Here is a 288,358-nt window from a genome sequence, read left to right as displayed (position 1 = left end):
TTCTTTAACTTCATCTGCATAAATTGTGCATTTTGTGTGTTTCGATTTTATAAGCTTTGTTTGGTTTATCAGTTATAGTTTTCGCTGCTTTATTTTGCATTTGCTGTAGGGCTTATAGAGTACATACTTAGTTTATTATTATTTGCCTCAAGCACTATTATTCTATTACACATTTAGTACAAGAAACTTCTAACAATCTACTTCCATTTCTCTTCTCCTGGCCTTTGTGCTTTTGTTGTCATGTATTTTACTTTTGCACTGCGGTATAAACCCCACAATGCATTTCTGTTCTTTCTGTTTTAAAGTCAGTTATCTTTTAAATGTCTTTTAATAATAAGAAGAATATCATTTAAATACAGCCACATGGTTAAAATTTCTGGGACTCTATTTCTTTGTGTAGTCCATATTTCCAACTGATATAATTTCCTTTCTTAGTGACATCCTTTCTTTCACATAGTGAAAGTCTCCTCATAGTGGAGGTCTACTGGTGATAAAATCATTTACCTTTTATGTATCTGAGAATTTCTTTACTTTGCCTTGGTTTTTAAATCTATTTTTGCTAGACATCGACTTCTAGGTTAAGAATTATTTCTATTTCAATATTTAAAAAGTTTTTCTCCAGCATCTGGGTTGTTTATTTTCTAGTGTTTTCTTATTTTATCTTCGCTCTTCACTATGTAATGTCTTTTCTTCCTCAGGATGCTTTTAATGTTCTCTCTTTATTGATGCTTTGAACCTACTTGTTTGTGATGCTCCTTGAGGTAGTTTACCTCATGTTTTATATGCTCTGGTTCCACTGAGATGTGTAGATCTGAGGGCTCACGGTTTTCATCAAATTTAGAACATTTAAATTTATTTTCTACCTCTCATCTTTTAATTCTTATTCATGGGTTTTAGTTTATGTAAATTGATCTTTAAGTTGTCTGACAGCCACCTGAACTTCCTTTAATTTGTTTCCTAATAGTTTTCTTCCTGTGTTTTATTTTGGATAGCTTTTGTTACTGTATCTTTAAGTTCACTCATCTTTTCTTCCATCAAGTCTAATATGCTGTTAATCCTAAACACATTTTTTAATTGCAGTTGTTGTAGTTTTCATCTCTAGAACATTCATATGTTCACTTAACATTATCTATTTTATACTTGACTTCTTGAATAGATGGATCACACTGATAATAGCTACTTCAATGTCTCTGCTTCCCAACTTAATCATCTCTGTCATTTTATGGTCAGTTTTGAATGGTTAATTTTTCTCTTCATCATGGGTTGCATTTTCTTGCTTCTTTTAATGCCTATTACATTCTTGTTGATTATATATTTTTAGTGTATAGAATTTATTTTTAGAGAAGTTTTAGGATTGCAGAAAACCTGAACAGAAAGTAGAGAATACCCATGTACTGTTTTCCACACTTCTGCATTAGTTTGTGGTATATTTTTACAGATGATGAACCAGTATTGATATATTTTATTAATTAAAGTCCATATTTTACATCAGGATTCAGGATTTGTGTTGTACAATATGATTTTTTTTCACAAATGTATAATGTCATGTATCCACTATTAAAGTATCACGCAGAATAGTTTCACTACTCTAAAGAACCTTTGTGCGCTCCCTGTTCACCCTTTTCTCTTCCCCTGAACCTGTGACAACCACTGATCTTTATACTGTCTTAATAGTTTGCCTTTTCTAGAATGTTATGCAATTGAATTCTTGCAGTGTATAGCCTTTTCAGTCTAGTTTCTTTCACTTAACAATATGATTTAAGATTCCTCTGTGTCTTTCCGTGGCTTGATAATGCATATCTTTTTATTGTTAAATAATGTTCCATTGTATGATGTATCACTGTTTTATAAATAATCCTTTCACATATTGAAGGACATCTTGGTTGTTTCCATATTTTGGCACTTATTAATAAAGCTGCTATAAACATTCATGAGCAGCTTTAGGCATCAACATACATTCTCAACTCCTTTGGGTAAATGCCAAGGATAACGATTTCTGGATTGTATGGTAAGACTACATTTAATTTTGTAAGAAACTGCCAAACTCTGTCCAGCATGGCTGCATCTTTTTGCATTCCAGGTAACAACAAATGAATGTTCTAGTTGTTCTACATTGTTATCAGCATTTAGTGTTGTCAATGTTTTGGATTTTAACCATTCTAATAGGTGTGTATATGTATGTCATTGATGCTTTAGTTTACAATTCTTTAATGACATATAATGTTGAGTATCTTTTCATATGCTTGTTTACCATCTGTATGTCTTGTTTGGTGAGGTATTTTTTCAGGTATATTTTCCCAATTTTTAAATGGGTTGTTTGGTTTTAATTGTTTAGTTTTAAGAGTTCTTTGCATATTTTAGACACAAGTCGTTTATCAAATGTGGTTTTGCAAAGATTTTCTCCCAGTTTGTCTCTTATATATTTAACCTTTTAATGCAATCATTTCGCAGAACAGAATTTTCTAATTTTAGTCAAGTAGTCAAGTACAATTTATCAATTTCTTTCATGGCGCATTCTTTTGGTGCTATATCTAAAAATTCATCACCAAATTCAGGGTCACCTAACTTTCTCCTGTGTTGTCTTCTAGAAGTTTTATGATTTTGTTTTAAATTTAGGTATGAGATTCATCTGGAATTAATTTTTCTTACAGGTGTAGGATTTATATCTAGATTTATTATGGTGCATGTGATATTCAGTGTTTTCAGCATCATTGTTGAAAAGCCCATCCTTTCTCCATTGAAATGCCTTTGCTCCCTTATGAAAGATCATTTGACTATTTTTGCGTGGGCCAACTTTTTGCTACATCTATGTCCTTTTGGAGCTCTTTTATTTGTCTCCGGTCTTCCTTTTACATATGACACATCATTGTGGGATTAAAAAAAAGATTTTCTTACTTTCTGGTGCTCCATTCTCATCTTATATATTTCCTGACCTAGTCTTAGAGTTAGGCATTTTTGCAAGGAGTCCAGGTTCCTTTTATAGAATGGTATTAGAAACCACGATCTGAACACTAGGTGTGCTCATTGCTTCTGTGTTGTCTTTGATGTTTCTAGGTACTCTAAACTGACAGAGCAAGGAAGTATGTGTGTGTATACACATATCTATAAATATTTTTTGTGTTAATATCTGTGTCAATATTAAGCAAAATAAGAATTTATACTGATGTTTCCTACTCTAATTCATTACCACAGGGATCATCTAGCCTCCTTTTCTTATTTGCAACCTTTCCTTCTAATAACAAGAAACTTCTCTTCTACCATCTGCTGTCCATTTACTTACTTGTTCAGTTCCAGTGTTTACATGTAAGAGTATCAGTATTGTTAATCTGTACCCTCATCAAACAGAGCATAGTGCTTATGTACAATTCCTTTTACCTTTATTCTTACAAATGCCTCTAATTCTCAAAATTAATTACATCAGCACCCTCCCCTCACACACCGCATTCAAAAGATTGTTTCATACATTTTTAACATAGTCATATTTTTGTTATATTCTGCATTCTATCTTGGCTCACCTCTTAAATGATGTTTTTTTTGGAAATTTGCAGACAATTTTTGTGCTGTAAAGTTCTAAAGGTTTTGATGTATTCATAGTGTCATGTATCCATCATTACAGACTTTGGATTTTTAAAAAGTATTATTTCTTTTACTAGCTTTTAAGCTATACCTCTTTAGTTTTAATAATAGGTCTAGAGATTATAACATCATCATTAATTTATCATGGGTAATATCTGAACCTAACGACAGTATAATTCTATTTACCCTCACCACAACCATGGGCTCATACAGTTCATTTCAGTGTGTTTTACACTACAATGCATTATTATTATTATTACTTTAAAATCATTAATCTTTTAAAGGATTTATTGAAAGAAATAATATAATTTATATTTTCCTAAATGTTAACCAGTATTGATTTTTTTATTCCATAATCTAGATATAAGTTTCCATTCTGCTTTAATTCTCCTTCAGCTGAAGTCTTCCTTTAGTATTTATCATAGTATAGATATGTTGGTGACTAATTCTCTCAACTTGCTTTTATCTAAATATTTGTTTATTATGTATTTATTTTTAAATATATTTTCTTTACTTTCTATACTTTAGAAGATGTTCCATTGTCGTTTGTCTCCATCTCACTCTTCCACTCTCTCCCATTGTGGTGTGCCTAATTCACTTGGTGGTTGTATTGGGGATTTTCTTTTTATATTTGTTTAAGCAGTTTCACTATGATGTGCCTGGGTATGATTTTCTTTGTTAATATTTTGCTGGTGTTTCCTGTGTTTTTCCTATTTGAGTTGAAGTTGTTTTTTGTTTTTTTATCAATCTTTGAAATTTTTGAGGCCAAATGTTTTTGTATCATTCTCTATGTCCTCTACTTTTAGGAATTCAACTGCATTTATGTTTTCTAATTTAATATCGTCCCATAGGACTATAATACTTTTCTTTTAGTTTTTGCCAGTCTTGCATTTTTTTTGTTTGGATAATTGCTATCAACCTGTTTTTATGTTTTCCAATTGTTTTTTTTTCTGCTGTATTCAATATGCTGTTAAAATGATCTAACCACTTTATTTTCTATACTTACTTTCCAGTTAGACATTTTCCATTTTACTCTTCATTGTCCATTTGATAACTTAACTCAGTCTTTTTTATCTTCAGCTATTTTGTCTGCTTTATACTGTAAACTCTTTAATGCTTTTATAATAGTTGTTTTAAAATCCTTGATAACTAATTACACAATCTGTACTGTCTTTAGCTTTATTTCTACTGATTATTTGTGCTGTTGACCATGTACCACAATTTTATATTTCTTCATATCTCTTCACATGATGGCATAATATGCAGTATATCTTTAAGAACAGTGAACATTAAATTGTTATCTCTATCTCTATTTATATACCGTTATATCTAAATATTTTCCAGAGTGTTCAAGTCCTTTCTTTCATCAGGCAGTTCAGATGAGAGGCTGCCCAATAAGATTTCATGAAGACTTTCCCTAAATTTGTAACTGGATTGTGTTCACTACTGTTTCCAAATGGAACTTGGAGATTGCACTTCATTCTTTAACCTAACCCAATTTTCAGAACAGCAGCAATAGAGGGGATGATCTTTTCATATTCTCATAATTTGAGCCAGGAGGAGTTTGGGTTCCAGATTTAGTTGGTTTATGATCACCTTTGTATTTTACATCAGCAGGGCCTGGGAATCTGAACACTATGAGGCTGTGCAAACACTACATTTGGCCCCTCATGCATTACAATTTCTGTCACTTCCTTGCCATTCCCTGTTTTTTGGTCTGCTGAAGCTTCTGCAATGCACTATTCCTGAAATGGATTGGCTTTTTTTTGGATTAGCTTTTATAAAGAGGATTTATTAAATTAGAAATTTACAATCCTAAAACCATAAAAATGTCCTAACTAAGGCATCCAGAGAAAGACACTTGACTCTGAAAAGGCCTAATGCATCCAGGGTTTCTCTCTCACATGGGAAGGCATATGGTGATGTCTGCTATCCTTCTCTACTGGCTTCTGGATTCAAATGGATCTCTCAGGTCCTGTGAGTCTTTCTGGCATCCCCTGGGGTATCCTCCTTCTGTATCTTCAAACATCTGTGTCTAGGCATCTGCTCTTTGTATTGGCTCTGAACTCATACTCTGTGATCTCTTTTAAGAACTCCAGTAAGCTATTAAGACCCACCTTGAATGGGTGGGGTCATGTCTCCATGGAAATAATCTGATTAAAAGATCCCACCCACAATAAGTCTGCACCCACAAGACTGAATTAATTTAGCAAGTTTTACTTGACCATCTACCATGAGCCAAGCCTGGAATTAGTCACTGGAGATAAAGAAAAGAGAATAATTTATAATGCTGTCTTTCAAGATTCATATAGCCTAGATGAGGGAGACAAGTAAAAGAGAACAATTTTAAGTGTTGTAAAAGTAATATCATGGGAGCACATATGAAGACCACCTGACCCAATTCAGGATACATCTGTTGTGACTTTTTTGATTGCATCCTGAACTGGCTTTTTGAAAAATCTGAATTTCTTTGATTTAGTGTCTATAAAGTCCAGGGGCATGCTGCCTTTAAACACAACTGAATTTAGAGCTTAAACAGTGACATCAGCCCTCAATTTCTCCCCATATCTTTGCTTTGCTTGGTTCTCATGCAAGGGTGGGTTTCCTTCTTAGAGTTTAGGAGGTATACTATGGCAGAAGCAGATACAGTCTCACATTCTTTTAGACACATGTCCAAAGGAATAAGAGAAGCCAAATTTTATAGTAGCTATCACAAATATCAGATTGTTCTCAGGGAACATTTCTATCTCTAAAGTATCACTATGGCCAAGGTCATTTGATGAGCTGGCAGACACCAGTTCAGTTGTGTCCACTCAAGCCACAAGGACTGAAAATGGGTAGGGATTAATTTCAATTAAAATTTCAAGAACTTTCATATGCCCATTATGCAAGTATTTATTGAGAATCTGTTATGATCAGCCATTTTTGATGCTATAGATACAACAGGGAAAATAACAAAAATCTCTGAGCTATTTAAGCTTATAGTCTAGTTAGGGAAGACAGTAATAAATGAGTTAATACATACATAGGTCATTATGCAGTACACCAGATAAAATTAAATATTTTATAGGAAAATAAAGCTTAACGATATTTATATAGAAAGAAGTAGAGGATTGGTTGTTTAATAGAATGGTCAAAGATGGATGCTTGGGTAAGAAGACCTGAAGTAAGTAAAGGTCCATTTACACAGCTGGGCAAAGAAAACATCCAGACATAAGGAACAGCAAAGTGCTGACATAGAAATGTGTTTGCTGTGTTTGAAAAAAGAGAGGAGGCAGTAGAACTGGAGCTTAGTTAATGATAGAAGGAAAGGTAGGGCATGATATCAGATGTGGGGTGGGAGGGGTGTGGAGAAAAGTAGGATATTGGAGGCTAAAATAATAGGCATTTACTCTGAGTGAGATGGGAGCCACTGGAGGGGTTTGAGAAAAGGAATGGCGTGTTTTGATTTATGTTTTGAAAGAAGAATTTTTGAAATTGTGCAAATGATAGACTGTAGTTGGAAAGGAGTGTTGAAGGATCAATTCAGAGACTTGTAACATAATCCAGGGAAAAGATCTTTTTGACAAATAACACCTCTGCCTAGTGTGTTTTTTGGTAGAGGTGTAGAAAATTGGTCTGATAACGGATGTATTTTGAAAGTATTACTGATAAAGACTTTCTGCCCTATATGAGGTATGTGAGTAAAAAGAGGAATTAAAGAGGATGCCAAAGTTTACCCCCAATCAACTGGAACATTTCCTGGGATGGGCAATGTTTTATGAAAGGCAGGCTTTGGGAAGAGTAATGGGAGCCTCATTTCAGACACGATAATTTTCAAATGATACAAGCAATTCATGTGAGATAGTGAATAAGTTATTGGACATATTAGTCTGTTTTACAAACCCACAACTGGGATTGAGCTAAAAACTGGTGAGCTGTTAGCATGTTAGTTATGTTCATTAATCCTTGAGATTGGATGAGATGCCCTTAGACAAAGAATATAGAAAAACAAGAATTAGGGTGAGAACTCAGACTTGAGAACTCCAAAAGTAAGAAGTCAGGTTGATAAGGAGAAACAGACAAAACAGATTAAGAAGGAGAGGCTAATAGGTAGAAGGAGGAACAAGAGAGCATGCATCAGATTATAAATGACCAAAAGGCATTCAGAGAATTGAAATGATCAGCTGGGCCAAATGTTTCTGACCGATCAGGTAAGACAAAAATTGTTTATTGACCATTCTCTTTAGCAAAGTGCATGTCATTAGTGACATTGAAGAAATTATTTCAGTAGTGCTGTGGGAATAAAAACCCATTGCAGGGATTTAAGGAAGCAATAGAAGAGGGAAACTTAGATAATGAATATAGACAACAAGTTTAAGGATTTTCTGTAAAGAGCAGTAGAGATTGTGGTAATTGAAGAGGAAAGTGGTGTCATAAAGAGTAATTTTTAAGATGGCCAAAATACTAAGATGTTTTATGCTTATGGAAATAATCCAAAGGAGGATACTTTGATGATTACACAAAGAGGTGAATACTTGATGGAGAATTGTCTTTGAAAAGGCAAGAGGCAATGAGATAGATACAAGATTATGCACAGTTCAGCTGTAATATGCAAGAAGGAAATGGCAGACTAAATGGGCACTGACATGGGTGGATGTGTGGGTAGGAGTATGGAAGTTATCTCTGGATTATTTCTGTATTTGTAGTGCTGTGAGAAACAGGGTAATAAAGTGATAGTGAGGTTATGACAATACAGGCTGGAATTTGGAGAAGAGAGAAGGTGTGATATTGTCACCTCCAAGAGTGATAGGATCTCGTCTTAGGAAATATAGCATCTCTTGAAGTCAGTGGTCATAAACATAAGTTAAACAACAAGATTTTGTGTTTTCCTGAAGGTACGTTCAACTCTAAGCATGCAGGTACAGAGTAGCTAGAAAGTTGGATTTATTCAGTTGGGTTTTGGTAGGTATTGAGAATGTAGAGATTGGCAGGGAATTGGGAGACATACAAAAAAATAGTTATAGTGTTGTATTAGTAGGATGAGGAGGAAAATGAGGACCTGCTGCTGTTGGAAGAAAAAGATGCATTCTGGGAAGAGCAGCAACAAATTTCTATTGCAAAATTTATCTTTATTGGGCTTTGCATCTTAAGTTCTGATATGATAGGAGGTTTGGTAGTGAACTTTTGCACACACACATGCACATCATATCTCATCTGCATATCTCCAAACTATTTAAGGTAATCTAATTCTATAATGCCTTAAAACAGTTAACAGAATTCAAACATCCATTTTTCATTCATTTATTTGTTCAACATCTTAGCAGCATTAAAATTGTCCGTGTGTGTGTGTGTGTGTGTGTGTGTATGTAGTGTGTTTTGAGGAAACTGATTATTAAGAATAAGCACTACACAAAAATTTGGGAAGTCATAATACATCAGGGTTGAAAGATTTTTACCATTTTTTTTTTGAGGGGTGTAGGGAAGATATCTTTGTAGGGAAGATAATTGATATCTAGATCATAGTAGGGAGTGACACATGTTGATATGAAGGTCCAAATTAAATGATATGATAATTCTGAAGAATGAGAAATTATTTTAATGAGAAAGGTGCTATCAATCAGAGAAAAGAGAAAATGTTGTGTTATAAAATGTCATCATTTTCTGAATAATTTTGTTTCTAAGCCAATTAAATGTGGATTTGACTATTGTTTCAACCCAGCTCTTGAAAGGCTTGGGTTGGCCCAGCCCCAAACCAAAGAGCATGCTAGGCACACAGTCAGACATGAGTTTTATTAGGACTTACGAACAGGAGAGATTCTCCAGTGGCAGCTGTCCAGAAATTGGAAAATAGTACACTGCAAAGGCAGGAGTGCAAGGGGCGACTCATAAGGGAACAAAGACATTCCATAGAGTATGAGAACAGAGTTTCAGCAGGGTCTCATGTTATCAAAAGTGATCAGGAGAGAGGAGTTTTTCTCCTGTACAAGATAAGTGGTTTATGATGCCGTCTGCATATTCTGTCCTCGCTGAGAAGGTCAGTTGACCTTTATCTTCTGCCCCTGCCACATTGGCAGCTACAGGCAGCGTCTCACTCTCAACATGGAGGAGGCACCTAGGCCCTGGGTTTCCACAACTAAAAACCTGGAAATTGTAGGAGTTATAATAAATTAGCCTATTTGTTATTTTTTCCAGTAACGCTTCCAATGGTTCTTTCTTCAATCGAAAGAGGTTAGAAAATGAAACCATCCACAGACTCATTTTCACTAATTTTGTGGATATGATTAACTTTCCACTAAACAAAAACAATTGCACAAGGTTTGACTATAGAACTGAGATAAGTGGCAGAAGAAGTGTGTCATGAGGCATCTATACTGAGCCTGTGGATTGCAGCAGAGGGAGCAGGGGAAGGAGATGGGTTCTCATGTCAGTGTTCACATTTAGCACCTTCCCCCTCCCCTACCTCCTTGATGTTGACAGGGGCAGTAGCTCCCGTTAGATGAGGTTTTTAGATGTTCAACCTCTTATCTATTTCTTTGTGCTTCCCAACAATTCTGAAAGCCATTCAATACCCAATAGTAAATCTTTTTAAGTTAAAACTAGCCAGAATGGATTTTGTTTTTGTTCTAGTTTGCTAGCTGCCAGAATGCAATATACCAGAAATGGAATGGCTTTTAAAAAGGGGAATTAAATAAGTTGCTAGTTTATAGTTCTAAGGCTGAGAAAATGTCCCAATTAAAACAAGTCTATGGAAATGTCCAATTAGAGGCATTCAGGGAAGATACTGTATTAGTTAGGGTCTCTAGAGAAACAGAATCAACAGGGAACACTCGCAAATATAAAATTTATAAAAGTGTCTCATGTGACCGTGGGAACGCAGAGTCCAAAATTCCCAGGGCAGGCTGTGAAGCTGATGATTCCAATGGAGGGTCTGGATGAACTCCACAGGAGAGTCTCACCAGCCGAAACAGGAAGGGCCTATCTCTTCTCGATCTTGCTTAAAAGGCTTCCAGTGATCAGATTAAGCATTACTCATTGCAGAAGACACTCCCCTTTGGCTGATTACGAATAGAATCAGCTGTGGATACAGCTGAAATGATCATGATTTAATTCTGTGAAATGTCCTCATCGCAACAGACAGGCCAGCACTTGCCCAATCAGACAACAGGTACCACCACTTGGCCAAGTTGACACATGAACCTGACTATAACAGATACCTTGGTTCAAGTAGGCCGATGAAGTTCAGGGTTTCTCTCTCAAGTGGAACAGCATATGGCAAGCACAGTCAGAGTTTCTCTCTCAGCTGGAAGGGCACATGGCAAACACGGCATCATCTGCTAGCTTCTTCTTTCCTGCCTTCCGGTTTCATGAAGCTCCCCAGAAGGCGTTTTCCTTCTTCATTTCCAAAGATCATTTGCTTGTGGACTCTCTGCTTCATGGTGCTGCAGCATTCTCTGCTCTCTCTGAATCTCCTTCTTTCTCCAAAATGTTTCCTCTTTTATAGGACTCCAAAAATTTATCAAGACCCAAATGGGTGGAGACATGACATCATCTAATCCAGTTTAACAACCACTCTTGACTAAATCAATCTTGACTAAACCACTCTTGACTAATCCAGGGAGATGATCTGATTACAGTTTCAAACATACAGTATTAAATAGGGATTATTCTACCTTTATGAAATGGGATTTTGATTAAAACATGGCTTTTCTTGGGGACATACCTCCTTTCAAGCCAGCACAGTTCTCTGCAACAGATTCCTGAGGGAAACAGGGACAAAGCCTTATAAAGTAAAAGATTTAATCTGATCAATGAATGTCCTACACATCATAATCACCTGGAGTCTATACCAGAAATACACATTTCAGGGATCTATTCTCTAACTGATTCAGTTGCCCATGGACAAACCAGAGAATCTGTAACTTCAGTCTTACGTTATACCGATGGAGCAATTTCCTCTAGCAATGTAATTTGGTATTCCTTCATCTAGAGAAATAATTCAGAGGTCTTAATGAATTTTGAGAATATAAAAGTGCCTGCCATTATTTTGAGGTATGGGTTAAGTGGATTTGTGGTAAAGAGATGACATATATTGCCAATTCCCAATTCTCTGACAATACAAGTGTTGTCATTTCCTAACTCATTGACAACATAAATATCCATGATATACATACACACATACATACCCTAGATATTTTTATTTATTTTTTATTAGAGCAGTTGCAGGCTTACAGATTAGCATGCAGGAAGTATAAAGTTCCCACATACCACCCTCTCACTCACACAGAGTTCCCTATTATTAATGTTTGGCATTAGAATGGTAACTTTGCTTCAATTAATTAAATGTTATTATAGTTCTTCTATTTTTAGCACATTACACTGTAAAGGTCTATGAGTTCGTGTACGTGATAACTTATATATAAACTTAAATTTCCTTTTTTCCTCTTTTCTGATATACAGTTCTGTGAAATTAATTACATTCACAAAGTTGCACTTCCATTGCCATCATCAATTGCCAAAACTTTTCCATCACCTCAAACAGAAATTCCATACCAATTAAACTTTTTTCTTTAGATATTAAAAAAGAATTTGATTTATTGAGGGCAAGAGGATGCAAACAATATAAAAATTAAAATCTTAACTGGCATTTAATTGACTTTTCTTCCACTGCTTGTCAAATGTAAGCTGGATTTTATTTGTATATTTTCTAAGGAACTCATCTGTTTTGAAATCCTTATGCAGAGGGAAGCTGTGGGGCAGATTTCTTACACAACTCTTGGGATAAATTTTGTGAAGGTGGGGGGAATTAATTCATCAGTTCTGCCTACTTCTTACCTTCTGCCTCATGTGTAAAACAAAATAGTCATTGAATGCGATGGTGAGACTAGCAATTAGTGAAAAGAAGCTCTGGAAGCCCACTTTGCCATCTCAACACTAGTCCAGATCCTCCATTATTTTATCCACAGTCAGTGGGTCTTTTTGATTTTCCAAAAATCCAGGGAATACTTTTTCCTTGAGTACTCTCAGGTCCTCCTTTGTAAAGTAGCCTTTATCCCCAGCAAATTTGTGAAACATACACATCATAGTTTCCATGATTTTGGTGAGGTCTGTTGAAACCTATTTTTTTTCGCATGGGCAGGCACTGGGAATCGAATCCAGGTCTCTGTCATGGCAGGTGAGAACTCTGCCTGCTGAGCCACCATGGCCCGCCCCCAATTAAACTTTAATTCCCCATTTCCCTCCTCCTCTGGATCCCTGGTAACCTGTATTCTTTTTTTTTTTTATAATTTCATGAAGACATTCATTCACTTATTTCATATAAGTGAGATAGTATGCTATTTTTTGTCTTTTTTCTGGCTTATTTCACTCAACGTAATGTCTTCTAGGCTCTTTCAGGTTGTAACATGCATCAGAACTTCATTCCTTGTTACAGCTGAATAATATTACATTGTATGTATACACAGATTTTGTTTATCCATTCCTCAGTTGATGAACAGATAGGTAGCTTCCACCTTTTGGGAACTGTGAATAATGCTGCTATGAACATCGAGTCCCTGCTTTCAATTTTTTTTGGCATATATATATATATAGATAGATAGATAGATGTGGGATTGCTGGATCATATGGTGTATCCCTTTGAAATAAAGTTAATTTTCTGGCCTCAAACAACCGTGATATACAATAATTGCTGTCTGTAATTTTGCTTTCATTGTGAAGATCAAACCGAATGAATGGTGCCCAGTACTCCATGGTGAGCATATAGTTGATGGAAAAGAAGTTTGTTTTATTTTACTGAGGAAGAATCATCCTCTTGCCAAAAACAATATGTTCTTTTGCTTTTCAATTCTTCTCTTTTGGACAGTAATAATCTTTTTCCCTAAATATTTTCTAAAGTCTTTCAAGGGTGCCTTTTAGAAGTAAAAAAAAAAAAATTACGGCGGGCCGCGGTGGCTCAGCGGGCAAAGTGCTTGCCTGCTATGCCGGAGGACCTCGGTTCGATTCCCGGCCCCAGCCCATGTAACAAAAACGGAGAAACAGAATACAATAAAACAAGAAAATGTTTAAAAATGTTTCCCTTCCTTCCTTCCTTCCTTCCTTCTATCCTTCCTTCCTTCTCTCTGTCTTTAAAAAAAAAAAAAAAAAAAAAAAAAAAAATTAAATTTGAAATTTAAATTATGTGTAAAAACATATGTCCCTGAAAATCTAAGGAAAAGAACATAAGCATTCAAAATAAAAGTCCCAACAAATCAATTTTTAGTTCTTCCTACTTCTTTAAATACTTTACTTTTATAACTTTGATCAAAGCAATAATCATATTTTCTATTCCTTCCTTAACTCTATATAATGAACATTCCCCACAATACTTAACACTTACTGAGAATTTATTATGTTCCACAGAATGCTCTAAGTGTTTTAAAAATATTAAATATTTTTATTCATACCAGTCTTAAAGAGATATTTTCTATTATAAGTTTCATCTTACAAATGGGGAAACTGAGGTACAGAAGTTAAATAAGAAAATTTTCTAAGAAAGAGCACAGCAGTATTCAGGAACCTGTGATATCATATCTTATCCTTGTTGCTATGTTGCTATATTTTTACAATAAGTTTTTAAGTATATGGTTTTTCTTAAGAAAATTATTCAATATGTATTTATATAATAAGATTTAGCTATCTTTCTCTTGACAATGATTTCTATGGTAACTTCTCTCTTCCTAGTATGCATTCTGCTATAAAGTCTTCATTAATCTAATTTCCTTAATATTTTACATTTTTTATTAAATGAAAAGCCACAAGAGAGCAATGGATCAAAACCTATGAACATTTTAGGGATCCTAAAGTTATTTCCAAACTGCATTATATGGCACAACCAGAATTGCAGTATGTGATTGCAGCCGTTTCTCTATATTTTTTTCTCTATATTGTGGGATTGCTGGATCATTTAAATATATTTAAATATATAAATATATATAACAATAACTATTATAAGTAATAGTTAAACTTAAAATGATTCATCTTGATTAGTATAAATTTATACTTCATTGTGACTTCAATTCACATTATATGTATTAGTGCAGTTGATTTCTTCTTTTTTTTTAACGTGGGCAGTCACCGGGAATTGAACCCAGGTCTCTGGCATGGCAGGCGAGAATTCTGCCGCTGAGCCATCATTGCCCGCCCTTCTTCCCCTTTTTACAATCAAATATTTTATGTTTGATTACCAATAGCATTTTCTCATAAAGGGAGGCAATATCATATGGTACAAAGAAGATGGATCTTTAAGCAGATACTGCTGTTTATAGGTTCAGTGACCTTAGACCTATTCATATCATTAAAGCCATTTCCTCCATTGTAATTAGGGATTCATTATAATTTAGAAGAGTTATTTTCAAGGGTCTAGAGAATGCTCATAAATCACCTAACAGTATTCTGCTACATATAGTGTACTGTAAAATGGTAGTTGTTGTTTTTATTAGTATCAATAAATCCTTGCTCATAATCTCTATCTACTGGGGTGTTGTGATTTGTATGATTTTATATATATATAAAAAATATATATATGGTATATATCAACTCTCTTAAGTGAAGAAAAGAGAAAATCTGATTTGAATTCACTTTGAACTATTAATGGAAAAAAATTAGTATTTGTTTGAATTTGTTCAAATTGTTTCTGATCAGAGAGTTACATATGAATAAGCTCCTTACAAGTGTATGTTAGTTGAAATATCAGTTTAGTGCTTTTATAATTAATAAATACTTATTTTTAATTACATGTTTCAAAATGCAAAAGTGATTATAAATAAGAATTTATACATAGCAAGACAGGTTAAAAATCTATGCTATATAAAGCTTTCGGAAGTTATTGAAACTCATGGAACAAAATTATATATCCTTGGTACATATATTTTTCAATAAAATAAAGCTCATAGTTGGAATTTCAATAAATTAAAATAATGTAATTGTAACTTTATAGAGAAAGATAAACTGAATTTATAAAAACATGCCAGTTTGGTGATTTGATAATTTCATACCAATAGCTATGCCTCTCATGAAGCATAAAAAAACAACAATTTCAAAATCACAATTACTTTTTATTATCATAACAAGATTTCAATAGACAGATTTTTTTCTCTTTTATCCACCTAAACGTATGGGAACTGTATGTATATAAACATACTGCTTCTAACCTTCACAAATATTCATGAATCTAACATCACTCCTCTTCACGTTTAATCCAGTAATACCTCTTGTACCCTCAAAGAAAACGTCATATCCCCCCGATGTAAACATTGCTTTAAGAGCCAATGCCATATGCTGACAGATGGCATCCCATCTGTAGTTTAGTTCTTAAAAATAAACTTCTTGGCTACGTTCAATAAATGTAAGAAGTTCTTATCCATATTTTTTTTCAGAAATGTTTCGTTTTCAATCATAGGTTTATCAAACCAAACCATGGAGTTCAATTCTATATAATGCTTGAGTAGCAAAATAAACTATATGTTAGGCTAAAGCTATATATTTAGGCTAAGATGTTCAGAAGAAAAAAAAATAGAAGAAAAATTTAATCTAATTTCTCTAAATATTTTAGTTTTAATTTGGCTCAGCTACACGCATTTGATAGGAAATGATTAAAAAAAAAAGAAATTTGACTCATGCTATGAGTTAAGCAGTAGATGGGAGCATAAAATCCAAAATAATTGAAATGGTTTGCATATTGACAAATTCCCGAGTGCTTGGCAGTAGTTACTGTTCTGCTACCTCTTCAAGCTCTCAAATCAGTCTGTTTTTTTCACATCTTCAATGTCAGAATAGACTTTGAAGAGAAGATAGGAAATAGCAATAATTCTCTACTCATCATAAACTGACAGAGTTTTGTTGAAAGGATAGGAAAGAGGAGAAACAATGTACTTCATTGACAGTATTAATAAGGTATATGTCACATGCAGAACTCTGATAACTGATGATCTCAAGCAGAGGGGGCTTCTAGGTAGAGCAATCAAAACTAAAAAAGAGAATCATCTGGGAAGGGTCTTTTGAAAATCAGGATCTCATGTGCATGAAACGTCAATATCCATATCCATGGTACGCCTTCCCCCTAACATTTTGGTCCTGGTGATTAAAAATAGAAATATTGTTGTCCTTCCCCTCCTTTACTCTTTCTGTCTTTCTCTCCATTTGTTTTCCTTCTTTACTGCTTCCCTTCCTTTCTCCAAATAGTTACAGAAGGACTATCTTGTGGCGAGTGAGTGATCAAGGGAGACATAACATGTGTGCCTATGGATTTTCTTTTTTTTTTTTTGCATGGGCTGGCACCAGGAATTGAACCTGGGTCTCTGGCATGGCAGGCGAAAACTCTGCCTGCTGAACCCTGGTGGCTCATCCTATGCCTATGGATTTTATCATCTATTGATGAACAAGGGCGAGTGAACAAATAAGAGTAAAATACCACTCAGTGAGACATTTGGGGAGGAATCTTGGGGCTGGGGTGGGGTGGTGGAAAGCTTGGAAGAGTTCCTGGAGTATAATATCCAAATTATGAGTTACCCTCTAGCTATCCTTTTGCCATCTAAAAATCTTCTTTGGCTTCTGGAGTAAGTGACAAGTTATGACTCTTAATTTCATTTAGTTTTGTTTGGGAAACTTTAGAGGGGGCTTCCTTTTTTTCTCCTCCAATCTTTTTATTTTTTCCTTGGTGATAGGAGTGAATGGAAGTAAGTAACTCCTTTCTTCTTTTCTGGTCTCTGTTAAGAAACAATCCTGTAGACATATAATGGTTTAAGTGGATAAGGATTATTCTGAAAGACAAGCAAGCATGGAGATAAATACATTTGGATAATTACTACTAACCACATTAACTATTGTCTAGCCACTTTGCATATAAAAATAATCCTGATGGTTACATATCTTGTCCTGCTCTGTAAAAGCATTTTGTACTCATTAACATAATCTCATCTGCCTCAACAGGAAAGCCTGTGTGGTAGGGTACTCTGTATAAGTCCCCTTATCCCATTCAGAAAATGAGAATTGTTGTGTTTTTATATTTATTCATATTCTGACTGAAAACATGAGCTCTCTGTATCAGAGAATGGACTGTTTAATACTCCCAGAGTATCTTAACATGAGTTTTCCATGCCCAATTCCATATGGGCAATATGATAAGGGCCAGATATTTATCTGCTTGTGTAGTAGGTTGCGCCACGTGAGAGAAACACATACATTATTAGCTTTAGATCTTATATAGAAAGGCTGACATTTCACACATCCTTCCCTCCAGAGGGCTCTTTGCTGTAGAATGTAAACAAATTCTCTTGGGGAAAAAGAAGGAAATGTCTCTTCTCTGGAATGTAAGCAAATGAGTCTAGATGAGATAAGACTCTGACACTCTAGTAACTTCCAGGGTATGTTTGTCCTTCAGCGATTGTTAAACCATGGGTTTTCAGTGCTCTTTGCTCAAAAGTGCAGCCCAGGTAAAAACATGAAAATATTCATGAAAAATTGTCATCCAAAGAGAATTAGGAAGTGATTTAATTAATATCAACATAGCACCATTTGCTCTTGTTGACTTTGAAACTGAAACATGGTCTCCAACTTCTAATTCCATGTTCTTTCCAGCATATTGGATGCTTATCATGTTCCTTTATAGGAGACAGAGAAAAGATCCACGACTGATGAAACTGAGAATTTTGAAATAATATTTCCATCATTCCTATCAGTTTGAGTATGATGTAACAGAGAGCTGAAGGATATATCAATGGAGAGAAGAAAGGAAAGTGATTAATTGCACTGGCATTGTACTTTGAAAATGTTAACCATAAATGCATATATTAGTAAAATTATCTAGAGAAAAGAAGAGTTAATATTCCACAGTCCGAAGATTCCGCAGGAGTAAGTATATACCCAAAGCAGAAAAGGTCAGTACAAAATGAGAAATTGTGTGCTAATTTCACTTAAGAACATCAGGAGAAAAATCCTAAATAAAGTTAGCAATCTGTGCTAAGCCAGAATTCTAAGATGACCTCCTAGATTCTCACCTTATTTTATCCCCTTTCCTTGAATGCAGGCCGATGCTACAAATATGATAGGTTCCACATCATATGGCAAAGGTAACAGAATTTTACAGATATCCCTAAAGTCCTAAAGTTGATTTTGAGTTAAGCAAATGGGAGATTATCCATGTTGGGCCTGACCTAATCAGATAACCTCTTAAAGGACAGATTTTCCTGCTGAAATGGAGGAAATAAGCCATTGTTATGCAATAAATTCTATACCCCTCAAAGACATGCTTAAGTTTAAACCTCAAGTCCTGTTAATGTGAACCTTTTATAGGATCTTTGAAGATGTTATTTGTTAAAATGATACCAAATTGGGGTGGGCCACGGTGGCTCAGCGGCAAGAATGCTTGCCTGCCATGCCAGAGGACCTGGGTTTGATTCCTGGTGCCTGCCCATGTAAAAAAAATGATACCAAATTGGATTAAAGTGGACCCTAATCCTAAATGACCAGTGTCTTTACAAGGATAGGAAAAAAAAATTTATGGACAAACTGTTACATTTAACAAAATAGAAAGTTTAGAGGATATAAGAGCAACATACAAAAATCTCTTTTAATTCTATACACTAGCAATAAGCAATTACAAAATGTAAAAACAAACCAAACTAAACACAGAGAGAGAGGCAGAGATAGATGGGAAGACCATAGCCATGCGATGTAGACAAAGATGGAGTTATGTCATGGATTGCTGACAATCCATCACCATAACCCTATAAATTTAAGATGGAACATGGCCCTATCCATAGCTGCAGATTTCAGACTTCTGACCTCCAGAACTAGGAGACAATGAATTCCTGTTCCATAAGTCAAGTAGCCCGTGGCACTTCACTACAACAATCCTAACCAACTAAGGCAGCACATGTGAGAAGACCTATGGTGGTGGCCCTGTGGCCAGGACTTCAGAGCAGCCTCTGAGATATGAGAGTCACCCCTAGCCAACAACTAGCAAGAAAACAGGGGATCCTGGAAGAGGACCTGGAGTCTCAGATGTGATCACAGCACTGATCAACATCTTGATTTAACCTGGTGAGTTCTGGAGCAGAGAAGTCTGCTAACCTGTGTCTAGACTGATGTTCCACAGAAGCTATGAGGTAATAAATCTGCTCTGTTTTAAGCTTCAATGTTTGTGGTAATTTGTTATACAATTAAGATACAGACCAAATCCAGAAGTATATAAAATACATATAATAATTGTGTAGGGTAATAATGAATCAATATTATAAAATATATTAATACAATTTACCAGGTTAAAATGAAAGGAGAAAAATTATTAATCACTTTAATAGATGCAGAAAAATTGATAACTTTCTATATACATCCATGATGAAAATTATTAGCAAGTAGGAACAGAGAAGAGAAAGGCCTCGATTATTGCTTCTATTCAAATTGGAATAGACAAATTAGATTATATATTAACAAAAGCCATAGAAATCAAAGGTTTAAAGTAAGACAATATGATTTCTGAAATTGGAAATATAAAAAATTTTATGGACAAACTGTCACATTTAACAAAATAGAAAGTTTAGAGGATATAAGAGCAACATACAAAAATCTCTTTTAATTCTATACACTAGCAATAAGCAATTACAAAATGTAAAAACAAACCAAACTAAATGATTAAAGCATTTTTAATAGCTACAAAACTGTAGGATTCCCGCAACTGAAAATAATAAAAATATGAAAATTGAAAGACAAAATAACTAAACAAGTGAAGATTTATGCTGTCTTTTCTTTGGTAGGAAAACTTCAATATTATAATGTCAGTTTTGTACTAATTGATCTATACATTCATTTTAGTTTAAAAAAATCTCAAAAAAGATGTCTCATGACTTGAAAAGCTGATTATAAGTTTCATACAGAGCAGTAAATGTTTAAAAATAGAGATGAAATCTTTAAGGAGGAGGAGAGAATATTTGGTTCATTAGGTGTTTAACTACAGTGTTAAATACCAAGGTGTTTAAATTAAATAATTAAGGCAAGTTGTTGTTTGCAGAAGTATGGAAAAGTAGAGCAAAGAAACAAAGTAGAGTTTTGAAGACCTACATATGGATGAGTGATTGGTACATACATTATAAAAAGCATTAGAAATCATGTTGAAATGGATGTACAATTCATAAATTCTGCAGAGACAATTGGCCATCTAAACAGAAAATTAAACCACATTTTCATATCACTCCATACACACAAATACCTCTCACATGTGTTAACAGGGATTTAAAATTGTAAAACATTTAGAAGAAAACACAGAGGCTATCTCTATAATATTATGATGAGACGTGATGTCTCAAGAGAAAGTGATAGAGTGATTTGAATGCATTAAACCACTGCTACTCATAAAGCCAAAAACCTGTGTCACGGAACATATCATGAAGTTTAAAGAAAGCTCACAGGCTGGAGAAGACGCTTGCAATGTGTACAACCAAGATTAGTAATCACAATATATAAAGAATTTCAACCAATCAATAATAAAAGAACCCAGAAGAAAAAGACCAGTAAGTAATATACATAGAAAGAAACCAAAATAATTGCCAATACGCTATTTTTAGTCTGGAAAGATGCTCAATCACCCTAATAATGAGAAAACTGCAAATTAAATCAACAATCCCTTACCCAAAAGATGGTAAACATTAATGTCTGATAGCATCAAATAACGTCAAGGATGTAGCCACACAAAAGATATAATCTTCTGTTAGTTGAAGTGTAAACCGGTACCACCATTCTCTCAGATTGAGAAAAGCCAGAGGTACCCATACCCTACTATGGAAGATCAATCTCATTTGATAACGAGGGTAAAGAAATTTTCACAACACCTGTGAGCAAGAAATTAAAATGATATTCATTGCATCAGAGCTTCTGGTTGACCAAGATGGTGATGTAAGTTGCTTCAGGGTGCCATTTTCCTGCAGAATCTCTGAACAACTAAGTGAAAACTGGCAGAGTTATCCTTCTTAAAGCTCTGGAAAACAGTTAAAGAGTGGCAGTAACTGATGAGAGCTGAATCCAGAAAATGCAGTTTTAAAATTGGTAGGGGTGTTGCTCATGACACCAGAGCAGATGCCCCCTTCAGCCCTTCCCAGGCACTGTGTGGAGCCAGCCAGCATTCCCATTGTGAGTCCATGGCCCTGTTCCAGAAGGGACAGAGAACCCTCATGCACATAGTGCAGTGCTTATATGTTGGTGTTAAGCTATTGGTTGGCAGCCTGAAAGACTGAACCAGGACGCTCCTCTCTGGGCAGGCAGAAGCAGCTTCCACAGATAAAGCAGTGTAATAAACAAGTGAAAAAAGCCTGGGGCAAAGGATTATCCGCTTTAACTTGTACAATAGGGAACCTGGGAGTGGGGAGTGGGAAGTCTATTTCATCCGGTGTAGAGCAGGCATTAAAATTCCTCTAAATGGGAATTCTAAAACCAGGAGCAAGCAAGCACAAGCCCAGAATAAGACACAGACTCAGAAAAGACAGAGAGGATCTTGTCCTTTACATTTGCCTTAAGCTGATCTTGATAGACTAAACTCTGAAGGAGAGTCCAGCCGAAGCAAAGCCAATCTGCAAAGACTGTGAATGGGGATTTTTTTTTTTTTTTTTTTTTTTGCGTGGGCTGGTTTGTTTTTCTTGGCTGCTGGCATTCAAGAATATTCATTAAAATACTACTTGTGCAACTAATGGATGATCTCACAGAGGGTGAAAGGGTAGATCTGAAGGACGCAGGTGAGGAAAGAAGTTACCAAATGATAAGTGAGTATAAAACAATGCATAAATGAAATACAGATAAGTATATATGCGGTAACATTACTTAATTATACATAGAGACCAATGCATGACAGCTTCAAAATAATGACTACTTTTGAGGCAAAGTGGGGGGTATAAAAAGAGTGGGCTGGAGACTTAGCTGTATCCATAACATGTTTCTTGAGAGAAGTGGAGGGGAAAGGAGGAAAGGAATACAGAAGAAGGAAGGAGAGAAAAAGAGAGGAAGAGTAAGCAAATATGGCACTAAGTTAACATCTATTTAACATTGGCAGTGAGTGTATAAGTGTGTCTATGATTATTTGCTTAACAGTTTAAATGTAGAAAATTTCATGATTTAAAAAAATTAAGTGTGATAAAGGGAACAGAGACAGCATAGCCAGGTTAGAAGTGGTATTTTCTTTCAGGAAATGTTAAAGTGCAACTAATGAAGACAAATGGTCTGGTTTAGCAGCTTTCTAACATTTTAGGCCATGACCCACAGCAGGAAAAAAAAAATTTACCTACTGACCTAATACATGAAAAAGTTTTACAAAATACTTAGCCATTGCAATGCTCAGTGCCCATCCTTTGTCTTTCTAGTCCTTGTTAAGCTGTGCGGTGCTGAACTATGCAGGCTTGTTATGTCATATTTTCTATCCTATTCTATTTCATTATAAAAATGCCAATCCTGACCAATTATGTTGACTTTGCCTCCCACAAGTGGATCATGACCCAAAGTTTGAAAGAGATTGGTCTACTGCCAAGAAAAAGATTTGCAATTTAATTCTGACTTTGACATTGTCTGTAAAATCTTATATAACTCACTTAACTGGGTTGCTTCAATTTCATCATATGTGAAATGGAAATGACAATGACATAGGGTTCATTCATTAAATGATAATTAACTTCCTTCATTAAATATTTACTAAGCACACACCACATATTGGATCCTTATTAACTACTGAAGGCTCAAGATAGTAGGTATTTATTGAAAATCCTTTGCATTAATGAAAAGACTACACAATTGTTGTTATTTTGCAAAGGACAACAAAATATAGAATCAATTTCAATTACACCAAAGGACTTTTATAAGACCTTGAGGTCTGAAATGTAGCCCTCCAGAGAATATAAAACATATGAACACTGGAAGTAAAATCTTTTACAAGTAACCCTTACATGGTATGTATTAAATATGAATTTTACTCTTCAATTCTCAGGGGAGTAAAAACATTGCAATGCTTAGCTTTTAATAATTAAATTAAATTTGACTTCCAGCTCTCAAATTCTAGAAGACGGGGACAATTTAATCTGGCTCACACTTTAGGGACCTTTCCCCTTCCCAGTTTACCTCCCTCAAGATACACAATAATTCGTATGAGGTATTTGTTGTGCTTAGAAAACAGGAAAAGGGGGTTGGCCTTTATTTCACTGTGTTTATGGATGAAGTACTTTGTGGTAGATCCTACCCTTTTGTTGGGATTGAATCATGTTCCCTGTGAGTCTTAATCCGCCTTTCTGAGTGTGTGAACACATTTGGAAATAGTTCCTTTGAAGATCTTATCATTAGTTGAGGTGTGGATTTATTTGTGAACAGGATCTTCCAAATTCCTGTTTAGATGAGGCCACATTTAACAGGGTAAACCTTAATCCACATGACTGGAGCCCTTATAAGGCAGAGAAAATTTGGACATGGTTAGTCAGTCAGCCAGAGAAGATCATAGGAGGAGCCCAAGGAGACAAATCATCATTCAACAGAGGCAGATATGCAACCCAAGGAACCCCAAGGATTGTGGTAAGCCAGCATCCGAACATCACAGACTCCAGGAAAAAGCCTGTCCCACCAAGACCTCGATTTAGTACTTGTGAGTCAATAAGCTCCTGTTGATTAAGCCAACCAGTTTTGTGGTATTTGTGACAACAGGCCTGGTAAACTAAGGTACATCTCTTCTGCTTCCCAAAGAGAGGCAAGGAGACTTTTTTGTAGATTCCAAGGCTATGGCTCTTGGACATTATGATTTTCAGCATTTACACCCCAGTTTCTCCACCATGTAACCCTACCCAACTTACACTACCATAAAAACAAGGAAACAAACAAGTGAACAAAACACAAGGAACGTCCCTTCTCTTCCTTTGCCTTGGAAACTGTCTCCCAGCTCCTGGATCCCTACCTTCCTAATGTCCAAGTGTCAGGGTCTCTTCCCAGCCTTACATCCCTAAGACAATTGAATTCTTTAAGAAAAATCAAAGAGGAAAGGCCTCCTGCACCCAATTAGTCCTGGGGTGTATGTGAAGAGGGGAAATGGAAGCATAATTCTTACTATTCTTGATTATTCCACAGCTGCAAAAAACACAAATTAATATCTTAACTAATTATTCTGAAACAATAGTTTGATATGTAGGTGCAAACACTCACCCATGGAAGACAATGTTTATTTAGTAACATTTGGTGATTAATTTTTTTTCCTTTTAAAAGTGCTTTCTTTTACTATTTCTAATTATGTATTCCAATCTAACAAGAAATAGGAACTCAAAGTCAACATATTATTACTCGATATAGTTATCTCAATTACTTAGATTGTTGTGTTCAAATTTCCCACTATGAAACTAGTTCTGTCAAATATTTCTTTACATATTTTGATAATATTTGATGGGTAAATGTGGAGAATTTTTATATTCTCATGATTAAACATTTTATTATATATAATTCAGAGATTTTCGCTAAACACAATAATGTGCTTTGTCAAAATCTTTCTGAGATTAATACAGGTGTAGGAGTGGTCTTTGGTAAATATGTGTCTGATTTTTTATTTCCATTTATTGCTTTCTAAATCTTTATGTTTTAATTGTGTGTCTTACAAATAATAAAGGTCAAAATCCAATTTGACGTGCTCTACCGCTATTAAAAATAGTCTACTACAATAAAGACTGCGATGGTATAATCCAAGAATGTCTAAAGTGTATAACGATAGTGACAATGTACAAATTTTTAAAATGTTTTTTGCATGAGGAAGAACAAAAGAATGTCATTACTGCAGGGTGCTGAAAATAGATGGTAATTAATATTTTAAAATGTCAACTTATGTGTGAGACTAAAGCAAAAAATGTTTACTTGGTACAAAATTTATATTTTGACTAGTGCATTTCCTAATATAACTTATGTAGACAGCTTAATTGAACACCATAAGAATATGGAACATGAGATTTTGTGGGTTTGTCCAGAGTGATGCCTCAATAAATCCCAGAGTGATTTGAACAGTGAATTAAAAAGTATCTGCAAAGCCCCCTTCGGGGAATGGTGAGAATGGGGAGAAATTCAACTTCCCCAAGTTGAATTCTTGATATTCTCACAAGCAGTGTGGACAACCAAAGCTATAGGCTGAGCCCCCAGTCTTGGGGTTTGTTCATATGAAACTTAACCCCACAAAGGATAGGTCAAGCCTACTTAAAATTTAGGCCTAAGAGTCACCTCCATGAGAACCTTTTTTGTTGCTCAGATGTGGCCTTTCTCCTCCAGCCAACACAACAAGCAAACTCACCCCCCTCCCCCTGTCTATGTGGGACATGACTCCCAGGGTGTGGACCTTCCTGGCAACGTGGGACAGAAATACTAGAATGAGATGAGACTCAGCATCAAGGGATTGAGAAAAACCCTAGAATGAGCTGAGACTCAGCATCAAGGGATTGAGAAAAGCTTCTCAACCAAAAGGGGGAAGAGTGAAATCAGATGAAATAAAGTGTCAATGGCTGAGAGATTCCAAACAGAGTCGAAAGGTTATCCTGGAGGTTATTCGTATGCATTAAATAGATATCACCTTGTTATTCAAGATGTAATGGAGAGGCTGGAGGGAACTGCCTGAAAATGTAGAGCTGTGTTCCAGTAGCCATGTTTCTTGAAGATGATTGTATAATGATATAGCTTTCACAATGTGACTGTGTGATTGTGAAAACCTTGTGTCTGATGCTCCTTTTATCCACCTTGTAACAGATGAGTAGAACATATAGAATAAAAATAAATAATAGGGGAACAAATGTTAAAATAAATTTAGTTTGAAATGCTAGTGATCAATGAAAGGGAGGGGTAAGGAGTATGGTATGTATAAATTTTTTTCTGTTTTCATTTTATTTTTTTTCTGAGTAGATACAAATGTTCCAAGAAATGATCTTGATGATGAATATGCAACTATGTGATGATATTGTGAATTACTGATTATTTATGTAGAATGGAATGCTCAAAATAGTAATGTTTGTGTTTATTTGGTATTTGAAAAAAATTAAAAAATTAAAAAAGAATAGTCTACTAACTTTTATTCTAAATGTTCTCAAATTATCTCTACCATTATATTTTATGCTTCCTACTAACTAACATTTTTATGCTTCTCCATTTTTATTCTGTATGTCTAACAGACTGAAATTTTTTAATTCAATATTTTTCTACACTTGTTTGGACATTTTAAATATTTTCTATTTTTTATGGTTTTATTAGCCATACTATATTTACTTAATAAAGATTTCAATTAATTGGTATCTCTACCCTATTCCTGAACAATTTAAGAAACATAGACTTTCTTATAGCTGATCAATTTACTGCTAATTTGTTCCAGTTTTTAGTTCCACTTTCTTAAATCTTTTCCAAATTATTTACTTTATTACAATCTCAAATAGTGAATATTTATTTAGATTTATCTACATACACATTTAATTTTAAACCTATTATCTTACAAGTTGCTCGTTGTTTTCTGGGTTTAGTTGCTCTTAGTTTGAAGTACATCCTTGTCAAAGCGTTATTCAAACAGTGATTTAAAAATTCCTAGAAAATAGTGTGCAAGTGGCAGAGTTTTAATAACTCGGCGATAATAGTAGAATAATGAGCCTACCTCAAAAGATAACTTTAGAAATTGGCATTAGATAGATAGTGGGGGGAAAATGCTGAGATAAGTCTTCTATGTTTGATATCCTCAGGACAATAAAAGCAAAACTTTCATGGAATTTTCTTTACAGAACAACAACAAAAAATAAAATCATCCAATCTTCACAGTTTTACAGAATTGTAAAATGCCTGGAACTTAATAAATTTTGCAAGTATTATTAAATTCTCCCAGGTAATCAGCTGTCCCTTAGATAAACTTGTTAGAAAATGCTGTAGTTTGCCTGACATTAGAAGTCATATTCTTATCTTTTTTTATCTCCAAATTTTGGATAATTTTGCTAAACATCCTATAAAATACATTTACTGAAATTATTTTGATGGTGAATCCCCTTTCTTTCTTTCTTTCTTTCTTTTATTTTTAGAGGCATGTGAGGGAATATATATTTGGCCTCATTCTCCACTGTTTAATATGGCATAGAATTCTACATTTACAGTTATTTTCTTCTAAGCTTTAGAATATAGTCCACTGCTCTTGATAATTGTCTGGTGTTGCCTGGGCTGCTATAACCACTATCACAGATTGGTTGACTTTAACAGCAATAATTTATTGTTCTACACTTTGGGAATCTAGAAGTTCAAAATCAAGACGCCAATAAGTCCACGCTGTCTGGTCTGTAAGGATATGTCTGTGGCTTCCTCGCAACCCATAGCTCAGTCTCTGCTGTCGTATAGCTGTCTCTCCTTGTCTGTCTCCCACGACTCCCTTGTCCACATTTCCTCTGCTTATCAGGATTCCAGTCATATTGGATTAAGGCTACCCTGATTCAGTTTGGCCTCATCTTAATAGGATCTTTGAAGATTCTAGTTACAATTGGGTTCATGCCCACAGGACCACAGGGTTCAAGTTTGAATATGTCCTTGTAGGGGACATAATTCAATCCACAACAACAATTTAATGACTCTCTACTCATCATTCTTGTCAGTTATTCTGGCTACTTTTAAGATTGCATGGTCTTTTTGGCATTCTATAATTTTACTAATATATTTCGAGGTGGTGATTTCAATTGATTGGTCTTGCTTGGAACAAGTTTGGCTTTCTGCATTCGAGGATTCATGCTTTTCTTTTTAATCAATTTTGAAAATTCGGAGCCATTAACTTACCAATGTTGTACTCCATCCTCTCCCTCTACCTGTTAATAATAAAGAGATCATGCCTTTTATTAACCCCACTGGAATTATGAATGGACATAATTAATCTACTTATTCTTTCTATGATTTAGTTTTTCTTTAGATTTTCATTATTTGTCTCACCATGTTGCATTTTAAGTATATCTTTAGATCTGTATCCTAGTTTATAAACTTTTCTCTTAGTTTGGGTCAAATCTGTTATTTACTTCATCAAAGTTTTTCAATGTTGATGTTCTTCCAAGCTCAAAGTCATCTCTGGCTTTCCTAAAATAATTGTCTGTTTTTTTAAAAAATATGTTCCTATATTGTGATTTTTTTGTTCCATTTAGCAATTTAAGGAATATCATTTCATATTTTTATATCATTAAAAATATAAATGAATTAAAAATGTGTTTAAATAAAATGAATATAAATGACTCACTGGGGTTCTTAAGGGTTATGAAGTCACTTTTTCCCTTCTGGCTTTTCACAGTGGCTTCTTTCCTCAGGAACTCTTTTTGTTTGTTTGTTTTTGCTTTTTGTTTTTTAGGTGCCTGACCCGGGAATCAAACCCGGGTCTCCTGCATGGAAGGCAAGCATTCTTCCACTGAACCACCTGTACACCCATTTCCTCATGAACTCTGTATCACTTCTTTGTGCTCAGAGATTCTGCCAGCCTGGGACCATTTTAAATTAATTCCTTAGCTTTGACATTTTTTTGAAATCCTGAATCATATATAGTAACAACTCAATGTCTTATAACTAGGAGACCTAGGCAATACTTTTTTTCCTAACCCCACTGTATCCCCAGATTGAGCTCAATTCCTTTTTCAGGTGTTTATAGTTTTCCTAGTCCACCATTTCACCAAAGGTAGAGCCCTGCTCTTTGCCCTTTATGTGTGGGAAGCTCAGCTTCAAGTCTTCAGCTTGTTCGATACTAAAGCCTTTTTTCACGTCTTTGCTGGAATCTAAAACCTAGGAAGTAAGATTGATAAATGCTTCTCAGGATGCCATAGCAACAGAACCCGTGTATCTTGGCTCTCTCTCTTTAATTAGACTCTGTTGGATTACATTTATTTTATTGTGATCTCAGTTATGGATTTAAAAGGAAGTTTATCTTATGTTTGTGTGATATTTCTAGGTCTTTTTCTTAAATGACTGCTTTTTTTTATTTTTTATTATTATTATTATTTTTGTATGGGCTTCTTCCCATACAAAAGGTATTGGGAATTGAACCCGGGTCTCTGGCATGGCAAGCGAGAACTCTGCCTGCTGAGCCACCATGGCCCACCTAGAGATGAATGATTTTTAGGTTATGTTGTCCATAATATTTTCTGTAATGGAAGTCCCAGACACCCATACATTTTTTTGCAACATATGGCATATCAAAATGAGAGAATAAACTAAAAGAAAGGATCATGGGATCCTATAAACTAGAATATAGAAGTAATGGACAATTCCAGGATGACAACATATCACAATTGGAGGGTAATCAGATCAATTTGAAGCAGAATGAATGGGGGTTCTAGGATATTTGATGCCAACACAATACAAACACACATTTAGAAATAAATAAATAGAAAATATCAGATTACCTGATCAATCATGTGAAAAATAATGTTCAAATGGGTTTTACAGTTGTGTTAGAAAAGATTAAGATTTTAAATGAAAAATAAAACCATTATTATCTCTACAATAATTAAGAAGATAAACATAAAAAGGAAGATAATCAGTCTATTATTTGGCTCAGGTATGAACAATATTGATCTAGTCAATAATGTAAATACTAATATCTAGTCAACCCTAGAAGTAATAATACATGTATTCTGGGGTGGCAGAGGGAGTGAACCTGAATGTGTTTGTGCAGGGGAAGGAAGAAGCAATGATCTGTAAGTGCCAAAGCCATAGAATGTTTAATAAGAATTCAGTAGAAAGTTTCTAAAATGGATATAATAAAGAATACCCAATTTGTACATTACTCAGAAATATGGATGTAATTGGGATGTGGGGCTTGTAGGTGGAGAGCAGAAAACTTACAAATGTACAAATTCTGGGTATTTGAGACTTTCATTATTTGTTTCTCAGGAAACAGTGAAAAACCACAATCTCTGCTAAGAAAAATTTGATAATGGCTACAACTAAGAAAAAGTGATGTATTAATTAGCAGAGGAAATCTTGTCTGTGAAGAGGGAGAAGGTGAAGGAGAACTCAAACGGTGGATGATGAACTTAATGGTATCTAAACTTGGAGAAACGGATAGAACCTGTGGAATTCTTGCTATGGCATTGTTCTCACAAAAAGGCTTTATTCTGGAGATGAGTCCAAGGGACATCACGGTAAACTAAATGAGGTATGAGATGTAAGTAAAGGGCACTAGACTGGCAGCCCCAATTCTGACAATTTATGCCTTGAGGACATATGCAAATGACCGATCATTTCTGAGTTTCAGGTTCCTCATCTGGAGGAGGGAATTAAAATAACCATAAAAATTTCATGAGATATTGTACATGAAAAGTGATTTTTAATCTCTAAAGATTGCTACAAAATGCTAGCTCTTCTTAAATATTACATCGTGTCAAGTGGTGATTTTTATTAATTTTTTCACCTTTTATACTGTGCAAAAGAAAATCAAATATGCTAAAAATTAATTTTGTAAGGGAGGAAGAAAATTGGAGTCCTTCAATAAGGAGTTATGTCAACAGGAAAAAAGAAAAAAAGTAAAAAAGACCCAAAGTTTAAGGGCAGTTTAATTTCCTGCAGTCTAAGAGCAAATGTTGACGAAATAAGTGTTGTTTTTGTCTTAATTTCATAAAATGTTATTACATTCCTGAAAGGAAACTTGAAGGGGGAAAAATGGTGGTGGAGAAACTAGATTTGGCTTCTCCGTTGAAGAGAAGTTTTGAATCCTAGAAGGAGCTAGGGCGGTTATTTTGTTTGAAGTACTTGCACAGAAATGAGATGGAGTACTGGCTGACCTTTTTGGTCTGAAAATATTTGAGTGTTTGCTAACCTCTTTCATAATTCTTCTCACATCTGCTCCTAAGGCGATTATGTGTGGATTATTTTCATGGCTTTACCAAAGAGACATTAGGTGCTCCCTTTCTCTCTGGCCCTGGAAATTCAAATCTGGCTTCTATTTGCTTTATTCATGGTTGCTTTGGTCTAAGAACTCTCAGAGTTTTGATTATTTTTACAAAACTCTATTATCCAGACAGATATTTCCTCCTCAATGTTGGCACTCCCCGTGGAATCTGTAGTCCTGCTCCAGGTTGAAGAGAGTTGCTTTAAGAGAACAAAGGCTGAAGTTAGAACCTGGAAGTTGAAATATGTGTGCATGTGTGTGTTTAAATTTCCTACCCAATACACATTTTGACACTACGCTTGTCTGAGATGGTGGGAATTCACTGGAACCAGCTTTTCAACAACAGTCAATGCTTGTTTTATGCCTGGAAATCGAGTATGGTTTGGAAAATATTTCCCATTTTGGTCCCTAACTTCTACTTACATATTCATTGTGTCTTTATTAAAAAACTTTCTCTTAGGTTTAAAAATCTGAACCTTTTAAGGAAATTCTTGTGAGGTTGGGAAATAATGAAAGTATAGGAATATCAAATAACTGTTCTCACTGAGAACAATGGATCAGATTCTCATTTTATGTGATTCTTGGGCAGTTTTCCCACTGTGTGACCCATTTTGGGATTCTTGCCAGGTGGTAGTTCTAATTACTCTCAGTTTTTATTACCTGGCAAGGAAAATTCTTTCTAATTATTAATAATTGTGATTCATTCTGAAATAAGTTTCCGCACGTTATATTTTGCCATCAGTGAGAGCTATGTGTTAATTTCATTTTAATCATCACTATTTAGGAAGCTGTCAAAGCAAGTGAATATCACTGTGAGTGGAAACTTAATGAGGAATATGGCTTGGGATCGAATGGTTAAATTTCTATATATTGGTTGTTGAGTTTTATTACATCTTTAAAAATATGTCATGTGCTATATATGTAGGTACTGCATGGATCTTGTTTACTGTTTTCTCCTCATTGATTAACAATTTGTCTGGGATGTGGTCATGACAGATTGAGTATTGTACCCCAGATAAAGCATGTTCTTAATCTTAATCTCATTCTGTGTGTAAGAATCCATCCTAAATAGTACTTTTAAAGATGATATTTTTAGTTAAGATGCTGCCGTCTGAATCAGGGTGGGTCTTCATCCTATTACCGGAATCCTTGTAAAGAGAAGGTCACAGGAGGAACTAGAAGCTAAAAGTCAGCTGAAACCTGGAAGAGAAAGGAGAGGATATCACTATATGAAGGGAAAGCCAAGGAACCCAAGGATTGCCAGTCAGCCACAATGTGAATGGAGCAAGCCATCTAACCTTTGAAACTGTGAGCTCACAGATTCCTGTTGTTAAGCTTCCCCATTGTATGGTATCTGTCATAGCAGCCTGGAATCTATGACAATGGTACATGCTAATTAAATATTTGTAAGATTCATTATTGAATCTGCATATGTCTGAATGCATGAAATGTCACAGGAGAAATACTTCTTCTGCTCATGCTTGTGGTAAACATGGACTAGATGTTTTAGTTAATACCAGGTTAAAATAACATTAAGACATACGGCATCTTACATGATCATGTCTATCCCAACCAAAAGGTAGGTGAGGCCAGCAATTTAAGATGAGATCTGCCTCAGCAAATAAAATTGTACCAAACAGGCTCTTCTGAAGGACTGTTTCCCAAACAGTATGCAAGTGGTTACTGTAATCTGAAAACCCACCCCCTCTGTTCTTTTTGTAGTGGCCCACAGCACAGGTTTCCCGTGCGATGATTTGATTTGAAGAGATTTCAGTTTGAAAAATTCACTCTATGATCAGTTGAGATCTCTGGCAGAGCACATTACTCATAAAACTGTTTGTATAAACCTGTTTCCATAGTATCTGGGATTTCTGAAGCCTAGTCTTAGCAAAAGACAAAATAAATAGTCAAGGACATCTAGGTGATTTCAATCAGGAAATACTCACTGAACATACATGGCTAGCATTGTGCTATCCCTGGGAATACAGGGAGATAAAGACATAAAGGACAGTAAAGATTTTTCTCTAAAGAACCCCTCAAGATAACCCCTTTAGATGTCTAAAGAATTATTATAATGCTGGTTATAACAGAGGCTCAGATTCTCCTATCAACAGAACTGCCATTTAAGAAAAAGAAATTGAAAGCTATATGTCTACCAAGTGACATGTAAGTCTAAAGCAGGGGACAGCCCCACTCTCTTGGTGAATTGGCAAACTTTAGGGAAGAGTGCTGAATGGAGATGAGAAATTTCCCAGGGAGAGAATGGCAGAGAGAATATTTAGAGATATTGATAACAGAAAATATAAATTCCCAGAAATGGTGAAGGGTATGGGACATTTAGAATAAATTAGCTAATTAATGAATAGAATTAGTCCCTTTTTCATATAATTAGCTTTCAAAAATAACTAGAAAACTCATAGTTTTGTTACTACTACCCGTGGCCACCACATTCCTCCATTTAAGTATTACAAATTTATATCAGTCCCATGAATCCACTTTTGTAAGAAAGAATCTTTCTTGTCTCCATATAGTCCAAGCTTAGTATGCCACAGAAGGCATTTTCTACGTGGTTTCAAATACCCTTCCAGTCTCACTTCCTGCTAGTTGCCACTTCCCCATGCCTGTACCCTACTATTGAGCTACTAAGGACTTTTGTCCTCTCTTAACATTCCATTTCTTTTACCATTTCAGTGCATTTTCAGCTACTGTTATCTCTGCATTTCACGTTCTTTATTTGCCGAGTTCCTTATGGTAGGCAGGTCCTTTACCTTCAGGCAAAAAATGCCAGTGAAGTGCCATTTATATTAGTTTATAGATCAGAACATGGGATAGATTAGGGTGGTGATGTGTGAAGGAAGAAGATGAAAGCACTGTCTACCGTGTTGCTGAATCCCCATGATTCTAACTGGTAGATGGAATATTTTCTTCACTTTACTGATGAGATCATTGCATCACTGAGAGGGCACACGCCTTACCTAAAAATCAAAGCTACCTGCAGTGAAATCAGGAGTTCTCCCAACATCCCTATCCTTTATCCAGAGCTTTTCCTACTCTACTGCTTTCCTTCACAGAACTATGAGTATATCAGTGTTTGTGTCATCTTTGAAGTGTCATCTGCCATCTGTGACTTATGTCTTGATATATCACAGTCTGCATGACACCTTTGCTCAAAATGAGTCACTGCATCTTTGATTACTATGCATCAACCTGGCTGGCAGCCATCTTCCTCAGCATTTTACAACTTCTGTCACGTTGCCTCAGTTCAGACTTCAAAAACTCAAGGAGAAACTCCACAATAAGAATCCTTTTGGCTCTAATTTTAACTTTGCAGTGGTATCTTCAGAATTCTACGAGTGCTGAATAAAGCTTTGGTAAACTAAGTTTTTCACTCTATTCCCTTAAACACATCTATCCTGTTCTTCCCCATTTTCTCTACTATTTAAAACCTCTCTTGCTTGTATTCAGTGCTTTCTGTGCGCTGACTACCACTGACCCACATGTCTCATTTTTCTTCTATTATGTATCTCAATTCCTGGCCAATCCACAATATGCCATGGGCTTTCCTATCACTTGGTCTTTCTTTGTGCACCTTTTCAAAACTGGGATCCTCATTGCTGCCAACACAAAACTCTCCTGTTAGTGGCAATTTTGTCTCTCTCATTGCTCAGGATCAACACCCTCAAGTTGTCCTTGACCGTCTCTCTCTCATATCCTATCTCAAATATGTGAGCATTTCCTATTGCTTTTACCCTTCACCGTGTTTCTATAAACCAATGCCCTTTCAGTGCATTGACTATTATTTTGAACCATGGTGGCATCATCTACCAACTATATTTCAAAAGCCAAATGACTCTTAGCTTCAGACCTTGTACCTGTTCAGTCTATCATGATGAGAGCAGCTGAAGTCATTGTGCCAAAGCATACAACCTATCATGGTGCTCTTCCCCTCCCTGTAGGTCTACAATATATGAAAATGTATGGACTGATAGGCTCTTATTGCCTGTCAAACATTATCTTTTAAAACACTTCCCCCTATTGATTCTTCTTTAGCCATTCTGGCTTCCAATTTATTTCCCAAACATTCAGGCATGTCCCAATTTAGGGCCTTTGTACTTTTTTGTTCCTTTCCCTGAAGAGCTAACTCCCATTGTTTATTCTTGTGCTATTATCACTTTTCAGTAAGGCCTTCCTTGAAATCTTGATTTTAAATGCATCTACTCCTATTAGCCCCTACCTTCCTGACATGCTTTTTCCCCCCATGATCCTTGTCTTTAGTTTCTAGGGTACCATACAAAATGATCATAGACTTGGTGGGATGAAACAATAGGAATTTATTGCCTCAAGTTTGGAGGCTAAACTCCAGAAATAAGGGTTTGACAGTGCCATGCTCCCTCTGAAATCTGAATGCTTCCTGCCTCTTCCTAGCTTCTGTTGTTTGTGGCATTCTTGGGCTTGTAGACACATTACTCCAATCTCCCCCTCTGTATTCACATGGGCTTTTCCCTTTGTATCTGTCTGTGTATCTTCTCTCTTTCTTATAAGGATATGGGTCATACTAGATTAAGAGCCCACTCTACTCCTGTATGACCTCATTTTAGCTTACCCAATTTCTGCATGGTTTCTGCAATGACCCTATCCAGAGGAGGTCACATTCACAGGTACCAGCGATTATGACTTAAATTCATTTTTAGAGGGATAAAAGTCAGCTCATGATCTTACATCTTAAAAGCTAACATTTTTTTTTGTTCGATACCTACTTATAGAGTGCGAGCTACCTCTAAGGACAGTAATTTTTGTCAGCTTGATTCATTGTCTTTTCCCACTTCATATCATGTATTGGAAATTCAATAAAAGAATAATTGAGTGGGATTTCGTCTTCCATCCAAGATGGAATACTAGGGATAACTCCTAGCTACATATATATATATATATATATATATATATATATATATATATATATATATACACCTATGAAATAGTAGTTTTCAAGACATTGGGAATTAGCCAAATGCCATCAACAATTTAAAAATATCACCAATACAATGATTCATTCATAAAGATTGCTTAAATGAACTGCACCTTCAGTTTGGTATCATGTTCTCTACTTGTGTTGAGATTTAAATTTCATGTTTCAACAGGCTCAGAAATTTTGTTCCAAATCTGGAGGAGTCTTGATCATCAAGGAAAAAAAACTTCTGCTCATCACTCTAGCCATCACCCTTCTCCCCAGTTGTAAGAAATTGCTCAGGGTCATCTCTATTCATACAAGGTGGTGATTCCAGTTCATTGACTAAGGGCATGTAATTTTAAACATGACACATAATTGAATACATCTTCAATTTTATTCTCTTTACAAAAGGTGTTACTACTTAATAATATGGTCATAAGGATGAAATAGAAAAAAAAATACATAAAGTGCTTGGCATAGTGTTTGACATAGCAAATCCTCAGAATAATAGCTTAGTTCTTGCTTTGTCTGGAATGCCTTCCCTGACCAGCCCAAGGCGCCAGGCATATTCCCCCACTGTACACTCACAGCACTTTTTGTCCTACCATTCAGCAAAATTTGTTTTGTATCATTCTTATCTTACTTCCTGTTGGTGAAGAAAGGCCCAAAATACCTTATTCCCTGAAACCACACCTGTGAATAATTTCTAGCACACGTTATCTCTAAGGCAATACTACAGGCAGGAAAAGAAATGGTAAAGTGATGCTGAGGGCAAACACATTGACTAATTGATAACTTTTTGCTGAGGATAATCTTGAACCCCATGAGTTTTGGCCATTGGCTGAGAAGTCTGAGCTTTTCCATTCCTTTTAGCATAGTCAGTTAGAATCAACTGGTTATAATGGAAAGGCTTGATAGGGATGTATATTCTCTTATCCACTGTGCCATAATCCACAAGAAAAATATGCTCCAGTAGTGATCTGGCACATAGACTTTCTGAGTCCCAGTTTGAGGATACTACTTACTAACTAATTTTTTTTTTCAGGGTTCACAGAGAAGAAACATGAGTGCTGGTTATCTTTAATACTAGAATAGCAGGCCATGGCACTTTTTTTTTTTTTTTTTTTTTTTTTAAAGGAAAGACAGAGAGAAGGAAGGAAGGATAGAAGGAAGGAAGAAAGGGAAACATTTTTAAACATTTTCTTGTATTCTGTTTCTCCGTTTTTGTTACATGGGCTGGGGCCGGGAATCGAACCGAGGTCCTCCGGCATAGCAGGCAAGCACTTTGCCCGCTGAGCCACCGCGGCCCGCCCAGGCCATGGCACTTTTACCTGAGATACAATGATTTCATTCTAACTTGCTTTTATGCCTTTCCATGCTGCTGCTTTAGCAATGGAATAATGTGAAAGTTCCAATTCTTCAAATGGAATGCACTCAAATGGGAAGCTCTCTATTAGGGTTTCTGAAGTGATAAGAAAGAGCTATCATTCCTTAACCAAAAAGCGCAAATTAAAAAAATAATTTTATTTCTGTAACAAGCCCAACTCACTAAAATTTACCTTAAAATACGTGCACTGAAACTAAATAAGCAGATAACTGTAATGCAGAGATGATTTTATATATATATATAATCATGAATTTCAATGTATAAGAGAAGTTAATGTACAGTTAGTGTACATATTTTCCATTGCCTTTTGGGCAAGACTGATCTAATGAAAATTGCCAAAAGAACTGAAATGGATACCTTAAGGCTGTCTATCTATCTTAACAGATGGAACAGCAATGATTAAATATTAAGAAAAAAGATCTAAGATCCAAAACAAAATAAAAAGAAACCTGGATCTCAACTAAGTTGGCAGCAGAAACAGGATTTTGCAAAAATCAACTCAGTCCTAATTAAGCAGGGTGAATCCCTTGGTTTAAAATAGATCGTTCACAGTTTATTCTTAAACTCTCTTCCCAACCCCCAGCGTCCCCATAAATGCAACCCACTCTGAAGGATCTGGAAAAAATAGTGTTTTAATAAAGATAATTTAAATGATAAAGGGAGGTAAATATATCCTGAAAGTGAAAACCGAAGTGCAGTGGGGGAAATCTGATTTTACAGAACTGCATTGTAATATAAAACCAGATTTGTATACTTATAAATATAAGTTGTGTGCATTATTCCTCTGCCAGGAAACTACATTAGACACATCTGTGTAAAATATATTTCCAATTTAAACCAGTCTGGAATGACCACATTCATTTTCTAGTTCACTGCAAGGGTAAGTAACATAATAAGCACAATATATTCTCCGAATTTAATAATTTAACATGCTTGCTTAGTTAACTTATTATTACCAATGTAACATCTTAGGCTTTGTTTCTTTTGGTGGAAAATGTCAAGCACCTTGAAGATGTTTGCAAATTTAGAACTGAAGTTTATCTTCTTCAGACTGAGTTTGTGCAAACGGGTATTTTATGTTGTTGCCGTTTTTCACAGTTAAAATAGTTTTATTTTATATAGAGTTCCATTTCTGATAGTTAATCAGAAACATATAAGGTTTTCTGGAAAATCAAAATGCTCTTCTAAATGAAATAAAGTCAAGCTAAGTAAATACCTAAAAGTAAGTCTGTTAAGATATTTACATAGAGAGAAAATCAACTTTAAAAGGAGTGTGCATGTGCTAGCACTGGAAAATAGGCTATGACTGATGGTGCACAGACACTGTGGAGTTACTTTTTTATTGTGTAATTTTTAAGTGCAGGAAATATATCCCGTGGAGATGTACTATGTCATTTCCAGAAGGATTTTTTTTGGCCACCATGGAAAAACCAATATTTAATATTTAAACACATGAAATACTCCATATAACGTGAAAAACCAAATTTGTTGAAACAGGTGTAACTTTTCCCTCCATATTCCCGTTCTCAATTTTATCATCATATCACAACTCAAGTGCAAAAGAGAGAAACCCCTGCACGCTGAAATCTGTTGATGTGTGTGAGGGCAAAAATTCAATGCCTACTGCTAATTTACTTGTAATTTACAGATTTTCAGTCAGATCCTCATGACTTCACTCTTCACCACATTCAGGTCTGCACAAATATCACTTTATCTCTGAGATCTTTGTTATCGTTTGAATTGTGTCCTTCCTCCCCTCCCCCCAAAGATATGTTGAAGTCCTAACCCCCATTACCTCAGAATGCAATCTTATTTGGAAATAGGGTCATTGTAGATACAATTAATTAAGTTAATATCAGGTCTTACTGGAGTAGGGTGGGCCCTTCCAGCCAATGTGACCTGTACCCTTCTAAGAAGAGGACAAATTACACAGACGCCAAAAGGAGAATACCATGTGAAGTTAGAGACACACAGAGAGAATACAGCCACGTGATGGTGGAGGCGCAGATGGGAGTTATGCTTTCATAAAGAAAGGAAGCCTGGAGTCATCAGAGGAGGCAGGAAGATTTCTTCCCAAGAGCTGTGGAGAGAGTGTGACACCAAGATTTGGACTTCTTGCCTTCAGAACGGTAAGTTAATAAATGTCTGTTGTTTTAAATTCCCCTGTTACCGCAGCCTAGGAAACTAAAATATCTTCCATGGCCCCTCTATTTGAAACTGTGCCCCTTGTACTCCAGGCCTCCATTACTCTGTGCCCAAGTCTCTCCCTTTTTTCTGCATTACGTTGCTCCTACTGCAAATGCTATTTATTGTGTTCCATTTTGTAGCATGTTCTCATTTGTGGAACATGCATGTTTTCAAGCTGTTATGCCTACATTCTTTATAAGAGATTTTCAGATGTAAACATTATTTACAACTTTCATCTGATCTTCATTTAAAAGTAGATAATTCCATAGTAATTAATCCAATTTTAATTCCAATGGATATAGAGATGTTGTGACATTATCTTGAATAGGAAACATGGAAAATTGATTTCTACTTTGGTGACACCACCAAGTCTTGTTTTTTACTTTGCTAATCTGAGGATACCAGATGTCTTTTTCTGGGAGAAAGAGTCCCAGAAGGTCAATTATCATAGGGAAGGATTTGGAATATTGCTGTAGACTCCATGTATATTTATGTGGACTAACTGTGACATTGAGATTTATAGCATTTGCTGTATCTAAGCTATGTAAGTATTTTGCAAATAAAGGTATTCTGAGAAAACTGATGGTCTATAATGTTCTGTACCCCATCATAGATCATCTATAGTAATGGTTTCCCAACTGTTCAATTATGAGAGCCTTTTCAATGTCAATGTTAATAGTCCTGTTTTTAGACCTGATAAAATAATAGGAATTATGATCAATAGAGGAATACTTCTAAATGAATTTGAAATTTACTAATCATGACAAAATCCATACATATTTGAAAAGTTGTGATGCGTTGCTGTCTGATATACTATTGATTTAGGCTGCATGACTAAATTGTTATTATTTAGGTTGCCTAAGTTAATAGGTTAGAGTTGTATATGTGTGTGATTTGGGTATCCTTGAGGCAGAATCACCTACCCCAGCAACCACTGCTGTTAGGTTGGGGATGACTGTCCTCTAACAAGAAACCATGAGGAAACAAAACTGCTAGGCAAGCATTCTTAGATCGTTTTGAACTAGGTAATGGTCTCCACCTTAATCTGAGTCATAAGCAAAGGGAACAGCATTAATTCTTCAACAATTTCAGGCCCTGGGCTGGAATGAGGTTTTTGCACATTGAGCACTCTACAAGCCTTTCAAAACAAACTCATAGAGTGTGACGATGAATTCAATTTCAATCTTCAAATCTGTCGAAATAGTGCCTGGGAAGGAAACTACTTATTGGGGATTGAAACATGCCCACTACCCCTCCAAAGGCATGTTCAGGTCCCAGTCTTTGGTCTTGTGCTTGAGAACTCATTTCTAAGTAGGACCTTTTAAGATATTGTAAATTAATCTGTGTCCAAACTGAATGAGAGTGGACCTTAATCCAATATAGCTGAAGTCCTTACAAGCAAAGGAGATTTAATTCAGAAAGAAAAGCCACACAGAACAGCCAGAAGCTAAAAGTCAGTAGACCCTGGAGAAGAAAGGAGAAGACACTGCCATGTGCATCTGCCACATAGCAGAAAACCCAAGCACCAGGAAGGCCTACAGCCAGCCCAAGAATGCTACAGTTAATGCTTCATGAATAACTGCATTATGGTGTTTATCTCTCACTGATTGTTTGCACCAGTGTTCCCCAATTTTTTTTTTTTTTAAATTTCAGTGCCCCTTTTGGTCTCAGTGAAGATCTAAACTGACGTGATGGCAAATTTAATAAAGCTATTGACATGTAATTGTCTAAGCAAACACATGTAAATAGTTAAATGAGGTCTCAGACTGCTGGGTTTTACTCATCTGTAAAATGAGCATTAAAAACATTTTTATAAGAATTAAAAAAGTTAATGTATGCTAAGTAAATTAAAGAATTCCATGCATACTGTATGCTCTTAAAAATGTTGAGTAACAATCTTATTTTCTGGACTACCCAGTGCTTTATTAGGTTATGTCAGAGCATCAATAAAGGTAAGCATTGCAATTTTGGAACTATTATATACTCCATAAAAGGCTATGTCCATTCTTGTGGGTGCAGACCTATTGTAGGTGGGACCTTTTGATTAGGTTTCCATGGAGATTTGACTCACCCAATTCAAGGTTGGTCTTAATCCTTTAGTCCTATATGAAAGGATAAAAGACAGAGAGATGAAACCAAGAGAAAACACAGAGAGAGAGAGCCAATGAAACCAGAATCCAGGAGAGAAGGACCAGCAGACATCACCATGTGACTTCCCATGTGACAGAGGAACCCCGGATGCCAGCAGCCTTTTCTCAGAGAAGGTTATTTTCCTCTTGATGACTTAATTTGGATATTTTCATGGCCTTAAAACAGTAAATTTGTATACTAATAAATCCCCATTGAGAATATCAACTCATTTCTGGTATATTGCATTCTGGCAGCTTTAGCAAACTGAAACAGAAAGCATGACTAAGTCAAAGCAGTTTTTTGAGGGTAAATTCAGAGGTTAAAATCAAGTGCCTGGCATGGGTAGAAGCTCATAATGAACACTCAACAAATATGAGAATATTAGGAAATAATGGAAGAACTTGAGAAAAGAAATAAAACAGAACGGAGCTACCATGGCTAAGACATTCAAAATGGAGTAGGGAGGGCATTCAGGAAGTTACTCTTATGGAAGTGCCAGCTGAATATTATGAGCTGCCAAAATATGAAAAACCAATAGCAACAGTGTTTCTGAGGGTATCTGGACCCCATGAAACAACTATAAAATATCAGTAAGCTGTCTAATTTGAAGGACATTTGGAAAGTCCCAAACATCCACCAATCATAATTTTTTATAAACAATTTATATAATCTCTTTTTCTTTAAAAACCCTTGCTTGGAATAGTCAACATGGGACATAGTTTGGGTTGCTATCTGAATCAGTGCTCCCCAAACTGCAATTCTAAGACCTGTAAAAAAAAATGCTTTTGTTGCTTTACAGCTCAGTTTGTAATTTCTTTGTCAGCAAGCTGATCTAAGTATGAGTCATAATTTCTTCAGAGATACAAGGATTGAAGAGAAAGTCCAGGTCAACATGAATCATTCTGGAAGTTTATATCTTTGAACACTTTCTTTATATAGTTATTTTAAGAATGCTAATAAGAGGAGCATTGTGGGAAGATGGCAGAGCAAGAGTCTCCAGGAATCAGTTCCTCCACTGAAACGAATATTAAATAGGTGGGAACTATCTGAATCAACTATTTTGCAACTCCGTAATCCAGTTGAACACTGTGCAGCATCCAGGGAAAAACAGGAGAAAGAGCCTGGTAAAGTACAGTGAATACTGGAGAATTGCACTTTCCACAAGGGCTACCATCACCCACCTCCCAGCCTTGGTGCAGGTTGCAGTGAGATGCTCAACAATGGCCAGTGATGTCACTTGCTTGTGCCAGGGTATGATATAAAGACATAGTTCCCCAAGATTCAGGGAAGGACAGTCTGGTTGTTGATCACTGCTTTTGATTAGCTACTTCAGATTGCTGGGACCCTGGCTCTGAGGGCAGGCATTGTTTCAACTTGCCTGGGGCAAAAGCAGCAGAGGAGACTTGGAGTTCCCTCCCTCAAAACTGTGGAAATCAGTGACAGGGCTACATTTACAGTGCAAGTGGCAAGCGCCAAATAAAGAAAACACAGCTCCAATAGCCATAGGAGCTGCTCCTGACAACCTTCTTGGCTTTCCCTCAATTCTTCTCCAGGGCAGTGTGCAGCCCATTGTCACGCTCTTTGTAGGTCACTGGCTTTGATATGGTGAAGAAAGACCAACCTGGGAAAATCCTCTCTGGCCCGCTTCCCTCCCAGTATTTGCAGTCCAAGCAAAAGCAGCCTGAGAACAGAAAGACTGATATAAAAAAGCAATTGAGTCAGGAGGCCTGGGGTAAAGGCTTACCTACTTTAAGTCCTGTGGTGGAACACCTAATTGAGGGAGAAGGTCTGTTTTCCTGAGGAGTAAAGGGGATTTTCAAATTCCTGTAAAAAAGGGGGAACTGCTGAGGTCATTAGAAAGCCAAAAACCAGGAAAGATCACAGGCCCAGAAAAGATAGGGAGAACCCAATCTTTTCTTGGGCTGACCTCCTTCACAGGAGGACTGAATCTGATAGAGAGCACCTGCCCATGCAAAGCCACTTTGCAAAAACTGTGACAGATGTTTTGTATTGATTTGTTCGGTTTCATTAGCTCCTGAAGAAAATCTCTCATATATCACTGGCAGGATTCAAATTCACAATCTCCCAGATCAAGTACTAAACCAGAGGGTTAACATTTAAAAATATTGAAATGTACAATATGCAACAAAAGATCACATGATAAACAAAAAAACCAAACTGATGGTCCATCCAAAGGAAGAGGATAAATCTCCCGAAAACGTCAATGAAGACAATAGAAATGTGGACGTAGTAGACAAACGCTTTTAAAGAATGATCATCATATGCTCAAGGAGCTGAAGGAAAATACAGAGAAAGAACTAAAGGATATCAAGAAAACAATTAATGAACAATATGAGAATCTCAATAAAGAGATAGAAATTTTTAAAGGGAACCAAACAGAACTACTGGAGTTGAAGACCACAATGTCTGAAATGAAAAATTCCCAGGAGGCTTTCAACAGCAGATTTGAGTTGGCAGAGAATTGGTAAACTCAAAGACAAGACAGCTGAAATGAGTTAGGCTGAGGAACAGAGAGAAAAAAAGAATTAGAAAAAGCAAAATTAGCCTAAGTGATCTGCGGGACACCAGCAAGCATACAAATACATGCATTATGTGAGTGCCAGAGGGAGAAGGAGTGAAAGGAACAGAAGGAATATTCAAAGAAATAATGATTGAAAATGTACCAAACTTGGCAAAAGGTGTGAATATGCATACCAAGAAGCTCATTGAACACCAAATAGGATAAATTTGAAAATAAATATGCCCAGGCAAATGGTGACAGTTTAACTACTGTTTCATGTAAAGGTCAAGGAGAGAATTCTAAAAGTTGCATGAGAAAAGCAACTGAGGTACAAGGGGGACTTGATTAGATTAAGTGCTGATTTCCCATTAGAAACCATGAAAACAAGGATTCAGTGGGTTGAAATACTGAAAATGCTGAGGGAAAACAAGTGCCAAACAAGAATTTTGTACCTGATGAGACTTATTCATAAATAAGGGGGAGATTAAGATACTCCCAGATAAGCAATAGCTGAGGAAGTTCACTACTACTAGACCTTCCCAGAAGAAAAGCTAAAGGAAGCTATTAGACTGAAAGGAAAGAGCACTTATGATAGTTTGAAGCTGTTACATACACCGGAAAAAGCCATGTTCTTTTAATCCGTTCTGGTAGGTGCAGACCTATTGCAGGTGGGACCTTTTGATGTTATTTCAATTGAGATGTGACCTGTTTCATTCAGGGCACGTTCTGATCCTCTTTCTGTAGTCTGTTATAAGTGGATAAAATACATACAGAAGTTAAGAGCTGAAATGAAGAGAAACTTAGAGAAAAGCCCATGAGAAGCTAAGAGATGACCCAAAGAAAGCAGAGAGGAAGCCACTGAAGCCAGAAGCTGAAAGCAGTGAAACCCAGCACAGAAGGACCCGCAGAGGCTGTGGCCATGTGCCTTCCCATGTGAAAGATGTGTACTGGATGCTTGTTACCTGTCTTTGGAGTCCAGGTTTCATTCTTTTGATGTCTTGAGTTGGACATTTTCACAGCCTAAGAATTCTAAATTGTAAGTTAATAAATATCTATTGTAACAGCCAACCCATTTCTCATATATTGCATTTCAATAGCTTAATCAAACCAAAAAGCCCTAGACAGTGAATCAAAGCAACATAAAAAATAAAGATCTCTGGAAAGGCAACCATTTAGGTATTTACAAAGGTCAGTAATATTGTATTTTATTTTTTGGTATGTACTTCTGCTTTTTTTTTTTTTTTTTACAGGGGTTAAAATGCAAATGCACAAAACATAATGATAAATCTATGGTTTTGAACATATGGTACATGAAGATAAAATTTGTATAAGTACAAAAAAGGTAGGGGGGGAATGGAGGGGCATGGGTATAGTATATGTGAATGCTATTGAAGTGAAATCATTATCAAATAAAACTGATGGTTATATATTAAGGATGTTGGATTTTAGCTCCATGGTAACCACAAAGAAAATATATGAAAAAAATATATCCAGAAATAAATGAGAAGGGACTCAATAATATGCAACACAAAAAATTTAATAAATATGAAAGAGGAATCAATGGAAGATTAAGGGTCAAAAAAGATATAACTTATAGATACTAAAAATGGCAGAAGAAAGTCTAGTACTATCAATATTTACATTAATATTTTATTTTAATTTTTATTTTTCTGGGTGCGTGGTCCAGGAATCAATCAAACCCAGGTCTCCGGCATGAAAGGTGAGCATTTGACCACTGAACCACCTGTGCACCTTCCATCAATAGTTACTTTAAATGTAAATGGATTAAATTCTCTAGTTGAAAGACAGAAATTGGCAAAATGGATGAAAAAGCGAGACCCAATGATATGTTGTTTACAAAAGTTTCCCTTTAATTTCAAAAGTTGACAGGTTGACAGTGAAATCATGGGAAAAATATACCATGCAAGTAGTAACCAAAAGACAGCTGGGGTAGCTATACTAATATCAGATAAAGCAGACTTTTAATAACTGTTACAAAGTACAAAGAAGCTCATTATTTACAGAAAGGGTGTCACTTCACCAAAAAGAAATAATAATTATAACTACAGATGCACCTAACAGCAGAGCCCCAAAATATATGAAGCAAATATTGACAGATTTGAAGAGAGAAATATATTGTTCTACATTAATAGTAGGAGACTTTAGTACACTTCTTACAATAATAGATAGAACATCTAGACAAGGGATCAGTGGAGAAACAGAAGACAAATGAAATTCTCAACTAACTAGGCCTAACAGACATGTAGAGCATTTTACTAAACAGCCACAAAATACCCATTCTTCTCAGAGCACATTTAGATAATTTTCCAGGATAGACCATATATTAAGTCACAAAGTATGTTTCGATAAATTAGAAAATACTGAAATTATACCATGTATCTTCTATGTCCATAATGGAATAAAACTAGAAATCGGTAACAGAGGGAGAAATGGAAAACTCACACATATGTGGAAATTAAACAATGCACTCTTAAACAACCAACATGTCAAAATAGAAATCACAAGAGAAATAAGGACATGTTTTATGTGACAAATGAAAATGAAAACACAAATTATCAAACCTTACGGGAGGCATTTGAGGTTGTGACCTATGATCTTTTTTTCCTGCCCTTCAAAAATACTTTCCACTCACCCCCTCCATTCATAGTCATTTATTTTCCTTTGGCCCTCAAGTGCATAAAATGGGTTTATAATTTTATATTCATAATTTTAGATTCATGATACAAACTTCATCATTGTTCCAGGTGTGGGGTACTCTTATTTAGGCATTGGAAGGAGACACCTGAACAGAAATCCAGTAAATTCTTTCTTATTTAATGCTTGTCCACCTGTCTTGTCTCCTACTCCAAACCAAAGAATGAACCTTCTCTAAGAGTTCAGGGGATCCTCATACTTATCTCAGATTTGGGTGCTTTTCTTCTGTTGTTTCTCCGGGTTGATCTTAGGGCAGAGAGATAGCAGTCATGTTAGGTCAAGAACTGGAAATAGAACCTTAGAATAACATATTATGTTTTCCAAGCATGACAGTCAGCATCCTATGGAGCTGTTTAAAAAGAAAAAAATGAGGAAAGGGAAAAGAGAATAACTTTTTTTTCCTCTATAAATAATTTTTTAAAAGCTTATTCTTTTGGGAGCTTTTTTACTGGTAGGTATTTTACAACACTCAGATTTCAATTTACGTTAAACTTTGCTTATATTTTAGCATTTACTTATCTACAGAAAAGAGTAAGTACAATAAAAATGTTCTAATACTTTAATAACAATGTTCAAATGTTAGGGATTATAAATTAACCCATATGTCCAATTATTCATTCATATAATCAAATAATCATAGCATTTTTACTAATTTTATGGTCTTCTATAAATTATTAGTTTTTGTGGTATCAAATCCCAACTTGCATTGGAAGTATAAAGGACAATGTAATTTGATAAAAACAATTCATGACAGTGTAATTATCCAAAGTATATATATATTTTTTTTTATTAATTAAAAAAAGAATTAACAAAACAATTAGAAATCATTCCAATCTACATGTACAATCAGTAATTCTTAATAACATCACATAGTTGCATATTCATCATTTCTTAGTACATTTGCATCGATTTAGAAAAAGAAATAAAAAGACAACAGAATAAGAATTAAAACAATAATAGAAAGAAAAAAAAAACAAAAAAAACAAAAACAAAAAACCTATACCTCACATGCAGCTTCATTCAGTGTTTTAACATAATTGCATTACAATTGGGTAGTATTGTGCTGTCCATTTCTGAGTTTTTATATCCAGTCCCGTTGTACAGTCTGTATCCCTTCATCTCCAATTATCCCTTCTCTTTTTTTTTTTTTTTAATTAACGGAAAAAAAGAAATTAACCCAACATTTAGAGATCATACCATTCTACACATGCAATCATTAATTCTTAACATCATCACATAGCTGCATGATCATCATTTCTTAGTACATTTGCATTGGTTAGAAGAACTAGCAACATAACCGAAAAAGATATAGAATGTTAATATAGAGAAAAAAATAAAAGTAATAATAGTAAAATCAAAACAAAACAACACAAAACAAAACAAAAACCTATAGCTCAGATGCAGCTTCATTCAGTGTTTTAACATGATTACTTTACAATTAGGTATTATTGTGCTGTCCATTTTTGAGTTTTTGTATCTAGTCCTGTTGCACAGTCTGTATCCCTTCAGCTTCAATTACCCATTGTCTTACCCTGTTTCTAACTCCTGCTGAACTCTGTTACCAATGACATATTTCAAGTTTATTCTCGAATGTCCGTTCACATCAGTGGGACCATACAGTATTTGTCCTTTAGTTTTTGGCTGGATTCACTCAGCATAATATTCTCTATATCCAAAGTATATTACATAAAAATCTATGTTAATATTACTATTACATTTGCAAAGAAGTCTTTAGAATTTGTCATGATTCAAATACTTCATATATAATATAAAATGGTGTTATATATGAAAAACAAGAATGTAGCAAATAAATAAAGCACATTGCAATCTCAGCCTCTTAACATTTCAGTAATCCTTCTCATTTATTTTCAAAGTATCTAAGGAAATTGATATTCTCTCCTTTCCTAAAATATTTTCTTTAAGTAGGGTTATTGAGAGGAAATGGAATTTAATTTTAAGCATTTTCTATGTAGATTCAAATTTTGATTCACTATTCTGTCACATTCTATCACTGAGTAGTTAGACTTCCAAAAAGGATAAAGCAAGTAAGGGGTTTATTATGAGCAGTTTGATTATTGTCTGGCTGTTTATTTATAAACCAAGGATGTAATATGGAAAGTCAGAAATCAAAGCTGTCCTGTTCCAAAAATAAACATCTAAAACTAAGGAGAACACTAAATCCAAGTAACGTTGCAGTTTGAAATGGAAAATAAGGGTATGCGAGCTTTTTTAGAACAGAAATCACTTCTTATTCACTGCTGTACCTGTCTGATGCCTAGTACAATATCTGATACATAAATGGAAAGGGTTCAGTAAATATTGATGGGATGACTATTGCATAAAAGTCGAGTGCCTCTCAATGTTTTTATAAATGATCATATTTTGTTTTTATAAAATGGAAAAGAGTAGATAGAGGCTAAAACTTACTGAGAGGTAAGTGTAGCATTTTATTCAACAAAACTCAAGTATGGTTTATTAAAACTCAATGGGCTGTTAATATTATGGAAATGATCTGTATTAATGGAAGTTCATGTGGAAAAAAAAAGTCTAGGGCATTGTTTCTCAAAGTGTGGCCTTCAGATTCCTTCTATTTCTACCTTAAAGTTTGGTTCTGGTTAATCAATAAAGAGAAGACATCCAGAAAGAGAGTAGGCAGAGGATGAAGGGTTCAGGTACCCAGCAATTTGAAGAATGGTTTCAAGTAGTGGTTCTCAAAGTATGGCCCCTGGAGCAGCAGCAATACTGACACTAAGCCACTTACTGGAAATGCAAAATTTGGGGCACTACCCAAGATGTAAAAATTCTGGGCATAAGGCCCAGCAGTGGGGGTTTAACAGGCCCTCTAGGTAATTCTGATGTGCACTAAATTCTACGAAACACTGGCTTAAGGAATTGGAGTGAGCATTCCAGAGAAAGAAAACTGCCTGAAAGAGAGGAGTTCAATAGAGGAGCAGTTCTATTTCTGGGGAATTAGACTCTCTGAATAGCTCCTGACGAAATGATGAGTTGCAATGACTGGAAGATACAGACTGCATGGCAGATTTTGGCTCATTGATTCAGGAAAAAAGTTACTGAATTCCATCTGTGTGTGGAATGCGTGTGTGGAAGTTGTGGTCTTGCCTTTACATGGATCACTGTCTCTCGTGGAAGAGGCACATTTTTCCAACATGTGATGGGAAATGAGGGGGAGGGAGAACACTGTCAGACCGAGAGGTTACGGAGCAGCTTCTCTGAGGAACTGGCACTTAAGCAACTTCTGAAGGCCCAGTGGATATTAAATAGAGAAAGAATGAGATTTGAAAGGTAAAAGGCAGTGAATGACAGAAAGAAAGAGAGGGAGAGGGAGATTGAATGCTTCATGTGGTTTCAATCCACCTTGTCACCTGAGGTAACTGAAAGAAGCTGGCTGACCCTCTGCTTGGTATGTTGAAGAGGAGATTCCTGCCCTCAGTGGGCTACCATTCTCAATCCCTTCTAAACCTTAAATTCTTGAATTCTATCCATCCTAAGCAAGAAATGAGAGAACTGTAATGTTAGCTTTGGAAACCCTTTTTAAAAATACATTCTCTCTCCTCTTTACTGACATGTCCTCTGCCCAAGATCCTCTTTCTCAGGTGGGCCATGGTGGCTCAGAAGGCAGAGTTCTCACCTGCCATGCCGAGACCTGGGTTTGATTCCTGATGCCTGCCCGTGCAGGAAAAAAAAAAAAAAGCCCCCAAAATGATCCTCTTTCTCTTTCATATGCTCAGTCCTCCTTCAATTCTCTCTCCTGCCACTGGTGATCACTTCCAGGCACTGATGGCTTAATGTTTTGTCTCACTCCAGCCCTCTCTGATATTGGCATTTATTAGAGACTCTTCAAGAAGGAAGGAATTGGGGTGCATGGGTAGTTCAGTGATAGAATTCTCGCCTGCCATGAGGGAGACCTGGGTTCAATTCCCAGCCCATGCACTTCCCCAAAACAAAAGCAACCAAACAAAAGAAAGAAAAAACAAACAAACAAAAAGCAAAAAGGCAAAACTTAAGCAAATGGTGCTGTAATAACAGAATATGCACATGGAAAAAGAATGAAATGTGACCCTGGCCATACAGCATACAAAAAAAAAGGAAGGAATGGTTCATAGTTAATGTGCAATAGTCTCTGGGAAAAAAATACTGTTTCGGAAAGACAGTATCCCAATGGATTCAATTTAACGTAATGAGACCAGAATCCTGTATCTTCTCAACATGAAAGTATAATAATCAGTAAGAAAGAGTTCTATAATTTGAGCCTTCCCAAGAACAACTTTAAGTTATAATCAGCACAGCCATGCAAAATGCTGATGATGAATTGCTTGCTTATTTAATAACATAGAGCAATCTTTCAAGACTTCATTCAGCAGTCAGATCAAATCACATACCCATTCACGCACCTATCCTATCACTTTTCTCCATACAAAACCAATTTAAGGAAATAAATGTGCTGACAGGTGCACACACACATACACAAACTCACCAAATATATGAATTTGATTGTAAAGACTAGATCTGGTACTGTCTAATTTTGGCTTGAAATGAAAGATGAAATGACCTTGGTGCCATAAAAGCACATATATGTCATATATCTAAATTTAAACTCCTTTGCCTCTAACTAAAAATTAAATTCTACATTGTTCCCAATGCTTATAATTATTTTATAAATGCAAATAGGATAGCATATATGTACTTAGCCTTTTTCCCTGGTGTTTTCCTTTTGCTTTTATGCAAAGATAAGTGCTTTTTAATAAAACTCAGCATATATAAAGAGGCCTTTTTAAAACATCATGGAACTTGGAAGATAAAAAATCTTAACAGAGATTCTGTTTCTGCAGCAGTTTTGGGGCAACTCTTTGAAGATTGTAAACATGTACTGGTATTTCCCACATAATCCAAAGGCTAGCATTTACCATCAGTTAACAAGAAGAGACCCCAAACCACATATTATATTTTATAACTTTTCAATGTTCCCTGTAAATGAGAAGCAGAATACTATTTCATGCAAGATTGGTGTGTGCCCAAGCTCAACCCTTGCCAGAATTTGAAGGCGAGATTGGCTGGTGCACAAATTTGCCTTCTGCTTTCTTTTCTGCTAAATGAAAAATTAAATGAATAGGTGCTATTGTAAATGCTGTCACCAGTATTTGCCCTGTATTTTTAAGATACAGTAGCATGTAGTTAAAGTGATTTATCTTCTATATATCTGTCATAACGATGTGATTAAATACCAAACTCACATCATGGACTTCATGTAAATAGTTTAATTAGCCCCACTCTGGCTGCAAAGGGCAACTCCACCGAGCTTCTGGATACTGGAGAGAATCAACCCTTTTCCTTTTGCCCCTTCACAAAATGAATACTTCTTTCTCTTTCATCCTTTGTGAGATTTATGGCCTTTAACTTCCAAGATAGATGATTAGACTCCATGCCTTCATTTACTCTTGAAAGTTATTGCATGTTCTCTAATATAACTGCTTTGCCCTTCAAGATACCACAGGTGATGTCACATAATTCTATATTAACATTTGGAAATAGCTTTTACCTTTTGGGTCATTTTATGGTGTCATTTCAGTGAGTTACCCATTGGGAATATTGGGGATGCATAGAATATTTCTGTGCATTATAAAATGTCTTTTGATTTTGATATAATGGAGCATATTTATGTTTGCATAAAGTTTCCATTGATTTTTTTTTTTTTCCGCCTTGCAATAAGTGTAGGGACTGGGTGGGTATAGTAGGGGAGAATTGAGATGATCAGCTTTCATAGAAAAGACCAATATAATCCACTGAACATTTCAAGAGATTATTTTGAGAATCATAATGTAGGTCTGTATACTAAAGTAAGAGGGGTGCTTCAAGAATTAATAGTGGGGCTTTAAACTCTACCTCAGAGGAATGATTTTAAACCTGAAAAATACCCATTTTCCTTTTAGCTAGTGAACTCATTGCAAATCAGTTTTTAAATTTGAAGCATACTCCTATCATATAGAAGGATTATTATGATCCTTCTTTTTACCCCTTCACAAATTTAAAACAGCCAAATCAAAGGACCAAAAAGTTAGCAAGCCATAAAGGGAATAATAGATGTCAGCCCCCCCCCAGGTGGATACCAGTCTCTCCCCTCTCATACCCACATCTCTTTGAATTCAAAGCAAAGTCAGAGGTTCTTATCAGATACATTTAAGCTTTTATTTTAGGGCAAGCCACGTGTCTCAGGCACGCTCAAAGCTGAGACAGAAAAAATAGTTAACTTTCCCATTTGTTTGAAAAATTTAGGTATATTTATTCTGACTTTTGTTTTAATTTGAATGGCCTCTAGTTAAAATTGGGCTTGTCTCTTTGCACAAGGCCAAATTATCACAGCCCCAGGTCCCAAGAATCCTTTAAGTGCTTTTTTTTTTTTACCCAATGTTAACCAGAGGAGCCATAGACTAAGTAAAAAGCTCCTTTAGCAATGCAAATGGAACGTTCCTCTGACCAGGGACAGAGTAAGCAAAGCAGTTAAAAAAAAAAAAAGAAGAAAACATATCAGAGCATATCAGAGATATCTTTAAGTTAAATGAACCTTCTTTAGAGGACTTTGAAAGGCAGCTGGACTGATTACAGTTCAGCAAGAATTTGTTTATTCTGCTTATCTCTGGTTAGAAAAAAAATTGTCTTAATGGTTTAGAAGAGCCCTAAAGGTCTTTGGGTTGATGTAGCCCTTTGCGATAAATGTTTTTTTGCAAATGATCATTTTTCCAGATATCATTTGTAACATATACATTCTAGGTTGTTACAAGACTTGCAGTCTAGTGAAATAAATACTATCTGCTTTTAATTCCTCAAAGATGATATTGCCATAGCATCAAGCAAATATCAGTGAATGACTTTCCAAGTTTTGCTGCTCATTGACAGATATCTTTGGGCCCCATGGCCAGGACAGACAAAAACCACACTGAAATAAAAGCAAACTGTAATTACAAATTTTTCTATTTGAAAGTTCATATAATTAAAAAAATGAATATAAAGAATGCAAAACCCAGTGAAATTTAGTGATGAGGAAATTGATCGAATGGACTGGAATACTATGCTTACACAGTTTAAATACTATGTAAGGGCTGACTTGTAGTGAAAAATCCAATAATTGTACAGTCCTTGGGTCCTAACACTCTGAAATAGCTAATAATTCTATCCTTTGATAAAGAGATTCAACAAGCAGTATGGTAAGAAAGTGTTTTGCAATTGTGGCTACTCATTAGGTTAACCTGAGAAGCTTTTAAAACTCTAAAAGTGTCTTGACTTCACCAGATACCAATTCAATGGAATTATCAATTTAGTTTTAAAAGCTGACCAGGTGATTCTAAATTCAGCCAGGTTTGAGAACCAACAATTGTTGTCCAGTGGTTCTCAAACTTTAGCTTATGCTTCACCTGGAGGATTTATTAAAGCACAGATTGCTGGGCTCCAATTCTAGAGTTTTCGATTTGAGGTCTTTGATGGGGCTTGAGATTTTGCATTCCTACAGTTTCCCAGGTGTTGTTAGGTGACACTGATGTTGCTGTTGAGTTACCACATTTGAGAAAATGACAGAAAACACACAGTATTTGGCTATGTTAATTGTGACCATGTTGATTGGTTGTGAAAGAAATCCAAATCAAAGATAGGGTAAAAGGATATTACAAAAAAGTTTCCATTGAAGCTTCAAAAGTGACACCTGTAAAAGTGAAATATGTGCTGACCATCTGGTTGAAATTGAAAAAGAAGTTAATTGTAAAAGAGTTAACTCTTAAATTCCTTTACGCATTGGGATTAAAAGGCCAAAAGATTTTTGAAGAAGAATTTATTGCAGAGAGAGTTATGCTGAAAGACCTGATCCACCTGCAAGGGAAGAATTGAGGGTGCCTGTACTCGTGTGAAAGCTGTCCTGGTTTGCCCCCATCTCTTGGACTTCCAGTATATAGAACTTTCAGTGCTAGAACAGTTCCGGGCAAACCAGGATGGTTGGTCACTTACTGCTATGCCTCATATCAAGCTTAAGAGTCTCTGAATGACCCCACTTGTTCATACCTGTACTAATCATCATGGTCAAATAATTCCAGTGCTCTCACTTGCTTGCTCGACATGTACTGTGCAAGTGAAACCACAGTGGGACTAGTGTGAGACTCCAGACTGAGAATGCTGCAGGGCAAGAGAGGACTTCCAGAACTGCTGATGAATGGGCCAAATGGGGGGTAGATTTGGGATCAGTCTGTACCCCCAGAGTTGAGGTAAAGCATGTAGCATGATTTACTGAGGACAAGGTATAAGCACATGTGAGAACCAAGTGCGGGATCATATTAGGTCCTATCTAATACAACTTGAATAGGCAAATTGATGGGAGCAGAGATAAGTGCAGGGATTGCTTGATTCCTAGGGACAACTTAAAGAGTTGGTAATGAGCTTGTATTAGTGTCCTAGGCTGCTGTGACAAATCACCTCAAACTGGGTAGCTTGAAACAATAGAAATTTATTCTCTCACCATTCTGGAGGCTACAAGAATGAAATTAAAATGTCAGCAGGACCGTGATTTGCTGAAGGCTTTAGGAGAGGAGCCTTTCTTTCTTTTCCTAGCATCAGGCCTGTTTTGGCGATCCTTGGTATCCCTTGACTTGCAATGGAAGCACTTCAATCTGTGCCTCAGGAGTCACATATGGGATACAATTTAACCCATAACAGAGCTCTAGGAATGTATACCACCATGATTGCGGGAACTGAAAGTAAAAGGCCAAATGATGTAGGGGGAGGAAGATACTATAAATAACCCATGAAAATTCCCACAAGAGAAAGAGCATTAAATAAATGCCATATTGAGAAAATGCAAAAGCATCTCACTATTGCAAGAAACCACAGCTCCTTTCCCTGTCTTCTAGCTGGCAGATGTCTCTAGCTGTAGGAGGGGAGGACATATAACTTTAAATCAAGTTTGGGGTTTGGAATATTATATTCCAAATATAATATTTGGACATTTTGCATCATTGAGCCAAGAATGCATTTGTTCACTTAAGGTAAACATTTTATGGCCTAAGAATGACCACAGAAGTTATAATATAACCTGAATTATCTTCCAGGAATAAAGGAAGAACTTTCCCCATTGAAGCAATTTAAAGGTATAGAGTGGAAAACAAAACAAAATTGCTTTACAATTCCATTGCATAAATTCTGCTTGTTCATGTAATGGCTAACACAAGCTCAAACTTATAAAAAGAGAGAGAAAAAAAGAATGTATGAGTTCACAAATTGGGAAGTTAGCATTGGGTCTAGTTGTGTTCAGGAGGGTAAAAAAAAGTGATATTTAATGGTTTCCACATCTTTGGCTGTTTTTTCTTCTCTTCTGGTAGAATTCTCAGGTACTATTCTCAACTAGTATTCAAGATGTTCAGCAATTTTTTATTTAAATTGCTCTTGCAAACCAATTCCAGCAAAAAACTCAGGACTCTCTAATTGACCCTACTGATTAATAGCTGTATCAATGACTAGGTTAAATAAATTTAATGTTCTCATTGGGTAGGCCAGGGTCATATACTCACCCCAGGTTGGGGTGTAGGGTTTGGTAAGCCCTACCTGCCCCCAAAGAAAGAGGGGGTTATTTTAATAGAAAAAAAGTGGAGAAGCGAAAGATTGCTGGATAGACAGAAATATATAACTACTGCAGTCTCTACTACCTTTGTCACTCAATAAAAGTTTGATGGATGAATGAGTTATAAATATCTCTTCTTTCCCCATCTGCAGTGAATTGCTGCTGGGTCTGTTTTGTGAAAGTCTCATGGTAAGACTCTGTAATGTCAAGCCCCAGACTTACAATTGCTTCTCTCATAAATACATTTCAACAATGGCTATGTAAGATTAAGCAATAGAGGCTTCCCAAGGGTTCCTTAGGAATCATTTGAAAAGCTTAATTTTCTTAATCTCTCACCCACACTATACTCGTGTTCCTTTCCAAAGAAATGCAACATTAAATATGTTTTTTAAATTACTGTTAAGGAAAGAGTTCACAGTACCCTCCAGTGGGATGAGGAGGAAGATAGCAGCTAACTTCATAGAGTATCATCTTTTGAGTAAAAGTGTGACACTACTGAACTTCTGAAAATACTGTTAAGAAGAAACTCAGAGGAATGTAAGTAAGAAAGAAACACGTAGGACCATTTGGAATTCTTTCAAAATGTATTGATGAATTTATCTCAGTAGTTTATAAAAATCTCCTTTATTAATTGTTCGGTTATTTTCTGGCAGATCAGATCTTGTGTGCAATTTTGTACTGTTGATACTGAATCGTGGACCGTACTCTCAGATATCTACTTCTGAAATTACATTGCTGATGTAAGTAAAAATTTGGTTAAAGCTGGAACTCATCTTCTGTGATATTCAGATAAGGAGAATGATCTGTAATGTATGGAAATAGTGAGAATAATAGTGATTTCCCTCTTAAAAATGTGTGTTTATGTTTTCTACTTCATACTGGGGATGGGTTTGGATTGAGTTGAGATGGCTGAGGAACAGAATGCGGCTGAAGGAGGAGGAGTTGATATTAAGAATAACTGCTTTACTATTGATTATAATTCTGGTTTACTGACAGCATAGCCCTGATGCATTATAGAGAAAGCTGCTTGTTATTACCCCAGTGCTACTTGAGGAGATTAGTATCCTCTTTTTCACTGTTGAGAGAACTAAAACTTTAGTATTTATAAGTCTAGTCCAAAGTCATTGAATGAACACTGGGATGAACTTGCATTGGAATTCCGGGTTTTCTTTAACATTGTTTCTACTCTGTAACATTACCACTTTCTATTATTTATTCCTATTGAAGGAATGATGAAAATATACTGTTGAAATGGATAAAACGAAAGGAAAAAAGGTTGGGTCATACAGGATAAGTGGGGTAACACGGAAGGCCACTTTAGATAAGAATGGTCCAATCTATATTTGTCTAACTATTTATGCATGTGCCCAGAAAACTAAGTACTTACAAAGGAGAGTGTTACTGCTTTTTTACATGACTGAGTTTACTGCATCTTGGTTGACTGAGTTAATGGCTGACTTATTGATTTTATAAAACTTCAAAAACTGCTCAACAGTTCCAATTTGGTTAATTTACTCCAAATCCTCAGGCAAAACATAATAATAATAAAGGCCAATGCAAAAGCATAATCTCCTTTGGAACTGCTAAATTAACCAAAAATATTCTATATCTTTATGATTAGCACCATCTTTTTGGTCTAGTACATTTAACAATAACAACAACAAAAATAAATCTGGGAAGAGGAGAAGTCCCCATTTGCACTCAGTTCACATATGGGCTGCTATATTATTCATAACACATTTTAAGGCCCTGCTTCATTTAATATGTTTTCTAGGTACACTTGCTAGATAAAGCGATAGCCTGAAAAAGCAAAAAATTCAGATTTGCTAAATAGCGTGTAGGACAGAAAGAAGAAACCATTTCACCGTGGGCTGTTAGGAAGAAGTCTCTCCTATGTTTTTTTGTACAAAAATGCCAAAAACTCAGCATACTTGAACTAATCAAATAGAAAAGAGGAGAATTCAGATGAGATCACACTGATTTTTGCTGACTGTTGTGGTTCTTTTCCAGAAGAGAATAAACTAACCACAGAAATGGGAGAGTTCCTTCTTAAACTCATCTCTAGCTTTTAGAAATATAACACATTTAGAACACATTTAGAAATATAACACATTTGTAAGTGGGGGAGGGTCGAATTCCAGCTTTCAATGAAATAAAGAATAGTAGCATTAAAGCAGGAAGCTCATGAGCAATTGCAATATAAAGTGGGAAGCAGGATAGATAATAGATTCCAAGGCTAGACATTAAATCTTACAGCTTCTAAGCTGGCTGCAGGAAAGGACACAGCAGCTGGTTCTCCTGATAAAGCAGAGGCCCAAAAGGAACAATATTCCTTGCTGCAATCAGAGAAAGAGCATATAGTAATTATGTGCATATGTTTGTGCTTTACGGCATTCTGATACTAATCAGTGTGCATTTCTATACATGTAAATACCAGATCAATGAAAAACCCTCCATGTGTGTAGCTTTAGCTCATGTCCCTCCCTTGTTAGATATATAGATAAATATACACTGAAAAGCTAATTGAATAGGAATGAAAATCTATGTTAAAGTAATAGGGATCAAGAACTGGCTGCCACAGGTTCAGAATTCAAGCACTCATGCTTACACACTGTAGCAGTTTTTCTCACTGTATTATTGGAATTGGGAGTTGGTCTAAAGCATAAACAGTAAAGGACTGAATTACTGCAATGTGATCCACTTGGAGATACTCAGAAGGCCACCCAGAAGCTCTTGCTGATATAGTAAACAGCCCCTATAGGAGACCATCCAGCCTGAGGTGGCTCACCTGGATGGGCTGCCAGCTGCAGCTACCTGTACCTTTCTCAGGACAGTTCAAAGTTTGAAATTTAGCACCAGAGAACTTGCTCTTGTTAGTGCGTTGAGATAAGCTCTGGAGGTATGAAGTGCTTGTTTATCTTTTGAGAAAGAAGTAAATGAACACATACATATTATCACCCCGAAACTTGATATTTTATTCTCCTTCTTTGAGAAAGCAATTTGCTGATCTGATGGCTACATTTCTTTCTTTCACAGTGCTAGTCTCTTTTTTCTCCCTCTGTCATACACGTTTTTGCAATTATCAAATCCATAAATGAGAACGCAAGACAGAACACCCTTAGAAAGAGATTTTTCTCAGCAACCAACCATTTCTACATTTGAACCACATGAAATAAAATTAGTGAGGAGATGAAGAATATTTAATAGGATGTACAGGATTTAGGATGGCTAAGCTCATTTACTGTTTCATTTACCAACTGGTTGAGATGGTTTTAGTGATATGGCTGTACTTTGAATGCAGCTTCTTTTGGCTTATTTCATGTAGTTGAGCTCATTAGTTTTGTCAGCAACTTTGGAAGTATGTGCACAAAACCTGTTTTATATTGTGGGTGAGGCAGGCCTCAGGAAATAGCATCCTTCACAGTGCTTATTTGAAACACAATTTTGAAAATTTAACACAAAACTTGTTCATATTTATTTTAAGTGATCATGATTGGACCAAAAATATACACAGAATTTGAAGTGCATTCTTTTCTGCAGTTTAATGTGACAGCACAATTGGTTTGTTTTACCTCCTTCCCTACTTCATCCTTCAGATATCAGCAGGTATTTATTTAATGATTTGGAGGCAATATTAACTTTGCTGGTTTGTAGAATAGTTTTTCACTTTGGAATGAAGTTGGGTAACCAACTGCCTTAATTTCCTGTGGGTCCTTACCCACAGACAGGGTGATTAAGATGACGAACATGTTTTATTTTGGGGGGGTGTACATAATTCAAACGGCCATTCCAATAGAATTAATTAAAATTTAAAAAATGTTTAATAGATAATCAAGTAACATGATGTTTTAGTGATTTAATAGAAGCTATAAAAGTATCTTGGTGATATTGCTATTAATGTTTATGAATGTGATTTAGTGCATAGCACAATTCCATCTTTTCAGAGATTTTGTACCCTCTCCTCTGGAGCTCCAGCTATCAAAGAAGGAGCAGGATATTGTTGAAAGAGTCAGGGCTTTGGAATTTCATGGAACAGCAGTCCTGAGTAAGTGACTGAAGCCTATTTAGCTATAACTTCCTAATCGGTCTAACGGAAATACCTTGAATTGTTTTTAAAGATTATAAATAATATATATAAAATGCCTAGCACAGTGCCCCTGGTCCGTGGTACTTGTAGGTTCTCTATCAATGGTAGCATTTTTGCATTTTTCCCCTTTAGGTTTTATATGTATATTCCTTAGATATGTGCTTACAAAAGATTGTATGTGCTCTTTCACATGGGAATATTTACTAAATGTGCTCGTTAGTTATTCTTGGTTGCTATTTGCCATCCCCAAACTGATTGATATGGAGATAAGCCACAAGTTTCTAAGACTGACAACGAAATCCATTTGCAGAACCAGTGTTCAACCTCCTTCGGTAGGGTAGCTGACCCTGCTTTGGGAGCAGCAAAAGAAGGTTAAAGGATGGACCATTGGAAGACAGGGGCAACTGTTACACAAGGAACAGCTTTAACTTTCCAAAATAATTTTTTCCAAGGTAATTTTTCTTTCATCTGTAGTTAACTGCAAAAGAAAAGTGAAAATGTTGCAAAGAGATGTCAGATGTGATATTTAAACATTGATAAAGCTGATTGATTATGGTTTTCTTATTTTATACATGACACATTTTGTGAACACATCTAATAAGCACACACTGACTCATATGCCCCATTCATTACCAGGATTTATTGACTCTAGAAATTAATACTGACTGGGGCAAAACAGCCATTGACTTCTCTTGCAGGTCAATAAATCTGGGGATGGAGGAACACCAAACCAGGAGTCAATACCTTTTTCTGAGTAGTTGGTTTTCAGTTTTTTTGTTTTTTTTTTTTTTTCCCTTTGCCCTAGGAAGAATGTCAAAGCAGCTGCTGGCTTCCAGTGGACCTATCATGATTTTAGAAAAATTTAATAGCTGGGCATTTAGAGTCTGTTTCCAATTTACGCTAGGTACTAATGGGGCCTGAATATAAAATTTTCCTTCAGATGCATTATATATGTAGGTATAATGAAACCATGTCATATTTATCACAGTTAAATTTCATAAATAATTTCAGAAGAAAAAGAACAAAATGGTAAACTTAATAAATGTAAAAATAATGTATATATTTATACTATTTAATCATTGATTTCAAATAGGTGAGATCTAGTAAAGTCATTTCAATTTTCTGGATTTCATTTTTTTCTTCTGTACAATGAAGTATTTGAACTTGTCTTTGAGGTCTCTATTAGCACTAACATCTTAGAAGCCAGGTATGCTTTTCAAAAGCTAGAATTTGTAGGTTTGGGTTGTCCTCTCAACCTGAACCCCATGGAGAAACTATTCAAGATTCAGAGAGAAAAGTAACAAAGTTGGGCACATCATTACAGTTTTTTGAACCATTTGCTTTGTATAACAATAATATTGGGAAGCTTCTTCCTGATTTAAAGAGAGAACAGGGTGGTGGTAAAAGTATAGGTTTTGAAGTTTAAAGATCTAGGTTTAAAACCTAGATCTGCTCCTATGTGTGCGTGTGTGTGTGTGTGTGTGTGTGTGTGTGTGCCTGAGAGAGAGAATTTAAATAAAAAACGTCAGCATCTTCTGTATAATCTTCTCTCAAGTATTTAGCCTCACAATAAACTTGTGTAGTATTCTGTTTTTCATTGAGAAAACTGAGGTTCAGAGAAACTGAGATGCCTCCCTAAAGCTACTCAGCTCAGGAACACCTGAGCAGTCATTTGAATCTATGCCAGTCTGACTTCAAAGCTGATGCCCTGGATTTGTCACTTAGCTTCTCTTATCTCCTGCTCCCTCAGCTGCAAAATGAACTTTGTGGTCTTCACTGCCCAATCCCAGGAAAAGGAGACACTGGGAAGACTGCTTGTTACTTGCAAAGTCCTAAATAAATGTCAGTTGTTATTGAAGATAATAGTGAAGATCAACCTATCTTCAGTGGCCACCATTTGGAGAATGTCTTCCAATGAAAGGTCATCATGAGTAACACAGACTCAAAACTGTAAGTAGATCTACAACCCAGGTAAGACTTTGTGAATTTTGTGTTAGATGGGATTAGGAAATCCATCTAACAAAAACGTCAAGCATGGAGAATGTGCAGAAAAATCTGGGCTCTTTGCCTTTTCTTTCACATGGTGGCATCCCATGCTCTGCTCCTTACCTGGATTCTCAGGACTTCATTGCTCCCAGGCTACTTCTGAAGCTACTCTAAAATCCACCAAGGCTGTAAAATTAGAGGAGCAGCTGAGTGTAAGCCCCCAGGGTGTGGGCTCTGTGTACAGAAAGACTTAGGTTTCAGTTCCAACTTTGCAACCTATCTGCTGTAAAATTTTTCGGAATTAATATTCTGAAGCCTCAGGCTCCTTCCCCGTAAAATGGGGATGATAATATGTGCAACCTCCAGAGTTCTTGAAAGGATAAACTAAGTAGTGGTACGTGAAGAACAATGAGTGGCACCTGACTCACCCAAGTTTCCAAGAACCATTGGTTACTATGGTTTACAGCTTAAAGGAGTTGCCATCATTTTAAGAGGCCTCAATTGCCTTAAGGAGTGGTGAAATTCAAGCAGAAGTGAGTTAGGTTGTATTGGTAGCTGTGAGGTCTCCTCTCCTTCCCTGTAATGAGGCCTCGATGACATTTGCTAGTCTGCTTAGGTGCAGCACCTGCCCTGTCCATTATACTTTCTCTTCTCTGCTGGCGCTGTTGTCTTTTTTGCATGGACAGGCTCCCGGAATCAAACTCGGGTCTCCAGCATGGCAGGTGAGAACTTTGTCACTGAGCCACTGTTGCCCACCCTCTGCTGGTGCTGTTTTATTGCTACCAGTACAAAGAAGAATTGAGCCCTCTACCTGGCTATATCAGTTTTAGAAAATCACTTATCTTGAGACCCTTTCTGTGACTAGAATGCCCCTCGAAGTCTCTGGTAATGCCGTGGGTCTGGGAATCCTTACCTCTACGATAGGCAGTTTATTGAGGTATGGTGGCAAGGAGGCACTGAGATATTGGGAAAGGACTATGGTCTGGGAAATCCAGGGCCAGTCCTTGCTCAGAGAGTAAGCTCCATGGAGCCGCAGACTTCAGGTTCCTCAATAATAATAATAATTTGGGGAATGATGATTATTTTACAGGGCGATTTTGAGAATGAAATGATATCTTCTAATAATAGATCCAGGGAGGCAGTACATGCAGGAGACTTGTCTTCATTCTTTAGTTCTTCTCCTTTTTCTTCTCTCCCTCCCTCCCTTTAGTTGGTCCTTTCCCGAAATGCCTAGCTGCCCCAGATTATTAGCTTCCTCTGCTGTAACATCTTAAAAGACTCTGTGCTTTCCACAGTGGAGCACTTACTAGAGGGTCATATAATTGCTTGTTTAGTTAGCTGGCTCTCCGAAGCATTACCTGCTCTGCTAGGATAGGGTTTCTATCTCCATTGCTGAATTGTGAATTGTCACACTCCACATGGTTACTAGTGCAGAGTAGATGCACAGTTGCTATTGGTTTAGCCAAGTTCTGATGGACACTGGGGAGAAAACAATGAACAAGGCCCACTGACCAGACTCCATGAGCTCCCATTCACTGACTATAGGTGGCTCCTTTGAGTGATTACTTACTCAACCTTTCACTCATTACATAATTATTTAAGGAGCACCTATTATGTGTCAGGCAAAACTTGGGGATGCAAGACAGATGTTATCTTTGCTCCCAGGGGACCTGTATTCTAGTTAGTGGAGACTGATTATGAGCAAAGAAATAGGTGGATAAGACGATCCTGGAAAATCGCTATGAAGATAATGCAAGAGAGTTGGATGATGGTTTGCAGTGCGGGAGGTGGTGTGAAGGGGTTTGTTAGATTGCGTGCTTAGCAAAGGCCTCTCCAAGGAGGTGATAACTGAATGGAAGAGCTCTATGACAAGGAGAAACAGCAAGTATTGCTCTGGAGGAAATAGATTCCTGGCAGGGGGAGCAGCATGAACAAAAGTCTCAATTTGATGAAAGCTTGAATTGTACAGGAAAAAAAAAATAATGAGTTCTGTGTATCTGGAGTGTGGTGCATAGGGATGAGTGATGGGTTGAAAAGGTAGCACAGGCCATGCAATTTAAAGCCACTGAAAGCTTCTCCTTTCAGGTCTTTATTAAACTCTCCATGCTCAATTAAATCACTGGAAACGGACCCTACAAGCAGTCACGTCAACCATTTAAACTCAAGGATGACTAAAAACAAAAGTTTAAACACATGAGACCTATGCAAGAACCCTAAACAAGACAAAAACAAAGAAACAAATACAAATCTGCAGAGCAAAACAGGAACAAAAGAAAAACATAAAGGATGGAGGAGACTCCATTTCTATAAACAGATTTATTTGAATGGGAGGAACATTTTGCAAATGCCTGTTTTCCACTCTCAGTTGGATATCTCTTATGAGAAATGAAGACAGGCTGGGAAAAAGACAAAAGTCAGTCCCATGACTTATTCTCCAAGAAAATGTCCTATATTGTTTGTTCCTAAGAAACAAACTGACTGACAAAGATAAGAAGGGACTGGAGTTCCACATTCCATAATTTTATAGGAGAAATAGTTGCTGTATGAGGATTTTCTTAGTCAAAGAGTCTATGATGTGAAGGGAACACATTTTTGCTTGCTGTTTGGTTTATAACAGATCTCTCTCTTTTTATAAATGTGAATTTTTTTTTCAGAAGGGAAAAAACACTAGCACTGACATTTTGTTCTTGTGCCTTCATTCCTTCCCCAATAACCTTCCACATTTTTTTTTTTTAACTGATGCTGCTATTAGGGAATGCCAGGGAAAAGACTCAGCGCTTTCTGTGAAAATTGTTTCACCAAGGGGAAGCAAGACAGCTAAGTGATAAGATAATTTCAATGGCAGCAGGAAAGACACTTAATGTGGTTGGGCGTATGAGTGATAGAAAGAACAAAATGAGAGGTTTTGAAGACATGGTCCAGGCTTCAGCTGAGATGATCATGGGAAAGGGCAGCGAGAGCATGGCACTATTTTTGGATTTTTGTCTCTACTAGAACAGAATCATTTCACTGTTGGAAACAGAGAAAACAGCTATTAAAAAGTAACCTTTACGATAAAATGGATTGTATAAAGTGACTTCTTAAAGGAAAGGGGAAAAGACAAAATATTTCTTGTGTCCCTATCCTTAGCCTGCCTCTGCATCGGCTGCTTTGCAAGTATTTTCTTATTTATTCCTCACTCAGTCCAGTGGGGCAGGAATCATTATTTCATGTCAATAAATAATGGAACCGAAGTCCAGGAAATTTAAGAAATTCGTTCAAACACCATCTCTCCAGCTTGTGGCACAGCTTTGAGTAGAGCCAAGCTTCTCTGAGCCACTTTCCAGGCCCTCACCCATTACCGTGTGCCATTATAATTCTTCCTTAAATACAGTAATTAGGGAGCTCACACTAAAAATTTATAATAAGAAAAAAATGATAGGAAAGAATCTAAGGTAACATGCATGGACTGTGTAAGCCTGAACACTGTGTAATTTACCAGCAGTTTTCACTTGAGATAAGTTCTTTGTTCTTCATTTGTTCTTTTCTGAAGCACAGGGTGAGGGGCTGCGGATCCCTCAGACAGCACTTCTGAGGCTCTCCTCTCAGTTGCTTTCTGGCTGGGTTTGACCAATAGGAGACCCTGATGGCAGATAAGAGTGGGTGGGGTTGAAGAGGGGGAGAAGCTAGAACTTCTCTGTCTCACTTAGTTGTCCTGCCAGGCTTAGCTGCATTACCTCTATGGCCTAGGACCAGCTGGGCAGGCCCAACTCATTCTTATTCCCTGCAGGTGACCCCAATCCCAGGGCCAACTCCCTCTGTCTTGGCTTGGAAAGGTAAGGGTTTCCTGCTATTGCTAACATCTCGCTGGCCACCCAGTCCCTGTTTGGCTTCTCAGCTCTGGCACACATGGGTAAGAAATTCCCTACCACCTCCATATGCCCAAGTGGTTTCTATGTCTAGTTAGACTCTGACTACAACTGGTAACAGAGTGACCCTTTACTAAAGGGAAAGGAGGAGGATGTTTGTTTGCTTAGGTCCCATTGCACCTCTCTCTCTCATGTTTCAAAGGCCCTTCCTCCTTTGTCTTATTTGAGCATTCTTCAAGGAAAGATTCCAAGCTTAGCCAAACAGAACTGTTAACCAAAATGACTACAAATTTTCTTTAAAATGTTGTCTCTAAAGTGAATTTGAATTTTAATGAAAATTAGCATCTTAAATATAAAGTAACAGATTGCAGGCCCCCTACCAAAAAAATTCTGGCATGAGTCAGTCATGGAAAATACTGTTAAAATCAACTTGTATTTTATCTTGACCCTAAAAATGGCATGAGCTAGGATGTCACTTAGACCTAAGTCTATCTTTGATCCAAGCTAATCAAGGAAATGTTGGGTGGTGAAAAAAAAAGTGCAATAAGGGGTAGCAACATAAATCATATAATTGTAAGCATGTATGAAAGCATTTATAAAATATGAGACATTTTGTTAATCCCTTTACATGCATTATTTTATTTGATTGCAACAGGAGTCAAGTGAGGTAAATAGGATTCCTAATTTGAGATGAGGAAAGCTGAGATTCAGCGAGGTCAAACAATGCCCAGGACAGAGGTCATAAACTCTGGAGCCAGGATTTTGGCTTGCATCCTTTTTTTCCTTGACCATACTATTTCACTTTTGCATGGTGAACTGTGGAGTTTAAACACCATTGGTCTGTGAGCTGGATTTGTCCCAAAGAGGGGGTATTTTTTTTTGGCCACCAGAATGTTTGAAATTTTTTCGAGCCAAATTTAAAAAATTGACAACTTCCACTTAAAAGTAAAGATTTCTGGCTTTTCTTGAAAAAGTGGGATATCTAGCCAAGATAAACCAGAATATGATAAGGTAGCAATTTGCTGGAGCTGCATATATGGCATTGGCTTTTGGAGAGTCATGGGCTCTCCAATTTAAAATAGGCTGCATTTCCCTCGTGTTTGCCTAACATTTTCCTTCACGAGTCTGCTTCACTTGTTTATGTGTCTACTTAGTTTTTTAGTGAATGAGTTTGGGACCCATGGGTTGTTATTCCACTCTGTCTACAGAGAGCAAGAAGTAAAAATAAGGATCATGGAGATGGAGTAGCTGGGTTTAATCCCAGCTGTGAGATCTCCTAGCTGTGTGACCTGGGACAAGTTGCTTAACCTTTCTGTGCTCAGTCTCCCCATTTATTAAATGGGATATCACTAGTACCTATCCCACAACATTGTTTTGAAGATAATGGAAATTATCTTCTATTTACATGTGTGTGTGTTTGTACATATGTGTGCTTATACACATACATACATTTGAACACACAAACATACATATATTTTTTTGAGGAGTCAGGTAAACCAGAAACACAAAATGTTTGACATTTTGGGGTCTCTTACAATATTTGCATCAGCAACATTTTTAAGGAGGGGGTTGTAAAATGTGATAATAGATGACAAATTCTTTGGAAGGTGAATATATAAATACACAACAGTATTTCAATTTCAGACCTCAGATCAATCAGCTCACATATATTGGTAATCTATGTGTCCTTTATAACTATATGTGCTAGGCAAGGGAAATTAAACAGAATTTAAATCATGGTTCTTACTCTATAATTCCAGTATGTACAATTCCCTTAAACTTAATGTTAAAATACTTTGATAAAACAAAAGTTCAATTATATCATATTTCTTTTGAAATCTTTCGATGATCTCATTTTACTCCAGATAGTGTTTCTCAATTTGCCTTTCACTTTGGAAAAAAATATAAACAAATACACATATTTAATGCTATTTTATATTTAAAATAAACACGGTGTCTGTAAAATGAAAATCAAAGAATTGCCATTTTTAAAAGATACACACTTTTAAACATCTGCACCCTTAGTAAAAATTGTGGCACCTTATGGTCCAGTCTCACCATATATGAAAGGTCAAAGAAGATCATTTTATCTACTAATTAGCAATTAAAAAGGAATTCTCAACTTTATTTTAATTTCTCAAAAGACATTGGAGAAAACACAACTCATAGCCTTCACAATACTTGTCAAAAGCCTTTTTTGTCACTCTGTCATTCGTTTTAAACCCAAAGCTACTCCCAAGACTTTGACAGAAGGAATTCCCAACCATATCTGAAGTTGGAGCCTGTGAGGCTTTCCTTTTTCCTTTGGCCTTTACCAAAACACTGGATTGTTGCTATTTAGATCGTTAGTTTATCTGGCTGTGTCCTGAGGTCCTTCAGTCTTGCTTCCATCTACTAGTTCTTTGGATTCTACCTTAAGAAAAAGATCTTAGCAAAGAGCTAGGAAAGGCTGCATGATGTCAGCTTTTTAATCCCCAAAGAGTAAGGAAGATCAGATGCAATCGAGGTTACTTTCAACTACTAAGCCTGGTGCTGCTTTGTTTTCACAGCTGGAGGTGATAGAAAGTGAAATTCCCAAGCGTGCATTAATAAAGGCATCATCATCCTCCTCATCATTATAGTTACCGACACTGTCACAAACATCAGTGCATCCTCCTTTTCAACATCATTGTGCTATCTTCTTTTAAAAAATTATTTGTTCTTTGCCAGCTACCTTACTAAGTCTTTTGCAGGCCTTATCTCATGTATTCCTTTCAGTTTGCATTAATTGGTTATGCTCCCATTTACAAAGGAATGACTCAAGATGTAAAAAGTCAGACGACTTGCCCGAAGTCAAAAACATACTATAGGGCATCATAGAGGCTTAAACTCTCTTTTATTCAGTTCCAAATTCCTTATTCTTAGCCAGTGATACATAAACACCCCCATTCTTTGGATACAGATAGAGAGTTCTTTTATGCAAAATTTCTCCAAAGTGATTCTTTGGAATTTTTATTTAGCAAATAAATCATTCCTGAGTACCAAAATCTTGTAAAAAGTAAGTATTGGTAGAAAGAGGGTTTCTCCTAAAAGGAGGGTTATCTTGGACAACAGATAAGCATTGCTTGAAAACACATTGAGTGAAATTTTTGTTTTTCTTGAAGTCATTTTCAATAACCATGGCCTTGAAAGTATCACTGTGGTAGAAAGGATAATGTCACCTCAAAGATGTGTGCAACCTAATTCCTGAAAAAATATGAATATGTTATCTTACATAACAAAGAAACCGTTACTGGAATAAAAATTAAACAAACAAAAAAACAGGACTGTACAACACAGTGGACTCTATTGTAAACAATGGATCATTCTTATAATTATAAAAATTTTCTTTCATGAATTATAACAAATTGCCACATTAACTCAATAGGATGATATATGAGAACTGTATTTTATGCATGACTTTTTTTCTATAAACATATAATTTGTATAAACAAAAATGATAAAATGCTAAAAAATTATGATTCAGCTTCAAAAATATTAATGAGTTTAATGTAGGTTAAGGATTAAAGAACCTGCTTGTCTTTTTGTATTTCAGAATTATATTCAGTTGCTGTAATAATAGAGTCCTAAATGCATGATTTATATATAATAGATGCTTCCCTCTCACAGGAAATAACCCTTCAGTAGAGAATTGATGAGTGGACTGGCATCCTTATTGCATTATCAAGAAAGCAGGCCATGGCTGTCTTTACTTCCTTGGTGTACGGTTTCCATTTTCAAGTTCACAAAATGACTGATGTAGCTCTAGCCATCTTACTCACTCCAAAAATAAATAATTAAAATAAATAAAAATTAAGGAGGAGAGAAAGCAAGCGTGATAGGTGCTATCCCAAAACCCTATTTATATCCCATAGGCCACCCCTATCTGCAAGGGATGCTGGGAAATGACAAGGCAACTAGAATTTTCTGTCACATATAGTCTTTTCAACCACATGAATAACTAGTTGAATATAATTTTCCTAGGTAAAGTTTTGGGTAGATTTATCTCCACAATAGCAAAAGGAGATAATTTACTCTTTGGCAAAACTCTGAGTTTTGCTAAGTCATTAATTTATTCCTTGACTAAGGAATCAGAAAACAGTAACAACAAAGTATTCTGATTTTTTCCCCCTTAATTTTCTCACCATTATAATCTTGACAGCACTCGGAATAAAAGGCATTAGGAGTATTTCTTCAATTACTTTCTACTTTTTTGTGATTAAAACTAGTATTTAACACAAAACCTGTGCAGCCTTTGTGGAGTTTTGATGGTGTTTCAAATTATACATTCTCATATGTGACTGAGAATTGTGCTTTACTCAAAAATAAAATATAACTTTGACAACTTTAAAGATGTTTGCCATGATTTTGATGCAAATGGAAAATGTGATTTCAAATGGCTATCTAGTATAATGCCACAGTATTTTAAAATGTGCTATACATTGAATCTTTTATTTTTCAGCATATGCATATCTTTGTATAAGCCCTTTCTAATTTTCAGTTTTTTCCTGCCATCTTTAACACTCTCAAAGGAAGTAAAAATAAAGGTAAAATTAAGTATTACTAATGGGTATCTGGTTATACTTTCAAAATGATGAATGTTATCCTTTGGAAGCCTATTTTTGGTATGCAAGCATGTCAGATTCTGAGAAAATAAAGAAAAGTTCAAATAATCAAAACAAATTCTAAGATCCATGTGTCAAATAACTAAAATCTGCCACAATTTAAGGTAGCTAAGAGCAATTTCAATGAACATAATTCACTCATCTGATTTCTACTGTGCAGAATTAGGGGGCCACTCTCTAAGGTAGGAGATCTAATAAATAAGAAAGCTCTTTAGTTCTGAAAATCTCTCCTTTGTACTAAACTATATTAATTTACAAAAACATATTTGCTTTAAACAAGAAATGTTATATTGATGACATGGAATGCAAATAGCAGTGAAAATTTTACCATGCATGCAAGAATATAATCATTACTGTGTTCCAAGAACTCTTCTAAGCACTTGAACTTTATTCATTTAATTCTTACAACTCTATCAGGTAACTACTATTAGTTTTACAATCTTACCTGTGGGGAAACTAAAGTACAGAGCGATTAGGCAGTTTACGAGGTTGCACAGCTAATGAGTTGTATAGTTGAATTTGAACATACTTTAATTTAGACTGCAAAGCTCTCCATAAGCCTGCCTCCTGTTTTTCACTGCCACTCAACTCATTCATTTACTCCTTGAATAAATACTTGTTGAGTGCCTGTTCTGAACTAGAGATACTCTTTGGTTCCTGTTATTATGTATGATCCTTGTTGTTAGTATTGCCTCACACTCTTAGAATTATATCAATCCTGGTTTTCCTTTGTGGTCTATGATATCTCGAGGACAGAATCTGTGTCAATTGATAAATTGCTTTGACTACTATCATAGGAGACCCCAAATAACAGTAGTTCAAGCACTATGGAAAATTAATTTTTCCCTCACTCAATGGCCTGGTAGGTATGTCCATAAGATTATGGCTCCACTATCATCCAGAGATCAACTTGTTTTCTATGTCATATGGTTTCCTCTTCATGTTCCAAGATGATCACATTGGGTTGCAGCATCATGTCCACTTTTTAAGTAACAAGAAGGAATGTTAAGAAAAGTAGAGGGCAAAACTCTTTCTATTAAAGTCAAGCCCTGCAAATTGTACATTTCTTTCTCTCACCTCTCATTAATGAAACTTCATGGATTTTCTTTTATTTTTAATCAAAAAAGGAGAGAATGAAAATGGCCAGACACCCAGAAAGCACTACAAAAGGCATCTTGTAGCACATGACACAGGGTTTGAAAGAAAACAGGTACTCATTACACTCCACTGATCAAAAGAATAAAACCAGGAGCTGTAAGAAAGTCATGGGGAACTGTAATTTCATAAAGACTTCATAAGGAAATGGATTTTTTTTTTGCTGGGCTCTGAAGATTGAGATTTGGGTAGATGGAGATGTGGAATAGGCAATTTGTACCAGGGACTCTTAAGAGGAAAGGCAGGTGTGGGTAAATGTGTTGTAGGTGTGTAAGAGTCTTTGATGAGAAGAATTTGGCTAAATAAGGTAAGGTATGTGAGGACTGCCAAATCAGGAGAGTCTTTAAATCTAAGTGGTAGATCTTTGACTTCATTTGGTAGTAAATTAATGAGCTGTTAGATAGTAAATTAATGAGCTATTTAGAGGTTCTTGACTAAGGAAATGAGGGAACAACCTAAGACAAACCATCTTCTATGAAGTTGAGTTTGGTAGCAGTGTGTAAGATGAATTGCCATAGAGGAAGACTGGATTTGATTAAATTAGAAAAGAGATTCCTTCTTGGTTATTTGTTGGGGACTGATTTCTTTACTCCACAAAAGAGATGCCAAAATCTAAATCCATGTTCCTGTGGATATAAACCCATTTGTAACTAGGACCATTTGAGATGTGGCTGAGTGGGTCTTAATCGATATGACTTGCAGGCCTTACAGAGAGAGGAAATTTGGAACCAGTTAGTCAGAAAAAACCACAGGAAGAAGCCAGAAACCAGTGGAAATCAGAAGAGTGACACAAGGAGAAGGAGGTAACCATTTGACAGAGGTGTCATCACCAGAATGCAACAGACTTTGGAGAAAGCATGACCCTGTTGACATTTGATTTTGGACTTCTAGCCTTCAAACTATAAGAAAATAAATGCTTGTGCTTAAGCTAACCTATTAGGTGGTGTTTGTCATGCCATCGCCTGGGAAACAAATATGAGCTGTTTCAATTTGCTAAAGCTGTTGGAATCCAATATACCAGACATGTATAGGCTTTTTTGTTTTCTTTTGTACGCTGTATGGCCAGGTCACATTTCATTCTTTTTCCATGTGAGTATCCATTATTGCTGCACCATTAGTTGGATTTTTTTCATTTGTTTGTTTTTGTGGTTTCTGTGTTTGTTTGTTTGGGAAGTGGATGGGCTGGGAATTGAACCTGGGTCTCCTGCATGGCAGATGAGAATTGTACCACTGAACTACCCTCTCACCTACCCCCACCCGTATCTTGGCTGTTAAAAGGGGATTTACACATTTAAAGTTCTAAGGCTGTGAAAATGTGTAAATTAAGGCATCAGCAAGAGAATACCTTCATACAAGAAAGGGCCATCATGTCACATGGAAAGGCACATGGCGTCTATTGCCATTCTCTCCCGGCTTCTGGTTTCAACCAGCTCTCTCATCTACTGTGGGTCCCTTGGGGCATATTCCTTTTGAATCTCCAAAATATCTGCCACTTGATTTCATCTCTCTGCTCTCTGTGTTGGCTCTGAGCTCTCTCTTTTTGAGCTCTTTTAAGGACTTCAGTAAACTAAGGCCCACCTTGAGTGGGTGGGGTCACATCTCCATGAAAACAATCTAATCAAACGTCCCGCCCAACAGCAAGTCTGTACCCACAAGATTAGATTAGAAGAACGTGGCTCTCCTGGAGTACATAACAGTTTCAAACTAGCACATGGACAAATGAAAACTTGAAATAAGTGGGAATGGAGCGCCCAGTGAAGCATTTTAAAAGGAAGAAGTCACTGACTTTTTTTTTTTTTTTTTTTGCAATTGATATAAAAGTAGAGGAAGAGAAAGCAGCTGAAGTTGTTATCACACTGGCTAGATTTGGAGGTTTGAAAACTGACAATACTGATTCTAGGAAAGAGGAGTGTGGAATAAAAGCATAGATGCCTTTGGGAGAAAATAATGAGTTTAGTTTCAGACTTATTAAAACCAGGATAAAAATTGACCATCTAATTTGAATTGTCTAAAATGTAAGTGGAAATGTGAAGTAGGAGGTACAAGACAAGAAGTCTAGACATGTGAGATGCAGATACAGGAATCAGGCTCCATAAAGGGGTAGTGGGAAGAGTAATTACCACCAACCACACAGTCTTTATTCCCTGATGTTAAGGCAAGTTTCTAGACTTACTGCCTACTGATACCCTGGTGAAGTTAATAGAAGTGCATTTCTTTGTGAGGCCCTCCTACTGCCAGAAAAATAACTTCAGTTGCTCAGGTAACTAGGTTTACTTTTCTTCTCCTCTGTTTTCAAACTAGTTTTGGAGCTCCTGACAGAGCTATGTGATTATTCAGACTTTACTTGAGTTCTTGCAGTGAACCTAAGGGGAATTTGATGTCACCCACTCTGGACTTACAGGTTTGTTTTATTAATAAGACACAGCCCAGGACTCAATGCTATGTTATAGTGAGTCTGGCAGAGTATATCTTGTAGGGGTAACATTTCCTATTCATTTTAGGTCCAAAGCTGAAATACTGGACTCATCTCTTAAGGGCAGCCAGAGAGATCCTTTAAAAATCTAAATGCAATTCCTCAGCTCTAATCCACTCAAGACTTTAACATTGTTCTCATGATAAGAACAAGCTTTCAATGACTATAAAATCTTGGGTTACTTGCATGCTTCCTCTCTGACTTTACCTTCTACCTCTGTTCTCTTCTCTCTCAGCCTCAAGATTTCACCCTGACTACTGCCTTTCTCTGAAATGTTTTCCCCCCAGATATGCCAAATAGATCTCTCTCATCTGCTGACTAAATTTGAGTGAGGTCTTCCCTGACACTTACAAAAGATATGGCAGCTCTGCCAGCCCCATAATCATCACTCCTCTCAACCTGTTTTATTTATCTTTATAGGACTTAAAACAAACTGATGTGCTATGCTTTTATTTGTTTATTTGCACATTGTCTCTGTCCCCCCTCCCCCAAATATGTAAGCATTTTGAGGAATCAGGTTTTGTTTGTTTATATTCCTGCATTCCCTTGCAAAAATCAGTGCTTGGAATACAGCAATTCTCAATATGTGTGTATTAAATGAATAGATTCGAATGATGGAATGTTGGGGCAAATTCCAATTATTTGGTCAGAGGGTAAATCGTCTACTTCTCTGTCTACACAAATCACTACTTCAAGGCCAATTTCACAAAAGAATCCCATCTTTAAACTTCCCATAACATCCCAGCCAGCAGTAGTTGCTCTCTCCTCTGATTCACTATATGTAATTTTGTAGACCTGTCTTGTAGGTGATTTATAGCTGTGTGAATTTGGCTTGGTTACTTACTATGAGTCGAATCTGAGTTTCATCATTTGAAAGGTGGCTAATACCAGCTCACTCATGGTGTGTGATAAGTGAAGATAAATGAGGTAACCCAGGTGTGGTGCTTACTGTGTTCTTTGGGCAGTCCCTCAATAAATGTTACTTATTATTTTCTACTAAGTTTTAGGCCCTTGGAGAGCAGGTATCATGAGTATGGACAGGAGGGCAGGGTGAACTATCTCATTCACAGAGTGATAGCTCAGGATGAGAGCTGGAATGACTGTGCCCAAGGAAATGGGTCTTGGAATATTTTTTTTAGTACTGATGATTAGCTTTTAGTAACTCCAGCTGTGTGGTACATCCCTCTTATAAGAACCAGAGGTTTTATTTCAGTTTTGAGAATATTCTTGACCTGGGTTCCTTTGATTGTTGATTTGGATTGTTCTAACCCAGCTGACAGAGAGAGGGTGTGTTTGTTTTTGTGTTTGAAAAGATGTTTGAATGCATCCTATTTTTAGGTCTGCCAGGATTGAAGCTCAGCATTAATTATAATCATCACCAAACATGACTATTGAAGGCCTCCTATGGATATGGGGGCATTCAGGCTGGAACACTAGACCATTTGGCTCCTGAGTTAGGCAGAGAAATCAGGTAGAAAAGGGTAAGGGGGTCCCTGATTCAGAGGACAGGAGACATGAAACCAGAGCGGTCAAGGGAGGACCTCCTGAGGAAGACTGAATATATGCCACACGAAAATCTGGAAGTGCATTCTGCTTACCAATCAATATAACCTCAGGTCTCAGGATCAAAGAATTACAAATTTTTATTTGGCTCAAGCTCTGTAGGCTTGATCTTCATAGGATATCTCACCATTGCATCATCTGTACAGACCTAACTATTTTTGCTGTGGGAAAAATTGAATCCAATCACCTGAAACCCACAGTGTAGATTAATTGATGTAAATCAATTAACATTCCAGTTCTTAATGTCAGTCAAAAAGGAAGTACTAGCAAAACTCTCCAGGGACTCTAATACCTCACCTGTGGTCCAAAGGTAGCATGTTTTGCATCTATGGATATATGGAGGCATGGATGTACTTCCTCTTATCCATGACATGGCTGATGGGGGTGACCCTAACTTAATTGCTAGATATCTGAAAGACTTACTGGGTCTTAAAGTCACAGCCAAAGAACTGAATATGTTCCATGGCACTGTTCAAGATGTGACCTTCTCAAAGTGAGGTCACCCTTCACCCCATCATAATCAGGGAATACTTATCATGGGTCTTTCTCTCCCAAAGTTGCTACAGTAAAAGGAAAGTTTTTTCTTTGACTACTTTGCTCTTAAGGGACTACATTAAAAATATTTTGTCTAAAATCCTTCTATTTTTTGAGATGTGTCACTAACAGCCAGCACATATTTTGTAGGTGAGTACAAGGCTAACTTTACCCATTCTGTACATAAACACTCTTGCTTCATAATTTCTCAAGGTTAAATAATAACATGAAACAAAACAAAACATCTAAAAAACTGTCTGCTGCAATACTTACGCTAATTAAATAAACATGGCTCCTGGTATTTTGAAAGTTGTGTCCAAATGGAAAATATGATAAAGGAAAGCAGACTAAGAGACCTGAGGCTTTCTCTTCATTCGTTTAAGTAAGAAATTAAGGAGCATCTAATTTGAGGTTGGCATTGTGCAAATGCCTGCATGTAACTGACTACTTGGAAAGCCAGATGTGCTCACAGAGAATAGACAGCAAAGAGAAGGTAACAAGTGCCATATTGGGATAATAAATAATGCAAAAGGGGAAAGCAGAGAAAGGAAAAATAGATTTTTATGATCTCTAGCACCTATCATTTTGTCCTGTTCATCACCCTGGTAATTATTTATCCAATGTCTGCCTCACTTCTAAAATGTGAAGTCCAGGAGGGCAAGGATATGTCCATTTTTTTTTCTACTCTGTTACTGACACTTAGTTTTGGGGGTAGACTTCAGCAAGTCCTACAGTCTAAGCCTGCCAGGAAAATACAGAGCTAGAAAACTGCCCTGAAGATCACCTTTGATATAGCCATTCATAGAAAGTTCTCAAGTGTCTGTGGGTCTCTAACCAGTCACTACCTGTAATGGGCAGAGAGACACATAGCTCAAGCCTACAGAGAAGATGGGAGAGGCTAAGATGTTTCAAAGAACCACATGGGTATGGCAAAGGGAGCTCTTCAAAGCACCAATGAGAATCCTAACTCATTCAGGTGATGCAGATTAGAATGGGGTTCCTTCGTGGAAATTGGACACCAGGGAAATTTGCCCTTCCTATAAAGATTATTCCACTGAGTCTCCTGGTTTGTACAGCTGTGATGAGACACAAGTTCATGATTCTTTACTAACAAGAGGATCTTGGATCCTTTTCTTTGATTATTAATATTTCCCCCTGTATCAGTCACCACTTACTAACACTGATCCATAGACTTAAGTGTTCAATAAGCAGTTTTGGGATGAATGAATAATGGATAGATAAATTTTCTGGTTATAGAAGCCATTTATGGAAATATTAGAAATGGTTGCAAATGCAGAAAGGGTAAGAGAGACCATTAATATCACCTCAACCCCTGTAAGCAATGTCATACTTACATAGCGTTCAATTTTTGCCATTTGAGATATTTTTCTATGTGTGCATATGGATATGTATATAATGCAAAGAAACAATGCCTCAGAAGCATATGGGAGCTATCACCGTCTGTTCCAAATATTCTAAGAAAGATAATGTGTTTTTTGAAGGGAGAGGCTGATGCATAAATGTAATTACTCACCTAATAATAATCAAAATCCTCCAACATTTATTTTTCTTGACTTTGAGATTTGTCATATGTTGAGAGAGGTATGTTAAAATCTCTTGGGTTGAGAGTGGGTCTGGCTGTTCTCAGTGTCTGTAACAATGTTTTTATATAGAGAGTAAAAAGGTTGATGGTTGTTCACCTTTTGATTGTGACTTTGATCAAAATTATATTGTGTTCCTTCTGTAGATGCTTGAAACAGTTTGAAAGCAGTACTGCCAAATATTTCTGTACAAGTTTTGGTGAGTGAGTTGTAACTTTCTTATAAACTTTAGATGTATCTTAAACAGTTAATTTCTTTATACCTTAGTTTTGTCATCTGTAAAATGGGGGATAAAAGTGATTTTACTTGAGAGGTTTTCCATGAAGATTAAATGAATCAGTACCTGGAAATAACTCACAACAGGCCTGGCAGTCAATAATTGCTTGTTATTACTTTGGACATGGCCATTTACCTCAATCTGAGTATCTTTGTCCTTTAATAGGTAATTCTTATCTTTATATTTTATTGTTACAATTGAGTTGGTTGATTTTAAATCTCTAATGTTGAGTAACGTTATAAAAGTAAATATTACCCTTTACTTTCTTAAACTTTATGTACTCTATTTATTTACACTTTTTATAGAGATCTATAAAACATACATTCCACTTTAAACTTTTACTAATGTTTATTAGTACACATTTTAAATGTATTTTCAAACTTCATTTGTCTGATTATCAAAGCAAAACACCAAAATATATTTTTATTTTGTCTTGTATATGAAATAGAATTTAGCATAATTTGCACATCTTTCAGTCTTCTATCATCCAGTCCATACTAAATCCAATATGTGAATTTGGATTTTGTTGGTATCAATGATAACTTTTTAAATTATCTCTCCCTTTTCAAGGACTTTTTTATGCCTGTTTTCTTTTAATTAACAATATTTATCTAGATTTTCATTTTATCCCTTATGAATATCAGCACCATGATGATTTGCTTTATAATACAAATTCCATGTTAATGTTCCTTAAATTTTGATTAATTTCTGTGTCAGCTAGAGTATTTTTTTGAATTTTTCCCCCCAGGTAACTATGTGGGTGGTTTCTTTTTCTGGGACTTTGCATTATTTTAGAATTCCTTTCTTTTGACTTATAGACCAATGAAAACTTACAGGATATTAAAATTTATGGATCACAAACTTTTCCTTCATCACAGTTTTGTGGATGTTTTGCCAATATATTCTGGCACTGAATGTTATAGGAAAGTCTGAGGCCAGCCCTTTTTAGGCATGTTGGTATTTCTTTTCTTGTCTTTTTTTGCATGGTTGATGGTGGGATTTTTCTTATATTGTTATAATGAAAATATCTCCACAGGAAATGTCTAAATGTGTTATTATTTTTATGAATCTTGTGTCAAATGCTCTGATCCTATTTTTTGTACTGTCTTAGGACGGAGGTTGAGTGCTAAACATTTCCCTTCAAATATGTAATTGCTGTTGCCCTGTTTCCCTTTGAGAGGTTGTATCTAAGCTTTGGTGGTTTTCTCTGTCTTCCACATCTGTCATCATCTTCTGCAGGATTTCATTCTCACAATCACCCTCCCTCCCCCTGACATATAAGCTGCACTCCTGACAACATTTTCCATTGTTCTTTTTCCCCATTAAATTTTTCAAGTTGATTTTTTATTTTGATATTTCAATACCTTGAGCTTTGCCCTTCTCACTTTACTTCTGATTATCTCAGCCCACCGTCTTTGTGTATCAACCAATTATTATTTATACTACTATGCTTCTTTTAAATAGCATCCTGTTATCTCCCTACAATTATCTCCCTACGCTTTTCTACTCACATAGAAGCTATGAATTCTTTCCTCTCACTGATGATTTTATCACAGGTTTTTATTGCTTGGTTTGTACATAATTCTCTCTTTTGTGTGAGAATGCCAAGGAACCATTCTATTTGGAAACTAGCTCCTCACATTCCATCTTCTCCCCTTCATCAGTGTGATCCAAACGGAAGCTATCTTCCTGCTTGCACCTCCTTTCTTTCTGCTTCTTCAGCTATTTCCCTGGCTTCACACCTTATACTCCACTGATTCCCAAAAATCCATGATCCTGATGAAGCACCATCCTGATTATGCTTCTCTGACTGAGAAAGTGCCATTCCATTATTTCCTTCATGCTTTTCTCATGAGGAACCACCAAGCTAGTTTGCCTTCCTCTGCCATTGAGAATTTTCCCAAATTTTCCTGTCTTGTTATGCTATACACTTCTGTCTATGAACAGAGAAGCAAAAAGCAAGTAAACTAATGAATGATAAAGTTTATTTCTACTTTGTTTTAGGTGGACAGGGCTACTCTGGCTTATAAAATCATCATGAGGCAGCCTCTGATAGATTTTCTTAGTCTTGGACCATCTGTCTTAAATTTTATGAAAATATTGTCCAGATTATAAGAGTTGGTTGTTGATTGAAAGTAATTTTGAGTATTTATTCTGTTTTTCTCTTTGTTCTTATTCAAGTATTCACATTATCTGTAGGTTTTTCAGTGGGATGCTGGAAAGACAGCAATAAGAGCTACGGTCACATCTAATTTTTAAGAGCAATTAATTCTATTGGAGATGGCAGTGGTGGCAGAGACCAAAGACTGAGATGCTTTTATGGACATAGTGGAATTTTGATTTAACGGACTTCAGTGATTTATAAAATGAAGGGGGGAAGACATTTCAGACCATGTGTAATGATATGAATATTTGAAAAATCAAGGAAGTAGAGCACTTCCAAGAATAACTGGATATATTTGAGGTTTTATAAATCTGTATAATCATAATCATACTCTAAGCTGGAACTTACTAAAACAGAATTGAGTCTGAAATATTTAAACATTCAACTGTCATCTATTTTGAGGTATGTTTATGATGACTAAATAGTTTCAAGCTTATCTATGTTCAGAATATTCTACAGAGCAATTTGTGGTTTGAGTACCATCCTTATTTGACTCTTAAATAAGGATAAATGTTTTTCTGTTTATGTGGTTTGGTCAACGGAGTCTTCATAATTAGAAATATATGCCATGCACTTATCAGGAACTTGAAGAACCTCTGATAATTTCATTTAAGACTTTTGAAAATGTAGCATCACTGTTTCAATTCTTCATATTCTCTATTTCTGTTACATTATGTTATTGATGATCATTTACTGCTTGTCACTTGTAAATGATTATTTAAAACTGTGCCTAATGCATTTTGGTAGTACCAAAATGTTCACTCATTAAAATTGGTGACATTAAGTCATATTGCTTTTATTGCAGTGTTGCTAAGAAAATCATCAGCTTAAGCAATACCAACTGTATTTCAATAGACAAATTAATCTTTTCTTGAAAGCCTCATCTAATCTGCCTTGTTCAACAGGAAGTTTTCTGCCTTGTAGGCATTTGCGATCTTTTGGCAGTAAAGAAGAAATACGATCTTTGTAAGTAGAACTTAAAATGATTTTTTAAAGTAGGAGAGCATAAATGTTCTAAAAATAAAATCAAGTCTACTTGTATGCATGTTTCAGTGGGAATGGATTTTTAAAATATTTATTTCTGCTAGAAATACCATTTGGCAGAAAATGCACTTTCTTATATAGAAGGCAGAGAATATGATTGTGAGGCAACCATGGCAGGCCTTTAATTCTGTAAAAATAATTGTTTGTGTTTTTTTCAGGCTTCTGACCTTGAAAAAAAATCTGTATATTCAAGTTTTCTGATTTATAAAATGTGTCCAGTCTTTCTACCTCATTTGGAGGGTCATTATGAAGATTACTGATGGCTTTTTAGGGATAAGTTCTATGTAACTTCTTTTAACCAGAGAGTATTAATATTTTAAACTTCACTGAAATTAGTGTAAACTGAGGTAGTCCAGCCAGATATCCTGTTGGCTGTCACCTTTTACTAGGCAGAAAGATTCAGAGGAAAGCTATTTGGGTGGGCCTTGTGAATTTGCAACAGTTTCTTAAGCACAAACTCCAAGAAAGTTACTCTGTTCCTAATTACTTTTATGCACTATTGTCTGTCTGCTCTCTTGTTTCCCAGCATTCCACAGCCAAAGAAACATATTTGAAGTTACAGCATAGTGTGCATGGGTTATGTCTAGTTGTACCACACAAACTCAAGTGGCAAATGCTTGGGAATCCTGCAGCAACTCAACCCTATCCCCCTCTCCCAACTCGCTGAATGTCTAGTAAGCAAGCAGTGATTCTATCCTAATCAGACCCATTGTATTTAGGAGATTACTGTTAGTTTATCCCGTCAGAATTTCATGTGAGGTAAAACTGGAGGAAACAACTCAAAGTGAGCTTTGATATGTATAATGAGATGCCTCATAGTCACATTGAAAGGTGGAAAATATTATCTCTCTGGAAGTCTAAACTTTGGACTGGAGTGTAGTGCATATGAAAACCAGAAGAGAACATTTCAATGACACAATGATTATTGATTAGCAGGCTGTACTCTAGACACTTAAATGTAAAGGTGAACAAAAAAGACATGATTTTTTTTGTACACATAGATGTTCTGTCCAAGTAGGAAGACAGACACTACGTGAGTAATTAAAAGCATCGCGTAAGGTTGAATTCAGATCTATCAGTCTGCAAAGCTTATACAATTTTGCATCCCTTTTTGACAAAAAGAGTAGAAGAATACAAAATTTAGTATGAAAATGAATTTTTATTGAAAGAGAAAAATACAGCAATAGACAACTTAGAAAACTGGTAAATCTCACAATATAACAAAATCCAGAAAAATAGATCACCATTTTTATTAATTAACTACCCAACACATCACTAACTATACATTTTTCTTCATTTCTTTGCTATATACTATGTGGCTCCTTCTTTATATAAGGATGATTCTGGGATATTGCTATAGAGAAAATGGAAAGATAAATAAGTTTTCTTCTAGAGGGGATATCAAAGCAATTATTTTTATATGTGGGCTAACATGCATACAGTAAGCAAATTCATGCTCACACACCAAATTGATTATATTACTGTTAACAGGTTTGTGATGTAACAACAGTTTCTGACAAATTATCTTGTGCAAGATTCTCATCACCTGAAATCCACCTCTAGTAATAAGTGCTAGCAATGACCAAGCCCAGTGCGGTATTAAGCACCCATACCCTCTCTATTAAGAAAAGATTATTCTATCTTTTGGTGAGTGGAAGGCCTGACCCTCATCTTGGGAATTTGAAGAAGGAAGAAAAAAAAAAGTCAAGAGGAATAAGACAAAACAAAACAAAACAAAAAAGCATGAGAAGAGACAGGCGGAAGAATGAGGAATAATGGGAAAGGAAAAGTGAATTACATTTTTAGGCTATGCTAAGCATTTATGGGCATATCTTGCAAAAATATATGGCCTTGAAAAAAGCAAACAAAAGATATATGGCCTTGAGATAAATTTTACCTACTTCATTTTACAGATTAGGAAATTGAGACTCAGAAATTTTATCTAACTTGCAGAGGGCCACACAGTTCTAAAAATTGGGACCTAACATTCAAGTCCATATCTGCTTGGTTCTGATTATTAATCCAATAAAAATTCATCAAAAGTTTCACATGTATGCCATCCTCTAATATTGGGGTTATAAGAAAGAGTAAACCATATCTGTGCTTTTAGGTCAGTTGCTATATCCCATGGGAGACAGACACTAGATGCTCTACATCTAAGTTCAATGTAGCATAATGTGGCAAATACTCTATCAATGATACAGAGGACAAAACAATGGAGGGTTAATTAATTCAGAGAATGCTTAATTCTGTCTGAGAAGTGAGATGTTACAGAAAAGAGAAGCAGGGTGGCCTTAAAGATGAGTAGTTTCTTAACAGGTGGAGAAAGTAGAGAAACAATCCCAAGCATTGAGAAATGCATGAGCAAAGGGAAAACAATCTCTTTGACAGGGAGAGGTATCGGGAACAATCTCCTCAAACATTGGGGGTAGAAGGCATGCAACTCACTACCACAGCTCTGACTTTCAGCTCTCTTGCCTTTCTTTTAGTCTTGTCTTTGGAGGGGTGTCCTGAAGTTGTAAGAAAAAATATATAAATAAAAAAATTCTATTATGGTGCATAATGGTTTCCAATCACATTGGTTGGATACTGATGTATGAGGTTGTTAATTTAAATTAATAGCTGCCACTTCTCTGGGGTGCAGACTCTGGCATAGGTCCTGAAAAGGAACTAAAGCACTTAGTAGAATGTCATACTCTCAGCACATGCTTTCAACTAATTTAATGATGGTGATGAAGAAGAAAGTGAGCTCCCCAATAATGCACATTTAACAATATTTGTTCCATTATTGTAGGTCTTGATTATCTGAAATGTGAGCACAGTAATAGATGTCATTTTGATTTGCACTTTAGGACAAGTAAAATAGTTGCATGTCAACCATGATGAGATATATAGAATGTGTTAAACCAATCTTGTCATTTAATATCTGATGAATTACGAGCAATCACCCTTTCTGAAAAATGTCAGTTCCTTCTGGTAGCACGCTAGGTATTGTAGTGATGGCCAGTACAAATTGCTGTCTAAATATATGCTCCATTTAACATATGTTAAAATTATCAGCACATTCCAATATGCATTATAAAAGAGAACCCTTTCACACATTAAAATAGAAGTGATTATCAAAATGATCTAAGAAAGGGAAATACACTTGGTGTGCCTTATAAAACAAGCACATGTAATAGTTTAGAAAGCAGGCATTTTTATAGCATGGAAATAAAGATATAAATTTGATGTGGCAGTAAAATAAAAAAAGAGAGAGAAAAGAAATAAAAATCTTTCCATATTGCCCATATGCTAACCCCTCCCCCAAAGACATAAAAACCATAAAACCAGCAGGTGTTTTAAAACTTGAAATAAATTAATTGCCAACATATTATTATGAAATTCAGAAAAGCTGAAAAGGGAAAAAATGTATCGGTACATGAAACAGTTGAAAACAGGTATGAAATATAAATGGATTCTATTGGAACTAGCTCATTCATAAAATGTCAATTAATAGCACATTTTAGTTGCTGGAATATTGCACTATTAGGTCATAGATTATACAGCAGATTATATAGGAATGTTAGTAGGGGTGGGAATCGGGGGCAATTAGGGAAGTTAGCCAGCTACATCAGGTAATCCAGAGGAAAAGCATGGTACCATGTTAGAAAGTGAATACAAACATAATATTTTGTATCAGGCATATTCTACATATGTGAAAGTGGAAAATAGAGCATCCCTTTCAATTTAGCCAGCTCTTTTGAACTAAATAGATTCAAACTGGTAAATATTTATGAAGCATCAACATGTATCCAGCCCTGAGCTAGATGCTGTGGGAAATAAATATGTTGATTTCTGATAGTTTTTCAAACATGTAAATGTAACTATTGTATTTCCTAATAGTTCCTAATTATGTGATCATATATAGCAAGCTATGTAGAATAGGGTTTAGGAGCTTGGCAGTTGTACCAATCTGGGTTCTCATCTTCATTCTGCCACTTCCTTATTGTGTAGCTTTGGGCAACTTAATCTTTCTGAGCCTCAGTTTTCCTTTCTGTAAAATGAAGATAATTGTATCTACTTCATAAAGTTATAAGGATTAAATAGGATTTAACGTTAGCTCAGTGTCTAGCTTTTGCTCCAAGTTTTCTTGTCTTGATACTAGAATTTTAGACCTGGGTTTTTGCCTTAGAAAATATATTTATCCATTCTGTAATATTTGAAATATTGAGGAAAAAAAGAAGAGGAAATATTGGGAAAATAAAGAAGAATGTGTTTAGAATCTAATTTTAAAGAGCATGATATAACCTAAAAGTTATAAGAAATTCATTGAATATATCTGGGACATATCAGGAATGGTAATATTTGCACCCAGAACTGAGTGGGGCAGATTGATGGGAAACACACAATGTTTCAGAAGGAATTGAATTGACAGAGAAACCAGGAGCCTGATCTAAGGCAAAAACCCGAGACTACTGAACCTTCAGAGAAACCTCTGATGTTTTTTAGTTCAGGGGACTCATCTTTTATTTTCTGACTTTGTGTTCCACCCTTCTCTACCCTCCAATTTATAATTGCTGCTTTGAAACCACATTATATAATGTGCTTGGGGCCAAGACTGTGTGACTTTTTCCTGACTATGCTGTGAGGTCATAACCTTTATTTGTTATTAATTTTAAAGTCTACTTTTCATTGACACATAGAATAATTTCACTGTAGGGTAGAAAAGCAGTGGGATTTTTCAACCTTGTAAAAACCCAAATTACAAGTCTTTTGGGCAACTTAAATTATAAGCTACAAGCAAATAATTCGTTCCTTAACAAAATTGGGTTCTGTCTGATTTTTCCCTTGTAGGAATCTGCTGAAAGTGACCAGAAGCAGCAAGCATATTTTTCTCTATCATTTCCCGTTCTGCTATTCCTTGTCAGCCTGTGGTCTACTTAGTGAGGAACTTAGAAAAGCATAGTCTGATATTTTGTCGTCATTTAGGAAGGGCATTAGCCATCTAGCTCCCAACATTTGAGACCTTGCCACTCACTTCCCACCCACTGAGGTAATACAATATTTTTAGTTACTAAGATTAAGCAAATACACTTACAAAACAAAAACACAGAGTGAAAGAGAATTAACAAACATACAACCTTTAAAAATACTTCCTGAAAGTTGCACCTAATAATTGAATTACATTTCATTGGCCAGACTTTGATCACATAGGCTCATCATAGCTGCAAAGGATGCTTGGGAATGTGGTTTTTACTTTATTAGACCCATATGCCAAATAAGAATTGGAGAAATGTATTGCCAAATGGAAAGGAGAAAATGGCTATCAAGGGATTAACAGTCACTGTCACAATGAGATTAGGAGTTTAAAAAGCTTCCAAAAAATGTCCCTAATTACTCACAACAAATCATCAGGAGTTGTAACACATAGTGGGTACTCAGTATAAATTACACTTTAAAATAGGATGAGGAAACAAAAAATCCAATTAGCAATCAAAAGATGTTCTATGCATGTGGTAAAATTTCTGTTTGACGCATAAATCAGAGAATGAGTCATGATGAGAATAAATATAATGGTGGGAAGTATACAAAAAGCTAAATAAAATGAGAGTTGTTTTGGAAAATCATGGTTGTGTGATTTCATGCTTAAACTCCCTTGAAATCTTGAATATAAGAAGATCAAGTATTTGTTGTCAAGTATATTGTTAACTAAATATAAATGACACAAGAAATTATGACATTAAAAATAAATTTCTGTATTACTTTTAGAGGTATATTGACTAGTAAATTGTAGAATGCAAGAATAGAAGCAAATTGTTGGGTTTCAAAACCAGTGTAGATCAACTACACGTAAGAAGAGAATGTGGGTAAAGATGATTGCATTAACAGTTAATGTTAGAATTCCTCTCATGGAGAGAACTGTCTTTATTGTGAAAATATTTTTATCAGTATAAGTTAGATATTCAGGACCTGGTTATGACTAGTACTAAGCCTTATGAGAATATAAACCTACCTAGAAAAAGAGATTGAGAGAAGTCAGAAGCTTGGGGCAAATGTGGGAAGAAGGGGTTACGAGTACAGATGGAGAAATAGAGCAAATGAGATGGAAAATATATAGTCTTAAAGCACTGTAAACTCCTTTTCTGGCCCACAAAGTCTTGAATAAATTTCATATGAATTCATGAAATACTAGTATGTGTGGTATGTGTTTTGTATCCAGAGTTGTTGGAGAACAAACAATATATAATAATATATACATAAGAACATGGAAGCATCAGGAAGCAGGAGGAAATGGGAGGTTTGAGAATGTACTAAACCCTTATTGTGCTGGCTAGAACTTTCAGTATTATAATACATAGCAGAGGTCAAAGTAGAATCCCAGTCTTTTCTCTGACTCAGGGAAAGTATTCAGACTATCCTCAAGTTATAGGGTTTATTTATTTACTTACTTGAATAGATGTTTCTTACCAAAATTAAGGAAATCCAGCTCTATTTCTACTTTTCTAGAAGTGCTTATCATGAATGAGCATTGGATTTTGTCTTGAGCTTTTTTGGCATTAATTGATGTGATTTTTCTTCTCTAGCATATTAATATGGTAGAAAACATTCATTTCTCAATATTAATCCAGGCTTGAACCCTTGGAATAAGCCCTACTTGATTGTGGTGTTCAATTTATGATATTACTGAATGCTAATATTCATCCATATATTTGCTCTTTCCATTGTTTTCTTCTTTCCTGAAGTTCCAAGGTGTCTTCTTTATAATTTCCTTTTTGTCTGAACAAGTTCCCTTCAGCTATTCTCTTGGAGTAGGTCTGTTGGTGATAAATTCTCTTAGTTTTCTTTCCTTTGAGTTTGTCTTGATTTCTTTTTCATTCCTGAAGGATATTTTTGCTGTATATGGAGTTCTTGTTGACAGTTTTTTTCTCTTGCACTTGAAAAATACTGTGCCACTTTCTTATGACTTATATGGTTTCTGATGAGAAATCTTCTTTCATTAAAATTGTTTTTATGGTTGAGTTGGGGTTTTTTTAATATATTTTTTGATGATTTCAGTGTGTTTTCTCTGTTTTTAAGTTTCCGAAGGTTGACTATGATGTGTCTTAGGGAAGATTTCTTCAGGTTTACTGGGGCTCACTCGGCTTCATGAATGTTTTTTGTCAAATTCGGGACATTTTCATCTGTTATTTGTTTTTTAGCCCTGCCGTCTTTCTTCTTTCCTTATTAGAGTCTGATAGCATGAATGTTAAACATTTTGTCATGGTCCCCAAAGTCTACTCTGATGTTTATTTTCTTTAGCCTATTGTCTAATTGATGCTCTGATTGAGTGATTTCTAGTGTTCTATATTTAAGTTCCCTAATCCTTTCTTCTGTCCTCTCAGGTTTCCTCTTGAGACCATCAATTGAGATTTTATTATGTTTATTTTGTTTACTCAAACATTTCCATTTTATTCTACTGTACATATTTTCTGAAATTTCCTTTTTTTTATTAGTTTCAAGCATGTTATAAATTGCTCTTTGTAGTGCCATTATAGTGGCTGCTTTAAATCCTTGTCAGATAAGTCAAACATTTCTGCTATCTTAGTCTTAACCTCTGTTCATTGTTTTTTTTCTTTTTTTCAGTTTGAGATATTCCTGTTCTTGAGAAGATGAGTGTTCTTCAGTTGAACTCTGGATATTTGGAGTATTATGATATTTTGGATCCTTTTAAGATGTTGTGTTTTACCAAGATTCTTCTAATACTCCCTCTGTGGGGGAAGAAGTGTACCACCTCACTATTGCCATGTTGGAGTGGAAATCAAAATTCTCCATTTGGCCTTTGTTGACACCTAGAGTGAGTAGGATCCTCAATACCATTGGGCAGGGGTGGGCAATTAGGCTCCCTGCTAGGCCCTTGCTAATGCAGTCCTGTCTGGGATGGGGAGAGTTGCTCTGTCCCTGCTCTCTTTGTGATGACCCCCCACTGTCTCAATGAGGTTGCCTTCTTTGACACTGGGATGTGCTGAAAATCTATCTTCCGCTCCACCTCCTCTGACACAACACAAGAGGGGTTAGGTAGAGTGCTAATATTTGCAGGTGGGTGTAGAAGTCCATTCTACTCATTTAATATTCACTGACATGATCTGGGAGGGCTTATCTGTGGTTGGTGGGGATGAAAGTCTTCATACCCCACCCATGCACCCTGAGAGAGCATACTTTTATTGGGGCTATTTTTTTCGTTTTTTGTTTTTGGTCTATAATTGTTGGCATTTACAGGTGGTTGGATTCTCCAGCACCTGAGACTATGTTGGCCAAAGGAAAAACAAGGCTGTTTATTACCATGTTGTTTTTTATGTGTCCAGGTCCTTGATATACTGCTTTCGTCTGACCATCTCGAGAGTCTTATTATGTTTGTGTGCTATATTTGCAGATATATATAAATTTCAGGGTTTTTAACTTTACTAAGTCAGGGGAATAGGGAAATTTAAATCAACTCCATCTTTCCAGAAGTGTAAGTCTCTCATATAATTAAATTTTAATTCAGTGTTTAATGGTATCAGCATTGTTTTAAAGTCAACTGTATCTTGATTCAAATCCTTTCTCTGTTCCTTAGTAGTTAGGTGACCTCTGACATTCACCTATGTGATCTTTAGTTGTCTAGTTCTAGGAAAATATCTGCTAATAGATTAACCATTAACCATTAAAAAGGCATATGGAAATACATAGTCCTCTATGAGCAAGATATTCATATTATTGACTGTAAATTATACCAAACAACTACCTGAATAATTTTCTGACAAAGCAAAGCTCTATTTAGTAGACCTACTCCACTAAGGGAGAGTACCTACTTGACAGAATCTTAGTAATGTCCTAAAGGGAAGTGTTCAAATGAGATTATTTATAAGGTTTGGGGTGGGGATCAAGCCACTTAAAGTGGATGTTTTAAGATGGGACTGATCATAATTAGGCAAGGTTCATGACATAATAGTTTAGGATTGTTAGGGAAATATGGGGTTCTGTTGTTTCGAAAGCGAGTTCTTTGCCCAGGTGAGCATTCTGTGGTATTGAGACTAGAGCTATTTGCCCGTATCAGGAATCTCTTTGTTCAGATGGTGTGTTTTCAGGAATTCCCTGAAACAAATAGTGAGGTCATTCATTGGTTTATGGACTTATATTCCTAGAGAAGAATTTCCTGGAAGAAGTAATTAAGCCATGCTGATAAAGATGGTCTCAATTCTCTATCCTGATAGTTAAGCAGTATAGGTGTAGGTAGACTCAATTCAAGATAGTTAAAAATGTAAAGACATACTGAAAGTAGAGAAGAGAAATGATATGAAACCATTCACTTGTCAGAATATCATAATTTTCTATGTACTCTCAATGACACAAAACAAATGACCTCTTCTTTAAAATATTTCCAATATTCTCTAATTTGAGATGGAGTTTTCCTTTCTCATGCTATGATTTTTTTTATGGTTAACCAAAACAAACATTATTTTGGCCGTAAGTTTTGAATCTTCTTTCTAAATAAAACCATATTTTTGTAAACTAAAAATAGCCACTGAATTTTCTATTAACTGCAAACATTGATATTTAAGTATGTACTATTTCTATAAACCCCTCAATAATTACTATCAACCCAGAAATATTGTCTTCCCAAAAGAAATCCAATTTCATCTGAGGTTATTTTTCCCTCTGTTTTTTTTTTTTTTTTTTTTTTTTTTTTTGCATGGGCAGCCACCAGGAATTGAACCTGGGTCTCTGGCAGGGCAGGTGATAATTCTGCCACTGAGTCACTGTCTCACCACCCTAAGGTTATTTTTAAAGCACATCTGCAAAGTAAGCCTAAATACTTCTAGCTTTATTTTTGTCAGCCATTTTATTTTTTTTTATAATATGATTATGGCAACATCGTATGATCCAATGAGTAAGTGGATGGCAAGTTTATGTTTTTTGAGATGTTCTCAATAATGTCATAGTCTCATTTATGTCCTAGTTTGCATTCAAATTACTGTGTATAGACTTCTTCTCTTGACAATAAATTGTAAGTGGTTAGATCTTTCTACCTACTACTCCTCCATTCCCATCAGCCATCGCTCTCTTCCTCCATCCCATTTATAAAGATAGAAAATATAGAAAGCTTTGATATAACAAATGAGAAGGATGACTGAAGGATAATTGTGATTTTTATCATGATCTTTTTTCCAGCTTTCATTTTCTTCTTGACTCACTAAGCACCTTAGGAAAAAAATGAGACATTTTATTTTTATTTCATTGAAATATGGTTTAAAGCTTATTTTCCATATTGAAATGCACAGAATATTCTTAGTTTGCTTCAAGGTGATTTTATTTTAGATACTGAGTTATTGAAATATGGTTCCTATAGAAACAGTATAAGGATACTGACCTTTAAAGGTAGACTTGAAAACATTCATTAGCTTGCAAAATGTTCCCTGTTCTTTCTCACCACTTCATGGCAGTACATTTTAGTGTCCTACATTAAAAGCAATATAATATTGAATTCATGGGTTAGGATTTTAAGAACAAATATCCCAGTAACCCAAAGAGCAACTATCCCCTTTTACTGTAAAGGCACAAGCTATACAAAGCTATATTTGGATTAGCTTATAATTGCATATAGCTTACTGATTTAGATCACACATTTTAGATCAATAGTAATGCCCAGTTTAGAATTCTGGGCTTTGTGTTTTTATTCTGAGTGTATTTAGAGACTACATTTAAGAAATAGGATTTGGGAAGATGTTTCTTCTATTTTGAATCTCATGCTGAAGACTTTTACAACCCAAATCTGTTTTTGTTTGTTTGTTTTAATTTAATGCCAGATACTAATTAGCAGTAAATTAGTTTTAAGGAAAAGTCAATGTCCATAAATTAAGGTGCTTATCTCACAAATGTTTTTTTTTTTTAGTTATGGAAAATAAAATGAGTATTTCTGATAATTTAAAAATACTATTAGGTGGTAGAATAAAAAGAAAGACCATAGTAACTGGAAAAGAATAGGGAACAATTTTCCGTCCTTTCAATCTGGATTTTGCCATGTGACTTACTCTAGCTAATGGGGCATTAGCAAATGTGGACATGGCTTTTGTGAATTCATAAGGAATTCCGAGAATTTTAAAGACCGAGTGCTGATGAAAGTACTACTGCATTATATACTAAAAAGGAGAGAGAGAGAGTTCAAATTAGAAAAAGACTTTTGGAGTCCAGCTTTCTTATAGTTAGGAAGCAGGTGAGAAATTTACATACAAACATTGTTTTCTAAAAAGAAGAATGACTCAGAAGGCAGAGTCAAAAATCATGGAGAAATGTAGACCAGAGAATTACTCCCTGGCAGCATGTGTTTGCTTTAATGAAGGAATATTATCTGTCTCCAGAATGACAGGATCTGGTACTCTATGTCCAGCAAAATTTCAGAATTGCTATGGACCAGTGCTTTCTATTCCTCCCCTTTTGTCATGGAAGTAACTTCTGTCCCTGTGGAGGGTGTATAACTTGGTTTTGTGATTTAAATGTCACTGGATAAATAAGAGTTGGATCTAAGGAGCCACATTGTACCATAAAAGATCATGAGATACTGTACTTCAAGCTTGATGCCACAAGTTGTTGTTGGTTTTTTTTTGTTTTTTTTTTTTTTTGGTGTGGTGGCGGGGGTGAGTTTAATTTGTATGTAGAAGGAATATAAGCAATTGTGGTCATAGGTTTGACTATGGTAGATTGAAAAATAAGAGGGGCACAATATTTCTTAGCTTTTCTTATCCTTAAGTGATGTCTTTTTCTCTACTCCTTGTGACTTACAGTAGCCAATAGGATACTAGATAGCATAATGTAAGAAGAGGCTTAAAGGCATTTTGCATTGGGGCTTTCCTTGTTTTGATGCTTTTTGAACACAGCTGTCATAAGGTAAAACCTGTGGATAGTCTTCTGAATAATGAGTTATATAGTCCAGTCATGCTTGTCTCCCAAGAAAATGACTATGCATATGGTGAGGTCTTTTTTGACTAGCCAGATAAAACTTATGGCTGTTAGACCTAACTTATCCACTGTAAATCAACTATGAATACATGAATAAGCACAGTAGGCAACAGAGATGATGTATTCCAGCTTCTACCTTTCCCAAATCTTTGACCAACAAATCATGACTAAATAAAAAGCTGTTGTTTTAAGTCATAATTTTTTGGTAGCTTTATTTGTAGCAACATATAACTGACATTTTTTCAAATGTAAATACATTTCCTTACTCAACAAATGTTTGTTTGCTGTTTTACATATTTGTCATGGAAAATTTTTATCCCATTACATTATTAAATTTGGTGCTAAAATAAAAATAAACATATAACACGCAAAAATTTTTTTCTATTTAAATTTACAAGTAAATTGTTTATAGATTCTAAGTGTGCTGACTATGGAACTGGAGATAGATTTAAAAAATTACCTTCCTTCCTAGTCCATTTCCCCTTTTTTAGTAGAAAACAAATTGATCATCACAGGGAATGAACTCATTTGCTCATATTAGTTTGTGTATTTGGATAGATTTGATTTTACCCTCCTCTTAAAGTAGGATGAGTACATGACCTTATCCCAATGAAGCCCTGTGAGCCTTGGTTCTGGGACTTTACTTAGAAAAGAGAAATTTTCCCCTTCCTGGGTAGCTGTGGGGTTGAAATTTCTTATATATACCTTGATACAAACTGGGAAATATTGACTTAATATGGGCAAAAAAGGGAGAAATAAAACCAAAATGGAAAGAATAATATTGACTCCTGATGATAATACTTGAGATCCTGTGCCCAGCCTTGTTTGAAGCCTAAGATATTTCTGGAATTTATAGCTGTGTGAACCAATAAATTTGCTGATGTGAATTTGAGTCAGTTTTTTTTGCATATGAAGCCAAAATGGTTCTGGCTAATAAAATAGCCTGGCATGGGAGTATGTGCTATATTCCACATTTTTCAGAAACATCTTTTCAAAAGAATCTCTTCACTCTGTTTTTATGCCTCTGATTTGGTTCAGTATATTAATAGATCATTGAAAGTCCTCCCTAAATCAATAGGCTTCAGCTTTCCTTTACATTGTTCCTGTGGGAGGTTTCCACCTACTCCAGTCATAAGTTTGTTGACATAGTCTGACAATGAGAAAGAACCACCATCTTCTTTTTTTCACTGAACATAATTTTTTTTTTTTTTTTTTGCATGGGCAGTCACCAGGAATTGAACCCAGGTGTCTGGCATGGCAGGTGAGAATTCTGTCACTGAGCCACTATCACACTACTCCAACAAAATGTTTTTATAAAAATTATTGTTATTAATTTAATTACAGATGTAGGTTTGCAGAAAAGGTAAATGAAAATACAGTGTTGCCATACACCCCTTAATGTTGACACTTTGCTTTAGTGGCTAACTTTTGTTACAATTGGTGAAAGAATATTATAATAGTACTATTCACTAAAGTTCATAGTTTATATTAGGTATATTTTTTCCATATACCACCCTATTATTAATACCTTGTATTAGTTCCATACATTTGTTTTAATTCATGAAAGATTTGGCCTCATAGAAGGAGTTAGGTAGTGTTCCCTCTTTTTCAATGTTTTGGAAGAGTTTTACCTGTGAAACCATTTGGTCCTGATTCAATCTCTTTACTTATAATTGAGATTGGGGTCTTCTATTTTTCCTAGAGTTAGTGTAGGTTGTTGGTGTATTCCTAGGAATTTATCAATTTCATCCAGGTTGTCTAATTGTTGCCCTACAGTTTTGCACAGTATCCTCTTATGACGTTTTTTATTTCTGTAGGGTCAGTAGTAATGTCCCCCTCTCATTTCTGATTTTATTTATTTGCATCTTATCTCTTTTTTTCTTTGTCAGCTAGCTAAGTGTTGGAAATTTTATTGACCTCTTCAAAGAACCAGCTTTTAGTTTTGCTAATTTTTTCAATTTTTTTTTATTCTCAATTTCATTTACTTCTGCTGTGATCTTTGTTGTTTATTTCATTATATTTGCTTTGGGGTTGGTTTGATGTTCTGTTGTTGCTGTTTAAGTTTTGCAGGTAAGTCTTTGATTTTAGTTCTTACTTCTTCTTCTTCTTCTTCTTCTTCTTCTTCTTCTTCTTCTTCTTCTTCTTCTTCCTCCTCCTCCTCCTCCTCCTCCTCCTCCTCCTCCTCCTCCTCCTCCTCCTCCTCCTTCTTCTTCTTCTTCTTCTCTTCATCTTCTTCTTCTTCTCTTCATCTTCTTCTTCTTCTTCTTTGTCTTCTTCTTCTTCTTCTTCTTCTTCTTCTTCTTCAGCATGGGCAAACACCGGGAGTAAAACTCAGGTCTCTGGCATGGCAGGTGAGAATTCTGCCACTGAGCCACCACTGAATCACCCACTTTTTTTTAGTATAAGTATTAGGACTATAAATTTTACCTTCAACACTTCCTCATTGTATCACATAAGTTTTGATATGTTATGTTCTCATTTTTATTCATTTCAAGATATTTACTGGTTTCACTTGCAATTTTTTTGACCCACTTAATATTTAAGAGAGTGCTATTTAATTTACATTTATTTGTAGATTTTCCATAACTCCACCTGTATTGATTTCCAACTTCATTCTATTATGGTCATAGATGATGCTTCACAATATTTCAATCTTTATAAATTTAGTGGCTTTTTTCTGACCCAACATATGGTCTATCCTGGAGAATGATCCATGTGCACTTGAGAAGAATATATGTCCTGCTGTTTGGATGTGCACTGTCTAATATATGGTTGTTAGGTCTAGCTCATTTTATCATATTATTCTTGTTCTCTCTTTCCTTACTTATCTTCTGTCTAGATGCTTTATCTATTGATGAGAGTATTGAAGTCTCCAACTATCACTGTAGAGGTGTTTTTCTCCCTTTGGTTTTGCTAGTGTTTGCCTCATATATTTGGTGCACCACGATTAGGTGCATAAACATTTATAATTTTTTTTTCTTCTTGTTGGATTGCCCTTTTATTAATATACAGTGTCCTTCTTTGTCTTTAATGATATCTTTTAACTTAAAGTCTATTTTATCCATATTATTATAACTTCCCTAGCTCTTGTTTGGTTGCTATTTGCATAGGTTATTGTTTTCCATCTTTCATGTTCAACTCTTGTGTCTTTGGGTCAAAGGTGAGTCTCTTATAAACAGCGTATAGTTGGGTCATGATTTTGTACCCATTATTCCACTGTGTGTGTTTTGATTGGGAAGTTTGTTCCATTATAATTCAATGTTATTTTTGCAAAGGCAGTAATTACCTTTGCCATTTTGTTCTCTGAATTGTATGCCATGCTTCTGTTGTCTGTCTTTTCTTTATTCTAACATCTTTTTCTGTATAGCTTATCTTTTGTGTGTGTCCAACTGATCCCTTCATCATTTTTGTCTCTGAATATTTTTAAATGCTCTTTGTTAAAAGAATTGTGATGAAGTGGATTTCTTCCAGGTATGCAAATGTGGTTCAATACAAGATATCAATTAATGTAATATACCACATTAGCAAATTAAAAGGGAAAAACCACACAATCATCTTGATTGATACAGAAAAGACATTTGACAAAATTCAGCATCATTTCATGATAAAAACACTTCAAAAGGTGGCAACCAAAGGAAACTTCCTCAATGTGATAAAGAGAATATAGGGGAAAAAAATGACAGCTAACATCATACTCAGTGGTAAAGACTGAAAGCTTTCCCACTAAGATTGGAAACAAAACAAGATGCCCACTACTGTCACTGATATTCAACATTCTAGCTAGGAGTTATAGCTAGAGCAATTAGGCAAGAAAAAGAAATAAAAGCATACAAATTGGAAAAGCAGAAGTAAAGCTGTCACTATTTGCAGATGACATGATCCTATATTGAGAAAATGTAGAAAAAATGACATCAAAGCTACTTGAGCTAAAAATCAAATTCCTCAAAGTGGCAGGATACAAGACCAACATACAAAAGTCAATATCATTTCTATACACTAGAAACAAGTGATCTGAGGAAGTAATCAAGAAAAAAGATCCATGTACAATAGTACCTAAAAGATCAAATATCTAACAATGAAACTAACCAAGAATTGTAAAGAACTTGCACATAGAAAACTGCAAAGCATTTCCAAAATAAACCAAAGAAGACCTGAATAAATGGAAAGACATTCCATTTTCATGGATTAGAAGGCTAAATATTCTTAAGATGTCAATTGTACCCAAATTGATCTACAAATTCAATGCAGTATCAATCAAAACCAACAGATTACTTTGCAGAAATGGAGAAACTAATTATCAATTTTACTTGGATAAGAGTTGTTATAAAGCCAAAAACATCTTGAAAAAGGAGAATGAAGTAGGAGGTATAACACTTCCTTACTTTAAAACATTATATAAAGTAAAAACAGTATGGTACTAGCAAAAAGATAGACATACTATTCAATGGAATTGAATTGAGAGCTCAGAAATAGATCCCCAGATCCATTTCAACTGATTTTTGATACGGTTCCCAAGCCCATTTGACTGGGACAGAACAGTCTCTTCAGTAAATGGTACTGGGAGACCTGTACTTACATAATTAAAGAATATAAGAGGACCCTTATCTCACTCCCTCTTAAAAAAATAATTCAGAATGATTGAAAGACCTAAATATAAGAACCAGTACCAGGGAACTCTGAAGAAAATATCTTCAAGATCTAGAGATAGGCAGTAATTTCTTAGACTTTACACTCAAAACACAAGCTATGAAAGAAAAAAATAGGTAAACAAACCTTCTTAAAGTTGGATACTTCAGTGATTTAAAGACCTTTGTCCAACTGAAATAAGTCAGATGAAAAAGGAAAAATATTTTATGATCTCATTGATATGAACTAATTGTAATATGTAAACTCATAGGCAGAAAATGTAGAATTTATCTTCCAGGATATATAATGAGGCTAAAGAATGTGGAGTGGTTGCTTACTATGTGCAGAATGTTTAACTTGTTCAGACTTTTCTTCCTAGCTATTATAATCTGTTTAAATTCTCTCCATCAGTCAGTGCCACATTTTTCATACACTCTTCAGTTCTTGGATATGTCCTATCTTACAGCCATTCAGTTTAACCTTTTTTTTAATGTGATGCTTTTATGCCTCTGCTTTCTTCCCCATTAGGATATCCTGCACCAGAGAGCCAGATGGGGTCAATCCAGAAAGGTGAGTAACTTCAGAAAATCCCATTTGGCCTTTAGGTGGTCCAGTTGAATGAAACTCGATTGCATGATGACACAAAAGTTGTTGCCATGAGTTCTATAGCACACCTCTCCCAGCAGTAAGGGCCCTTTTGTATGCAGCACTCCTCAGTGGCTTGTGTTACTTAGGTCACTGTACCTGGATATGCGTGAAGTTCTAATCACTGCTGTGAGAGTCACTCTGTGGTCTCTGTCTGCTGTGTGAGGGACTCAAGCTGAGCTGCCTCTGTGTGTCTCCCAAGCAGCACAGGACCAAGTGAGGGGGAGAGAAATAGGAATGGACTGGTGGTCTGCGACATAATATTCCTACCTGATAATTTTCTGTTTTTTTGATTCGACATTTGTGGAGTCCTTCTCCAGTCCCTCCCATTCTTAAAAGCAATTGGGACTTTCCCTTTAATTTGCTAAGTCTCTGGACTGTCTTTCTAAGAGGATATCTTATGTCATCATGTTGATGCTGTCATTCTGCCACCATCTTCCTCTTAATGCCTGAGGTTAGAGAGCAATTAATGTAATTGAATAATTTATACCATTTTCTATATCAAATGCCCATTTTTGAGAATTTCTGTTCAAAGTAGTAAAAATGTGTTAATCTTAGAACTCTCATGTGAGAGAGAAATGAATTTTTATATTCTTAGTTCATCATATTTTAGGTTATCTTTGTCCTAGCCACTTAGCATTTGTCATAAGTAATCTTCATTTTAAAAATATATGGGAGAAATTCATTAAATATAACATGTTATTATACAAATCAGAGTTTAATGTAGGAGACCTTTGTAGGGATGTCAAACAGAAAAGAATTAATTAATTACAAAAGTGTTGAAAGACTAGGTGAGTAGATGTCTGAGCACTGCACTGGAGTTCTGGTTTCAGGGTCACAGCCTTGTAGCCCTGATTTAGGGATCAGAAAAAAGTTCCTTGATGCTGTTGCATGACTACTGCCATCGGAACTGCTTCAGTTACTAGACACAGGAATTTAGAATTTAGCAGTTAAAAAATCCCACATCTGTTGGATATTATTTACCAGCTGTTACAAGTAAGAAGACCTTTTCTTGCACCTATATTTCAATAATCCTGCATGCACAACTCATTAGTGGAATATAAATTGCATAATATCTTAACTATAACATGCTCTGGAAATTTTAGCTTAAGACTTGTAGCCCCTGTGATAGAGGGCGAGAACATTGAAGAAGGCTGGGATGGATGTCTTTAGTTAAAGTAATTGCTCTCTACCTGTAGGCATCAAGAAGACGGTAGTTCTCATGTTTTTTAAGGAACCAATTCATAATATAGAGCTCTGTCAATCATATCAGCCAGATCTGTATTGTCTAATATACGAGCCACTAGCTGCATGTGGCTAGTAAGCAGTTGAAATGTGCCTAGGAAATTGAGAAGTAATTTTAAAGATTTATACAAAAACTATAAAACACTTCATTAATAATTTATGTTGATTACAGGTTGGGTATACTGGATTAAACCAAAATATTAAAATGTAATGTTAAAATTAATTTCATCTCATTCTTTGACTTTTTAATGAGGCTGGTAATGTGGTTTATGTTATATTTCTGTAGAACAGTCTAGACTAAGCTGATGCAGCCAAAAGAAAAAGAAATTAAACGGAAACAACAAACGACAAAACTCCCTAACTTTAGTGGCTTACCAGAATGACAGTTTGATTTTAAAAACTAATGTAGATGCTGATGACTTTGTATAACTTTCTATAGTAACTGTCTTCCATGAGGTACTCTAAACAACCCAGGCTGCTTCAAATCTACGGCTCTACCATGTCAAAGAAGGCCTTCTTTGTTTCATAAGAAAACTCTGTGGCATCTTACACTAGCAGTAATTGCTTTATCCAGAAGCAAAACACATTTCTTCCATGAGCAGAACGAGTCACATGATTTTGCACAACTGTAATGGACTTGGAAAATATGAGGACGCTCATACAATTTTACATGAGAATTATTTATTCTACTCATTCGAGATAAATGCCTTCATTCTGTAACCTCAAAATGATGAGATAGGGAATGGTAAGAGAGAGGGAAAAGTGATTCCTAAAGAATTTTTCTGCAAAGAAAAATGAAATGGATAGCATCCCCATAATTCCAGGTTGGTGTGGATTTTTATGTCAAGATACATGAAAGTCAAGAAAGCTGGGTGGGATACCTCCAGATCTGTTTATCCCATCTCCCAGGAGAGGTTTAGACTGTGGATATAATCTGTAATATCTCTAGGCATTCTGCTTTTTGAAACACCCTGACTTGAGGAAGTGGGCTGGAGGAAGTTTTGCTTGTGTAGGCTAGATGGCTGAAAAGTGGGCATTGAGGTAGGAGATAGACAGTTAAGGAAATTGCAAGAAATTTTCTTTTATGATAAAGGCAGTGGAGTTTGATCCATATGTAAAAGAAACTGACATTTTGGCAGTACTGCAGAAACTCTCATCACTCTTTGGAAATTTTGCCCCACGAATCTGTGTATTCCAGGAATATTCAGAAACATCATAATGACTACAAGAGACCTGCAAACAATGGGCTGGTGCTTTGTTCATAATGTGGCCCACTCATTATATTAGTCTTGGAATCCTCATTCAAGAAATGACATTTAATCCTTCAAAAATAAAATAATAAAAATGTAGACTATAATGATCCCTCATGTGTCTGGAACATAGTCAAAAGTCAATAATTAATCACAAATACCTCAGATGAGGTGTAAAAGTCAGGACAGGTTAAGTTATTCTGCCATTATCAAACAGTTCCTAAATCTCAGTGGCTCAAAGCAACACGGTTCCTTTCTCATCCATTTTCCATGACTATTGCAGGCCAACTGGGATATTCTGTTCTACATTACCCTTACTCAAGGACTGAATGAAGAATTCTCCATTCTATGCTGCGCAATTGCTAAAGCAGGGAAAAGTAAATATGGTAAATTGCACACTAACTTTTAAAACTTCTGAGAAGTAACAGAAATCATTTTCCACTTACATTCTATTGGTCAAAGCAATTGACATGGCTGCTTATACATTCAAGGAGGCAGAAAAGTGTAAGCCTCTCATATTTCCACAAGGAGACCTGGGCACTTTGAAGGAACAGTCCTCCTGTCCACCTTTCTAAGAAGATAGATGGCTTAGCCCAAATATAAAAAAACTCTGTTTTTGAGAAGAACCATTAAAGGTCCTACTGGAAATCTTTGTTTTGTACACCATGTTAACCAGTTTACTTAGTTGATTTCCTAGCTCATGATATATTAGAAGATAATTTAGGAGGCAGAATTGTTTTAAAGCCTAATAGAAGTCAAATCAAAGTTAAGAAAAAAGAGTAAAAAAGGTAGACTCAGGAATTTAAGAAAAGTCGTAGAAGTCTGAGATAGTTTTGTGTAGGGACATAGGCCAAAAGACCCTTGGGATAGTCTTCCCTAGAATGAAAAGGCTGGGCCACAAGCAATGTAAGAAATATTTCTTCAACACGGAAAAAAAGTGACTGGGGGAAGGTAGTTTATTATCAAGAGACAATTACTATACTTAAAGCAAACAAATGTAGGGTGGAGAAATTTAGCACTCACCTTACATCCATGTGCTCCCCCAACATTTTTCATTTCATATTAAGGGGACTTGTTCTCACCCACGAGGTGAGTGTGTAAGATATATAGGGAAAAAGCGTTTCAGGCAGAGAAACATCAAGTGTAATGGCTTCAAAGAAGGAGGTAGCCTGCCTGATCATGGAGTAGAGTGAGCAAAGGAGCGAGTAGTAGAGTATGAGGTCAGAAATGTAAAAGGGAGAGGGCTCCTAAGTTCTCTGCAAGGGATTTGAATTTTCCTCTGAACTGGGGAAGCTCAGCAGGATTTTGAGCAGAGGCTTTTAAGGGAATCACTCAGCAGCTGCATTGAGAATGATCTTTAGGGGGAAAGGGAGGAAGAGGGCAGAAGAAGAAGCTGATCAAGTGATTGATGCAGTGGCTTGTAATGCAGTAGTAATGAAAATAGAGAAATGTGGTCAGTTTCTAGATATACTTGGAAGGAAAACCCATGGGATCTCCTGCTAAGTTGGATGTGGGGTAATAGGAAAATAAAAGACATTGTGGCTCCAAATGTTTGGCCTGAATGTTGGGGAGAATGAACTTGTCACAAACCAAGATGAAGAAGGCTGCATAGTGGCAGGGTTGGACAGAGGGATCATCAGGTCTAGCTAAGACAATTTTATAGACTTGTTGCTTTGAGAGATTTTAAAATTGAGGATGCTTGCCTTTTCTGTCTCCAATGTGGTGCTTCTAGATTTCAGACAGATAATATTTTTTAGTTTTGGGAATAAGAAATTGGAAGGAATTACCTGGAATTTGCAGTAAATCTGAAAATTGTAGGTTATTTTGTATTTTTTCATGCACTTCATGCATTTTTAATAATGAATAATCATGAAAGTAAACAGTGAGTATCAAAATTCCTTTGCTATTGTAAAAGTTTATAGGTTATGAGATTTTATATTTCAATAATGTGTAAAAATGATCTCAAGTTGATACAGTTCTTCAGAAAACTAAAACATTAAAAGGAGGGAATATTAGCAAAAAGTAAATGCCAAATAATCATTTAAAATGGAAAGACAATATGAAATGTTTAATATTTATGTTATCATTCTAACACTGAAATTAACATAAAGAGTTAATGGCCTTATTCAATAGTGTTGATCCTTTCTTCATGACAAATTGTCTAAACATAGAAAAATTTCTTTTCTTTTGAATTGATTTTGGGTATTGAATCATGTGCCCCCAAAGCCAACTATTGTATCCTAATCTTCAGTTTCATGGGTGCAAACTCATTTGTAAATAGAATCATCAAAAGGACTATTAATATGAGGCCAACCATTTTGAGGGTGGGCCTTAATCCAATATGACAGTAGTCCTAATAAACACAGGAAATTTGGACACAGAAGTAGAAGCCAGAGGAGGAGACCACCATGTGATGGAGGCAGAGATTGAACTACCAACAGAATGCTACAGACTTTGGAGAAAGCAGAGCCTTCTAGTCTCCAAAACTGTAAGGCATTAAATTCCTGTTGTGCAAGCCAAACCAAAAAACTGAGACCATTGGTGGTGATATATTTTGAAGAGTATATTCAAAAGCATCTTTTATTTGGGTACTTGAGTATGAGTGTGTCATAAAAGTTCATTCCTTTTTTAACTGGAAGAATCTTTTGAACACTTGCCTTGATTTTCATTTGCCATTGAAATTGCTTTGCTATACTAATGCACTGATTTAGATCAGTTTCTGATTTTGTGTTGGAGTATTCCATTATATTCACATCTTCTTTTCTTGCATTAATTTTGTTAAAGTGTTCACCAAGAACTGTAGTCTATAGCTAACATTCAAACACTGAAAAAATACCAGTGAACAGTATGTTAATAACAATATTCAGTTTCCCTAGCAATTGGGAAATTCGTGATTATGTAATTATTTTGCTTACTATTCTTGTTATTTCTTAGGACAATAGTCATGGGCTTTGTATAAAATATACAATGCAAATAATCATATTTATTTTGCTTACAATAATGACTCACCATTAGCAGTGGGACGCCAACACACACTTGTAAGAATGAAACACTAGAAGCAAGAGTGATGATTTATCATGACATCTTTTCTCCTGTTCCTTAACCTTTGTTTCTGCATGTCAGTGTTTCCTGTGCTTGCTTTCCAGACAGTGTATTCCTTGAAACCGGTAGCATCTTTTTATTAACTGTCATTCATTAATTCTTACAGAGGAATTGTAATGTTTTTGCCTCTAATATTAATTTCTTGAAAGATTTTTCTTGAGATTCTGGAAAAACATAAAAATTTGCCAGAACATGTGGGGAAGGAAAATGCCCAATGGAAACATTTTCCATAAGTGAAAAGAGTTTTAATTGGGTGTCAATATTCCCAATTATCTCAAATAGAAAGTAGGCAAGTCACCCAATTCCTCTAAAAGCAAGGATGAGGTTGAAACAAGAAACTTTAAATTAGACTTGTGTTTCTCAGAGTGTTACCATAGGAGGAGCATGAGCATCACCTTGGAACTTGATAGAAATGCAAGTTGTTGGGTTCCTTTTTAAACCCACTGAGAAGTGGAGCATAGTGATTTATGTTTTAGCAAACCCTCCAGGTGATTCTCATGTACAACAAAATTGGAGGATGCCTGTATTAGATTATCTTTCTTTGTTATACTTTTCCACAGAAGGAATTTTCCCTCTTCATGTTGCAATCACTTATCATAATTAAAAATTATTTTTATTGACAAATCTTCATACACACACAGTACATACACAGTGTATAATCAATGGCTCACAATATCACCACATAACTGTGTATTCATCACCATAATCATTTTTAGAACATTCGCATCACTCCAGAAAAAGAAATAAAAAAGAAAAAAACCCATAAATCCCATACATCTTACCCCTCCCTCTTATTGACCACTGTTATTTCAATCCATCCAATTTATTTTACACCTGGTCCCCCTATTATTTATTTATTTTTAATCCATATTTTTAAATTCATCTGTCCTTATCCTAGATAAAAGGAGCATCAGACACAGGTTATCACAATTGCACAGTCACATTGTAAAAGCTATATCGTTATACAATCATCTTGAAGAATCAAGGCTACTGGTGAACACAGTTCAACTGTTTCAGGTACTTCCCATCAACCACTCCAATACACCATGAACTAAAAAGGGATATCTATATAATGCTTAAGAATAACCTGTAGGATAACCTCTCGAGTCTGAAATCTCTCAGCCAATGAAACTTTATTTTGTCTCATTACTCTCTTCCCCCTTTTGGCCAAGAAGGCTTTCTCAGTTCTATGATGTTGGATGCCAACTCATCCCAGGAGTTCTGTTCTACATTGCCAGTGAAATTTTCACCCCTGGGAGTCATGACTTATGCAGTGAGTAGGGCAGTGAGTTCACCTGATGAATTGGCTTAGACAGAGGGGCCACATCTGAGCAACAAAAGAGGTTCTTTGAAAGTGACTTCTTAGGCATAATTATAAGTAGGCTTAGCCTGTCCTTGGCAGGAATAAGTTTCATAGGGGCAAATCCCAAGATTAAGGGCTCAGCCTATTGATTTGGTTGTCCCCATGGCTTGCTGATATGTGAGAATATCAGGAATTCTTCAAATGGGGAAGTTGAATATTCCCTCCTTTCTTCCCAGTTCCCCAAGGGGATTTTGCAAATATTTCTTTATCCACTTCCCAAATTACTCTGGGATATATTTGGGACTCACATTAACCTGGACAAACCAACAAGATCTCATGTACTATTCAAGATTCCATGTTCTTGGGTGTTCAACTAAACTGACCATACAAGTTAAATTAGGTAATATGCTACTCAGAATGTAAATTTTGTACTCACTCAACCTCTCTCCCTTTGGTCTCACACAGAAGTTGAAGTTGTAAAATATGGATCATATCACCTTTATCCTGTATTCTGATTTACCTTAGTCTTATTCAAATCAACTTTATTCGTATCTATATTCAAAGTCTGATCCCTTTTTCAACTTTTCTTGTATGAGGCAGTGCTGACTTTCATAGCTTCAGAGCTCTAACTTTAAGTCTCAGGTGTCACATAAATACCCAAAGTTTCTGGGAATGATCAAGTTATTTTTAACAACTCAGTATCTCAGAATTTAGAAATAACAGTTACAACTCCTGAATATATGTGACTGCTGTAACAGCTAATAATCTAGGACCTTTTATAATAGGCCCCAATCTGATAATCCATATGATAATTTTTTCCCATATCATAATTTTTAATAAGTAAATATCCCTCTTCCCCTACACCAAGTAGAAGTATGAGAAGCCAGAGTTAATAGAATGGATAATGTCTGATAATTTCTGCATGTTACCTTATGAATAAAATCTTTAGGGATGTTGCCTATTCTTTGATGGTCTGAATCTTCCACTAACAAGCTCTCTGATAAAAAAAAATACTTTTTTTCAAGATTTCTCCATAGTATTTGGTGGAGGATTCTCTAAAATAAGATCCCCGTGCCATAATTGTTTCTGAAATGTCACTTTAACAATACAATATGTTTTTAACAATAATACTAAGTTTTTAAATAGTTAAATTGAAATGCGACACTCACTTGTTGAATGTTTAATTACTGTGTTAAGTGTTGTGGTGTCCACGGATACAAACAAGCCATAATTTCTTCCCTCAAAGACATTATGGGCTGATGGAGAAAAAGAGAAATGCAAATTATAAGCTATTATATAAAACAGAAAGAAATAAAACCTATAATAGATGCATATACAGCATATAGAAAATTGTATATATTCAAAAGGGTACATTTAAGTTATTTAGAAAATTGCGTTAATCAGAATCAATCATCCCTTTGATTGCTACAGTACATTTCATCTCCTGGAGTAACAGTGTAAGGATGCTATTTAGTGGAGAGGTCAGATGAATAATTCTCAGAATTGATCCTTACAAGAAATGGTTGGACCACAAGGTATCTTAACCCTTAATTTTATCCATTTCAGTGGTTGCCACAGATTCCCAAAAGTGACATTGATACTTTTCTTCAAAAAAACTGAAAATGGTATGGTTTGGTCAGCATTAGTCACTGTGAATAGTTGTGGACCAAGTTGAGGATTAAAGTTACATGGAAAATATAGTTAGAATATTGGATTTCCTATATCAATACATGCTACACAAACTACTGCACTGCAGAGGGCAGGAACTTAATAAACATGGTCAAATTCAAGGAAATTGGGGGAAAAAAATTTCCCCAAAACTTATGCAGTGTCTTATCTTACATTAACCTCATTACTGTGTATGCCGCATGTTCCTTGAAATCTTCAGAGAGCTTCTTAATGAGAAAGGAAGGGCTCAAATGAATTTGTTCTTCATATGAACCCATGGCAATATTTGAGGATTTCAATCTTTTCTAATGAATGTGTTAGTCTGTAAGCCTGCTGCACTTTGATTGCTTTGGCTGTAATGTAATGTTCCCAGCACAGAAGGAACTACTTGTTTTGAGACTATTTAAATACATGTTGCTATAAATGCTAACCCCAGAATTCAAACAAAATAATTTTCACTAACAACCAACCAACCCACCAAAAACTTGGATAAAGGTGGGTTGAAAGAAGGCTGTCCTTTATTGCTGCTCTTTTGAAATATAAACAGACAAGCAAACGAATAAATACACATTTCCCCTTGACCTTGACACCCTGATCATTGAAGATAATTAGGTTAATATCTTTTCTGAGCAGCCTTCTCTGTCACCCACATTTCTCTTGCATTGCCCCAACACTCCTTTTTCATCTCTCCTTGGCAGCATTTATCAGTTAAAAGAAAATTCATTCATTATTGTAGATCTGAAACTTCATGAGGCAGGGGTTTAGTCTTATCATTTTATCTCTTAGATCCAGGATCAGCAAACTATGGCCTACTATATATACTATTGTTTTTGTCTGACCTATGACCTAAAAATTGTTTTTAGATTTTTATGTGGTTGAAAATTCAAAATAAGAAAAATTCATGACATTTGAAAATTATTATATGACTCAGATTTTGGTGTTTATAGACAAAGTTTTTTTGGAACCCACCCCTGCTCATTTATTTACATATAGTCTATGACTGCTTTCAGGTTATGACATGGAATTGGGTAGTTGTATGGCCACAAAGACCATGTGGCCTGCAAATCCTAAAGCCGTAGTTTGCAACAAAGGCTGAATTTACTCCTCAGACTAGGAAGATTTGTCAAAAGCTGAAGTCATTTTGGGTAGTCACAGCTGGAGGAGGGGAATACTAATGATGTCTCATGGGGAGAGATCAGAGAGGCTGCTAAACATCCTATAATGAGGACACTTCTCTCCACCACTCCCAAAATAATTATCTCACCTAAAATGTCAATAGTGCTTTGATTGAGAGGCTTTGGCCTATATTTCCTGACTGGCTCTTTGCAGAAAATATTTGCAGAACTCTTTCTTAGATTCTAACAAATGGTAAAGTAATCTAAGTTTTTTTTTTTTTTTTTTTTTTTTTTGAGAATCAAGACATGCATTTTAGTTTCCTAGCTGATAAAACAAATACTATATGATGAGTTAGCTTTAACAATGGGAATTTATTGGGTTCTGATTTTGAGGCCAGAGAAAATGAAAATCTGAGGCATCATCAAGGGGATGTGCTCTCTCTGAAGCCCAGTAGTCTGAAGCTGGCTGCCAGCAAACCTTGTGCTTGGCTTTTCTGTCACATGACATTACATATGTTGGTGTTTTCTATGAGTTCTGTTGAATTCCAGCTCTGGCTGCTTCCAGTAGCTTCTCGCAATATCTTACTTTCACCCTACTTATAAAGGACTTGAGTAATCCAGATTAAAATTCAACCTGATCTGTTGGGGCACACTTTAACTGACGTAATGTCTTGAAAAAGATCTTCTCTGTCATCCACACTTTCACTAACAACCATCAGAGTATGAACCAAGACCAAGAACATTTCCAAATTGAATGTTCCAGTTTGCAAGCTGCCAGAATGCAATATACCAGAAACAGAATGGCTTTTTAAAAGGGGGAATTTATTAAGTTGCAAGTTTAGATCTATAGCTGTGAAAATGTTCCAATAAAAGCAGGGATGTAGAAATGTCCCATCTAAGGCACCAACAAGAGGATACCTTCACTCAAGAAGGCTGATCACATTCAGGGTTTCTCTTTCAACTGGAAAAGCACATAGTGAACATGGTGACATTTGCTAGCTTTCTCTCCAGACTTCTTGCTTCATGAAGTTCTTTGAGGGGTGTTTTCATTCTACATCTCCAAAGGTCTCTGGCTGGGTGGACTCTCCTGGTTCTTGTGGCTCTCTCAGGGCTCTTTCCAAAATGTTTCCCTTTTAAATGATTCCAGTAGACTAATGAAGACACACCTGGAATGGGTGGTGTTACATCTCCCTCTAATCAAAGATAAATTCACATAACTGGTTGCGTCATATCTCCCTTGAGATAATCTAATCAAATTTCCAATCACCAGTGCTGACTAGTGCTACCTCCACAAAATGGATCAGGATTGAAATATGTCTCTTCTAGGGCACAGAGTCCTTTCAAACAGCACAGTGGGGTATACAATTCAACCCACCACAATAAGACACACAAATTTAAAAATGGGTGCTTACAAGTTTAGACAATTTCATTGAATTTTATTCATGAAATAGATTTGTGTAAACATTACCAGATTAGAGAAGCACCTTGATCTAATTCAAACAGATCCAATGTGTTCTCAATGATCTAAAAACCCTCCTAAAAAGTAATAGTAAAAATTGTGAAAATAAAGACAAAAATATGTAAACATAGTGTCAATTGCTTATTTTGTGACATATAAACTAAACAAGTAGACAATTATATATTTTTTTCTATTCTCAACTTGGTTGTTCTGAGTTAACATAGAGGAAAACCTCGTCACATCTGATATCCAGAAAATACTGTGCCTTATACTTCAACAGGCATTTTAGGTTTTTCCTTCTTTCTTTCTGGTTGTGTCATTTGGCAGTGTGAATGTCTATTCTTTTTCTTAAAGCCAAACACTGACATTATATACAAAGAATGCAGAAGACACTGTTAATAGTAATGAGTCTTCAGTAGTAAGAGACACAGTAATAGGAACCATGATTGGGGATTTCCTCTCTGAAGGATCTTATATCAAGTCGTCTCTTAAAAATCTATCCCTATAATGCCCAACTAAAATTTATTGCTGACTCCATTATATTTTCACTTGACCTTTTAACCCTGCTTTTTGATCTTTAACAAAATTGCAGGAAGTTTTCTTTCTGTGGTAGAACATAGGAATGGGAGAAGGTATTCTTTCCTCTTGTCCATTAGGTCATACCAATCTCACATTTTTCTTATTTAGAAATCTGACTTTGAGTTAATATATACCATTCTAACATGTCACAAATGTTAATTTTTAATTTGAAACACTTGTCTTAATAAGAGTGGGTGAGATCATGTTAGCTTTATTGTGATAGCTGAAAAGTCCCTTACCAAAGGCCGAATGAAAAGAAACAGTGATACCGCAGCTTTGTCTTATTTGAGACAACAATAATAAGTGGCCCCAGAAAAATTGAAAGCAGATTCCATGTTTTGTACAGTGTCCCAGAAATAATCTGGTTTTGACATAGAGCAGAGTCTGAGAAAATAAGGAGACTGTGGTGAATATAACGAATTGTTTCAATTCAATGAGAGATGATGACTAAGATGCTGGTTCAGGAATCACAAAGATCTGGGTTTGAATTGTTGGTCTACCTGCTGTGTGATCTTATGAAGATATGTTCTTTACTCATAGGTAGCATGAGGATACTAATTGTACCTCATAGAGTTGTTGGGATGTTTAAATGGTATGATATACCTAGAATGTTCATTGTATGGTAGCTATAACTAGTGTAAACCATTGACATCTGAGTGTGCCACTGCCTTCCAGAGAGGTCATTAAACTTGGCTTAAAGCCCAATCAATGATTTGTGATGTTCCAAGATCTTCCTCAAGTTCCTTGGCAGAACTTGATTTCTGCCAAGTTCGTGGACATGCTTCCTCAAATTTCCCTTACTTAGTATGAAAACTTATTGTAAAGATTTGTGGATAAATGTGGAAACATTCACCTATTGAAATCTTCTGCCATTGAGTATCATTTCTTCTTCTCTCTACTCTTCCTTCTTCTCTCTTTCTATACTTCCCTTTTTGCTCCAGTTCCTCTTCTCCCTTTCCACTGCTCCTTATCCTTCTGTCCCTGTATCCTCCTTATTCACTCTCTTTCTGATTTTTCCACCCACCACATCCACCATGAACCAAAATTTCTAATTCCTAAGCCTGAATTATGCAGAGTAATTTCCCCTTTCTTGAAGGCTTGTTACCTATAAGTGTGAGGTGGGGGGGGGCAGTTATAAGTTTCTAAAACAAGCATTTAAAAATATATGTATATACTAACTTGGCCTTCTGTCTAAAACAAATCTAGGTTCAATTTGTAAAAAAATAAAGCTGTCTCCATTTGGTTATGTAATTACTACATTCTTTATGCTTTCCCATCTCTACTTTTCTCTCTGTTGTGAATTCTGAGGGAATGTTCATTCACGGAAAGCTGTTTGCTACATGCCTTCTCTTCTTATTTGTTCTGCCTGCATTCCTCTAGCTGTTCAATGGCTTGCATAGTGGTAATATATGTATGTAATGCTTTCTATCCTGTCTTTAAGGACTGGTACTAGCAGTTCCAAACCAGCTCTTGGAGAGTTTGGGTCAGGGATACTGAAGAACAAAGGACATGTCAGGCATGATGTTAAACATGAATTTTAATTAGGACTTAGAACTAGGAGAGCATCTTCCATGATGATGGCCAGCCATGGAAAATGGAAATTAATGCTTTGTAAAAGGGGTAAGGGGAGTGCAAGGGCTCAAGATAAGGGTGTGAGCAGAGGGTCACGTGACACAAGAGTTCAGGGTTTTGTTATCAACAGTGATCAAAGAGGGAGTATTAAAGCTTTGCTTATGATGTACATTCTTCCATCTCTCACTCAAGAAGATATGATGCTTTAGTTTCTGGCCTGGTCATTGTTGGTGGCTAAGTTCAGTAACTGAGTCTCAACGTGGAGGAGGGGGCTTACACCCTGGGTCTCCACAATCCACCCCCATCTAGCAGTGTATGCTGATCGTAGGACAGATATTGCATCTATATTCCATAACAGTGTAAGAGACAACAGAACACTAGGAGTTCCTCACATAAAGATACCAACCCTACAAAGAGATGTCATCATGGCCAAGAAAGGGAATTAAACCATTTCCCAATTACTAGGAGTGTTTTGGTTTGCTACTGCTGCCAAAATGCAATATACCAAAAATGGATTGGATTTATAAGTTATAAGTTACAATTCTAAGGCCATGGAAATGTCCAATTAAGGCATCAATAAGAGGATACTTTCACTGAAGAAAGGCTAATTCCCATCTGGGGTTTCTCTGTCACATGGGAAGTCACATGGCAACATCTTCTAGCCCTTTGCTCTTGGATCACATTGCTTTCAGCTCCTGGTTCCAGTGTGTTCCTCTCTGAGCTTCTGTCTGTCTCCAAGCATCCCCACATGTCTGTGTCTGGGCATCCGCTCTCTGTGTTAGCTCTTATAATGACTCCAGTAAACTAATTAAGACCCACCTTGAATGGGCAGGGTCACATCTCTAACTAATCAAATGGCGCCATCTATGACTGGATGTGGCAATCCCCAAGGAAACAACCCATTTGAAAAGTCCCACCCTACAGTAGGTCGGTCCCCACAAGATTGGATTGTGATTCAAAAAAACATGGCTGAGTGCATGGGTGGTTCAGGTGGTAGAAATACTCACCTGTCATCTGGGAGACTTAGGTCTGATTCTGGGCCAGGCACCGCCTCAAAAAAATCTTGAAAAAGAATATAGCTTTTCTGGGCTACATGATAGTTTTAAACCAACACATGGGAGAATGGGGTAAAATGTTATAGAAGGCAGTGGGGACATAGGGCTGTCTCTACAACAATGTTTTGTAAATGCGAAGATTATTTTCAGATTATCCAATGCATTGAATTCTGCCAGGGCAGCAGGATATTCCATGCAGTCCAATTTGCAAGGGTCACAGTCCAAGGAAGGCCTGTAGTACCTGAAGATGGCCAGTCCATGTAAATCCAACATTGGGTCTGATCGTGGGCATGAGTTTCCTGAAGCCTACTGTAGGAAGGTGTTTGCTAGGCACTATAGGCAAAAATAATGAGATTCTTCTACCATGACATCAATCATTAGTTTAAGTATAAGAAAAGTCCACATAGTTATACATAAGCTTCCTGTGAGAATAAGAGCCCTTGTATTGGTGATAAAAATTTTAACAGACATTTTGTTTGTGTTGGAATACACATTTTGGGTGACTCCTATTCTCCATGGGCTTAAGATTCCCAACCAGTGTGGCAGCTTAAAGCAGGAATATGGTCAAAAAACCTCATTTTCCCTTATTTGTTTGGTCTGAGGCATAGGCAGCAACAAATTATTATCTTTTATCCTTTTAGGCAAAGCAGTCAACGGGCTGTGTTAATAGCAGTATGGATGGTAATAGTGCATAAGCCAGGAGATGCAATATCTGAACCAACAACTGGGCTATTTACAAAGGCCTTCAAACCTGGATGGAAACCTAGAAGCAGGAGCAATGGCCAATCATAAGTCGCCATCTCTGGGGACAAGAACTGTGGAAAGTCATCAGGGATGCCTGCCAATGACAAAAGTTCCAATTGCCAATTAAGCCCCAGCAATCAGTGGACATCACTGGAGAATGCCCTTTGTACTCCCTGCATTGACCACCTACAATACCACACCAGATGAAACACATTGGCCAGTCACAAATCCCAGTGACAAGTGGATTACAGTGGTCCCTTTCCACACTTGGAGGGAGTAAGGTATGCTTTTACTGCCATACACAAGGCTACAGGACTGGCGTTAGCTTTCCCTGTGGGGAAGGCAAACCAGAGGGCCACTATCAGATGTCTGGAGAAAGTGAGCACTCTGTAAGGAGTGCCTACAAAGATAGGCAGTGATTGGGGGAGACAAAATTGTTAAGAAAAGATTTAATGGAAGGAAAAAGATTGAAAGTTCAAAAAAGACCTTTCATAAACTGAAGGTTACGTTCAGACTACATTGCTGTAACCTAAATGAAGAGCTATTAGAAACAGATCATTCTTCCACTTAGAACTTCACACATCATAATTGCTTCAATTGCATAATCCATTATATATGCTCCCATTTAAAAAAAAGAGGGGGGAGGCAGATGTGCTATAGATTTTGGACTTTTCATTTTCTCAATCCAGAGCTCTGAACATTTCTTTAGATAAGATGGGCTTCTCAAAATTACAAATCCAATGACTTTCAAGCTGTTTACAAAACGAATTTTTGACTCTTGGTCCAATGTCAATTTTATCAAATTGACACAGTTATCATTGTAGATAAATCTGAAGGCAAATTTAAGTGGGCACACATTATATTTGGAAAAGAATGAGATGAGGGTGAACCCTCAATAAGTGGATTTGAAATTTTAAAGTGAATTGAACTTTTAGTTTACATGGGCCACCATCACAGTATTTTCTAGAAAAGTCAGCTAAAAAAAAATAAATTCTTCGGTTTTATTCATATCTTGGAAGGAGTACTCAAATTTAAAAGTTTCATTGGTTGTTTTTAGCCTCCAAAATATCTTCCCTTCTTCTCTTTCTCTGTTTCTCACCACCACTGTTCCATCAAATTTCCTTATAGAATCTCCAGCACCATGAGTGAACTTCTAAAATAAGACTTTCCCCTAAGAACAGACAGCCTACTGGATGTAGAAGAAGTGAATCTATTCTACATTCTTGAACATAAGTGAATAAACATGTTCACGCATGATTGTGATTCAGTGTTCCTGGTTACCTATGTCTGAATTCATCAGACCCTTCTAGAAATATTGTTTCCATTTTTCCTAACTCTGTCACTTCCATTTCATCTTCCATCTCCTGCATACTCAAAAACCTTTGTCTCTGGGGCAGGCCACGGTGGCTCAGTGGCAGAGTTCTTGCCTGCCATGCTGGAGACCTGGGTTTGATTCCTGGTGTCTGCCCATGTGAAAAAATAAAATCTTAGTCTCTGTTAGTAGACCAGGTCTGCAAACATTTTGTGTAGAGAACCAGGTAGTAAACATTTCAGGTTTTGTGGAGAGGCAAAAGAAGAGATCACATAAGTATTCAGAGAACCACTAAAATTGTAACCATATTATAATACAAAAAATATATATTTTTAGTTCATGGTCACAAAAGTACCAAAACAAGGTAGCAGACTGGATTGGCCTGTGGACCAGAGTTTGTTGACCCCTGCTATTGCCTTCAGTTTGACAAGTGTTTGGGTGTCCTGACTGGCTCTTTGGTTTGGCTTCTCTCTAAATGTGGGCCCATACCTTATATTTTCAGGCACATGCTGACCTGCCTCAGGCCCTACCCCTCCTTTTCTTGGGGATTCTTGGAAAAGACTCCAACTTGTCTTTCAAAATTGACAATATTAGTGCATGATATATTATTTTCAAATTTGTGCTTTCAAAAATATTATTTTCAGTGAAATAAAATTAAAAGGGTACATACCTAGTGACATGACATATTAAACTTCGAAATAAATTTCAAAGATTATCTCACAGGATATAATTAAAATAAAAGAAAATACAAATCTGCCTTCACTGAAATGATCTTAATAATTAATGAAAACCTGTTTTGTGAAACTGAATGTCACTGATGACTTATTTTTGTTGCCTTAGACTTCTAGCATTTTTTCTTCTGACATTCATTCATTCAAGTACATATTTATTTCACATTTCCAACGTGCCAGAGATTCTAGTGGGCCCTATCAAAACAGAAATGACAGATGCAGTCACTGCTCTCAAGAGGCAACAGGTCTAACAAAAGAAGAGTTGACAGATATAATGCAGGGTGGTAAGTGCTGTGACAATAATGGGTTCTGTATGAAACCCACAAGAACAGGTCTAAACTGGATCAAAAGAGTCAGGGAGGACTACCCATAAAATTTGATGTCTGTCTTGAGTCTCAAACCATATACCTTTAGTAAGATGCAGAAGAGAAAGGGGGTTTTCTTTGCAGGGAGAGAAAAATGTGAAAAAGGTGCAGAAAACTTAGAGAACCTTGTGCATTAGGATTATCCATGATTTAATAAAGTTAGAATGTAGGGAGGGAAATGTATGGTGCCTGGAGCTCTGCCTGGCACAAAACTGATGCTTGCCCAAGAATTGTTGACACGATCTGACTGGATGATATTTGGGTCTCAGAAAATTCACTCTGGCAGCACTGTGGAAATAGATCAGAATGGAGCAAATCTTGAGCCAGAGTAAACAAGTGGGAAGCTATTGTATTAGACTAAATGGAAATAATGGGTAGCTGAACAAGAGAAGTCATAGCAAGGATAGACAGGACGGTTACAGTTTGAGAGTCTTCTAGGTCATCAGTATATCTCTGTTGTTTTCTATAGAGGAAACATAAAAACAATAAAACCTCAAAGCATTTATGTAACCCTGTACAGTTTGCATGGTATTTTTAATCAATTAGCCGATACAATAATCTTTGAAAACTAGACCAGAGAATTATAATGAATGAGAAAATGATGAATAATAATGACACACACACACATACACACACACACACACACACACACATACAATCTATGGCCAGGTTTTGTTAGAGATAACTCTAATTCCTACTGATCACCTAATTAATCCCACTGAGATCTAAGGCTTAAAAATGCAAATATTACACTTTTCATTGCAGGGTTAATTTGTATTTACCATCCACAGTTTGGCAACTGATTTTCTGTTTTCACCATGAATATGTATGGCTTGCTTTCAGCAACCAGAAACACTTTGTATTTTTTTAAGAATCTATTTCATGTTCTGCCTGAAGCAAAATTGACTTGGGGAGCAGCCTGCTAATTAAGATTGGGTAAATTATAAATAGCAAATTTAGAGACAATTGGTTGACTGAGAAAATATATACTGTATACATTGTGGGTCCCATCAGACATTTTGAATCATTCATTTTACTTTTAGTACATAGAAGCCATGGGATTATTTAGTCTATCCAACCATAGTACAGATTGCCTTGGAATTATAATTTAATGGCTACTTAAGAACCAGAAGACCTTGAATTAAAAATTCAGTTTCTGACAGCAGAAAAAAATTCTTCCTTTGTTTTTCCTCCTTTTTACATGTCTGCTATAGAATCTCACAAAAAAAGAAATTGAGATAAATATAATGCATTATAGCTAAAAACATATATGATAGGTTATTCCATATATTAATTTTAGAAGTGAAACCTTGTGATTCTGAGAAGTTTTTTGATGTGCACAAAATCCAAAAATCCAAGACCCAAGGTCCAGTATGGTTTTTTTTTCCCCCTGAATCCCTCAAAGTAGCTTTATTACTTTTTGCTAATTCCTAAAATGTCTCTGCTATAAACTGATTTATTTGACTTGAATTTTGGATTGCTTTTAAAATTAAAAATTTCCAGGGGACAGACAGTTTATTCTGTAGGTATTATCAGTTCATATAACTTGCATTGAGAATAAATCTAGCTTTTATACATTTCCTCTGGGTGGATTTCAATGAGGAAAGGCACAAACACCTAAGTAGCAAGAAGTGGGGAAAAGCATATTATTGAAAGAGATAAACAGGTCTAAAAAAAACACAGCAAGCTTTACTCTCTTTTACCATGTTGAATTGGGGTAGCCTTTTTAGAAATCCATATCATAAGATTGTTAAACTAAACTTTTACCCGCAAACAGAAAACGGATGCCTAACTGTGTCAGTAAATGTGCAATTTCCTCCAAATATTCATTTATATGTTCATTCTGTTTGGAATTCTCTTCTGAAATACAGACTTTATCCTCACCTCTTTCAGGTCTTTGATTAGATGGCCTCTTCTCCAAGATCCTTTCCAGGACCAACACATTTAATATTGCACCCACTCTACCCACCTCCTCCTCTTTTTCTCCATAGCACTTATCGACTTACACACTATATATTTGAATTCTCCAATAGAACAGGAAACACTATGAGGGAAGAAGTTTTATCTTGTTCATTGCTCTTATTTCCAATGCGTAGGCTGGTGCTAAGTCCATGTTAGGTACTCAATCAACTTTTGTTGAATGAAAGAAGAAGTTAATTGGGAATATATTATGCATTAAGAAGGGAATGGGAGAGTAATGATAGTTTATTATCATTACTTTTAATGGGATATTCACAAGGGCTTATACATTGGAAAGCAGTGCAGACAGATTTGGGGTATTCAAATTAAGAGTAAGCTATCAAGATTCTCACTTACACATGAGCAAACTCAAGGATAAGTCATTATCAGCTTCAGTTCTGCATAGTAGGAATTCTTTTTTGCTATCTTATCACCACAAAGAACAATGATTTCAACTACTTCATTTTTGCCAATTAGAGCTGACTTTTCTTCTGGTGTCCTCTTGAAATCTCTCACTTTCAAGGAAGACTAGATTTTAATTGGGTCACCCCACAACTTGATCTACTGCAAGACTGGAAATTAGTCTAAAGGAGGAGATGATGCAGAGAGGTTAGGAGAGGCTGGGCCATGTTAAAGGTCAAGAAAAGAAACCAAGGTTGTGTGAAAGTTATCTGTATGTGTAATAAAGGAGTCCTGTTCCCAATCTCTTAATCTTAGGACCCAGGACTAGTTTAGTGAATCAGATCCATCCTTCACTGGATTAAGCTAGGCCTGCCATGCAGAGTGTGTGTGTGGGTGGGGATGGATGTGTGTCCAAGGATGATGTATGAAGCAGACAAAAATCCTTAATCTTTTAAAATTCTGGACTTTTCCTGCTTGGTTTCCAGAGAGACCAGAGGTGAAGGCTTCTTTGTGGCACCAGGAGCCAATGTTTTACCCTGCTGCATTACTGATTAGAGTGTAATGGTAGCTAAAGGAGAAAAGGAATCACATTTACATGTTGTGGGATTACTGTAAACTGACCTCATTGTGTTGAAATAGGGAAAATGCCTTTGAGCACATTGGGTGATGGGTATCTGATCCTGGGTTCTTGTCTCTCCAAAATATTGCCTCCCTTTTGTTACTGTATTTGTCTGGGCTTTGTAGAACTTCATGAGTCACTGATTTGATGATTGCTAGGTGGCCTGATTTGTGTACAAATAATGTGCTGCTCTTTCTCCAAGTTCTTTTGTTTTTTGTTTTTTTTTTTAATTGTTTGCAATGTTCTTTTTGTATGTTGAAAAAAAAAACTAGAGCATCTTTGGCAGAAGATGCTGCACCAGGAAAAAGGATCTGAAACATATGCTTGAGGACCCCCCTTGATTTGGGAATTGTGACTCATCCTTTGTTTTGTTTTCCCCTTCTCCTATTTCCTATTTTGCATTAGATTTTTGGTCCTAGAAGTTTACCGCATTGACTCTCTAGCTTCCCCCTCCCCAATCCCCTATACACATTTAATCTTTTTAATATCTCCACACGCTTCAATGATTTGTGCAAGAAACTTGAAGAAGCCAGGAATACTCCATCCCACATTCCCAACCTTCTGAATTAAGAACATTCCTTGATGTGAGTCATGCCAAAAAATTAACACTACTGTATTTGAATTGACCAAACTTACTTAATCATCAATTCTAGGATGGGGAGAAACAATGTAGAAAGTGGAGGTGAGAGATCAAGAAAGGAAAGCTGATTGTATATCCAAGCCACTCAGGAACTTTTATGCAGGGGCAAAAAAATTATGTCAAAGTGGCCACAAGATTGTTTAATAGGATATGGAAGAATTTAATTCCCTGCTTACTGTTAGAAATCAAAGCTTTGAGTTGAATATTTTATTTATGGTAAGGAAGGGAGGGTAGGGAGGCACATACCTATCTGTTCTTTCCCTAATCCCTTCCCCTTATTCCTGAATTGCAGGAGCCTGAGTCCCCTTAGGCTTTGGAGACCCTATCACTTAGGTGTTTATTTGAAGATTGATTTTATACTGGGGAGTTCCTTTCTCTTTTGCTATCATTTTGTAACACATGCTAACCCTTACCTCTTCACCTCTTTTCCTGGGATAATACAATGAATAAATAAAGACTTATTGGTATGGAATTAAAAAAAAATCTTACCTAAAATGCTAAAGAAAAACTAAATATGATTTTTTGGCCTTATGTGGTGTTTTGGTTTGTTAAATGCTGTCAGGATGCAATATACCAGAAATTGAACAGCATTAAAGGGGGAATTTATTAAGTTTCAAATTTACTGTTCTAAAGCCATAAAAATATCCAAGCTAAGGCATCCAGAGAAAGATAACTTGACTCAAGAAAGGCCAATCTGGGAAGGCATGTGGCTTGTTGTCTACTGATCCTTTGTCTCCTGGTTTTTAATAGCTTCCCTTGGGGCATTTTCCTTTTGCATCTCCAAAGGTCTCTGTCTGTGTCAGCTCTGAGCTTTTTCCAAATTGGTTCCTTCTTAACTGACTCCAGTAAGTGATCCATCTTGAATGGGTGGAGACACATCCCCATGGAACCTACCTAATTAAAAGGTCCCACCTACAACTGGGTATGTCACAACCCCATGGAAACAACTTAGTAAGAAAGATCCCACCCAACAATATTGAATGAGGGCTAAATAACATGGATTTTCTAGGTTGCACGGCAGTTTCAAACTGGCACATGTGGCCTTCGCGAATAATAAGTTTCATATTTGAAGTCCAATCAATGAGAAATGATAGTAAAATTCAAATGTGGTTTATAATTAATACAATTTCCAGTTAATAGTCATGGAAATTATTTTTCTGTCCTGTGATTCTATTTCTTTTGTGTAAATTCTGTCCTCATCTACCTCCTGTAAAAAGAAAGATAACAGATTTTCTGTTATTAATGGTTTGAGAGTTTAGTAGTGTATGAAGAAGTCAAAGGTGAAATAAATAGCCTGAAAGAGAAAATTTTAGCCTTCTTTCTGAGTCTTCTAGATAGTCATTCATGTACTTAATTTTCTGGGTCTTTGTCTACGTGTGATAAGTTATTGTTTGAAAAATATTTGTGGCAGTTGCAAAGGTCTATTAATATTTCCATGTATATTTTAGCACAGCTTGGTACAGGGACAGGTACACAGAATTGTGGATAAGAGAATCAGATAAAATGCATTTCAACACATGACAAGGAGGATAAACAGTGTCATCTTGGTGGTAAATCCATCTAATCTCTCCAACAATAATTACAAAAATTGAATGCCACTAACACCAGATGACCTATGTGTTTTAGTTTCCTAGGCTGTGCCAGAAAATATCATGAAATGGTTCAGCTTAAACAATGGTGATTTATTTGCATATGGTTTTGAGGCTGAGAAAATGTCCAGATCAAGGCTTCATGAAGGCAGTGCTTTCTTCCTGAACATGGGATGCCAGAGAACCTTGCCTCCTCTGCCACAAGACAAGGCACATGACAGTGTCCTCTGGTCTCTCCCTCCTCTTCCAGGTTTTGTTGATTTCAGCCTCTTACTACTGTGGCACACACTCTTTCTTTCCCCTTCTTGTTGTGCTCCCCCCCACCCCCCAGGTCATTCTGTTTATAAAAGTCTCCTGTAATAGGGTGAAGACCCATCATTATTGAGGTGGGCCATACCTTAACTGAGGTGACCTCAACAAAAGGTCCTACTTTGCATTTACAGCCTCAGGAATGGGTTAGATTTAAGAATATGTTTTTCTGGGGTACATATAGCTTAATTCCACCACATTATGTACCCTTGGCAAGTCTGTATAATAAATATAGAGCCCTTCTAGTGAATGAAGAATGAATCTCTATTTCTTTGTTTTTCTCCTCTCTCTCTCTCTTTCTGCCTCTCTCATGGTCTGTTTCTCTCACTGTCTCTATTCCTCTCTCTATATACATATATATGTGTTTGTGTTGTGTGTACATTTATTCACATGTTTATTTTTCTAACATAATTTCCTTAGTCTTATTTTTCTCTGAGAGGCACATGACATAGAAGAAAGCAAGCTGACGCTTTGGAGATCTGGAACTAAATCAGATGAATACCAAAAAAAGATCAAGGATTGCTCTGTTTGTTTTGTTTGGTACCCAAACTCAAATTTAAAATTTATAAGAATGGTTGTGAAGTTCAGTTGTGCTGTTGACTGAATATAAATCAGGGCTACTTCACTTGGCTGTCATACATTGTAATTTTTTCTGTACTTACAGATCACTGGGAAAAAAGTGGAGAGAGATTTTTTGGATGGAAATATTTGCAGGATCTTTGAAGGACTGTTAAATTGCAAAGTTTTTATTGTGCAACTTTTAAGAAGATACTTTATTATTACAACAGGTTTTATATCTTAAAGCATATTTTTGAATGAATCAAAGGGTCATTATTTACTGATATAAACCATAAAGCACACTGGATACTTAAAGGTTATAAACTTACATAATGAACACATATAATGAAAAGCATGTACAAATGTAAGTAGATGGAAAAGGATTTAATTACATCATGAAACCATCATCATTAGTCTATGGTTGGTCAAAAAGAATAAAAGTCAACTAATTTAGTTAATAAGTATGAAATAAGAGGTACACATTAATTTGGTGGTGGAAAAGGGAAATGCATGCTACATTATTCATTCCACATGTTATATTATTCATTCAGAAATAAATTTAATGAGTTTCTATCTGATGACTATTTTTAGCCATGCACTATTTCAGCACTAGGGATAAAGTGAACAAAAATAGGCAGTCTCTGCAATCTGGGAACTTTCATTTTCCCAGAGTGAATAGACAAGAAGCAAACAAATAAATAATAGATGGAAGCATAGGAAGTTGCCCTTATGTGGGTCAAAATGTTTGAATGTGGGCAATTTCATATAGGTCAACCTAATTTATAGAACGTCAGATAGCTGGAAAAGGAGTAAACATATAATGGAATATAAATTTATAGAAACTACAACAGAAGTGTGTATATAAGGTATGATGAAAGCAGGGGCATCTGTCTTCAGGGTCCTTACCTTTTTGCTGAGTGTTAAACACAGTAAAAGCATTTGATCACCACTTGGATGATCACCAGTATTGAAATGAACAATCTGCAGTGTATTGTCCCACATTATTCTCCACATTTACACAGAAATTTAGAGAAAAATGTCATATATGGAGGGTTTTTTCTTTCTCCCCTCCGCTTTATTGTTTTTTTAGCATAGGTGAACTTAAAGATAGTCTTCTCAAAATTACTTTCTGCTTTAAAATACATGATGTTATTTCATACTTCAATGCATATAGATTCCATAAATTGTTTAAATAGAAGCTTAATTTTCTATAATGTGGAGTAATATTCTTTATATTATCACTTATTTGTGTGCAAATAATTTCTCAACATGGAATTGTTAAGTCAAGAGGTAATTTGGGGGAGAGGCCATGGGATTCATTTTCTAGAACCATTTGCAGTATTTCTCCCTCCAGTACCAATATATGAAAAGGCTTATTTGTCCACGTAATTATTATTGCTGGATATTATTTTTTTAGTTTCTACAAATTTGATGGATGAAAAATTGCCTCATTTCAGTTTCAGTAAGAAACTACTAGATACTTCAATATGTATTTTGCTATGCTGAGTTTTCTTTTGTGAATTACTTATTCTCTTTTGCCCATATTCCTTTTTTTACTTTTGATTTTTATTCAGATATAATTATAACTTGCATCTAATTTATGAACTCAAATGGTGTGTTGCAAAAAAACAGTAGTTGCCTATCTTTCCCCTCCCCCCGTTCCTCATTCACCAGAGTAAATTGCTTATTTTTTTTCTTTCATTGTATGCTGTGTGGTGGGGGTCACATTTAATTCTTTTTCCATGTGAGTATCCCCTTATTGCAGGACCATTTGTTGAATTTTTTTGTTTTGTTTGCTTTTTTGTTTGTTTGCTTATTTGTCTGTTTTGGGGAAGTGCATAGACCAGGAATTGAACCCGGGTCTCCTGCATGGCAGGCAGGAGTTCACCACTGAACTACCCTCACACCCCGTTTATAAGATTTTTAATTGAATTTTTGATATTCAATTTGTCTCCTTTTTAATAACTAACGTTCTTATATTGTCACTTCTTGATTTTCTAATGTTAGGCATTGTATATTTTCTTTACTCCATGAAACATAAGCATTTAATTCTCTTTCATTCTATCCAGCTTTCATTGTACTTATGAATGCTCTTATTTCTCATTTTGGCTGATGTATTTATATCCTAATTCTGGTTGAATCAGTAATTATTGTTTACATTATATCTAGGTAAATAATATTCACAGCTGATCCTTGTGATTCTATTTTGATGTTTTCTTTACTATACGGTATTTTGTTTTCTTTTTAAATTTGTCTTCTTACTTCACTGTTTATTTCTCTATCTGTTATCATTAATTCAACTTCAAATTCTCAGTTATGTAAATATCTTGTCTATTTAGTGTTATCAATTTCATCACTTAGAAAACCTCTTCTTTCTTAGGTGGCTCAAAGCAAATACCATGAAATGGGTTGGCTTAAACAATGGGAATTTATTATAGTTTTGAAACTATGAAAACATTGAAATGAAGATATTATCAATGAAGATATTATCTTTACTTCCTAAAGACCAGGCCTGTGGTCTTTGGTTTCTCTGCCACATGGCAAGGCACATGATATTGTCTGCTGGTTTCTCCCATCTCTTCTGGGTTTTCCTGTTTTTAGCTTCTTGCTTCTATGACTTTCTTTTTTCTCTTTCTCTCAAAGGACTTCAGTAGGAGGATTAAGACCCATCCTGAATGAAGTGGGTCACAACTTAACTGAAGTAACCTCATCTAAAGGTCATACTTTGGAATAGATTTGACTTAAGAACATGTCATTCTGGAGTACATACAGCTTCAATCCACAGCCGTTATCATCTAAAAATTTGCTTTTGTAAAATAGAACAAAACATTTATAATTTTCTTAATAAGCCCCCCAAATAATTTTAAACATATAAATTAAATCATGCTACTATTTTCCATACTTTTCTGCACCTTCAGTTAAATATAAAAAGAGAATCAATGTGTATTATACTTTACTTTCACAATAAGAGAAAGTCTCTTTATCAGAAGAAAATGGACGTATTTTTTCATTATGGTCCAAATTGTTTTAGAAGAATTTAATGTAAATTTTAAGTGACTTCGTATTTTTAAAAACCTATAATCTACCATTTGGATATCTAATTTAATAAGGTTATATGAAATATCTATGCATTTTGTATGTCACCTAGATATAGTGTTTTAATTAGTTACCAGGCAGCATGTTTTAGTAAACACAATGCGTAGAGAAGAACAAAGAATGTCCAACCCATATTTCTTAAAATGAAAATGAAATCTTAATACATGCATCAAGGACCTCCCATTTACCATTTTAGTTGGCAGATAAAAGAATACATAAAAAGCTTAAATGACTTACTAAGGAGAAAAATAAAACCACTTTGGCTCTGACGTTTGATTTTTGTTTCTTGGAAATTTTAAATAGTGTTAGCTAAGTATTTCCTATGCTCTTGAGAGTGGAAAATACTTGAAAGAAAGATCTCAACATAATTTTTCCAAGTTTTTACAGATTAGTTTTAGCAATCATGAGATTAGTGAAGACCAACAGTTTCTTACGTCAGATTCATGGGGCACAACCTGCTGAAATATTTAGTTCTTGCAAAAAAAAAAAAGACAAATGAACAATCAGAGCAGTTACAGGGCTTGAAATGAAAGGAATTGTTCTGATGAGATGATGGTTGGGAAGCTGCTAGAGGAAAGTGTTGGTAAGAGAAAGAAGCAAATTAGAAACATGCCTTATTATGATGTGGTTTGTTAGGATGCAAAAGATTGTTAATGACTTCATCTTCATTCTGGCTTAATAAGTGGGGAAACTGAGTCTGTGAGATATTTTATTAATATTTAGGAGATCTTTATTGAAAAATTTTGCTGCATGCATATGAGAATGCAGCTTTCTGTACTTTTACTGCAGCTTCAACAATTTGTAAATGTTTGTGTTTTGAGGGTTCTGATCTTTAGTACCTACTAACCAAATGTCCACAAGCCAAGCATAGAGTGGTTAGAACATGAACTTTAGAATCTACCCAAGGGATCCATCCAATTGTGTGACTTTAGGCAAGTGCCCTAACTTTTCTCAGACTAAAGAAAGTGGAGCAAATGAGGAAGCGTCAAGTTCAAAGTGTGGTTGTTCCGATGAAACCTGTTATTAGGCATGCAGGACCTAGAGCTGCCTTGTGCATGTAGAAGGCACTAGAGCATTATTTCTTATAATTATTTCTTTCCATTTCCAGCATTCAGGTATCTTTTCTTGATAATAGCATTAAACTTCTTGTATTCTGTTTTCCAAATAGTTAAGGGTTTTTGAAGTTTCTGAAGAAACCTATCACATTTAAAAATACAATTCTTTGCCTGTACAATTTTCTTTACCTGAATTATTGAAATCCTTCAGTCTCCACCTTGTTAAATTGGTCCTGTCCACTTCTTTTAAAAGCTTGTCTCTTTTTCACAAATTGCATGTCTCTCTTTGAATTGATTCTACTTTGCTTTTCCATATGCTATTTATCATATTTTGTCTTACAAATTATTTGTGGTATAAAGAGTGTTTCTGAAACTTAGCTTCATGCATTCTAGGGTTCAACTAATCTTGATTTCTATCAGAATATATGAATTTTGTATTTTACTATTGATGATATTCTTAAAAAATAATATATGCATTTTTTGGGTCACCTGTATGACAACCTTGTAAATGAGTACTGGTACAGTTACGCATTTTCATTTCCCATGTTTGCATTTGTGTTTATGATCATCTCCACAAGAAGGGAAAAGCAGAGACTTCAATTGATGTAATAAGACCACTAATATCACAATATTTCAAATAAAGGAAAAGTCATGGGTGAAGGTGAGTTTCCACACATCCTAAACTATGGGCCCACCAAACAATCAGTGTTCTACATGCCATGTTCAAATGGTGAGCTGATGTTTGGGGAGCATTTTCCATTTCTCTGTATAAATTATCCACACTTCAGTGGCAAGAAATATATTAGTAAATATAAATAGAAGTGTTTTCTCTTTTCATATTCTAGCTTGAGGTGCCCTATTAAATCGATTGTCCTATCAAAATAAAGAACAGGTTCATTGTTACAAAGAAAATTAAGAGAAGTGATAATAATCATGCCTTAAATTATGTTTCAGCATGCTTAAATTCAAAAGAATCAATTCAAAAACAGCTGAAACACAAAAACACACAAATAGGCTTTTATTATTGAATGCAATATCAACAAACTAATTTTTAAAAAATTACATAATATATATTGTAAAACTAATCTGTAACATTAAAATAATGTCATTTCACTTTATTGGTTTTGCAGTTGTTTCTATTAAATTTAAATTGTTTTGTTCATTCAATAATTATGTACTGTCTTACTATGTACAAATCATTAATCTAGTTACTAGGAATGCAGCAGAGAACAGACAAAAATTCTTACTCTCATGAAGTTTTTATTGTAATGAATGAGGCAGACAGTCATCAACGAATAAGTAAATATATAGTGTGTAAAAAAGTGATTAGTGGGGGGTGCAAGGGTAGTTCAATGGTAGAATTCTCACCTACCATGCAGGAGACCAGGGTTCAATTCCTGGTTCATACACTTCCCCAAAAAACAAACAAACCAAAAATTTAACAAATAGTGCTGCAATAAAGTGATACTCAAATGGAAAAAGAATGAAATGTGACCCTACCAAATAGCATACAAAGAAAAAATGTAATTAGAGATAAGGGAACAAAGGGGAGTTTGGGAATGCTCCAATTTTAAATAAGGAGGTCAAGTAAGGTCTCACTGAGAGAATACAGTTTATTGAAGACGTGAAAGAAGTGTGAGATTTTCCCTGTAGAGGGAAATAGCAGGAACAAATTCCCTGAAGCAAGAGCTTATCTGGTGTATCCAAGAAAAAGGATCAGGTCTGTGGCCAGAAAGAGCTAAATACAGACAGAATTAAAAGAGACGAGCTTAGAAAGGTAAATCCGGGGACTACACGCTGTAAAATATTGTAAATCAGGGGAAGAATTTGGGCTTTTATCCTGACTAAAATGAGAACCTTTGGAGAGATCTTGGCCCAGAAATGCTGTTATCTGATATGTTTAACCATGATTCCTCTAAACAGAAAGAAGGATACCAGTTAGGAGGCTAATGCAATAATACAGTTGGGTAGTTAACAGTGACTTGGACTAGATAGGAACAGTAGGAATTGTGAAAGCCAGGAAATAAATTGAGTCAAAGCCAAATATTTAGGCATGGTATGAGGAAGGAGAACCTTATTAGAAAGACGTAAACAGATCATGCATGAAGGAGAATTTCACAAGCTCAAAAAAGTCAGGGATGTCAAAGATATGATGGGTATCAGGCAGGAAAATTTTAGACATCAAAATTTATTGAATGCCTCTTTACAAATCATAGGGATAGGTACTATATTTTGAAAACTTTAGAGTACATCAGTGGCTCTTTGTTGGGGGGATGGGGGCTGTTTCTCTGCAGATGAGTTCAACTGAGGTCTAGGCAATACCTTGGTGAGAATAGAGAGCAAGACATCTTCATTTAGTATTCCTATCAGAATCTACCCTAAAAAAGTGAGCACTGAAAAGTTAGGTCAGAGTTTTGGATTTCAATCAGTGTCCCACTTCCCATAGACACATAATTAGCTCTCCACATCAATGAAATTCTCAACTCACTTTTGATGGTTTGGTCTGTGTCATGCTGTGGTTTCTCAGCAGTCCATCAAATTAGAAATGTCAGCGTGCTCTTTGGAGGATAGTAGACAATGAAGTCAGCCCATCTTTATGCAAAGATGTATAAAGTAGCTGAATTTTCCACAACAAAATAGTACCGTGGAACTGAAGACTTTCATGGAAACTACAATACCCTCACTATTGCCATCCTCAATTCTAACCAAAACTCATTCAACCTCGAATTCTATATATATATTTGTGGTATTAAGAGATGATCTGAGAGAAAGTAGAGTAGTAATTCATTATAACTACCTTGAAAGCACAGGAATGCACCACCCAGAAATATCCTCAGCTTCCAAGTTTGTGGTTCAACACGCATAAGTATTTCTTTCAGCAATCATCAAATCAGAAGCTTTTTAGGTACTGGAAAAATAAGCTGTACTTTAAAAAAAGAAAAGTTTAAAATCAATAATCTAAAATCTTATCTCAAAAACCTAGAAAAAGAAGAGCAAATTAAGCCCAAACCATATGGAATGAAGAAATACTAAAGCTAAGAGCAGAAATAAGAGAAAAATAATTTTTAAATAAGAGAAAATCAATGAAACAAAAAATTTTGTTCTTTGAAAAGATGAATAAAATTGAGAAACCACCAGTGAGAGTGAAAAAGAAAAAAATAATAAAGGTAAAAATTAATGATATTAGGAAAAAAGCAGTGTATATCACTACAGACCCTCAGACATCAAAAGTTTAATAAGGGAATGCTATGAGTAACTGGCCACACAAAAATGTGATAACTTAAATGAAATGGACCAATTCCCCAGAAAACAATGTACAACTAACACAATATGAAATCAGTCATTTTAATAACACTTTATTAAATCCAGTGGCCCACATGGTTTCACTGGAAAATTCTACAAAATGTTTAAATAATAATTGACCTAAAATTTGCACAATCTCCTCCATGAAACAGAAAAGGAGGGAACACTGTCAATTTGTTGTTTGACCATAGTATTCCCCTGATGTCAAGCAAAGTCTACTAGGCAAAAATATTTAAAAAAAGAAAGCTATTGACTAATACTTTCCTGAATACATGTGCAAAATTATTAACATTAAAATTCAGTAAAATCTAATAAAATATAACTATGACCAACTTGGTTTATTCCAGGGTTGCACAGCTAGTTCAGTATTTAAGAAAACAACCAATGTTGAACTCCAGTTGACCAAGTTGGAGGTATAAGATACTACAGGGTTCTGTGCCACAAAATATCTTTGAACAACTAATAAAAACTGGCAAAGCCATCTGACTCCAAAATCTGGAAACTGTTAAAGAGTTCTGGTAACTGTGCATGAGCACCTAATCAAGACTGTGCAACATAACTGGTTGTAGAGGCCTGTGGTGCCATTTCTGGTACCTCCCTTTCTCCCTGTATGGTTCAGTTTGAAACTGGCTTGTGTTCCCATTGTGAATCCCTGACTGTGTTCTGAAGGAACAGGGTAATCTGTAAGCATTTAATGGGTTCCTATATGTTGGTGTCAATCTATCAGGTAGTAGCTGAGGACTGAACCTGAATGCTCACCCCTGACTTGATATTCAGGAGCTTGCACAGCAGGCAGAAGTAGCTTATGGAATGCAAGAAACAATTAAGCTAAAGCTGTCATGGTACATACAATATAGAGCACCTAAGAGAGGGAAAATACCTGTTTCATAGGGAGCAGAGTGGACATTTGGATTCCTGTAAATAGAGAAATTTGTAAGGCCAAGTCAGAAGCCCAGAAGCTCAAAAAACACAGAAAGAAACTTGCATTTTTTCCTCAGATTAACCTCTGAAATAGACCACTAGCCAACCTAAAGCCAATTTGAAAAGATTGAAAAAAATTTTGTCAAAAATTCTTTTAAGAATCCTTATGAGATCTTGTTGGATCTTAGAGCTAAAAGAAATATTTTTATATCATTAGCTGCATAAAAGTGTAAGGAAGAGACAGATTAGGAATTAAATCCCAGAACCAACATTTTAAGTAATAAAAATTAAAGTGTTTTGCGCGTGTGTGTGTGCAACAAAAGACTACAAGACAAGCAAAGACTGAAGTTTGAGGGTCCAAACACAGCAACAAGATAAAACTTCTGAAACCATCATCAAAGAAGTTCTAGGTTTTGAACACAGACAAAGACATTAACAAAATGATCCTCAATGTGCGCAAAAGATAAAGGAAACATGGAGACAGTGTTAAAAGATAACAGGAAAATGAAGGAACAACATGAGAATCTCAATAAAGAAGCAGAAATTTTTAAAAGGAACCATACAGAAATACAATAACTAAAGTAAAAATTCCTTACACGGTTTCAACAACAGATTAGAGATGGCAGAAGAAAGAATCTGTAAACCTGAAGAAAAGACAATTGAAATGATGCGGGTGGATAAGGAGAAAGTAAAAAGAATGAAATAAATTGAACAATGCCTAAGAGACCTGTGGGACACTGTCAAGCATACCAATATATATGTTATGGAGGTCTCAAAAAGAGAAATGCACAGAAAGAATATTCAAATAAATAATGGCAGAAGACTTCCCAAATTAAATGAAAGACTTGAATACTCACTCTTAAGAATCTGAACAAACCTCAAATAAGATGAAATCCAAGATAACCACACACAGATACATAGTATCCTAGCAACACTGTCAGATGCCAAGGATAGAGTACTGAAAATTGCAAAGAGAAAAACAATGTACATGTACAAGTGAGCCCAAATGAGATTAAATGCTTATTTATCATACAAAATTATGGAGACAAGGAGGCAGTGGAATGAAATATTTAAAGTGCTGAAATTGTCAACCAAGAATTTTATATCTTTTGAGGCTGTCTTTCAAAAATGAGAGAAAGGTTAAGGCATTCCTAGATAAACAGAACCTAAGGAAGTTATCACCAAGTTTTGATTTGCTAAAGCTTCCAGAATGCAATATACCAGAAATGGATTGGACTTTATAATATTGGCTTTTTTATAAAGAGGAATTATTATGTTATAAGTTACAATTCTAAGGCCATAGAAAGTCCAAATGAAGACACCCAACAAACAGAGAGAACTGGAACATTCATAAATATGTAGAGTTTAAACCATACGGGTTAAAAAGTCACAAGGGAAATTAGGAAATATCTTTAGGCAAATGAAAGTGAAAAGAAAATATATCAAAACTTATGGGACAGCTAAAAATCAGTCTCAATCGTGAAAGACAGAAAACTTTCCATAAATCAGATTGGGAACAAGGTAAGATAATTTTCTGTCACCACTTTTATTTAACATTGTACTGGAGGTTTTAGCCCAAGTCATAGGACAAGAAAAATATTAAAAGGCTTCCATATTGGAAAGGAAGGAGTAAAACTTTCCCTATGTGCAGATTATATGATTTTATATATTAAAAATTTTGAAAACTCTACAACAAAGCTACTAGAACTAAGAAACAAATTCATCAAATTGGCATTGAACAATATTACTATGCAAAATTAGTATTGTTTCTATACACTAGTAAAGAACAACTTGAAGAAGGATTAAGAAAAAACGTCCATTTGTTATAACTGAAAGAATCAAATATCTAGGAATAAAATTAACCAAAGATGTAAAGGACCTGTACACAGAAAACTACAAAAAACTACAAAATAAATCAAAGAGAACCTAAGTAAATGAAAGATACTCTGTGTTTACAGATTGAAACATTAAATATTGTTAAGATGTCAAGCCTATCAAATGAGATTTACAGATTCAACACAAGCCCAATTGATATTACCACAGCCTTCTTTGCAGAAATGTAAAAGCCAATTATCTAATTTATATGGAAGGGTAAGGGGCCCTAAATAGACAAAATATGAAAAATTAAAATGAAGTTGGAGGGCTTCCAAATTTTAAAACCTACTAACAGAAATCAAAACAACATGGTACTTGCAAAAGAACAGACATATTAACCAATATACTTGACTTCAGAGTTTAGTATTAAAACGTTATATCTATGGCAAACTGATTTTTGATAAGGGTGTGTGCCAAGTCCACTCTGGGGAAAGAAAATAGTCTCTTCAACAAATGGTTCTAGGAAACTGGATATCCATAAACAAAAAACTAACATGGACCCTTACTTTCCATTCTATACAAATTTAATAAGAATGGATCAAGGATATAAATAGAAGAAAAAAAGCTATAAAACTACTAGAATAAATCACAGGAAAACATCATCAGTACCGTGTGTTAGGCAGCTGTTTCTTAGATTTTACACCCAAAACATAAGCCACAAAAAATAGATAAATGGGACTTCATTGAAATTAAAAACTTTTAATTTTTGTATATTCAATGATAAAAATTGATATAAAAAGATAACTTAAACAATGGGAGAAGATATTTGGAAACCACAAATCTGATAAGGGGTTGACATCTATATTATTCAAAGATATGTTACAACTCGACCACAACTCAATACAAATTTGAGAAAAAACTCTATTTAAAAATTGGCAAAAGAGTTGACTAGACACTCTTCCAAAGTACATATACAAATGGTCCTTAAACCAGAAAAATATGCTCCACATCATTAGCCATTAGGGAAATACATATCAAATTACAATAAGATATACTTCCACTCCTACTAGAATGGCTGCAGTAAAAAAAAAAAGAAAATAAGAAAATTTTGGAGAAGATGTGAAGACTTGGGAACATTTATTCATTTTTGTTGGGAATGTAAAATGGAGCAGCTTCAGTGGAAGACAGTTTGGCAGGTCCTCAGAAAATTAAGTATAATATTACCATATCACCTGAAATCCCACTTATCAGTATAGCCAAAAAGAATTGAAAGCAGAAAGTCAACAAATATTTGTGCATTGGTGGTCATAAAGGCATTATTCACAATAGCCAAAAGAGGGAAGTGACCCACGTATTCAGTAGCAGATGAATGCATAAGCAAAATGTGGTATATACTTAAAATGGAAAATAATTCAGCCTTAAGATAAAGTTCTGTGATATGCAGCAACATGGATGAAAATTGAAGACATTATGTTGAGTGAAATAAGCCACACACAAAAGAACAAATGCATGATCCTACTGATAAGAATAAGCACGCTCATAGAATTAGACTCTAGAATACAAGTTACCAGGGACCAGGGTGGGGGTAGGGAATGGGTAGTCTATGCTTACTTGTTATGGAGTTTCATTTCAGAATGATTGAAAGTTTTCAAAAGTGAGAGTTATGATGGCCACAAAATAATGTGGATGCCATTATCACCATTGAATTGTATGTTTCAAAGTTGTTAAACTGGGAAATTTTGGATTCTATGTATGTTACCAGTATAAAAAGTTACAAAACCCATAGAAACTCTACAAAACATATAGTTAATGCTAATGTAAATGGACTAGAGTTAATAGTGAAATTATAATAATATTGTTTCATCAGTTGTAACAAAGGAATCACGCCCAAAACAAATTGTTAATAAGCAGGAAAACTGTATGTGTTCAAGGTATATATGGGAACTATGCACTTTCTGCAAGAATTTTCTGTAAGCCTTCAGCTTCTCTAATTAAAATAATTAAATAAATAAAAATGATCAATGTTAGATACCAAAGTAACTGGCTAAAGAAAAATAGTCACATGATCATAACAATTGATAATGAAAACCATTTGACAAAATACAATGTCTATTCATTCATGATAAAACTCTCAAACTAATGGCATATTATTTTGAAGCTCTTATATAGTGCAGAAAAGGGCATGATTCTTTTAATCCAATCCTATGGGTGAAGACCTATTTTGGGTAGGACATTTTGATTAAGTTATTTCAATTGAGATGTACCCTACCCCATTCAAGGTGGGTCTTAATACCTGTGCTGGTTTGAAATGATGTATGTCCCCTAGAAAAACCATGTTTTAATCTAAATCCCATTTCATAAAGTCAGAATAATCCCTATTAAATACTGTAAGTTTGAAGCTGTAAACAGATCATCTCCCTGGAGATGTGATTTAATCAAGAGTGGTTGTTAAACTGGATTAGGTGGAGGTGTGTTTCCACCCATTTTGGTGGGTCTTGATAAGTTTCTGGAGTCCTATAAAAGAGGAAACATTTCGGAGAATGTAAGAGATTCAGAGAGAGCAGAGCAGAGTGACATAGCCACGAGAAGCAGAGAGCCCACATGCCAGCGACCTTTGGAGATGAAGAAGGAAAATGCCTCCTGGGGAGCTTCATGAAACAGGAAGACAGGAGAGAAAGCTAGCAGATGATGTCTTTCTCATCATATGCCCTTCCAGTCAAGAGAGAAACTGTGGTTGTGTTTGCCATGTGCTCTTCCACTTGAGAGAGAAACCCTGAACTTCATTGGCCTTCTTGAACCAAAGTATCTTTCCCTGGATGCCTTAGATTAGACATTTCTATAGACTTGTTTTAATTGGGACATTTTCTCAGCCTTAGAACTGTAAACTAGCAACTTATTAGATTCCCCTTTTTTAAAAGCCATTCTGTTTCTGGTATATAGCATTCCAGCAGCCAGCAAATTAGAACAATACCCTTACTGAAGTTCTTTGTAAGAGGATAAAGGACACTAAGAAAATGCCAAGAGAGCTTAGGAATAAGCCTCAGAGAAGGAAGTAGAGGACCCACAAAAACTCAGAGGGGCAGAGGGGAAACCACTGGAACCAGAAGCTGATGCAATGAAACTTGGGAGAGAAGGATAAGCAGGCATTGCCATGTGCCTTTTCTTGTGACAGAAGAGAAGGTAACTGGACTTCAGAGAAAGTAGCATCCTGTTGATACCTTAATTTGGACGTTTTCACAATCTTAGAACTATAAATTTGTAAGCTATTACAAATTATTATAAATTTGTAAGCTAATGAATCCCCATTGTAAAAGCCCAACCCATTTTTGGTATATGGCATTCCAGCAGCTCTAGCTAACCAAAACAAATGGAAATTGAGTGTAGTTTCACCAACTGGGTAAAGAACATCTACAAAAATCTTAGCGCTAATGACACCTAATGGTAAAAGACTGTATGTTTTATCTTAAAAGCATAAATAAGTGGTGATTTCTATTCTCACCAGTCTTACTCAACATGATGCTGAAAGTTCTAGCCAATGCAACAAAGCAAGAAAAGAACATAAAAGACAAACTGATTAGGAAGGAATAAACTTGTTTCTGTTTTCAGATTTCATGATTACATAGAAAATCACAAGTAATCTACAAAAAAATTCTAGAACTTAGTGACTTTAGCAAAGTTGTGGAATATAAGACAAACTTGCAAAAATCAGTTGTATTTCTACATAGCAATTAACATACTGGCAAAAATTAAAAATGTAATATAATGTACAGCCAATAAAAAGTAAAAAATTCAGGTGTAAATCTAACAAAACATGCTCAGGTCTCATATACAGAAAGCTGCAAAAAACTGATAAAAATATCAAGGAAGATCTAAAAAAATATATAGACTTAAAATAGTATTAATGGAGGGTAGGCCATGGTGGCTCAGTGGCAGAGTTCTCACCTGCCATGCCGGAGACCTAGGTTCGATCCCTGGTGTCTGCCCATGCAAAGAAAAAAAATATATATATGTATATATAGTATTAATGGATTGGAATACTCAACTGAGTAAATCTGTCAATTCTCTCTAGTGATACACAGATTTTAATTCCTATAAAAATCTCGGCAAGACTTTTTTGTAGATCTAGACAAAATTATTCAATAATTCATATAGAAAGGCAAAGGTATCAGAATAGCAAAATGATTTTGGAATAGATGTAGTTGCTCTGTCCACTTCCAGAATTTATTATAAAGCAGCAGGATATATCGGTATTGGAAGAGGGCTACACACACAGATTAAAGGAACAAAATAGAAAACCCATGAATAGACCCAGACAAATACAGCCAAATAATATTGCCAAAGGCACAAAAGCATTTTAATGGAGAATAGTATCTTTTTAAAAAATGCTGCTAGAGCAAGTGGGCATCCTTAGGCACAAACATCAATCTCAACCAAAATCTCATGCCTTATAAAAATTAACTCAAAGCAAATCAGAGACTTAAACATAAAATGTAAGATTATAAAACTCTTATAAACAAAGAAAATATTTGGAAAACCTTTGGGTTCTAGGGTTGGGAAAGACTTTTAAAACTTGACAACAAAACATGATCCATAAAAATAAAAGCTGATGAATTGGATTCTATCAAAATTAAAATATTTATTGTTTTGAAAGAGCAAAGTAGATGAAAAGACAAGTTACGCACTTGGGAAAATATTTGCAAACTACATACCTGAATAAGTGCAAATATCTAGAATATTTAAAGAACTCTCAAGACTCAATAGTAAAAAATATAAAACAATTGCATTAATAAATGTGTATAAGGCCTGAAGGTACATTATGCTGAAGAGAATATAAAGTTAGCAAATGTGCATATTGAAATATATTAGACACCATTATTCATTAGGGAAATGCAAATTCAAACTCTAATATGTTATCAATGCACACCTATCAGAATGGCTAAAATAAAAGTGATGATAAGCACACCAACTGATGCCAAATATGTGGAGAAACTGGATCACTCGTACATTATTATGAGAATGTAAAATGGTGTGGCCACTGTGAAACAGTTTGGCAGTTTCTTAAAACTCTAGACCTGCAATTACTAATCAATCCAACAATTGCAGTCCTGGGCATTTAGCTCAGAGAAGTGATGAGTTATGTTGAAGCAAAATTTTGTACATGAATGCTTAGTGCCACTTTATTTGTAATAGCTGAAACCTTGAAACAACACATATGTCCTTCAATGGGTGAATGTATATACCAAACTATGGTATGTACCCACCATGGAATACCACTGAGCAATAAAAAGGAATGAACTATTGACATACAAAATAATCTGGATGAATCTCCGAAGAATTTTGTTCAATGATAAGAGTTCATTTCAAAAGATTATATTCAGTATGATTCTATTTATATAACATTCTTTAAATGAAAAAAATAGAATTGAGAACAGATTAGTGGTTGTCAAGTTCAAGAGAGTGGGAATGCAAAGGGAGTGGGTGTGGTTTGAAAAAGCTGATATACTTTGTGGTAATAGAATTGTTATGTATTTTGACTGCACTAACGTCAGCATTCGGGTTGTACTCTGTGCTATAGTTTTGCAAGATGATGCCTTTGAGGTTTTAAACTAGGTAAAGGATATTTGGACGTCTTTGTATTATTTCTTTTAACTGTATGTGAATCTACAATTTTCTCAGAATAAAATAAATAATCTTTAAAAAAAGCATAATACAATGACAGCATATAATAGGTGCTCAATATATATTGAATTGATAAAAGCTCTGCTTATTGAAGATTACTCCTGTGGTCTTACTCAGGATGTATCAGAAGGAAGATGACCTTTCCGTTGCTACCTTGTAACCTTGTAAGCCTTTTCTAGTTTTTTTTTCCCTAATTGCTTGACATTTCTTTGCTCCACATTGGCATGTGTAAATGATTCTCTGTACATGCTATCCTCTATTGTTTATTAGAATACTTGATAGATGGAAATATTGCTTGGTCACCCATAGTTATACCTTGTAGGTATAACTGTAGGTCTATGAAACACTTTACTAAAAATGCTTAGCACTGAAGGGATAATATTATGTCCGATTGTGCTCAGGAATTAACAAAGTATTCTGCTCATTGTATGGATCTGATGCCATTTTTTACATTTAAAAAATAGCACATAATACATTTTCATAAAATGATAAGTAGTGGTGGTAGTAGTATTTACAGTAGTGACAGTAATAGTAAATTAAGAGAGCAGTACTATTACTAGAAGGAAAAATAAATGAACTTAGGTCTTCAGAATCTAAAATGTACTGGGTTACCACTACACAAGATGGTTACCGACCATACCACCCACCTATGCTGGCTTAATTCTGTAGACCCCTCGGAAAACAAACGTGTTCTAAAAGTTAATCTATTCCTGTAGGAGTGAACCCATTGTAAGTAGGACATTTTGATGCGACTACTTCAGTTAAAGTGTGACCCACCACATTCAGGATGGTTTTTAATCCTATGACTGGAATTCTTTATAAAGAAAAGCAAGACAAAGAGAAAGAGAAAGCCATAGGGAGTAAGATGCTGAAACAGAACCTAAAACAGAAGGTACAGAATAGGAGAAGCCTCCATGTTGCCCAGGAGCCAAGTACCATAGGCAGTTCATCTTTGGGAATAAAGCATTGCATTGAAGATGACTTGATTTGGATATTTTTACAGGCTCAAAACTGTAAGCTAATACATTTCACTATTTTACTATTCATTCATGGTAATTGCTTGAGCATCTAGAAAACCAAAATAAATATTTGTAACAGGAGAGTGGGGTGCTGCTATTGCAAATACCAAAAAAAAATGTAGAAATAACTTTGGAATTGGGTAATGGGTAGAAGCTGGAAAAATTGTGAGGTTCTTCACCCAAAAGGCTTAGATTTCTTTGAAGAGATTATTGGTAAGCTATGGACACAAAAGATCCTTCTGATCAGGTCTTAGAAGAAAATGATGAATGAATTATTAGAAACTGGAGAAGAGACTATTCTTGTTTTAAAGTGGCAGAGAACTTGACAAAATGAAGTTCTAATGTTGAATGGAAGGGAGAATTTGAGAGTGATGAGCTTGGGTATTTCACTGAGATTTCCAAGCTAAGTATGGAAACTGAATCCTGGTTTCTTCATGTAGCTGACAGGAAAATGCAACAGGAAACAGATAAACTGAAAATTGAACTGGGAGAAACTAGAAATTGACAGTTTAGAAAACTCCAAGCTTCTGAAAAGTGGGTTCTCTAAGAATATTGCTCCATGTATGGATTCAACTGATTATGGATTCTTTCAGTCATTTCAGTACAAGTTTGAATCGAAGGTACAGCTATCCAGGAGACATCTGTTGAAAGTTCTACGGTCTGGTGATTTGGACCCCTGTCTTCTACATTCTAAACAAACAAGTTTTTTTGTGAGATCTGTATGAACTGAACCAGTCTGGATTAAAAGGAACAGAAAAGGGACAGAGAGAAGAGAAAATAACTTCCAGGACAGAACCATGGAAGCTGAAGTCTGAACCAAAGACATTTCCTCAGGTCAAGAAAGAGGACCCACCCATTTGTATAAAGAAAGGATTAATCTGCCCCAGTGATTGGAGAGTGTGGATCTTCCACTCCATTGTTCAGGGAGAGTGCTAGCACCCTAATATTCTAAGTAGGTGGAGCATATACCACGGAGATTGAGGACAGTCTCCCCATCATTCCAATGCTTAGAGAGAGTGGAGACTTCACCCATGTATGGGTCTCTGCACAAGAATTTGGGAAGGGTGGGTCAGCCACTTCATCAAACTGGAAGATAAAACATCATTCCATAGATGACACTAAGAACTTGAAATATAATGGAGTATGCCCTGAAGGGTTTCAGAATTACTTGGGAGCCATGACCCCTATTTCCCTTCCTATTTTCTCCCCCTGGGACTGGGAATGCTTATTTATGACTGTTCCTTCATTTTATATTGGAAGCACATAACTTGTTCTCTGAGTTTCACAAGTCCGTAGAAGGAGAGGAATTGTGCCCCAGGACAGAACACATCTATAACTGATTTTGATGCTCTGTGTTCTTCTATTTATGTTTTTTGAACTGCCAGAATTTTAACCAATGCTTTCTCTACACTGCTTAGAAGTCATGCTCTGAAACAACCTTTGAATTTAAGGACTTAGAGAAATGAAAAGTACATTTTCCTTGCATAAAAAAATTATTCAAGATCTCTACTTTAATGATGCCATAAAATAACAAATCTATATATTTTCATCATCAAGATTCATTAGAAAATCAGCAACAGAATGGATCAAGTGAGTCTAAGGTGAATGCTTTGACCTAAGCTTTGCCACTGTGATAAGAAGGATTTAATATTACAGTCCTCATTGCCTCATGGCCTGTGTTTTAATTTTGTCTGTGCTTCACTATATAGCAGCTTCTAACCATGGTGAGGAATTGAATAGTTTTCATTGATCATGATGGCCCTGCTGCAGGTTATTTACTCTTGTATCCCCTAGTGAGTCTGAAGGGGGTGCTCTCAGTTTTTCCTGGTTCCTTCACAGGATTTGCATTAACAGTCCAGCAGAGAACTTAGTTAAGTAAAGTAAAATCTCATCAATTCTATCAACTCTTGAGGAGGTAAAGACCATGTCAAGGAAAATTACTAAAATTTTCTTAAGGGGCAGATGCACCATCTTTTCAGGGAGTATTTGATTAGGTTTTGCCAGATGGTAAAGAATGTTTTTTTTTCCTTCTTAGCTTTTTAAATTAATTTTATGGAATTATGAGAAACATTTAATAATACTCACCACCTTAAGCTTGCAAATATGAATGCATTTATAATTTGATTTTTAGCTTTACAATGTGGAATATTTTAGTTCTAAGGCACCTTATATTTTCCTTTGATTTAATATCTCTCTGAAGAAATTTCCTTCTTTGGCTTAACCTTGAGTGTTGGTTTGAAAATATTATGTACCCCAGAAAAACTGTGTTTTAATCTTGATTCAATTTTGTAGAAACAGCTGTTTCTTTAATTCTGATTCAATAATGTATGTTGGAAACTTTTTGATAGATTATCTCCATGAGAGGTGACATGCCCAATTGTGGGTGTGACTCTTTGATTAGATGAAGATGTGACTCCAACCATTCCAGGCAGGTCTTGAGTAGTTAGTTTACTGGAATCCTTTTAAAGGGGAAACATTTGGAGAGAGTCTGAAATGACAAAGCCGACGAGATGACACAGATGCCGACACATGGAGAACAAAGACTTGAATGCTTGGAAATACCTGGGGGAGTCTAGCAGACAATGCCATGAGACATTAAGCAAGCCAGAAACTGTAGGGAGCCAAGGGAACAAGAGATGAAAAAGCCTGTCCTGGAGAAGCAAAGTGAGGAACCCCCACATGAACAGAGGCGGAAAGCAGTGGAGCCCAGGAACAAGGGAACAGCAGATGCCAGCCACATGACTACCCAGCTGACCTAGGTGTTCTTGACCCATTGACCTTCCTGGAATTAAGGCAGCTCTCCCTGGATGCCTTAGTTTGGACATTTTTATGGGCTTAAAACTGTAAACTTGTAACTTGTTAAATTCCCCTTTTTAAAAGCCATTCCAATTCTGGTATATTGTGTCCTGGCAACTTACAAACCAATACACCTTGTGATGACCAAATTCTTTTCAGAAAAGAAGAACATCAGTAACCAAAGATCAGTGCAAAAATGAGTATGAACCATATAATCTAGATTTGGATAGAGGTTTAGATATCATCCTTCCAACACCCTTCATTTGCAAAGAACATGATGTGTTCTCTCCTCCAAGGAAGTAGCTCCCCTAAGATCAAATATCAAATTACTGTGACTGAGTTCTCTTTATTTTAGCATTGAATCATATCCCAGTATTTTTTCTACTACACTACTATAAATCTTTCCTTATAAAGACAATGCTTCTTTGGATTTTGCCATGTGGGCATTGACAAGTGCAATTTCCCCCTTTTTATTTACCTATTTCATTTGCTTTTTCAAGTCTAGCCCCCTCAATGAAATGCTGCCAAAGTCCTCCTTCTTTATCAGAATAAATTTCCTCCTTACTTCAAATCTGCCTTTCTTGTACATTCCAAAATTTCAATATCGATCCTAAAATCTTTATTTGGTCATTTATTAATTCAACTGGTATTTATAATATTTACATATTTCTAGTCACATGGGTAGCAGCACACATGTAGGAAACATTCTCTGCTTTTAAAAAGAGTTTAATAAATCAAGCTATACACACATCCTACACAGCCATTCAAAGCAGTATTTTAAAACAGAGATCTGCAAACTACAGTCCACTGGTCAAATCCAGCTTATTACTAATTATGTAAAAATATGTTTTATTGGAACATGATCACGTCCATTTGTTTATATATTATCTAAGGTTGATTTTGTGTTGTAATAGAAGAGTTTAGTTGTTACTACAGATACCATCTGACCCACTGAGTCTAAAATATTTACTATCTAACACTTTAGAGAAAAAGCTTCCTGATTTTTGCTGTAGGAGATCTTTAATGCTATCTTTCAAAAATATTTCATATGCATAAAATAGATACAATAGAACATTATTCATGATATATGTTACGATAAAATGTAAACCATAAAATTATCTGACTTTTTGTAAATGAAGTATATATTTATAAAAATTGCCAGATAAGAAATATAATAAAAAGTTAGCAGTTATTTGGTGGATTTACAGAAGTATTTTATTTCATTTTTCCTATTCTATCAGTTAGGAAATTTTTCTTTTGCTTTTCTTATATGTTGAATCAGTTAGGAAAGTTTTAGCTGCAGGTGACAAAAACTCTGATGACCAGAAGTTTAAAACATGGGAAAGTTTATTGTTCACTGAAGGAATATGGAGTCCAGGGTTCATTCATAATTGAAAAATACCATCAAGGGCTGAGTTCAGCTCCATAATTTGATGACAATGTAAAAAAATATAATAGAGAATGGTTAAAGAGCATATGCATGTAGAATTTCAGAGTAGTTACAATTATGCACGAACCTGGGTTCCAGAGTATGTATAACCAATCGAAGTCGTCTTTCCTCTCTTAAAATTGCTGTGTGACTTTGGGTATTCTCTTCCTTACATCTCCATTAACACATCATTAATATGAGATAAGAAAAGAATCATCTTATGTATTAAGTTAACGTCAGTAAAGTGCTTATAATGGTGTCCAACATATAATAAGCAGTCAATAAATAATAAGATTTATTAGTGTTAATATTAACCATATGAGAAGAATAAATGACTGAGGTAGATTGAAATTCAGGCCTTGAAGAATGTGTGTGATGTGAAAATATGAACTAAAATCCAGTCTGGGTGAGTGCAACCCTGTGTTGTAAGGTCTAAAATCAAGGCCCATAATCATCTGGTTGAAACTAGGAAGGCCTTGAATGGTCTGACCACAAGTTCCCCTCCCTGCTCTGTTCCCATGAACAAGGAGGGGCCCCTAGCCAAACAACCCTCCTCATCAAACAGATCAAATGTAGGTCTTGCTTATCCCATGCATATTTTAGTTCTCTACCAGCCTATGGGATTAATCAAACAAGTAAAGCACATTCCTCTACAGGAAACAAGGGCTGCCCCACCATTTGTGATGATAAAGACTGTCTTCCACAGCCTCTGGTTGTATATTCTGTTCTCAAATGCAACCCTGTGTGGTTGGTGTCCCCTTACTCCCAATAATTCCCTTTCAGAGCATCTGTCTTTCTTCCTAACACTTATAATATAGGAATAACTGAGTATTTATTGTTCTATTTACTTATTAAACATCTGCTTTTCCACGAGTGGCTATTTAAACTATTGCTATATCCCTAGCACAATATCTGGAACCTAATGGGAATTGAGAAATTGCTGTTAAAGAAATGGATGAAAAATAAAATGCACTTTTCCTATGCACCTTTTTTCTCCCTTATCAGAATAACATGTACTAGCAAATGGTGAAGGTATAGAAACTTGTTTACCATAGTGTACATACTATGGTTTTAAACTTGACAAATTAGAGATAGACAGACAATATAGACAGGGAGTTCTGACTTATTTATTTTTCATTTTCCTAATATTTGGTTGCCTAGGCCATATGAGACTGTGGTTTTGTGGATCAAAAAATTTGTCAAATATAAGTAATTTCATAGGGTTCAATCTATTTAAACAGAACCTTTTCTCCAAGATCCTATGACATTTTAAAGATAAATTTCTATTTAAGTCCTAATGTTTTGTGTGTTCACTTTTGAGCCATTGAACACCTTGACTTGGTTACTATCTTGAATTCTCCTTAAATGATTTTCTTACGCTAATTTTCCTGGAATATTTGTCTCCGGAGTTCAGGTCACTTGGTAGGGGCTGGTTTGAGGATTTAACCACTGACAGCTCCCTGCAGTAACTCAAACTCAGACACTCATCAATTATATCTAAAGGCGGTATTATGTGAAATCTGAGGACTCAAAAATATCCTTTTCCACCAATATCAAATCAGCCTCCATGACTGGACATATGCATTCAACTCTTGCTTCAGGATGAATTCATTCTTTGTACACCTTGAATTGTTTCTCACCCCTCATCTTCCATAATTTTGACTACTCTTTATTGTCTTTTTAAAAAATGGTTTCTTTGTTTTTCTTCAACCCTCTGTCCTATCTGTTCGTCCTTTTCTCCTTTCCTTCTTTCCTTAATTTTTGCCCTCTTCCTTCATTCTTCCCACCCTCCTTCCCTCACTCCTTCCCTTCTCCTTCCTTTACTTATTCATGATGTAATCATTGTTGTATGTTCTAGGGATACATTAGTGAAGAATACATATCTGTCTTAAAGGAGTTGATTGCTGGTGAGTGACACTAAGTCAAAAGCTATTATACAATGTATAAATTGTATGACAAAATTCCACACAGGTTGGTACAGGAACCAGTCTTGTGCAAGGGACTTGGTAGTTAGGAAGCTTCCCTAAAGAAATGATCACTAAGCTGAATCCCTACATTTTTAAAAAAGAAATTCCTAATAATTCCATTTCTTCAGCTTTCAATATAATTTGATAGTTTCTGCTTCTAGGCAAGATGGCAGAATTAGTGAATTGGAATGCACAAATAAATAAATATTCTGTCTTCAACCTAAATGAATGCCTACTTTTAATCTCATATACACACCAATCTTCATCCCATCACAGGGCTTCCCCAAGTGTTCCTTAAGTCTGGGATACTATTTTTAACACCACTGAACCTAGTTAATGCTTGTCTTTCAGATCTCTGCTCAAGCATAAGTAGTTCCTCAGGGAGGACTTCCCTGGGCAGATGAAATCTACAAAGTAAAGAAAGATATCACTCTAAGAAGATCTCCTTTGTAGTTCTCACCACTGTTGCAATTTTGCACTTGTCAGTATGCTCAACTGAGTAGTAATTTGTTTTCTGAGCAATCTCTGAACTGTTATGAAGTTAGGGATCAGAGTATTTCACTACCTGGAATAGTGCTTGGTGGATAGGAGGGACTCAATAAATATTTGTTGCTTGAGTAAATTAATGTTGAGGTTGAAAAAAAGGAGTGGTTGAGAGTGGTGGCAGGGGACAGTATTTGGAGATAAGCAGGACATACTAATAAAAGAAAGCTTCTGGGGCAAGATCTGAAGTGGAGAGTGCATAATTTCTCAGTGTATCTGAAATTATGTCAGCTTAAGCACAGAGCTTGTGAAGGTAAACAGGGGACTTGATATCAAAGTCTTTGAAAGATTTTAGATCTCTACCTGTGGATTTGTTTTAAAATTTTCCACAGGGAGAGAGATAAAATTGTATTTTGTAAATATCACTCTGATTGCAGAGTGGAAAATACATGGAATGCAGTGTATCTGGAACTAAGGAGGACCATTTGCTGATAGTTGCAAAAATTCAATGAAAGGGGATACTGTGAAAGTGATATCATCAAAATGGTGATATAAGGCGACTTCTGCAAAACCTTTCCTCAGAGTCAGTAAATTAAATGGCAAATCTCACTCATTTTGATCTCTGGAAAATGAAAGCGATTGTAGAAGGGCTCCACAAATGCTGACTCAAAGAAAAAGAAAAACAAATGCCAAGATCAGGTAGGATATTTGTGCCCTGAACCTGCCAGTCTGAGCCCACTGCCCTCCCTTGACTCAGACCCATGCAGCTTGAGAGTTGCACAGAGGCAGCATGGCCTGAGTCCCTTCTGCCACAGATGCAGACCATCAAGACACCACAGTTGCAAGTTTAGACCCTATGCATATCCAGGGACCTAAGTTTACAGAGACTCACGGTGGCACACAAGAGACTGAGGAGGAGTGGCATATACAAAAGTGCACCCATGGAGAAAAGACTGCAACAGAACTGTTGGCAAGAGGTGTGTACACTTAATCCAGTCTCTGATGAACCACCTAAATGCAAAACGACCACTCTGGATTGACCCTATCTGGCTCCCCAGGGCAGCATGATGGAGCAGAAGCAAAAGGCAGAAAAGCCTTTTGGGAAAAAGGGTGGTACTGAATTGCTGTAAGACAGAATATTTCCCATAACTGAAAAGTGAGATTAAAAGGGGACACTGAGTAAGACATGTTAAACAAATCTCCTTAATGTTGAGGAGAAAATTCTGCACAAAAACAAACAGAACAGATAAAGATTCTGGGAGAAGGAAAAGAGGGAAGGAAGCTTTATTATGGAGGTGAAACAATAACACACAAAAAAGACAATCTTAGAAATTGTACCATATATTCAGAGCAATAATCATATGCTGAGAAAATGTGAACAGTTAAACATATACTGTGTTATTTCAAATATTCTGTCTTCTAGTTCACTGATTCTTTCTTCTGCCTGTTCACATCTGCTATTATATGCCTCCACTGTATTTTACTCTCTGTTATTGTACCTTTCACCCCCATAATTAATTGTACACTTCTTTTTAAATGTTTGAATCAATTTTTATGCTCTATATCCACCATTTGTTTATTTATATCCATATTTTCTTTCATCTTCATATCCTTTAATTGATTTTGGAGATTTGTTTTAACTTCTTCAATTAATTATTCCACACTCTGCATAGCCTCTGAACTTTTGATTTGCTTAATCATCACAATTCTAAGAAGCTTAATGTGAAAGGATTGAAAAAGGTAATCCATGCAAAAAGTAAGTAAGAAAGTGCTGGTATAGCTATGCTAATATAGATAAAACAGTTTATTAAGTCAAAAGCTGTTATAAGAGACAAAAATATTAATATTAAAATATATTAATATTTTATTATATTAAAAATATATTAATAAAAGTGTCAATTCACCAGAAAGAAATAAAATTCATAAATATTTCAATACCTAACCATGGTGTGACAAAATACATGAAGCAAATTCTTATAAAATTGATGGGAAAAATAGACACCTCTATAATAATTGCTTGAGATTAAATATACCACTTTCACCCATAAATAGAACACCTGGACTGAAAATCAATAAAGAAACAAAGAAATTGAATGATATGATAGATGAATTAAATGTAACAGAAATATACAGAACATTGCACCCCAAACATCAGGATGTATATTCTTCTCAATTGCATAGGGATCATTCTCCAGGATAAACCACGCATTGGGTCACAAAACAACTCTTAATAAATTTTAAAAGATTGAAAATACTCAAAGCATCTTCTTTGACCAATGGAATAAAGCTGGAAATCAATAACAGGTAAAGAACTGGAAAATTCACATATATGGAACTTAAATAACACATCATTCAACAATCAATAGGTCAAAGAAGAAATTAAATGGGAGATTAGTATACATCTTAAGGGTAATGAATATGAAAGCACAACATTTCAAACTTATGGAATGCAGTGAAGGCCATGTAGAGAGGATAATTCATAGCCTTCAATGCTTACATTGAAAAAGGAAGAAAGAGTTAAAAACAAAGGTCTAATGGCATGCCTGTTAGAACCAGAAAAAGAACAGCAAACTGAACCCAAAACAGTAGAAGGTAAGAAATAATGAAGATTAGAGCAGAAATAAATTAAGTAGAGAATTAAAAGACAATAGAAATGTTTTCAAAATCAGAACTTGATTCTTTGAGAGGATCAATAAAATTGACAAAACTTTTGCTAGATTGACAAAGAAAATGAAGAGAAAACACAAAAACAAATGCAATCAGAAATGAGAAGGGGCATTACTAATGAGCCCACAGAAATAAAAAGGATCATAAGAGATTACTATAAAAAACTTTATGCCAACAAATTTAAAAATTTGGATGAAATGGACAAATTTCTAAAATCACACAACAGCCTACACTGACTCTAGAAGAAATAGATCTCAACAGACCAAGTAACAAGATTGAATTTGTTACCAAAACTTCCAACAAAGAAAAGCCCAGGGCCAAATGGCTTCACAGGTGAATTCTACAAATCATTCCAAAAAGAATTAATACCAATCATGCTCAAACTCTTCCAAAAAGTTGAAGAGAAGGGAAAACTGCCTAACTCATTCTATGATGTCAACATCACCCTAATACCAAAGCCTGATAAAGGCATTGAAAGAAAAGAAAATTACAGAACATTTTTTTCTGATTTAAATAGATACAAAATTCTCTACAAAACACTAGCAAAACAAATCCAATAGCACATTAAAAGAATTTTGTACACTTATCAAGTGGAATTTATCTCAGGTATGCGAGGGTCATTCAAAATAAGAAAGTCAGTTAATGTAACACACCACATTAACAAAATGAAGGGAAAAATCCCATGTAGTCATCTCGATTGTCATCAGAAAGGCATTTTCCAAAACCCAACATTCTTTATTGATAAAACCACTTAGAAAATAGGAATAAAGGGCATCTATAAAAAACTCACTGCTAACATCATACTGATGCAATGATCAGTACAGACTGAATGCTTTCTCTCTAATACCTGGAACAAGAAAAGGAATACCCAGTATAACAATAGTTATTCAGCATGGTACTGGATGCTCTAACCAGAGCAATTAGGCAAGGGAAAGAACTATAAGGCATCCAGACTGTAAAGGAGGAAATAAAACTTTCAGTATTTGCAGATAATATGATCCAATCTAGGGATAATCTCCAAAAATCTACACAATATTTCTAGAGCTAATATACAAATTTAGCAAAGTGGCGTGGTACAATATCAAAATACAACAACCACTGTTGTTTCTATGGACTAGTAATGCAAATATGAGGGGCAAATCAAGAAAAACATACACTTACAATAACAAGAAAAAGAATCAAATCTCCAGGAATAAATTCAACCAACGTTGTAAATAACTTCTACAGAGAAAACTACAAAACTTTGCTAAAAGAAATCAAAGAAGTTCTAAGTAAAAGGAAGAACAGCATATATCATGGGCTGGAAGACTAAATATTATTAATATGTCAATTCTACCCAAATCAACTTACAGATTCAACACAATCCCAATCAAAATTCAATCAGCATAAGGCATTGTAACAGTGGCTCAGTGGCAAGAATTCTTGCCTGCTGAGCTGGAGACCCGAGTTTGATTCCTGGAGCCTGCCCATGCCCCCCCCCCCCAAAAAAAAAGTGAAAAAATTTCAATCAGCATACTTTGTAGAAAGAGAAAAGTCAATTATCAAATTTATTCAGAAGGATTAAGGGCATTAGATAACCAAAACCATCTTGAAAGGGAAGAGCAAATTTGGAGGACTCATACTTCTGGACATTAAAACTTATTATAAAGTTATGGTGGCCAAAACAGCATGGAACTGGCACAAGAATATATATACATGAATATATATATATATACACATATACATATATATACATTCTAATATATATGCATATACCACTCAAATAGAACTGAGTGTTCTGAAATAGACTCTCACATCTACTGTCAATTAATTTTTAACAAGGATACTGAGTCCACTCAATTAGGAAAAAATAGTTTGTTTGACAAATATGCAAGAGACTAAAGGAGGACATCTGTTTTACAACACATACAAAAATTAACACAAATTGGATCCAAGACCTAAGTATAAGAACCAAGCCTATAAACTCCTAGAAGAACATGCAGTGAAGTTTCTTCAGAATCTGGCTAGGCAATTGTTTCTATTTTTTTAATGCAATTTTATTGAGATACATTTACATACCATATAATCATCTGAAGTATACAATCAGTGCTTCACAGTCTTATCATATAGTTGTGCATTCATCACCAATAAATTTTGAAAAATAAATTTTTTATTTTTGGAAAAAAAAGACTAAAAATAAAAATGAAAAAGAACACCCAAAACACCTCATACCCCTTAACCTTCCTATTATTTACTTATTTCTGGCAATTGTTTCTTTATACACAAAGCACAAATGACAAAAGAAAAAATAGATAAATAGGAACTCATCAAAATTAAAAGCTTTTATGAATTAAATCAAAGGACTCTATAATAAAAGTGAAAAGAAGATGGGATAAAATATTTGGAAACCACATATCTAATATAAGTTTAATATTCAGAATACATAAAGAAGTCTTACAACTCAACAATAAAATGACAACCCAATTTAAAAATGGGGAAATATTTGAATAGACAATTCTCCAAAGAGGCTATACAGATGGCTAAAAAGCAAATGAATAGATGCTCAGCATCACTAGATATTAGGGGAATGAAAATCAAAACTACAACATCCACTAGAATGATTGTTATTAAAAAAACTAAAATGACAGGTTTTAGAGCTGAGTGGAGAAATATAAACAATCATTCATCACTTGTGGAAATGTGAAATGGTGTAACCATTGTGGAAGAAAGTTTGGCAATTCCTTAAAAAGTTAAGTATGAACTACCAAATGACCTGTCAGTCTTCCTACTAGGTGTAGACACAGAAGAATTGAAAGCAGGGACTCAAGCAGACATATGCACAACGATGTTCATAGTGGCATTCACAATTTCCAAAAGATGGAAGCAACCCAGTGTCCACGAAATGTTGAATAAATAAACAAAATGTATACTCATATAAGGGAGTATTATTCAGCCATGAAAAGGAATGAAGTTCTGATTTGTGCAGCAACATGGATGAAACTTGAAGACATCATGTTGAGTGAAATAAGCCAGACACAAAAGGAATATTGTATAATCTCACTGATATGAATCACTGCATGACCTTGCTGATGAGAAATAGCTAGAATAAGAAAGTGAACAGAGACATAATATAGAATATAGGTTATGAGGGGTGAAATTGTGAGTAGGGAATCGGGAGCTAACGGTTCAATGGTACAGAATTTCTATTGGTATTGATTGTAAAATTTTGGTGCTGGATGGTGATGATGGTAGCACAACATTGTGAGTGCAATTAACAACACTGAATTGTATACGTGAATGTGTCTAAGTGGGGAAATTTTAGGTCATGCACATGTTATTAGAATAAAAATAAAAAAACATAGGACTGTATGACATAATAAAGCCTATTGTAAATGATGGGCTATAGTTTATAGGACTATTATAAAAATGTTCTTTCATGAATTTTAAGAAATGTACCACACTAATGCAAGGTATAAATAATGTGGTGTGTAGGAACTCTGTATTTTATATATTTTATGAATGATATTCCTGTATACCTACAACTTCTCTATTAAAAAATTATTAATTAAAAGAACAGATGTGATCAGCTATGGTTGTAACTACAGAAAGTAATAGGAATTGGCGGTTGATTGAACAGGGTGGGAGTGAAATTGTAGAAGAGGAAAATCACTCCCAGGTTTTAGTCTGAGCAGTAGATGGATGATGGTGTAATTTGCTTGGATAGAAAATACTGGCAGATGAGTGTATGGAGAGAAGGGATCAGTTCAGTCTTCGACATGTTAAACTGGCTTTTGGTTCATGCAAGTGAAGATGTCCATCAAGAAACTGAAAGTATATCTCTGGAGTTAAGGGAAGAGGTAAACATGAACATTATGTTATAAATGGAATTTTCTTTTAAGCAGACCCTGAGCCAAGGATTTGGATGCAAATGTTTTATTTATTAAGGAATTGGGGGTAACAAAAGAAGAAGTCAAGCAGGGGTAGTATTTCATTTAAGTACCAGTTTCAATTTGCTGCTACAAAGATCTCTAGAGTAAATTTACACCTTAGAGTTCAAACTGGTGGAGACAAAGAGTTGAGCTTCACAGTTCCAGGATGAAGAGATTAGGGATTGTAAAATTCCCAAGTACTTTTCGTTTTCCATATGGATGAGGCAGTTCTAATGCCCAAAGGCAATCCTTAAAAGTCACAGGTATAAACTATTACCAGCAAAACACATAGAAGCTGGGGATGGATGCACAAAACTGGTGACAAGTATCTGAGGGGCTAGGTGGGGCATTAGCAATGTCCACTAACATGTAGATACATATTTTGGGGTCTGTATCTTATAAATGATAACTGAACCCACAGAAAAGATAAAACTTCCCAGGGAGTGTAACTAGAGTGAGAGAACAGGACATAGGAAAAGTTCTGAGGAACAGTGACATCTTATGGAAGATGAGATGAAGTGGAGTCAATGAAAGTTGAAAAGGATAGCCAGTGAGAAAAAAGATATTATGAGTTGATCTGTGTACCCCCAAAAGATATGTTGATATCCTAATTCTCTGTACTATCAAATGGGAACTTATTTGGAAACAGTCATTACATATGGGATTACATTAAAATGAGGTCATAGTGGGATAGGGTAGGCTTCTAATCCAATATAACTGTTGTCCTTGTAAGAAGGGGGGAGGAGACACAGAGTGAAGATGGCCAAGTGATAATAGAAGCAGAAATTGAATGATGCCACAAGCCAAGGAGCACTCAGAATTGCTGGCAACTACCAGGACTCAGGAAAGACAGATGGAACAGATGCGGCCTCACAGACTTCAGAGACATGGCCCTGCAGACATCTTCATTTCAATTGCTGGCCTCCAGAACTGGGAGATAATACATTTGGTTTCTTTTATGCTATCCAGTTATTGGCACTTTTTTTACAATGGCCCTAGGAAACAAAGACAGAAGGCAAAGTAGAGGATTGTGTTTCAAGGAAGCCAAGAGAAGAAGGCATTCATTCTTCTGGCCTTAGGGGCCTATCGGTAGTGAGAATTCTTTTCTTATTTTCTCCCAAGATCTCTATACAATTAGGAGACCTCCTAAATTGGGTTTCTGATTCTGATGGACCAGGATTCCCAAGGTAGTTTTGAAGCTGGCTTTCCTCAAGGATGTTCAGCATAAGGGTCAGTATACTGCAATGAGTACTTGGCTGAGCTAGTGGAGGCTCAGGTTCCAGTTGTAGTTCTATTACCAGGCAGTTTTAATCCTAGACAATTTCCTCATTCTCTCTAGACCTCTGTTCTCTTAACAATAAAATAAGCAGGCTAGCCACATCTCTAAAAGCCCTCAATGTCTGACCCTGAGACTGGCTCCATATAGTACAGGTAAAGGTAAAAGCCAAAGAAGTGATACTGAGTTTTCCATTCCATTTGGATTAATATTTATTGATATCTACTCTGTGCTGTCTTCTGTATGACAGCATGGAGCAATGTCAGTGAATAAAGCTAACAGAGTCCTAACCTTCACATCTAACAAAAAGAAGTATATAATTATAAAAGTAATTTATATATTACAATCACAATAGATGCTACGAAGAAGAGTAGGAAATAAAAGATTATATAACAAAGGAACCAAATCTAGTCTGGTAAATTCCCACTGGAGCAGGATTGAGCAGGTGTCTGACACATAAAGAATGCCCCAAATTAGGTTCAAATACAGTTAGTTATTTGAAGTTCTTCCATGGTGCAGTTCTATACAGACAACTGGGATTTATGGATAGTTCTTGGGAAGTATCTAAGACCTACTGCTCTGTGCAACATTGAGCAAGGGCATGCACACTGGAGTGGTCCATACTATAGTTGAATTTAGCACATTGATTCAGCCAATATTTATTAATCATTTATCTTTTTCAGGCACTTTTCTACATTATGGAGTTTACTGTGGCATATAACACATTCTACAGGGGAAGAGTGGCAATAAACAAGTTACAATGCATGAGGTGGGGTAAGTGCTGCAAAACTGAGAAAAATTTAATAATTTTCTAAATGCTCCTCTGTAGAAGAAGGCTACCCTGTTCATTTGCAAGTACTATGGCAGGGACCACTGTTTGTTACAGATATATATTCTCCCCTTCTTCCTGAATACTAGAAACCCTATTTTTAGCAGGGCCCAATACAGCTGGGCATAGAGATGCTATTTCCCAGCTACTGTTGCAGCCTGGTCATAAGACTAAGTTGTGAAAATTTCATTTTAATCAGGTGCCAGGTGTGAGTTTCTGGGAAGGCTGTTTCAAAAGAGCAGAATCAGTGGGAAGTAAATCCTCCTTACTGCCTAGGATGTTACGATGATGGTTTACATGCCAGCAGCCATGAGGTGACCTGTGGGGCAGCAGCTGGATCTTTATCTTCAATGAGTATTGAGCCAGGTTCCTGGGCAGCTCTATGACAAAGCTTAACTTGTTCTAGGTCCCTCACATAATCAAATTTGGATGCCTGGAGACAATGGGAAACTTATGTAGATTCTGACTTATCTTTGTGGGTTCGAGCTTTGTCCTTAGGCACTTTCATTTGACCTTGTTTCCTCTTACCTCACGTGCATCTTCCCAGCCTGCTACAAGTCCACCTTTACGAAAAGGGGCAATAGATTTACACTGAATACCTAGATGCCACAAAAGCACCTAAGGTCTAATTCCTTAAATAAATCTCTTTATATCACTCATAGTAGTTTTTCTTCTCTGAGAAAACCTTATATGTTATGTGCAGAGAAGATGGGTCAGGTTTGAACCATGAGATGACCTTAAAGAAGGAATTCTGTGCTGAGGATTGTAGAGCAGAAAGATAGAGGAATCCTGGTTCTGAGGACTTTGTAGAGCCACAATACCAGCCCTGAACTGACTATCTCTGGATATCATTTACATGAGATAATAAACCACTGTTAAATGGAGGGTCTCTGTTTGTGGTGATTAGATTCGGTTGTCAGCATGGCCAGGTGAAGGCACCTAGTTCTGTTGCTGTGGACGTGAATCAATGGTACGTGAACCTCGTCTGTTGCTGATTACATCTGCAGTCAGCTAAGAGGTGTGCCTGCTGCAATGAATGATGTTTGACTTAATTGGCTGGTGCTTAAATGAGAGAGCCCAATGTAGCACAGCCCAAGCAGCTCAGCACATCTCATCTCAGCACTTGCAGCTCAGCCCAGGCCTTTGGAGGTGCAGAAAGAAATCACCCTGGGGAAAGTTGTTGGAAACCAGAGGCCTGGAGAGAAGTCCAGCAGAGACCATCCTGTGCCTTCCCATTTAAGAAAGAACCTCAGATGAAAGTTAGCTGCCTTTCCTCTGAAGAACTAATGAAATAAACCCCCTTTTATTAAAAGCCAATCCATCTCTGGTGTGTTGCATTCCAGCAGCTAGCAAACCAGAACACTGTTATATGCAGCTGAACCTAAGTCTGATATAGATACCAACTTAAATTATTTATTTGTAGTACTTGCTTGAAGTGTTGCATTGATAAGAGTTCGGTGGCCATGCAATAGTTCATTGTGAATTCACATTGATAACAATTGACCAAATATGTCTGTCTAAGTCTGTGGGTGGGAAAGTATGGTGGTTTGAAGCTGTATGCACCCTAGAAAAATGTGTTCTCAAATTCGATTCATTCCTATGGGTGTAAACCCGTTTCAAGTAGGATCTTTTGATGAGGCTATTTCAGTAACAATGTAACCCACCTCATTCAGGGTGGGGCTTATTCCTGGTGTCTTTTATAAACAGAAGAAATACAGAAAGAAATAGAGAGAGAGAAAGAAGCAAGATGCCGAAAGCAACAAAACCCAGAAGAGAAGGGAGAGACCAGCAGATGCCACCATGTGCCTTGCCATGAGGCCGAGGAAACAAGGATTTCTGGCACCTAGGTTTTGGGAAGAAAGTATCACTTTAATTCAGTTATTTTCATGGCCTCAAAACTGTAAACTTGTAAGATAGTAAATTACCATTGTTAAGCCAAGCAATTTCATGATATCTACTTTAAACAGCCAACAAAAATAAAATAAAACAGATTTTGGTACCAGGAGAGTGGGATGCTGCTCCTGCAAATAATGTGGAGATGGCTTTGGAATTGGGTAATGAATAGAGGCTGGAAGAATTGTGTGGTGCTTAATAAAAAAGGCCTAGATAACTTTGAAGAGACTATTGATAGAAATATGAATGCTAAAGTTACTACTGATTAGGCCTTAGGCAGAAATGATAAATTGAATTCTGATGTTAGGAAGAAAGCAGAATTTGAAGACTACAAAGTTGGATATTGAGCTGAGGACATTTCAATCTAAGTGTGAAAACTGCAGCCTGCTTTCTCTTTGCAGCTTATAGGAAAATATGAGAGGAAAGGGATAAGCTGAGAACTGAACTAGTGGTCATAAGGAAACCAGAGACTGATGATTTGGAAAATTCTAAGTGTCCAGAAAGTGAGTCCCCAGAAAATTGTTCTCTATTTGAGAGTTTAACTGAGCATGAATCTAGCCAGACATTTCAGTGCAAGTCAAAATAGTTTGAACCCCTATGTACTACATGCAAACCCAGCAAGTATTTTGCAAGCTCTGTATGAATGGAACCACTGCCATTGGAACAAAAGGGAAAGATTGGAGGAAAAATCATTTCAAAGGCAGAACCATGGAAACTGAGGTTTGTACCAAAGATACCTTCTTGGGCTAAGGAAGTGAATCGATCACATGGTGAAAAGGTGAATATGCACTGGCACTTGGAGAGGGCAGTCCTTCTGCCCTATTGTTTAGGACAAGTGCTGCTGGCCCAGTCTTCAGAGAGGGTGGAGCATGCTCCCTGGGGATTGCAGAAAGTCTGGTCAGCACCCACTGTTCTGTAAAGGTTGAACCTATGTCCTAGAGATTGCAGAGAGTCTGGCCACCACCCTAGTTTCTCAGAATGTGGAGCCTATTCCCATGATTGTTGAGGGTCTGGCAGTTACTCCAATGTTCTCAGAGTTTGGAGCCTTCACTTCAGTATCCAGGGAGAGCATGGTCACTAGGCAAGAACTTGGAAAGGGTATGGCTACCATTTCATCAGGACCAGAGGACGAAACATCATTTCATATATGACACTCAGACCTTGAAATCTAATGGAGTATGCCTGCAAGGTTGCCAAATTGTTTGGGACCTGTGACCCCTACTTTCCTTCCAATTTCTCACCATGGGTATAGGGATGTTTACCTTATGCCTGCCCCTCCTTGAAAGCAGATAACTTGTTCTCTAGGTTTCACAGGTCCAGAGATGGAGCAGAATTGTTCCCTAAGGCAGACCATACCTACAACTGATTTTGATGAGACTTTGTTCTTAATATTGTTACTGAAATGACTTGAGGCTTTGGGGATAATTTGATGGAATGAATGCATTTTGCATGTAGAAAGAAGATGTCTTTTGGGGGTTCAGAGAGTTGAGTTTGGGGTTTTGAAGCTGTATGTGCCCCAAGAAAACAAACTCTTAATTTTTTTTAATCCATCCCTTTGGGGGATGGATTAAATCCTTTGATGAGGCTATAACAGCACCCCACTGTTCTGTAAATGAGGGGACCCACCTCCTTCAGGATGCAATGTAGTCCTATTACTGGAGTCCATTACAAATAAAATGGTGAGAGAGTGAGAGAGAGAGAGAGAGAGAGTCAGCCAGCCAGCCCTTGAAGCAAGAAGCTGAAAGCTAAGAAACTTGGAAGAGAAGGGAGAGACCACAGACACTACCACTTGCCTCGCCATGTGGCAGAGGAGCCAAGGACTTCCAGAAGCTGGTCTTCAGGAAGAGAGCATCGTTTTGATAATACCTTGATTTGAACACTTTCATGGCCTCAAAACTATAAGCTTGTAAGCTAATAAATTCCTTTTATTAAGCAGAACTATTTCATGATATCTAAACAGCATAAGAAATCAAAACTGAGCATGTTGTGAAGCCAATTATATAAAAAGCTTACGTAAATTCTCCACGCTTCCCACACTTTGAATTGGCTGATACTTTCCCTTTTCTAGAAATGTGGTAAATGGGAATAAACTTATTAAAAACCTTTTCCCCACAACCTATTGAAACTAGGCTTGAATAATTTTTCTTGGTTTCCAAGCCACTAGATATAGAGAAGCTTGATGTTCCTAACATCTCTTGAGTCTAGGTTTAAATAATAAAGTTCTTAAATCATAGGAAGAAATAGCTTCTGAAAGATTTTGTGTCTATTCAAAGAATGGAAGAGATAGTAAAATTTTGGTAAAGGAGCTTAACATGCAATTATTAATTGGAAATCTTATATTAGAAAGGGCTGTAACATAATCTCTTAATTAATCTAGAATTATGTGATGCGCTCATACATAGATAGAAATACAACATGCAATCTGTGTATATGAATTGTAGGTTATAGATACTACCCTGCAAGTTCTAGAAAGTTCTTAAATTTCTACTTTTCTTCTGGCTCCTTGTGGAGGTGATTGAAAGTGTATGCATAGATGTTGAAGTAAGTAGAACTGAAATTGTATTCTAGTTCACTTATTTAAATTTGTGTATTATTAGGCAAGATGTATAATCTATTTCATTATTATATACTACAGATGAGGATAATAATGTTCAAGACAAAGAGTTGCTGTGAGGATTTATTAAGGGGATGCATGAATGATACCTGTGACATAATAGGCATTCAATAGATGTTAGTATCCCTCTTTGCTTTCTCCTAAAATAAACATTATTCCAAGAAATACTCCTGCCTTGTTACTTCTTCTATGCTGCAGCCAATTTCAATAAAATAGATGCACTCTACAAGGAGAAAACTTTGCATTTCTCCTTAGTATTACTTCTGCTTCACAGAGAAGAAAATGAGTTGTCATGTGAGTTCTCCTTATTATATAACCATCGAAGAGCATTTCTGGACAATTTAATGTACATTTTAATACCTTATCCAGGTACTCATGATCATAGAATGAGTATTGATTTCCTTTGCTCTGTATACAACAGCTGTATCTTCCAGTCTCTTTGCTGGATTGCTCTTTTACAGAGAAGTAACATTTTGTCATGAGAAGCATGTAAAATATTTAACTCCTTACCCTTTTTTTTTTGTCAAAGGGCACACATTAGTGAGATGGATTACTTTATGGCCTGGAGCATGTTTTTACAATGACTATGTAGCTGTCAAAATTTTTATAATAACAGAAAAGTAATGGACTTTTTCAGCTAGGAACAACCAGTGTAAAAAGAATAGACAGTGTTTCTTTTAAGTACACATGACTTTGTCATTACCTCATTTGCAAGGAGATAAAAATCTAAAATTAATTTCCTAAAGAAGAGGGGCACTTTATATAGCTTTTTATAAGATATCATCAGAGACAGAGATATCAGGTCTATGTTGGAAAAGAATGAAAGATAAGGTGAGGAAGTAAGGTTGTGATATCTTGGCACATACCTGGGATGCTAGACAAAGAATTGAGTGCAATTCAATAAGCATTTATTGAAAGTCTCTTTAATGCAAGGTTATGATCAGGATGGCTATTGCTGGGAGTGTTAAGTTAGAAAGTCTGAATCTAAGTTCTGGGAGTTCAAACAAAAGAAAGAAATGCCAGAGGGCCCAGGTTTGATTCCCAGTGCCTCCCCATGTTAAAAAAAAAAAAAAGAAAGAAATGATTTGGTGTAGAAAGAGGCAGCATTGGTAGACTGAAGAGCTGACTTGGGAATGTAAAGGCTTGCATTCTGGGTTTAACTCAAACTCAATCAAGTCTCTTAACTTTTTGTATTTCCTCTTTACTAACTACAGACAGAAGACTGCTGAGACTTAAGGCATCTTCCCAGCCATACATAAATAAACCTATCAACACAACAATAAAATCACGCCAGAACTGAATTTTAAGAACATATGCTCTGGAGTCATTTTGGGATTCAAATGTCCCTTAGATCTCTGTTACCATGACCTTGTTGCATAAACTGGTCCATGTATCTTCACTTCAATTAGTCCTCAAGTTATCTCTTCTGAAAATGAGGATATTAGTGGAACTTTTTGAGACTTTTGAGTGCATTCAATGAGGCAATATGTAAAACGCATCTGACTTAGGTCCTGGTGAATGTTTCAGGATAAAAATGGCCACCATTTTTTTTGATTCTCTAATTGATCTGTGGTTTCAAAAATCCTTCCTTTTCGTGTTAATATGAAGTTTCCAGGATAAAATTTGGATGTCAGGTATGACTTACAACATAATGAGAGATTGTCATCTGTCTTGGGAGAGAATCCACTGGTTCAGAATTACAAACTAGAGGATTTAGTTGAAACTATATGTCATTATTGTAAAATTAAATAATAATTGAAATCAAGAAACTGCATAATAATTCAGGTTTCTACCATCATTTGAAAGATAAAAGGCTCTGACAGAGCCAGGCCTCTGTCCTCCTATGGCCAAATGATGTGATATACATTTTATTGCAGAACTTGCTGCTCTCATGCTGTATACACACACACACACACACACACACACACACACACACACATATTCTCTTTCTCTCTCTCACACACATACACCCAAATATACAGGAACACATTTAAACTGTATCACTAAGTTAAAATTTCCACTTGGCATTAGAATTTTAGAATTTGAATATAATAGCAAAGTTCCAGGTCTAGGGACCTCCAGGAAAAGGACAGAGAATTAAGGTTAAGATTAATCGAAAATGGTTCAATGATTGAATCTGCAGTAGCTGTTTAGCCAATTGCCATTTTCCATTCCTAAAGAGCAGCTTCAAGTGCATAATGCAACCATTTCATTTATATTTTAATTTGAATGAGACTGTGGCCCCTAGACCTTTTCTAAGTTTAATAATTATGGAACTCTATTTGTCCAATATAAGGAACTGGTACACTTGACCTGGAGCAAACAGCCAATTTTGGTAGCTAGTGACCATCCTTTTGTGATTTGCTTTCACTGACAGTTTGAAAAATATTGCAGAATTTTCATGGAATAAAAGAAATAAGAAACATTCGGGCTCTATCAAAATTGACACAGTCATGCATTCCCATGGCAATTTTTCTGCCTTTCTATTACCCAATATTCAGAAGCATAGCTATACAACATAGCTATTTGGAAGTGAGATCAAATAGCATTCACACACACACGTTTGTGTGTGTGTGAATGCCCACAGTGTGGTGTATTAGATGGGTATGGAAGAATTCTTACAAAATCCTTTCTAATTCTTTAAATGGGATTGATAATTGCTTCATTTGCTTTCATAGCAATTACAGAATTATTATCTAAACCATTAGTTTATAAATTGCTTGATTATATATCATAGTTTTGAGTGAAAAGGATTAGTTATAAAAGCAAATTCTTTGAGGGCTTATGTTCTTGAAATCAATTTATCGACTATAGTGTAGTTTTTTTACTTGTGCTATTTACTTATACAACTTACTCGTCAGCATTTTAAAAAAAGCAAAGATCTACTGTAGGGAAATACTCCCAACTAAGACCTATGAAAAAAATCTCCTGCAAATTATGGCTTGCTGTTGAGAATTTTTTCCCTTTGGGGCATACCATGGCTTGTTATAATAAAAGCATGGATGATGAATTTTAGGATGAAACTATTTCTTGGAGAGGACCTCTTATAAAAATATCCTGGGTATTAGGTTGTCTGTAGCTATAAATGTAATATTTCAATAGATTTTTCTCCAAAGAAAGTTCTTATAGTATGAATAAATTGATTTATTTGCACTACAGCAGGTAAGGGTAAAATAGAAAAGGAAGATATAATCAGATTTATTTCTGTTTGCTTGAATTAACCATGGGAAATCTGATATGTAAGGGGAAAAGTGAACGCCTAACATTTATATATTGGCTTCTATCCAAAGATATAGGAGAATATGACACACTCAAATAAAAATCCATTTTCTCATATTTATTTGGGTCAACTTACTGTGTGGTCTTGCTTATTTCAGAATTGTCTACAGCCACACTAAAAGGTAATGTAAGTGGATATGTTAGGGAAATGAAATTAGAAAGGCATTTCAGATTGGCAAAATGTAATTACTTACTTGAAATTTACCCAGGACACTTGCTGTTGACACATTCAGATGGTGCAAAAGATCTTTAATTACCAAAGCAACTAGTTTGTGGTTTCACATCTCAATGGAAAGTAAGCAATTCCAGGAGCAAGGCATGTAAACACCATGAAGTTCTGAAGCATTCTTTCATGATCAAAGGAAACCAGGGTTACTTCTTATTAGAAAGGTCTTGCAAGTATGCTCGGCTATTTCTTAGGGCAGGAGTCCCCAGATATTTTGTGAATAGGAGCAAATTTTCTTTTCTTGGAGGCAGTGTGCAATTGAGTAAAGATAGTTTTTTTTTTGACAAATTTTTGTTGCGTTGCAACAAGACTGAGATTGTTGAAAGTCCAGCTCTACTACTTACCAACTCTCTGACTTTTGGAAGATATTTAATTTCCCCATCTCTAATATCTTATTGGTAAAATGGGAAATGATACCTATAAAAGAGAATAATTAGTAGGGTTAAATAAGCTAATGTATGTAAACTGTAGCACAGTGCTTATCACATGCATAATCAGGGCTCAACAAATGTCAGCTCCTGTCTGTGAAGTATGTTGGTGCATGAAGTTTGTTTTCTAATGAAAAATCTGGGCATGAACCAAGGAATGGGGCATTGCTGTAATTATGCCCCCTATCAGGTGAGTTTAACAGGAAACCATGAAGACGGATTTGGACCCTTGTATACTTCCCCCGGGCATCATGCTCTAGTTGAAAGAATCATCCCTGTTCTGCTTCTTCTCAGCTGCCTGAATTTGGGTAAATTGCTTAAGCCCTCCAATAATTAGTTGCTTCATCAGGCAGTCAAGGGTAATGACATTTTTCCTGCCCTCCTCCCCGAGGTGTATGAAACAAATAGCTGTATAAAAATACTTTCTGACCTATAAAGTGCAATCCATTAAAACAATGTTGTCAGTCGCTGGAAGAGGGGGAATGAATCCATTCCTTTATATAAACAAATCTGCATGTATTCAAAGCTGACTACAGGACAGTTATTTTGCAAGGAATTGATGAATAAAATAGATGTTTTAGTCTTATGGAATTTAAAGTCATATTTTTAACCCTTTCTGAGACTGGAACATTGTAGGTATTCATGAATTTTCTCAAATTAGATTGAATTGAAATCTATCTAAGACACTCAACTCTCCTGATCATCTTAGACATTTTCTAAGTTAAATAAACCCCATGACTCATCAAGTATTCCAGGTATGACTTTATTAATGGAATTTGGATGACTCTGAAATCTATTTTGCACTTTTTTAATTGCATCATTTCATTTATTTTAGGAAACTTTGTATTTTTAAAATTTGTTTGTTAGTAGAAACAATTTAGGGTTGGTTCCTCTTTATATTCACATATTTGTTAACATTTTAATGTAAACTTTATGCAACCTGTTCTTGTTCAGAAATAGGAATAAACCAGAGGAGAACATCAGTGTAAGAGCTGTCTTACAAAAACGAAGATCTAGCATGTATCATAAGTGTATGCATTGGTTGGGCTATAGAGTGTGTGAACTCAGAGTTGTTTAAGTTGATAATTAGATTTTCCATCTATTGGATGAGACTAGAAACAGACAATTTTATATTACAATCTAACTCAGTCTACATTGCTTATTTCAAAGAAGTATTATATTCATAAACAAAAGTTGGTACAACTAATCTGACTTTTACCTTAGTAAGAGTGTGCCTTTTAAGCAAGGAAATGGTCCTGAATCTCAGACTAAAGATATCTGGGGTAGGTGTTTCAAGAAAAATGTGAAGAATAGAGAGGGATATATTGTTCTCCTAGCTTGCTCTCTTAGTTTTCCAAGGCTGCTGTAACAAAGTACCACTGACTAGATGGTTTAAAGAGTGAAAATTTGTTGTTTCACAATTCTGGAGGCTGAAAGTCCAAAATCACCATGTTGGCAGGGCCATGCTACCTCTTACCATCTACCATGCATCTCTCCTAATTTCTGGTGGTTGGCTGGCAATCCATGGCATCCCTTGGCTTGTGACAACGTAACTCAATCTCTGACTCTGTCACATAGCTGTCTTTCTCTCTAGCTGTATCTCTACTTCTATGCACAAATTTCATCTCCCTAAAAGGGTATTAGTCATTTGTATTACAACTAACCTTAATCCATGTTGGCTTTATCTTAACTAATAGCATCTTCAAAGATCCTACTAATAAATAAATTTGCATTCACAGGACCAGGAATTGGGAACACAGTTCAATCCAGGACACTCCCTTATCTCATGTCACATGATGTGACCAGCTGGTACTGCAATAACAGCAATTAATGTAATAATTCCTACTCTGCCTCTGGAGTCCAACCAAGGGCTGATTTCAACAGCCTTAAAGTGTGCTAGCAATTGGAGAAGCAGTTGAATAATGTGCTTGGATTGAGTCAAGGACCATTCTGAGAGACAGCTTTTCAGTTCTGCAGAAACTATAAAACATATACCCCCAAAAGGACTGGAGAGTCTCTGGGGTCAGAGATAATTGGAAATAACTTTTGCACCCAATGAGAACATTAGATTCTGTGTTCTGTTTCTGGGTCATCACAGGGAAGCTGAATACTGGACTTTTATGACACCTGTGGCAGAATTTGGAGAGTGCTTGGTAAAACTGAATATATGTGAAGCCCAGAACAAACTGGAAATCTATTTTATCTTTCATAAATGGCATTGCCCTGGTGATAGACATCATTTTGTTAAAATAAAAGACTCTTTTTTAAGTTATAGGAGGGTAGAATTGTTGTTATTGCTTTAGAGAAGTATCATTAAAAGGAAAAGAAAACCTAATGGTCTTCAAAGGAGAAAATAGGAAATACATTAAAGTCAATACAAGATAAATGGAAACTGAGAGGGTTCATCAACAGAGATTTGCTCTACAGGAAAAACAAAATGGAGCTGTGCAAGCTGGAAGGAAAATTCAGGAGAGAGAGGCTGGGAGGAGAGTATAGAAATGAAGATAATCAGTAAGGGTAAAAAGAGAGACAAAAAAGATATCTAACAACAAAAGGATAAAAAGGTGGAAGTAAGTACTGCTTTTACAATAAAGGCATTCAATGTTAATGGATTAAACTTCCCATTCAAAAGATACAGATTGGCAGAATGGATATACAAGTACTATCCAACTATATGCTGCTAGAAGAGACTAATCTTAGACCCAAAGATACAAACAGGATGAAAGCAAAAGGTTGGAAAAAGCTATTCCACACAAATGGTAACCAAATTAAAAAAAAAAAAAAAAAAAAAGGAGCTGGAGTAGCTATACTAATGTTGGACAAAATAGACTTTAAATGCAAAAAAATGTCATAAGAGACAAAGAAGGACACTATATGTTAATAAAAGGGGCAATCCATCAATAAGAAATAAAATCATAAATATTTATGTACCTAACCATGGTTCCCTGAATATATGAGGCAAAAATATTGGCAAAACTGAAGGGAAAAATAGATACCTCTACAATAATAACTAGAGACTTCAATATACTATTCTCATCAATAGATAGAACATCAGGATAGAGAATCAATATCTCTATTTGATAGAGATATCAGGAACAGAGAATTTAAATTATATGATCAGTGAACTACACCTAACACACATATCAAGAATATTCTACTCCCAAGCAGCAGGATATACATTCTTCTCAAGTGATCATGGATCATCCTCTAGGATAGATCACACATGCTGAGACACAAAATAAGTCACAATGAGTTCAAAAAGGATGAAAATATTCAAAGAATCTCTTCTGATCACAATGGAATAAAGATGGAAATTAATATCAGGTAGAGAACTGGAACATTCACAAAAATATGGAAGTTAACACACTCTTAAACAATCATGTATTGAAGATGTTGCAAAGGCATCAGCAAATATTTCAAGATGAATGAAAGCAAGGTCACAACATATCAAAACTTATGAGATGCAGTGAAGGTTGTGCAGAGAAGGTAATTTAGAGTGCTAAATGCCTACATTAAAAAAGAAGAAAGAGTAAAATTAAAGATCTATCTGCACACCTGTAGGAACTAGAAAAAGAACAGCAAACTAAGTGCAGAACAAGCAGAAGGAAAGAAATAACAAAGGTTAAAACAGAAATAAATGAAATTGAGAATAAAAAATAGAGTGAATTAACAAATTCAAAAGTGGTTATTTGAGAAGATCAATAAAATTGACAAACCCTTAGATAGAAAAAGAAAAAAAAAGAGAGAAGAGGCAAATAAATAAAATCAGAAGTGTAAATGGGTCCTCACCACAGATCCCAAAGAAATAAAAACTATCATAAGAGGATACTATGAACAACTGTATGCCAACAAATTAAACAACCTAGATGAAATTCGCAAATTCCTAGAAACACACCAACAACCTACACTGACTCTAGAAGAAATAGAAGATCTGAACACCAATTACAATTAAAATATTTGAATCAGTCATCAAAAACCTCCAACAAAGGGAAGCCCAGGACCAGCTGGTTTCACAGGCAAATTTTACAAACCATTCAAAGAAGAATTAACACAAATCTTGCTTAAATTCTTCAAAAAGACTGAAAAGGAGGAAACTACCTAACTCATAGTATGAGGGCAACATCACCCCAATACTTCACTGTTATGAAGGAAAGAAAATTATAGACAAATTTTTCTAATGAATATAGATACAAAAAAGGTTCAATAAAGTACTTACAATTCAAATCCAATAGCACATTAAACGAATCACACACCATGGTCAAGTGGGTTTATCAAAGGTATGCAAAGGTGGTTGAACATAAGAAAATTAAATAATGATGTAGTCAAAAAACACTACAATGACAAATCAAAAGTAAAAACCACCTGATTGTCTTGATTGACACAGAAAAGGCATTTGACTAAATCCAGCTTTCTTTCTTGATAAAAACACTTAAGAAAGTATGAATAGAAAGAGACCTTGTCAACATGATAAAGTCCATACATGAAAAGCTCACAGCTAGCATCAAACTCAAGATAGAAATATTTCACAATAAGATCTGGAAAAAAACAAAGATGCCAACTGTCACTGCTGTTATTCAATATTGTGCTAGAAGTTCTAGCTAGAGAAGTTAGGATATAAAAAGAAATAAAATACATCCAAATTGGAAAGACAAAGTAAAACTTTTACTATTTGCAGATGACATGATCCTAAATATAGAAAGTCCTGAAAAATCTACAATAAAGCTACTAAGGCTAATAAATGAGTTCAGCAAAGTGGCAGGATACAAGATAAACATGCAAAAATCATAAACATGCAAAAAGTTAGTAGTGTTGCTATTACTAGTAACGAGCAATCTGAGGAGGAAATCAAGAAAAAATCCCATTTGTTATACTAACTGAAAGAATAAAATATCTAAGAATAAAATTAACCAAGGATGTAAAGGACTTGTACATAGGAAATTAACAAATATTGCTAAAAGCAACCAAAGAAGACCTAAATAAATGGAAGGACATTCCATCTTCATGAATTGGAAAACGGAATCTTGTTAAGATGTCAGTTCTACCCAAACTGTTGTACAAGTTCAACACAATCCCAATCAAAATTCTAACAGCCTACTTTTCAGAAATAGATGAGCTAATTATTGAGTTTGAGCATCTAGAAAAAGAAGAATGAAAGAGGACTCAGTCTTCCTGACTTTAAAGCATACTGCAAAGCTACAGTGGTCAAAACAGCATGGTACTGGCATAATGATAGATACAGTGACAAATGAAATCAAATTGAGGGTTCAGAAATAGACCCTTACATCTAGGGCCAACTGGATTTTGACAAAATTGCCAAGTCCATTAGCCTGGGAAAGAATAGTCTCTTCAACAAATGATGTTCAGAGACCTGGGTATTCATATGCAAAAGAATGAAAGAGGACCCTTATCCCACACCATATACAAAAATTAACTCAAAATGGATTAAAGTCCTAAATATAAGAAGGAGGACAATAAAACTAGAAGAAAATGTATGGAAACATCTTCAAAATCTATGGTAGGCAATAGTTTCTTAGACTTTGCATCCAAAACACAAAAGAAAAAATAGATAAATGGGACCTCATCAAAATTTAAAAAAAACCTTGTGCATCAAAGGACTTTGTCAAGAAAATGATAAGACAATCTACTCAAATGGGAGGAAATATTTGGAAATCACAAGTCTAATAAGGGTTTAATATCCAGAGTACATAAAGAAATCCCACAGCTCAATAATAAAAATAAAATAAACCAATTTTAAAATTGGCAAAAGACTTCAATAGACTCCTCAAAGAGGAAATACAAGTGAATAAAAAGGACATGAAAAATATGCTCAACCTTACTAGCTATAAGGGAAATGTAAATCAAACCACAATGAGATGTTTCATACCTACCAGAATAGCAACTATTAAAATAAAGCAGAAAACTGCAAGTGTTAGAGGGGATGTGGAGAAATAGGAAGTTTCATTTATTGCTGGTGGGAAGGTAAAATGGTGAAGCTGCTGTGAAAGATGGTCTGGTGGTTTCTCAGGAAGCTAATTATAGAAAATGCAATATGATCTGGCAATCTTACTATTGAATACATACCCAGAAAAACTGAAAACAGGGAGTTGAACAGACATTGGCACAATTGTGTTCATAATGGCATTATTCACATTTGCCAAAAGATGGAAGCAACACAAGTGTCCATCAACTTATAAATGGATAAACAAAATGTGCTATATACATATGATGGGATATTTTTCAGCTGCAAAAAGGAATGAAGTTGCCATGCATTCGACAACATGGATGAACCTTGAGGACGTTATATTGAGTGAAATAGACAGAAAAGGAAAAATATTGCATGATTTCACTGTTATGAATTAATTATTATAAGTAAGTCCATAGGGTTTGAATCTAGAGTATAAGTTACCTGGTGATAGATTGGGGTTAGAAAATAGGGAGTTGATGCTTAACTTGTACACAATTTCCATTTAGGCTGATGGTAAGGGTTTGGAAATGGATGATGGTGATGGTAGCACATTATTGTGAGTAGAATCAACACTAAACTATACAGGTGAATTTGGTTATAATAGGAAACATTTATATCTATATATATATATATAGATATATATATAACTAGAATAAAGATTAAAAAATAAAACGTAGGACTATACAGTACAGTGAACCCTACCGTAGATGGTTTGCCAAAGTTAATAGTACTAGTCTAAGAATGTTCTTCTTATGGTTAATAACAAATGTATGACAAGGTGGTAGTAAGAGAGCGGTATATGGGAAAAATTCACCTAACATGAATAGTGGATGATAGATAGACATATTTTAATAATTTTTCATCAATTGTAACAAAAGTAACTACTGTTAAGAAAAATCATATAATTATATAAAAAATGTGTAATCACTACTAACAAACAATGCAAAGTGCTGTTGGTGGTGGTGTGTAATCCTATATTTTATGCATAATAGTTTTGTAAACCTACAACTGCTCTAATTAAAATAAAAGGATATAACAGAATAACCAAAACATATCCCAATTTGGCCTGTTTATTTATTCATCCATTAAAAATCTTGATTATCTGTTTTAACCAGGAAAAAATAAATTCTCAAGAAATTTTTTCAAAAAAGGCAAAACAATCCATTATTGGTTCTGCAGAATTTTAGCCCATAATTTTTGTAAGATTACTTTGCCAATTAAGCAAATGTATTTAGCAGTTGTGACGGTCAGTTTTATTTGTCAACTTGGCTAGGCTATAATACTAGGAATTCAATCAAACCCTGGTCTACGTGGAGCTGTGAAGGTATTTTGCAGATGTGATTAGTATCTACAATGAGGTGACTTGAACAAAGACTTTTCTTGGTAATATGGGTGGGTCTTATCCAATTAGTTGAAAGTAAACAGATTTTCCTGAGAAGGAAGGAATTTTGCTTGTGAACTGCAATGTGAGTCTCTGCCTGAGAGCTTCCAGCTTGCTGGCCTGACCTACAAATTTATAATTTGCCAACCCCAACAATCATGTAAGCCAATTATCTGAAATCAATAAATCTCTATGATATAATATTGGATATAAATATAAATTTGTATGTATTCTGTTTCTTGCATAGAACCCTGACTAATAAAAAAAGACCTTCGTTTTTACTCTTCAATTTGCTTCTTAGTTCTGCCTTAAGCACCCAAAGAGTATTAATTTATACAAATATGGACTCCATATATAAATGTTAACGAAATAGTATTTTTCTGCTTTATCTTTTCCCACCCTGTGCAAACTTCACCCCCTCTGTCCATAATGCAGGTTTTTCCCAGGGCAAATTGTGGTCCCCAGGGATTGTCTTCTCTTCTTCCTCCAGATCAGCCATCTTCAAATCTAGGGCAATATGCAGTGTGTGATAACAATTCAGATCTCCTGACTTGCAATTCCAGTTTACAGAATCGCTGAGAGTATAACTCTGACATTTTATTTTTCAGAGGTCCCTAGAAAATTTTGAGTATTGGGTTTCTTACCATTCATGTTTACCATTTTCTATGCATGAACTCAGCTGCTGTAGGATGCCGGCCACTTGTCCTCCTTCCCTGTCCCTCTCAGTGCTGCCCTGATGACACCTGCTCTAACCAGCACTCATGTCTTCTGTGTGTCCTCTTCTTTCACAGATTGGTCTGCTTGCAGCTGAGATCACTGTGTTTGTCCCTTGCCTATTGTGCTTTAGCAATTCCCTCAAAGGGAACTCCCTCCCCATCCTTTCATGTTATTCCTTTGGGCTCTTGACAACTTGTAGATATTTTGGTGAAATACCCCCTCTTTTTTATTTCCCTCACAATCTACTTTTCCCTCATCTGATTTCAATCACTGGTAGAAAAGAGAAGTAACAATAAGACATTTGACAGGACACACCCCAAATTTAATCTTCCCTTCTAACACTGAGTTTTCCTATTTCACTTCCCTCCAAGTTGAAGCTAGCTTATACAGGATTTGGGTGAATGAATTGGAACAAGGGGTCTCTTCTGTGTCCAGACCCATTACAAGACACGAAACTTGATGAAGGGCACTTGAGCGAAATGTTAACCTTCTCTTTGACCAGATGCTGAGCAGCCAAAACATCTGTAAGTGGGGTCCAGACTTCAGATGCCCAGGAAAAATACTTCCCCAGGAGGCAACTCCATTCTTTGTGGGAAACCAACTCTAGGAAGGTCTATCACCCTAACCCGCCAGGTCTACCATAAAGCCATCTAAATGCTGGGTGAAATAGCTAGGACTCCTGGTGGAACCTCCAGGAGAAGAAATGATGGGTTCTATAGTAGGTACATCAAATGGAGCTTTCTTTTTTCTAGTTCGTACTTTTGTAAGCATAGAAGCTACACAAAATATTTAAAGTGTTTGTCTTTAGACATTTATAAGTTGACCCTCACTACTTAGCTCATAGAGATAAAATGTCCATGAAAAATTCCTGTTGCCCTTTTATTATTCTGATTGCACTTTTTCATTTTCCTCTTATGAATATTTTACTTAGTAAAGTGTGTATTTTATTAGGCAAACCTTTTTTTTCAGCTGTATTCTTTGGTCTGTTTAATATATTTCTTGTTGTTTTGATAGTTCTATTTATCCTGAAGTCCTTTCTGTATATTTCGTACTTGGTTATGGCAGTTTGGCATTTTAATATTTGCCCATTCTTCTGACATTTTGATATAATACTAGCAAAAATCCTATATATTTAAATATTTATTATCTACTTTGTGCAAAGTATTAAGTTAGGCAAGTATATTTAAATATAAATATATACAAATATGTCTAAATATAAATAAGCATATATATTTAAAGAATTTGTTTCCCTTTATAATGGCTTTTCAAGTTTGCCATTATCTGTATTTTACATATGAGAAATATGTTTCTTAGAGAAGTTATAACACATCACAAAACCTCTGTATTCTCTGCTTGTCCCCACTTCTCCAAAGTCTTTAGGATTTCAATAAGATGACTTTTAGGTTCTCCAGCCACATCTGCCACAGCAGGCAATTTTCCTCATTGTGATTTAATAATCACAATAGCTTTCTGTGTGACCTTGGGGAAGTCACTCTAATCTCTTCATTATATATTAATAAGAAAGAAGTTCCATCTTCACAAGAACATTGTAAAGATTAATACACTCGTCTTCTCTCTTGCGTTCTGGAGAAGATAAGATCTCAATAAAGACAAAGCACATCCATCAGCTGAATTAGACACAAGACTCAGATCTTTGCTGCAATTTGTGATCTTATTGTTGTCAGGAAACCTTTTTGGTAGAATGGTGTAGCAAGGCCTTGCTCTTTATTACCTTCCAGACACCTGCTTGGAGTACTTAGGAGTATAAAGGCTCTGGTATCATTTCCCTTGTTTAAAAAAAAAAAATTGGGGAAGAAAGAAAACATGGCTTCAGGCAGGCCGTTCTATAATTAAAACCGGATGAGAATTTCATTCATGCATTGAACAGGTATTTATGAAGTGTCTACTATACAACAGGCAGGGCTTCTGTTAGATACTGGGGAAAGGGGACAAACACACATGGACTCAGTTCTCACATAGCTTAGAGTCTAGTGTGGGATATGGGTGGGAAACCCTCACACAAGTTGCTTTGGGAGAGAATGAGTTTGAGGAGGGTGTATGTGAACAAAAGTCCTATAACAAGCAAGGGGAAGAGTTTCCCTACAGAATGAAGCACATGAGCAAAGGCTCCAAGGAGAAAAAGAGCTAGAGGCTTTGAGGAACTGACAGTTGTCAGTTGTGGCTGAAACCTAGTGAATAAATGGTGGCATAGCTGGGTTTATACTTATCTCTGTCTGATGTGGCCATGGAGAGAAAAGAGCACTTTCTCATTTGTAAATGAGAACCATTTTACAGATATTTCCTGTAATTATCCATAGGTCTTGGAACCTGCTGTGGAGCATGATTCAAACAAGCTGCTGATGAGTGATGAGTTGTCCTCTTTTTTTATTTTTTTGCATGGGCAGGCATGAGGAATTGAATCCAGTTCTCCAGCATGACGGGTGAGAACTCCACACTGAATGAGCCATCATTGCACACCCCTGCGCCACCATTGCCTGTCCATGAGTTGTCCTTTTAACACTATTCCCATTTTTCCTCCTTACAGCCACCACTCTGAGAAGAGAACTGGAAGTGAGCATCTCAATAGCGATGTGTAAGATGCTGCATTTTGTGGTTATTTGACGTCAAGCAGGTTACATATGGAACCTGAAGATTTCCCTCTTTTCAGTGAGACCTGGAGCAGGCTCTAAGTGCCCTGATTGCTCTGTGAATATTCTCCTAGGGTAAGCAGAAATCACTCAGTCCCTTGTTCCATTAGAAGGAAAGAGCTGCTCTTGGTTTTGTGAGAAAGTGTCCAACTGCTGCTAGGTCAGAATCCCAAACTTACTATCAGTGGAACTCCAGCATTAGGGAAATGAAGCATTTGCCCAATTTCATTTTATTGCTCTTGAGCCAGGCCAGAAAAACATCCAATTACTTGGATAAACAGCTTACTCCATTAACACACACTTATCTTCAGTGGCTCAGCTGTTTCTTTTTTAGGATTTCTCCACTATTTCTTAGTATGGCAATGCTTTGAATAATAATAGATACCAAACAGGAATGTTTATCCTCTGACTTAAGTTCAGTTCACAAAAACAGTCAGCCTGGCATGATCACTCAAAACCATTTTTATTGGTAAAATGATCATGCAATTCCCAGAGTCTCATAGTCTTGATTTCTAAGCTTGGATTGAAAATGGAGCAGGGTGACTTTTAAAATCCCAGAGCAAAAACAGAAAGGGAAAGATCTGATTACAATCTCTTTCCCCTCAAATTATGAAGTGATTTATTTTTAAAGTAAGTGATACTTTGGTTAGTAAATATTTATATTCATAGAGGTGTTGCTTTATGGTCTCAACTTTGTATTTAATTTTATTTATAAATTTTATTTGGGCTTTGGTGGAGAAGGCTTTCAGACTTCAAATAGAGTGGGTTTGTTGCAAAAAGGTTTTCAGCCTTTTAATATATTTGAACTTGTTGATAGTGTCCAAACCATCTATTTATAGCTATCTATATCTATCTAAAGAGACAAAATCACAGGCAATTAGAAAATATGCTTCACAGATATGGTATTAATAGCGAATTTGTCTCAATGTATCTCAAAAATGCAAAATTGTGCTAAAGTATTATATATGTATGTAAAAATATACCTATCTATGTATCTATCTATCCATCTATCCATTCATCACTTATCATCTTTATAACATAATCTATGGAGTGTTTGTCAGTATATTCTATTTGTCCCTCCAGATCTACTCTCTAGTATGCTCTCCTCCATGTCCACTAAACTAACCTATCTAGACGGCATGAAAGGACTTCCTTGCCCTTTGGCTTCCAGTTGACTTGGACCAGTAGAAGGGATCAGAGCATATGAGGGAACATTAGGAGGGACCTAATCGGTCAGTGTTTGTCCCTTGCTATAACTTCAATTCTCTTCCTAAGAGCATAGTGCCTATCTGATATAACATATATACTGACAAAATACCACCCTCCTATTCTTATCACTTTGGGTGTAGTGGTGCTAAAGCCTCATCGCTGTATGTCATTGCTACTTTTGCATTTTTCTTAACACTGCCCACAGTCTTATAAGTAGGTCCTCCATTGAACTCTCCTCAACTACTGCCCTTGCATATACATATATAACACTATAGCCCAACTTTGGATTTTTGAGATAGATTGAGACTTTATTAATATCATATCTGTGGAGCGTATTTTCTAATTGCCTGTGATTTTGTCTCCTTATTGTTAGAAAGAGAAAAAGAACCAAGCTATAAATCAAAATTTTAAAAGTACTAAAAATTTCTCATTATACCCATTCTTATAACCCTTCCTTGTGTCACTTAACGAATAAAATGTGTAATCAGACTGTGTCATGTCACCTGTGTGAGGGTGTCTTAGTTTTCCAGGGTTACTGTGACAAATACTACAAAATGGGTTGGCTTAAACAACAAGAATTTATTGTTTCAAAGAGGACGTAAGTCCTAAATCAAGGAGTTAGGAAGGCCATGCTTTCTCCTCAAAATCTGTAGCATTCTGATGATGACTTGTAGCAATTTTTCTCATTTCTTGACTTTAGTCTCTGCCTTCCATCACATGGCAAGTTCTGTCTTCTGTGTCTACTCTTTGAGTTTCTGCTGTCTTCCACCTTCTGGCTTCTCTGATTGCAACTTAATTTCCTCTTTTCAAGGCCTCCAGTAATATAGATTAAGACCTACCCTGATTCACACCTTAATTAAATTAACATCTTCAAAAGTTCCTATTTATGAATGAGTTCACACCCACAGGAATGCAGATTAAAACTAAGACCATGCCTTATGTTGGGGTACATGATTCAATTCACAACAAAACGTCTGGCTGACAGCTGGTTTGAGGTTGCATAAGTTTGATTGATGGAGAAGTCAAGCACAGACTAGGACCATACTGGGACTCTCTGATTTATATGGATTGTTTGCATGTATAAGGGGAGAGAAAGTCAGAAAAGGAGATGTTGAGATGGGAAAGGAGCTTCAGGACATTGCATTCATTAGTTGCAAAAATTATCTCCCCTTCTAATTAAGGCATGAATGGAATCAGAATATGGTGGCTTTTAAATTGAGGCCCTAAGATACAGTACTGAAGACAGATGAGAGAGGTGAAATGTTATGCAGTCTGCTTAGCAAACCCCTGTAGTTAGGAGTCATGTAGAATTATCCTCCCTGTGGTTTCAATCGTTCTGAAATTGAGCAACTTTTATGCAGAAGTTTTTGGATTTTTGGGAAAACAAACCCAGCTGAAATATATATTATATATAGTACGTGGAATGCATGGGAGTCCGATGGAGACGGTTTCATATTACCACTAAATTGTATGAAAAGTTGTTTCCTCCACCCCAAAGAAAACAAAGTCATCCCAAAAACTAACATTAAAAAAGCCCAAACAACAAAAACAACTTTCATAGTAGCCAAGTTAAATTCATTCTTAGCAAACATTTCCACAAAATAAACATAGCATTTTATAAAACCTTGGCCAGTTGAACAAATCCAACTTTAAAGAAAGGGATGTTAAGTGTTTCTCTTCTGCCCAAAACTGTAGTGTGGGTGGAATATTTCTGGAAGGCTTTCAGGCTGCTGCTTTTTCTTTCATCCCATCCCCCACCCCCCGCAATTTTGTTTCCTTGGATACTTTAAAATCAATTTCAAATTGTCTTTCATATCATGAAAGATGATAGACACCTAGGTAATTCTGGAATCATACATTTTGGGTTTAAGTGCTTTAGTCAAACAATGGAGTTGAAAGAAAATGCTTTATTCTTTATCATTTTTATTGGCAGGGGAGCTTAGTGTTCATGAAGACAGACATGTGAGCCCAAAACTGTATGCGTATCCTCATAAGAGATAATAAGGCAAAATTAGCACAGATTTATGCTTCTCTGAGTTAGGCTTAGATATAAAGAGAAAAATGATCCTTGTAATTTTTGGTCTTATAATTGCTAGGCTACCACAACAATACTATGGTGAAAAACACCTGTATTGATAAGAAGCTAGTGAGATGGTAATCGTTTATTTGCTAATTCTCAAAATACAAACGAAAATGTGGGGATGCATGGTGAAATGGCTAAGGGGTAGGCTCTTGCATTGAACTGCCTGAGTTAAATTCCCAGTTCTACCACTTACCAACATTGTGATTTTGGATGAGTTACCTAACTTCTCTGCGCTTAAGTTTCATTTATCCATAAAATGGGAGTAAATATAGTATCAATCATGTCAGCTTATGGTGAGTACTATAAGAGCTAATATTTCAAAGGCACTTAATGCCTGCCTGTAGAAAGTGCTAAATATTGGTTCTTGTTTCTAAGAGATCAGAGACTTGGATTCTTCTCCCCGTTCTAGTCGTAATCACTCTTGTCTGTCTTTTCAGCTGTCTTTTCCATGAGCACAGGATTATTTAAGGGGCTTACTTACTATAGGCCAAGCATTGTGTTAACCACTTTATTTCCATTTGCATTTTTAATCTTCAGAGTGAATTTAGGTGGCAGATATGTTGAACTGAAGAGGAAGAGGTTGTGTGCAACCAGTGCAATTTGGCGACTACTCTAGAGTGTTTCGTGCAGCAGATCCACTAAGTATGTTTTCATAACCCAATAAAGTGCTTATGACTATTTGGTTTTCTTATCTAATTGAAACACCACAGACATTTGTTTTTACTTGATAACTATCCTCTTTTAACTTTGCCTAGCAAGGACCTAGCAAGCCCTGAGGTTTTGGAGCAGCAACCCAGAATTCTTAAAGAGACGTGACATTTTCTACTCACTACTGTCATGTTTCCAGTTTCTTCATTTGCAAAAATGATAACTAGAAGTTTCCCCCTCCATTAAAAATTTGAGGTTATTCCAGCTATTGTCATCAGTTATCATTCTGAAACCTGTTTCTTCTGACTGTTCACAAAGGCTAAGCTTTGTTATAACTTGGATTGCTGCAGTGATGCACTCTGAAAATTGGAGAATGTTCTGGGATTTAGACAATTCTGAGATTTTAGAAAGTAAAATCATTATCAGTTAGTGTTCTTTGAAAGCTAGAAGATTGGGAGGAGTTCTAGCATGTACTCAGAGTTTATGGATGATTGAATTCAATTTTTTTTCTTTTATTTCCACCCCCCAAAAACCTCACATGAGTTAAACTATGGCGATTGTGATGTTTAATGATATTTCTAATGTGTTTAAGGCATCTTGAAAAATTTTGGTAGACTGGTAAAAGTAGCAAGACATGAACCCTTAGATAGACTATTGACTCAAAATGTTTTAATATGCACTTATCATCTCCTCCTTGAGCTGCCAGTTCCCTATTTCCTTTTGAATTTTTTCAGTTTATGCACTGGTTTACTAGAAATGAAAACATCCACATTAGTATGATTCTAAGTTTGCACATCTGGCATAGTCCAATTTGATGAAAGTAAATATGCAAATATACCACACTTAAATGTAACATTTTAGCATTCTTTCATACAGAAATCTAATTCAAATATACTTGGAAAAAATCCTCATTTTGATTAATTTGTGGTAATATCAACCTCCAAATAAACACTGGGTGCTCTATTCTAGCATTTTTTTTAAGCTTTCAGAATTTCATTTTATGGGACCTATTATTTCCAGATGACAGGGCATGGTGCTGAAAAGTATGGGAAAATATGGTTAAACTAATGGGTTTCCTGCCGACTTAATCATTCTGAATCATTTAATGTGGCTTCTATATTATCTCACTGTTGATTAAAGCGGAGGCAAATTACAGCACTGGAATCTTTTTAAGAAAAATTATCTGATGAACTGGTTCCTGAGGAGGAGGGGAAATGTGATAGGGCTGTGTGCTTGGGGCACATCGTTTTCAAGCAATGTGTTTCTGAGTTACAGTCATAAGCAGTGAATTTGTATTTCCAATGGAGATGTCACTCTGATCATGGCACATGTATGTCAAGATGCTATCTGCACTAAAGAAAGTTTTTCAACTTTCTTCATCTATAAAGCTCCAAAGCCCTTGGTTAGATGAAATTTAGAAATCTGAATTCTTTGGCTGGTTTTCTGCATACAGGAAATTAAAAGTGGCTTCTTATAAAAGGAGAATCTCAGAGGAGAAGAAGAAAAAAAAGGAAAGAGATGTGTCAGAGTTGATTAATTATTGAAGTTAAAAATATACCCATTATAAATGGCAGTGGAGCATGATTTAAAAATGCATTTTAAATGATGACGGCTTTATGATTTGGATGTCATTTTCTCAACACAGAGATCCTAATGTTGATCGATGGGCTCCTAGATGTCTTCCTTGGGATTTGGCAGACAAAACTGATGTGTATGCATTAAATCAAATGCTTCCACATCTTTTAGTTCTATTGTAACACTCAAAGCATCATTCACGAAGCTCTGAAAGACTCATATCCCGGGATTGTGACAGATGAAGCTGACTTAGCTTATCCAGATTGCATGACTCTTCTCCAAACACTTCTGTAATGTCTTGCTTTCTGAAGGTATGCCCTGATAATTTCAGGCATTTCTTTACAAGTTTTTATGTATTTATATCTCTCCCCGCATATTTTGACATTTGCTGCATCTTCTTTGAATTGCCGCCAGTTTAGCATTGACAATTTTATAGTGCTTCATGTATTTTAAACAATAAAGATAAAACCTGCTTTTGCTCCACTCTGTTTTGCTTACATGGTCAGTATTAAGAAAAAATTGGGAAAAGGCATTTGTTAAAAAAAAAAAAAAATCTATGTTTAGGGCGGTGCAGTGGTGGCTCAGTGGCAGAATTCTCACTGGCCATGCCAGAGACCTGGGTTCTATTCCCGGTGCCTGCCCATGCAAAAAACAAACAAACAAGCCAGTTAAGCCTAAGAAAAAGGGAATAAAGAATAGAAGCTGTAAGGATAGTATTTATACAATTTGTTTCCCAAATGATGTTGGGGCCAGTGAGCTAATATTAAGTTTGGGGACACTTACACTGATTTTTTTAATAAGTTAAGATGGCAAGAAAAAAACATATATTCAATGAAGAACAAATTTCTGTTTTTGTCCTCTGGAAATAAATTCAGTAGGCTAAATGTAGAAAAGAACTGATTTTTACTGTGTGAAAGGAAGATCCTTCCTCGTCAACAGCAGCACCATATAGATTGGTATTGGAGGAACCTAAATTTGAGAATATTCTTGGAATAATCTACTTACCAAATCTGGGTAACCTGAAAGAGTCAACATAACTTTCATAAGTGTGAACTTATAATAGGTCTCTCTGTGTGTAGTTTCATAGCCTCTCAGAATTAAGTTTCTTAGAAAATAAAGATTATATCTTATTTTTCTGTGTAACTCCAGGTCTTATTAGGAGATCTGTCATATAGGGGACACTTGATAAATACTGACAAATTTATCTGAATAATAGCCTGATAATGGTTCAGAGTTTCTGCTTTAATATAAACCATTATTTTAAAATCTGGTTATTCATTAATTTGTTCATTCAACATATATTAAGTGCTTACTGAAATAATCTGTCTAAATAATATTTGAGTGACTAAATATTTTCCTTAGGCTAAAAATGCACAGTGAGGAATATTTACTTTTTTTTTTTTTAATGGATCGTGGGAAGTGGCTTTTATTGTCACTTAGAGAGTTAGAATTCAAGACAATCTGATAGGGAAACAGACAATGGAACACAATTTTCTTTGATGCTCATATGTTTCTGTTAAAATTAAACTATAATATAATCAATAATGAGAAGAGTGATCACAAACTTCAGACCATGGGCCAAATCTAGCCTCTTGTGTTTATAAATAGAGTCCATTGAAACACAGACCTGTTCATTTGCTTAAGTATTATCAATAGCTGCTTTCCTGTGGCAGAGCTGAGTCTTTGAGACAGAGATCATGTGGCTCACAAAGCCTAAAATTTCTGGCTCTTTACAAAATGTTTTCTGACCCTTAAAGTAGAATATACTTGAGTAATCTTTGTAAAGATAACATCTAGATGTTAGCACACTTAGGAGCTGGGATGACTTAAGCAATGCATTTAACCTCTCTGAGCCTTTGGGTCCTCATTGGGAAAATGAAATGGAGATTGTTTGAAAAACTGAGTTGTTTATTCTATGTGAAGTGCTTGGGACATTGCAGTCCTGTTATCTCAGTCTCAATCTAATGCCTGAGTGGAATCAGATTCCCAGTGAACATCGTTGAATGATGGAAGTTATAGAATTAGCACATCTGACCAAATGGCAACCTACATATTAGGTGGAATTTGAACATTAGTACACAAACATTCTATACATATGAAGCATTTCAGATAGAAGAAACTTTTGTCAGCACCATTTCTAATGGCTTTGTTAATAATTATCACTACCATTAGGGCTTTTGATATGTACAAGGTACATTACTGAGTGTGCCACCAACAATATGACACTTATTCTTCAGGAGAACCCTTTGAGGGAGGCGTCATTACTCTGATTTCAGATCAAGATCCTGAGTCTTGGGACAAATTGAATGACTTGTTCAAAAGACTTCAATCAGGAAGTGCCAGAGTAGGAATTTAAAACCGGATCTATCCAAAAAGGCAAAATCAGCAGCCCCAACCTTATAAGGCTTCTGGACATTGTTCCTGGGCCCACATTTGCTTTCCTCCCCATTACTGGCAACTCCACTTTTGTTTGGCATTTTACCTTTCAATTTTAGGATGATAGTGGGACATGGACCGCAGTGAGAAAAATTTCAGATCTTACTAGTGTCACGAGTAAGGAAGAACAAATCCCACTTTTCCATAGAGGTCATACTAAATAACGATAAGCATCACAACACCTCCTGAAAACCTTTTATTACTGAACTGGTAACCTAAATAAAATGTAATAAGACTCGATGATACTGCATGCAGCATTAACCAAAATTCAAAAATGATAAGATTGATCATTGGATGCTAGAAATCAAGACTCCCAGCCAGCGTACTGCAAATACTCACCAAGTTGTTTAATTAACCTTGCAATAACAGGACCCTGCATTTTACATGTTTGAATATTTCATCCCTATTTATAGGGTTGTGGTGGCATTTTACTGTGCTATATAATCCAGCACTTCTTCATTTAACTAGTCTACAGTACACCACTCATGTTGATCAGACCAGTATTTGAAAGCCAACAATTATAACATACTTTGATGAAGTAGGCAATGCAGGCATGGAGATTTTGGTGACAGATATATATTATTATACTTGTTTTAGTTTCCTGGGTTGCGCAAGCAAATACCATGAAATGGGTTGACTTAAACAATGAGAATTTATTAGCTTGCAATTTTGAGGTGAAAAGAAAATCCAAATCATAGCATTATCAACGTGATACTTTCTCCCTGAAGACTGTGCATTCTGGGACTGAATGCCCATGATCCTTGGTCTTTAGCCTGTCACATGGAAATGCACATGGCAGCAACTCTTAGACTCTCCCTTCTCTTCTGGGTTTCGCCAGTGTCCAGCCTCTTGTTTCCTGTTGCTTTCTCTCTCTCTGTCTGAATTTTGTTCTGCTTATAAAGAACTCCAGTAACAGGATTAAGGCCTATTCTAATTGAGGTGGGCCGCACCTTAACTGAAGCAAGCTCATCAAAAGGTCTACTTGCAGTGGGTTCATACCCACAGGAGCGGATTAAATTGAACAACATGTTATTCTGGGGTACGGCAACTTCAAACCATCATAGCATTCAAAGTGCTATGGGGACATGGAGAGAAGAATTGTTGGATCCACTGCAGGCTATTTTTCCAATGAGATACTAGGAAGATGACATTTCCGATCTTGTCTCATGTTTTCCTTTTTGTGGGAACTTGGCCAAGCAATATTAATACCCCTAGATTTAGTGTAGGTTTTTCCTAAGGGAATATGCATATAATAGAATGATGTAAGTAAGCTGAGTTTTAATGATTCTATTCTGAGTGTCATTTCAATTGCAAGCTTTTCAAAATAGGAAATATTGATTGCTGCATAAGCGATTATATTGAAGTTTTTTTTCTTTAAATTTACAAGTCCTTGTGAAAAATATCATAAGTTTTTATAGAAACTACAGATTAAAGAACTTTTCTTTGCACTATCCTTATAGCTGGGAGTAAATTTTACCCTGTGATAAATTCGTCGATACCTAATTTCTCAATGTAGACAGTTCGTTTACTAAAGAGCTGATGATTCAAACAGCCTAAATATTCAAAAATAAATAAAGAGAGATCCTCCACAGAGACCCAGGTCCTGTAAGATGTGAATTCATTTGTAAATAGGACCTTTGAAGACCCTTTTAAGATGAAGCCAAAACAAGTCAGGGTGGTCCTTAATTCAATATGACTGGAATCCTTATAAGCAATTGAAATTTGGACATAGTTGTAGGAGTGAGTAGGAGACAGGAGACAGCTATATGTGATGAATGCTAAATGGTTCAAATTCACACAAAGCATAGCCTGACAATAACTTGATTTTGGACTTCTAGTATCCAAAATTGTGAGGTAATAAATTCCTGTTATTTAAGCCAAACAATATATGGTAGTTGTTCGTGGCTCTGGCAAACTAAGACAATTCAACAAATATAGCATTCTGTAGTCCTTCTTTTTAATGAAAAGAAGCTTATGTTAAACTATTCTTTTCTTTTTGGAATAGTTTTTTCTTTTGACTTTTTATTGTTTTTTTGTTAATATTAAATCAAAAAGGTAGATTTCTGTTGCTAGAGGAGGTGCCTGGAAAGTATCTGAGAAACATTAATTTGCAGATTACTATTATAGAACTGCATATACTGTACTATATGCTGTACTATAACAGTTATATACTGTACTAATTGCCAACTAGTATCATCTAGGTTTCTCAATTTTCCACCATTCTGATAAATTTATCAAACTGAGTTTGCATTCCTGTTCCAGAATGTCTGTCAGTATAAAGAAGCATTTGAACCATTTAGCTATTTTGATCACTATTCTTTCTTTTCAAAGATTGTTGTTAATATTTTAGGAGCTAGACATAGTTGGGGGAAGAGATCTCTGTCCCAATACAGTAGCTTTAGTAACCACAACAGCCCTGGACTCAACCTCACCTCAGTGGGGCATGTGGGTAGAAGACATGGAATTTGGTGACTTCATGTTGGGCTGATTTGGAGTTGGGGTTTAGTTCAAGGTTTGATTTTCACTTTTAAAACTAGTGGTGGAGATTTTTAGGCTCACGAAACATAAAGGCTCATTTGTGTGAACATGAGGTCATTTGAGTATGGCCCTGTGTGGCTGTTCCTTTTGGACTTGAGCAGAACGAAGTCTAGGTGTTGATTCCATTGTTCCCCTCAATCTTTTGTCATCTCTTGGTTTAAGGAACATTGCTCATATTTTAAATATTTTTATGTGGCAGAGAAATAAACATAGCTTATTTTTTATTTTCCCATAAATTTTAGCAATATCTCAAAGTATTAGACTATCACTCATTATAGGTACATATAAAGATTTTAAGATATTTTTATAAATCTTCCATAAATCTAAAGAGCAGAGGTCACTGATACTCATGAGGAATGACACTAGAACACTCTGGAAACTGGATTAAGGAGGAAGATTGTGTAGTGCCCAAAGACTCTCCCAACCTGGCTTTGGTCTGCCTTAGGCTTCACCTCAGGTCTCCTTTAGGTTTCCCATTCATAATTACAACTAATGACTTGATGCAATGCATTCAAATGCCTCCATCCTTCTCTTAACGCTGTTTCTTCTGCTAGGAATGCCAATTCAATCTGCTTCATATCATCTGACAATGATCATTTGACCAATTCCATTTGGCCTTTTAAATATACCTGAAGTTCCAGTGAAGCTTTCTCTGACCCTTCTATGCAGAATTTAATTGTCCCACCATAACACTAACTTTCATTATTAATTATTAACTTACCTATCTCTTCAATTAGTCCATGAGTTCTTCAAAAGTGAGAATGTGGCTTACTAGTCTTTGTATTTCACCTCATGTGCTTTATGATGAGGTTGGCATATAATAAACAACGCATAAGTATTTGGTTGCTAAATTTGTGCTTCTTGTAGATATTTGTGTTTGTATATATGCTAATTCTGCATTCTAACTTTGAAAGTTCAAAACACACACACTGACACACATATAGACATAAGTAGCACATAAATATGGGGGTGTTTTGCGGGAGTAATTGAATGCTAAAAACTCACTTTCTGACCATGTTGGAATAAATGCTATGATGTATCTCATCATCTTGGGATGCAAAGTCACATCTTTTTAAGCATTGAAACTCCCCTTATTCCAATTAGCATGAACCAATGTCTGTCTCTTGAATTCTTTCTATATCTTTCTGAATTATTACTGATATCCAAAGAGAAAACATTTCCTAAATTTGTCACATTTATTTAAAATAAGAATTCAGACATATACAGAATTAAAACACCACAATTGATCTTAGAAAATGGCAACAAATAAAATAGGTGAGCTAATTTTTTCCTGTTATTGCCCATTGCTGAAATTTAGTTTGCGCCAGAAACCCTTTGCATCACAAAAGCAAAAACACTACTTGGAAGTTGAAAACTTTCAAATAGCTTATTATTTGCTAAAATAAAATAAAAGCAAATTACACTCCACTTAACAAGGTACACCTTTATATTACTATAGTAGGAATAGTGCCGTGCACTCTTTCTGGTTCCTCTCCTTCTAAAGCACATATTAGCAATACAACTCCACTCTTCCCTAACTACATGACTCTTATTTTAACCAAAGAAATGCGTAGATGTAGCATGTGTAAGCCTTGAATACTTAGTGCATAATGTGCCCTTTCCCTTATAATGTAAATTGGTTATGTACCACGTTATAGAGAGTCTTTCAGTCTGGGTCTTTAAGTAAAGAGCACCAAAGCAGATCCCCAAATGGACATGTGTTATGAGTAAGAAATAAACTTTTGTTGTTTTAGACTACTGAGATTTAATGGTTGTTACCACAGTCTAACCTAGTTTATTCTGACTGATACAATTGGATAACCATCTATGCAATAGTATCACATGTGAAAAGTGGAAAGGCTATTATCCAAAGGAGAAAATACTAATAAAGGCATTCATGAATTCAGATATTTCAATTTTTACTCTGTTTAAACATTACCTTTAAAAAATGTATAATCTCTGTAGTTTGGAGATGTCTTTTTTGCTATGCCCGTCCAGCCTGTCACCAAACCTTTGCTGGAATTCTATGCTGCATTGAGTGGTGTGTGTCACTGTACAGGTCTCATCATTAAAAATGCTTTCTTATTTTATGAATCCCTGTAACCTCTACATTAATTATATAGTATGGCTACTTGGACTATGATTTAAATTTATTTATTTGTATGTCTTTACATAGCAATTCATTTTTTTACTTATGAAGTTAATTATTCATGTATTAATTCATTAAACAGCTTCTTTTAAATACTAGTGTATATATATATATATATATATATATATATATATATACAATATCTGGTGTGTGTGCGTTTGTGAGGGGTGTACTAATTGATAGGTATAGAATAACATTACATTCTCTCTATTTTGAAGGATTTTGCAGTCCAATGTAATATATAATCACAATGGTCCTCAGACACTGAAGTCACTGAATTTCAGTCATAGGTCAGTATTTTCAGTGAAATAACAGTCATTTGGACACTAAGTGTTGACTTCTTCAAGCCTGTGCAGTTCAGCTGGAAAAGAGTAATCCCTTCCAAAAAAAAAGAATGCACTATTTTACTCAGTGAGTATGAAGGGTAATTGTGAGGGCATGAACAGATCACATTACCTGGCAAATTCTCTTCAGAATGGGGAATGCTGTTCTTTGAGATACAGATACTGCTTAATGACATTTAAAGAGGCATTTTTAAGTTTTGTCCAGATCAAGAGCCAACTGCTTGCTTTGATGAAAGTTAAAAGCATCTATATAATTCACTCCTTAACCTCTTTCCATCTGGCTTCTACTCCTACTCCTCTGCTTTAACTGCTTTCTCAGGATCTCCAAGATCTCCTAAATATCATCCATCAGATTATTTTCCACCGCACAATATTTTTGATATTGTTATCCCCTGCTTTGATCTTGAAATTCCTCTGGATTATATATTATTATATTGCTTCATATCTCATTTCACCTTTCTGCCTTCTCTGTCTTTGAACTTTCCCTCTTTCTATTTATTTCTCACCACTGTTCATGGAAAGTTTTCCAGAAGTTCAGCTTTTGGTCTTCTCCTCCTTTTCTTGCTTAGTATTCTCTCACTTGGTTATTCTGTATACTAATATGAAGGGCAAGGAAAAGTACTTGAGTTAAGGAAGGATGGTCCTAAAGCTGTGAGTAAGGAGAGAACCTTTGGCATAATAATATATAATGGAAGGGAAAGACATTGGAGACAAGGGCATGAGTTAGGTGATTAATGGAATTGTGCAGGTGAGAAATGATATTTCGGAATTCAAAAGGGAAAATAGCAGAAAGCAATGAAAACATCCAGAGTCACATTCTGTTTCAGAGATTGGACTCTAATCCATGAGAGAAAGAAGAAAAGGCAGATTATGAGAATGAGGGACTGTGGACTATAGGAAATTTATCAAAAGCAGTATTTTAGACATGTTAGGAGACTTGATAATGAAACAGGAATATACGATGAGCTAATGACCCCCCAACCCCCCAAAAAGTACAGGAATTCAGATGTTAGGATTATGCCCACGTAGAAATGTTTTACATATGTATGTGCATGTGACATTTTCTTAGGGACAGTGTCCACAGCACTTATTAGATCCTCAAGAAGTCCATGCAGTAAAAATGTTGACTTCGTGCATTAGAGTATAAACACTATGATGACAGAGACCATGCCATGTTGATATATTATTCTACTTAAAGTGCCTGGCATATATAAGGTTCAATAGAGTTTTTTTTTTAATACATGAATGGAGGAATAAATGAATGAAGGAGTGGATGTAAGTCTTAATTCTTGATTCTTTCCTTGAGAGCAGTCGCTTCAACAAAGAATATACTTTCTTTGTGCATGTTAACTTTAAAACTGTCATATAAGATGGCTATTAAGTTGAACATTTCTGTTTAATAGAATAAAAACTGCCAGTGTTCATTTTCTATATTGGTTTGGGTCTTCTGAGATACAGAGGCTAATGCAAGATCAGATGTGAAAGGAATTCAGTAGGAGTAACCTCTGTAAATGATAAAGGAGGAGGTTATTGGGAATAGGCAGATATCAGACCATAATGCATGTCTGACTCCTGGAAAAGAGCAGGTGGAAGGAAAGAACATCAGGTAGGAAGAGCCTCAAACTGCAGTACAGTTGTGAGAACATCTCTGCGAGCCTCATGGGGAAGCCCTGAGCCTACGTTGCTAATGTTCTCACTTTAAGAAAGAATGGACGGGCACTACTACTTTCACTCCCAGTCATGGGCTGGAAGCATCCTGGGGGTAAGCCTAGCTTCAGAATGAATAATGTGGCAAATCCAAAGGGATCATAGCTAGAACCTACCATTCTACCAAGTTCCTCTTGGCAGATTCTCTTAAAGGGAGATCTGAACAACACACCACCCTGGCTGCCAAAGTTTTATATCCTGGAAACTTTACAGATCAGATTTGAAATATGAACTTTCTACCATTATTCAGGTCTCAAATGTTTCCACAGGATAAAGGCCAGAATTTCAGGATGGTTAGATGAATAGCAGTTTTGTAGTGATTATATGGATTAAGAATGCTTGTTGGACTGTTATCCTTGTTCAAAGTAGTCTGATGAAAAACAACAACGTCAGCTGTACATTATGGGGTAGAGTTTTTTTGAAGGGGCAATGAAAGTGATTGTTTACCTCATAAATGTCTGAGCATATGGCTATTTGCTCTCCAATGGATTCCAAAATGTCTGACAGGACACGGGAAAAAATTTCAATTTAAAGAGGAACTTTAATCAGGTGAACAGCAGAGCTCTGTGAGTGTGGAAACCACTCTCTGTCTGCAGTCTTCTTTAGTAACACTTTGAAAACAAAAATTTAAAGTGAATATTGAACCTATGTAAGATATAGCATTTACAAGAAAGATTTAATTAAAAAAATACCATGTCACTTCTTCTCATATAAATAGATATTTCATGGAACTTTGAAGTGGGAAGCAAGCTAAGAGATCCTACAATGGATGGATCTGTAAGGATCATTTTTCACATTTGGAGGTGATACTCTTCTGCTTCGTATTCCAAATGACCTGACAACCAAGGCAGTTGACCTCTCTCTTGCTCTTTTTCTCCTTTTCCGTATTCTTGGATTTTGGGTTAATGAATTTAGACTGTACCTTTCCACTGTAAATGCTGATTTGGAAAATTTTAATATATAAATAATCAAACAAGAAGTAGAAAGGTCAATCGGTGGGGCTGAAACTAGAAGCCAGGTCCCTGGACTTCTATCAGAGTTTTCTCTAGTATCCATATTCAAACAATAACACAACTACTAGGGTGACAGCAAATATTAAGGAGATAGGCAGAAATGAATTGCATAGAAAGAAAACCGGTTCTGTGTCTGAACTTGCCTGATCAGTCCACAAGGAAGTCAAGCATATAAATATTGTCTTAAAATCATATTTTAGATTCTATGAGTGTCCAGAGGTGGATGCAGAGCTTGCAGCTCTCACTGTGACCTTCTCCTCCTTCTCCCTCCCCTATCTTGGCTAATTCACCTTCATCCCCCATCTCAGTGTAAGAATGACCTGGCTGGAAACCTGGCAGCATCCAAATGGCTTTGGTCACAGTCCAATATTCACTTAACCCCAGTACCACCTCCAGCTTCAGAATGGAGATTGGCAGAGATGAACTCCTGAGTTCTCATTTGTTAGTGAATCAGTAGCATTATTTTGCTGTGAATAAGAAGAATCAGAAATCTTTAGTGATTCCAATCTCCTGTTATTCAAGGAAAACAGGGTCATACCACTAGTTGGATGCAAGGTTAAGAAATAGATGCCACAGATATAAATTTCAGCAATAATAGAGAAAAATATCAAAATACCTAGGTTTGAACAGATTATAAAACCTACAAAGACAAAGGGAGTGATGGCCTAGGCAAAGGAGAAGCTTAAAGTATAGAAGCCATCAACAAGGAGGAACAGACCTGGGACATACCAGAATAAGATATTTAAAAACAGGTCCTAAATATGCTCAAAGTGCTAAAGGAAAACATGGAAAAGGAAACAAAGGAAATCAGGAAAATAATACATAGATGAAAAAAGAATTTGAATAGAGAGGAGAGGTGGAAATTATAAAAAAGAACCAAACAACTGAAGGTCACAGTAACAGAAATTGAAAATTCCCTAGAGGGCTTCAACAGCAGACTGGAGCTGGCAGAAGAAAGAATAAGTGAATTTGAAGATAAGACAATTGAAATCATTCAGTCCAAGGAGCACAAAGAAGAAGTAATGAAGTAAGTGAACATAGCCTGAGGGATATGTGGGCACTGTACTGGTTTGAAGCTGTTATCTACCCCAGAAAAGCCATGTTCTTTTAATCCAGTCTTGTGGAGCAGGCATATTGTTGGATGGAACCGCTTGATTAGGACGTTTCCATGGAGGTGTGACCCACAAAATTGTGGGTGGGCTCTTCTGATTTGATTATTTTCATGGAAATGTGACCACACCCATTTAAGGTAGGTATTAATTAGTTCACTGGAGTCCTTAAAAGAGCTCATAGACAGAGAGAGAGCTCAGAGAAGACAGGGAGAGCATAGACATGAAAGCAAAACACAGATATCTGGAGATGCAGAAGGATGCAGAAGAGCCTTTGAACCTCAAACCAGAAGAGAATCACAGCAGATGTCATCTTCCCATGTGAAAGAGAAACCCTGGATGATCATATCACACTTCTTTCATGAGAGAAGTTATCCTTTGTTGGCTCCTTAATTTGGGCATTTTCACATTAAACTTTTAACTTGTAACTTAATAAATCCCTTTATAAAAGCCAGCCCATTTCTGGGATATTGCATTCAGCATTAGCAAACTGAAACAGACACCACTGTGTGCAACAATGCACTGTGGGAGTCCCAGAGGAAGAAAGGAAGACTGGAAGGCATGAATATACACATCCAAGATGAACGAACTCCAAACAGGATACACCCAAAATAGACACAAGTTGGGGAATATTATAACAAGACTGTTAGAAGCCAAAGACAAACAGAGAGTGTTGAGAGCCCTGAGCTTAGATAAATGGAGAAATAAGCCTCAATAGGATTGTACTGTTTTTTCACTGGAAATTATGGAGGCAAGAAGGGAGCAGAATGACACATTTAAAGTGCTGATAGCAAAAAAATTGCAACCAAAAATTCCATAGCTGCAAAGCTGTCTTTCGGAAATGAGTGCTAAATCAAGATATTCCCAGAGAAACAAAAGCTAAGGGAGTCATCACCAGTAGACAAACCATATAAGAGATAGTAAAGAGAGTTTTGCAGGGTGAAAGCAAAGGACACTAGACAAAAGACAAAAGCCACATGAAAAATAAAGATCCCCAGTGTAGGTAATGACTTGGGCAAATATAAAGACCAATACTCATGTATTGTTAGTTTCTAACTCCACTTTTTACTTCCTATGGGACCTGAAAGACAAATGTATAAAATGTATTTATAATCATAAATCAATGGTTTTTGCCTAAAATAAATCATATTTTAATTAGAATGAGCCAGAGGTTTCCACAAAATGAGTCCTGTGGGACTGATTTGGATGTTGTTGGATAACATAATGCTTTCAAGGGAAAGCCATCTCCTTTTTTTTCTTTTATTAATTAAAAAAAAAGAAATTAACACAACATTTAGAAATCATTCCATTCTACATATGCAATCAGTAATTCTTAATATCATCACATAGATGTATGATCATCATTTCTTAGTACATTTGCATCGATTTAGGAAAAGAACTAGCAAAACAACAGAAAAAGATATAGAATGTTAATACAGAGAAAAAAATAAAAATAATAATAATAAAAAATAAATATATATATATATATAAAAAAAGGAAAAAGAAAAAAAAACAAAAGATACAAACAAACAAAAAAACTATAGCCAGATGCAGCTTCATTCAGTGTTTTAACATAATTACATTACAGTTAGGTATTATTGTGCTGTCCATTTTTGAGTTTTTGTATCTAGTCCTGTTGCACAGTCTGTATCCCTTCAGCTCCAATTACCCATTATCTTACCCTATTTCTAACTCATGCTGGTCTCTGTTACCAATGACATATTCCAAGTTTATTCTCGAATGTCGGTTCACATCAGTGGGACCATGCAGTATTTGTCCTTTAGTTTTTGGCTAGACTCACTCAGCATAATGTTCTCTAGGTTCATCCATGTTATTACATGCTTCATAAGTTTATTCTGTCTTAAAGCTGCATAATAGTCCATCGTATGTATATACCACAGTTTGTTTAGCCACTCGTCTGTTGATGGACATTTTGGCTGTTTCCATCTCTTTGCAATTGTAAATAATGCTGCTATCTTCTTTAGTCACTGACACAAAGGGAAAATTGGTATAACTTTCTCAGGACCTTTCCTCAGTGATCAAAGTCTTCATTTGAGAAAAAGAATACCAAAATGCCTGCACTAATTGCTATACCATTTTTCCTCAAAGATGACCTCAAATCCCATATTCAGTGGATTAGGATATCTTATGTATTTAGCTCAGTATAATGAAGTGATTTCTTTATGCCTTTTCTCCAGGCAGTTTCACATAACCCACTTATGGTAACACTACTGCCAACTCTTTTTAGTTGGTTATAAAACATTTAATTTGCAATTTTTGAAGGATGCTAAAGATAAGGATGTTATTTTTAACATCCCATTTTATATTATAGACAAACAGTATTTCCATTTTTTTTTTTTGCTGTAGACTTAGTATAGTTAGGTCTTTTAGTGTGAAAATGTGAAAGTTGAAATATTTTTCACTCTTTAAGAAATCAAGAGAATTCTAGTAAGCTGTTTGTGCCATTCAAATCAGGATTTCTGTAAACATTTGGTAAATAGTATATTTTTGAGGTGTAGAGTTAAAAAGGTAATAGCCACAACGTAATTAAAATATATATTTTTATGATAAATATTCAGATGCATACAGTCCAACCAACCATATTATGCAATCAGTGGCTCACAATATCATCAAATAGTTGTGTATCTTCACCAAGATCATTTTTAAAAATTTGAATCATTCCAAGAAAATAGAAGAAAAGAACCCATACATCCCATGCCCCTTACCCCTCCCTCTCATTGACCCACAGTATTTCAATCCACACAATTTTTACCCTTTTCTCACCCATTAGTTATTTATTTTTATCCTTATTTATTTATTTATTTATTTTTGGTTCATTTGTCCAAACCCTGGGTAAAAGAAGCATCAGACAAGGTTTTCGCAATCACATAGTTACATTGTAAAAGCTGTATAGTTATATAGTCTTCTTCAAGAATCAAGGCTACTTGAACACAGTTCAACAGTTTCAGGTACTTCCCTCTAAACACTCCAATACATCATATACTGAAAAGGGATATCTATGTAATGCATAAGAATAACCTCCCAGATAACTTCTTAACTCTGAAATCTCTCAGTCACTGAAATTTATTTTCTTTAATTTCTCTCTTCCCCTTTTTAGTCAAGAAAGCTTTCTCATTCCTATAATGCTGGGTCTCAGCTCATCCCTGGAAGTCAGATCCCACATTGCTAGGAGATTTATCCCCTGGAAATCATGTGCATGTCGCAGGGAGGGTAGTAAGTTCACCAGTCAAGCTGGCTTAGAGAGAGGCCAAATCTGAGCCACAAAAGAGGTTCTCCGGGGGGTGACTCTTATGCATGAATATCAGTAGGCTTAGCTTCTCTTTTGCAGGAATAATCTTCATAGGAACAAGCCCCAAGACGTAGGGATCAGCCTATTGAGTTGGCTGTTCCCATTGCTTGTGAGAATATCAGGAATTTCCCAAATCGGAAAGTTGAATATTTCCTACTTTCTCCCGAGTCCCCAAATCAGACTTGGCAGATACTGTTTTATTCTCTGCCTAAATTACTCTAGGATATATTGGGGCATCACACTAAAGTGCACACACCGACAAGATATTGCACCCTATTCAAGATTTCATGTAATTATGGGGTTCAAGCTAACTGACCATACAAGTTAAATTAGATATTGTGCTACCCAAAATATAAATTTTATGCTAAATAAACATCTCTTTCTTTGTTCTCACACAGAGGTTGAAGTTTGAAAATATGGGCCATATCATCCTTTACCCAGTTTTCAGATTTACCTTAGTCCTATCCAGCTTCAATTATATCTCTAGACAAAGTCTAATCACTTTTTAAGCTTTTTTTAAACAGTTACTGAAGGGGTAATAGTGAATTTCATAGCTTCAGTGCCCTAATTCTGAGTCTCAGGTGTCACATAAATATCCGAAGTTTCAGAGAATGATCAGGTTATATACAAATAGCTCGGTATCTTTAGATTTTAAAAATATCAGTTACAGCTCCTAATATATATGGTTGCTGTAAGAGCTTACAATCTAGAAAATTTTACAATAGGTCCCAACTTGATAACCTATCCTCTTGACTTAAATGCACTGAGCTTGTATATTATAGTTAATCCACCTGAGTGAGGCATGATAATATTTGTCTTTTTTGTTATATTTCATTCAACATACAGTCCTTAAGGTTCAATCACATAGTTGCATGCCTCACAACTTCATTCCTTCTTGCAGTCACTCAATAGTTCATTGTATGTATACACCATAGTTCCCCCTTCCATTCCTCAGTCATAGTACCCTTAAGCCACCTCCATCTGTTGTGAATCATGAACACTGCTGCCATAAACACCAGTGTGCAAATGTCCATTCATGTCCCCACTCTCAGTTCCTCCAGGTATATACCTAGCGATGGGGTTGCAAGATCATGTGGCAAACCCACACTTAGCCTCCTGTGGAATCATTACCCTGCCCTCCAGCGGGCTGCACCCTTCTGCTTCCCTACCGACAATGAATAGGTGTATCTCTTTCCCCACATTTTCTCTAGCACTTTGTTTCTCTCTGTTCATTTTTAAGCAATTTTATGTGAACATCATACAATCCATCTTAAGTAAATAGACATGCCTTCACCACCATAATCTATATGAAGGCCTTTCTTTTTCTTCCACTTAGAATTCATTACCCTTCCCAGTGTCTCTTGCTTGTTGACATTTAGTTTGGGCATACTGCCTTTGTTACATTCAGTGGAAGCATATTACACTCTTACTATTTACTATAGACCCTAGATTGCTTTGATTGTGCTTTTTCCTGTATACCATCCATTTTCAACATCTTGTAATGCTGACATTTCACTTGTTCTCCCTCATGGGAAAAAGCTTTGTTTTTTTTTTTTTTAATTTGTACATTTAATCACTATCAATGCCCACTCTAGGCATTCATAAGTTATGCCATCTCAGTCTTTCACCTCTATCTTTCCTTCTGCTTTCATACATGCACCCCAGCCCATCTCCCACAATCATACTCATATTCAGTTTCTTCCAGTATACTTCTATCATTGGGCTACTATCAGGTAGTATAGTGCTATCCATTTCTGAATTTTTACACTCAGTCTTATTGCACAATCTGTATTCCTTCAGCCCCAAATGCCCAATCTAGACCCTATTCTATCTCCTGATAACCTGTGTTCTTAACTTTAACTCTCAAAATTCACTCATTAATGTAGTTCATATTAGTGGGACCATACAGTATGTGTCCTTTTGTTTCTGGCTAACTTCACTCAGTGTGCTGGTTTGAAGGGATTTATGTACCCTAGAAAAGAGATGTTTTAATCTTAATCAATCTTGTGGAGTGATGGGTTCTTCTAATCCCTATTCAGTACTAAAGGTTGGAAACATGATCACATTATCTCCATGGAGATGTGACTCAATCAACTGTGGGTATTAAATTGATTAGATGGGAACATGTCTCCATCCAGTCTATGTGAGTTTTAACTAGTTTACTGGAATCCTGTGAGAGGAGATATTTTGGAGAGAGCTCCTTCTGAGAATGAGGAGAGAGCTATAGAACCACAACAGAAGATGAGAGAACCACCAGCTAGCAACCTTTGGAGATGAAGAAGGAAAACACCTCCCAGGGAGTTTCCTAAAGCAAGAGGCCTGGAGAGAAAGCTAGCAAATGTTGTCATGTTCACCACATGCCCTTCCAGCTGAGAGAGAAACACTGAACAACATTGGCCTTCTTGAACCAAGGTATTTTTCCTTGAATGCCTTAGACTGGACATTTCTATAAACTTGCTTTGATTTGGACAATTTCACAGCCTTAGAACTGTAAACAAGCAACTTATTAAATTCCTATTTTTAAAAGCCATTCTGTTTCTGTTATATTCAATTCTGGAAGATAGCAAACTAGAACACTCAGCATTATGTCCTCAAGGTTCAGCCACCTTGTTCCATGCTTCATGACTTTATTATGTCTTACAGCTGTGTAGTATTCCACCACACAAATACACCACAGCTTGTTTAGTCATTCATCCATTGATGAACATTTGGGCTATTTCTATTTCTTGGCAATCAGAAATAATGTTGGTATAAGCATGGGTGTGAAAATGTTCATTTGTGTCCTTACCTTTAGATCCCCTGAATATATATACCTAGTGATGGGATTGCTGGGTCATATGGCAATTCTATACTTAGCTTCTGAGGAACCTCTAAACTGTGTTCCAGAGTGGTCATACCATTTAATATTCTCTCCAACAGTGGATAAGTGTACCACTTTCTTCACATCCTCTCCAGCACTTGCCATTTTCTGTTTTTTGATAATGGCCATTCTAGTGGATGTGAGATCATATCTCATCTTTCATCATGGTTTTGATTTGCATTTCCCTAATAGCCTATGGAGCTGAGGATCTTTTCACATCCCTTTTAGTCATTTGTATTTCCTCTTCTGAAAAATGTCTGTTCATGTCTTTTGCCCATTTTTAATTAGGTTGTATGTCTTTCTGTTGTTGATTTGAAGAATCCCTTTATATATTCTGGATACTAAATGCTTACCTGATATGTGGTTCCCAATATTGTTTTCCATTGTGCAGACTGCCTTTTTACTTTCCTGATAAAGTTCTTTGTTGCAAAAAAGTGTTTAATTGTGAGGTGATCCCATTTACCTATTCCTTTTGTTAATGCTCGTGATTTGGATATAAAGTCTAGGAAACCACCTTCTATTACAGATTTCTAAGATATTTCCTACATTTTCTTCTAAGAATTTTATGCTCTTAACTCTAATGTTTAGATATTTGATAAATTTTGAGTTAATTTATTATCAGGTGTGAGATACAGATCCTCTTTCATTCTTTTGCATGTCAATATCCAGTTCTTTAAACACTATTTATTGAAGAGACTGCTCTATCCCAAAAGATCTGAGGTATCTATGATATTTGTGCATAAAAGGCACCGTTACATAGGCAAATGGAAAAGGAATTTGCTCCAAATGTTGAAGCATCATCTTAAGATATGGGAGCCTATTTTCTTACTTAATTTTATAGACAACTGCTAAACAGGCAAATGCTGAACTACTCTGACCAAGGGAAAAAGTAACATGGGATGATGTCCATTCAGAATTTTCCTTATATCCTTAGTTTCTCCTGAAAAATTTTACAGGCCACCTTGATGCTACAGAATAAAACTTGAAACCTATTCTTTTTTTGTGGAAAGAGGAGCAGAAATTCTAAATTTAGGAATGCTAGGGTTGAAATTCATGCTCAGCAATGAACACATTTCAGTTTATGAGTTTTGATTTTTTTCATCTCCATAGTAGGGAAAAACAGTCCCACCTTACAAAGTTGAGGTGAGAATTAGAAATGATCTTTATGTGGGTACATGTTGTTTTGAGATATTTATTTCTATTTTCCTTTTTGGTCCCTTCTATGCCTTTACACAGGCAATTTGTTGTTAAGACTCTGATTTAGTAATGTTTACAGAGCAGAAACAGCATCTGCTCAAAGTCAATGGAACTTTCTCCATTTTCCAAAAATCTAAGCCCTCTACAGATATAATATTTGGTACCCTGGAGGTAGGAAAGGGAGTGGTTATGTGGACCAGAGATGTGTGGGAGAAGAAATACCCAGGGGCTGGGAAAAGGAAAGGGATTGGTTGGAAGGACCTAGAAGGGTATATCAGTCCAAGTATTCTACCCAGATTGAGAGGTTCTATGCCTTTTCAAGGATTCCAAAGTTTGTGAGTTGCTGAACCTAAACAGATCATGACATGTGAGACAAGAATGTCATACCAGAGACCATTATGGGCAAAAGAACTGCGTCAAGAAGGCCTTCCAAATCCTTTGGTTATGCATAAGAATCTGAAGTCATGATCAACCATGGGGTGGCAGGGTATTCCAAGTGTCTTAGTTTTCCAGGGGAGCTATGACAAGTACCACACAATGGGCTGACTTAAACAACAAGAACTTATCATCTGCTACTTTGGGGAGGTTCAAAGTCTCAAATCAAGGTCTCAACAGTCTACTTTCTCTGAGTCTGTGGAATTTTGGGACTGGGCTTGCCACAATCTTTGGGGTTCTTTGTCTTGCATCTCTACCTTCATTACAAAGCAATTTGCCTCCTTGATCTTCTTTTGTGACTTTCTTTGACTGTGTTTAAATTTCCTCTGCTTTATAAAAAATTCAGTTTTATGGATTAAATTTCACCCTGATTCAATTTTACCTCATCTAAATAGGATATTTTAAGATCCTATTCACAAACGAATATACTCAAGTAATAATATATTCAAATGTCCTATTTACAATAGGTTCATGCCCTCAGGAACTCAGGAACAAGGATAAGAGTTCAATATGTCTTTCTGGAAGATGTGATTCAATTATCAACATCAAATGCTTTAGTTTACTAACTGTTAAAAAAAAAAGAACACCATAAAATAGTTGGCTTAATAACAGGAATTTATTGGTTCACAGTTTTGGATATTAGTAAGATGCTTCTTGATGTTATCTTCTGGCTAGCCAAAATTCTTTGGAGTTTCTTGGCTTTCTATCATGTGGCAATGCATTTGCTACTTGTCTTTTCCTTTCTCATCAAGCTTCCATTGAATTCCAACTTCTGACTTCTCTTACAGCTTCTCTTTTTGTGTCCAATTTTCTTTGCTTATAAGGACTTAAGTCATATGGAATGAAGGTCCACCCTCATTCAAATTGGGCAAATCGATTCACACCCATGGAAACAAGGTGCTAGAGTCTAAAACTGTCTTTTGTTGGTTACATAATTCAATACCAACACCAAGTATAACCATTACTGAGATTTTAGTCAGCTTTGCATAATAAGCTCAGATTCATATTTTAAATGAAAATAAGGGGAATAAATAAGTGGGATATTTCTTGTTTATATGAGTTTATAAACTAAGATTTACATCTGCTACATAATTAAACACCTAGCCCAATATCAGGTTTATAAGTGGTCAAAAAATGCTTATGGTTTCAATACAGATTACCAAATGCTGACACTAAAATGAAAATTATTTAGTCAAAAATACCTAACTCATATCTAGACCATAACTGATATTTGATAAATATAACAAAATTAATGAAAGGGGAACAGAAACATGCCTACTTGTGGGATGTTATTCATTCATGGCAACATTGAAATAAAATATAAAGCCATGCCTTATACACTTTACATGCTTTTTCTTAGGCATATAGTGCCTAAGAATAAACAAAAAAACGTTTATTGAGTATGGCATTAGACGTACCAAAAGACAAATAATTCACTGCCCTTATATATTCTACATTCTATGGAGGAATTCATTATTAAGGAATTTATATTTAGTTGTTAGTAACAGGGTTTTATCTGACACTCACAAAGATTTGTTATTGTATATAAAAGCAATTGGACTGAGATAGATGAGAGCTTACTTGTATGACACCTTTATGTCACCTGCTTCTCTATTGTAGAATGTAGCTTCCATCCCCAAAGTCACCTCATAGACTTCGATTCTCATTAGAGATCCAGCTATGATGTTGCTATCCCAGAGATTCACTTCCTTGGGAAGTCAGTTCACTTTTTAAATAGCCTTCCAGAAGTCTTGCATAATTCTTTTGCTTATATCTCATTAACCAGGACTTGGTCATGCCACAGTTAGCTGCAAAGCATACTAGGAAACGTCATCTTTTAGTACTGGTCTGATTAAATAGAGATACTATGCCTACTAAAGAAGGGGAAATGGCTATTGGTTGGCAATTAACAGTTCTTGGTACAGGGATACAAATATTTAGGCACAGATGAATGTGGAATAAGTAACAAACTGCTATGAAAAAATTAGTAAAGCAAGGTCAGGAGATACTGAGTGACTGGGCTATCTTTTTAGATCGGTTGCCAGGGAGGTCTTCTCTGAGGTAGTAGCATCTGGTTAGGATCCTGAGAAAGTGCAGAGGCATGCACCCCTCAAGCTAGTATTGCCCTTTCTGGTCAAAATGTTGATGGGAAGCTTGGGTTAAATCAGGAGGCCCTGAGAGTTTTCTTACTTGCCCTTCCTTTTCTCTATGATAGTTAAATTACTCACTCCAGTCTGAATTACTCATGCATGTACTTGTAGCTGGAAATGCTAGAACAGAGAGATCTTGCTATTAAGGTCATGTGGTTTGTGGATTTGGCAAGGAAGGGGGTGGCTCAAAAGGAGATGAGAAACAAAAAGCATATGTATGTCACATTTTATTTTTTCACCCTAGAATAATACTGAGAGTTAAAAATTATGTAACAGTTTTTATGTGTCAGGCAGTAAATGCTTTGCTATTCATTATATTATTTAATCTTCGCAACAGTCCTCTAAGTTGGGTACTACTGCTGTCAAAATGTTACAGATGGAAAAATGGAGGCACATGGACTAATTAAATAACCTAAGATTACCTATCCAGTAAGTGACTTAGCAGGGATCTAAACCCAGAGAATTCCTCCCCACAGCTCAATTTTAACCACTATGCCAAATTACTTTCCTAGAATTTCATGGACCATGTTTCTCTATGAACACATCCATTAGTACAACTCGCCTCTTAGTTCAAGTTGAGCTTAGACTGTGGGCATGACGATTCTGAATTTATATTTTGATCTATGTATGAGATTCAGAGGGTATGTGCCCTTCAAAGACCCCAGGACCACATTCAGAAACATAAATGTAGATGAGATGGCATTTTACACCTGTGTTAACGTTATGAAGCAGGAAAAGGGAATGAATATCAGGGGAATCTGAATGAGTGAGAACTACTGACCCCAAAATCTCTTCACACACACACCCCTTCTAGTACCCTAGTGTAACTTATTGATAGTAATCATGAGCATTCCAAATTATCAGTCTTGTATATGGTAGTTTTATATCCCTGGCAAGTTACTTAACTTCTTTCTTTCTGAGGATTAGAGAATATGAATATAGTGTCATTGCCTCATAAGTAGCAATTGCTCAGGGATTATTAACTATTATTATTATTTTGAAGGTGAAGAGAGGAGATAGGATCTGCATATGCTTTCTCTATCCTCTTTCTAGCCTCTTGTTATGGGTTTAGAGTATTAGTTCACATAAAGCACTTAGCATAACACTGTGTGCCTTAACTAGATTAATTCTCTCTAATCTCATTAGGTTCCTTGTAGATATTATGACATCAGCTTCTAATATCCTGTTTTGCCTGTTGAGGTATACAACATGGAGGTGGCACGCTCTGCTGGTTTGAAAGGATTTATGCATCCTGGAAAATCCTGATCAAGCTTGTGAGAGCAACAGTTTCTTCTAATCCTTATTCAGCACTCTAGGTTGGAAACTTGATTAGATCATCTCCATGGAGATGGGACTCAGTCAGTTGTGGGTATTGAACTTGATTAGATGGAGACATGTCCCCACCCATTCTGTGTGGGCATGATTAGTTTACTGGAATCCTATAAAAGAGGAGATATTGTGGAGAGAGTTTCTTTTTGAGAATGAGGAGAGAGTTTCAGAATCATGCCACAATGACAAGACAACCACAGAGTCTACCAGTCAGTGATCTTTGGAGAGGAAGAAGGAGAGTGCCACCAGGGAGCTCCATGAAACTTAAGGCCTGGAGAGGAAGCTAAGAGACTGTCACCATGTTTACCATGTACCTTCCCAGGTGGAGAGAGAAGCGCTGAACTCATAGGCCTTTCTTGAGTGAAAGATAACCTCTTGATGGTGCCTGATTTGGACGTTTTTCTTATACGTGCCTTAATTTGGAGATTTTCATAGCCTTAAGACTGTAAACTTGTAACTTGTTAAATTCCCCTTATTAAAAGCCATTCTGTTTCTGGTATATTGCATTTTGACAGCTAGCAAACTAGAACAGATGCTAAAGAGTATCTTAATGTCTTTGATATTTACTCTCTGCTACTCATGAGGAGAAATAAAGGGTAATAAAATATTCTGGATTGGAATTTAGGAGGTCTGGGTTCTAGTTTGTGTCTGTTCTGTCAACTCTAGACATCAGGAAAGTCTTGTAACTTCTCTTGGCTTCCCTGCCTATACATTGATACGTTTCTCCGCTCTAGTTACTGAGATTCCTTTTGTTCTGAAACTTGATTCTGAAGTCCCCAATTAAAAAACACATTATACTCTTGTATAATGGTTAAATTGTGCAAAAGTTAGCATTCTTCTCTAGCATTTTGAGTTCACACTTCTGCATGACCACCTCTAGGAACCAGTCCCTGGTCTGTCATCTGGCATTTATTACTGACCCTTGAGAGTCTGTCACCTGCTGCCATCTTTCATCTATTCCTCCATGGACCCTTCTAAGAAGAATAACATTGTTTAGAGCAGCAATAATCCTTAGAGCTCAAGTTGTCTACTTCTTCATTTCATGAATGAAGGAAAGACATATTCTGTTGGGTCTAGAATTCTCATCGTCTGACTCCCAGCCCTGGTATTTTTAATTCCTTGTGCTGTTTCTCTTAGCAGGATTATAATTAGATTTTTTTTTCTCATCCACTTAGACATTTTAGTGCTTTCCAAGGTTCCCAAATGGAGCTAGCTACAGCTGGAAATAAGTTAATGATTACATCTACACCAATATGCAGGGCTGAGAAAGATTTTTTACTCACCACAGTCCATGCTCTTTGCTTAGCTAAAATGAGTACTTTTGGACAATGTCTCAACTTTATTATGTGTCCCAGAGGAATGAAGAGAAAGATGGCAATTTAAAATAAATTATGGAGGCATAGTATCATGTACACATAATGTACATGGACTTCTTGAGATTCAAATAATCAACAATTGCAGGGTAATATTGAAGCTCTTTAGATAGCCTGACATACAAAGAAATTGATCTTTTGACTACTAACTGTCCAATTTAATTTTTTTATCCCTTTTTACATGTACCTTTAATTCTGGCTATATTTAATTACTAACAATTCTACAGTATATCATCCTATTGCTTAGCTGCATGTCTGTGAACATAGTTTTCCTCCTACCTGTTATTTCCTTTCTTACTTTGTCTGCCTAATCATTTTCTATTTATTCTTGAAGACCTAATTTAAAATCTTATGTCAAGACTTTTCTGTTCAATTCAAATACTGGCCATGCCAACTTTTTGTAGCCCCTGGGTAGCGAACATTTACCTCTATTACAACATTCGCCACAATGTATGAAAATGTTTTTTAATCTTTATGTGTGTTTCTGCCTTCCTTAATGGTGAACTCATTAAGAGTAGAATTCATGCCATATTCATCCTTATGTTTCCTAAGTATTTAGCATACTGCTTAGAACAGGGTAGTTTTCCCACAAATATGTTAAGTGATTAGATGGATGAAACAGAAATAAATAGAAACACATATGCAAAAGGTGGTACAATTAAGAGAAAATGTAAGGATTCACTTCAAATCCCAGGAATCACTGACCTCCCTGCCTACTCCAATTCTAGCAACAATTTACAGATCACAATTTGTTGTAGGATTGGTTTTGGAAGGTGTGGTTTGCATTCAGCGATGCAAGTTAAATCTGAAAATAATTAACATATAGATATCAGTACTATCAATTAGATTTTGTACTCAGATTATTATAGTAGAGAAAAATGAATTGTCTGTATTACATATGTTTAATAATGTAACAATTTAACTGAATAATAGTGTTTATGTTAGATTGCTTGAGTTCATTGGTGAGCTAAGTGTTCAGAATAGAGCTGGTTTTGGAAGACGTTTGCAGCAGAACCTTCTCCTCCAGTCCAGTGCTTTCTGAAACTTGATGATTATAGCAGATTTCTTCTAGCGGTAAAATGACAAAATTTGTGCCAAAACATTATTAGGGGAGATGCACTAGAGAAGGAGAGAACACAGGGGAGGGAACGCTTCATGGGAATTGGGATATATCATGCATGCTCTACTATTAAGAATATTGGGGAATGAAAAGGAGAGTAATCATTCTCAAACAGGGAAGGACATTCAGAAATATGAGCTTACTGCCAGCAAACCGTACTGTGCCAAGGCCAAAGAAGACTCATGTAAATGCTGTCTCATTTGTAATGAAGATCTTGGAATCTCCTGGCTCCTGGACTTTTATTACTACAAAATAAAGATTTAACATAATTGAATTAATCTAAATACATATGGGCTGCATTGAGCTGTAAGGATTCATTTTCTCAATGACAACAGAAATTTACTTAGCATCCCAACTTTGGCACTGCAAGTGCACAAATGAAGAGAGAAGGTGTCCTCATGTTTATCACAGTCTTCAAAAAAGTCAAAATAAAATATGGTGCATGTTATTGGAAGGTAATAGTGAAGAACTTATGGAGGGTATGATTATTCCTACCTGGATGGTTAAGGGAGAGTCAGAGGAGGTAATACATGTGATGGATCTTGAAGGATGAGAAAGAAAATGCAAGAAGAACATTCTCAAGCAGAGAAAAGAGGGTAGCTAAATTGTGAAGGCTGGAAATTAGCTTATGTCCCTCTGAGGTTCTCTATCCCTTATGCTCATGGTAGTCATGATTCAGTACCTCAAGTTGGCAGTGTTTTTAAACCTTCCTCCTGTTATAGGGTGTGCAGAAACCTGAGCCCTCAGAGAAGACAAAGCTACCAGTATAGACATTGCCAATTCTTGACAGCAGAAAAAACAGATGCTCGTATTCAAGTGAGAGTAGCAGTATTTCTAGGATGAACTAAGAACATAAGGAACTCTGTGATTAGTCATAAATTGAGTGACCATATAATCTCATATCCAAATTGGGACAGTTTTTAGACTAAAAGGAGGAGTTATTGATAATTTTTCAAGGACCACGGTTTTAAATTCGGACTGTCTCAGGCAAACTAGATATATGGACAACCTAATCATAAAGAAAAAGAAAAAAGAAGAAAGAATTTATAGACCAATCAATGCATTTTGGACACTCAAGAGAAGATCAAGACTTTATCAGCCTGAGGATAATTCAACCACTTCAGTTAAGATTTAGCATCAATTTTTTATTAAATTAGACATGGAAACTGTAATAGGATGTTTTTCCTTTGCAGTTCTTTGTAAATAACCATGTAGAAAAAAATCTTATTTTGCTTCACTTAGGGAGTGTGATCTTAGTCATTATGGATAAATTATTATATTATCTGTATAAGATGCCAAGATAAAGGACTTAGGTGCCAAAGCATTTCAATATAGGTGTGTAGAATGCCATCTTAGTGAAGCTCATGACTGTAGTGCTGCAGGAGGAAATAATTTTAAGACCCGTTCCTCCCTCATTGACTTTATCAAAGCTACAGAAAAGTGTAAGAGGCATGCACATATGAGAAGCATGTGAAAACTTGTGGCTGTGAAAATCTCTAACAAATTCTTCTCCATTAAAGGTTACTACCAAAAATGCATTAGCAAGAGCAGAAACATTAACTTTTCCTAACCTTTCTTTTTACCTGGTTGCTACCCTCATCCCCAGTTGACAATGAAGCTATACTTCTCAAAGTATGATTATTCTGAAAAATGAGTTTTTAAAAATTCATCTCCATATCCCACAGCCAAACGGTCCAGGCTCAAGAACTGCTGGATAAATTTTCCAGAAACATTACCAAAACACAAAATCAATAAAACTGAAATAAACAAAATAATAAACACTTATAGTCTTACATAACTGTTTATGTTAAATCAGTGTGTTTGTCTAAGGGCCAGATTTCTTGCTTCATATGGAATAATTCTCTGATTTCTTTTCTTCTCAGTGTGTCTTCATGTATGTTTGTATAAAGCAATGGACCCTACTGTCATCAACAATGTTTATATGGATTAGTTCTGTTGATCTCAATAGCTGGTCCCTTCCCAGCCAGCTGAGCTGCAATTCAGCAGAGTTATTGAGGAAGAGCTCCATTCTTTTCACTTTTCACGGGAGAGTTGTAATATTGAGGAGTAATATCCCAACCAGGGAAATGGCCCAGTTAGACAATGTAGAAAGAATGAACATTGGAGCAATGAGAAATGGAGCTGCTTTGGCACAACTGGTATGATTTTACCTTCTACCTGCAACATCTAGACTGAACATAGGCCTTAAATAAGGGTCATTTAGGAAGAGATGCTCTCTGCTTCCTTCGACTGACTCAGTGGCAAGTGTAAACATTTCTGTCATTGCCACAGCCAATACATGAAATATCCTAGAGGAGCTGAGGCTTAAAGAAGAGCAAAAAACCAATGTGTGAGGGATTTTCTGTGCTGCTGAAGATTCAAGAGTGAAAGCTTAGGTGAATATCAAAAGCTATAAACTGGAGAGTTGCAACTGGTAGGTCAAAGTTAGAAACAATTTCTATAAAAAGGTGACCCAGGAGCCCAAAGAGTCTAACCTAGGACCAGAAGAGCACAGTTAGAGAACTAATCTATGGATGAGAACAAAATAGAGAAAGAGAATGAGACAGAAACAAGTAAATACAATGACAGAAGTGACACAAGAAACAGGAGCCAGGCAAGAGTGGAGCTGGGACCATTTATGCACAGACGTAGGCATAATGTAGGTATTCAGAATGGAGCCAGAGATTGGAAGAGTAAAGAGAGAGCAAGAGAGAATACTAGATGGAGTGAATGCCAGAAATTTTCCTTTAATAATGCCTGAAAGAAATAAGTAAAACATGATTTTAAACACCACCCAAACAAGATAGAAGAACTTAAAAAAAAAAAAGAACACAGACACAAACAGTTAAAGAAAACAAATTAGAGCACACATCTTTCTTCAACATAATATATTGGGGACCTGACCTCTGAGATTGGGAACAAGATAGGAATGAGAGCTACAACGATTCTACTCAACATTTTATTGGAAATCTTAGCACAATAAAAGAAATTTGTTTAAAAGATACAAAGATTGACAAAGAAGAAAAATTGTTCAGGCAATATAATCACAAACAAAATAGAAAACAATTTCCAGCTATACTATTAGGAAGACTAAGTAAATATAGCTCAGTCTATAGGTACGTCTTAAGTCTGCTGTTATGACAAATACCACACAGTGGTTGGCATAACAAAAGGCATTTATTGTATTATGGTTTTGGAAGCTGAAGGTGATATTTTCTGCCCCAAATATGTAGTGTTTTGGTACTAGCTTGCTGCAATCACTGGGGTTCCTTGGCTTGCATCACTGCCTCCAGTCATAGAGCACTCTCTCTTTCCTTGTGTCTGTTCTAGAGTTTCTACTGATTTCTGGCTTCTACATCTTCTGGCTTCCTATGAGATGGTTGACTGGATCCATGAATTATATGCCTCACCTGCCTAGAAAACAGCTACTCAGCCAGATCATTGTGTGGGGCCCTTTTCTCTAGGAATTCACTTCCTGGAAGCTCAGGGAGATCTCTGATACTGTCACATCTGGCTCTTGTCTGAAAATACTATGTATTTTCTATCTGCTTAACATTTCACTTCTCAGTTTATTCCTTTCATTTTTCATTGTACTGTAAGCAGAAGGCAAAATCAGGCTATGACTTTCATACTCAGCTTGGAAATATCCTTAACTAGATGTCCATGTTCATTACTTATATGTTCTGCCTTCTATTGACATCAGAATCAATATCATCAAGTTCTCTGCCAATTTACAACAAGGATTACCTTTCCTCAGTTTCCAATAACAGCTTTATTGTTTCCTTCTAAGGCCTCACTAGAAGTACCTTTAACATCCATATTTCTACCAGTATTCTGCTTATGATGAATGATGAATTCTTTAAGACAATAAAAACTTTACCTACAGTTCTCACTTATTTCTGAGCCTTCACCTCTCCTTTAATATGCATATCTCTACCAATATTCCTTTTAAGTTAATTTAGCTTTTTTTTCTTTCAAGCACCTAAAAATTCTTCCAATCTCTAATCTTTACACAATTTGAAAGCTACATCCACATTTCTAGGTATTTATAATAGCAACACCCATTTTCCAGTATCACAAACAATCTTAGTTCACCAGAGCAACTATTACACATATTGTACAGTGGATTGGCTTAAACAAGAAGAACATAATGACTATGGTTCGGAGGCTAGTCCAAAATCAGGCTGTGGTTTCTCCCAAGAAAAGGCTGGTGAGGGCAGTTCTCCTATACATAGTGATTTCCTTGGTCTTGTCTTGAGACTTTCTCTGACTTCTGAATTCTCTGTGTCCAAATTTTCTCTCTTTATAAGGCTTCTGGCATATGCATTAAAACCAATTTGTTTCAATTTGGCCACAGTTTATTAATAATAACATCTTCAAAAAGTTCTATTTATAATTAGGTTCATACCCACAGGAACATTGATTAAAACTTTATCATGTCTTTTGTTAGAGACAGGACTTAATCCCCAGTAGGATGCAATATTAATATATAAAATATGCCACATGAAAAAATGCTGCCAACAGATCACCTGAAAACAAAAGTTTGAAAATGATGCAATTTGTAGTAAATCAATAGAATAAACCTAGGAAAAGATGTGCAAAAGTTCTACACTAAACCTACAAGTTTAAAGACAATTTAATTAAATGGTTGAATAGATCATATTCACTTATTGAAAGACTTAATAAGAATATATGTCAGTTTTCTCTAAATTGACTGCCAAATTAACTGAAATCTCAATCAAAGACTCAGAATTTTTTTGTAGCAATTGGAAAACTGGATCTAAACTTCATGTGATAACTGCAAAAGGCTAAAACTCAGCCAAAACAACCATATAAAGAAAGAATAAGTGCATAAAACTTATATCACAAAATATCAAGGTTTATTATAAAGCCACACTAATATGGCATTAAGGTATTTGCACATATACAGACAAACAGATCAATGGAATAGAATTTATGTTCTCAACAGCACTGCCATGCAGTCTGGAAAAAGATTTTTTTTTCACTAAATGGTGTTCAGTAATCAGATATACATTTGGAAAAAAAATCTTGAACTGTAATCCAAAGAGTACAAAAAATAAATTCCATATGAACATTCGATCTAAATGTGAAAGCTATAAAAATAAAGTTTTCATAAGAAAACAAAGAATACCTTTATAATGTCAGTGGTAGATAAAGATCCCTTAAATAGGTTGGAAAAAATCACTAACCATAAAGAACAACATTGAAAATTGAATTACATTAGAATTATAGACACAATTAAGAGAGTGGAAAGGAAAGCCAGCAACTTGAGGGTGAACACAATGTGTATTTCTAGCAAAGAAACTGCATGCAGGATATATAAAGAATCCCTATAAAATCTTAGGAAAAAGGCAGCTGATCCAATAGTAAAAATAAGAAAATATTTGAACCAACACTTAACTAAAGATAATATCTGAATTCAATTAAGTTTATTTGAAAGTACTCACCCTGGTCATTAGTTAATTAAAATCACAATGAGATCTCACTATGAACTCACTGAAATGGCTAAAATTTGAAAAGACAAAGGATACTAAAACTTTTCCAGAATATGTACTCTTATTACATTTCTGATGGGAGAATAAATTTTACAACTTTATCATAAAGTTGAATGGGAATATTTTCTGAAACTGTATATAATCATACCTTGTGATTCAATAAATCTATGCCTATAGATGATATAGATATGTCTATGGATCTATGCATGTGCATTTGTACAAGTATATATATGAAGATATATATATATATAGTTTTACAACAGTAATAAAGGTTTACTGAATGATATGAACAAGAACTTTTATAGCAGATGTATTTGCAATAGCACAAAACTGGAACCAACCCACAGAAATTGCTGACTACACTTTCAGTTGAATACTACACAGAAATAATGAACAAAATCATACTACGTATAATGATGGAAGAATCTCATTAAGCTTAATGTTAAATGAAATAAGTCAGGCACAAAGAGGTAAATTCTGTTTATCTAAAGTTTTTAAATTGGCATGAAAATAATTGATGATAGGAGTCAGGCGAGGGGCATATATTTCTGATGGACTGGTGAGATTTGGTTTCTCAGTCTAGGTGGTGCTTTTGGATAGTCCTACTTTGTAAAAATTCATCAAGCTGTACCTTTAGAATTTCCTCACTTATTAATGTTTGCTATATTTTAAGAAAAAATTACATAAAATTTTAAAAAGTAAAACAAAATATAAATTATTGTCTGTATCCATTTTTATAAAATTAGCTTTCGTCTATATAGCTATGAAGAATGGTGTTCATGAACTATTTCCAGATGTTGGGATTACAAGTGTTTTTTTTAACTTTATTAATTTTAACATTATATGTTGATTGATATTTTTAAAACAAACATGAACCTATTTTGCTAAAATAGTTTGTTAACAAAAGAGAACGAGAAGAAGAGTACTTTATATATTCCATAGGAGAGTAATAAAGGCCTGAGTTTGAATATTATATTATTCCTGTTTTATTCCAAATTGCAAACTCTATAAATAAAGTAAGGGAGTAATTATTTTCAATGCTTTTACTTAGTTGCCATAATTCCAGTGCCTTTTTAACTGTCTAGTTAACAGGAGACAATCAAATATGCTTGTAGAATGAAATAATCAATGTCTCAATCCTATGACTTCAAAAACATTGACAATGAAAGTTCTGAGTGTCACCCTTGTTTGCTAGCAAGAAGGCAAATATGTCAATATCTTTGCTTGTTCTAAAGCCCAACTCATCTTTTTCAGGAAGCTTCCTCCATTTGATTTTCCCCTTTTTAATTGTGAAAAATTATATATATATATATATATATATATATATATACAAAAAAAACCCAATAAATTTCAAAGCACACCACAATAATTAATTATAGAGCAGATTTCAGAGTTTGGTATGGATTACAGTGTCAAAATTTTTTAGGTTTTTCCTTATAGCTGCTCCAAGACATTGGAGATGAAAAGAAATATCAATATAGTGATTCAGCAGTCATACTCATTTGTTAACTCCTACCTTCTCCTTTGATCTTTCTCCTAATCTTCAGGGGTATGTGGGCTATGCCTGTTCTAATTTTTCATGTTGGAAAAAATTGTGAATAATATGGGAACAGGGAGTGGAATTAGTTGATTTTCTAGAGAGGCTGGCCCCTCTGGGTTTCAGGACTTATCTGTTCTAGGAATCCATCTGGAGAATGTAGGTTTCTGAAAAATAATCATAGTGCATGGAACCTTTGTAGAATCTCAGATTGAGCCCCAGGTGTGTTTTAGGTTAGGACAGGTCTTGGTTGGGTTTTGAGAAAGACTGGTAAATAGCAATACCCAGCTGAAGCTTGCATAAGAGTAGCTCCAGAATATCCTCTTGACTCTATTTGAACCTTCTCAGCCACTGATACCTCATTTTGCCACAACTGTTTTCTTGCTTTTGGTCAAGAAGTAACTGTTGATCCCATGATGCCAGGGCCAGGCTCATTCCTGGGAGTCATATCCCATGTTTACAGGGAGACTTTCACCCCTAGATGGCATGTCCCAGGAGGTAATGATTTTACTTGCAGAGTTCAACTGAGAGAGAGTGAGGCCACATCTGAACAACAAAAGAGGTCCTCTGGAAATAACTCTTAGGCATAACTCTAGATAGGCTAAGCTTCTCCACTATATATATAAACTTCATAAAAGCAAGCCTCAAGATCAAGGGGTTGGCCTATTGACTTGACATTCCCTACAGTCTGAGAAAGTATCAGGAGTTTCCACAGTGGTAAAGTTTAATAATTCAACATTTTTTCTCCCATCTCTCAAGGGACCTTACCAATACTTTTTGATTGTCTATTCAACATTCTCTGGGATATATCTGGGCATTACACTATGCTATACAGAATTATAAGCCCTCATTCCCATTCTGTGCTCAATGTGTTTGGATTGTTTGAATGGTCTATCCAAATAGGTTGAATTACATTATGTGCTACAGAATATTTAGGTTTTGGACAAAACAAGCCTCTCTTCTTTAGGTCTCATAGAGTAGGTGAAGTTCTAAAATACAGATAATGTCCCCTTACCCCTGTATTCTAAATTTACCTTAGACCCAACTGATTCACTTCATTCTTAACTCTGATTGAAACTGATCTCTTTTTCAGTTTATTTAACGTGGTTGTATGTGGTGATGATGCTTTTCAGACATGCAGAACTCCTATTTTGAATCTTAGGTGTCATATAGGTACCCCAAATTCTAGGGAAATGCCAGGTTTTATATATATATAGCACAACCTCTCAAAATCTAGAAATAAAAATTATAGCTCTGGACTAATGTGACTGCTGTGTGAGGTTTACAAGCTAGGCCCCAATTTTTTTATAAGTATTTCCTAAATGTTCCCCCTATTTTTTTCTATACCCCTAACCACTCCCTTTCATCAATCACTAATATTTCAATCCACTCAATATATTTTAATATTTGTTCCTCCTATTATTTGTTTATTTTTTTTCCAAATTTTTTATTCATCTGTCCATATGATAGAAAGAAGGAACATCAGACACAAGGTTTTCATAATCACACAGTCACATTGGGAACGTTATATCATGCAATCATCTTTAAGAAACCTGGCTACTGGAACACAGCTCTACAGTTTCAGGCACTTCCCTTTAGCCACTCTAATACAATTTAAACTAAAAAAGGGATATCTATATAATGCATAAGAGTAGCCTGCAGGATAACCTCTCATCTCTGTTTGAAATCTCTCAGCCATTGACCCTTTATTTTGTCTCATTTCTCTCTTCCTCCTTTTGGTCGAGAAGGTTTTCCCAATCCCTTGATACTGAGTCCCAGCTCATTCTAGGATTTCTGTCCCATGTTGCCAGGGAGGTTTACACCCCTGGAAGTCATGTCCCATGTAGGGAGGGGCATGGCAGTGAGTTTGCTTGCTGTGTTGGCTGAGAGAGAGAGAGGCCATATCTGAGCAACAAAAGAGGTTCTCTGAGGCCTAATTTTAAGTAGGCCTAGCTGTCCTTTGTGGGGATAAGTTTCATAGGAACAAGACCAAGGTTGAGGGCTCGGCCTATTGATTTGATTGCCCCCACTGCTTGCGAGAATATCAGGAATTCTCTAAATGGGGAAGTTGAATTTTCCCCCTTTCCCGCCATTACCCCAAGGGGACTTTGCAAATACTTCTTTATTCACTGTTCAAATCACTCTTGGATTTATCAGGGCATCACACTAACCTGGACAAACCTACAAAATCTCATACCCTATTCAAGGTTCATGTACTTATCGTGTTCAATTAAACTGTCCATATAAGTTAAATTAGGCAATGCACTAGTCAAAATATAAATTTTGTAACCAAATAAACATTTCTTACTTCAATCTCACACAGAAGTTGAAGTTTTAAAATATGAATGACTATTTTCAACACCCTGCAATATTGACATTCCTTTGTTCTTCCTCATGCAAAAACATTTTTTAACTTGTACATTTAGTCACTATCATTGTACACTCTAAGCATTCCTAGATTACACCATCTCAGTTTTTATTGTCTATCTTTCCTTCTGGTTTCATTTGTTCCCCCAGCCTTCCTCCTTCTATCATTCTCACATTTGGCTGCATTTAGTATACTTAAATTATTGTGATACAATCAGGTAGTATTGTTCTATACATTTCTGAATTTTTCCAATCAGTCCTGTTGCACAATCTGTATCCCTTCAGTTCCAATTACCCAACCTTACCCTATTTATATTTCCTGATGACCTCTGTTCTTAAATGAAATTCTCCAAGTTCATTCATTAATGATAGTTCATATCAGTGAGACCATACAGTATTTGTCCTTTTGTTTCTGGCTAATCTTACTTAGCATAATGTCCTCAAGGTCCATTCTCATTGTTACATGCTTCATGACTTTATTTTGTCTTACAGCTGCTTAATATTTCGTCATATGTATATACCATAGCTTGTTTAGCCACTCATCTATTGATGGACATTTGGGCTCTTTCCATCTCTTGGCAATTGTAAATAATTCTGTTATAAACATTGATGTGCAAATGTTTGTTTGTGTCCTTGCTGTCACGTCTTCTGAATACATACCTAGCAATGGTATTGCTGGATCATACAGCAATTCTATATTTAGCTTCCTGAGACACCACCAAACTGCCTTCCATAGCGGTTGTGTCAATTTACCTTCCCACCAACGGTGGATAAATGTGCCTCTTTCTCCGAATCCTCCCCAGCACTTGTCATTTTCTGTTTTATTGATAATGGCCATTCTGGTGGTGTGAAATGATATCTCACTGTGGTTTTGATTTGCATTTCCTTATAGCCAGGGAAGTTGAGCATCTTTTCATGTACCTTTTACCCATCAGTATTTTCTCTTCTGAGAAGTATCTGTTCATGTCTTTTGATCATTTTTTAATTGGCCTGTTTGTCTTTTCGTTGTTGAGTTGAACAATCTTTTTATATATTCTGAATACTAGACCCTTATCTGATATATTGTTTCCAAATATTGTCTCCCATAGTGTAGGGTGCCTTTTTACTTTCTTAACAGAGTTCTTTGATGCACAAAAGTACTTAATTTTGAGGAATTCCCATTTATCTATTTCTTTCGTCAATGATCATGCTTTGGATATAAGATACAGGAAACAGTCTCCTATTACAAGTTTTAAAATATATTTTCCCACATTTTCTTCTAAAAGTTTTATGGTGTTACATCTACTCTTTAGGTCTTTGATCCATTTCGAGTTAATTTTTATGTAGGGTGTGAGCTATGGTCCTCTTTTATTATTTTGCATGTGGATATCCAGTTCTCCAGGCACCATTTATTGAAGAGACTGTTCTGTCCCAGGTGAGTTGGCTTGACTGCCTTATCAAAGATCAATTGTCCATAGATGAGAGGGTCTATATCTGAACACTCTATTATGTTCAATGGACAAGTTCAATGGACAAGTTCCATTGGTCGGTATGTCTATCTTTATGTCAATATTATGATATTTTGACCACTGTAGCTTTGTAATATGCATTGAAGTCAGGTAGTGTGAGACCTCTAACTTCATTTTTCTTTCTCAAGATATGTTTAGATATTTGGGGCACCCTGCCCTTCCAGATAGATTTGGTTATTACTTTTTCTATTTCTACAAAGTAAGCTTTGGGATTTAAATTGATACTGCATTGAATCTATAAATCAATTTAGGTATAACTGACATCTTAACTATATTTAATCTTCCAATCCATGAACACAGTATGCCCTTCCATTTATTTAGGTCTTCTGTGATTTCTTTCAGCAATTTCTTGTAGTTTTCTTTGTATAAGTCTTTTTATCCTGAATTAAATTTATTCCTAAATATTTTATTCTTTTGGTTGCAGTTGCAAATAGATTTTTTTTTCTTGATTTCCCCTTCAGATTGCTCATTACTAGTGTATAGCAACACTAAAGATTTTTGAGTGTTGATCTTGTAACCTGCCACTTTGCTGTACTCATTTATCAGCTCTGGTAGTTTTGCTGTGTATTTTTCAGGGTTTTTGACATATCGTATTATCTGCAGTGAGAGTTTTATTTCTTCCTTTCAAATTATGATGCCTTATGTATTTCTTTTTCTTATCTAATTGCCCTGGCTAGAACTTACAACACAATGTTGAATAATAATGATGACAGTGGACATCCTTGTCTTGTTCCTGATCTTAGGATTGAGGATGACATTATCTATGGGTTTTTCATATATTCCCTTTATCATGTTTAGGAAGTTTCCTTCTATTCTTATCCTTTGAAATGTTTTCAACAAGAAAGAAAGTTGAATTTTGTCAAATACCTTTTCTGCATCAATCGAGGTGAAAATGTGGTTTTTCTGCTTTGAATTGTTGATATGGTGTATTACATTAATTGATTTTCTTATGTTGAATCATCCTTGCATACCTGGGATTAATCCAACCTGGTCATGGTATACAATTCTTTTAATGTGCTGCTGGATTTGATTTGCAAAAATTTTGTTGAGAATTTTTGCATTTATGTTTTTTAGAGAGATAGGTCTATAATTTTATTTTCTTGTAGCATTTTTGTCTAGCTTTGGTAATAGGGTGATGTTCGCTTCATAGAATGATTTAGGTAGCCTACCCTCCTCTTCAATTTTTTTGAAGTGTTTGAGCGGGACTGGTACTAATTCTTTCTTGAATGCTTGGTAGAATTCACATGTGAGTTGTTGAGCCTCCATGTATTTGTGAATTTTCTGGTCTTCTGCCTGTTACTGATTTCCACCTTCATTCCTTTATAATCTGAAAAAGTGTTTTGCATGATCTCAATCTTTTTAAATTTATTGAAATTTGTTTTGTGACCCAGCATATGGTCTATCCTTTCGAATGATCCATGAGCCATTGAGAAAAAGATGTATCCTGTTGTGGGGTGTAATGCTCTATAAATGTCTTTAAAGCCAAGTTTATTTATTGTGTCATTCAAATTCTCTGTTTCTTTATTGATCCTTTGTCTAGATGTTCTGTCCATTGATGAGAGTGGGGAATTGAAGTCTCCAACTATTATGGTAGATGTGTTAATTTTTCTTTTTAGTGTTTGCCTTCTTTTGAAGCACTCTGGCTCTGTGCATGAATATTTATGATTGTTATGTCTTCTTGTTGAATTGTTCCTGTCATTAATAAATAGTGTCCTTCTTTGTCTCTTTTAGTTGTTTTACATTTGAAGTTTAATTTGTTGAATATTAGTACAGCTACTCCTGCTCTTTTCTGATTGTTGCGTGCATGAAATATCTGTTTACAACCTTTCACTTTCAATCTATGTTTGTCCTTGGGTATAAAATGTGTCTCCTGTAGACAGCATAGAGATGGGTCCTGTTTTTTTAATCCATTCTGCCAGTCTATATCTTTGAATTGGGGAGTTTGATCCATTAACATTTAGTGTTATTACTGTAAGGGGAGTACTTTCTTCTATGATTTTGCCTTTTGGATTTTATATGCCATATCTAATTTTTTCCTATTTTTACCTTTACTGAGAGTCTTCATTTCTACACTCTTCTCCACACTTCTTTCTCCTGTCTTTTCCTACCTGTCTCTAGTGCTTCCTTGAGTGTTTCTTGCAGAGTCAGTCTCTTGGTCACTAATTATCTCAGTGATTTTTTTCTGAAAGTGTTTTAATTTCCCCCTAATTTTTGTAGGAAAATTTTTCTGGATATAGAATTCTTGGTTGGCAGTTTTTCTGTTTTAGAATCTTAAATATATCATACCACTGTTTTCTTGCCTCCATGGTTTCTGTTGAGAAATACACACATAGCCTTATTGGGCTTCCCTTGTATGTGATGGATTGCTTTTCTCTTGCTGCTTTCAAAATTCCCTCTTTCTCTTTGACATCTGACATTCTGATTAGTAAGTATCTTAAAGTATGTCTATTTGGATCTATTCTGTTTGGAGTATGCTGTACTTCTTGAGTATGTAATTTTAAGTCTTTCATAAGAATTGGGAAATTTTCAGTGAAGATTTTCTCCATTAGTCTTTCTCCTCCTTTCCCCTTCTCTTCTCATTCTGGGACACTCACAGCATGGATATTTATGTGCATCAAGTCATTCAATTCCCTGAGTCCCTACTCATATTTTTCTATTCTTTTCCCTATATTTTCTTTTGCTTGTTGGATTTCAAATATCCTGTCCTCCAGCCCACTAATCCTTTCTTCTGCCTCTTGAAGTCTAACATTGCAGGTTTTCCTTGTTTTTTGTTTTCTCATCTCTTCTACTGTGCCTTTCATTCCCATAGGTTTTGTGATTTGTCTTTTCAGACTATCTATTTCTTCTTTTTGTTCACTCATTGTCTTCTTTATATCCTCCTTCAATTCATTGATTTGATTTTTGATTAGATTTTCCATATCTGTCTGATCATCCTGAATTAATTCTTTCAACTCCTGTATTGCATTTGAATTGTTGGTTTGTTCCTTTGACTAGACCATATCTTCAATTTTCCTAGCATGACTCATTATTTTTTGTTGGCATCTAGGCATTTAATTTCCTTAATTTATTTTGGATATTATTTTCACTCTTTTACTAGGATTTTCTTGCTGGATGGTTTTGTTCCCTATCTGTTCTTTGACATTCAGTTCAGTTTTTTCTAGACCTCTATAGGTTTTGTTTAATGGATCAGAATTTTTCAGTTCTTGTTTCCTTAATTCTTGTCTTGCCCGTATGGAGCCTTTTTTCTTTTTTTCTTAGAAGGGTCTACATAAATATTTATAGACTCCAGTCAGATTTTCCCAGACCAGACTGTCCTCCTCTCAGGAGGAAAGAGTCACCTGCATCATTTTTCTCTGAAGGTGAGACTCATCAGGTTGACAGACTTTCCTATGAAGCTTCCTGACTCTCTGTTTTACCTATCCTACCCAGTATGTGGTGCTTGTCTGCCTGCAGTTCCCACCAGTATAAAATGATGTGGTACCTTTAACTTCAGCAGAAGCTTCCTGCTGGGGGCATTGTCAACAGAGGAGAGATTGTAGGCTGGCTTTAATTGTTTCAGTTTTCCAGTCACTGGGGTCTGAATTCCTTGAAGGCCCCTATTCCTTGAGCTGGGCCCCATCCCTGTCCTGGCAAATGCACAGCCTCCAGATAATTAATTCTTTCATGTGACCAGTCTCTTTGTCTCTCAGACAAGGTTAATTCCACCCTTGCCTGGGACAGTTGGAGCCTGAGAAGTCTTGCACTTATATCTAATAAGCAGTTAAGCAGTAAAAACAAAGCAAAAATAAAAATCTTTTTCAGAGCAGGACCCCTCTTTCCTTGGGTTTCTTAATCAAGAGCTTAAGTGGGTATGTTGCTCTATGCATCTCCAGGTCCTGTGTGCCCCCTCTTGTTTTTCTTTTCTTTTCTTTTTTTTTTAGGGTCCAGACCTTTTCAAGTATTTTGTGCTGTCTGATCCAAAAAGCTCTGTTTTTTTTTTTTTTTTCCATCATTCCTGCCCACTCTGCACTGGGGCAAAAACTAGTAACTTTGGCTTTTATTAAAGGTTTATTTGAGCTGGGGGGCCATTTTTATTAGTCATAATTCATTAATTAATTTCACAGTTGGAGCTTAGTTGAGCTTAGCCCCTTGCTGCTAGTAAAGTCTCTTTCTTTTCCCCTCTGGAAACCAGCCTGTGGGGGAGAGTCATCAGCCACCTTGGCTTGGGGGACTCACAGTTCTAGTTGGGATCATAGCTGGTCCAGCTTGTCCAGAGTGGTGTACGTTATGAGTCTGGGCACTAATCTGGCCCCAGCAGTTCTTCTGTACTGTTCCTGGCTATTTACTAGCTGCTCTGGAGGATGAGCTAAATTCCACACCTCACTAAGCTTCCACCTTGGAACATCTCACCATTCTATTTCTTAGCCAGTATATCCTTCAGCTACCTCCATCAATTGGGCACTATGTATAATGTCCAAGCATTGTCTCACATCATTCTCACTTATTTGTTTAATCAACAGCACTTTTAATTTTAACACTTTTCATTGTGCACAGAGAAAAATAACTGACAAGCATGCCCTCACCAAGTGGAAAACCCAAACCTGCCCTTAACTCTTGTCCTCCCTCCCCTTGAAACCTCCCCTTAACTCTTGTCCTCCCTCCCCTCCACCTATTTACCCCTGGTATTGCTGTGGTACTGTTGCTGTCTTCTTGTTAAACATAGTCCATAGCATGCAATAGTAGTTTTCCCCATATACCCTGATATTATTTACTCTTTGTTCAAGATTCATACTTTGAAGTAGTCTATGTAAGAACTTCTTAATTTTTATTGTGTTAATTGGTGGGATACATGGCTATATACAATCATGTTCACTATCAATATGGCAATATTACTTATAGACCACACTAATTAACTATCTTAACTACTATCCTTTCCCTTACATTTAACTTCAACCTCATTAGCTAACTGTTTACCCATCTTTAGCTTCCTTGTATGTCTAGATCTGCTAAATTCTGTATTATAAGCCTCTGACTTTACCTTTACAAAGGTCATAAAAACAAAATTGTACAGTATCTATCCTTTTGTGTCTATCTCATTTCAGTCAGCATTATGTCCTCAAGTTTCATTCATGTCATATGCTTCAGGATGTCATTTTGTCTTACTGTTGCATAGTATCCCATTGTATGTATATACTCCATTTAGTTTATACACTCGTCTGTTGATAGGCAGTTGGATTGTTTCCATCTTTTGGCAATTGTGAATAGTGCTACTTTTTATTTATTTATTTATGTGTGTGTGTGTGGAAAAGTTGGTTTGTGCCACTGCTTTCAGTTCTTCTGGGTACCAAGTAGTGGTATTGCCAGATCGTACAGAAACTCGATATTTAGTTTTATAAAACCACCAAACTGCTGCCTTCTCAGCTGTACCATTATACATCCCCACCAGCAGTGCATAAGTGTCCCAATTTCTCCATAACCTCTCTAACATTTGTAGCTTACTGTTTGTTTAATAGCAGCCATTCTTATAGGTGTGAGGTGCTATCTCATTGTAATCTTGATTTGCATTTCCCTTATAGCTAATGAAAATGAACTTCTGTTCATGTGCTTTATAGCCATTTGTATTTGCTCTTCAGAAAAACTTCTATCCATATTTTTAGGCCATTTTGTAATTGGGTTGTTTATTCTTTTGTTGTTGAGTTGTATGATTCTTTATGTATACAGGACACCAAATCTTTATCCGATATGTCATTTCCAAATATTTTCTCCCATTAAGTTGACTGCCTCTTCACTTTTGGGATGAAATCTTTTGAGATGAAAAAACATTTGATTTTGAGGAGTTCCTATTTATCTATTTTTTCTTTCATTGGTTGTTATTTGGGTATAAAATTTAGGAAGTTACTTTCGATTACTATGTCTTGAAGATATTTTCTTACATTTTCTTCTAGGAGTTTATGGTACTGGCTTTTATATTTAGGTCTTTGATCTACTTTATGAGTTAATTTTTGTATAGGGCGTAAGATAAGGTCCTCTTTCCCTTTTTGGCTATTGATATTCAGTTCTCCCATGCCCATTTATTGAACAGAATATTTTGTCCCAATTCAGCAGGTTTTGGAGCCTTATCTAAGATCAGTTGACCACAAATTTGATGGTTTATTTCTGTCCTTTCAATTTGATTCCATTGGGCAATACTTCTATCTTTGTGCCAGAACCATGATATTTTGATTACTGTGGTTTTATAATAACTTGAAAGTCAGGAAATATTAATCCTCCCAAATTTTTCTTTTTAGGATTTTTTTAGCTATTCAAGGTAACTTTCCCTTCCAAATGAATTTATAACTATCTTTTTCAAGTCTTCAAAGTATGTTGTTGAAATTTTGATCAATACTGCATTGAACCTGTAGATCACTTTGAGTAGAATTGATATCTTAGCTACATCTAACTTTCCTATCCATGAGCAGAGAATGTCTTTACACCTATTTAGATCTTTGAATTTTTTTTAGCAATGTGATGTAGTTTTCTGTGTACAAGTCTTTCACATCCCTGATTAAGTTTATTCCTAGATACTTGATTCTTTTACTTACTATTTTGAATGGTATGTTTTTTTTTTCCTTATTTGACTCCTCAGTTAGGTCATCTCTAGTGTATAGAATCACTATTGATTTTTGCACATTAATCTTCTGTCCCACCACTTTGCTGAATTTGTTTATTAGCTCAAGAAGCTTTGCATAGATTTCTCAGGATTTTCCAAATGTGGTATCATGTCATCTGCAAATAATGAAACTTTTACTTCTTGCTTTCCAATTTGGATGTCTTTTTCCTGCCTGATTGCTCTAGCTAGAACTTCTAGTACAATGTTGAATAATAGTGGTGACAGAGAGCATCCTTGTCTCATTCCAGATCTTATGGGGAAAGTTTTCAGTCTCTCACCATTGAGTATAATGCCAGCTATGGGTTTTTCATATATGCCCTTTATCATATTAAGGATGTTTCCTTTCATTCCTACCTTTTGAAGTGTTTTCATCAGAATTGGATGTTGAATTTTGTCAAATGCATTTTCAACATCAATCAAGATGATCATGTGATTTTTCTGTTTTGATTTGTTAATGTGTGGTATTATACTGATTAATTTTCTTGTGTTGAACCACCCATGCATTCCTGGTATAAACCCTACTGAGTTGTGGTGTATAATTCTTTTAATGTGTCATTGTATTTGATAGTATTTTGTTTAAAATTTTTGCATCTATATTCAATAGGGAGATTGACCGGTAGTTTTCTCTTATAGTATATTTACCCAGTTTTGGTATAAAAGTGATGTTAATTTCATAATATGAATTAAGCAGTTTTCATTTTCCCTCAATTTTTGGACGAGTTTGAGAAGGATTGCTGCTAGTATTTTTGGAAATATTTGATAAAATTCCCCTGTGAAGTCATTTGTTCCTTGGCTTTTCTCTGTAGGAAGATTTTTGTTTTTATGCAGTATGGTGGGTGTCACAGTTCCATCTTTTATCCATGTGAGTATCCCCTTAATGCAGTACCATTTGTTGCATTTTTCTTTTTTGGTTTGGTTTTTCAGTTTTTGCTTGTTTTTTATTTGGGAAGTGCATGGGCCAGGAATTGAACTTGGGTCTCCAGTACATAGGAAAATTTTTGAGGACTTGAATCTCTACTTGTGATTGATTTATCTTCTATTTCTTCTTGAGTTAGTGTTATTTGTTCAGTGTTTCTAGAACTTTGCCCATTTCATCTAAATTGTCTAGTTTGTAGGTATATAGTAGCTCATAGTAACCTCTTATGATTTTTAAAAATTTCTTCAATGTCCATGTTAATGACCTCACTCTCATTTCTGATTTTGTTGATTTGCATTCCCTCTATTTGTTTTTCAGCCTGTCAAGGTGTCCATAGATCTTTATTGATTTTCTCAAATAACCAGCTTTTGGTTTTATTGATAGTTTATTGTCATTTTGTTCTCCAATTCATTTAATTCTGCTTTAATGTTTGTTATTTCTCACCTTCTTTTTGCTTTGGGGTTAGTTTGCTGTTCTTTATCCAGTTTCTCCAGGTGATCAGTTAAGTCCTCAATTTTTGCCCTTTCTTATTTTTTTTAATGTAGGCATTTAATGCAATAAATTTTCCTCTCATTGCTGCCTTTGCTATATCCTATAAGTTCTGATTTATCATATTCTCATTTTCATTCATCTTCAGATAGTTACCAACTTATATAGCAATTTCTTCTCTGATCCACGGGTTGTTTAAGAGTGTGTTATTTAATCTTCATTTATTTGTGAAAGTCCCGGTTCTTTGTTGATTATTGATTTTCAGCTTCATTCCATTGTGATCAGAGAAAGTGCTTTGAATAATTTATACCTTTTTAAATTGGTAAAGGCTAGTTTTGTGCCCCAGCATATAATATGTACTGGATAATGTTCCATGAGCACTAGAGAAGAATGTATACCCTAGTGTTTGGGGTGTAATGATCTACATGTCTGTTAGTTCTAATTTATTTATCAAATTGTTTAGGTTCTCTATTTCCTTGTTGATCCTTTCTCACTGTTCTAGCTGTAGAGGAGAGTAGTGTATTGAAGTCACCTACTATTATTGTTGAAACATTTAATGCTCCCTTCAGTTTTGCCAATGTTTGCCTCATGTCCTTTGGAGCTCCTTGTTTGGGAGCATAAACATGTATGATTGTTATTTATTCTTGATGAATTGTCCCTTTTTAAATATGTAGGATCTTTCTTTGTCCCTTATCATTTCTTTATGTTTAAAGTCTTTTGGGGGAGGGGGTGCACGGTCCAGGAATCGAATCCGGGTCTCCCTCATGCAAGATGAGCATTCTACCATAAAGTCTAGTTTATCTGATATTAGTATAGCTACTCCTGCTTTCTTTTGGGTACAGTTTACATGGAGCATCTTTTTCCATCTTTTCACTTTCAATCTCTTTGTATTCTTAAGTCTAAGATAAGTCTCTTGCAAGCAGCATATAGATGGATCATATTTCTTAAACTATTCTGCCAATCTGTATCTTTTATTGTTTCCTTTAGCCAATTAACATTCAAAGTTATTATTGTAAATGCATTTCTTGAATCTACCCTCTTATCTTTTGGATTTTATTTGTCAGATCTGTATATTCTTTTCCCTCTTTCTCTTTTATTCTTTAAGTTACCCTTAAATGCTACTCTTTAATTCTGTGCCCTCCTCCAGACCTCCCTCTCCTGTCTTTGGTTTTCAGCCAACAGAACTCCTTTTAGTATTTTTTGAAGGACTGGTGTCTTCTTTACAAATTTCCTGAGACTTTGTCTGTCTGTGAAAATTATTATCTCTTCCTCACTGTTTTTTTACAATCTTTTTCTTTTTTTGTGAAAAATAATATATACGCATAAAAGCAATAAATTTTAAAGCATACATTGCAAAAATTTGTTGTAGAACAGATTTCAGAGTTTGAAATGGGTTACAATTCTGCAATTTTAGGCTTTTATTTCAAGCTGCTAAGATATGGGAGGCTAAAAGAAATATCAGTATAATTATTCTGCAATCATACTCATTTATTAAACCCTACCTTTTCTGTATAGCTCAATTTTGTTCTTTCTCCCACTCTTTAAGAGTAATTGGGTTATGCCAATTCTAATTTTTCATGTTGGAAGGGGCTGTTGATAATATAGATAAGGGGATGGAACTATTTGATGTTCTAGAGAGGCTGGCCCCTCTGTATTTCAAGACTGTTTTGGTCCCGGGACCCATCTGGAGGTTGTAGGTTTCTGGAAAGTTACTGTAGTACATGGAACCTTTGTGGAATCTTATAGAATGGAAAGCCCTAGGAGTTATTTAGGATTGGCAGGAATGGTTTTGGCTGGGGTTTGGCAATAGTAGGTAGCAATGTCTAACTGAAGCTTGCATAAGAGTGACCTCCTGCAAGGATTCTTGTATTTACTTGAACTCTCTCAGCCACGGATGCATTATTTGTTACAGTCTTTCCCCATTTTTGATCAGTATGGCATAGTTGATTCTATGGCACCAGGGCCAGCCTCATCCCTTGGAGTCATCTCCCATACTAATCGGAAGATTTTCACCCCTAGATGTTATGTTCCATATAGGAGAGAGGGCAGTGATTTCACTTGCAGAGTTGGGCTTAGAGAAAGGTCACTACTGAGCAACGCAAGAGGTCCTCCAGAAGTAACTCTTAGGTATGCCTACTAAGTAGGCTAAGCTTCTCTACTACATATATAAGATTCACAAGAGCAAGTCTCAAGATCAAGGGCTTGGCTTATTGATTTGGGTGTCCCTATGTTTGACACAGTATCAGGGTTTCCCTGGTGGTAAGTTCCATATTTTTTCTCCCATCCTTCAAGAGACTTTGTGAGAATTTTTTAATTATCTGCTTAATATACTTTGGGGATGTATCAAGGCATTACACTAAACTATACAGGGTTAAGGGCCCTCATTCTTATTCTGAGGCTTCCTGTGTTTGGATTATTTAAATGATCTATCCAGACAGGCTGGGATAGATTACAGAAAATTTAGGTTCTGACAAAATAAACGTTTCTTTCTTTAGTCTCAAAGAGTAGATGAGGTTCTAAAGAACTATATCCCTGTTCTTCCTTACCCCTGTATTCTGAATTACCATAATCTTGACCTGATTGTCATCATTTGTATCTCTAAATACCAGGCTATACATATATAGAACAGCCTATCAGAATCCAGAAATAACAATTACCAGTCCAAACTAAATGTGAGCGCTAGAAGAGCTTACAATCTAGGCTCCTATTTTCTTATGAGTATTTTCTTAATGAGACCATACAATATTTGCTCTTTTGTTTCTGGTTTATTTTGTCTCACCAAATGTCCTACAGGTTCATTAACAACATTGCATACCTCACAACTTTGTTCCTTTATGTAGCAGCACAATTTTAATCATATGTATAAAGCATCATTCATCAATCTACTTCTCAGACAGTGCATCCTTCAGCCACCTACATTTATTGGGAATCATATATCATGTCCAAAGCCAACAGTCCATTGACATTCTCAATTTTAGATAATTTTATTGTTCTCAATAAATACACCCTCACCAAATAAAAAATCTAAATCTCCCCTTAACTCTTTCCCTTCCCTCAATTGTTTACCCCTGGTGTACTGTGGTACTGTTCATATTTTCCTGTTAAAGATAGCCCATAACATGAATAGCAGCTTTCCCCCATACTCTAAAATAATACATTTTTTTGTACAAGATCCATATCTTTGAAATAGTTCATGCAAGAATTTATTTATATATATTTGTAGAGTTAATCAGTGAGATACATGGTCGTATATGAACCTTTTTAATCATGTTCACCTTCAAGTATTCTTGAAGGTAGTATTACTTATAGACCCACTAGAGAACTGCCTTCACTACTATCTATTCCCTTACACTTAAGTTCAACCTCATTAGCTAACCATTCACTCATCTTGAGCTACTGTGTTCCTCTAGGTCTCCTATATTTTGTATTATAAGCTTATGACTTTACCTTTACCTTCACCATAAGTCATAAAACTGGAATCATACAATATCTATCCTTTTATGTCTGACTCATTTCACTTAGTATTATGTCCCCAATGTTCATTAACCTTGTCATGTGCTTCGGGATGTCATTTCATATTATCTTACATAATATTCCATCATATGTATATACCACATTTTGTTAATTCACTTGTCTGTTGATGGGCAATTGGATTGTTTCCAAACTTCAGTGATTGTTAATAATACTGCTGTGAACCTCAGTGTGCTAAGGTCTGTTTGTATCACTGCCCTCAGCTCTTCTGGGTATATACCAAATATTATGTTGCTAAGTCATAGGGAATCTCAATATTTAGTTCCCTGAAGACCAGCCAGACTGTCTTTCATATCTTTCATAGCAGCTGTACCATTATAAATTCCCACCAGCAGTACATAAGTGTCCCAATTTCTCCATATCTTCTCCAACATTTGTAGTTTACTGTTTAATAGCAGCCTTTCTTATAGTGGTATAGAGGTGGTATCTCACTGTAGTCTTGATCTGCATGTCCCTTATAGCTAATGAAAATGAGCATCTCTTCATGTGGTTTTTATCCATCTGAATTTACTCTTCAGAAAAACTTCTATACATATCTTTAGCTCATTTTATAATTGGGTTGTTTATTCCTTTGTTGTTGAGTTGTGTGATTTCTTTATGCAAATAGGATTTCCAGATATTTTCTCCCAGTGAGTTGGCTGCCTCTTCACCTTTTTGACAAAGTCTTTTGAGACATGAAAGCATTTGATTTTGATGAGTTTCCATTTGTCTATTTTATCTTTTGTTGCTTGTTCTTTGGGTGTAAAGTTTAGGAAGCTACTTCCTATTACTAGGTCTTGGAGATGTTTCCCTATGTTTTCTTTCTAGGAGCTGTAGTGTGATGAGGTATGCCAAGATGCTTGGGCTGTGCTACGTTGCACTCTCTCATTTAAGCACCAACCAATTAAGTCAAATGTCATTCATTGCAGCAGGCATTCTTCCTAGCCAACTGCAGATGTAATGAGCAACAGATGAGGTTCATGTAACATTGGCTCATGTCCGTAGCAACAGAACTAGGTGACTTCACCTGGCCAAGTTGACAACTGAATCTAACTACCACAGTAATGATCTCTCTCTCACTTCTGATTTTTCAATTTACATCCTTTGTGTTTTTTTCTTTGTCAGTCTTTCTAGTGATCCATTGATTCTATTGATTTTCTCAAAGAACCAATCTTTGGTTTTATGATTCTTTCTATTGTTCTTTTGTTCTCCCATTCATTTAAGTCTGCTTTAATCTTTGTTATTTCTCTTCTATTTGCTTTGGGGTAAGTGGCTTTTCTTTCTCCAGTTCCTTCAGGTGATCAATTATGTCCTCGATTTTTGGTCTTTCCTCTTTTTTTTTAATATGGGTATTTAGTTCAATAAATTTCCCTCAATGCAACCTTTGCTGCATCCCACAAATTCTGATATGTTTTAATCTCATTTTCATATGTCTCCTGATAGCTATCAATTTCTCTAGCAATTTCTTCTTTGACCCACTGGTTGTTTAGGAATGCGTTATTAATCTCCAATATAATTGTGAATGTTCTGTTTTTTTGTTGATTATTGAATTCCAGTTTCATTCAACTGTGATTAGAGACAGTTTTTTGAATAATAATTTCAATTTTTTTTAATATATAAAGACCTGTTTTGTGCCCCACATGTGATCTATCTTGGAGAATGATCCGTGAGCCCTAAGAAGAATGTATATCCTGGTGTTTTGGGGTGTGATGACCTACATATGTTAGTTTAGTCTAATTCATTTTTCAAATTGTTTAAGTCTTTTATTTCCTTCTTGATTCTCTGTATGGCTGTTCTACATATAGAAGAGAGTGGTGTATTGAAGACTCCTACTATTATTGTTGAAATATCTATTGCTCCCATGAGTTTTGTCAATGTTTCATATACTTTGGAGCACCTTGATTGTAAGCTTAAACATTTATGATTGTTATTTCTTGTCATTGAATTGTCCCTATTATTAATATATAGTGCCTTTCTTTGTCTTTTATGATGTTTTTACATTTTCATATAAAGGAAATACATGCAATGGTTCTGTGGCTTGGAAGGTGCAAGGGTTCAAGTAGGTTTATATTTATATGGTTAACAATTTTAAAGAAATTAACCATGCTGTTTGAAATGATCACTTAAAGGTTGGTGGAGGTTGGGAGTGGTGGGATTGAGAGGGAGAATTGTTGATGGATTGAGAAAGGGAATTGCAAGAACAAAATCCCTGAGTAGGCAAGAGAGATGCCCAAAGGGAGCTGGACTTGAAATTACACATTTTAAAACACTACCTTAAAGATAAGGGTTTGTAATGGTCTGGTAGGCAAAGAAGCCAATGAAGCTAAGAATGGTTTAAAATAAAGGAAATACAAACATATGGTGCAAAAGGAAACATATAAATACCACTTATGTCCTCAATTTCAGAATATGGGCTTTACTTTATCCTGCAGTTGAGTGTTTTAAATTCCATTATGCCTTATTTTTCATTTTCCTACTCCACTGTGTACTGACTAATTGATAGTTTTAAACATAACCAACAGTCAACAGGTGGTACAATGGAAAGATGGTGATCTCCATAGAGGAAAAAGAGTTTTTTTACTTGGGTTTTGCAAGTAACTTTTATATTGTTTCTTGATAGCAAATCACCTCCGGGCATATCAAATGAATCATTTTAGATGGATTAACATTTGATCACCTATTTCATTGGGATCATTGTCAGAAGCAATGTTTCATGAAAAACAATAACAGAACGCATTTAGCTGATCCATAAATTTAAAAGTTGGCAGAAACCTGATCATCAGTGAAGGCATATTTATATCCAGAATTTTAATATATAGCATTAATAATCATAAGATAAAGAAATAAAGGAGGTTTTAAGCAGCTAACAGTACCATGACAAGAGATTAATAGGGAAATTCTGGAAAAGTGGTGGCAAGTACAATACCTTAGAATTTTCCTAGCTGAGGGATTGAGAGAAATTGGGAAATTTATACACCAACTCCTGCCAGTTGGACTCTGATGGGTGAAACTCCTCAGAATGTTTCTCCTACAATACATATGATACTTGTCCTTTAGGCACATGGGCTATTAAATGTTTTTAAATAGGAGTGGAATATTATGCATTTGAACTATATAAAATTGAGACTGTTACATAGTTTCAGTCTGTTAGTTTTTCTGAAAAAAAAACAGAATTTTTGTAGTACAAATGCAGACAACAAGAATTTTTGCTTTTAAAATAGGTTATTACAGCCTACATAAGAAACAATTATTTTTCTATTCATAAAGGCAGTGTTCTGTTAGAAGAAAGATTCTTGAGAATCCACAAAATCAGGCTGTGAACAAAGTAAGATATAAAGAACACTCCTTAACAAAACTTTGGAACAATTATATGTATTCTATTGCCTGTATCTTAAAAACTAGATAAATTTCACATGAGATGTGAACTCTCTTCCTAGAGAGAGTTCTTAGGGAAGAGCTGGATGCGTTATACCTTCAGGGACAGGAGAATTTATCAAAGGATAAATGTGTATGAATTCAGAAGCAGCATGACTACCCAGTCACAGTAGAACTAGCCTGTGCCAGGGAGTGTCATGAGAGACATATCAATGTTTGTGAGTATCTTTGCTCCTGCAGAAGACACTGAGTGATTCATTTGCTGAAAAGTCATCTAGTCAATCTTTTAACCCATCTCATTGGAAAACATCTAGCAATAGCTATCTGATTGTTGGCTGCACAAAATTCTTCTCCATGTGTCTTCTGTAAATCTGATCTGAACTGGGCCACATGAATATCTTCTTTTCTAAATATCCAAGACATTTATGAACACCAGGAATAGATGGGAATTGATAGGTAGGGTTGTTGACACAAAAGTAACTTTGCTGGTGTTTTAGTTTGTTAAAACTGTCAGAATTCTATATGCCAGAAATGGAACCGCTTTTAAAAAGGGAATTTATTAAGTTGCAAGTTTAGACTTCTAAGGCCATGAAAATACCCAAACTGAAGGCATCCAGATATAAATACCTTAACTCCAAAGAAAGGCTTGATGGAGTTCTGGATTTCTCTCAGCTGGGAAGAAACGTGGGGACACCTGCTAGCTTTCTCTCCCAGCTTCTTGTTTCATGAAGCTCCCCTGTAAGTGTTTTTCTTTTGCATCTCCAAAGGCCTCTGGCTGTGTGGGCTCTTAGCCCTAGATTTTCCCAAAATGATTCCCCCTTAAACAGTCCAGTAAGCAACCCCACCTTGAATGGGTGGAAAACATCTCCATGGAAACCACCTAATCAAAAGTTGAGACCCACAATTGGGTGCATCACATCTCCATGGAAGCAATAAAAAAATTCCATCCAGCAATATTGAATGAGGACTAAAATGCATGGATTTTCTGGAGTACATGAGAGTTTCAAGCTAGCACAGTTGCTGTGGAAGGGAAACTCCTCAGAACCCATCTTGACTGAAATCCATTTCCACTATGTCATTATTATAATTTCAAATATCAGTTTGCCATTAATTATAGAAGCAAGTTATCAAACTATGGTAAAGTTCTGAACAAGCAACTACAATAAACAGTTATTTTAGTGGTAGAATTGCCATCAGGGACGTAGTGTTTCATAGTTACAGTTATATTTTAGTGTTAAGAAAACATTTGGTATATTAAAGGATATTGTTGTTTCAGGGAATGACAACTTGTTTTCTCTTCAAATTTGGAGATGGACAAAAGTCAGGCAAATAAAGATTAAATATCATCTTTTCATTCTTGATAAAATATTTTAGAAGACATAGCATAGATCTCAGCCTAATGGACTCACTAATGATCCCAGGTCCACCTGTCAAAACCTTAAAATGGCTTATCCAAAGGAAAGCTGGGATTTGCCAAATTTCTATATCTCTCTGAGACCAAGGGAAATATGGGAGTAAAATAGTAATAATTTAAGGTGTTTGAAGATATTTGACAGGTGGATCATGGCAATCGAGAAGTATGTTCCAATGGCTGTCAATCACCAACTAAATAACTCAGTCTTCACTGTAGAGAAATAAAGGGAAATGAGAATGCTATGTTTATTCCCCTAGAGATAATAATAATAATAACTAAGGGATCCCATCTACTGGAAATAGGGAGGAGTGTAGAATAGGTGTTTACTAGACAACAGAGATATGTTGATTAATTAATTGACTTGAATTGGGGATAAGAGATGGGGCATATGGAGAAGTCAAGAATTACCCTGTATTAATCCTGTTAGCCATGTATGGTTATTTGGAAGTGTATGCACCCCTGAAAAAATACGTATTCTTACATTTAATCCATTCCTGTGGGTGTGAACCCATTGTAAGTAGGCCTTTTGAGGAGGTTAATTTAGTTAAGGTTTAGCCTACCTTAAACAGGATGGACCTTAATCCTGTTACTGGAGTCTTCTAAAAGAGAATAAAATTCAGACAAGATAGAGAAAGGCACAGGAAGCAAGAAATTGACACAGACTTCAGAAGAGGAGGAAGAGCCAGAAGATGCCACCATGTGACTTGCCATGTGACAGAGGATCCAAAGATCACTGGCAACCATCCCAAGAATGCCAGTTTTTGGGGAGAAAGTATTTCCTTGATGATGCCTTGATTTGAACTTTCTTTAAGCCTCAAAACCATAAGGTAAGAAGCTACCATTGTTTAAGCCAACATATTTAATTATTTGATTGAACAGCCAAGAAAACTAAGAGATTTTGTTACAGGAGAGTGGGGTGCTGCTATTGCAAATAACGAAATATGTGGAAATGATTTTGGAATTGGATAATAGGTAGAGACTGGAAGAATTGTGTGGTGCTTGATAAATAGCCTAGATTATTTAGAAGTGATTATTGGTAGAAATATGAATGCAAAAGTAACTTCCGATGAGACCTTTAAAGAAAATGATGAATGAGTTATTGGAAACTGGAAGAAAGTCAATTCTTGTTTGAAAGTGGCAGAGAGATTGGTGAAATCGAGTTGTGATGTTGGATGGAAGGAAGAACTTGAAAGTGATTGCAGCAATTAGGTTCAGATGTCAACTTGGCCAGGTGATGGTGTCCAGTTGTTCAGTTGTTGTGGACTTAAACAATGAGCATGTGAATTTCATCTGTGGTTGATTACACCTGTGATTGGCTAAGGGGAGTGCCTTCTGCAATGAGTGAGGCTTTAAAGTAGAGCGCAGAAGAGAGAAATGGAGCTCAGCACAGCCCAGCACAGTGCAGCTGAGAGCCCAGAGCTGGCTCAGATGGAGATATTTGGAGATGCATCAAGCAACCACCCTTGGGAAAGCCATTTGAACCCAGAAGCTGGGAGAGAAGCCCAGCAGACATTGACATTTACCTTCCCAAATTAGCTCATTTGTAACTAAAAATATCCCCTTTATAAAAGCCAACCCATCTCAGATGTATTGCATTCTGGCAGTCTTAGCAAACTAAAACAGTGATGAACTTGAATATTTAGCTGAGGAGATATCCAAACTAAATGTTGAAGTGAAGCTGTTTTCTCCTTGCAGTTTTTAGCAAAGAGTGAGAGGAAAGAGATAAGTTGAGAACTGAACTCCTGGACACAAAGAAAGCAGAAATTGATGGTTTGGAAAGTTCTAAGCTTCCAGGAAGTGTCTCCAGAAAGTAGTGTTCTATGTAAGGATTTAGTTGAACATGGAACCATTCAGAAATTTATGTGGAAGTTAATTTGGAATGCAGTTATCCAAGAAGGATCTGTGAAAAGTTCTTTTGTGTGATGGTTTGGACCCCTGTGAATTATGTTCAAAACTCAAGTTTTTTGCTTAATTTATATGAACAAAACCACTGCTTGCCTAGACTAAAAGGGACAGAGAAGGGACAAAGTGAAGGAAAAATCACTTAAAGGGAAGAATCTAGGAAGCTGAGGTCTGAACTGAGGGTATCTTCTTGTGTCAAGAGAGCAAACTTACCCATGTGTGCAGAGAGGATGAGTCTGCTTCAGCACATGAAGAAGGCGGGCCTTCCATCACATTGTTCAGGAAGTATACTGCCACCCCTGTACCCAAGGGGGTAGAGCCTGTGCCCTGGGGATTTCAGAGAGCCTGGCTGCCATTCACATGCTTGGAGAGGGTGAAGCATTGACACCAATGTGCCAGAGGAGCATGGCTGCTGAGAAAGTGCTTAGAAGGGATGGGGTTGCCACTCTTTTAGGCCCAGAGGACACAGCATTGTTCCAAAGTTAACACTCAGACCCTCAAATGAAATAAAGTCAGCCCTATATGATGTATGAACTGTCCATGACCCATGACCCCTGTTTTCTTCCAGTCTCTCCCTATGGCAATGGGAACATGTATCTTATGCCTACCTGTCCATTGTATATCAGGAACAGATAACTTGTTCTAACAGGTCCACAGATAGAGGGGAATTGTGCCCCAGGACAGGCCACAGCTTAACAAATTTTGATGAGACCTGGTACTAAGCATTGTTTCTGAAATGATGTAAGGCTTTTGGAATATTGTGATGGAATAAATGTTTCTTGTATATAGAAAGAACACATATTTTTGTGGTCCAAAGGGTGGAGTGTAATGGTTTGAAGCTGTGTGCACCCCAGAAAAAAATTGTTCTTTAATTTAACCTATTCCTGTGTTCATGAATCCATTGTAATTAAAACCTTTTGAGGACGTTAATTCAATTAAGTTTTAATCCCTTTAATCAGGTTGATCATTGATTATATTACTGGAGCCTTTTATTAGAGAATAAAATTCAGATAAAGAAAGGGAAAAGTATAGGAAGCTAGAAGCTAAAATGGAGCCCAGAAAATAAGGAATAGACCAGGAGACATTGCCATGTGCTTTGCCATGTGACAAAGAGGAACCAAGGATCACTGGTAGCCAGTCTCAGAATGCTGGCTTTTAGGGTAACAGCATTGCCTTGGTGATACTTTGATTTGGATGTTCTTTTTTAAGCCTCAAAACCATAAACTTATATATTCCAATTGTTTAAGCCAACCTGTATCATGGCATTTGCTTAAGCAGCCAAGGAAACTAAAATACCATGGTTTAGAATACTATGAAATATTTGAAAATACACATTTAATGCAGAAGTTTTTACATAAATTAAATACTTGAACACTTAATACATAGGAGGGATATGCCTGTAGTAAAGGAGACACTGATATTTGAATTAAAAAATTCCTCAAATTATTTAGGACCAGATTTCTCAAACTCTTTCTGAAAACTAACTTTTTTTTTTTTGAAATTGTAAAGCAAATAAACAACGATGGGGAGGAATGAGGAATGGGGGTGGTTGATTGTTGACAATGCAAGTTTGGGGAGGTGGAGGAAGTCAAGAGCAGTAGCTTCCTGTGGGATGTAGGGAGGAGGGATTGGCAGAGGCTGCTACCTTAGGGTCTGGGTAAAACTTGGAGATAATCAGCTTGTGCACAGTCTTGTGAGAATTGAAAGGAAACAGTCTGTTTTATGGAGCACAGGTATTTAGGAGATTGAACTGGTTGTAGGAAGCAATTGCACAAAATATTTTCCTTCTATCTTTGGGAATCATTTTCTGCTTTATCTTTTAGATACTAAAACCAAATAATGGATAAAGGAAATGGGAAAGCAATAGCAGGAAAATGCAGCTTCAGGGAAAACATAAGACTAGTGGCTTTTTCTTGGTGATACTGTCACTGATTGTCAGTAGTAGACCCCTATATCTAGGTTTCTGTCTGTAAGTGGGATTAATGATACCCAATATTTACTTGACTGTGATGATTCAATGAAATAATGTGCATGAAGGGCTTAGTTTTATTATTAGCACTGTTATTTTTTTTTAATTTTTTTATTAATCAAAAAAAAGAAAAGAAATTAACACAACATTTAGAAATCATTCCATTCTACACATGCACTCAGTAATTCTTAGTATCATCACATAGATGTATGATCATCATTTCTTAGTACATTTGCATCGATTTAGGAAAAGAACTAGCAAAACAGCAGAAAAAGATATAGAATGTTAATATAGAGAAGAGAATTAAAATAATAATACTAATAATATATATATATATAAAAAGGAAAAAGAAAAAAACAAAAACAAAAGATACAAACACACAAACAAACAAACAAAAAACCATATTTCAGGTGCAGCTTCATTCAGTGTTCCAACCTAGTTACATTACACTTAGGTATTATTGTGCTGTCCATTTTTGAGTTTTTGTATCTAGTCCTGTTGCACAGTCTGTATCCCTTCAGCTCCAATTACCCATTATCTTACCCTGTTTCTAACTCCTGCTGGTCTCTGTTACCAATGATATAGTCCAAGCTGATTCTCGAATGTCGGTTCACTTCAGTGGGACCATACAGTATTTGTCCTTTAGTTTTTGGCTAGACTCACTCAGCATAATGTTCTCTAGGTCCATCTATGTTATTACATGCTTCATAAGTTTAGTCTGTCTTAAAGCTGCATAATATTCCATCGTAGGTATACGCCACAGTTTGTTTAGCCACTCGTCTGTTGATGGGCATTTTGGCTGTTTCCATCTCTTTGAAGTTGTAGATAATGCTGCTATAAACACTGGTGTGCAAATGTCCGTCTGTGTCTTTGCCCTTAAGTCCTTTGAGTAGATACCTAGCAGTGGTATTGCTGGGTCGTAATCCATTCTGCCATTCTATGTCTTTTGATTGGGAAATTCAGTCCATTAACTTTTAGTGTTATTACTGTTTGGATAATATTTTCCTCTACCATTTTGGCTTTTGTATTATATATATCATATCTGATTTTCCTTCTTTCTACACTTTACTCCATACCTCTCTCTTCTGTCTTTTCGTATCTGACTCTAGTGCTCCCTTTAGTATTTCTTGCAGAGCTGGTCTCTTGGTCACAAATTCTCTCAGTGACTTTTTGTCTATAAATGTTTTAATTTCTCCTTCATTTTTGAAGGACAATTTTGCTGGATATAGGAGTCTTGGTTGGCAGTTTTTCTCTTTTAGTGATTTAAATATATCATCCCACTGTCTTCTAGCTTCCATGGTTTCTGCTGAGAAATCTACACATAGTCTTATTGGGTTTCCCTTGTATGTGACAGATTGTTTTTCTCTTGCTGCTTTCAAGATCCTCTCTTTCTCTTTGACCTCTGACATTCTAACTAGTAAATGTCTTGGAGAACGCCTATTTGGGTCTATTCTCTTTGGGGTGCGCTGCACTTCTTGGATCTGCAAATTTAGGTCTTTCATAAGAGTTGGGAAATTTTCAGTGATAATTTCTTCCATTAGTTTTTCTCCTCCTTTTCCCTTCTCTTCTCCTTCTGGGACACCCACAACACGTATATTTGTGCGCTTCATATTGTCATTCAGTTCCCTGATTCCCTGCTCAAGTTTTTCCATTCTTTTCCCTATAATTTCTGTTTCTTTTTGGAATTCAGTTGTTCCATCCTCCAGTTCACTAATTGTAGCTTCTGTCTCTTTAGATCTACCATTGTAGGTATCCATTGTTTTTTCCATTTTTTCTTCTTTGTCCTTCACTCCCACAAGTTCTGTGATTTGTTTTTTCAGATTTTCTATTTCTTCTTTTTGTTCAGCCCATATCTTCTTCATGTCCTCCCTCAATTTATTGATTTGGTTTTTGAAGAGTTTTTCCATTTCTGTTCGTATATTCAGCATTAGTTGTCTCAGCTCCTGTATCTCATTTGAACTATTGGTTTGTTCCTTTGATTGGGCCATATCTTCAATTTTCCGAGCATCATCCATTATTTTCTGCTGGTGTCTGGGCATTTGATCAGATCTCCCTGGGTGTGGGACCCAGCTGGTTGAAAGGTTTTTCTGTGGAATCTCTGGGCTCTGTTTTTCTTTTCCTGCCCAGTAGGTGGCGCTCGTGGCGGTCGTTTGTCTGCGGGGGCAGTCGGCCCGGGAAACCACGCGTGGAGGCGGGGGTCGCTGGCCGTGGCTTGGGGGAGTGCCGGTCCAAATTGCCCAGCTGGCCCGAGACGCCAAGCGTGACGGGAGGGCCCCGCTATCCAATGTTCCCAGTCAGACCGGGGAGCCACGTGCGTGGAGGGGACCCCAGACGCCAGCCACGCCAGCCGGGAAAACGTGCACCCCTCGGGTATCTCACAGCAGTGGATTCTCCCTACCCGTTCAGCCGTTCCAGAATGGGGTACGCTGTCTTTTTTGGTCTCTGTCGTGACTCCGGGAGCTGTTTTGTATTGTTTCTGTTTCTTTAGTTGCTTTTCTGGAGGAGGAACTAAGACCCACGCATCTTACTAAGCCGCCATCTTCTCCGGAAGTCCAGCACTGTTATTTTAATTAACATAGCCTATTCATACAGGACCCTATCTACACTCTTGGTCTTAACTTCTGTGCAGATTAGTCACCATCTTAAATGATGGAGCAGTGGGCAAAAAAATAACATGTCTTCAAAAGGTGAATAAAGGTGCTAGATCAAGTCATTAGACGTCAATGCTGCCACACTTTGGACTAAACAGAAAGTGAATAATGAGTCTTGAAGGAGAATGGAAAGGTTGGGAAAATTGCAATGATCTAACTGGGAGAGACTCTATTTTTGAAGTTGTGAATGGGATACTTGAAATTTAAAATACACTTTGATCATCAATAATATTTTTATAAAAATCTAGTTGTTTTTGGAAGAGCATTCCCATATTTAATGGGAAAAGTTTTTATTTATGCATGCTCAAGTGGGCAGGAGGAACTATTAAGCTGTTTATTTTAGTATATATTTTGCACATATATTTCATGGATTAAATAAAGTTTGCTTTCCTTTGATACTTAGCTAGTATGTATAATATGATTCCATTTGTAAATACTTGTTTGTAACAAATTTGACTAAAGTCTTGTCTTATGTTCTTAATAACATTTTATAGATGGATATTCGATAGGTTGTTTGTGAACACTCACTTTAATGCATAATGTATCCTCATATAGATGTATTTATTGTGAGTTTTGAAACAAAAAGTATTAAAATTTAGATCACTGACTTCCGAAAATATGCTATGGAAAATAATGTTAATATAAAATCTAAAATGCAGTCTGTATTTTTAAATACATAATACTAAGCATTATTATTAGAGAGGTTGCTGTTAATCACTTGAGATTTTGAAAAATCTGCAATAGAGTAATAATTTTCTTTATTTTTCAAAATTGGTAAATAATGGCAAAAGACTATGTAGATTTTATTTATTTTTACACAGATGTTATTCTAGCTAATTATTTACTTTATCATACTGTTTATAGATATTTCAAAACAAACCAATCTTGCCTTTAATGGAGTTTGGTTTCAGTACTTTCTATTAGTGTTAATATAATCTAATTTGTTTTCTATAAATATTATGTTCCTTGTAAATCTGTTTTGTTTTGCATGCATTATTTTCCAAATAGCATGTTTGTTAAATCCTCTTAATGCATGATTGTTGAGTTCAATTCCTCTTCTCTATGAGAAACATTATAGGTTTGTGTTGAGAAAACATGATGGCTCTTGGTTTGTGCTCCCTTTTGAGGTAGGACCGTACTGTCAAGGGAAATAAACTATGTAGTTCCACGGCTTTGAACTGAATTCTCTAGTATTAAGATATATCTTTGAAGGAATTACATCAACTGACTGACACAGTATTTTGATACTTCAAAATATCTGTGAGAGGCAGAAGGGAGAAGCTGTATGATTGCATTCTTTTTTGTCTTGAATTCTTGATTCTTTGTTTGTTTTTTTTTTTACATGGGCAGGCACTGGGAATCAAGCTCGGGTCTCTGGTATGGCAGGTGAGAACTCTGCCCCTAAGCCACTGTCACACTGCCCTCTTTGCTTTTTTTAAAAAAAATATTTTTATTGAGAAAATTTCACACACATACAGTCCATTTATGGTGTACAAACAGTGGCTTATAATATCATCACATAGTTGTATATTTATCACCATGACCATTTTCAAAACATTTGCATTAATCCAGTAAAGAAATAAAAAGAAAAAGCTCATACATCCTATACCCCTTACCCCTCCCTCTCATTGACCATTAGTATTTCAACCTACCCAATTTATTTTACCCTTTATCTCCTCTATCATTTATTTATTTTTTTCCACTTTTTTTTACTCATCTGTTCATAAGATGGATAACAGGAGCATCAGGTACAGGGTTTTCACAATCACACAGTCACATTGTAAAGCTATACCAACATACAATTATTGTCAAAAATCAAGGCTACTGCAACATAGCATAACAGTTTCAGATACTTCCCTCCAGCCACTCCAATATACCATAAACTCAAAAGGGATATCTATATAATACATAAAAATAACCTCCAGGATAATCTCTCAACTCTGAAATCTCTCAGCCACTGAGACTTTATATTGTTTCATTTTTCTCTTCCTACTTTTGTTCAAGAAAGTTTTCATAATCCCATGATGCTAGGTGCCAGCTCACCAGTTCTGTCCCACATTGCCAGGGAGATTTACACCCCTGGGAGTCATGTCCAACGTAGGGGGAGGGCAATGAGTTCACCTGCCTAGTTGGCTTAGAGAGAGAGGCCACATCCTAACTACAAAATAGGTTCTCTAGGGGTGACTTTTATGCATAATTATCAGTAGGCTTAGCTTCTCCTTTGCAGGAATAAGTTTCATAAGGATGAACCCCAAGAATAAGGGTTCAGCCTATTGAATTGGTTATCCCCATTGCTTGCAAGAATATCAGGAATTACCCAGATGGGGAAGTTCAATATTTCCTCTTTTCTTCCCAGTCCCCCAAGGGAACTTTGTAAATACTTTTTAATTCATTGCCCAGATTAGTCTGGGATATATCAGAGCATCACACTAACCTGGACAAACCAACAAAGTCTTATGCCCTGTTCAAGGTTCCCTGTACTTAACGGTGTTCAACTAAACTGACCATACAAGTTTAATTAGATAATGTGCTAACCAAAATTTAAATTTTACACCAAATAAAAATATTACCCTTTGGTCTCACATGAAGTTGAAGTCCTAAAATGTGGACCATATCATCTTTTACCCTGTACTCTGATTTACCTTAGTCCTATCCAGATCAACTTCATTCATATCTCTAGTTCAAGAGTGATTCCTTTTTGAACTTTGTAAACAGCTACTGTATGGGGTAATGCTGACTTTCATAACTTCAGTGCTCTAGCTCTGAGTCTCACATAAATATAAATCACATATTTTCCTAAAGGTGATATGTGATTACATAAATACCTAAAGGTGTGGTTCAGTAGTGGAATGCTCGCCTTTCATGAGGAAGACCTGGGTTCGATTCCTGGACCATACACCCCCCCCCAAAATACTCAAAGCTTCTGGAAATGATCAGGTTATATACAAATAGCTCAGTATCTCATATATTTAGAAATAAGTTACAACTCCTGAATATATATGACTCTTATAAGAACTTATGATCTAGGACCCTTTCCAGTAGGCCCCAACCTGATAAGCCATGCTTTTGACTTAACTTCACTGATTTTGTATGGTATAGTTAATCCATATGAGTAAGACATGATAACATTTGTCTTTTTATTTCTGACATTTCATTCAGCATACAGTCTTTAAGTTTCATTCAGCTAGCCGCATGCCTCATGACTTCATTCCTTCTTGCAGTCACTCAGTAGTCCACTGTATATATACATCGTAGTTCTCCCTTCCTTCCCTCAGTTGTGAAACATTTAGGCCACCTGTATCCATTGGGGATTGCAAACACTGCTGCCATAAACACCAGTGTGCAAATGTGCATTTCAGTCTCCACACTCAGCTCCTCCATGTATATAATGAAAGAGTGGTTGCAGAATCATATGGAAACCTAAGCCCTAGCTTCCTGTGGAATCACCAACTGCCTTCCAGAGGGGCTGCACCTCTCAGTTTTCCTATCTACAGTGAATAAGTACTTCTCTTTCTCCACATTTTCTTTAGCACTTGTTTCTCTCTTTATTTTTAAACAGTTTTATTCACACATCATACAATCCAACCTAAGTAAATAGACATGCTTTCACCACCATATAAAGACATTTCCTTGTCTTCCACAAAGAAGCCATTCCCCTCCCCCATACCCACTCCTGTTGATATTTGACATAATGTCTTTGTTACATTCAGTTAGAAGTACATTACACTGTTGCTGTTGTAGTCCCTAGCTTGCATTGATTGTACTTTTTCCTGTATAATATCCATTTTCAACACCTTGTAATACTGACAATCATTTGTTCTTCCTCATGCAAAAAAAAAAGAATTTACATTTGTACATCTAATCACTCTCATTTCCACCCTAGGCATTCCTAATTTATACCATCTCAGTCTTTATCCTCTATCTTTCTTTCTGGTTTCATACTTGCCCCCAGCCCTTCTCCATCAGTCATATGCACATTCAGCTTCAATCAGTGTACTTATATTTTTGTGCTACTAACAGGTAATATTGTACTATCCATTTCTGAATTCTTACACTCAGTCCTTTTGCACAGTCTGTGTTCTTTCAGCACCAATTGCCAAATCTCTACCCTATTTCTACCTCCTGAAAACCTGTGTTCTTAACTTCAACTCTCAAAGTTCACTCATTCATGTTAGTTCATATTAATGAGACCATACAGTATTTGTCCTTTTGTTTTTGGCTAATTTCACTCAGCATAATGTTCTCAACTTTCATCCATATTTTTATATGCTTCATGAATTTACTCTGCCTTACAGCTGTGTAGTATTCCATCATATGTATATAGCACAGCTTGTTTAGTCATTCATCCATTGATGGACATTTTGACTGTTTCCATCTCCCGGCAATTGTAAATAATGCTGCTGTAAGCATTGGCATCCAAATGTCTGTTTGTGTACTTACCTTCAGTTCCTCTGAATGTATACCTAGTGATGGGATTGTTGGATCACAGCAATTCTGTACTTAGCTTCCTGAGGAACTACCAAGCAGCCTTTCAGAGTGGTTGTACCATTTTATATTCCCACCAGCAGTGGATAAGTGTGTCTCTTACTTCACATTCTCTCTAGCCCACCCCCCCCCCCCTTTTTTTTTTGCTAATAATCATTCCAGCAGGTGTGAGGTGATACCACATTGTAGTTGTGATTGCATTTCCCTAATAGCCAGTGAGGTAGAGCATTTTTTCATGTGCCTTTTAGCCATTTGTATTTCCTCTACTGAGAAGTGTCTATTCATGTCTTTTTCCCATTTTTAAATTGGATTGTTTGTCTTTTTGTTGTTGATTTGAAGAATCTGTTTATATACTAAATGCTTATCTGATATTTCCACTCTTGTCTCCCATTGCATAATCTGCCTTTTTACTTTTCTAACAAAATTCTTTCATGCAGAGAAGTGTTTAATTTTGAGGAGGCCCCATTCATCTGTTTCTTTCTTCAATGACCATGCTTTGGGTGTAAGGTCTAAGAAACAGCCTCCTATTAAACTACTTATAAGATATTTCCTTGTATTTTCTTCTAAAGGTTTTATGGTTTTAGTTCTAGTGTTTAGGTCTTTAATCCATTTTGAGTTAATTTTTGTGTAAGGTGTGAGATATGTATCTGCTTTCTTTCTGTTGCATATGAATATCCAGTTCTACAAATACCATTTATTGTGGTGGCTGCTCTGCCCCAGGTGAGTTGGCTTGACCGCCTTACCAAAATCAGTTATCCATAGATGAGACGGTCTATTTCTGAACACTCAGTATGATTCCATTGGTCAATGTGTCTAGCTTTATGCCAGTACTATATTCTGCTGGCCCTGTAGCTTCATAATATATTTTAAGGCAGGTAATATGAGACCTCCCTCTTCATATTTTTTCTCAAGATAATTTTAGCTATTCAGGGCACCCTGTCCTTCCAAATAAATTTAGCTATTGGTTTTTCTATTTCTGCACAGTAAGTTGTTGGAATTTTAATTGGTATTGTTTTGTGACACAGCCTATGGTCTATCCTTGAGAATACTCCATAAGAACTTGAGAAAAATGTGTATCCAGCTCTTGTGGGTTGTATTGTTTTGTAAATGTCTGTTAAGTCTAGTTTGTTTACTGTATAATTCAAAATATCTGTTTCCTTATTGATCCTCTGTCTGGAAGTTCTATCCATTGATGAGAGTGGGAAATTGAAGTCTCCAACTATTATAGTAGAGATGTCTACTTCTCCCTTCCATGTTGTCAGTGTTTGCCTCATGTATTTTGGAGCACTCTTGTTCAGTACAAAATTATTTATGATTGTTATGTCTTTTAGTTGAATTGTTCCTTTTATTAATACATGGTGTCCTTCTTTGTCTCTTTTAACTGTTTTACATTTGAAGTCTAATTTATTGGATATTAGTATAGCTTCCCCTGCTATTTTCTGGTTGCTGTTTGCATGAAATATCTTTTCCCAAGCTTTCACTTTCAGCCTATTTTTGTCCTTGGGTCTCAAATGAGTCTTCTGTAGACAGCATATAGATGGGTCCTGTTTTTTAATCCATTCTGCCCGTCTATGTCTTTTGATTGGGGAGTTTAATCCATTAACATTCATTGTTATTATTGTAAAAGCAGTATTTTCTTCTACCATTTTGTCTTTTGGATTTTATGTCATATCTAACTCTTTTCACTTTTTACTTTTACTGGTAGTCTTCATTTCTACACTCTTCCCCAGACCTTCCTGTCCTGTCTTTTCCTATCTGCTTGCAGTGCTTCCTTTTAGTATTTCTTGTAAAGCCAGGCTCTTAGTTACAAAATCTCTCAGGCATTGTTTGTCTGAAAATATTTTAATCTCCCCATCATTTTTTTTTTTATTAACGGAAAGAAAAAAAAATTAACACAACATTTAGAAATCATACCATTCTACATATGCAATCAGTAATTCTTAACATCATCACATAGATGCATGATCATCGTTTCTTAGTACATTTGCATCGGTTTAGAGGAACTAGCACCACAACAGAAAAAGATATAAAATGTTAATATAGAGAAAAGAAATAAAAATAGTAATAATAATAATAAAAAAAAACCCTATAGCTCAGATGCAGCTTCATTCAGTGTTTTAACATGATTACTTTACAATTAGGTATTATTGTGCTGTCCATTTTTGAGTTTTCGTATCTAGTCCTGTTGCACAGTCTGTATCCCTTCAGCTTCAATTACCCATTATCTTACCCTGTTTCTAACTACTGCTGGACTCTGTTACCAATGACATATTTCAAGTTTATTCTCAAATGTCCGTTGACATCAGTGGGACCATACAGTATTTGTCTTTTAGTTTTTGGCTGGACTCACTCAGCATAATATTCTCTAGGTCCATCCATGTTACTACATGCTTCATAAGTTTATCTTGTCTTAAAGCTGCATAATATTCCATAGTATGTATATACCACAGTTTGTTTAGCCATTCTTCTGTTGATGGACATTTTGGCTGTTTCCATCTCCTTGCAATTGTAAATAACGCTGCTATAAACACTGGTGTGCAAATGTCCGTTTGTGTCTTTGCCCTTAAGTCCTTTGAGTATCTACCTAGCAATGGTATTGCTGGGTCATATGGCAATTCTATATTCAGCTTTTTGAGGAACCGCCAAACTGCCTTCCACAGTGGTTGCACCATTTGACATTCCCACCAACAGTGGATAAGTGTGCCTCTTTCTCTGCATCCTCTCCAGCACTTGTCATTTTCTGTTTTGTTGATAATGGCCATTCTAGTGGGTGTGAGATGATATCTCATTGTGGTTTTGATTTGCATTTCTCTAATGGCCAGGGACATTGAGCATCTCTTCATGTGCCTCTTGGCCATTCGTATTTCCTCTTCTGGTAGGTGTTTGTTCAAGTCTTTTTCTCATTTTGTAATTGGGTTGGCTGTCTTTTTGTTGTTGAGTTGAACAATCTCTTTATAAATTCTGGATACTAGACCTTTATCTGATATGTCATTTCCAAATATTGTCTCCCATTGTGTAGGCTGTCTTTCTACTTTCCTGACAAAGTTCTTTGATACACAAAAGTGTTTAATTTTGAGGAGCTCCCATTTATTTATTTCTTTCTTCAGTGCTCTTGCTTTAGGTTTAAGGTCCATAAAACTGCCTCCAATTGTAAGATTCATAAGATATCTCCCTACATTTTCCTCTAACTGTTTTATGGTCTTAGACCTAATGTTTAGATCTTTGATCCATTTTGAGTTAACTTTTGTATAAGGTGTGAGATGCGGGTCTTCTTTCATTCTTTTACATATGGATATCCAGTTCTCTAGGCACCATTTATTGAAGAGACTTTTCTGTCCCAGGTGAGTTGGCTTGACTGCCTTATCAAAGATCAAATGTCCATAGATGAGAGGGTCTATATCTGAGCACTCTATTCGATTCCATTGGTCGATATATCTATCTTTATGCCAATACCATGCTGTTTTGACCACTGTGGCTTCATAATATGCCTTAAAGTCTGGCATCGCGAGACCTCCAGCTTCGTTTTTTTTCCTCAAGATGTTTTTAGCAATTCGGGGCAACCTGCCCTTCCAGATAAATTTGCTTATTGGTTTTTCTAATTCTGAAAAATAAGTTGTTGGGATTTTGATTGGTATTGCATTGAATCTGTAGATCAGTTTAGGTAGGATTGACATCTTAATTATATTTAGTATTCCAATCCATGAACATGGTATGCCCTTCCATCTATTTAGGTCTTCTGTGATTTCTTTTAGCAGTTTTTTTGTAATTTTCTTTATATAGGTTTTTTGTCTCTTTAGTTAAATTTATTCCTAGGTATTTTATTCTTTTAGTTGCGATTGTAAATGGGATTCGTTTCTTGATTTCCCCCTCAACTTGTTCATTACTAGTGTATAGAAAAGCTACAGATTTTTGAATGTTCATCTTGTAGCCTGCTACTTTGCTGTACTCATTTATTAGCTCTAGTAATTTTGTTGTGGATTTTTCTGGGTTTTCTACGTATAGTATCATATCGTCTGCAAACAGTGATAGTTTTACATCTTCCTTTCCAATTTTGATGCCTTGTATTTCTTTTTCTTGTCTAATTGCTTTGGCTAGAACTTCCAACACAATGTTGAATAATAGTGGTGATAGTGGACATCCTTGTCTTGTTCCTGATCTTAGGGGGGAAAGTTTTCAATTTTTCCCCATTGAGGATGATATTAGCTATGGGTTTTTCATATATTCCCTCTATCATTTTAAGGAAGTTCCCTTGTATTCCTATCTTTTGTAGTGTTTTCAACAGGAAAGGATGTTGAATCTTGTCAAATGCCTTCTCTGCATCAATTGAGATGATCATGTGATTTTTCTGCTTTGATTTGTTGATTTGGTGTATTATATTAATTGATTTTCTTATGTTGAACCATCCTTGCATACCTGGGATGAATCCTACTTGGTCATGATGCATAATTCTTTTAATGTGTTGTTGGATGCTATTTGCTAGAATTTTATTGAGAATTTTTGCATCTATATTCATTAGAGAGATTGGTCTATAGTTTTCTTTTTTTGTATTTTTGCCTGGTTTTGGTATGAGGGTGATGTTGGCTTCATAGAATGAATTAGGTAGCTTTCCCTCCACTTTGATTATTTTGAAGAGTTTTAGGAGAGTTGGTACTGATTCTTTCTGGAATGTTTGATAGAATTCACATGTGAACCCGTCTGGTCCTGGACTTTTCTTTTTAGGGAGCTTTTGAATGACTAATTCAATCTCTTTACTTGTGATTGGTTTGTTGAGGTCATCTATTTCTTCTTGAGTCAAAGTTGGTTGTTCATGTCTTTCCAGGAACCCGTCCATTTCATCTAAGTTGTATTTATTAGCGTAAAGTTGTTCATAGTATCCTGTTATTACCTCCTTTATTTCTGTGAGGTCAGTAGTTATCTCTCCTCTTCCATTTCTGATCTTATTTATTTGCATCCTCTCTCTTCTTCTTTTTGTCAATCTTGCTAAGGGCCCATCAATCTTATTGATTTTCTCATAGAACCAACTTCTGGTCTTATTGATTTTCTCTATTGTTTTCATGTTTTCAATTTCATTTATTTCTGCTCTAATCTTTGTTATTTCTTTCCTTTTGCTTGCTTTGGGATTAGTTTGCTGTACTTTCTCCAGTTCTTCCAAGTGGACAGTTAATTCCTGCATTTTTGCCTTTTCTTCTTTTCTGATAAAGGCATTTAGGGCAATAAATTTCCCTCTTAGCACTGCCTTTGCTGCGTCCCATAAGTTTTGATATGTTGTGTTTTCATTTTCATTCGCCTCTAGGTATTTACTAATTTCTCTTGCAATTTCTTCTTTGACCCACTCGTTGTTTAAGAGTGTGTTGTTGAGCCTCCCTGTATTTGTGAATTTTCTGGCACTCCGCCTATTATTGATTTCCAACTTCATTCCTTTATGATCAGAGAAAGTGTTGTGTATGATTTCAATCTTTTTACATTTGTTAAGACTTGCTTTGTGACCCAGCATATGGTCTATCTTTGAGAATGATCCATGAGCCATTGAAAAAAAGGTGTATCCTGCTGTTGTGGGATGTAATGTTCTATAAATGTCTTTTAAGTCTAGCTCATTTATAGTAATATTCAGATTCTCTATTTCTTTATTGATCCTCTGTCTAGATGTTCTGTCCATTGATGAGAGTGGGGAATTGAAGTCTCCAGCTATTATGGTATATGTGTCCATTTCCCTTTTCAGTGTTTGCAGTGTATTCCTCACATATTTTGGGGCATTCTGGTTTGGTGCATAAATATTTATGATTGTTTTGTCTTCTTGTTTAATTGTTTCTTTTATTAGTATATAGTGTCCTTCTTTGTCTCTTTTAACTGTTTTACATTTGAAGTCTAATTTGTTGGATATTAGTATAGCCACTCCTACTCTTTTCTGGTTGTTATTTGCATGAAATATCTTTTCCCAACCTTTCACTTTCAACCTATATTTATCTTTGAGTCTAAGATGTGTTTCCTGTAGACAGCATATAGAAGGATCCTGTTTTTTAATCCATTCTGCCAGTCTATGTCTTTTGATTGGGGAATTCAGTCCATTAACATTTAGAGTTATTACTGTTTGGATAATATTTTCCTCTACCATTTTGCCTTTTGTATTATATATATCATATCTGACTTTCCTTCTTTCTACACTCTTCTCCATGCCTCTCTCTTCTGTCTTTTTGTATCTGACTCTAGTGCTCCCTTTAGTATTGCTTGCAGAGCTGGTCTCTTGGTCACAAATTCTCTCAGTGACTTTTTGTCTTAGAATGTTTTAATTTCTCCCTCATTTTTGAAGGACAATTTTGTTGGATATAGGAGTCTTGGCTGGCAGTTTTTCTCTTTTAGTAACTTAAATATATCATCCCACTCTCTTCTAGCTTCCATGGTTTCTGCTGAGAAATCTACACATAGTCTTATTGGGTTTCCCTTGTATGTGATGGATTGCTTCTCTCTCGCTGCTTTCAAGATCCTCTCTTTTTCTTTGACCTCTGACATTCTAACTAGCAAGTGTCTTGGGGAATCCCTATTTGGGTCTAATCTCTTTGGGGTGCGCTGCACTTCTTGGATCTTTAATTTTAGGTCTTTCATAAGAGTTGGGAAATTTTCAGTGATAATTTCTTCCATTAGTTTTTCTCCTCCTTTTCCCTTTTTTTCTCCTTCTGGAACACCACAACACGTATATTTGTACGGTTCACATTGTCCTTGAGTTCCCTGATACGCTGTTCAAATTTTTCCATTCCTTTCCTGATAGTTTCTGTTTCTTTTTGGAATTCAGATGTTCCATACTCCAAATCACTAATTCTATCTTCTGTCTCTTTAAATCTATCATTGTAGGTATCCATTGTTTTTTCCATCTTTTCTACTTTATCCTTCACTTCCATAAGCTCTGTGATTTGTTTTTTCAGTTTTTCTATTTCTTCTTTTTGATCAGCCCATGTCTTCTTCATGTCCTCCCTCAATTTATTGATTTGGTTTTTGAAGAGGTTTTCCATTTCTGTTCGTATATTCAGCATTAGTTGTTTCAGCTCCTGTATCTCATTTGAACTATTGGTTTGTCCCTTTGACTGGGGCATATTTTCAATTTTCTTAGCGTGATCCGTTATCTTCTGCTGGCGTCTGGGCATTTAGTCAGATTTCCCTGGGTGTTGGACCCCACAGGTTGAAAGATTTTTCTGTGAAATCTCTGGGTTCTGTTTTTCTTATCCTGCCCAATAGGTGGCGCTCATGGCACACGTTTGTCTACGGGTTCCACCGTGAAAGTTGCTGTGGGTCCTTTAACTCTGGAAAACTCTCGCCGTAGGGGAGCTTCGGCAGCCGAAGCGTCTTGGAAGAGTGCCAGCCGGCCCAGGGGTCTGAACGCGGGAAGGGTCGCCAGCTGCCGCAGCACGGCAGAGCGCCCAACCGAATTTCCTAGTCGGCCCGGGGCGCCAAGCGTGGCGGGAGGGCACCAGCTGTTGCAGCCCGGGAGAGTGCACTGTTCCAGCCAGACAGGGGAGTCACGTGTTTGGTAGGGACCCCCCGGTCACCGTTCTCCGCAGTCTGGGGATTTCCGACCCAACTCTCTCAGTTCGTCTGGGGGGGCTCGCATGGTGGGGGCACCAGCTGCCGCGGCCCAAGGGGACCGCCTGCCCAATTCTGCCAGCTGGCCTGGGAAGGAGGAAGGGAGGGACTCCGGTCACTTGCCGTCCCACCCGGGAAAGCCCACGCCCCTCGGTGATCTCACCGGAGATGGTTCTCCCAGACAGTCAGCCATTCCAGGATGGGGTACGCCGTCCCTTTGATCTCCGTCGTGGCTCTGGGAGCTGCTCTGTATTGTCTCCACTCCCCCAGTAGCTGTTCTGGGGGAGGAAAGGTGAGGGTGGCAAGGCTGTCGAGGCCAGTGGCGAAGGAGCTGGTGAAAGCGGAAGAGGGCACGGTGGTGGTTGGAGAGCCGCCGGTCCGGCGGACAAAGAGGGGAGAGGAGGGCGGGCGGGCTGGCTGCTGTGGGGCATGGGCGCTGCATGCCGGGCCAGCGGACAAAGAGGGGAGAGGAGGGCGGGCAGGCCGGCTGCTGCGGGGCGTGGGCGCCGTGCGCCAGGCCGGCGGACAAAGAGGGGAGAGGAGGGCCTCCCCATCATTTTTGAAGTACATTTTTGTTGGGTGTAGAATTCTTGGTTGGCAGTTTTTCTTTTAGAATCTTAAATATATCATGCCACTGCCTTCTCATCTCCATGGTCTCTGCTGAGAAGTCTACACAGTCTTATCGAGCTCCCCTTGTGTGTATGGATTGCTTTTCTTTTGCTGATTTCAAAATTCTCTCTTTTTCTTTGACAAGTTAATTTGTAAGTGTCCTGGAGTATCTCTATTTGGATCTATTCTGTTTGGGGTATGCTATACTTCTTGGATCTGTAATTTTATGTTTTTTATAAGAGATGGGAAATTTTCAGGAATTATTTCCTCCATTATTCATTCTGCTCCTTTTCCATTCTCTTTTCCTTCTGGGACACCCACACCACAAATATCCATGTGCTTCATGTTGTCATTCAGTTCTCTGAGACCCTGCTCATATTTTTCAACTCTTTTCCCTATATTTTCTTTGTGTGTCAGATATCAGATATCTAGTCCTCTAGTTCACTATTTCTTTCTTCTGCCTCTTCAAATCTATTGTTGAAGTTTTCCGCTGTTTTTGTTTGTTTGTTTGTTTTTTCATCTCTTCTATTGTGCCTTCCATTCCCATAATTTCTGTGATTTGTTTATCCAAACTTTTGAGTTCTTTTTTAGGTTTTCCCAGTGTATATCCTCCCTTAAATCATTGATTTAATTTTTGATGATACTTTGCATATATGTTTGAGCCTCTTGAATTAGCTGTTTCAAGTCCTGAATCTCATTTAAAGTGTTGGTTTGTTCCTTTGACTTGGCAGTGTCTTTGATTTTCCTAGTATGACTCATTATTTTCTGCTGGTGTCTAAGCATTTGATTTCCTTAAGTAGTTTATTCTGGAGGTTGTTTTCACTCTTTTACCTAGGGTTTTCTTGCTGAATGGTGGTGTTTTCTATTTGTTCTTTGACACTCAATTCAACTTATTCTAGACCTCTAGCACAGGTTCTGTTTAACTGATCAGAATTTTTCATTTCTTGTTTTTCTGTTTCTTTTCCTGCCTGTACAGAGCCTTATTTTGAGGAGGGTCTCCTTAGGTATCATTGACCCCAGTCAGACTTTCCCAGATCAGACAGGCCTCCTTCTCAGGAGAATATAATAACCAGATCAGTTTTCTGTGAAGATGAGACCAAGCAGGTTGTGAGACTTTCCTATGAAGTCTTTAGAGTCTGTGCTTTTCTATCCTGCTCAACATGTGGCCCTTCTCACAGCTTCCCACCAGCTTAAAGTGATGTAATGACTTTAATTTCAGCAGATTCTCCATGTTAGGGTCATGATTGAGACCAAGGCAGCAATCACATGAGGGCTTTGATTGATTCTGTTTTCTGGTCCCTGGTGCCTGAATTTCTTTAAGGAGGAATTCTCTTGAGTTGGGCCCCACCCCTTTTTCTTGAAGAAGATATGCCTTTCAGAGAATTAACCCCTTTCACCTGACTAATTACTTTGTCTCTCAGACATGCTTTGGCTCCACCCTTGCCTGGGGCAGTGCTGGAGCCTGAGTGCTTGTCGTTCTAGTTAATGAGAAGTTAGAAGAAGTAAAAAATTAAGCTAAAAATCCTTTTCAGAGTGGACCCCTTCACTCCTCTGGTTTGTCAGCCAAGATATTGAATTGATACATGGCTTTATGTTTGCCTCAGCTCTATGTGCCCCCTTTTCTTGGGGTCCAGCACTTTTTCAGTATTTTGTGCTTTCCAACTCAAAAAACCTCTGTTTTTTTATTTTCCATCAGCTCAGCCCCTTATCTACTGGGGCAAAAACTCTTAGTTCCTTTGGTGCTTATTCTAGGTTTAATCTGTGCTGGGGGTCTGTTTTCAGTCTGAATCTTGTTAATTATGCAATTAGAGCTAGATTGAGCTAAGCCCTTGCTACTAGTAAAGTCTATTTCCTTTCCCCTCAGGGAACCAGTTTGCCATGCCCATGGTGGAGGGGTGCCAGCTTCTGTGGTTTGGAGACTTACAGATCTGTGTGGGATCTCAGACTTTCCACTTAGTCCAGACTGGTGTGTGCTATGTGTTCAGTCACTGATGTTCCCACAGCAATCTTTCTATGTCATTCCTGACTATCTACTAGTTACTAAGGAGGACAAACTAAATTCCACACTTCACTATGCTGCTATCTTGGTCCATTTGTTCGAGTTTTTGCTTCTTTCACTTCTCTTCTCTCCCTGTAAAATGTTGCTAATAGTAATAGAAAAATAAAAGATATGGAATATCCACTTTGTGTAGTCTGTTCTGTAAAGGTAGCTTATCTAGACAGCAGAATATGAGCCCCACTGTTTATGTTATATTATTATCAGTAATTCTCAATGAGACTTTAATTGCTTTAATTTCTATTCTGAATGTGGAGTCTGGGATGTGTGCCAAAAGTACTTTCTTTGAAAATAATAATACAAATACACTCAGGTTTTGATTTTGCAAACATGTCCTTAGTTTAACGGCTCACTGCATGAAATGTTAGTGAATTATATGTCTACAATTTTATTGTAAATTCTAAGTGCTGGGGCTTTATTCAAAAAATATATTGAAGTGACTAGTGATAATCCAATAAAAGTTAAATGAAGCATTTTCAAAAATTACTTTACCAAATTTATATTTTAAAAGTGCATCAATTTTTTTAATTCCTTGCTGCTGATAAAGTACCTCACAGTGAATGGCAAGTTAGACATGGTGATGGAGCTTCAAATTTATTGCTTATTTTATTTTCCTACTCACAGATAATAAACTCTTTGTGTCATTTAATATTTAGCTCTACTTATTTTAAAATAGACGCTTCAACATAAAAATCCATTTGAGAGTCAGTAAAAAGGCATATGTTGGGAATTGTCAATGTGAGTTGGTGAATTATATAAATGGAATTAAAAAAGAATAACTTCACAGTTCTATCTCAGTTTCCAAACAGAAGTATTTCTGAAAACATCTCTTTCAGGCAGATTTTGCAATATCAAATGCTGTTCCCATTGAACTTAGGCTATTCTTTGGAAATATGTTAAATGAAGGATGGGGAAAAAAACCACAGACCAGAATCAGTAAATTTTTAGAATCACACCTTTAATGCATAATGAATACATTTTATATGTAGCTTTATTGAGGTATATTTTATGTATCAATTAATTCATCCAGTCCAAGCATATAATTCAATGATTTTTAAAGTGAATTTACCAAATTGTGCATCAATCATAATAATCAATTTTAGAACATTCCCATGATCCAAATAAGATCCCCTATGTCCATAATTATTAAACTCTTATCCCTTACTCAATGCTGCTTCAGACAACCACTGATCTACTATTTGCCAAAATAGGTATGCCTTTTTGGAATATTTCACATAAAAGGAATCATGCAATATGCAATCTTTTTTCTCTGGGTTCTTTCACTCAGCATCAAATTTTTGAAGTTCATCCCTGTTATAGCATCTATTAGTATTTCATTATTTTTAATGTTGGATATTTTTCCATTCCATGGCTATACCACAATTATCTATCTATTCATCAGTTTTGGGTCATTTAGACTTTAATTTTTGACAATCACAAATAAAACTCCAAAAGATATTTGTGTGTGAATTCTCTTGGACGTAAGAGTAGAATTGCTGGATGATGTGACACATTCATATTTAATATTTTAAGAAACTGTCTTTTAAAGTGGTTATACTATTTTACAATGCCACTGGCATCATTCAAAGGTGACCGTTTATCAACACATTGTATTCAGTCTATTTTATTATAGCCATTCTAGTGGGTGTGAAATAGCATCTCCTTTTGATATTAACTTGCATTTCACTATTGACTAGTGATGGATCTTTCCACACATGTATTATCCATTTGTACATCTTATTTAGAGAAATGTCTATTCAACTCTTGCCCATTTTTATTGGGTTGTTGGTTTTCTTATTATTTAGATATGAACATTGTTTGCATATTCAGGATTCAAGTTCTTTATCAGTTAGATGTTTTGTAAACAACCTTCAGTCCCTTGCTTATTTTTTTCATTTTCTTAATTGTGTTTTTGGAAGCATAGAAGTTTTGAATTTTGATGAGATCCAATGTATCAAAGTTTTTCTTTTATGGACTCCACTTTCCATGACATATCTAAGAAATCTTTGCCTTATGCAAGGACTTGAAGATTTTCTCCTGTATCCATTTTATGTTGATGCTGTAAAAAAAAATTACACAAATTCAGTGGCTTAAAGCAGAACAAATTTATTTGCTTACAGTTCCATAGTTCAGAGGTCTGAGATGGTACATTGGTCAAAAATCAAGGTATTGGCAAGGTTATTCCTTCTTAGAGGCTTTAGTGGCAATATGTTTCCCTGTCCTTTACAGCTTCTAGAGGTTACCGTTTGCTAATGGTCCTCTTCCTCAGTCTTCAATGTCAAGAACAGAGGGTCAAATTCTTCTCATAAAACATTACCCTGACTTGACTCTATTCTTCCATCTTCCTCCCTTTTCTAATTTAAAGACTACTGTCTTTACTTTTATTTCCCCAAGAGAATCCAGGATAATATCTCTATTTTTAATGTCAGGTGATCAGCAATCCTCATTCTGTCTAATATTTTATTTCTCTGTTTACATATATCCTAATATATTCACAGGTTCTAACGAGTAGGACTTTGATATCATTAGGGAGCCTTTATTCTCCATACCATATGAATTGTGGTTTTGTGTGGTATTCTAGTTTGCTAGCTGCTGGAATGCAATATACCAGAAACAGAATGGCTTTTAAAAAGGGGAATTTAATAAGTTGCTAGTTTATAGTTCTAAGGCCAAGAAAATGTCCCAATTAAAACAAGTCTATAGAAATGTCCAATCAAAGGTATCCATCCAGGGAAAGATGCCTTGGTTCAAGAAGGCCGATGAAGTTCAGGGTTTCTCTATCAAGTGAGAAGGCACATGATGAACACAGTTAGGGCTTCTCTTTCATCTGGAAGGACACATGGCAAACATGGCATCATCTGTTAGCTTTCTCTCCTGGATTCCAGTTTCATGAAACTCTCCGTGAGGTGCTTTCTTTCTTCATCTCTAAATGTCGCTGGCTCATGGACTCTCTGCTTAGTGGTACTGCAGCATTCTCTGCTCTCTCTGAATCTCTTATTCTACAAAATGTTTCCTTTTTATAGGACTTCAGAAACTAATCAAGACCCACCCAAATGGGTGGAGACATGCCTCTACCTAATCCAGCTAAACAACCACTCTTGATTAAATCACATCTTTGGGGAGATGATCTAATTACAGTTTTGAATGTACAATACTGAATGGGTATTAGATGAAACAGCTGCTGTTACAAAATTGGATTAGGATTAAAACATTGCTTTTCTAGGGTATATATATCCTTTCAAGCCAGCACATGTGTTAAAAAATCTTTTTCTGACTCAAGTTCTTTAAGATTTTCTCCGATGATATTTCTACAATTTTTATTCTTTCAGTTCTTATGTTTAAGTCTATAGTCAACCCATTTTTATATGTTGTGCGAGGTAAGAGTCTAAATTTATCCTATTATGTATGAACAATTCTCCCAGCATAATCTGCTTACAAAATCTTTCTCTTTGCCCAATTAAATGCCTGGCAACTTTGTTGAAACTTGATTAACCATAAATGTAAGGACTTACTTTCTGGACCCTCAAGTCTATCCCATTTGTCTATATGTATATGTTTATGCTAATAACAATACTGTCTTAATAACTATAGCTTTACAGTAAGATTTGAAATTTAAAAGTTAAAGTCCCCAACTTTTTTATGTTTTTTTTTTCAAAGTGTTTGGCTACTCTAGGTTTCTTGCAATTCCATATAAATCTTAGGCTCATCCTTTAAATTTCTGCAAAGATTCCTGCTGCAATATTGGTAGAATTTGTGTTGAATATATAGATAAATTGAGAATGATTGATATCTTAAAGATACTGAATCTTCCAATCCATGAATGTGGAATGTGTCTCTATTTAGAATTTTTAAAAATTTCCCCCATCGATATTTTGTAATTTTGACTGTGAAAGCCTTGTACTTCTATTGTTAAATTTATTTCAAAGTATTTTATTCTTTTTGTTGCTAATGTGAAGGAAATTGTAAAATACATATATTTTTTATGCAATGCTAATACTCATTTTTTCAAAATTCAGTTATATTTTACTAAATAAAGCATATAATATGTAATAAGTTATCTCCAATTTTCCATATAGAAATTTTTTAAGTAAGGTGAATAATGCATTAGTTACTTATATAGTATAAAAAGAAAGAGATTTCTATAGTCCAGCATTTAATATTTTCTGTAGGACAGTAGAACTGGTGAAACTTGAAGTGTTTAAGAGTTAAGAAAAAAAATTGGGAAGTAAAATGTACTACATTTTCCTCTTGGAGATACACAATGCACATGAGCATATTAAAGTTCATAAATTCATTTTGGTTTGCTTAGCCCCATTTTTATTGAATATTTTCAACATCTTAAGGAATAATAATATAATCCAGAAAAAAATTTGGGAAACTAATGAAAATCAGCTTATACTTTAGGCAACTCTCTCACAAGCATAATATCAACAATTTGAGAGTGGACATGACTTTGATATTACATGAAGAGCAACGTACCTAAGTCAAAACGTGGGGAGTGATGGAAGCAAGACTTAATGCCAGATTTTCCCCTTCCAAATGCCATCCATATTTTATCCATGAGCTCTGAGGAAATGCGCTGGGGTCTCTGACTGAAGAAATATCCATTCTGCTAATGGCTTCATTACTTTGAACATGTAAAACATTAACTTTTTGAAAGTCCTATGAGTAATCCTAAAACTCCATTATGAATATCCTTAGCCAAGTGAAGTATCATAATTTAAGACTGCAGTGCATAAAAGTCTGAATTGTCTTGGGGGGGGGTACACTGAAATGGAAAGACAGGCAGAGCCTTGTAATAGGGTGTGGTGAGAATGGTGATACAGCTAGCATTACCATTGCTGAAAGGTGACAGTAAGACAATCGCAGAGAAGACTTTCACAGACTTTTTTTTGGAATTCTACCACTGCTGCCCATGCCCGTTCCCTGACTTTCAAAGACTTTTAAAATTTGTTTTTATTGGGCTCTGATTCTATCTGATCATATGGTGCTTTTCCAGTATTCTGAGGAAAACCTTATCATTAGGGTAGTGTTAGTCAGGGGTCTCTAAAGAAACAAAACCAGTAGAAGAGATCTATACATATGAGATTTATAAAGGTGTCTCATGCAACTGTGGAAATGGGAAGTCTACCAGGCTCCTGGTTCCGATGAAGCATCTGGATGAACTCCAAAGGAGAGGCTCACTGGCTGAAGAAGCACTGAAAGAGTCTCTTTCTTCCTTAAAAGCCTTCAACTGATTGGACTGTCCCATTGTGGGAGATGTGTCTTGGTTGATCACAGATGTAATCGGTCACGGATGTGATCAACTGACCTATGATTTAATTACACCTGCCTTCCAATTTATCACCCAGCCACCAAATACCCTGGCAGCAGTGGTCAGACCACTCCCTGCCAACCAGACAACTGGGTATAATTATTTGGCCAAGTTGACTCCAGAACCTAACCATCACAGAGTATTAGGTTGATTTGAACAAAATGAATGAAGCCAATAGAAAGATTCAGACAGAAAAGTGAAACACATAGGGTCCAATGAAGTAAAAGGGGACATCCTTATTTGAAATACATATAGCTTGGGTAACCAGAATAATTTGAAAGTGAGGCAAGGTTCTCCCTACCTCAATTACTTTGTTAAGGCAGTGAATATTAATTCATTGTGTGCTATGTGCCAGTTATTATTCTAGGGGCTTGTATATATTAGTGAACATAGCATCCTTATCCTTGTGAACCATACATTCTTAAACAAATCATACAATAAGAAAAAATATAATAAGTCACTTACATAGTGTATGAGAAATTTTAAAAGCTAGGGACAAAAAGAGGAAGTAAAGCACAGTGTTTGGAATGAGGACTGCAAAGGGGTAGGGGATTGTTCAGAAAACATGGGTATAGCTTTAACATTGATTAAAAGAGTATAGGTAGATTTATGGGTAATCAATGTAGATATATCTGCTTTATATCCATATTTTGCCCACATCAGATTCCTTGTAAATACTTTTTCCTGAGATGGAATGTGAGCATGTTTAAGTTATTCTTAATCTAAATAAAGAATTTGTCCTTAGGTATTTTGAAATAAAGTTTCAAAAATTCTATTTTTTGACCAGGTGTGTCTTTTGGTTGACTTATTTTTTTACAATGCATATTTTGAGGGCAGTGATATTTATACATTTTTTCATATTTTCTCCTTTTTTCTAACCAATGTAATTCCGCAGAATTCAAAAGAGTTTATGAATGTTATGTGATAATTTATGAAGAAATACAATGAAATTGGGCATACTTTTCATCTCTTTCAAATATCAGAGTTTCCCAAGAGGAAAACCTCAAGGCAATGGGATAATAGCTATAGAGGGCTTCAAGTTAAGTGTCCAGAGTACATGAACCCTATCCCAATTTCAGTGGCTCTGAATCAAATGTTTTTTCATGGCCAGGACAAATAAAAACACTGTGACAGATAAGAGCTGTTTTCCTAATGTTCAGACCTTTCAAGGTTTTTCCTGATTATCAAATGCATCTAATTATACAATATATAAAATTCAAATTACTCAAAGGATCGGGATATAGTAACATGTTTTTAATCTAAAGTCTAAATTAATGGGTTGTTTGGTTGGATATCACAAATTTTAGCCTCATTATTCTGGTTCTTTGGACTCTGGATGCTAACATTCTCCCTTACAAACTACTAATTCTAGTGGATTATTACAATCAAGTGAAATAACTATATGGAAATAAAAATTGAATTGAAACCCCAAATAATAATCTCATCTAGGAGTTCTTTTTCCATTCATTCACTCATACATCCTATCATTGTAACTTTATCTTTTGAGAATTTAATCTGTGTTAGGACAGTGATAAATTCTGGGATTCAAACTTGATGAGGATATGGTCCTTGCCCTCTAACAGAAACTTGGCCCTTTTGAGATAGATGTGTTAACAAAACAACACTATCCATTGTAGTGAGTGCCAGGATAGAACTCTCTAGGATGGGACGTGATTGTTCAGAGACTTCAGAGAGGAGAAGACATTTTAATTCTTCAATAAAGGACTGGTAGGGATTTACTAGGCAGTGATAATAGGTAATGGTGCAATTCTGAATAGTACCTGGTGTTTGCAGGAATGTTTGCTTTTTACCACAGAACATTTACTTCCAAGCTCTTTCCCAGCACATCAAGGAATGCCTTGAATGTTATCAATTAATTTTCATGGATGTTGCTGCTTCCGCCAAAATTCTAGAGCTTGCTGCAACGCTCTATTTCTCTAACATGACTGCATGGTTGCTGTGTTTTCTCAATCAAACTGCTGGTTTCTGTGGAAATGAATCTCAGGGAATGGGGTTTTAAAGGGCCTTTTACAATCTCCGATTGGAGGTTAGTGTGAAAATAGCACAACTGTGGGAAGAAAACAATGGTAAAGAGGCAAATCCTGATGCCATTACCAGATATGGAAACAATAGTTTAGGAACCTTCTCTGTTAGTCATTTCCTGCCAAGTGATCAATTACAGCTTGTTTGTGTTGCCATCTCACCTTGTTCTTTTCTGCCACTATTACCAATGCATTATAATAGTTAACATCTATTTCAAGCACTGGATTGTGGGTTTCATTGTGCAGATTATATTTCACTTATTTCCTTTCTGCTCCTGGCATTCATTCATTATTTATATATTCATTCATTTATCCATTCAACAAAAACTACCTTAATGAATCCATTTATAATCCAGGCATTGACTATACAGCAGTGCAGCAGTGAACAAAAACAGCAAGGTGCTTGTTCTCAATGAGATGCCTGAACATTCGAGTTGAGCTGGACAGAAAATAAACAAGAACACAAAGAAAGGATCAAGGCAATTTCAGTGATAAGTGCTCCAGAAGAAACAAGCTCTATGATATGATAAAGAGATACTATGGGCAGTGATGGGGAAAACTAAATCCTGAAGATAAGAAAGAGCCCGTATTGTGAAGATGAGTAGGGAAAAGAGAGAAAAAGAGGGCTCCAGGTAAAAAGGATAGCACATGCAAAATTCCAAGGAAGAAAAGAGCTTGAATTTATTTAGGTATAGGAAGGATGTCAGCATGGCTGGTACAAAGTACATACATTGGAGAAGGAAAATAAGGTTGGAGCTTATAGATCATGTCAATAAGTTGTTTTTTTTTTTGCCTCAATGCAAAGCCACAGAAAGAAATACAGTATCAACAAAAGAAAATTTATATTGACATGTTAAATTCCAGGTAAAAGGGAAGAGGGACATAGGGCAAGTTAGTAGCCATGCAGATGGAAAAGAAAAGAAGACATTTGAGATATGTTCTTGGAGACAAAAATGACTTACTTGGTTATGGATTAAATGAGAGGGACAGGTAAAAAGGAAGGTTTAAGGGTAAGTTATAGGTTTATTGTCTTTGAACAACTAGATAGATGATAGAGCTATTTAACAAAGTAAATAGGTAGATTGAATTACATACCCCAACAAAGACATCTTCTTAATCTTAAACCACATTCCTTTATGTGAACCCAATTATAAATAAGAGCTTTTGAATATGCTATTTCTAGTTAAGGTGTGGCTTAATCAAGGTGAGCCTTAATCCATATTACTGAAATCCTTTATAAGCAGAGGAAAAGTGAGTGCAGTGAGTTAGAGAATGTCACAGAGAGAAGCCAGATTTTAGTGGAAACCAGAGGACATCACAAGAAGAAAAAAATCACCACATGACATGTAAGCCAAAGAACCCCAAGAATTGCAGTGAGCTTGCACGGGAATGCTACAGACTTTGGGGGGAAAGCATGATTTGGGGCTTGTAGTCTCTGAAACCATGAGTTAGATAATTTTTGTTGTTGCACCAATACATGATGTGGTATTTATCATAGCAGCTAGGCAAAGTAAGGCAGTGGACAATAAGGAAAGGGACAATTTGGAGAGAAAATAAAGAGTCTTTTTGGGAACTCTTAGATATTTTGGTAGGGATATTAAGGAGACAGTGAGATATGAGAGAATGAAGCTCATGGCAGAGTTCCACATTGGATATAGGATAGGGAGGATATTAAATGATGAGACTGGATGTGTTTAAATAAAAAGATCGAAGACAAGGAAGAAAACAGGTGCAGGGCTTAATGCTGGCATATACCTGTATGCAGAGGTTAGAGAGAAAGAGACAGATGACCCAGCTCAGAGACTGAGAAGAGCAGCCAGAAATGGGAGGTGGAGGGTGGGTTGGGGGGACAAGATGAGCAGAGTGTGGATATGCAGAGGAGGCAGTGGCCGACTGTGGTGAACGCTGCTGGGAGGCTGAGTGAGACCAACTGGGGAAGTGTCCAGTCCATGATATTTGGCAAATGGTTGCTGCTGGTGACCTTCCAAGAATGGTTTCAAGGGAGTGGTGGTGACGGAAGCCAGACTGGAAAGGGAGGAAGAGAAAAGACCCAGGCTCCCAGTTTCCTCATATTAACTTGAAACCTCTACATTATACCTAAACCTGGCCTGCATGTCTCTGAAAATACTTAATCTCTTTAGCCAACAAGTCTTGTCTTTTAGGTGGTACTATGTTGAATTCTTGGATCCTTGCAACCTGAAATGCAGTTTTTAAAATGTACAGGGAAAAAAAAAGGCAGGCTCAGTGATACTGGTCCCCAGGATAATCTCATTGCTGTTGGATAATTTTGTGATCCATCATTCTCCAAATAAAAGAACTTTTAAAAGTTGGCATTTGCTTTGCAATCTCATTGTCATATCATTAATAACAGATTTTTAGAGTGTGAGGAAAATACATTTGAAGAGACAAAGGACATCTCTCACTCCTAATTTTCTTGTACACGAACTTTCTGAAAAATAATTTTCTATTGTCTTTCAAAAAGCCAGGAAAAGAGGAAAAGTTGATTCCAAAGCTTCTTTTAAAATACCTGTCCTGGGCTCTTTCTGCAATGGGCACAATTATCCTTGAGCATGAATGAGGAGAAAAAAAACCACAAAACTTTCAAATAATTAGCTGAAATAATTTCATTTCTTTCTTTCCAATAAGAGATTAAAAAAAAAAAACTTTCCTTTTCTCTTGCTTTGTTTTATTTTCCTGTAACCTTGCCTTATCCAAAGGCTGTACAAAGCTGCACTCAAGCTTGGTTTGGAATCAGAGTGAAGATTCAACCACAGAGCACTTTTTATGGGGACTTGTGGAAAGGTTTTTATGTTTTCCCTTCTGTCTTGGGGACGCCTAAAAATAACTTGCAGATGGGCAACTCAATTCAGAGCCAAACTCTATCTCTGGTCTTTAGTGCATCATTTGTTAAAATCTTTAGAAAGTTTTATAGATGATATTCAAGTTTTTGATGATGATCATTATTTTTGATCTGTAGTTTTCTGGAGTTATTTTCTACACTCATATAAAGTCCATAATCTTCTTTTAATTATAAATTTAGTTTTGATAAATGAACAATGGAATGGACATAAGGCCATTTCCTCCCTCCCCAAGCCCCATGCCCCATCAGCATCTTAAGTAGTCTTGGGTTGGTACTTGACCCTGATGTTGATTATCAAAGATTCAGGTCTCTTTTAGTAAAGGTAGACAGCGGAAAACCTCTTCACTGGAAAGCTACTGGGTTAAAGAAGTCAACCCCATTAGATATTGCAACTTTGATTATTAGCCAACAGGTTTTTTCCTCTTTTAGAAATTGAACCATTCAGAAGCTGTAGTGCATATCTGTGCTCTCAACTTTCCAGCGCTATCACTTTGGCAAGTTTCTTATCACTACATTACAATTCTTGAGGTGATCTTGTGAGTGTCTGTTGTGTCTGAGACCATAATGTTTTGTAAATTCCTGTTTAAACAAATGCATTCACTCCATTTTATTTCTAATTGGATGTAGTTGCGTACCTCAAAATGAGGTCTTTAATACTAAATACTGAAAACCATAAACTCTTCAATTGACTATTGTCATGCAGCACATGTAGAAGCATTACTCCCAGCTCATTACAATTAATCTAGGGAAGCAATGTGGTTATAATTAATTCCTATTCAATTCTGTTTCCTATAATGGTGGGTTAGTGGACTGGGAGGGAGGCATACATCTGCTTACACTTAGTGAAGGCTTACTACCCTCCGGATCATCGTCATCTAAATCACAGAAATTACTGATATTGCACTTAAAATGAAAGAATTCTTGAAGTGCACCTGAGGGGCATGGAAGAACATTGGATTCGAGTCAGGAGATTCGACTTCTAGCTGGAGGCACAATAAATCTGTCCTTTGAGTAATTTAAAATATTTTGGCATCCGATTCTTCATCCTTAAATGAAATAAGTGATGTTTTTATTTTCTTCTTCATCCAAAATTTTATGAGGGGATATAAAATGGTCTCTTTTCCTCCTGACTCTTTAAAACATTGATTAACTTTACAAATAGTACATTCACATAGTCTCTATATAAAATAAAATAGACAACATGAGTAACATGTTTTAAGCTACCTCTTCCTTCCCTATTTCTGTTCCAGCCCCAGAAAATATATCATCATGTTAATGTGTACCCTTCCAGCCCCTTCACTGTGAATTATATGGGAGTGTATTCTTTTTAATGCTATGAAACAATATTTTAAAACTGTGACATAGCATTCTCTTATGGATGCACTTTAAATTTGTTGAGATGTATACATACTTATTTCCATTTTTTAAAGAATTATGGTGAAAATCCTCTTTGCACACATATGCAATTAATTCTAAAGGCAAAACACAAACAGGTGACATTTCTGGGTTGGAGGGCATGCACACTTAAACAATTTAGCAGATCTTGTCAAAAATGCCTCAAAAGACTGCAGTCTATATTACATAATTCTTTATGTCATGATAATGTTTATAATGTTGCCCATCTAATAGGCAACAATGTGATATTTCATTGTTTTCGTTTGCGTTCCTGTGATTACTAGTAAGTAAGCTTCATGTCACATGAATATTGCCTTTTTATATTTCTGTGTATATTCTTGGAACGACTTTCTATGATTTAAACATTAACCTATATCAGGTTTTAATATAACCTGGATACAAATCCTATTTGTTTTGTATATATGACAGATGACAGATATTTTTTCCAATTAGTCACTTGCCCTTTACTTTTGTTTGTGCTGATTTTCATATTTTGTGTTTGCTTTGTTAAAGGGTTTCTTTTTTTTTTTTACTTTGAAGTAATTACTAAAATACATGTGACTACTTTTCATAATAAAGACAGCCTATTTGCAGAAATTGAATCAGTAGGTTCATTAAAGGGCCTACATTGTGAAAAAGGCTGTATCACAGACAATAAATGAAGGATAGTAATTTTTGTGAAAAAAGTATTCTATTCACAGTTTCTTAATATGCCAGGACTTAATATACACCTCTATACTTATAGTCTCTTAAACACTTGCTTAGGAGGCAAGAGAGGGCTTTGAAATAGTTACATAGCATTTTATGATTGTAAAAAATGGGTCAGGAGATACACTAATAAAACATTGAGAATGAAAACCACCTGTAATTTCACCATCCAGATATAGGTACAATTAACAACTTGGTATGTGTATTTCAGTGTTTTTTTTTTCTTTTCTACGCATATGGACTCATGCAGAAAGAGTAAATATACTTGATTTGATAGCACAGGAAATACTGTCTCGCATTTGATCCAAAGTCATGGAACATGGAAGGCTGGGAGAGGAAGATATGTTCACAATCATACTGTTTAAATTTTGTTCAACAACCCCCTTGGCTGAGATACTGCCAATGACGGAGAATTCACTGTCTTTCTAAACACTCTAAGCCCAGCCACCTGCCCTCCCTCTTTCTTTTCATCCCTTCCTCCCTCCCTCTCTCAATCATTTCTCTCTTCTCTTCTTTTCTCTTTTTCCTTTTCTTTTGAATAGTCCTTCCTTCTCTCCATCCGGAAATCTATCTCCTAATTCCTAATCTTTTGTTCTTTTTTTGCCCTAATTATGTTTAGATATTATTTGTTGATATAATCAATATATGTTATTGAGAATAATTGCTTAGATACATTCACATATAATATATACCTTTGCTTTGTAAGTGTATGTTTGTATGTGTATAGCCAACATTTATGCCCAAAAATGTTACTGGGCAAGAAAATTTTACTAAATGTCCTGTCTCCTTTAGGGTATGCATGAACCAACTGGCTTGCCCATTTTGTAGTACTATTATGGTTGCTGATAGAAATCTTCTCTGCCAAGAAGATCCTCATGCTGTTCCTTAGTCTGGCTAACTTCTACTTGTCCTCCAGTTCTTGGCTATCTGTCAGCATCTAAAGAAAATCAGCCTTGAGTTTAGCTGCTTTCTGCTCTCATAGCTCTCATGCTTACCCTTATCAGGGCACATATCATATTACTTTGGAATTGCTCCTTTATCATCTACAGGCTTCTCATTATTCCATAAATAATCTGGAGAACTGGAATCAGGGCTTTCCTATCTCTGTTCCCATGGGTGAAAGAAAGTATAAACAAATTCTTAATAACCTTTAGTCGCTTCCAAAACTATCTAAAAAGTGACCTCTCATTATTCAGCCAGTGTCAATTTTTTCTTTCTGAGTTCCAAGACCCATTCTTTCTTTCCATCACTTGTTCTCTGCTCTTTCTAATAGAAAGCAACCTTACTTCTGCAATTCACGCTCTTTCCACATTATCTCAATGAGATCTAGTATCATCCTAGGTTGGAAAGAAAGCTGTAACTTTACTGTCTCTATTTAACAGATGTGTATCTATCAGTTAGCTATAAAACAAGCTAGCTGCTAACTGGTTCACAGTTAATATTTTTATGAGTCTAGATTTTGTACTATTTGTATGTCTTTCATTTTATTTGTCAGCATTTTCTAAATTGCCCACAATGAAAACATAATCTTTTTATGAAGGAAAAATAGTTAAATTATTTAGAGCATGAATTATTAGATTTGGCAATGTGGAAGTCCCTCAACCCTCCAGGAGAGTTTTAAGGGAATAGTGAAGGAAGAAGTAAGATTGCAAAAAGGTAAAGTTTCCAAACTTAACGCATAAAATTTTGGAACTTTTAAAACTTCTTACCCTACTGAGATGAGCTTCAATTTAAATTTTAAAGTTGCAATATGCTGATAAGGTTTGGATATTTTAATGAACAATGGTTATTAAATGAGTTACATTTTATAGTCTAGAAAATGGATATAACCCTTACTCTCTTTTTCCATTGCAATGAGGAGACTTAATGTCAATATTCATCATTCCAGGTGCAGGCTCAGGAATCATCAAAGCCAAAAGACTGAAGTCTGTGGGGTCTTGGGAATGGCTCTATGAAAATGTTCTGTTCTTTATCAACTTTCTTTTGAATCCATTCACTTTTTGTGAAATGCAGTTCCTTCTTTCCCTTACCTGTTAAGAGTCCTTGGAAAATATTCGGTTTAAGGGCCTCACTCCAGCACCCTCTGGAAATAACAAGGCATGATGAGAATGGAGTGTGTAAAGCATTGGAGTTGGAATGCAGCTGTATGTGCCATTGGCCCACTGTGTCCATTGAGATTCCTTAATTTCTCAGTCTTGGTTCTTCATCATAATAGCAGAATTGTTATTAGGGAAAAAAATATAATTAATACTTAACATTGCTAAGTGACTTTCCTCTCCCTTCTTCCTGTTTCTTCCTCTGCTATTTTTTACCCTGTTTTAAATAAATACTTCTTGCTCTTTTGTGAAGGGTGTGGTCTCCTTAGAGAAACAAATGAAAGTGAGGGACTCTTTCCCCATATATAGATGCACAAAAGTTGTCACATAATTTTAAAGAATTGATGGCCCCCATAGTCCTTAAGAAACATTGCTTTATATTTTTAATTCTTACCTCAGTTCCATTTATCCTCTTACATATTCTCCTATGGGATTCAAATCTCAGAGCCTTTCTCAAGGGCTGTAGGAAAGCATGGAGTGTACCAACTGTCACCATTGACCAGTGCCTATAAGGTGGTCAGTCCTAGTGGTCTGAAATTACTGCTGGGGTCTGAGGCCAACCTTGCTTTTCCCCACCCCATGTTAAATTTTCTGGGGCTCTTTTGTTGAGAGCAACATTTTATTTTATTTTTTTCTTACCTCCAGGAAGAAAATGAGGATGAAATTCTAGATGGTCAGATTCTGCAAAGCCTGAAAGCCAGGATTAACTGTATGGTCCCACTGATGTGAACGGACATTCGAGAATAAACTTGAAATATGTCACTGGTAACAGAGTCCAGCAGGAGTTAGAAACAGGGTAAGATAATTGGTAATTGGAGCGGAAGGGATACAGACTGTGCAACAGGACTAGATACAAAAACTCAAAAATGGACAGCACAATAATACCTAATTGTAAAGTAATCATGTTAAAACACTGAATGAAGCTGCATCTGAGCTATAGGTTTTTTTTTGTTTTTTGTTTTTTACTATTATTACTACTTTTATTTCTTTTCTCTATATTAACATTTTATATCTTTTTCTGTTGTGTTGCTAGTTCCTCTAAACCGATGCAAATGTACTAAGAAACGATGATCATGCATCTATGTGATGATGTTAGGAATTACTGAGTGCATATGTAGAACGGTATGATTTCTAAATGTTGTGTTAATTTCTTTTTTTTTCTTTTTCTTTCTTTCCGTTAATAAAAAAAAAAAAGCCCCCCCCCCCCCAAAAAAAAAAGTCTTCCTTGGATTGCTGTGCTTCTAATCAAAGGGAAGTTGAAGAGTCATTCGAAACATCCCCTAGTTTGACTTTATTTTATTTCTATTCAATCTGGTGCAGTCTAAAGAAACAAACAAACAAGCATAAAGCAAATGCATTTTCTCTCTGCCCGAAGGGCTTTCTTTGGCTGGCTAAATCTTCTATGCAGTTGCCTGAAGTTTAGAGAACATAACACCCCCTGAAGCACGGCTCAGTTAATGACTGTTAGAATTTGGTATGTTAATACCCCAGATATCATCCCATAATGGTCAGATAACTGGGAGGCTTATGTCACACACTAGCTCTCAGATTTTCCTCATTTGAATTATACTCTAGTTGTCCTTCTGGGGTTGTTGTCTGGATAAAACACCCTTTATTGCTCTATTTACTCTCCTTTTTTATTTCCTACTTATGCAATACTTTCTTCACTTCCAAATAAGTTACTTTCACTTGAATCCTCTGTCAGTCTACTTCTGGATGAAAGCCAGTTACTAAATTTTCTAACACACTCAATGGGCATGCTTTTAATTCCCATATATTGTAGGAGGTTTAGCATTCCTGGTTGCCACCCACTAAAATGCCTGAAATAGCCCCAGACATCCTGACAACCAAAACACCTGCTCACACCTCCAAATGCTCCCCAGTGGTTTGATAATCACTGATCTACCTGATAAGCTTTGTGAGTCTAATTTAAAATGTACAATTGAAAAATTGGTTTAAGCTTGTGATTTTGAGTTAAAGAAATAAGATAATTCTACTAGATTTTGCAAATATTATTGTAATATTTGAGATCATTTAAGACTTACTGTGTTTATATCTCTAATTTATTAGGCTTATAAGAATTGTTGGTGTTCTTCGAGAGCTTTTGTTTGTTAGATAATTGAATTGCATATAAAAGAAAATCAAATATAATAAATGCATAAATGCTATTTAAATTCAAGGGGATTTAATTAACCAAGCTATTAAAATGCCCTGTAAAAGTCATAGTTAAAATTTACCAGATTTATAAATAGAATTACAAGTTTGTAAATAAATTTAAATGTTTTGTGAAGAAGAAAAACTGTACCTCTGAATTTGTAACTTTAATACAGTGAATATTAATGTAAAATTCTTGGTAATCCTACAAACCTTTTTTTCTATGCATATCATCCTCAAATACAGCAACAATAAATCATTAACTGTGTTTATATAACTGTGTTAATAGAATTTTAATATTGTCATTGTTTATTCTGAAAAGCTCACCAAGAGTCTTTTTCTTCTTTTTATCCATCTTTAACCTTGTCCATCTTTTGAAGTATCACTGTTTCCACCTGCCCGATGAACCCTGCCTTGATTCCTCCAGTTCTCTTTGATTGTCTTTAATTTTGAACTTCTACTTTATTTAAAGTCTACATCATACAATAATTTTTTGGTCCGGAAATCAAACCTGGGTCTCCCACATGGAAGGCGAGCATTCTACCACTGAACCACCATCATACAATTTTATTAGTCTAATTTCATATACTATTATTTCTTTTCATATATGTTGTCATACGCTTGCAACTGGATTGACAGCTCTTTGAGGCAAGTTCATGACTTTCACTTCTTTTGACTCACTCATAGAATCTTCCTAATACCCATTCTACCCATCTCCATTGTATAGCATCCCAGCTCCAGGTTTAGTCTCTTGTTGGTTCCAGCCAATCAGGATAATTTCTTTCTCATTACTATAGTGTTTACTTCAACTAACTAGGCCTATGCCAATTAGCCCATGACCTTGCTCCAGGCACAGATAGAGGGCCCCTCTAATGATTCCGCAGGACTATTTACTGTTGCTGCCCTGATAATTGTATCAGTTCTTTCTTGACAACTAAAGCTCATTGACTTAAAACAATAACCATTAATCATAACTCACAAGGTTACAGGTCAGCTAGCTGGGTCTTCTGGCCTGAGCTTGTTGGTTAGCTGATGGCTAGGGGTAAGCAGCTGTACTGAGTCAGGCACACAGCACACAGTCACGAAGAAACGACTCAGGAGACAACCCTCAGGGGTGAGTGGAAGGTGTCCACTTTATTGAGAAAGCGCACAGGCTTATATAGGCTGGGAGCATGCAGGGACACGTGTTGGGCTGGGATTGGTCACCGTTGTTGCTAGGGTGGAGGGCAGATTTACATATTGGGCTGGGATTGGTCACTGTTGTTGCTAGGGTGGAGGGCAGATTTACATATTGGGCTGGGATTGGTCACTGTTGTTGCTAGGGTGGAGGGCAGATTTAAGGCTAGCGCTTTTGGCACGAACCACCACCGGTTCCGGGAAGAAAGCCTGTCGTGGGTTAGGCCATTTTGTGTTGCCTTGCATCAGCCATGGCAGCCATATTTGGCAAGATCTATGACTTCTCCATCATGAGCTGAGTTCATTTGTACATCTATGGTAACTATAGATCAGTAAGGGTGATTTGAATTTGGCTGGGCTCTTTTGCATGTTTGAGGGCCAGCTTGTTGGTTGCTAGTTTAGAATAGCCTTAGCTGAAATAACTCTGCTCTCTCTTCTGTTTCTTTCTCATATACCAGAATCAAATTCTAAGACTAGTTTGTTCTTTTGACAATCACAGAGAAGGCAGAAAGGAAAAAGTGCTTTCTCAAACCTTTCTTTATGTCAACATTGCTGAGATTCTGTTGGCCCAAGCAAATCACATATTCAAAGCATGCGGGAATAGTCTTCCTGACAAGAACTACATGGTCACAGGGCAAAAGTTGAAGACAGAGAGAATAGAATTGGGCCATCAAGGCGCTCAATCAAGATCAGCACAAATGTCAAGACACCTTCTCAGAATTCTGGGACATGGATGCTCTTCTCTTTTTGGAAGATGTGGTAGTGTTGGATGATGTGGTCTTGCAGGGAAAAACAGAATTTGAACAAAAAAATCATGGTGATAAGTCAATAGTTCTCCATAACCTAATCCCATTCTATGTCTGATGTTTTCAGTTATTTCAACCATTGCATCCATTTATTTTAAAGCCAATTTGTGTTAAGTTTGCTATTAACTTATAGAATTTTAAAGAACACGACCTCATAGCTGCTAACATATTTGAAAGGTGGCTTAATGTAGGAGTTCCCAAACTTGGTGTGCTGCTGCACTCATGTTTTCTCCCTACTCTTCATCTTGAGATTCTGATTCACTGGGTTTGGGGTGAGGTCATTCATTTCTAGGAAGCTCCTCAGTGAATTCTGTTAAATTGCCTAAACTGCTGTGGTTAATACTGGAATAGGAGTCCTCATTAAATAAGTTTTAGGAAATCCTTATAAAAATTCTAGGTTCTGGCACTTATAATCATAAACCTTAAAGTCTAAAAGTGTCAAAACAATCTCATTCAAAATCCTCTCCCATGGTTAGCCAAATGAATGAATTTGTGCACACACAGAATTACAGGTTTTGCAGTGAAGTTCTGAATTATTGACATCCTAGAAGTCCTAAAAAATTTGGAGTAAGAAAAATCTTGTGAGAAAAATACAAACTTTTATTTAAAACATGTTTTTAAAAAAAAATCACATGCCTCTGTCTGTGTGTGCATGTGTGTGTATAATAAAAATATTAGAGGGAACTTCAAATTAGAAGTTCCTGAACAAACATTTTAATCAGGTAGTGTTCTAAGAAAAGCTTGCAGTCTTGTAAATTGATACAGAAGCTTGTTAAAAAATCCAGCACACTTACAGGGACCATATATTAAGACCTTCCTCCTTCCTGTATTTACAAGTACTCTTTAAATAAATTTATGGCTCTCTGGGGCTTTTATTCCACCTGTAGGTGCTATTCGTGCTTACAGTTTATACTGAATACCTATGATTCCTCTTCGCTCCTTTAAGCAAAAGAGTGAGTTGTTGGGCAGCAGAGCCATCAATGGGTTTCAGATTAGCTTCAGTGGCCTTAAATATTGATTATGCAAATGAACTTCTAATAGGTTAAGGTTTCAAAATTCCCCATAGTGCATGATTTAGAGTCAAATTTTGGGTTGCAATATACATGGAGCATGGAGCTAATTTACGGTGAAAAACATTGAATTTTATTTGTTTTAGTATTTTTTATTAGGGAAGTTGTATGGTTTGCAGAAAAATAGTGCAGAAGATAAAGAGTTCCCATATACTTCCCCTCACATTTAGGTTTTCTCTATTATTAACACTTTTCATTAGGGTGACAACTTTGTTATAATTGATGGAATAATATCACTATAATTATTCTATTAACTGTAGTCCATGGATTACATTAGGTTTACTATTTGTGTCATACTCTTCTACTTTTTTGGGATAATTTTTTTGTCTGGCTCAACATATGTCTTTGAGATTAATCCATATTGATGCCTGTATCAGAATTTCACTCTTTTTTACAGCCAACATTACATTGCATTTATAATCCATATTATGTTTATCCAATTATTACTTGATGGACATTTGGGTTGCTTCTATCTTTTGGCAATTGTGAATAATGCTGCTATGGATTTTGATATGCAAGTATCTTTTCAAGTCCCTGCTTTCAATTATTTGGGGAATAAATTAGAAAGGTGATTGTTAACTTTTGAGGAATTCTATAGTTAACTTTTGAGGAACTGCCAAATTGTCTTCCACAGAGATTGTACCATTTTACATTCCTACCTACTATGAACAAGTGTTCCTATTTCTACACCTCTAACACTTGTTATTTTCATTTCTTTAATAGTAGCCGTTCTAGTGAGTGTGAAATGGTATCTCATAGTTGTTTTGATTTGCATTTCCCTTATGGCTGATATTATTAAGCATCTTTTCCTGTGTTTTTTGTCCACTTGTGTATCTTCCTTGAAGAAATGTCTATTCAAGGTTTTTGCCCATTTTTTAATTGGGTTGTTAGTCTTGTTACTGAATTCTAGGATTTCTTTATTTATTCAGTATGTTAAACTCTTACCTGATATGGTTTCCAAATAGTTTTCACATTTTATAGGTTGTCTTTTAACTTTTATGATGAAAATCTTTGATGCAAGAAAGTTTTAAAATTTTTATGAGGTTCCATTTACCTATCTTTTATTTTTTTACCTATGCTTTTGGTATAAAGTCTAAAGCACCTTTGTCTGACACAAGTTCCTGAAGATGCTTCCTTATGTTTCTTCTAGGAGTATTATAGATTTGATTTTTATATTTAGGCCTTTGATCCATTTTGAGTTGATTCATATAGGTGGTGTGAGGTAGGTTCCAACTTCATTCTTTGTATATGGTTATCCAGTTTACCCAGATCATTTATTGAAGAGATTACTCTTTCCAAATTGAGTGGAATTGGCACCCTTTTCAAAAATTAGTTGGCCATAAAGGTATGGGTAATTTCTGAACTGTCAGTTCAGTTCCCTTGGCTGTATGCTTGTCTTTGTGCCAATGTCATCCTGTTTTAATTACCATGGCTTTGTAATAATCAGGAAGTGTGAGTCCTCCAATTTCTTTGTTCTCTTTCAAAATGACTTTGGCTATTTAGGATCCTTTACACTCCCATATAAATTTGATATTGGCTTTTCCATTTCTGCAAAGACGGCTGTTGGGATTTTGATTGGGATTGTGTTGAATCTGTAAGTCACTTTGGGTAGAACAGAACATCTTAATATTTAACCTTCCAATCCATAATAAAGGAATGACCTTTGATTTATTTAGATCTTTGATTTGTTTTAGCAATGATTTGTATGTTCTGTGTACAAGGCCTTTATATCCTTGGTTAATTTTGTTTCTAGATATTTGATTATTTTAGCTGCTATTGTACATGGGCATTTTTTATGGATATCCTTTCAGGTTGTTGATTATTTGTGTATAAAAACACTACTGTTTTTTGAGTATTGGTTTCTATACCACCATTTTGTTGAATTTATGTATTAAGTCCAGTAGCTTTGTTGCAGGTTTTCAGGATTTTTCTGTATATAGGATATATACAAAATTTCTCTCTATAAAATACATATCTTTCAAAGAGAGAAAGTTTTATTTCTTCCTTTCCAATTCAGATGTATTTATTTTCTTTTTCTTGCTTCATTGCCATGGTGGAACTTCCAGTACGATGTTGCATTGTAGTGGTGACAAGATCATCCTTTTCTTGTTCTGCACGACAGAGGGAATGATTTTGGTCTTTCACCATGGAGTGTATGTTAACTGGAAAGTTTTTCATATATGCCTTTACATGCTGAGGAAGTTTCCTTTCATTCCTAGTTTTTAAGGTATTTTTGTCAAGAAGGGGTCATGATTTGTCAGATGTCTTTTCTGCACCAATTGAGATGATCATGAATTTTTTTTTTTATATGCTACATGAATTGCTTTTCTTATGTCGAACCAACATGGCATATCTGGGATAAACCCCAGTTGATCATAGTTTCTAATTCTTTCAGTGAGCTATTATATTTGTTTTCTAGTATTTTGTTGATGATATTTGCATCTATATTCATAAGGGATGTTGGTCTATAATTTTATTTTCTGGCAATATCTTTAACTGGTATTAGGATGATCTTGTTTTCATAGAATGAGTTAGGCATAAACTGGCCACTTCAAGTTTTTGAAATCGTTTAAGAAAGATGGTGTTAATTCTTCTTGGGATGTTTTGTAAAATCTGCCGGTGAATCCATCTTATTCTGTGCTTTGTTTCTTGGTATGGTTTGATTCCTAATATAATCTTCTTACATATCATTGTTCTGTTGAGATTTGTTTCCTCTTGAATCATTGTCAATAGCTTGTATGTTTCTAAGAATTTGTCCAATTAATCTTGGACAATTTATTGATGAACAGTTGTTCATACTATATTCTTATAATCCATTTTTTTGCCTGTGGGGTCATTAGTAATGTCTTCCTTCTCATTTTTTACTTTTGTTATTTGTGTCCTCTCTCTTTTCTTCTTTGTCAATGTAGCTAAATGTTTGTCATGATCTTTTGAAACAACCAACTTTTCATTTTGTTGAACTCTCTTGTTAATTTATTCTTTATTTCATTGAACTACATGCTGATTTTTGCTTTTCTTTCCTTATGCTTGCTTTGGATGTAGTTTGCTCTTTGTTTACTTGATACTCCAGTTGTGGGATTAGGTCTCTAAATTGAAATCTTCCTTCTTTTGTAATGTAAGTATTTAGAGCTATAATTTCCCCTTCAGCAATGCCTCTGCTTCATTCCCATGAGTTTTGCTATGTTGTGTTTTTGTTTTTATTTTCTTTAAGACATTTCTTAATTCCCCTTGTGATTTATTCTTTAACCCTTTGTTTCTTTAAGAATGCATTGTTTAATTCCCATATATTTGTGAATTTTTCTTTTCTTCCTCCCCTATTGATTTCAAGCTGTATTCCACTCTACTCAGAATAGACATATTGTATGATTTCAATATTTTAGAATTTAATGATACTTGTTTTGTGACCTACAATATAGTCATACCTAGAGAATGATCCATGTTAACTAGAAAAGAATATGTGTTCTGCTACTGTTAGGTAAAATGTTCTGTGAATGTCTGTTAGGTCTATTTGGATTATAGTATTGCTCAAGTCTTATATTTCCTTGTATATCTTTTTCTAGTTGTCCTATCCAGTACTGAAAGGGGTTTATTTAAGTCTCCTACCATTAACGTGGAACCATTGATTTTTCCCTTCAAATATTTCAATTTTTGTTTCATATATATTGGGGCTTTTCTGTTAGCAAATGCATATTTGATATTTTCTTATTGAATTGACTGCTTAATCTGTATATATATTGACCTTCTTTGTCCCTTGTAAAAGTATTTGGAGTAAAGCCTATTTTATTACATATTAGTACAGATACCACAGATCTCTTTTGGTTACTGTTTGTGTGGTATACATTTTCTGTTCTTTCATTTTCATCCAACTTGCATCTTTGAATTTAAGATGACTCACTTGTAAACAGCATATAGTTGATTTATGCTTTTTTATCCATGCTTCCAATCTCTGCCTTTTGACTGGAAAGTTTAATCTATTCACATTTAAAGTAACTATTGATAATATAGGACCTTCTTCATTCGTTTTGTTATTTAGTCTTTGAAAGTTCTAATTTCCCATCCAACATTCATTAATGCCTAATTTCATATTTATTTGAATTTTTGTATTACACTATTTTAAGTATGCTCTCTTTTTCTTCTTTTCATATTTTCGGTAAGTTTTATTTTTGGTTACCCTGGGGGTTAATGTCAACACGCTAAATGTATAACAATCATGTTTCATTCGATACCAAATTAACTGAAATAGCATATACACACACAGTTACTACACATTTTCATTGCAGTTGTTGCAAAATATCTTTATACATTGTATTTCTAAAACCATATATTCATCATTATTTTTATGCATTTACATTAAAAGACTGTAAAAAATAAAAAGTGGAGTTACACACTAACAAATTAAATTGTTCTGGCATTTATAATTAAATAGATGGTGATCTTTACTGGAGGTTTTTATTATTTATGCTATTTGAATTCACTATCTAATGTCTGAAGTACTCCCTTCAGCAGTACTTATAAGGCTTGTCAACTGATGATGAACTCTCTCAATTTTTGTCTATCTTCGAATGTCTTCATCTCTCCCTTATTTTTAAAAATTTGTTGGTGCTTGGTCTGGGAAACAAACCTGGGTCTCCCTCGTGGAAGGCAAGCATTCTAACCTCTCTCTCATTTTTAAAGACATTTTGCCTGATATAAAATTCTATGTTGACAACTGTTTTATTTCAGCCCTTGATATATTCCATCCCATTGCCTTCTTACCTGCATAGTTTCTGATGAGAAACAGACATATTCTCATTGATAATCAATTTTACATAATATATTTCTTTTCTCTGGTAACTTTCAGTACTCTCTCTTATTCCTTGGTATTTAATAATTGGACTACTTTGTGTCTGGGCGTGGTTCTCTTTGTGTTTACATTTTTTTCTGTGGGATTCTTGAATGTGCATAGTCAAGAGTTTAGTTAAATTTGGGAAGTTTTCTGGCAGTATTTACTTGAGTATTCCTTCTGCCCCTTTCTTTTCTTTCTGGATCTCCTAAAGACATAAATTAGTAATCTTGATGGTATACCACACATTTTAAGCTACATTTACTTTATTTCATTCTCTTTCTTTCTGATCCTCATCTTGCATCATTTAATTGGTTTTGTGTTTGAATTCACTGATTCTGTCTTCTGCCAGCTTCAATCTGTTGTTGATTCCCTGTAGGGAATTATTTATTGAAGTTATTGTAGTGTACATGCCAGTATTTCCATTTGATTACTTTAAAAAACTTGCCTCTTTATTCAGAATCTCATATTGTTAATTCATTGTTTTCTTGATACTCTTTAGTTCTTTCTCTTGCTTTCCTTTCTTACCTTAAGTATATTGAATATCATTTTTAAATATGTTTTTCTTATATGTTAAAATTCTGGCCTTCTTCATTGCCAGTTTCTGTATGGTCATCTTGTTCCTTTTGATGAGTCATAATTTCCTGGTTTTTTTTTTGTTTTTCTTGTAATCATTTACTGCATCTTATAATTTTAACATGTTAAAACCTCAGCAATGGGACTTAATTCCTGGGCTTTCTCTCCCATAAGTTTTTATACAGCTAGTTATGTGACATAGATTTCCAAGAATGCTAGGAACTCACACACATACACAAAAATGCAAATTAAAAAAAAAAACCTTTCACGGTTTTTTCAAATTTGCTCTGCTTTGGTTTGGTACCCCTTCAGAGTCTAGCCTTTCATCAAGAAAATCAGCTGTAGGCAATGTGAAGTTCTGGATCTTCTCATTGTTTCTGTGCCTGTGTCTTGTCAGGTTTGTTCTTGCGTGTGGCCTTGGGAATTCCCCTGTTTACGGTAATTCAGTTGTTCTCTTTACCCCCTATTACATAAATGTTCTCCCCCTCCTGGGCTGTGCTCTATGACTTAAAACATATAATTATTTTTGCTTCAGGATATTTTTACTTAGTGTTGCTTATATTGTGTTAGGTGCTTGCAAACTTTCTCTTCCTACAGGGTGAGTTCTAGGAAGGGTGAGACTAAGGCAAGATTTCTGGCTCAGACTTTCAGGTTCCCATTTTATAGATTGGCACTGACACATAGGAACAATGGCATATACATAGTGGCTACTCTGTTCTTTCTGGAAAAGGGCCAGGGACCCACACATGCAGAACATCTGAGCTTCCTTTATTTAACATTCACCCAGTGCCTATAACCCTTTAATAGTTCTCTGGTGTTCTGAGAAAGCAGCACTGTCAGTTTTTGCTAATTGTTCAGAGAGTTTGTTGGGGAATGAAACCCTGGAGATCTTACACCACCATTATTTGATCAGAAGCCTGGGAAGGATTTTATTTTAGCTTAAAATCAATGTGCATCATTCCAATGTGTGAACATTCATGGTACTATTAATTTCAGGAAAGGCAGCCTTAATTTCTCAGTAAATATTTTTAGCAAATGAAGAAATATCTTCTCAAGAAAATCTATGAAAATTTTCTGAGAACAGTAAGAGTCCATTTTGTTTGAAGCAATACCATTGTTTTCCCTCCCTTGCCATCTTGATAAGATGGAAACTCCTTTCCAGACTGTTGCAGCTAAGAAGACAGAGCTCCTTCTCCTTGCAGCTTCTAAATACTCAGCCATATTTCTAGAAGTGGAGGTTGTCATCATTTTATATCCTGTCCCTAGCTACCCATAACAGAAGCTAAGCTCCTGGTGAGTGTAACTGAGAAGTGAGGCTACTTTATTCTGCCAAACCCTATACGTGGGATAGAAGTTCTATCTTGGGTGTGGCGCAAAGGAAAATAATGGAGTATAGATTGTTTTTCCTCTGGCTTGTGAGGAGGTGATTCTACACCAGTAAAGGCAACCTGAGAAGACCTGAGTCTACTGCCCACCTCTCCCCACCTGACAAGTAATTCCAAAGCACAGGTGGCATTCAGACAAAAACATACCATAGTCCTCATCCCCAGCTAGAGATTTGGCTCAGAGGTTTTACCTGAGGAAGGAGCAGACCATGCAACAGATAGCTCCCTCTCTGCATGTGTACTCAATACATTTTCTGCTTACTGTATGATGGACTGTGTCTTAAATTATTTCTCATGGTATGGTGAAGAGCCTATGAAGCTAAATCTGGTAACATATTTTGGCGAGCCAGCCATGAGACACTTTTTTCTGACCATCTGGAGTGGTAAATCATGGCTATTGACCTGGAACCTTGACCACATACTTTTGCCTTTTCTTGTCACTTGGCTTATTGTTGTCTTTTCCTACATACTTATGCAACTCTGCATCTCTAGGAATTTAGGGGCTGTGATCTAGATCCCTCAGGATATAAAATTGGTCTACTCTGAGTCCTCTGGGTCCCTCTTCAGAAATGGCAAGAGCCAGTCTCCATGCCATGCAGGTCCAAGGAGACAGAGCAGCAGGTGATACCTCTCTTGAGGCCTGATTGGAGGCTTCTCCCCAGGTTGAACAGGAGTCCATTGGGAGCCAAATTACCCCCCCCCCCCTTTCCTCTCACTCTCTCATGACTGCTGTAGGACTTATCCACACTCTCTCCTTTCCTTCCGTTTTGGGACCACCCCTTGATCTTTGCCTGCTTAAGATTTCCTTGTTGCTCAAGCCCTCCCTCCTTCTGGATCTGTTTCTCTTTCTTTTTTTACCTGTGGTTTTTTTTTTTTAACTTTTTTATTGTATAATATAATATATACAAAGCAAAGAAATAAAAAAGCAATAGTTTTTAAAGTACTCTTCAATAAGTAATTACATGACAGATCCCAGTGGTTACCATGGGCTACCATATGATCCTCTCAGATTTTACCCTGTAGGTGCACCAGAATATAAGAGGCTAGAAGGCTTAAATATTTTTGTATCACCACAATCAACTTTTGATTTCTGTTTTTTTTTTGTCAAAAATAACATGTATACAAAAAGCAATAAATTTCAAAGTACAGCACCACAATTAGTTGTAGAATATATTTCAGAGTTTGACATGGGTTACAATTCCACAATTTTAGGTTTTGCTTCTATATGCCCTAAGATACTGGAGACTAAAAGAGATAACAGTTAATGATTCAGCAATCATATTCATTTATTAAATCCTATCTTCTCTTTATAACTCCACCATCACTTTTAATCTTCCTATCCCTCTCTTTAGGGGTGTTTGGGCTATGGCCATTCTAACATTTTCATGTTATGAAAATGGGGTAGGAAGATGGAACTATCTGCTGTCCTGGAGAGGCTGGGCCCTCTAGGTTTCAGGACTAATCTAGGCCAGGGACCCATCTGGAGGTTGTAGATTTCTGGAAAGTTATTCTAGTGCATGGAACCTTTCTGTAATTTTATATATTGCTCTAGGTGTTCTTTAGGATTGGCTGGAATGGTCCTGGTTGGGGTTTGGCAGGTTATGATAGATAGCAATGTCTAAATGAAGTTTGCATAAGAACAACCTCCAAAGTAGCCCCTTCACTCTATTTGAACTCTCTCTGCCACTGATACTTTGTTAGTTACACTCCTTTTTGCCCTTTTGGCCAGGATGGAATTGTTGATTCCACAGTCCCAGGGCTGGATTCATCCTTGGCAATAATCTCCCATGATGCCAGGGAGACTTTCACCCTTGGATGTAATATCCCACATTGGGGGGATGACAATGATTTCACTTGCAAAGTTGGGCTTAGAGAGAGTGAGGCCACATCTGACCAACAAAAGAGGTCCTCCAAAAATAACTCTTAGGCATACCTGTAGGTAGGCTAAGCTTCTCCACTACATAAATATGTTTCACAAGAGTATGCTTCAAGATCAAGGGCTTGACCTATTGATTTGGGTGTCCCTAAAGTTTGACACAGTGTCAGGGGATTTCCTGATGGTAAAGTTTAATGTTCCATATTTTTTCTCCCCCTCACGGGACTTTCCCAATACTTTTTGATTATTTGCTTAACATACTCTAAGATGTATCCAGGCATTGCATTAAGCTAAACAGGATTAGAGGACCTCTTGCTTATTCTTGGCTCCCTGTGTTTCAATTGTTCAAATGTGCATTACAGATATGTTAAGTTAGATTATGTGCTTTTTGGTCCCAGGCCAAATAAACCTTTCTTCCTTTGGTCTCAAAGAGTATATGTGGTTCTAAATATAGGCATTATCTTCCTTACCCCTGTGTTCTGAGTTACTTTAACCCCAACCTGATTGTCTTCATTATTATCTCTAAATATCAGGTTATATATAACAGCCTCTCAAAATCCATAAATAATAATTACCACTCAGAACTAAATGTGTCTGCTATAAAAGCTTACAATCAAGGCCACTGTTTTCTTGTAAGCATTTTCTAAAGGAGACCATACCATTGTGGTTATTTTGTTTCTGGATTATTTTACCTCACCAAATGTCTCACATGTTCATTCACATCATTGCATGCCTCACGACTTCGTTCCTTTTTTGTAGCAGCACAACATTCATTTATAAGTATACATAATCATTCACCAATCTACTTCTCAGTCAGTGCATCCTTCAGCTGCATTCATCAAGGATCATGTATAGTGCCCAAAGCCCACAGTCCACCAACACTCACAATTTTAGATAATTTCATTGTTCCCAAGAGAAAGAAAACCAATAAACACGCCCTCGCCAAATAGGAAATCTTAGCCTTCTCTTAGTTCTTGTCCCTCTCCCCATTATTTACCTCTGTTGTTGCTGTGGTAGTGCTGATGTTTTCCTTTTAAACATAGTTCATAGCACCCAATAGCAGTTTTCCCTCTGTACCCTGGTTCGAAACACTCTTTGTACATGAATCATACCTTTAAAGTAATTTTTGCAAGAGCTAGTTTTAATTTCTATAGTTAATCAGTGGGACACATAGCTCTATACAATGCCTTTCAATCTTGCTCATATTCAATATGGTAATATTGCCTATAAACCCTCTAGAGAACTACCTTCACTTCTGTCTATTCCCTTTCATTGGCGTTCAACCTCATTAGCTAACCATTCACCCATCTCTAGCTTCTATGTATCTTTAAGTCCCCTATATTCTGTACTGTAAGCTTCTGATTTTACCTTTTCGATGGTCATAAAAATGGACTATACAGTATCTATCCTTTGTGTCTGGCTTATTTCCCTCAACATTATGTTCTCAAGGTTTATCCACCTTGTCATGTGTTTCTGGACATCATTTCATCTTACTGCTGCATAATGTTCTATCATATGCATATAACTCATCTTGTTAATCCACTTGTCTGTTGATGGGCATTTGGTTTGTTTCCATCTTTTGGCGATAGTGAATAATGCTGCTATGACCATCAGTGTGAAGATATCTGTTTGTGTCATTGCTTTCAACTCTTCTGAATAGTGCTATTGCTGGGTCATAGGGCAACTGATATTTGGTTTCCTATGGAACCACTAAACAGTATTCCATAATGGCTGCATCAGTTTGCATTCCCACTAGCAGTGCATCAATGTCCCAATTTCTTACATCCTCTCCAACATTTATAGTTTCCTGTTTGTTTAATAGCAGGCATTCTTATAGGTGTGAGGTAGTAGCTCATTATAGTCTTGATCTGCACTTTCCTTATAGCCAATGAAAATGAACATCTCTTCATGTACTTTGATCCATCTATATTTCCTCTTCAGAAAAATGCCTATTCATGTATTTGGCCCATTTTATAATTGGGCTGTTTGTTCTTTTGTTGTTGAGTTGTATGATTTCTTCATGTATAAAAGATATAAAACCTTTGTCCAATATGTGATTTCCAATATTTTCTCCCACTGAGTTGACTGTCTTTTCATCTTTTGACAGTCTTCTGAGGTGCAGAATAATTTGATTTTGAGGAGTTACCATTTATGTATTTTTTTTTTTTTTCATTTGGTGCTTGTGCTTTGGATATAAAGTTTAGGAAGCCACCTTCTATTACTAGGTCTTGAAGACATTTCCCTACATTTTCTTTCAGAAGCTTTATGGTGCTTGTTCTTATATTTAGGCCTTCCCCACTTTAAGTTAATTTTTGTATAGGGTGTAAGATAGGGGTTCTATTTCATTCTTTTAGCTACTGATGTCTAGTTCTTCCATGTCCATTTATTGAAAAGACTATTTTGTCCCAGTTCAGAGGACAAAAATCAGTTGACCATAGATTTGGTGGTCTATTTCAGCACTCTCAATTTGATTCCATTGGCGAATGCTTCTATCTTTGTACCAGCACATGCTGTTTTGACCACTGTGGCTTTATAATAGGTTTTAAAGTCAGGGATTGCTAATCCTCCCACATCATTTTTCTTTTTTAGGAAGCATTTAGCTATTCAGGGTCTCTTTCCCTTCCAGATGAACTTGGTAATTAGCTTTTCCAAGTCTTCAGAGTAGGTTGCTGGAATTTTAATGGGTACTGAATTGAATCTGTAGATAAATTGGGTAGAATTGAATCTTAATATTTAGCATCCCTATTCATGAGCATGGAATGTCTTTCCACCTATTTAGATCTCCTTTGATTTCTTTCAGCAGTGTTATGTAGTTTTCTGTGTATGAGTTTTTACATCCCTAGTTAAGTTCATTCCTAAGTACTTTATTCTTTTAGTTGTTATTTTGAATGGAGTTTTTTCCATAACTGACTCCTTAGTTAGGTCATTGGTTGTGTATAGAAATGTTACTGATTTTTGTACATTAGTTTAATATCACACTACCTTGCTGAATTTGTTTCTTTGCTCATGTAACTTTGTCGTAGATCTCTCAGGATCTTCCAAGTATACTATCATGTCATCTGCAAATACTGAAAGTTTTCCTTCTTCCTTTCTAATTTGGATACCTTTTATTTCTTTGTCCTGCCTGATTGCACTAACCAGAACTTCTAGCACAACGCTGAATAATAGTGGTAACAGTGGACATCCTTGTTTCATTCCTGATCTTAGAGGGAATGCTTTCAGACTCTTTCTATTGAGTACGATGCTGGCTATTGGTTTCTCATATATTCCCTTTCTGATATTGAGGTAGTTACCATTGATTCCTATCTTTTAGAGTGTTTTTATTCTAAAAGAATTTTGAATTTTGTGGAATGCTTTTTCAGCATCAATCAAGATGATCATGTGATTTTTCTCTTTTGATTTGTTAATGTGCTGTGTTATATTAATTGATTTTCTTGTGTTGAACCATCCTTGCATTCCTGGCACAATCCCCACTTAGTTGTGGTGTATAATTCCTTTAATGAATGGTTGTATTTGATTTGCTAATATTTTGTTGAGAATTTTTGCATCTATGTTCATTAGGGAGACTGGCCTGTAGTTTTTCTTTCTTATAGCATCTTTACCTGATTTTGGTATTAAAATTATATTAGCTTCATGAAATGAGTTAGGTAGAGTTCATTTTTCCTCCTTTTGGGGGGGGGGAGTTTGAGCAAGATTGGTGTTAATTCTTTTTGGAATGCTTGATAAAATTCTCCTATGAAGAGGACTTCCGGAGAAGATGGCGGCTTAGTAAAACGCGCGGGTCTTAGTTCCTCCTCCAGAAAAGCAACTAAAGAAACAGAAACAATACGAAACAGCTCCCGGAGTCACGACAGAGACCAAAAAGACAGCGTACCCCATTCTGGAACAGCTGAACGGGCAGGGAGAATCTGCTGCGGTGAGCTATCCGAGGGGCGCGCGTTTTCCCGGCTGGGGCGGCTGGCGACTGGGGTCCCCTCCACGCACGTGGCTCCCCGGTCTGACTGGGAACGTTGGATAGCGGGGCCCTCCCGTCACACTTGGCGTTTCGGGCCAGCTGGGCAATTAGGACCGGCACTCTCCCAAGCCAGGGCGGCCAGCGACACCCCCCGCCCTCCACGCGCGGTTTCCCGGGCCGACTGCCGTGCAGACAGACGAGCGCCACGAGTGCCACCTACTGGGCAGGAAAAGAAAAACAGAGCCCAGAGATTTCACAGAAAAACCTTTCAACCAGCTGGGTCCCACACCCAGGGAAATCTGATCAAATGCCCAGACACCAGCAGAAAATAATGGATGACGCTCGGAAAATTGAAGATATGGCCCAGTCAAAGGAACAAACCAATAGTTCAAATGAGATACAGGAGCTGAGACAACTAATGCTGAATATACGAACAGAAATGGAAAAATTCTTCAAAAACCAAATCAATAAATTGAGGGAGGACATGAAGAAGACATGGGCTGAACAAAAAGAAGAAATAGAAAATCTGAAAAAACAAATCACAGAATGTATGGGAGTGAAAGACAAAGAAGAAAAAATGGAACAAACAATGGATACCTACAATGGTAGATCTAAAGAGACAGAAGCTACAATTAGTGAACTGGAGGATGGAACATCTGAATTCCAAAAAGAAACAGAAACTATAGGGAAAAGAATGGAAAAACTTGAGCAGGGGATCAGGGAACTGAGTGACAATATGAAGCGCACAAATATACGTGTTGTGGGTGTCCCAGAAGGAGAAGAGAAGGGAAAAGGAGGAGAAAAACTGATGGAAGAAATTATCACTGAAAATTTCCCAACTCTTATGAAAAGACCTAAATTTACAGATCCAAGAAGTGCAGCGCACCCCAAAGAGAATAGACCCAAATAGGCGTTCTCCAAGACACTTACTAGTTAGAATGTCAGAGGTCAAAGAGAAAGAGAGGATCTTGAAAGCAGCAAGAGAAAAACAATCTGTCACATACAAGGGAAACCCAATAAGACTATGTGTAGATTTCTCAGCAGAAATCATGGAAGCTAGAAGACAGTGGGATGATATATTTAAATTACTAAAAGAGAAAAACTGCCAACCAAGACTCCTATATCCAGCAAAATTGTCCTTCAAAAATGAAGGAGAAATTAAAACATTTATAGACAAAAAGTCACTGAGAGAATTTGTGACCAAGAGACCAGCTCTGCAAGAAATACTAAAGGGAGCATTAGAGTCAGATACGAAAAGACAGAAGAGAGAGGTATGGAGTAAAGTGTAGAAAGAAGGAAAATCAGATATGATATATATAATACAAAAGCCAAAATGGTAGAGGAAAATATTATCCAAACAGTAATAATACTAAAAGTTAATGGACTGAATTTCCCAATCAAAAGACATAGAATGGCAGAATGGATTACGACCCAGCAATACCACTGCTAGGTATCTACTCAAGGGACTTAAGGGCAAAGACACAGACGGACATTTGCACACCAGTGTTTATAGCAGCATTATCTACAATTGCAAAGAGATGGAAACAGCCAAAATGTTCATCAACAGACGAGTGGCTAAACAAACTGTGGCATATACCTACGATGGAATATTATGCAGCTTTAAGACAGACTAAACTTATGAAGCATGTAATAACATGGATGGACCTAGAGAACATTATGCTGAGTGAGTCTAGCCCAAAACTAAAGGACAAATACTGTAAGGTCCCACTGATGTGAACCGACATTTGAGAATCAGCTTGGAATATATCATTGGTAACAGAGACCAGCAGGAGTTAGAAACAGGGTAAGATAATGGGTAATTGGAGCTGAAGGGATACAGATTGTGCAACAGGACTAGATACAAAAACTCAAAAATGGACAGCACAATAATACCTAAGTGTAATGTAACTATGTTGGAACACTGAATGAAGCTGCACCTGAAATATGGTTTTTTGTTTGTTTGTTTGTGTGTTTGTATCTTTTGTTTTTGTTTTTTTTCTTTTTCCTTTATATATATATATATATTATTAGTATTATTATTTTAATTCTCTTCTCTATATTAACATTCTATATTTTTTTCTGCTGTTTTGCTAGTTCTTTTCCTAAATCGATGCAAATGTACTAAGAAATGATGATCATACATCTATGTGATGATACTAAGAATTACTGAGTGCATTTTTAGAATGGAATGATTTCTAAATGTTGTGTTAATTTCTTTTCTTTTTTTTGATTAATAAAAAAATTAAAAAAAAAAAATTCTCCTATGAAGCCATCTGGCCTTGGGCTTTTCTTCGTATGAAGATTTTTATGACTGATTGAATCTCTTTACTTGTGATTGGTTTGTTGAGAGCTTCTATTTCTTCCTGAGTCAATGTAGCTTGTTTGTGTGTTTCCAGGAATTCATCTAAGTTGTCTAGTTTGTTGGCATATAGTATCCTCTTATGACTTCTTTTATTTCTTCAGGGTCTGTGGTAATGCATCCTTCTCATTTCTGATTTTATTTATTTGCATC

This window comes from Tamandua tetradactyla, chromosome 19 (assembly GCF_023851605.1).
Source record: "Tamandua tetradactyla isolate mTamTet1 chromosome 19, mTamTet1.pri, whole genome shotgun sequence".
NCBI classification, from domain to species: domain Eukaryota; kingdom Metazoa; phylum Chordata; class Mammalia; order Pilosa; family Myrmecophagidae; genus Tamandua; species Tamandua tetradactyla.
The sequence above is the reverse complement of the archived record's forward strand: the minus strand, read 5'-3'. Positions refer to the sequence as shown.